Genomic DNA, 243793 nt, shown 5'->3' with positions numbered 1-243793 from the left:
AGCAATGACAAATTGGTATTAATTTGTCTGTTCATCCAAAAAATAACTTGAATAAAACATACTTTGTAAAATTGAGTTCTTTTTGGATAAACGCATATTGTTAGGCTTAAATTTCAAAGCTACGCCCAAACAGGTCAAGCTGCACAAAATTAATCATTATAAAACCAGTTTACCTATAAATCTCGATTAAAATCACGAAATGCTCGGGGTTTTCTTGTATATATGAACAACCGCCACGTAGAGTATCAGCCATATTCAGTAGAAAACTTTCAGGACAAACAGGACGGGGAAAAATGAAGGTATGTGTTATGACTTTTTATCGTTTTGATAAATTAAATGGATGTTGTACTTTAAACATATAGCTGATATCACAAGCGAACGATCTATTTATATATTATGGAATAGTTTTCATATATAGCTCCTGCTTATATACGTATGACTTTTCTTTAACAAAACTCCAACTCGGAAGAAACCCACTTGGTGTCATTTGAGTGAGGCTATGGAATATGATTATTAGCAATGGAAAGTTGTACACAATGCAATGATTAATATATCATATAGCTATAACACTTCGACAAACCGTTGCGAAGCTATCCCATGAGTGGTTTAAGTACAAGAAGATGGACTACATTGTGCAAATCCCAATAAATGAATTTCTCACCCATATTTTCAAAGTGATATCCCATTTTGTTAGTTGAAATGTTTTCAATCAACTACCTACCAAGATATTAGTTGAAAATTGTACAGACATTTTTTTTTAACTAATGAGTCAGCAAAATGAGTTATGTTATTACTGTTTGCGTGTAGCATAACTCGGGAGACTTTTGTGCACGTCAAAATATTTCTAGCGTTCTCATTTTCTAGGTTTGCCTTATTCTGTTGTTGCTCTGTGTGAGCGCGGAAGCCAACCACGTTCTTCGCCACATAAGCAACCCACCGGGAGCCCGCCACATCCCAGGTAATACCCTTTTAGTGACGTCATGGGTTTAAGTAGCTATTTTACTAGTGTAACGTCACCATTCTATATATAAAATGACATCATTATACTATGTTAATTGTCGTCACCATTTTATATCTGTATTACGTCAAAATTATATTATGCAGAACGCTCTCAAATTATTTACAAAGATTTAACAATCGTAACCAAAAATACGCATTAAACGGCATACACGTGAAATGGCATTTCTATAGGACTAAACACAAAATAAAGTGGTATGTCATGTAATTCCCCCAGCGATCTAATGCATACGTACATGTTAGTCTTATGTATGAATTTGATTTAAACATATTTTATTGCATTTTTTCTTTTAACATGATCGGTATTTACAACAGCGATAAAGAGTATACAAAAAGCAAATGGGTTGGACACAAGTTCTAACAACATAAGTAACGTCTTCCCCATGAATGCATGAATAATAAAACACTCCTGAAGGTGTACATACTTGCAGATGTACTAAGCACTCTTCTCGCTGCGCGCCACATTCCCATTGACCCTCCAACGGCGCGCCATATGCCACCTGCGGCGAGTCGCGGTCCACCAAAGGTCGCGGCAGCGTCAGATCCCATGGCAGTTCAGACCGAGGAAAGAAGAGGTAATTATGTTTATTTGTTGCTGGTATTGTTGCTGGTGTTGTTGTCTTTGTCGCCATGTAAACAATTTATTGACGGCCATATTTAAACACCAAACCCGTGACGATAAGAACGTCTACATATGTATAAAATATTTTAAGCAGTTATGTCCCTTTATCAATTGAAATAAGAAAGACAACGGTTAACCTCAAAATATGCGTTATTAACACGTTATTTTTGTTATTAAAATAGGTACTGATTAGGACTTAAACGGTCAGATATTTAGAGACATCGACGTGTTGTCTGCAACGCCTTTCAGCGGTTCCTGACCTTTTTGTAAACAATATAATAAGAAACATGATGATATTTGTATGAATAATACAGCCTACAAATTTAGCCAATGAAATGGCACATAGGCAATCATTAAGAACTATGCTTAAGAATTTATACTTTCGCAGGTGTTTAAAGGTTTGCCTACTGCCAGTCATCGGATACACACAACCTGTGTCAGATTTTGCGATTGTAATGTGTCAGCTACTGAGGTTGTTTTCTAAGTAATATTTAGCATTTGGAACTCCTCGGTCATTTTTATCGAAAACAACATCGGATGTATATGAACTGTTTATATACTCAGGAGCCGGTAAGTCCGCTGCAAGTAGATCGCGTAGTTATTTAACTTAGCAGTTAAACTTAATGACTTAAATCTTGGGAATCTTAATTGTGTTTGCAATAATACACTTCACTGGCAATCAATTTAAACTTAGATCAATAAATACAAGCTAAAACACTATATTTAATTAATGATATAATTCAAAAATTTAAGAACTACTTCAGCTGATGTACCGGAATACATCCGAGGTTGTTTTCGAGAAAAACGACCGAGGAGCTCCGAATGTTATATTAAGATAACGTGTAGTAATATCCTACTGATAACGAATGGGAATTGCGATTAGGTTGTGTTAGGTAAAATATCTATATTATTTATTTCTGCAAAATGCTATGAGCGCCACTGTGACAGTTTGTCGATCTTGTTTTGCAGCACCCGATGGTAAACAGTCGAACACTCAAAAGGCTGTCCGAGGTGAAGGAGGAATGTACATGTGGCCTATTGCAATAATGGAGGGTAAGTGTAAAACAATTGATTTGTTCTGATTAACTTACAGAGGCGGGCATGTGTTCGCATGTTAGAGGAACACGCTCATGTTTTTGTAAAATCTTTTTTGTATGACAATATGAAGTGTGGCAAATCATTAAAGTGACACTCTTGTTCAAAATCAATACATACACATGTATAACAAACATCTCTTTTTTTAGTGATAAACCTTAAACTACTTACTAAAAAATGAATTTACGGAAAATATTTATTACTGATATCAAGATTGTAACCGTGTATTTAATAGCAGAAAACGCAAAAATATTAAATGATTGGTGAATGCTAAAAGATTTACTGTGGTCTACTTTAGTCGCATGAGGTAGAAATACCGTGTTTTATGCTCATTTCTTTCAAATTTAACTCGGTATCCTTCATAAGAACCATGGTTTTCGACATTTATTCATCATTTTTGGAATATTAAAACAATATTATTGTGGTAAATCTTATTTGGGATTAAGAGTGCATCTTTCAGGGTGTTAAACCTTAGATACCAAAACCTGGAACCTTTTGCTCAAATATCTTCTTTGAAGACCACATTTTTCATTAGCGTTTATGGTCACTTAATTACGGCTTTGTTACGTGATTGGTTGATTGGCATTGTCACGTGCTGTTATCCAGGTTTTATTTAACGGTCAAAATGTCCATCACTTTTGAATAAGTCCTGGTGATCTTGTGGTTAAGGCGTCGATTTTCTATTTTTTCTTCAATTTATCGGTGTTGATTCGCAACTCACTAAAACCAAAAAAAAAATCGGCATATTTATTTATTGATGAATATTGGCCCGGTTGATGGAACATTCGCTAAATCATAACGAATCGTTAAAATAACAATCGCTAAATTACCTACTTACCGTTACCTGACGAATAAATTTCCAACAACCGAAATTTAGCGAAATAAATTAAACGAAGGTATTTAACGAAAATTTAGCGATTTTAGTCATTTTAACGATAAATTTCATCGTTATGTATTTAACGAATGTTCCAACAACAGGGCCATTATTAATGTTTCGTTAATCCATGAAATCTAGTCTTAACTTTTAATTTACTGTACAGTTGGTATTGTCTTATATCTATCATACTTCCAGTGTCCTCTCTCTGGGGCCGGTGTGAACAGATGAGTATGACGATGACTGCCATGGATAATCGTAAGATAATCACATCATTTAGTATTCACCTTCGCATTGATCTCCCCTGACAAGCAGATTTCTAAAAAATAGTTTTTCTTCTCTTTTTGTTGATATTTTTTTAATCAAATTTTAATTATTCGATGATGCATTTTGATCAAAATATAAGAACAATATTTGAATTTAAAGATTTAAATATCTATGGTCACGTGGTTTTCATGGTGGCAGTAATAACTAAGGGCAGTAACTATGCGTGGAGTTTGATAAGTAAGGAAAGTAATACAGCGTGGAGTTTGATAAGTAAGGGAAGTAATACTGCGTGGAGTTTGATAAGGGAAGTAATAATGCGTGGAGTTTGATAAGGGAAGTAATATTGCGTGGAGTTTGATAAGGGAAGTAATAATGCGTGGAGTTTGATAAGGGAAGTAATATTGCGTGGAGTTTGATAAGGGAAGTAATACTGCGTGGAGTTTGATAAGGGAAGTAATAATGCGTGGAGTTTGATAAGGGAAGTAAAACTGCGTGGAGTTTGATAAGGGAAGTAAAACTGCGTCGAGTTTGATAAGGGAAGTAAAACTGCGTCGAGTTTGACAAGGGAAGTAAAACTGCGTCGAGTTTGATAAGTAAGGGAACTAATACTGCGTGGAGTTTGATAAGGGAAGTAATACTGCGTGGAGTTTGATAAGGGAAGTAATACTGCGTGGAGTTTGACAAGGGAAGTAAAACTGCGTCGAGTTTGATAAGGGAAGTAAAACTGCGTGGAGTTTGATAAGGGAAGTAAAACTGCGTGGAGTTTGATAAGGGAAGTAATACTGCGTGGAGTTTGATAAGGGAAGTAATACTGCGTGGAGTTTGATAAGGGAAGTTATACTGCGTGGAGTTTGATAAGGGAAGTTATATTGCGTGGAGTTTGATAAGGGAAGTAATATTGCGCGGAGTTTGTTAAGGGAAGTAATATTGCGCGGAGTTTGATAAGGGAAGTAATACTGCGTGGAGTTTGATAAGGGAAGTAATATTGCGTGGAGTTTGATAAGGGAAGTAATACTGCGTGGAGTTTGATAAGGGAAGTAATACTGCGTGGAGTTTGATAAGGGAAGTAATACTGCGTGGAGTTTGATAAGGGAAGTAATATTGCGTGGAGTTTGATAAGGGAAGTAATACTGCGTGGAGTTTGATAAGGGAAGTAATACTGCGTGGAGTTTGATAAGGGAAGTAATACTGCGTGGAGTTTGATAAGGGAAGTAATATTGCGTGGAGTTTGATAAGGGAAGTAATATTGCGTGGAGTTTGTTAAGGGAAGTAATATTGCGTGGAGTTTGATAAGGGAAGTAATACTGCGTGGAGTTTGATAAGGGAAGTAATATTGCGTGGAGTTTGATAAGGGAAGTAATACTGCGTGGAGTTTGATAAGGGAAGTAATACTGCGTGGAGTTTGATAAGGGAAGTAATATTGCGTGGAGTTTGATAAGGGAAGTAATATTGCGTGGAGTTTGATAAGGGAAGTAATACTGCGTGGAGTTTGATAAGGGAAGTAATACTGCGTGGAGTTTGATAAGGGAAGTAATACTGCGTGGAAATTGATAAAGGAAGTAATACTGCGTGGAGTTTGATAAGGGAAGTAATACTGCGTGGAGTTTGATAAGGGAAGTAATACTGCGTGGAGATTGTACTGTAAGGGAAGTGACACTGCGTGGAGTTTGTCCTGTAGCTTGCATGTTTCCAAAACAATGAATCTGGTATTGGCATTAACAAATTGTAATGTTGCCGTCTGTTGTTGGATGTCTCTGGCCTCGTGCACATATGAATGAGAATTATTTGTTTCAAACTTTAACATGAAAGGAGCTAAGACTTTTGGATAAAAAATTGCAATGTAATTTTGAGGATGTAATACAATAAATAGCACGTTTTGATTTGTTTACAGTGTTTAAAGGCACCATTGTGGGGAGGGTGTGTCCTGTCGTACATAAAGTGCTCGATGCTTATTTGGTTTGTATATATACATTAATTTATCATGCAATGACAGAATCCTGTTTAACCCAAGCCTGAATTTGCATTGTGCTGTGATGTGCAATTAAGGGCTCACTATAAATAAAGGTTGATGCATTTTAATGCATTTTTATGTCTCATTTGAAATTTGTGATAAAAACGCATATGATTTGTGTGAACATTCTGTACCAAACCGACCAAAACTAGGGTATATTTCTTTTATGGAAAAAAAATGAAACGGTCAAAATCTAGCGTGTTCACTCAAAAAATGCAACTTTTTCAGGACATTACAAAAAGATACTTTACTGTCGAATATAAGGTCATAGCTTTGTTAACAGTTTATTTCCAATAGCTTTACTGTCCAATATTAGGTCATAGATGGGTTAACAGCTTACTTGCAATAGCTTTACTGTCGATTATTAGATTTGTTAACAGTAATTTTGCAATAGCTTTACTTTTCGCGTATTTGGTAATGCTTCTATGATCGGTTTATGTTCAATGACTTTACTTTATTCCACCACTACTTGTTTTCAGGATTCGGACGACGAGACGCAGATGGAGTTTGAAAGGCAATGTACCAGTCACATCCGACTGCTACAGTGTAAGTTTTCTTTCATTGATTGCGGGTGGTCTCTTTGCAGCGATGGTTTGCTTGACGTTCAAAGGGACAATCGTATTGAAAAACAATATAGATACATTTATAGCAAACATAAATTGAGTGATAAAACTTAAACTACTTACTAAATAATGCATTTATGGAAAATATAATTACTAATAATAAGATTGTAACCGTTTATTTAATAGCTGAAAACGCACAAATATTAAATGAATGGTGAATGCTAAAAGATTTACAGTGATAAGCTACCGTCTCATGAGGTAAAAATATCATGTTTTCTGCATCTTTCTTTCAAATTCAACATGAAATCCTTCCTTAGAATACTTCTCCGATATTTATCTATCCTTTTCGATAAACTTAAGAAATTGTATTAATTGTGGTATAATTTATTTGGGAATAAGAGTGCATCTTTAATAGTTTATGCCCATTTCGAAATTCTGTAGGATTGTTGAGATTAGCATGCTATATTCTTACCAACATTCACCATGGAAATACGATTTTGATCATTACCGATTCAAAGAATGTATACCTGCACCACTTTCCTAGTATAAATAAGGAATAAGGTATCCCATCCAAAATAGATAAAAACAGTCGAACCCCGTTGGCACGAATTCATCAATGGCTCGAATAGGATGCAAAGGGCCAATTATTTTTTTATACTGAAGCTAAGCATTCCCGCATGGCTCGAATTTGCGAGGCTCGAGGTACTTTCGCCGGTCCCTTGGAGTTCGAGCCAACGGGGTTCGACTGTATTCAACAACTCAATTGTTCCGTTTACCATACAATTTATGATGCTTGATGAAGCAATATTCTTGACATTGTGGTTACCCTGTAATATGTAAATTAACTGACCCAAACTTCATAGAAATGGTACAGAAAAGTCATTGGTTTGTATTTTTATCTATAATACAACTGAAATTTGAGAGATATGACCAATTCTATGTTTCAAGGGCAGAAAGAGCTTTTGTAATATTTTCGGTATAATTTGTATATTTTGGTATATGTCAACATACTGTAACCTTTAAGCCTTTTCAGTACCACGATCAACAAATTATAAGTGTTGCCATGGATACAAAATTTGACATTGTTGGTAGATTACATTAAGCCTATTGTCTTTCTATTTTCAGGCATCGACATAATGTTTACGGAGCATTGCCTCGAATTCCTTCATATGACTACAGAAAGTAAGTTTGCTTTAGGTGTTAATAGAAAAAAAAAATTCTTAAGTTTATACTTATACGCTGGCTCGAATTCCGTCATATGACTGCAGAAAGTAAGTTTGCTTTAGGTGTTAATAGAAGAAAAAATTCTTAAGTTTATACTTATACGCTGGCTCGAATTCCGTCATATGCCTACAGAAAGTAAGTTTGCTTTAGGTGTTAATAGAAGAAAAAATTCTTAAGTTTATACTTATACGCTGGCTCGAATTCCGTCATATGCCTACAGAAAGTAAGTTTGCTTTAGGTGTTAATAGAAGAAAAAAATTCTTAAGTTTATACTTATACGCTGGCTCGAATTCCGTCATATGCCTACAGAAAGTAAGTTTGCTTTAGGTGTTAATAGAAGAAAAAATTCTTAAGTTTATACTTATACGCTGGCTCGAATTCCGTCATATGCCTACAGAAAGTAAGTTTGCTTTAGGTGTTAATAGAAGAAAAAAATTCTTAAGTTTATACTTATACGCTGGCTCGAATTCCGTCATATGCCTACAGAAAGTAAGTTTGCTTTAGGTGTTAATAGAAGAAAAAAATTCTTAAGTTTATACTTATACGCTGACTCGAATTAGGTCATAGGACTGCATAAAGTAAGTTAGTTTAAGGTGTTAATAGTGTTTTTTTAGTTTATATTTATTTATTGAAGCTTGATTGCGAAGCCAGCGGATCGCTCATGAGTCCGTTTCAGGGATAAATCCCGTACACGTGTTCGTTTTGAGAGACCTTGATACATTCGGAACCCCTCAGCCATTTTCTCGAAAACAACCTCGGATGTAATTGGACGGTTTACATACTCAAATTGGTTTGTTTAAGCCCGCTGCAAGTAGATCGCGTAGTTATTTAATTTAGTATTTAAACTTACATTCGGAACTCCTCGGCCATTTTTTTCAAAAACAACCTCGGATGTATGCCGGTACATCAGTTGAAGTAGTTCGTATTTGTTTGAATTATATCGTTAATTAAATTCAGTGTTTTAGAGTTGTATTTATTGATCTAAGTTTAAATTGATTACCAGTGAAGTGTGTTATTGCAAACATAAATAAGATTCCCGAGAGTTAAGACAAAGTTTAACTGCTAAATAAAATTACTACGCGATCTACTTGCAGCGGACTTAAACGTACCTCTTTTTGAGTATGTAAACCGTCCAAATACATCCGAGGTTGTTTTTGAAAAAAATGGCCGAGGAGTTCCGAATGTTAAACTTAATGAGACTTCACTCATTGGAATCTTAATTATGTTTGCATTAATACACTTCATTTGCAATCAATTTAAACTTAGATCAATAAATACAAGCTAAAAGACTACATTTAATTAATGATATAATTCAAACAATTACGAACTACTTCAGCTGATGTACCGGCATACATCCGAGGTTGTTTTCGATTAAAAATGGCCGAGGAGCTCCGAATGGTCTTGTACCTACGACCCTTTGGGGACTTACACCTTTATAACCATACCACTATTTTTGAACTGGGTAGGATTTGTTAATTTAGGGTAAAATGTCGGTCTGAGCGGGTTGAATTTACCTCATTCCATAATGTCCATAATGTCGACATAACAACAAAGGGAAATAACTTTTCTACGTTATATTAGTTAGTGTTGAATAGATCGCAAATTGTTTTATCCGCGAATGGAATTACTATAAGATTAAATTTTTGCGCACACAAGGTTAAAGACAAGTATATGTTAAATATAATGTCATTCGACAAATCTAGATTAAGCGAAGTTTAGGGAAACAAAAGGCACAATCAACCAAAGTTTAAATTTCGAAAAACTAAAAAGGTAGCTTCGATCAATAAGGCGTATATCATGAGGTTTATGGTCGGGGCAAAAATAGGGTGGTTAGGAAAACCTTAAACATTTATTTACCCCTAAATGTGAATTTTGACCATCAAATATAGCTTTTAGGCCGCAGATGTAGCCGTAACAACGTCTTATAATTTTCCAGACAGTCTGTTCCTGAGAGAAGCCGAGCCACTGTTCGAAATGTGCGAGGAAGAGTTCGGCTCGTTTCATACGGAACTTGACGATTTTGAAGCGAACATGGCCGACCTATTTCCGGATGCCCGAGCACTTGCGGTGAAAAAGATGCTTAGGGAGCTAGTTGCGTTGGTTTCGAAGAAAAGTAAGATGATTATTATTTTATATCAGTAAAGTTTTAAAAACAAGTGTATGATTTCTACTGACCTATTTAAGGATTTGTACTTAATTTAAAGATCATGCTTATGAAAACATTAAAATTGGCTTGTTATTGGTAAGAGAAAAATATAACAAACGTTAAGCCATTCATAAGTCGGCGATATATCAAATATGAAATATCTCTTTTTTTCAGAAACCGAGAAGTAACTTACGGCAACTGAGCGGAGACGTCAACCATCCGAGAGGAAAGTTCATTTCATTAAAAAAGCTATATATCATTAAGTGAAAACAGTTAATATCAAGTGTGCTTTGTTTATTGCCGTGTGTTACTGAATAAAAATGTGGCTGGAACATCTTGTTTGAGTGATTCATAAGCTTATCTTTTCTTTAGCAGAAAGTGTTGATTTTGAGGTAGAGTCGTGGGCCTTGCATGCGACATCGCCTTTATGTTCAGAAACAAGCCATTGCTCTTAAATCCCTCCGTGCATGACAAAGTTTGAGTTCGGACAGGACCAACTATACTTTGTGTGCATATATAGAGCATTCCATAATGATAAACTGAGTGTGACCTTGACTATGGTGATAGGGTGTTGTCCACGGCAAATCTTATTTGTGTACCAAACAAATGTGCCAAGTAGTTTTAAATCCTCTCAGAAAAGAAAGGTTAGGGCCTGGACACGACCAACTATACTCTTATGATTATATACAGTATTTTACAATACTTAAAGTATGACCTTGACCTTTGAGGAAGGGACGTGGGTCTTGTACGTGACGCATTGCCTTTATGCGTTTGCCAAATTATTTCTAAATTCATCTGGGCATGACACAGTTACTGCTTGGAAACTTGTAACTTTAATGTACAGTGGGTGTATACCATATGATTAATTACGTCATGTATGCTACGTCAGAAGGCAACATTTTCCTTAAAATGAAGACTTAAATCAAAGATACCTTTTCTTTTACTTCACCATTTTAAATGAAACAAAGGGCAGTCTATGCCACTTAAAGATCCACGCCTTCGTTTTATTACCGGAATTTGATAAGGTTATTAGTTTCATCAAACACTTCGACAAAACTACACTCTCAAACTCTGGTAAAAGACCGAAGGCGGGGCTTCGTAAGCGTCGTAGACTGCGCTAAGTTTCATTTAAATGGTGAAAAAATAGGAAAGTATATTTGATTAAAATCTTAATTCGAAGCAAAACATTGCCTTCCGACGTAGTATTTATGACGTAATTTATCACGTGGTATACACACACTGATGTATATGCATATAATAATTTACGTGTACACGTGACCTTGACATTTGAGGAAGGGGCGTGGGCCATGCACTCCACGTGTCGTCATCGTGTACTGGACACATGTGCCAAGTAATCTACCTGCGTGACAAAGTTATAACACGGACGAGGAAAACCGGACGGACGATGCGATGATAATAATTTCCCACCATCGACGGCATAAAATAGTGTGTGTGTTTTTAAATATCTCCAATTTTATGGTCACTTTAACACCTGTAATTGTACAGTCAAGAAATATGACTCGATGTTTGTTCTAAAACGATGTTTGAAAGTCATTTTTTGAGACCAAATACAAACTGAAAAAAAGTTTCGGACCAAAATCTGTCAGGTCTTCGGAAAGGCCATTTACTTGGGAAAGGCCATTAACTATGTTAGACTTCTTTTACACCACGGTAGCAAACTGAACTTGAATTTGATATGCTCAATACACCTTGACAATTATCTGTACTGCAAAATAGCTGTGGATCACATCCTAACACAACAAATTGTGCATATTTAAAATAATGGCGCTATGATACAAGGCTCATTAGACAAATTTAAATTAAATTGTTTAATATTGCCAGCAGCCAATCGTTTAAAAATGGTTAAATGTTTGGCTTGGTCAAACTTATCCAAAGTGTATTTTGATTAGTCAATATTATCCACAAATAATAAATAGCCAATCACTTCATTTTACCAATTGGTAAAACTTAAATACGACTGACCGAGTGAAACTTCAGTGTAAACAGTTACGTTTATGTCTGAAAAGATTGTAAAAAAATAGCTTCTTTTTGATATACCGTACTAGAAAATGTTGATATTTATCTGGACGTCATTTTCGATGTGGGTGAACATTTTCTATATATCTTACATTGGGCCGATTGTTCAGAACTTTAAATTTAACAGAAATAATGAGACCGTCATTTACTTAAAAATATGAATGATTTCGTGATGTCCTCGTATATTGAATATAACCGGTACAGCTAAAATAGTTGCCTCAAATATCCCCGATACACACTTCGCTATGCTTCGCGGTGTACTGTGTGCAATATGGCTAGGAAAATCTTGTAATCATGAATAATTAATGAGGCAGTTTCACTGGTTCCGCAAATTACCAGATGCTTTACGGTTGAAAAATATTCTGGCGACCGCCTTCTCAGTACAATAATACTTGGCAGTAGTCAAAACCACACGGCCACGGAGTCTACTGACACTGCAAAGTTACTGGACAATAAATAAATTATTTAGTTTAAACATATTTATTTTACAACGATTGTGAAACAAGTTATTACAACATTATATTAATCACTCTCGTTGCCACGATTTTACGCGAGAGTGTGGTCTTGTGTTGTGGGGGAAACCGGAAAACCCGGAGGAAACCCACTTGTCCAGCTTGGTGACCACAAACCAAAATAAATTATTTGAGTGTAACATGCGAATTAATTGGAAGAAGAGTTGTCTCCTGTGCCTCATGCATATTCATCAAAACGAGATTTTGTCGGTCAAGTGTGTATAAAGTGCAATGGAAGAAAGTACCGTGGTTGCCGACGGTAGAAATACTACAGATTACAAGTGTATCCATTAAACTTACAAAGTAGTAAATATTTAAAAGTTAACAACAATGACGTTAACAACAATACAATGACGTTAACAACAATACATAGAGGATATTTGTTTATTTCAGTGTAAGATCGTATTTTATTTCACGAGTGTCATAGAAAAACATATTTTCACGAGTGGCGAAGCCACGAGTGAAAATGTAGTTTTTTATGATCACGAGTGAAATTAAATACGATCTTACACTGAAATAAACAAATTTTCTGTTTCTTTTATGCTTATTTTCGGAGTTTTATTTGTTTTTTATTTATTTCTGAATTACCCCCTTTTTGAAAAGGGTGGGCTTTACGCCGCAACCCGTGGGGCGCCCCTCATGCATAATTATAGCTGTCAACTTTTCTACTTTCGGTTTGCTGAGAAATAGTTCTCTGCTATTCATTCTTATAGCTTAATATTCGCTCGTTTTTATTGCAAAGCTTTATGAACAGTAAAAAATGAAGTATTATTAGTGCACAAATGTTCCAAAAAATAATGAAAATACTTTTTATTTTAACCAAATTACTACGCCGCTATTTATAGAATGAAAATTTGGAAGGTCAAATGTGTTAGCAAAACAAATGGATACTCATTGGATTTTAACCATTCTTCTTAGTTTAAGACTGCATATACGCGTGTTTTTATAGTAAGTTAATATTCAGTCATCTTACTGTCAGAGACCAGTCTGTTTCGCTTTAAAATGTTTGTTTTCCAGAAGAGTAAATGCCACGCTAGTTTGTTGACACATTTTGAGATGTGGGTGGGGTAAAAAATATCGGATCTATCTGTAAATTGTTGTGTGAATTCTCCAGGAAGCTCATTTTACGTACTACAACGGTTAACAGTTCAAAATACATTTGAACGATGCTATAAAAAATTATTTATGTTCGAACAGTTGTTTTTGTCTGTAATTTGTTTGGAATGAAAGCAAATGTTCGAACATTCAGCTTCAAAGATCAGTAAAATGTTTGATAAACGGGATAACCGGTAATAAACGGTAAGTTGTTAATTTCCAATTATATATTTATTTAAATTTATAAAATATTTCTTTATTATTTTTAAAACATTTTTTGACATAATTTACTGAAGTCCAGTGTTCTGTTTTGACCAAGGCAAGTACATGTAACAACAAAGGATTTTAAAAGTAGTTCTGAAAATTGATATTTTCACTCCTTATTTTGCAGTGAAAATATCAAATTGATATTTTCACTGTTGTTATTTCACTGTTAATACCCCATATTTCATCGTAAAGCATGAAAGAAAATGAAGTTAACAACAATACAATGACGTTAACAGCGTTGTTTACTTTAACAAAGCTCTGAACAATCGACCCAATGATTGTCTTATTACTTTTGATACAGTTTCGAATAGCCGATTTTGCTTTTTTTTAACAGAAATAGATTTTGAAACCCAAATTCTTCGCCGCGACAATCTGTGAAGCATAAACATCTGATATGGCTGTCATAAATTCAAAACGAAATTCAATCCGGACACCATTAACATATTCTCCTAGTCTGGAATATTTAATCACGCCAATATTTTACGATGCTGTCTCTGTCAAAACACTTACAAATGGCATTTTGCAAAAATGTTTATTATAGATAATTATGAACATAATTTAACAAATTGATATTTAAAGTGACAACGTAATCAGTTAATCAATCTTTATTGAACAAAATATTCAAGGCGCGTGTATTGAGCAGTTCCAAGTTTTGTAGGAATTATTTCAAAAAGAATAAATAAATTTTGTACACAAAATACGACTGAAATCAAACCTATTTTAGGATTCCTACAATTTATCCATTCCGTCATCCAAAATACATTCCATGAAATGCCAGTAACGGAATAGATCAATCGCGTGTATCCAACGATGATGAAACTTAACTTCTATAACTGATTTTTTTTCTGAACAACAACGACTGATTAAAAGATTAAAAGAGTTTATTTATTTGGAATTGATCGCCAGCTTTTCTCTGAATTTATAATATATACTAAATCCAAGTTCACATGCATGTGTTTGTTTTCTGCTTTTAAAGCTGCACTCCCGCAGATTCACCGCTTTGACAACTTTTTTAGTTTATGTCTTGAAATGAGCTCATTTTTGCGTAAATTTCTGCAAACCTGTGATGAAAGACTGCTGACAAAAGATCAGATCGCAGATTTTCATATTTCCGTCCGAAAATTAATGTTTTATGGCTAAAAGCGTTAGTAACGGTTTAGAAAAACGCATTAAACACTATTTTTTTATTATAAGTATTAAAGTCTGCTATCTATTTTTTGTCAGCAGTCTTATATCACTAGTTTCCATGCATGTTCGCATGAATTGGCTCGTTCCAAGACAAAAAATAAAAAAGTTGTCAAAACGTTCAATCTGTGAGAGTGCAGCTTTAACCTCATGTTTGAACAGTCTGATCGTGACGTTATTACAATGCTATGAATTTGAGACGTTTTTTTCGGCGCTATAATTAAAATCATTTGCTATGATATAACCGAACAGATGCGAATTGATTTCAATACAGATTGTAAACCTTCCGGATGACGAATAATCGTCCGAAAATACCGGCTGGAATATAATTGTGTCGTCGTTTCTTCGTCAAAAACTTTCTTAAAACGTTAATCCAGCGTTCTCAAAGCACTCTTTAGTCGTTAATATAAAACAGATCTTACAGTTATAATCCGCATGCTTTCGACAACAGTGGCACCTCAGTTTACACAATTTCGCGAAAAGCCCCTCAAAAATCTTCAAACGTTTGATTAACACTTTGCACCTGGTTTCAGCAGACAACGTTTTAAAGATCGGCGATGCCTCGAGTTCATGTGATTTTCTCTTTACCGCAAGCTGAAGCACTTCTTCTTTTAATTTTGTCAACTTGTGTTTGTCGGCTGCACTGAGCATGCTCACCAGACCGTGAATTAGGGGCTTCTCGTTTTTCTTGCAGCGCGCTATCATGTGATTCTCGCATTGGCTCACGAGATCTGATTCGTTGTAGTCCGCCGCTACTCGTAGAACTTCATGTACGTTTCCGTCTGCAACGAATAATCATCGAAGTTAGAAAAATACATATCGAACTGATGTTGGCAAAATTGACAAGTTTATCTTCGTAAGAAACACCATATGACATTGCGACAGTAATCGATAAGCATGTGTCATCTGTTTTCACTAGCAAGGACTATGAAAACAAAGTGAAAACAATGTTACAATAAGCTTGGTTTACTCCATGGGATTACACGAACCAGGCAAAATGTGAACTACATATGGTAAAAGGGAACACTTAAATGACTAGTTTACATATTCAAAGTGCATGTTGGCAAATGTTAATTTAAATATTTATTTGTTTTATAAATTAACTACCAAGAACGGGTGGAATCGTAAAATTTGAATGCTAACAAAATGTACTGATCGTATGTAAAGTGTTGGTGTAATTTCGTAAGAAAAGACTCAAAAGTAGTTTAACAAAATCATTTTCACTTTAAATTTTACTTGAGCGAAACTCAAATCTTGAGCAAATAGAGCGTAAAAAGTGTTTGTTTTCACTAACCCGACCGATCCTATTTTTCCTCCCGACCTTACGCTTTTTTACCATATTGTGGATTTTTGTAGTAATTTCCTAAAAACGTTCATTTTTGAGTGAACATATTAAAATTTGTCCATTTTCTACAATAGCTATATAACCATGATATAGGTTGGTTTGATAAGAATCCCTGTTCCCAAAGATAAATAGAAAAAAAGGTTATGCCTACCTACCGACCCTATTTTCGTGGATATGTTAGTGGAAACAAACAACTATTTCTTTGGCCTAGTACCATACCAATAAATTATTTGCCAAGAGACGTTAGCAAAACACAAACAAACACTAACTGCTTTATACAATACACATGGTACGTGGTGTAAGTCTGAAAACAGTAGGGAATGAGCTCATGCTTTAGTGACATTTGACCTATAAACAATTTAGTATCATTTAACCTTTTTTCTTCAGATTTATCAAATGGGCAACTCCTTTCAACGATCTAACATGAAAAAAAACTATGAACTACTGCAGCTTAACAATGATATGAGTGACCCCTTTGATAAATGTGAAGAAAATGTTTTTTTTTGTTTAGATCAAATGACACTACATTTTGTACAGGTCATATGACACCAAAGCAGGATGTCATTCCCATCAAACTACTGTGGGTCTGAAACGGTTGACGTGTCTTGTAATACCTGTCAGTTTGATGTCCAATGCTTGCTGCCTGAGTCGGTTGAAGTTCAATTTCGTATCTTCAGACAATTTTGAGAATTCTTGAATAGCTTTTGCCTGCTCCGGGTTAATTTTTGACACGCGGTCAAACGACACATTGAACAAATCTTTCAAATTGTAACTCTCCGCGCACAACAGGATGTTAACCAAAGCACTCAACGCCGTGTTTGTATCCTTGCATTTTGACATCAAATAGTCCTCACACTTCCGCTGTAGAATTTCCACTTGGTATTCATCCGCTAGATGAAAAACCGAAAATACCGTGTCATCTGAAATGAAAAATAAAGGTTGATTTGGCAAGGCCAATTAATTTGCAATAAAACATTCTATATAGCCATAGTGCTCAAACGGCATCGTGTATTTCTGTCGAATACCAGCAATACTTTCAATAAATTACAATACGGTTAACGGATGCAACTTATTGTGCATTTTCAATCGGAACACCTCGGCCATTTTCCATCTTAAACAACCGCGGATGCATATGAACGGTTTACAATGTCTAAATTCTTTACATGTAACTACGCTGCAAGTGGACCGCGTAGAAATTTCAGATTAGCAGTTCAACCTTAGGATTTTATTCATTTACTTGTTGATCATGGGAACCACACAGAATGCATCATTTTCTGAAACCAAATGCCAAGAAAACTAGTACACTGTATGAAGCATGTTCTTAAAGCTACACGCTCAAAAATTGAACGTTTTGAAAACTGTTTTTTATTTTGTCTTGAAACGAGCCAATTTATACAAAACGCATGGAAACCAGTGATTTAAGCCAGCTGACCAAAAAATTGACCGCAGATTTTCATATTTGATTAAAATATTGATGATTTATGCATTTTTCTTAAACCGTCAGTAACCCTTTAAGACATAAAAAATATTAATTTTCGAAGAAAAATATGAAAATCTGCGATCTGATCATTTGTAAGCAGTCTTATATCACTGGTATTCATATATTTACGCAAAAATTGGCTCATTCCAAGACGAACAATAAAAAAAATGTCAAAACGGTAAATCTGTGAGAGTGCAGCTTTAACACCTGGGTTCTGTATTCGGGGTTATATTAAAAAGGAAAAAAAATCGGAAACATCATTATTGACATGTCAAATACAATCGATCGCGAAACTCAAAATGTATCCGTCCGCGGACGTTAAACACAGAAACAATTTGGTATGTCCTAATTTTTATTCATGTTTTTGATGAGATACGAAAAAACCATACGTTACGTCCAGCATGTTACCTATATAAACATATTGGAACCGTACCAAGTTCAAGTGTATTTCATTTGTATAATTCGACTGCCGAGCCAAAACAAACAATTCAAATATGTTATCTTCTGCTTGATATATGTATCAAAAATATCTCTCATTCATTCATATATTTCAATGCCAAGCCATTTAAATGAGCTCAATTGTACGCGTGGTACACATATTTGATTATTGCAAATATATTTTGTCGAAGGTCAATCCCCTGTATTAGTCAGTGCTGTTTGGCTGTAAATATGAAATTCAACACCAAATATGATTTTCAGAAAACTGTGATGTTGAAATAAAAAAGGAATGTTACAATGAGGCATAATGTTTTGTTTTTCTTGTTCCAAACAACCCGACGGACCCAATTTTGTCCTCTTAATCAATATGTCGCGCGTGTGCGTGCGCGCGTGCGTGTGTGTGTTTGACCTTATTTTTTTAATACTTACCTTTAATTATTGATTTAGAAATGAATTCCACTTCTTTATTACAAAACATGTACACCAAGATCTATTATAATGATTGGAACTCAAAGCTCCAACAAAGGAAGTCCGATATTCTCGAACCGATAACCAAGGGTGTCCTGACATTTCCGGAACCCACTACAACTGAATTCCCTACGTTTACCGAGGTCCAGACATTTTCGTACCTTTTACTATGAACATCCCTACATTTTCCGAGCCCCTACCACGGAAGTCCCGACATTTCCCGCGCCCCTACCCAAGAGGTCCCTACATTTCCCGAACCCCTACCACGGAAGTCCCGACATTTCCCGAACCCCAACCATGTAAGTCCCGACATTTCCCGAACCCCTACCACGGAAGTCCCGACATTTCCCGAACCCCTACCACGGAAGTCCCGACATTTCCCGAACCCCAACCCAAGAGGTCCCTACATTTCCCGAACCCCTACCACGGAAGTCCCGACATTTCCCGAACCCCAACCCAAGAGGTCCCTACATTTCCCGAACTCCTACCACGGAAGTCCCGACATTTCCCGCGCCCCTACCCAAGAGGTCCCTACATTTCCCGAGCCCCTACCACGGAAGTCCCGACATTTCCCGCGCCCCTACCCAAGAGGTCCCTACATTTCCCGAACCCCTACCACGGAAGTCCCGACATTTCCCGAACCCCAACCATGTAAGTCCCGACATTTCCCGAACCCCTACCACGGAAGTCCCGACATTTCCCGAACCCCAACCATGTAAGTCCCGACATTTCCCGAACCCCTACCACGGAAGTCCCGACATTTCCCGAACCCCAACCATGTAAGTCCCGACATTTCCCGAACCCCTACCACGGAAGTCCCGACATTTCCCGCGCCCCTACCCAAGAGGTCCCTACATTTCCCGAACTCCTCCCACGGAAGTCCCGACATTTCCCGAACCCCAACCATGTAAGTCCCGACATTTCCCGCGCCCCTACCCAAGAGGTCCCTACATTTCCCGAACCCCTACCACGGAAGTCCCGACATTTCCCGAACCCCTACCACGGAAGTCCCGACATTTCCCGAACCCCTACCATGTAAGTCCCGACATTTCCCGAACCCCTACCACGGAAGTCCCGACATTTCCCGAACCCCAACCATGTAAGTCCCGACATTTCCCGAACCCCTACCACGGAAGTCCCGACATTTCCCGAACCCCAACCATGTAAGTCCCTACATTTCCCGAACTCCTACCACGGAAGTCCCGACATTTCCCGCGCCCCTACCCAAGAGGTCCCTACATTTCCCGAACCCCTACCACGGAAGTCCCGACATTTCCCGAACCCCAACCATGTAAGTCCCGACATTTCCCGAACCCCTACCACGGAAGTCCCGACATTTCCCGAACCCCTACCATGTAAGTCCCGACATTTCCCGAACCCCAACCATGTAAGTCCCGACATTTCCCGAACCCCTACCACGGAAGTCCCGACATTTCCCGCGCCCCTACCCAAGAGGTCCCTACATTTCCCGAACTCCTACCACGGAAGTCCCGACATTTCCCGAACCCCAACCATGTAAGTCCCGACATTTCCCGAACCCCTACCACGGAAGTCCCGACATTTCCCGAACCCCAACCATGTAAGTCCCGACATTTCCCTAACCCCTACCACGGAAGTCCCGACATTTCCCGAACCCCTACCATGTAAGTCGCGACATTTCCCGAACCCCAACCATGTAAGTCCCGACATTTCCCGAACCCCTACCACGGAAGTCCCGACATTTCCCGCGCCCCTACCCAAGAGGTCCCTACATTTCCCGAACCCCTACCACGGAAGTCCCGACATTTCCCGAACCCCAACCATGTAAGTCCCGACATTTCCCGAACCCCTACCACGGAAGTCCCGACATTTCCCGAACCCCTACCATGTAAGTCCCGACATTTCCCGAACCCCAACCATGTAAGTCCCGACATTTCCCGAACCCCTACCACGGAAGTCCCAACATTTCCAAAACCCCAACCACGGAAGTTCCGACATATCTCGAACCCCTACCACAGATGTTCCGACATTTCCCGAACCCCAAAACACAGATGTTCTGACTTTTTCCGAACCCCTACCACGGAAGTCCCGACATTTTCCCAGCCGACTACCACGAAGGTCCTGGCATACTTAAAATCCTTACCTGTGAGTGATTTCTGTGTGTCAGGGTATAGACACAAAAGGAAGTCAGTAAACTCCTTGTACGTCTTTCCCGGAAGTGTGATCCATTCTGCCGTCCGCTCCCGGAAGTCCGATTCAAACATGCGTCTGAACACAGGGGAACATAGCGCCAACACTTCCTGAAACAATGGAGAAGATGATATTCATAACAAATCAATGTTATATATATTTGTTTTATTGAGTGGGATTTTGACATTGCGATCTGCAGATGTACTTTTTTTCTTTCCGTATATGTACATAGATGGCATTTGAAACCGATTGTTTTTTTTCGAAAAGTTATGACATGGCGCAATATTATCACGAGTTGATCAGACATGAGTGAAATTATTATTTCCCATGATCCCAAATACACCTAAATCTACAGTAGTTTGATTGGAATAAACTCCTGCTTATGGTGTGTTTTTTTCTTTAGATTTACCAAAGGGGTCACTTCTACCAACGATCCAGCATAACAGATATATCTGAGTTACTGCAGATTTTCTGACATTGTTAAACTGCAGTAATTCGTAGCTTTTTGTGCAAAATCGTTAGAAGAAGTGACCCATTTGATACGGTAAATCTGAAGAAAACATATATTTTAGGTTAAATGTCACTAATTCTTTTACACGTCATATGTCACCACAGCAGGGGTTAATTCCTATCAAACTACTGTATGTACGGTTCTTGCATCGAAATTCCACGTTGTTCCTTTCGTGTTAAAATTTAGGAAAATGGGAATTGAATTGCCGTTAATGAGACCGCCGTAGCGTCAAATTGGTGACGTCATTTCATTTTTCTATCACGGCGTAGTAATTGCTGCGTTCCTTTGAAAAACAAACATGAAAACTAGAATCTAAGAGCAGTGAAACTATAAAAAATGATCTCCATGAGGACAGGAGGATGCTACCAAAAGGACAGTGCACAGTACCCTTCCATAGCCATTTAGCTTATGCACCAGTCAATTGTAACCACAGCCCCTCCAGGTCCGGGGAATAGCGGGGACTCTGACTTTCGGTCCAGCCAAGCCCGGGTTAAAACCCCGTCCTGCGGGGACGAACTGATGGTAAAATCCCCGCCAAATGCCCCCGCACCCCAGGGACCCTAAGTAAGGCACATTCCCCGCTGTATTTGGCGCGAATACAAAACCACCGCATTCACCCGGCACTGCGAGGCAACCGAGAAGTTAAAAGCACGGCCCATTGCCCCGGCTATTCCCGGTATACCCCCGGACCTTGGGGCCGTGGTTACAATTGATTGGTGCATTACGAAGAACATGCTATGCATACCTTAGACGCGTATAATTTCCGGTTTTCTACGTCAAATACGACGCTGGACGTCACGGGATCTGGATAACAAAACCTCGCGTCCTGTTTCATTTTGGGTCTCAAAACCTCTTATGGGCCTTCAAAAGTCAAAGACGAGCGTCCGCGTCTGTTGGTAAGCTACATTGCAGCGTTTAGCGTTCGTGTGTGCTGTTTGGTCAAGTTTCGTTGACGTTTTTGAATTATTAATGTTTCTTGTTTATCTTCCTGCTAAACTGTTCTGTTTTTATTATTGTTATTATTTATTAATTTTTTTATTCTTTCGTTGCAATCCCTCAGCGAATATTCAAATTTAAACGTTCCTTCGACGTAACGTAAACGTTATCTTGTTGTCGAATTTTTAGCACACTTTGCCACTGTAAACCACTTATATCCGGATTTAGCCACTGAATATGTTAACAAACCACAAATATAAAAACTTCAGAATAATTATGTTTACATAATTATTTGAAAGAGCCCAATTCAGATAACAGTTTCTGTGGGTTTTTTTACCTTTTTTTCCCACCGTTCATATGTTCAAAAAAAAATGTGAAAAAAACTCCAGTTTAAATAACAAACCGAAATGAATCACAAAGGAATAAAATTACGTCCTAAATATAGGATGATTGATTAAGCAGTTCGAATATCAGTCAATTTTAGAGCACTTTATTCAATACCATACAGATCTTTAAGCTTCCAATAAACAAGCCGATTCTTTTTATCTACTATTTTGTATTGTGCATATTGAATGCTTATTTGAACAGACAGATTTCGCATAGATTGCGTTTATCATTAACCAAATATTATATTTCACAAGGTAAATACTTAAGCAACTTGAAAATTAAATGTCTCCCTTAAAAGACATATTTTGGTCTATATCTGTTTTAGTTAACAAGATTTTAATATGCATGTCTTCACTTTTACGAATTAAAAGGATTTTGCAACGCCCACTGCGGCTCATTCAAATTGGAGCAAAACAAATAAGAGCGAAAGATTACTTATCGATTAAAATACCACTCGATAAAGGAATATTCTTTCATGTTTGCTCGTCTTTTGGTATTTTTTTTATAGAAAGTCGATGTAATGTCATTTGTTGCATTTTTAAGATTTTTCCTCTTGCACGTTAACCACATGGGTAATTGAATTTTATGCGGATATAGACAGACGGACAGACGGACGGACGGACGGACAGACAAACGGATGGACGGACAGAGAGACAGACATTTCCAAATTCCATGACTCATGTTACTTAAAGACAAACTAAAACAGTGCCATGGAAGTCAGGGCCGTGAAATACATGTGAACCTCTGCTCCTGTCGGGTCACGGACACTACGGACCATGGAAATTACGGACCAGACACTACGGACCAGATATAGGGACAATACGGACCAGATTTAGGGACATTACGGACCAGATTTAGAAACTTACGGACCATCATTTATAATGTTTTAAACATTTTTTTTTTTAATTATTCACTCATTGGTCTTAAATTTGTTAATAAATAACTTGGAAATGAGTGCTCAGTATGACAATTATATTTAATGTAACTGAAAAATCCCATGAAATTCCAATGTTAAACATCAATGTATTTTTAATAAATTATAATAATAATTCGAATAATAATGAACGTAATATGTGTTTAACTTATAATTGTAAATGTGAATATTATATTTTCATATGTGATCGATTGCTTTCTGAAATAAACTTTGAATAGTCATATTTGTTTGTTTTCCGTTTCATCTGATTTAATTGAAAGTGCGGCGTTACAATGGGTTTTCACACTTCTATGATTGCCAATTAAAGGTTGTCAGTGTAATGTTTGTTTCTTTTGTAATATACCGCCGATAATTACGCCATGAACTCCCTTCGCCACCCTGCTGTATGTATTGATGTTTGTAGAAAACAAATAAAATGTAATATTTAAAATGACCAAAATCTATCTTATTTTTTAACTTTAAATTGTGAACTAACTGATGTAAGAAAGGTAACTCAAGCCGAGTCTGCGGATCGAACATTCGAGTTATCTTTTCTTAATGAGCTGTCAAATATCACTTCCGGTTGACAAATCGTATGAAAATCAGTTGCTGAGCCTTTTGTTTTGATTTTTTAGGTAATGTATATTAATTTTTTATGCATGCATGGAAATAATATCTTCTATGATTTAAACCAATGCGTTGATGATGATTTAATTGAATGATTGCAATCGCTTTACGTAACTGATGTATCGGAATGTTTACAGTTGAAACTCATAACGCTGTGTTAAATTAAGTGGGTGGGGAAATGGTTGATGCATAACTTTCCTTGCTGTGATTCTTATATTAGGTTTAGGTGTCGCTACCGTTTTGGGCATTTTGTGTTTATAAAAACGTATCTAACTTATGTTTTTTTTTTGTGTGAACTTTTTATTGGCTTGTTTATTTGGCCGAAAAGTTCCTAAGCTGGGCTTTAAGTTCAGGCTAAAATCTATGAATTTGTGGATATGTTCAACACACTCCTGTATCTGTGTGGGTGGGTCATAGATTATAATGGCCTTAACATGATTAGGGAGTGTGTGGTTAATTCAGCCTCTAAAGTTAAGAGTTAACACGATCTGAGTTCGACTGATGAGTCACTGTGATTGTCGCACACAGCTCTGAGTCTGACAAAGAATAAATGTTTTGAAAAAAATAATTGGCACAAATGTGCTTATAACATGCTTAGTTGTAACAAACCTGTAGGGATTATTCAACTTACTTGTCACTGATAATTATGGTTATATAAGCTGCAGTCTCACAAATTGAGAGGTTTCACATTTATTTAAGTTTTTTGTCTCGAAATCAGCTGATTTGGCCATCAATGCCTTCATTTCAGTCAAATAAGGTAACTCACAACAGAACAGATCTCAATTGCTTGGAAAACTGCCAAATAATTCAAATTTCATAAAGTGTTAGAAACTCTTTCAGCCATAAAACATCAATTTTCAAATGTGGATATGAAAAACTGTGATCTGATCTTTTGTCAGCAGTCTTCATTCACTGGTTTCTAGACATTTACGCAAATATTGTCTTGTTCCTAGACAAAAAATAAAAAAAACCCAGTCAAAATGATCAATCTGTGAGGGTGCAGCTTAAAAAGATTTAGTTGGAATTCATTGAACGTCTTTGGCCCTGGGGTGTGAGATAGTTTCATATTTATAATGCTGGTATAATGTTCCCTTCCACCACTCCATTGGATGTTTAATATTAACTACCCTGAAAGTTAAGTTGTAGAACTTCAGGTTGTCTGGTAAGCACAGTGGTATTAAAGCACACTCGCTCCTCACCAAGTTGTAGAACTTCAGGTTGTCTGGTAAGCACAGTGGTATTAAAGCACACTCGCTCCTCACCAAGTTGTAGAACTTCAAGTTGTCTGGTAAGCACAGTGGTATTAAAGCACTCTCGCTCCTCACCAAGGTGACCCTGGTTGGATTCCCAGCCTGGGCGCATGTGAGTTTGGTTAGTGGTAACCAAGCCGGACAAATTGGTTTTCTCTGGATACTCCAGATTCCCCCACAACACAAGACCACACTGACTCGCGTGCAACATCGTGCCAACGAGAGTGACTTAGTATAAGTTATCGTAACTTTCTTAACAATCGTTGTAAAACATATAATGTTTAAACTGAGTTAAACGTCAGCTAGGGGAGCAGGAGGTATCTTGCTCTACTCCTGGAAGCGTCAAAGATGTTAAAATTGGTACTTGATCACCTAGGCTAAATAATATTTTGACCATGTTATTCCCTTGCCTACTCAACATTTAAAAGAGGACTGGGAAATTTGGAAGTACTCGGTATCAAAAACCAAATCAAGACTATTATTGCACTCCAATTTAAGAGGTCAGGACTTCGAAATTTGGAGTACATGTACTTGATGTTAGCAAGTATGGTATTATAGTTTAGTGTTTATCTATAATTTAAAGGGAATGGTGGCAAAAAAGGGGAAATTACTTACATGATTTATATCATGTTTTACTTGTTTTTAAACCTTTTATTCAAAAACCTATTGACATATTCATGAATGACACTAAATTGCTATATATTTTGCTCAATGTCTAGAGGACAATGCTCCTATTTAGAAATGTAATTAATTTTTTGAAAGGGATGTTTTTTTACCTCCGTAGGAGAAAAATAGAAACTTTTTCAAGAGGGGAATGGGGCTGAAAATTGGCCATGTCAAAATGATCTGGGATGTTTTGACCACCCTGTTGAAATGATATGAGGGGTAGGGCTGTGTGTTGTCACTCAACTCACGATACGATACGTATCACGATACGGAGTACGCGATTCACGATATATCACGATACGCTTATATATATTTATTTTTTATGTAGGACTTTAATGTTTGCCTATTTTGTAAATTGTTGAGCATATCCTTACCAAAACTATATTCTTAATGTTTTTATTATTTTGTAAATTGTTTGCTATATAATTAAATGAATAATATTTGTTAATGTTTGCCATTTTCATTAATTGTTGATCATATTTTTATTAAATGAAAATTGTTCATTAAGTTTTGCCTCTTTGTTAAATGTTAATTGAAATTGTTTAGCCTCGTATTATAATTGAATGAGTATTATTTATTTGTCTTTTGTTTACCTTTTGTATTGGGGTTTTCCTTTGGTATCAAAGTACAAAATGTTTGTTTTGATAAAACACAAGTAACACACAGAGGTATGATCTAATTGATCTGGTATTCTTGAAATGAACAAAAAACCAACAACAATGGTCATGTTTGTAGTGTTTCCATTATATTTTAATTCGGCCAGACACAATTTTCAAATAACTAGTTTATTGTCTGACTTTGCAAAACCAAAGTTCTCCCAAGCTTTGGACTTATATTTTGCCGACGCATTTCTATAGGGTTTCTCTTTACTACTGGTAGTATTTTCTTCCGCCATTCTTGACTTTGCAGACGACTGAAAACTGTCAAAACAGCTAAAGCCACTTCAGCCACATTTTCGCATACAGCTAGCTCGCAGATTACAGTTTTTTTTATATCTTTTGTAAATCAAATTTAAAAAAAAAAATTAAATTGCATTTTTTTTTAATAATTTTATTTTCATTTTTCATTTTAGTTTGAAAAATAAACATGGTGTAGATAAGTAAGATAACTGGTTGTAACGTATTTTGCTAGCTCTACCTGCTGTTTGCGAAAATGCGGCTGAAGTGGCTTTCACTGTTTCGACAGTTAAAAATGAAAGTTAACAAATTGACCGGATCGTGCAAAGATGTTTGGAAAGTGTTTTAAGCATACAAATCTTAAGTCGAGGTAACGAATCTAACGATACGCGATACACAGGATTTTTTACAATGCGATACAATACAGTATATTGTCGGGTACCGAATCACGATTTCAGGATGCACCGATGAATCGTTACAGCCCTAATGGGGGGGATTCTTTTGTCCATTTAGTCAAAAATAACATGAGGGATTTTGTCTGTGGGATGTTTTGTCATACACTTGAGCACTACCCAATGTACAAAAATACCATTCTTTAGATTAATATCAATATAATTATTTTTTTCATTTTTAATGATTATTTTGATTACTGAGATTAAAGATGTCATAACAAAAAACAACTTTGCAAAATAAAAATTAAACTAATCCTGTACAGTTCCTTTTAAAAAAAATTGGCATGTTTGTAGATCAAGCACAGATCATGTCATAATTTTATGTATTTTTAATTAAATGCACAAGGTGTCTTTCCAACACCCAACCCCTCCAAAAGTTGCACCTGAATTTTTTTCTTTGGATTAAGCCCTGCATTAATGTAAATCTTTATAATCACTTTTCATTTACAACCAAGTACAATGCATACAAAACCTCTCGGTCTTGAGCATTTTATTGGTAAAACAATCATCAAAACACCGAAAAAGTCGATACATATGTTGTCCATTTTTCTTGCAGACTTTCTTTATGGGATAACATTAGTCTATATTCCCATCAAATATTATGAGCAGATGTAGACATCTTGAGGCTGCACTCTCACAGATTTAACGTTTTGACAACTTTTTTTTTTTGTTGTCTTGGATTGAGCCAGTTTTTGCGTAAATATCTGTAACCCAGTGATATAAGACCGCTGACAAAAGATCAGATCACTGACTTTCATATTTCCGTTTGAAAATTAATGTTTATGGCTAAAAGCGTCGCTTCTAACGGTTTAAAAAAATGCATAATTCATCAATTTTTGAACTTACATATGAAAATCTGCGATCTGATTTTTTGTCAGCAGTCTAATATCACTGATTTTTATGCATTTTTGCATAAATTGGCTGATTAATCCAAGACAATTTGTTTTTGGTAAAAATGATTAATCTGTGAGAGTGTAGCTTTAATAGGAAATATAAAGAAAGAAAAGATAGTTTATGAATTAATGCCATTGTATTATGTTAATGGACACCTACTTATATATATATATATATATATATAATTAATGTTGGTTCCCAAGTAGTCTTTGTATAATACAATAATACCAGCATGACATACTTCATGGTTATTTGGCCCAAATTACGTATCAAAGTTTGTGTGAATTGTGACTTAATTTTTTATTGATACATTCTGTTTGGGGAATCAATAGTGGGTTGTTTGATGATAGGAAATGTCAAATTTGTATTGATCTGCATGTTATTAAGTAAACCAAGTTTCAAGTTTAGGCCACACAAAAATAATGTAGTGGTTCCATGCACTCTGATTTATTGTGAACTGACTGATCTAGATCATCCTTTCTTGATTTTAATTTTTTTCTTCTATTATTATATTGTTTAATAGTTATATGACATGAATTCAAATATTAATGATTAAGAATGGGCTGAGTGAACGTAGCCATCATAAAAGTCCAATGCATGGATTGTGTATCGGATGAGTGACATTGGGCAGAGCTTTAACACCTACGAAAGTTGAAATTCTTGATTATAATTAGCCTAGTATTTAATCTTCTGAATAGGAAATATGTGTCATTTTGACTTAAGGCTGGAAATTGCTTATTTACACCAATTCACCATTTCTTCCATATAAAATTTATTTGGGGTTCATTTTTCTTTATTTAAAAAAATCCAAACTAAAAAAATCAAATTGGAAGTTTTATTTTCACATTTGGGAAATTAGTATATGTTTTAGCATTTGTTAGGTTTCGGGTTGAATTTTTGCCCAAATTGGTCAGATATAACACACTGTATTTCAATATGTTCTATAATGTAATTAATTAGGTGATTACATAATTGGCCAAGTAAATTGTTTGAGGTCATCAGTACTGGATTGAGCCTGGAGGGCGAAGGCCAATTATACTGCTCACCTCAGAAAAGTAATTCGGCCAATATGAAATCATCTAATTATGAGTATTTTACTTAATTAACGAATGACCTTAATTAACTAAATTAAATATTATGTATGCTACAACATTTTGATTGAAAACATTCTAATACCTTACCTTATTGTTGAAGCTTATTTCCCTTTTTAGCTAGACTATTCGAAGAATAAGGAGAGCTATCCTATTCACCCGAGTGTCGGCGTAACCTCTTATGTTAAAGTTTTTGTAAGAGTTTTTGTACCACCTCAAATATTTTCAAAGTCCATTGACATATGGCTTTGAAACTTTGCACACTTGTTCACCATCATGCCCCCAACCTGTACACAGGAGGAGGTAACTCTATCAAGCCTTTTGACAAAAAAATGCCCCTTTTTCGACTTAGAATTTAAGTTAAAGTTTGCGTACCACCTCAGATATTTTCCAATTCAATTTATGTAAATTTCTCAGCACATCATGTATTGCATTGAAATCTAATCTAACAGTGATCGATGCATGTTACCCCAAAACTTTTCAATCCATACACCGAAAAGCGGCGGAACAGTCGAGCGCGCTGTCTCTGTGACAGCTCTTGTTATTCATGCTTTTCTAGACTGGACATTATGCACCGACTTATGGATAAGCTGTATGCCCTGTACGCTCTAAGGAATTATATCTTTTACCTCATGATTGTAACTATGTTAATTGTATGCCAAAGGTTCAAAATTATTTTCACCTTCATTGTCCATTTTGTCGGTTTCCAAAAATAAATGTCATAAAATTCATTAGCAATTAGAAGGTAATTAATTAATAAACAGTAATTAATTTTAACCTGTACATATAGTAACTGTATTGACAACATTAATATCAGAACATGTATTAAACAGTTAATAAACATACTTAGTACACAATAAAATAATTTTCCAAAATGAAATATTTTCACCTGTCCTACAATTAAAGCCTGTTTTATTTTATTTCATTTTTTAAATGTTACATGAACCACGATGATTGAAATTTAGCCTAACTGATAAGTTGACTTGCCCTATTAATTATATTTAATGTCAATATTATTGACAAGTGAAGACAATATGGTACAAGTGTTGCCCTTGTAAAGTTTATGATAGGGATACTTTAGTATCATGATGTTCTGATTGTTTATGAAAATACTGCGGTACTCGAACAAGTTTCAAGGATGTTGAAGGATTCGAAGTGGAAATTCTGTGAGATTTGGATGCATAAAGCTTAATGTGTAATTTATAGTAAAATCTTATCTTTTTTATGTCTATGTTTATTTCATAACACTGAGTTGATATTTCATTATACCTATAAAAATGTTATTTTGTTATACTAAGTTGATATTTCATTATACTTAGTTAATATTTTATGATACTTTATTGATAATTCATAACACTGAATGCATATTTCATTATACTTAATTGATATTTTATTATACTTAATTGATATTTCATTATACCTTATTGATATTTCATTACACTTTGTTGATATTTCACTATACTTCATTTATTTTATATTTCATTATACTTCATTGATATTTCATTACACATATTAATATCAATGATATTTCATTACACATAATTCATATTTCCTTAACCATAACATCATTCAGTGCTCCAGGTAGCCCGTTTTTCAATGGCGCAGCGCCCGTGCCCCTTTTCTTACCGCCCTGCCCCTTTCTTGAGTAGTGCCCTTTTCACAAATGCTCTATTAGCGCCAATTATCCCGTTAGGGCCCTTTTTACTATTGAAATCATTATTAAAGATCGGCAGCCGCTGTCATAATTGAGACAAATTACGTAATATTTATGATAATAGTGTTCCCGCTAGGTGTCACCATGCTGCCCCATTGCCGACTGCTTAAAATATGCCGTACTGCCCTTTCATCTTCCCATGTGCCTTGTCCAAGTCATATGACAGCTAATTGTGTATTTGTGTAGTGAGCAGACGACCTGTGTTTTCATAACCGGTCACCTTTTAATCCGATAATTAGGAAAAGCCAAATAGGGAACATCGGCAGGAGGCGGAGCTATTGAATACCAGCCAATCAGAATATACATTGAGAACTCGTTTATTCAATGATGAAAGTTCGTAAAATGCGATAGAAAATGTGAGGGGATGGTGAAAATGTTGTCAAGCACAATTAAATATTTTTAAATAATTGTTAATTGTATTGTACAGACGAGACTCGCCATTTTAAAGTGTTGATTTGAAGCAGACGGTCACTGCCGATTTATAAACGCAGGAAAAGTGGCGCTAACACAATCAAATACATCACTTATTCAGTAAATGTTTTGAAAGTTTATTTGTAAAATATTGATGATGAAAATTCCTTTGTAACCCACAAAAATATGTTGATGCTTTATGTAGTGTTTACCTATCATGTCCACGATCTTGTCAAAATTCGCCGAAACCGCCATTTTGTCAGACCGAATTTCGGAGTTTTTTTATCAATGTTCTATGTTTTATAAGTGACTTTTTAAGAAAGGGGAGTGATTTTTATTGCCATTTTATTCTAAAACATCAGCATATTAAACATTATTTTACCAAAGACAATTACATAACAGCCAGGCTGAATGTAACATTCGTACCCAATCCTGAACGTACCAAATTAAGATTCGTCCCTTACATATTTGTTTTTCACTGTCTTTGTTTTTTTCTTCATTTTACATGATTTTTAGGAGAAATATGTGACATTGCACTAAAGAAGACTCCAGTCAAGTACAATCACAATATACCACAGACAATAAGACTAATTTTAATTTTGATATTAAAACACACCCTTCTAAATTTTGAGAAAAAGCCCCATTTTGTTCAAGTCTGAAAATCATGGAAATTGATTTAAATTGAGTATGAAAACAAAACAAATTCTAGGGTGAGACCCCCCCCCCCCAAAAAAAAAAAAACACCCTTGTGACAGGGGTGGACCCCTCCCACAACCACCCCCAATCGCCCCTACACAACTCATGTAGCTTGCCCTTTTTAAAACTCCACCCTGCCCTTTTCAAATCCTGGCTGGAGCACTGATCATTGATATTTCATTTTACTGAGTTGATTATTTCATTATACTTAAAATAATATTTGTTTCTTTCACCAAATGAAGACTTGGTAAATAAAGCCAAAATTGATTTTGGATGTGAGAGTTTGTCTTCTTTGGAAAGTTTTTAATAAAACCTATGAATTTTTTGTGAAACTATGATACAGTTTTTGTTTTGGTTTATTAAATTCCTTAAAGATGTGTAATCCATTGATTAGATAATGAATGCTTGATGAATGCAAGTTTAAGTGTTCCTGGTTTAAATTTGTTTGTGACTTCATGTATTTATTTAGATGATTGTTGATAAATTGCACGTTAAAGGGACTCGCTCATGATGTGTAAAATGCACTTTTTATGGATTTTTTTAAAATTTGAAATAAAGTGTGTCAGATCATCAGGAGTGTTAAAACTAATTAAGATACTGACAGCTGGAACCCTTTGACAAATGTTGATCGATATATGCTCAAATATTGTCTTTGAGGTCCTTGATTTTCAAAACCGTTGCTACATATAGCGCAATTCAGCAAAAGGCTGTAGCGTGATTTGTTGATTGACAGCATCAAGTGATACTTACAAGGTATTTAATAAATGTTAAAATATCCAATTTGGTATGTACGAGTCCCTGCAGCTGAGTTGCTTTAAATGTACCAGTGTTGGCTCGCTCCCGACTAAAACCAGATTTTTTATTTACACTTTAATTGTATTTTTTTTTGCGATTTTGGTATCAAACAGTAAACTATTTATAATTTACTATAAAATCATAAAATTTCCTGGGACATTTATGTTCGTGGTTTTCAATGGATGGACAATTATTATCAATGAATTCAAAATCTCATGAAAACTTATATCCAATTGACTATGTTATGTTTTTTTGAGTGAACACAGACAATCAGTGAATTTAAATTCCCATGAAAATAATGATTTTTGGATAACCAAGAAATTTCATGTCAACAAATATGTATAATTTTACTTTTAAGTGTTTTCAGATGCTTAACTGGGAAGCTTTTTTTCCGTGCAAAAACATGAGCAAGTCCCTTTAAGCTATTGTAACTATTTCAGCCACCATATATTTAATGCACTCAGTATAATAATAGAAATTGAATCATCTTTTTTCAGGAAGAAGTTTCTTGGAGACAGATGATTGACCTAGTACAGAAGAAAAGCGATTTCTAAGAAGCTTCTTTTAGTGTTCGAGCATTGTGAATTCCAAAATCTGCAGTATTAATTTACATGATGGTATGTTGATTTTTTTCTTCAAATTTTCTTTGTAGTTTGTTAGTTCTTTAGAGTTTTGTTATATCATCAGTCACCGAAATTAGACTTTTGGATGAGCAAGCGAATATTCTTATACTAGTTACTGCTCAGCATCGAATGTTTGTACAAGCCCTGCTATATAAAATTCAGAATTTTAGCAAGCCCGGAAGACATTTTACCAGTGATGGTGTCACAGGATTGTGTTAATTCAATCGAACACTGCATCATGAATACAGTATTATTTATTTTTTAGTTTAAATTTGGTTGGTAAGGAAGTTCTCTGTTACAATAGCATAAATATACATGATATTTTATGTACAGGTTAGCATGGTTCATTAACATCTATCAATTTAAATTATGGCGGGCCCATCACATCTAGATGAATACATTCATCAAAAAAATCACCAGGTTGGTGTTCAAAATTATATTTTGTCTATTGACCCTAATTAATCTCTGTTTCATCAAATGATTCACCTGATTTCAATTAATACCAACTGACTGCTTATGTACTAAAATAAATATCAGCAAATTCGAGAAAAACTGCAATTGCATTAGACGAAATATGATTTTGACCACTAATATTTATTTAACAATTATTTGATCCTCAATTTATAAAACTGCTTTATCTAATGGGAAGTAACTGGGTATCAGCTTTGGCAAAGAAGGGTAAAAGGTCCCTGAATGATAGATTATAGAAGGCCGTTCTTGCGCAGCTTACAAACTAACATTACTTTCAATACCATCATGTGGCACTTTAATTGCAAGGGCTCATATGCTTAGTTTAATATAGGGCTGGTCATGATCTTTATTAAACATCTTAGGTCATTTCCTAATTAGTTTTTCAATTGTTTTATTAATTGTTTTTAATTGAAAAATGTGTGGAAGTACACTTGAATAGAGTCATTTATAATAAAGTACTTCAGAAATGTTTACAATAAGTAATTATATCATAATTTATGACAATTAAGATACTTAAATTAAGAAAATGACTGATGTTAGAAATTTAAAGGAAATACAAAAGTTAAAAGGGGCTGTACTCTGTATGATGAACTAGCGAAAAAAAAAGAAAATTGTTGAAAACTGACATAAACTTGGTATCCATGTGTACAATGCATTGAAACTTACTAACTGAAGTACCACATAATTAATTTATCAATCACATTTTTTTGGTATTTTTCCATTTAAAAAGGTTACTGGGTATGTCTACCTAGTAAAATTGATTCCTTATGCGTGATTTGCTAGTCGATGTTATCACGTGATATTACCAAGTTAGGTATATAGCTGAAATATTCCAACAGTTAAGGGAAAGTGGCATAGTGGATACATCACTGGATTGCAATTTTGGCGACCCCGGTTCGAACCCGGTCTCCGACTCAATTTTTTTTTACATTTTGGTACCTGTTTTTTACAGTAATGATATCAAAGAGTAAAACATTTTATTAAATAATTGTCCTGAGATTCATTACAGAAAAAACTTTTTTTGGTGCAAATCTGGTGTACAGTCCCTTTAAAGAATACTCTTTAATGGTTCTGAAACTCACAATATTGGTTCACTTCTGTTAACTTATTGACATTATTTTGAAAAGAAGTAGTTTAATAATAATATTGAATTGAAGTATTTTAATATTAGTTTAAAGAATAATGCAATTTGGTGCCACTCTAAATATATGGCAGTGTCTTATAAAGGATTTAATGTTTCAGTATTGCTGTTCATTTGTGCATGAAAACATTTGGTCAAAGATTGATAAGTAAAATCTGACGTAATATAAATGCACTGACCAATTATGTTTATGCGCAGATATATGAACTGCAATTCTAAAATATTTCAATGTTTATATTTACAATCATTATTTGCAAAATTTCTTTTGGATATTAAATCAACTCAACTTATTTTACTCATGCTATTAAACAGGGTTCGAATTTAACTTTTTTGGATACTAGCAAATTTTTGCGAGTGCTCAAATTTTCAACTCGCAAAACCAGACACTCACTCGCATTTTTTAAGGCAAACCTTTATGTTTGCTAGGAAAAAGTATATATTTAATTGAAAACAATGGCTTAAGGTATAGTTTAATTGTTTTAATGAATGATCATGTAATTGTACAATAAACGATATCATCATATATGTAACACTGACAGTACGAACTGCGGAAGTCTGATCAGGCCAGTATTAGTCTGTGCAAAACGTTCCTTTCGTCATCTGTGTTGAGGGTCAATTTAATGTTCGACTCCCTCTTCCACATAGTAACAGTTTTAACGGACGAATTATTTCATTCTGGCTTCTTTTATGGAACTGACTGATCATTGCCATCAGCCGTCGGCGATTTTAAAATCTACACGCGTAAAAAAAAACTTATCTCTTAGCTTCTCATCATTATACAGAAGGGGTCTCGATACGATTATCTCTTAGTAACGAGTACCTGCCACAATGTAACTAGAACCTGTCTGTGCGCATTACGTTTATCTACGTCATCAATTTCTGCATGATTATGGGAAAACGAAAGTAGGCATTTCTAAAATTAGTTTTATATCTATTGTGCAGGAATTGATCATCGATTACGATCATATCTATTTCGAGGATTGCATATTTTCTGCAAATTTTAAACTCGCAAATTTTTGCGAGTGTCTTTAAATTCAACTCGCATATTTCAATTTTGCGAGTGTGCGAGTGCTAAATTCGAACCCTGTTAAAGTAAACAAAGAATTCACTTTGAGGCCCAAAATACACAGCACCTTAACGTAAACCATAATATTTGTAGTTGCAATATATATTATACAATCATTTACTTTTTAGCCAGGAAATATGCAGCCATATCAAACAAAAAATGATTATTGACCGAGGCAAAAGATTAGGTCAATAATGATTTTGTGGTCAATAGGAAATGATTATTTCACAGCTGATAAGTAAAAAACTGTTCTATTACAAGATACCACTGATATGAAGTCATTATCTTTCTGTTTAAGGTCTATAAATAGATCGGTAAATATGATTTTTTTTCCAGTGTTGTTATATGACATCAAATGATAAACTGTATACAGTCTATAAATTTATAGGTCAATATGGTGTTTTATTCTGTCTTCGTAAATTGCTTTGTCCAATCATGGAATACAATTGAATGGATATTATGCACCAATCAATTGTAACCACGGCCCCACGGCCGGTCAGAGGCTATACCGGGGATAGCCGGGGAAATGGGCCGTGTTTTTACCGTTCCGGTGGACCCGCAGTGCCGGTTGAATGCGGTGGTTTTGTATTCGCACAAAATATAGCGGGAAAAGGGCCTTACCTAGGGTCCCTTGGGTGCAGGGGCATTTGGGGGGGGGGGATTTTACCATCAATTTGCCCCCGCAGGGTGGGGATTTTACCTAGGGTTGGCTGGACCGAAAGTCAAAGTCCCCGCTTTTCCCGGGAGCCGAGGGGCCGTGGTTACAATTGACTGGTGCATTATAATGTTCTTGAAGGATCGAAGCACAGTAAATATTTTATTTTTGTAAGCATATTATTAAGCATATTAACACAATGGTTTGAGGATAGGTGAGGGATATAGGGCATTAACGGTACTATTATTCTTTGTTATGTTATTAAAAAAAGAAAGTTTTTCCATGAGAGATTCAGGCACGAATTCGCTCATCTATCCTCGAACATCTGTGAATATGAATGGAAATTTTCCAGACAAACTTAATTATAACCATGTCCTATTGTTACAAAGTGAAGATATGAAGTTGTAGAATAAAACTGCAACATGTAGCATTTGATTTTCCCTGAGAAATTTCTACTTCTACTAAAGTTTAAAAGAAATCAGAATTGATGATCGAAATAAAACTGGCAAGAAAATTGAATCAGAAATTGAGAAGTTTAAGGGCATTTATTGCAGTTTTCTGCAAGAATTTCAGTTTGATGAGATTAATTCTTAGGATTATTGCGTCTGTGCCATGTTTAGGCCGGACTGAAATAATTGTAAAATTCTCATCCAAATTTCCCAAACTTTTATTTAAGGATATTTAAAGAGATATTTACTTTCAGGAGAGAAATAATTGTTAGTTTCTCATTCAATTTTCTAAAATCATTGGACAGAATTCAGGTCAGAATTAATTATACCCCCCAAAACAAAGTTTGGGGGGGTATACTGGAATCGGGTTGTCCGTCCGTCTGTCCGTCCGTTTTTTTTTTGTCCGGGATTCATCTTTGTCGTTATTGAACAATTTTTTTTCAAACCTTCAGATATTAATGGCCATGATGTAAACTTGCGCCTCTGTGAAATTGGTACGGGTCACATGACCCTGACCAGAGTTATCTCCCCTTGATGTGTTAAAGTAGGCAAAATAAGCCCTGTCCGGGATTCATCTTTGTTATTATTCAACAAATCTTTTTCAAACTTTCAGAAATTAATGGCCATGATGTAAACTTGCGCCTCTGTGAAATTGGTACAGGTCACATGACCCTGACTGGAGTTATCTCCCCTTGATGTGTTAAAGTAGGCAAAATAAGCCCTGTCCGGGATTCATCTTTGTTATTATTCAACAAATCTTTATCAAACTTTCAGAAATTAATGGCCATGTTGTAAACTTTCGCCTCTGTGAATTTGGTACAGGTCACATGACCCTGACTGGAGTTATCTCCCCTTGTAGGCAAAATTAGCTTTGTCCGGCCTAACTCCAGGGCAAACAACCTAGACATGGAGGGGTGGGGGGTATTCGTTAGCCTATGGCTTACAGTTCTAGTTTTTTTAATAATATGACATTTAAAGTAATTTATTTCCAGGATTATTGCAACTGTGCCTTGTTAATAATATTTAGATTCTCATCCAAATTTTTAAAAATGATTAGACCAATTTTTTTAAAGACATTTAAAGTGGGAACAATAAAATTTTGGCACTTTGTCCTGTCATCAAAATTAGACTTGAGGATGAACAAGCCCGAATTTTTATATTATTGCTTGGAATAAAGATTTTTAACAAGCCCTGCTATTAAAAATTCAGAATTTGAGCAAGCCCAGAGGACATTTTACCAGTGCAGGGCTTGCGGGCTTGTGTTAATTTTAGGGATGCAAACGAATGGCAAAAGTGATATTCGAATATTCGGTAATTCTTTCGATCGAATATTCGAATATTCGAACACCAAAATGAACCTTTAAGAATTGTAGTAAACTATTATTATTCACTAAAGTAATAGTGGGGGCCCTGTTACCCTTCCTGGTCGTATTCGGTACACGCGACGGACCCATATTGTTCCACAAATTAGCCTCTGAATTTCCCATTTACAAAATATATCCCAAGAAAAAGCAATATATCTTTAACAAAAAAAATGCAAAATAAGATCAGGGAATTGTGTTTGTCCCGGTTAAATGACGATATGCGCCAACGTGGGACTTGCAGCCTCGTTCTGGGATTGATGTTTACGAAATATATTTATAGAAAACGACACCATGTCTAAACGTCGCTTTTGTCTTAGGTATAGTACAACAATACAGGACATATATCCTTAAACGTTAAACCATACACTTTCAGTTAATTTTTGTACGCAAGAGCGTTATATTGAAAACATGGAAACAGTAACTAGCACATGTCCTTCGTATCATCAAGGCGATTTGAGCAATATCGCCAAGCTTGATTAGCAGTGAAGACAAAACATTGGTATAAAGGCCGATCTCTTAAACCCTTAATTGGCATGGTCATTTAAATGTACCCAAAATAATTGAAATGTGTTTTATGTCACTTGTCTAACAGCCAGTAAATGCAAAATTACGGGGACTGTTTATAGTTCCCGGCGATATATCCGATATGACGCGTGTATAGTGTCATCAAGTTCACACCTATGGCATTAGGGGTCGTTGTAAAAACAAGACAGACGAAGATGACAGTTGTAGGCAAAAAGTGTATTAATTTATTATTTCAACAAAAACATCGAATATTCGAATACCTATTTTGACATTCGAATACCAAACGTTCGATCGAATATTCGAATATTCGAATATTCGTTTGCATCCCTAGTTAATTTCGACCACTGAGTTTGTCGCCAAATTTTTACCATTTCTATGGGGTGACATGGAGGAGTTAGGGCATAAGGTTCGGTATGATAATTTGAAGATACATAAATTAAATTCCTTGGCCCTACAGGTGTAGTGAAAGATTCATAGAGAAAATAAATTATAACTTCCTTAGTGTTGCCTCAAATGTCTCCATAATAACATAAGCAATTATTGCATGTGTGAGCCGCTGAATTACCACATTATAAAACCAATAAACAACTTTGAAATGGAACTTGCGAGGAAATTTTTGACTGAAGCTTTCTATTTGATTAAACAGAAAACGTGGGCAACCCATTGGCAAACACATGTGCATAAACACTAAAAGTACACTCAACTTGACTCCACATTCCCAGCCATCAGATGTTGACTCTCATTAAAAGTTATTACATTGCTGCATTATATTGATGTTAGTCAGTATAAGAAGAAAAAGTTGCTTTTGAATTATTTTTTTGACGATATGTTTATTAGATAATAATTTTACTTCTTAATTGCATGTTTGCATTCTCTCATACTGTGGATTTTCATTTCATTCTATCTCCATCATAAAAAGAGCAGTCATTTAGCAAGCATATATCCTGATCCATAAGTCAGATCAATTAGCTCTTAGCAAGCAAGTATCCAGTTACCCTTGTTGGTTGTTATATAAGTATAATCTTTCAGAGATAAAAAAAAACAAATCTGACTTCTGGGGAAAAAAAGGCGAAAACTGTTTGCCAGTCAATATAGTGCAGACAATAATTAAAGCGAGAAAGGTTTTTATATTTGTTATCAACCCCCTTATTGGAATTGTATAAGGTAGGATGTTCCTATAACTTAGAGTGTGCAGATAATTACAATGCCTTATTCACTTGTGCATGCTAGTTATCACGTGTTCTCCTATTGCTGAATCCAGAGATGGCATATTGCTTTAAGCGCAGATGTCTGCTAAGCCCCTTGAAAGATTGTCATAAAACTTTATTCAAATGTTCACCACATTGAGGCAATGTGCTGAACCCACATTCAAAGCTCATCTGAGGTCTAGGTCATGGTCACAGTTCAAGGTCAAAGGTTTGAGTTATAGATTTCATATCTGCTATGAATTTTCTAACCCCTTGAAGGATTTTCATGAAACTCAAGTCAACTGTTCACCCCATTGGGACAACATGCAGAACCCACATTCCACTTGCAGTGGCTCAAGGTCAATGTCACACTTTAGGTCAACATTCAAGTCATAGATTTCGTTTCCACTCCATATCTCCAAAACCGCTTTAAAAATTTTCATAACTGGTCAAATGTTCTCTTGTAACATCCAGCTGACCTGCAAAACCCACAGAACTGGCTCAAGGTCACAGCTTAAGGTCAAAGTTCAAGCCATAGATGTACACTTCTTATCTCTTAAACCTCTTGATGGAGTTTCATGAAATTTGCTAAAATATTTGCCTTCTTTAGGAGACAACGAATAGAAGATACATTCGAGTCGAGCCACCTAAAAGTTTGTGAACGCCACAGTTCAATGTCATGTAACAGAATAAGAAAAGCATGTGAGGAGAAATCAGATTTTGTTTCCAAAAATAACCATCTAGTTAAGTGTTGTCCTGGACATCATGATACATTACCGTTACTTCAACAACCACTCGGGTGATTGAAGTCACTTAAAAGGCATAATCTTGCACTTTGATTTGTTTAACCAATTAGTCTGCTTGCAATAATGACAGGTTAAAGTTTTTCATTTTAAGTCTAACGCTTACTTAAAGAATAATAAGAAAGTTAAAATTTCAAATTCAATTAGCTACTGTATACAGCCCATGAGGACAAACTCTTAGATGTACTAAGTGTCCCAAAGCAGTACCACAATTAATACAATTGTTTTAATTTACAGAAAATGATGAATAAATATCGAAAACAATGGTTCTTATGAAAGATACTGTGACTGTTTATTTTAAGGAAAGGTGCATAAAACATATTTCTACTATATGAGGCAACAGTGGATCACTGTAGATCTTTAAGGACACACCAGTTATGTAATATTTTATGCATTTTTATCTATTAAATACACGGCTAAAATCTTGTTATCAGTAATTAATATTTTCCGTAAATGCATTATTAAGTAAGTACTTTAAGGTTTATCACTCAAGATTTATGTTTGTTATACATGTGTGTGAATTGATTTTAAATACAAATATCACTTTAATGCACAACCATGTATTAAAAATCATCATACTTTTTTAAGTGCCAACTTTTTCTCTCTTTTTGCTGAATAGACAATTTTCAAAGCTTATAAATGTATAATTGCTTTCCTATATATACAACGTATTTTTTCATCTTCTTTAAATGTACAATGTACATATAACATCTTGAACGGCAAAGATACATAATCACAGCATGGAATCGTTCAAGTGTAATGGTAGGAGTGGTTGGCAGTTGTTATGTAAGCCATTCACAATCCCAGTCAATTTATTGAAGTTGGTATTGATTCTGCGCAACCTTTAAGCCCAAATTTGGATAAACAGAGATATCTGGCTAATGTTCTATCTAAGGGAATTAACTCTGTGATTGTCGGTATATTTTATGATTTGAAGTTATCTCCCTTCCATTGTTTTGTATAGGCTGCACAAAAATAATATTTTGGTTCTGGTTACCTGAATAGCTATATATTGGCATGACCCTTAATTAATGTTGTATTTATTTTTACTTTTTAAACATTTTATTTACATGAGAGTCTTTTATTTGAACACATTGAAACAGCTAGCTTACTTGTATTGTGTAACCTTGTTGCCAACATTAATGTCACTTATATCAGACAGTATTTATACAATTATACAACAATACAGTACATACTTTGTACTTTTAGACAATAAATTAGTTCTACAAAATCATTTTTTCCCCTACTTTTAACCTAGCTTATTTTTTTCAGCATTTTATTTGGCCTTAAACTATTTTTTTTATGGTGATTCCTAGGGTTTTGGCCCATGTTTTGAAAGGAGTTTAGTTGCTGATTGAGAATTTATACATGTACAAATTAAATAACCAGCATTTGCTACCTTTATGAGATTCTGAACTCCTTGGCAATTTCCATCATAAACAACCTCTGATGTAAAACAAACAGTCATCATCAGTAACCACCGTACTTTCTTCCGTTACACTTCATACATACCGTTTGACAATTGACTGACAAAATCTCGTTTGAATGAATATGCATGAGGCAGGAGAGACAACTCTTCTTCCAATGAATTCGCAATTGTTACACTCAAATATTATGCAAAAACAAACCAGTGTCAGTTAAAACCTCCATGGTTGAGTGTTTTTGACTACTGCCAAATATTATTGTAATGAGAAGGTGGACCCGGTTCAACTCCGCCAATCTCCACAATATTTTTTAACCGTAAAGTATCTGGTTCTGTGCGAAACCAATGAAACGGCCTCATTAATTATTCATGATTACGAGATTTTCCAAGCCAAATTGCCCACCGTACCTAACCAAGCATAGCGTAGTTTGTAGCGGGGGTATTCAACAATGACGAAACAGTTTACAATGTCAGGAATCATTACTTTTAACTGTGCTGCACATAGATTGCATATTAAATTGTAATTTCAATATAGCAGTTAAACCTCATGACTTCACTCTTGGGAATAATTTATGCAATAATACACTTCACTGGCAAACAATTTTAATTTAGTAATACAAAATACATGTTAAAACACTACAATTAATAAATGCTATTATTAAAATTTACTATCTCTACTGATTTATTAGCATACAGTACACTCAACGAGTTAACCCCACTTTCCTCGCTCACTCCAAGGGATAAAGTCGATGATCGCGGGTTTCCTCCGAGGGTAAAACTGTTGCCCTCGCTAAAACCCCCCCGAGTTCCTCCGAGTGACTGGCTTACCGCCGAGTTTAATATGAACGATAGCGTTGAGAATTGTCCGATTTTATGAGTCTAATCAGATAAGCAAGAAATCATTCTTGTTTAGAAGTTATTTATTTTTATGCTTATGCACATTGTTAAGCGTAAAAGATTCTTTAACATGTACATGTACCAACGTTTAATTTGTATTTATGTCCGTAAACGCCATTGAATATTGTCTTGAATTATAAACATTGAATCATTAAAGTATATCCACTAAGTTATTGCATCATAAAGCAGCCGACTATTTACACAATTCTGAACCATGACCTCTGACGTCAAGCGCGTGATCAATACAATGTAGAATATACTATTTATTATTGGTGGTTAAAAATAGCAATGACGTTTCATGGAATTTTCCACAGAAAACGAGGCAAGAAGGCCTTCAAAACCATGAACTTTGAATGCGTGTTTGACCTCCTTATTTTCCGAAAATGTTCAACCTAGAATTTCTTGGAAGAAATGTGTTTATCAGTCATTAGCAAAAACATGTTTATAAGATGCATGTGCAACAAGTGAAATACGACTGCATTCTTGTGGTAAGCTAACTTCATGCAAAATGGGCAGAGGAAAAAGAATAATAGCAATTTACTGGAGCCGTCATAATCGGTTGAAAATTTTAATAAAATAAATATAACTTTAGCGTAGATTCTTATCTATTGTCCTCAGAGTTTCGCGGAGTTAACCCCTCCGAGGAACGTCGAGTTCGTTATTCTTTGGTTGACTGATCACCCTCCGAGGGCCTTAAATTCAAACTCCGAGGAACGCGGAGAGTCGATAAAATCATTGTGTTGGCCGCGATAGCAAAAATCCGCGGAGGGAAACGGAAAGTGAGTCTAACGCGTTGAGTGTACTGTACATTCAATCTTGTTTTCAATGAATATTGATGAAGTTCCGAATGCCTCTTTAAAGGTTGTGAAAATCTAGTTTGTTAACTTTCTAATATTATTCTTAAGTTCCAAACTACAGAGCTTCAGATAAGGTTTAGTGTATTAGGGTATTTCACCCCAGACTTTTTCTCTAAGTAATGGTTAGTTGATCTGAAGTAAAAGTTTAATGATTAAGAATGGGGTGAGTGAGCATAGCTAAAAAGCCATTCTTAATCATAAAAATATTACTTCAGGTCATCTGCCTTAGAATACTACCTCATTGTCTCCAACAGTGTCAGAGCTTAATCTGACACAGGGTTTGTGTAATTAATGAGTGGCAATAGGCAGACCTTTTTAAACACACACACATATTTTTTATGATTAAGCAAAGTACTCAGATTGCTGATCAGCAATTTCATTGGCTGATCATGTAGGTTGTATTCTGTGGTGTTATTGTTTAATTATGCCCTGAGTTTTCTCCAGAGAGTATTTATTCAAATTCAAAGAGTATTTACCAATTAAAATGTCATTTCTATGGTACAATAGGTGATAATATCTATTGGCAAAAAAATATGACAATCACCTACCTAGTGACCTCCCCTTAAAGTTGAAAGGATTGAGTATTGTAAAGGGAAGTAAACACTGCCTTGAATAGGCTACACTCATCTCTTATCTTTCTTAATTGATCTTACTCACTACTTTCCATGTCAATCAATCTGAAGAATGTTTACACTAGATCCAATGTTTTTTGAATCACAAAGGTTCAAGTTCATCATATTTTTCATTAATGTTCATGCATATTCATGCTACATGTATTACCAATCTTATCTAAAGCTTAGATAACATACCAAACATACTCTTTCACCATTTGAGAAATGCTTTCAATTGATGCTAATTTTACAAGGCGTGACCTGGTATCCTAACAATGGATTAAAATTTGAATATTAAAATAACATCAACTCCTTTTGCAGGGTTAGAAGCTGCTCCAGTCAAGATGTAGCTGATCACCATGGAAACAAGCCTAGAATACTCCTTAGCAACCCATGGATGTCCAGCAACCAGGCTGACAGAGTGTCTCTAGGTCAGCCTGAAGTTATGATGTAAGTCAATCAATATTTGAAATATTTCTAGATGATAACTTGGAACTTGGAAGGAAAGAATCAAAGTGAATGAAATGTTGGAGAAATGTTATCAGTGCCCTTTTTACATTCCAAAATGACTGTCAACAATCTAAGCAGAATAACTGGCACCAACAATACATGACCACGACCAACATCATCACAAGCAGCAGCAACACCACCAACTTCTTCATAATCATTGTGCATCACTGAAATCACCAACAGCAGATAAGCACCACCATCACCAACAACATCATCACCATTATCATCATCACCATTATCATCATCCTGCACCAGCACCAGCACCACCATTTCCAACATCTTTATCATCCTGATCCTAATCCTCATCATCCTCATCATCATCATCATCATCATCCTCATCATCATCATCATCATCATCATCATCATCAATGTGCCCTTTTTTGACCACAGTGAAGTCTTCATCATGATCATAAGTATTTTATCTCAATGAATATAAAACTATGATTGCAAACTGATTCATGTATGAAAATTTACTACATTTTTATTAAGTCATAAGTATACTTTGAGAGAATTGCTTTCCTGGAAAATGACACACTTAAGTATTACCTGAGGCTACAATTAAATCAAATTACCGTTTGACATTCAGAGAATTATCTTGAAACAAAAGGAATTAAGTTAATGAATGTACCGTATTTGTTCCTGTCGACGTGCATTCAATAACAGACAAATTGGGCAACTTTTCCAGTGCATTTTTTTACAAATTCAAGGCTCTTAATAAGATTATTCTGATGAAAGCATTTAAATTTGGGCTGATTTTGCTATAATACAAAATTTTGGTCGGCCATTTTTTTGTTAAACTTGTACCCTAATGTAGTACTCTTAGGTTACACACCACCATTTTTTCACTGAAAATTTTGAATAACATTTTATGAGCTAAAGGATCTTTAATATATGATATGAGCAGTGGGCAAATACATGATTAATGATAAATATGGTAAACAAGTTTGTCCTACTAAATCCTTCTGGATAAACTTGGTATTAATAAGGCTTTGTAAAAGGTGTTGATTAATTTTAGGACAAAGACTAACATATGGTACAAAATTAATTATTTTGATAAGTATTTTGCAGTGGTTTATTTCTGACTGATTCTTGAATCAATATCCTCTCATAACATGGATACAGGAATATCTTGTTGTCAGGAACAGTTTGTATTGTTTTTTCCTGGACCATGAAATAAAAGAATGCATGCTGATGAAAGAAAATGAAATAATTTATTGTTGGCATGCATGTTATATAAAATCTGGTTTTGAATTATATAAATATTTGTTTAATCTGGTCTGATTTTTAAAGTACATTGCTGATTTATTGATATAAAATATGCTGTCCTATATTAAACACTGACACAGTTAAAAAGATTTATTTACCTTGACAACAGGTGCATGACTGTTTACATGAAGCACTACCTGTGACATAGATTAAAGAAATTGCTGAATTATTCCCCTTCTTAAACTACCTGTGACATAGATTAAAGAAATTGCTGAATTATTCCCCTTCTTAAACTACCTGTGACATAGATTAAAGAAATTGCTGAATTATTCCCCTTCTTAAACTACCTGTGACATAGATTAAAGAAATTGCTGAATTATTCTCCTTCTTAAACTACCTGTGACATAGATTAAAGAAATTGCTGAATTATTCCCCTTCTTAAACTACCTGTGACATAGATTAAAGAAATTGCTGAATTATTCCCCTTCTTAAACTACCTGTGACATAGATTAAAGAAATTGCTGAATTATTCCCCTTCTTAAAGGGAAAGTATCTGATACATGTAACTCTATCCCTCCCCATTTTCTATTTAGGCTGTTAATATTCTTTTGACTTAGGAGCGTAAAGTTGCATTCTCCCCTTGTGAACCACACCATGCAATAACTGCTGTGGACCCCTGTCCCCCAGCCCCCCAGCCCCCCAGCCCCCTGGACCAACCCTCACCACTGAATAGTATATATGGGCCCAGATGGTCAAAATAGAAACTGCACCTACACTCATAAAATTTTATAGAAATGTTGGTCAGCATAGGAAATTGTACACCTGCTAAATGTGTGGCACTTGACTTGGTCTAAATAGAGTTTTATGGCCCTAGTGACCTAGAAAATAATGGTCTGAAAATAACCATTCCTGTGTCTAGGCAGCATCTTGGGGGGGGGGAGGTGGAGGAGGTCATCACTTCTGTGATAGCTCTAGTTTGATTGATTAACATGAAACAAAGCTGACATATCTAAATGATTTTCATTCAGTTGTGCAAGCCATAAATCTTGAAATATTCCAAAAAATTATATTGCCTTGCAAGCTTGCTTTTAACATTGATTTGTCATGCAAATGGTATGGGAAACTTGTTGAAGAACATAAGCAAATTGTTATCCAGGAGTTCAAAACAATTTGCAGATTTTATTATCTTGTCCCTAGGGTTGGAGCAGCGAAATCCCTGAGGTTGGAAAAATTGTTGTTCTACTTGGGTCAAATTTTGTTTGTGAAAAATTCTGGACTTTTTCCCAGGTCACTTTCTCACTAATGGCCTGTCAGAATCCCTTCTGTGGTGAATTTAGCACTCTCTAAAATCCCCTTTATGCCAGCCACTCTGCCTAGAGCCTGGCCAACTCTATTTCTCAGGTGGCGGTTTCTGACTGGGTCTGTCAGAATCCCTTATGTGGTGAATCACCCACTCTCTAAAGTCCCCTTTTTGCCAGCCACTTTGACCTGAGACGGGCCAGATTTATTTCCCAGGTGGCTGTCTGACACCAGGTCTTTCAAAGTCCCTTCTGTGTGGAATCAACAGGTCTCTAAAGTCCCCTTTATGCCAGTCACTCTGACCACAGTCTGGCCAAATCTATTTCCCAGGTGGCTGTCTTACTCGCAGCAGGGCCTGTCAAAATCATTTCTGTGGTGAATCAACCACTCTCTAAAGTCCCCTTTATGCCAGCCACTCTGACCTGAGACTGGCCAAATTATTTCCCAGGTGGCTGTCTTACTGGACCTGTCAAACTCCCTTCTGTGGTGAATCACCCACTCTCTAAAGTCCTCTTTATGCCAGCCACTTTGACCACAGTCTGGCTAAATATATTTCCCAGGTGGTGATCTCTGACTGGGTCTGTTAAAATCCCTTCTGTGGCAAACCGAAGGCTCTCTAGTGTCCCCTTTATGCCAGTCACTCTGACCACAGTCTGGCCAAATCTATTTCCCAGGTGGCTGTCTCACTGGGTCTGTTAAAATCCCTTCTGTGGGGAATCAACCACTCATTAGAATTCAAATCACATTTTCAGCCAATGTTTTTGCAGAAAGGCAATCATTAAGTACTTAAAGCTTAATCATAAGGAATTTCAACTTTTGCGGGTGCAGGGATGTGATTTGTCCGCGGATTCGCGGAATTCTGCGGATCTTATGGCCCCAGAGACCCCCCCCTCCAAAAAAAATAATAATATATATATATATTTTTTTTTTACCTGAAAAAATTTATTTGGTTGCTTTCAGTTGTTTAAGTTAATACTCCAGTTTGCTTCAAATTTAAAGTCAGGAGAGCCCTCAAAAGAGCTTCTAAAAAGCCATTTTTTCTTCTACAGCAGTGCGCTTTTGACCCAAAGAGCGCCCCATAAACCCATGGCCGAAAATGTTTCAGCCCTCCGGCTGCCAGGTTAATTACATCCCTGGGGAGTTTAAAGGTACGCCTACTGCCAGTTATCCGAAACACAGTCCCTGCGTCAGATTTTGTTTTGACAATGTGTAAGCCAATGAGGTAGTTTTCTAAGCCTGTTAGATGACCTGAAGTAGTATTTTAATGATAAAGAGGGGCTCATTTGCTATGCTCACTCTGCCATTCTTAATCATTTAAATGTTACTTCATGTCTATTAACTATTACCTTAAGTCTACTTGGCACTCCCCTCCCCCCCTCCTGGGGTAAACTATTGATGACTGTATAAAGGCCATCCAATGTTTTAGAAGACTGCTTCAAATTTATTATGAGTTCTTTCCTGTGAACCTTTTACTAGATGACAGTGCTTGTATTAATTATTAATCAGTTAACAGTTTATAACATTAGCAGTTATTACTTACGTCAGAAGCAGACAACAGAAATTCAGTTAGTGGGAATAATTGTCTTTGTGGGTTTGCGGTCTCTTTCTGTGTGTACTGGAAGTGGAATGTGTGATAAAAGTAATATATAATGTCATTTTGTTTGGAAATATTTAGTGTCAAGAGTGGATCGTCCATCTTTTGGCGACATTTTATAATGACATTTTGTTTGAAATGTTTAGTTTCAAAAGTGGTTTCATTCCATCTTTTGGCAACATCTATATTTGACGACATTTTATAATGACATTTTGTTTAAAATATTTAGTTCCAAGATTGCATCCTCCATCTTTTGGTGACATTTTGTGTGAATTAAGGGAAGTATTTTTCATTTCTGTTAAGAATTTGGCATCAATTTTTCTCTAAAATATTACTTTGTGTTGACACTGATGCTTCCCTAAATGGGATCACCAGACGGATTGTAAATCATCTGAATTTTTTAATAGTCTTTGAGCTTTGCATGATAATGAGTGAACAATTTTTCTTTGGAAGGGGTTTCTTTATATAAAAGAAACCTTTTATGGGAAGAAAAAACAAAAGTTTGGTGTCTTTGGATTATAATAACAATAGGAAAAAGAACTTGGATATCGATATAATATTGTTTGGTACAGAAATTAGGTGATTAGGCTAATTTAATTTAAAATGTTTAAGTGACATAAAACAGTATTAGTAAAAGAATAAATTATTTAAGCTGCACTCTCACAGATTTACCGTTTTTACAAAAAATTTATTATTTGTCTTGAATGAGCAATATTTGTGAAATATCTGCAAACCAGTGATAAAAGACTTGCTGACGAAGGATCAGATTACCATATTTCCCTTCAAAAAGTAATGTTGTATGGCTTAAAGCAATACTTATAACAGTTTAAGAAAAATGCATAAAACATATTTTTTTTAACTTATAAAATATAAAAATCTGCGATCTATTTTTTGTCAGCAGTCTAATATATGGCTGATTTACATGCATTTTCACATAAATTTGCTCGTTCCAAGACAAAAAATAAAAACAGTTGTCAAAACGTTCAATCTGCGAGAGTGCAGCTTTAAAAGGTGCAAGGATTATTTATTTAGGAGGATGGCAAAAATTGTAAATTATGAAAGCCTTTTATGTCAGCTATAAAACAATTATGTTGCTGATTTCCATCATTGAGTCATCATTTGTTGATACATTTATTTTCCTAGAATTGTCTACAGCTATTGTATAGTTTAATAATAGATTAAAAAAAGACAATATTACACAAACATTTGCTGTAATGTTGATTTTTTTCCCCTTTGAAATATGTTTCCACAGTCCCCAGGGGCAGGTTGTTATTGAAATCCTTTTATCAACTACAGACAGTTTCATTAATTTCCACAGCATCACCAGTAGGGCATGTTGTCCTAGACTGGTCCAAAAGCCAAGTGTTTATAGAGCGCTCGTTTCTGGTGACAAAAAATTAGACTGCCCTAATAGCCCAGTGTTAATAGAGCATTAAATTTGCTTCAGCTGTGGAAAGTCAGGGGTTCAAACCCTTAGCCGCGTCAAACTGAAGACAATTCAATATGGCACCAGTAGCACTTTGAATTTAAAGGGTACATATGAAATTGGGAATATGGTATACTCTTGCCGTACTGGTTAAACCAAGGAAAGTTGTATCCCTTGTAACGATCAGTGCTTTAAAGAGCTAGGGTTTCGCGCCCAAATCTCTAGTACCTCACTTTGTTTCTTCAAGTCTTCCAATGTCTGGTTTTGAGAGCAAATTGCAGTTACTTATATCTCATGTCTTCCGAGCATTTTAAAACACAATTCAAGTTATGATGGTGTGTTGGCTTTATGGTGGGGTCAAGCAAAAATGCAGGTAAATCTTAGCTCTCAATCTTTTGTGATGTGTGTAATACGAGTCCAAGGCCAAAGCTTAGGGCTGAGGTGAAATGAGAACCGTAAATAAATTTTCTTTTGCCTAACAAATTTTCTGGATTAAAGTCTGTCAGAGCCACTGATTTATATAAATGATGTTTTCCCAATGACAAGGTGAGTTGTTCTGGATAGCTGTTGGAAGTCAGTGGTCATTGTTTTCCTGGAACTTGTGAAATAGATTCCACAGTCAGTTGTGATAATGGATGATAATAGACAGGAGTTGTTTCAGTGTTTGTTGTTAAACAACAGGCAGGAAGGATATGAAACAGTAGCTAATGAATACCTGGAAGATATATTTCATTCGTTTGTGGTTATATGTGCAGTGATATGAAATAATGGTGATTGCATTTTTGTGTTGGACTATGACAATCAAGGATTTTTCAAATTTTCTGTTTATTAAATTAACATAGATCAATTCTGACGAATGGACCAGAAAATTGTTTCATAAAGATTATTTTAGTCTGTCTAATTTTTCATCAAGACTTGCATGTTAAACATTTACTGTCAGTATCGAAAAGATAGCATATTATATTCTTGGTGTTTACATTTTAGTGTATGCCAGTGATAATCAAGTTTTTTTAAATGTTCTGTTGGTAATGTTTAGAAAATCATCCAACAAATACACCAACTTTGAACACGGAATAAGTTTGAGTCAAATTTGACATTCCACTGTGGCTGAGGTACGCTGGCTCTTTCTGTTTATCGCAATACTTGAAACTCGATTTTTAACATATTGATGTATAATTGCAATATACTGTTTGTCAATGTTTTGCCGAAGTATTGTATTAGCCTTCAGGTGTTGTTGTCAAAGTCAGCATCAACAGATTCAAATGAAACTTGGTAGAAATATTGTCATAGACAATAACCTGCTCATGTGTAGCAAGGCACATATCTCTAGACTTTAATAATTATCAAGATTATCCCCCTTGTTCTACCAAAAAAATCATACAATCTTTTGCACTGTGGTGCTAATGTTTATAATATTCATTTAAAAAAAGTAATGTAACACTGCATTTATATGATACAGTTGCTACAAGGACAATTTAGTGATGAATTGACTGAATATTTTGATAGTGATTCAAGTGTTTTTTTAAGTATTTGGAATTGATAATTTTCAATGAGATCAATTTGAACAATTTTATTATTATAAGATTTATGATTTTTTTTTACATGTTTCATGACATATGTTTTATCAATTGAATAAGATGTTAAGTTATAATGACTCAATGATGCAAATTAATTAAAATGGGAATGAATGAATTTAATCTTCTTTTATTGACTGACGCTTTGAAAATGAATCAGATAGCTGAAATCCAACAAAAAAAAATATTCTCAAGTAGATTATATAAATTAAGGTAAGCCATCCGTCATTAGGATGCAAAGATGTGCATTTAAAATATATATTATCATCAGGATAATGTCTATGTTAAATTCATTTTGACTTATAACCATTATATTATTTTTGCATGGATTACTTTTTTAACAGCACTGTTATAATGCTAAATATGATAGGATATATTAAAGGGAGGTAATAAAAATAAATATATGATTGAACTAGTTTTTATTTTGATAATAAATTAAGTTTAAAACAGATATTATAGCAAGTATATATATAGTATAATAATTTTTTATTAAGATCATATTATAGCAATTTTGTTATTTTGTTTCTTAAATAACATATTGCCTATATAAAAAAAGCTCATTGTGAAATCTTTAAACTTAACATTTTTTTTCTTTATAATGAATCTTTACCAGTATCATTTTTTTGTATTAAGTAATAGTTAGATGACATGAAGTAGCATTTTAATGACTAAGAATGGGTGGAGTGAGTGAGCTCTTCTTAATCATTAAGATATTACTTCTAACTGTCTAAGAATACTACCTCATTGGCTGTCATATTATCAACACAAAATCTGATGCAGGGAGTAGATATTGGATTAGTGGCAGTAGGGGGACATTTAAACACCCGCGAAAGTTGAAATTCTTAATGATTAAGCCTTGCAAATTAGTAATTAATGATCGCCCGTCTGTAATTTCATTGGCTTAACATATAGGCTGTATTCTAATGATGGATGGACTACCTTTAGGTTAAGGTTATTTAGATAAGCGGTAAATCTTCGTCAACATTTTGATGTCAATAAAAGTAGTTAATTAATTCATAGTCAAGAGTTCGGGTAAATAATTTAATGTACAAAAGATTAACATTATGTTAGATCATGGTTACAATGAAATGTTGCCGAGTACTGATGTAGTTATATATTTTCGTTTAATTTACGATAACCTGTGATAATGAAAAGTGGTTAACTATGCGTGTGATAGTAACTGGATGATTTCTCATATGCAGTATTTATTTTATGATAAAGGCAGACTAAAAACGGAAGGATGTATGATCGTTGATAATTGGCGTTTAAATTCTTCCTAAGAAGTGAGCTATATTTAAGGATTGAGTGTAATAATATTTGAAGGTTTAATTTGGTTTGAAAAAAAAAAGATTGTTGGTTAAAATTGTGGATATAAGGTTTTGGGATGTAAATTTTGTGAAATTGACGAAGGAAACCTAAATAAAGTATTTGTTTAATTTACAATTTTAAATATAAAGGTCTGAGCTTGTATAGATTGTTATTTATACAGTGTTTTAAAAATATTAGTTACCTTTAAGCGTTTCAATCTCAAGTTTGTAAGTGTTTATTGATTTATATCAAAGTATATCTATATGTATGTTATACTTTTTAAAGTATATGTAATTATTTGAACTATTTTAAGTGTATGTATTTATATGTAAATATTGAATATACATGTATGTAACTTTATGTAACCATTGCAAATATATTTATATGTATTTAGCTTTTGAAATTATATGTATACATATATGTAACTATTGAATGCATATGTACATGTATGTAACTAAATATTGAATGTATATATTATTTATTTGAACTATTGAAAGTATATGTTGTTATATGTGATTTATAATTCAATGTATATATATGTATAACCATTGAAGGTATATGAACATGTATGTAACTACATATGAAATTTAAAGTATATATTATATATAAACTATTGAAAGCATAATTTATCCTGTTATATGAAACTTTTGAAAGTATATGCATTTATATGTACATATTGAATGTATATATATTGAACCTTATGTAATCATTGAAAGTATATTTATATGTATTTGGCATTTGAAATTATATGTATATATATATGTGACTATTAAATGTATATTTGTTTATATGTAACTATTGAATATATCTGTATGTAACTTTTGAAAGTATATGTGTATATGACCATTTAAGGTATATGTATTTATACTAGCTATTAAAATGTTATTTACATATATGTAACTACGGAATGTATAAGTAATCATAGGTAAATATTGACAATAATTATTGAAACTATATGTATTTATATGTCACTATCAAAAGCATATAAAAGTATCTATGTGCAACAACCAACATAGTTGTTCAGATAAAACATTTCTGTAGATGCAATTATTGTTATGTATTTGCTGAAATAGAGAGCATTTATTTGATATTTGTCTGGAAAGAGAATATTTGATGTATGAGGTTTTTGTCTGTAAATATTGGGCCTGTCTTGGAGTGTATGAGTGCTCATTTATCTAGCTCTATAAATGTCCAGGTCATTTTGTTGCTGCATTTGTCTTAATCTTTCCTGGCATGAGGAAGAACATCCTTTGAAATATGATGGTGCGATTTTTCTGTTTTGTTTGTTGTTGGATAATATTATGTATAGAGGATTATAATTACATGAGTGGTCATACAATATGAAATTTATTAAACATGTTTTCGAAATTTTTATTAAAACGTGTCTAGGCTTCTGATTTAATGATTTATTAAAAGCGTTAAATACATAAAATGTTATACTATTAAGGGTGCGTACCATTAACATTGCTTTTAATGTATGACGTGACATTTAAATTCATTACACAAGAATTATATGAAAAATATATGTAATTTTGTTCTTTTGTCCCTCAAGGGGGACATATAGTGATCTGGGTCCAAGCGTCAGTGTCTGTCAATTCAATCTTGTTTCCACTTAATAGCTTACGAACACTTACATCTAGGGACCTCAAACTTGGTAGCCAGGCTTGTCATGACCCATAAGATGAACTGTTTTGATTTTGTGGTCAGTGGGTCAAAGGTCATTGTCATTGTGACCTTGAGCTGAAAACCTGCTTCCCATCAATAACCGAACAACACTCAATCTCGGGGAACTCATACTTTGCTCGTTAAAAATGTAAGCTATCAATATTGCATAACTGCATGGACAGGTTTTCATGAATATAAGTTACATGCTAAAAGCTATCAGTTCATAAAAATATTTTAGGCCCATTCACACTAATTAATGGCAATCAGTCAAAGGAGACATTTCGGGGGCATTAGTCACATTTGTGTGACAATCCTTGTTTTAAGATGGAAACGCCATTTATGATATAAAATAGTCATTATAAAACTACATTTTATAAAGGGCAGATAATCATATTGCTGGATTTCTATTCAATCAAGGCTGAGGATTATTTTACATCGCAATGAGGAAAAAGTAATCGGAGTTATGAAGAGGTTTCTTAAGCGACAGACATAAGATATAATCAGTTTTCAAATCTAGCTAAAATAAAGCATGCAACCAATGATCATTTCTAGTTGATACCAAATATCAATAATATTTAGTTGTTATGAAATGTTAATAATTTCTATGAGATATCAGTCATTTCCAGATGATTTGAGATTATGGCCATTTCTAGATGATTTGAGATAATGGTCATTTCTAGATGATTTGAGATAACGGTCATTTCTATATGATTTGAGATAATGGTCATTTCTAGATGATTTGAGATAACAGTCATTTCTAGATGATTTGAGATAATGGTCATTTTTAGATGATTTGAGATAACACCGTCATTTCTATATGATTTAAGATAACGTTAATTTCTAGATGATTTGAGATAATGGTCATTTTTAGATGATTTGTGATAACACCGTCATTTCTATATAATTTAAGATAACGTTAATTTCTAGATGATTTGAGATAATGATTATTTCTACTTGATATGAGTTAATGATCATTTCTTGGTGATATGAGATAAGGATCATTTCCAGGTGATATATGAGATAACAATCATTTTAAGATGATATGAGATAAAGATCGTTTCAATGTGATATGAGATAATGATCTTTTCAATGTGATATGAGATAATGACCATTTCTAAGTGATATAAGATAAAGATCATTTCATTGGGACAAGAGATAAATATCATTTCAGGTTGATATGAGATAAATATCATTTCAATGAAATAAAGATCAATGTGATATTAGATAAAGATCATTTCAATCTGATATTAGATAAAGATCATTTCAATGTGATATAAGATTAAGATCATTTCAACGTGATAATTGAGACAAAGATCATTTCAAGGTAATAAAGATATAGATCATTTCTAGGCGATATGAGATAAAGATCATTTCAACTTGATATGAGATAATATCATTTGTAGGTAGTATGAGATAAAATCATTTTAAGCTGATATGAGATAAAGATCTTTTCTAGGTGAAATGCGATAAATATTATTTTGAGGTGATATGAGATAAAGATCATTTCTAGTTGATATGAGATAAAGATCATATCTAGGTGATATGAGATAAAGATCATTTCTAGGTGATAATGAGATAAAGATCATTTTTAAGTGATATGAGATAAAGATCATTTTTAAGTGATATGAGATAAAGATCATCTCTAGGTGATATGAGATAAAGATCATTTTTAAGTGATATGAGATAAAGATCATTTTTAAGTGATATGAGATAAAGATCATCTCTAGGTGATATATGAGATAGAGAAAATTTTAGGTGATATGAGATTTACATTATTTTTAAGTGATATCAGATAAAGATAATCTCTAGGTGATATTAGAGAAAGCCTAATGGGGATACAGTTCCTGTAATTGTCCACAAAGCACAGAACAGGGATGTCAATTAACAATGTTTTATATACTCAGCCATTTCATGGATATATATAATCTTCTTTTATTTGGGTCTTTATAAAATATATATGGTTTGTATTCAGCATGAATCATAACAAATGGTTCACAAACTAAGTTGTTTGACAGATGAAGGGTTAATAAAGTTTAACAATAATTGAATCGTAAATTACATTTATTTTTGGGGAAATTTGATGCATTTGCGTATGATATCTTTACTTTAAATCTGAAAGCTTAAAGATATTTAAAGGATAGAATGTATTGCACAGCGTGTAATTTAAATTCTGAAAGTCATAACTTTGAAAATTTCGATAATCAAGTTACAAACAAAATCATCTCAAATGACACCTGCACGCCTGAGTCAACGCTCCTTTATAAAAAGATGTTTTATTATCAACTTTTATAAGGAACATGGCATTTTATTTTGCACATAATGCACATTATTGTTTTTGTACATAAAGGCCATTATGCTCCGCAGGCCTTAGAAAACATCCTATCATGACAAAAAAGACTTTAAGTGATAAATGAATAGTTGATAGCATCAATTTCTAGACAATAGCTTCTTGAGTCCTGAGTCACTCCATGATGTATAATATTAGGCCAAATAAATTAAATTTAGATTCTGAACCCTGTGCCAACCCTTCCCCCTTCCCTTTTCCCCTCTTGCATGAAATTTCAGCTGTGGCACCCTCGTTTGGGTACGAGCCAGGTTTTCAATATGACAGGGTGCTTAGCAGAAAGAGGACAGGGTGGGTGTTTAAGGAGAAGAGGGCACTTCAAATTGTGTCTGGCATTAAAGAATTTGAACATTATGAATTTCATAAAAAATAGTTGAAATTGTGTTTAATTTAAGTAATAGAAGTTTTCAACTGCCAAATTTGTCAAGCTAAAAATGTATAAATTTATAGTAATATTTGAAACTTTAATCAGAGCAAAATATTTTTTTTATCATCTTAAGCATTTAATCCTATGAATGCAGGAGGGTACACATGCTGGTTTCCATGAGGGCAGAAGCATGCTTAGTAACAACCCGCTACCCCAGTGCTGGCCCAGTCCCTAACCTTGAGAACGCATCCCCAATGAGTTTCTATTTTTAATTTGCTGGGTATACTCATTGTTTCCTGATTTTCCTGTAAAGCCATTACCTTGAGAACATTTCGGTCGAACAGCAGCTGCATTGTTTCATAAAAATTACATGTGCACGAAAATTATGATTGATGGACTCTCAGATTTTTGGTACTAAATGACACAAGTCCTGATTATGAACAATATGAATCCCAAGGGATAATTAACCACTCAAGCAGATTGGAAACTGAATCATTGCACTGCAAAAGCTGTAGATGTTTGTAACAACCTTGTTTGTCCTTAAAGCTGCATAATCTCACAGATATACCACTTTTTACAACTTTTTTTTGTCTTAGAAAGAGCAGATTTTTCTGTAAATATCTGCAAACCAATGATAATTAGGATTGATTACAAAAAATCAGATCATAGATTTTCATATTACCGTTCAAAAATTAATGTTTTATGGTGGCTTAAACTGTTAAACAGTTTAAGAAAAATGCACACTTTTTGAACATAAATATAAAAATCTATTTTTTTGTCAGCACTCTTCTTTACTCAGGTTTCGCCAAAAATGGCTCGTTCCAATACAAGAAATAAAAAGTTGTCAAAATGTTCAATCTGTGAAAGTGCAGCTTTAATATCTTCATGAAAATTTTGTTTTGGCGTAAAAAAATTCCCTGAGGCCAAATTCTGAATAGTACATTTTGGGCATTAAAGGGACATTATCAGCATTTGGGAGTTCATGTGTTTATATTAAGGAATACAAAAATGAATAATTGCTTGAAGCAGCTGATTCTGAGACAAACAAATAAAATAAGTGCCAAAGCTGTCAATCTGTGAGAGTGCAGCTTTAAAGATGAGGTATATTGGCATCTTATTCCCCAACTATCTTAACGGCAAAATGTGCTCACAAAAATTTGTGTTTTTAGTTTTTTTTCAACATTTTTTACCTGCAATATTTTTTAAACACTTTTTAAACAATAAACATTTAAATGTTGACAAATCTAGTTTGAATGTTGACAATTTTTGAAATTGTGTTTATTTCCAAAATAAAACCATCTGACTATCGCCTTGATATGTTTTTCGAAATATTTTTAGACAAAAGTTTGACATTTAGAAAAAAAAGAAGCTTATTGGTCTTTAATGTGTTTTACATAATGTTGTTTTTTCCCCCGAAATGTGTCAGTTGTGTATAAATTGCCTATCATGAATAAAATGTTCTGAAATGTATTGGATGGGTGTATATTGCCATCAGTGCAAAATGGTAACGTCAGCATGGGAAATTCAGAGACAATGTCTATTTATTATTTATTCACTGAGACTTTGAAAGTGGATAAATTCCAGAAATGATACTGTCAGCTTTTACCCCAATATCAAGGGGAGAAGTTTAAATATAAGCTCTAAGCTAATTGGCTTCGATCGTTTTTTTTTGTATACTTGTAACATGCTGATTTATTATCATCATATGAATGAATACTGTTTATACATTTGTTGATTATATATAGTGGCTTTAAGTAAGGATAAACTGATACTTTTTTTCAGTATACTTGTAATATGCTGATCAATTATCATTTAATTTATTTGAATAAATACTGTTTATAAACCATTAGGTATCAATTTGTTGTTTAGTATGTTGCTTTAAGTAATGGTTTAACTTGAGTGCTGATTCTTATGACTTTTATTGTATGGATGTATGCAAGTAAATAAAGCGCAATCATAATTAATGATGTACAATTTTTAATTAAAAATAAAAATAAATAATTGTCAAAAACCCCATATTTAAAGGAACTTTTTGACGTAAATAGTGATCTTGAATTACTACGCTAAAGTTTGCATTCTCATACATGCTTTGTGGTGAAATGTACAAAAATGCACTTTCTATGTCAATTTTTCCATTAATTGATTAATTTAGGTATGCCAAAAAAAAAATATCTCAAGTTTTTCCAATCTGGATCGAAAAAGCCAACCTTCAGGCATGCTGTGTAGCTGGTAACACTGCAAGACTTGTTACCAGCTAACAAGCATGCCTTTGGGTCAGAACTGTCTATCAGGACCGGAAACATATGAAAGATATTATTATTCTTAATAAAATTAAATTAAGAAGCAAACAGACCGTTTTTTGTTTTCATGCCTTTTTGTTTTTATCTAGTGATGACAACATTCATTAACAATTATTGCAATAATTTACGGTAAAGTCATGACTTTGGTGGAGTATATAGAGTAAATTATTCAGTGAAAGTGAACTTGGATATAATATTCACCACTTGTGAAATGGACATTGTGTGATATAGATTGGATGGACCTCTCCAATGAATTTCGCGGAGAAATTCAAACGGCGACGGAGTAGCTTTCCTGCAAGGTAAGAATAAATTGTTACTGTGGCGAACGCTGTTTTATGCTGCCTGCAGAGCTTGGCAGACATGTAGTCCACTTATATGGACATCATAGAGTCTTTTGACGTTTTTAACCAGGTTTTCAACGAAAACCGGGTTATTAGAATGAGGTTGTCATTGGGTGGACGGACGGGCGGGCGGGTGGTCTTGCGTCAAACATTGGTTTCTGTTCAATAACTTTAGTTAGCATTGATAGATATTGATGAAACTTGGTGTGTAGGTAGCTTATGGGAAGAGCTAGCTTGGGATTGCTTTTGAGGGGGATGGAGCTAATGTCAAGGTCACTGTTACTAAAAATAGAAAAATGGTTTCTGCCCAATAACTTTAGTTAGGATTGATAGATATTGACGAAATTTTGTGTGTAGGTACTAGTAGCTTTTGTGAAGAGCAAGCTTGGAATTTCTTTTGAGGGGGTGGGGTCAAGGTCACTGCTACTAAAAATAGAAAAATGGTTTCTGCCCAATAACTTTAGTTAGCATTGATAGATATTGATGAAACTTAGAGCGAAGGTAGCTTATGTGAAGAGCTAGCTAGGGAGGTGGGGTCAAGGTCACTGTTCCTAAAAATAGAAAAATGTTTTTCTGCCCAACAACTTAGTTAGAATTGATGGATAGTGATGAATGTTAGTGTGAATATAGCTTATATGAAGCTGCAGATTGAACTTGCTCATACATCAAATCAATTGGCTATAATTTCTGATTGCCCATAACAAAAACCTGGTTTCGTCGCAATGCGGCACTTCTAGTTTATACTTGGCAGACTCAAGTATTACAGGGATTATGACCTACCAAATGTTGAAATGATACCATAGGCTGCCTGAAAGCTCATTTGTGGCTAGACAGACACATACTTGGGAGTACTTCGTCTGATGTCGACTGCATTTTTGCGGCATCAAACTTTTGGTTCCAATCAAATTAATTGTATTAATGGCTTGGTGAAAGGGCATGGAAGGGTACACTTGGGTCAGGTACGTTTAGGCCGATGCCGGTGTATGATTTTACTACCTCACCATTTACCTGACCAATACAGCAATACCATCTGACGTTCAGTGTTACATGTGTGTGTTTTTTTTGTCAATCTCATTGCCTGCTGCTTGTTGAAGTGAATTAATAAGGCGCTTACCTCCCTTTACATTATAAAACACAAAGCTGCAGGCATGAAGGGAGATCACTGCTTCGTTGATTTTTGGTCATATGGGTAAAGTTCCCCAACCAGTGGTCAATTGACGGTTTTAGCAACAGTACACCCTTATAGCAATTTGTATTCGTACGGATACAACCAATTGTTTATATTGTGATATGGGCACATCCTTATAAGGGGTTTTACGTCAATTACTCCCCTTATCTTACATTTTGGGTAGATTAGGGGGTGGGGAAGGGAATAGATTTTTTTTACTTGTACTAAAAAATGTTAATTTTTGAATGAACATGTTAGAATTTGACCATTTTATATTTTAAACTTTCTACAATAGCGATATACCCTGATATAGGTTGGTTTAGTACCAGGTTTGGATTTCAAACAAGAAAGAGAGAAAAAAAAGAGTTATGCCTACCTACCGATCCTCATTTTTTGGAGATGTTGATGGAAACAAAAAATATTTCTGGCCTGATGTTAAATATCTTTTCGCGTATTTTTCTATATAAATTTTAATTCCTTGTTTTTTCATTGTGTTTTCATATTGTCAGCTCTGACAAGGAGTTATGGCGATATTGTAAAAAAATGGACCACAATTCTTCCATTGAATTGCATCTTTGCAATGTTAACCATCTGTGTTTCATAATGATCTTATGTCCTTATACCAAGACAGATTGCTATATAATAAATTGAATCACATTTAATTAATGAAATACTTTTGAAATACACTCAGTCTGGGTACAACTTGCTCAAGGCCAATTGGCCTTTGATACAAATTAGGCCAGAGTTTTTTATTTTTGGTTTTATGGGAAAATTTTCAAAAATAAGCGCCAGGAGGAGGGAATAAAATTAAGAAAAAGATGTCGAAAAATGAGCGTCGAGAAAAAAAATAAAATAATAAGATGGATTTTTCGTATATTTTTCTTTTTTTTGCAAACTTTTATAGAATGTATGTTTTGAAGTTGTGCACACTTGTTTTGTACTCCATACTGCCTGTTGTATAATAGAACTGTATAATAAAGTCAAAACAAGATGTCATTTTCACAAGAAGCCACAATAATGCACCAGTCAATTGTAACCACGCCCGACCCAGGGATGGTTAATCCTTGGTAAAACCCTGCCCTGCGGAGACAAACTTTTAACTGGTCAAATCCCCACCTTATTCCCCCACACCCCAAGGTAAGGCCCATTCCCCCCTATTTTTGGCACAAAAACAAAACCACCACATTCACTCAGCACTGCGGGGCGACCTGGAAGGTAAAAACACGGCCCATTTCTCTCGTTAACCCCTATATACCCACGGACCTGAAGGGTCGTGGTTATAATTGACTGGTGCATAATCTGGTGCATAATGCACGTTTAAGAAACTTTTTTTAACATTTGGATATTCATTTAACTCCCTAAACGCCACAAGTCAACTGATTCACACCAATGTAAATATATTCTTCAACTGTGACTCCACAGTATTTAACACTGCACTGTTAAATAAAAATACACATAAATAAGTATATATATTTTTTTATTATATGCATGATTTTAATATGAGCATCTATACTTTTGTAGTGCTTTTAATAGTCACTGAAACTGGCAAAACATAAGGCATCTGGCACATTGTTTGTGTCTAAAAATTTGATTAATATCATTTTGGTTACATATATTGAGATAAACAACACATCTGAAGAAATTTAATATCTATGATATACAAGAAAAGAAACAAGGTATGTAACTCAAACTTACCAGATTTCACTGTAGATTTAATTTTGTTTAGTTTCTTAATCAACATACAAACAATCCATTTTAAAATGGGTGACATGAAAAGAGGAGCCATTTATGCCCATTAAAATGGTATGCAATATGTTGGTAAGTTTATTGTCTTTAGACAAACAAGCCAAATCCAATGTCACATTCTCGTCTTTTTCTGTAGTCAGAAACTGTATAGCAAATTCCAATTCTCAGTGTATCCCCGTGTAAACAGGTCTACACACAGAAATATTTAAGTGATTTTATGCTTTGGTAAAAAGAAAGTACAATTCCGTTCCGAAATATCAAAATGCCTGATTTTATGAACAACAGTATCAGTCTTCAAACTAAATCCACTTTAAAATTTCGTAAAAGGCAGCCATTTTCCTTACATGCGCTTAGATGATGATAATAAGCAAGTTTCAAGTTTTATTTTCATCATGGCATATAATATGCATGTGATATCACAAAACAATGAAACTTATTTCAGTTGACATCATAAGCAAAGGCGCCGGCTTCCGCCATCTTGGAAATTGTGCGCAATATTTTTTTGTTGTTGTGAAATTAGCATAATTTAAATAACACTAATTTTTATTTTCTATCGGAGATCGAAGAAACGGGCGGCGAAAAAAAATAAAAATAAAGTAAGGAATTTGCATCTTTTTCTTATTTGGGTTTTGCAATATTTAGGTACGGCGCTCCCGTAAAACGAAAAATAAAAAAACTCTGGCCTTACCTACTCACATTCAAAAAATATTCCCACATCGCCTATAGATATGTAACCACTGGTCGGTATTATGTCAATTTGTTTAATTCAGAAACTCAGAAAACCTACCTGATTGCGAAACGGGAATTATTTATGCGAACAAGTCAAATGTAACTATTTGTTTTATATGTAACAAATGCTTCAGTTTGATCTTAGCACAAAACAATTTTCAAGCGCTCTAGCAATGTAATGTATACAGTACCGCTGGGCACTAGAATGGCCTGGGGAAAGTCCTGGTATGCGTATAATGCTACCAAAATTTGTGTATGACTGCACTTCATGTATATGTTACGTAATGTTCTGTAAGATGGCTGGGATGGCTAGGGCTGCGAGTTTGAGTGAAGTAGGTATTTGAACCTCTAAAGTGCCAAGTTGGCAAGGTCGGAGAATGTTTTTCATTTCGACTTACTTATAGCCATTTGGCATTATACAAATTGGCGTGGGCAGTTAGCATGACATATAGGCATTTGTAACTTCCCTCTAGTGCCAAATACATTGTCCAGTTGGAAAGGCCAATGAAAAGCAATATTTGTAAGATTATCCTGTCCAAAGAGCGCCAACATTTGAATTGCCAAATTGCCTCATTGAATAGGGCTAAAAAAGGGACATTTGCACCAGAATTTAAGCGTTTACTTTAAATATGAAAATACCCCACTCCCCCTACCCCCCGCTCTCTCTATTTTGAAATGGAGGTGGAAATATTACTTAATATATTTGGCCTGAGATATGAGTGGATAGTGCCAGGAGCTGACATAGCCTTCATTGTCAATTATCTAGTATTGAACATCATTTCCGGTTCCTTCTGTATCAGTAATATGCTTCATTATGAAATATGATGAAAAAAGTGTCCTAGGAATATTGTTGGCCAGAAAGAAGAACATAATACAAGCTACAAGATTATATAAGGGACAAAAATGACATAAAATGTTCAAAACTCTCGTTAAATTACTTATGCTTATGCTAACGTGTTAGCGTTAAATCATCAATGTATATACTAAATCAATCATCATTGTCGACAGTAGCAGCGGGCATTCTCATCACCTCATCCTCCTCCTTCTCATCCCCATCATCTTCGTCATTGCCGTTGTCGTCGCCGCCGCAGCCGCCATCACCATCATTATCATCATCATCATCACCACCACCACCACCACCAACAACAACAACAATAACATTTTCATCATCATCAGCAGCAGCAGCAGCATTAATGGTTTCTCAGGATGGTCTTGTATTTCCAGAAAAGTTTTTTTTTCCTTCTTTAAAGAGCCTCATTCTTACATTTTTTCTGATTTGATTACATTAGTTTAGTTCCAAAGTGAACAAATTGCTTATTCCAATGATTTTAATATGGTGAACCAGTCTAAGAAACATTTTTATTTGAGCTTTTACCCTTTATGCACTTTAAATGTAAAGCTTTCTGGATTCAAGGGATATCCAGTGACAGCCTTTTTACTTTTGTATATGAATTATTACATGAATGTGAAAGCTATTTCAGAGGATATTTATAACAATATTTTAGAATTAATCAACAAAATGAAGACGTATACAATGCCCGGAGGTATTAATTTTCTGGCTAGAAAACAGCCCTAACCATCATATATGGATTATGTGCAGGGGAAACATTATCGCTGATTTTGATATATTGGGTTATGTTACCCTGCAATTGATGGAACATGAATTGTAAGGCCTAAAAATAATTGGTTCAGGTTACCAAACCCTACCTACGAAATAAGCGCCGACCCAATCGTTTTAGAAGTCAGTTGGTAAAATAAAAAATAAAATCTTTTTAAATGTGTGTTTTAATATGTAGATTTAAACCTTTAAAGCTTTTTACAGAAGATTACTTTAACACCATTCTCCAATAAAGCCTTAAAAAGAAAAAAAATTGTACCTGCCCTACTTGTTTTTAAAAAGGATGTAACCCTAACTAAACCATTTCTTTTTGACAAATTGAAAATATTGGCAGTGCCAGAATATGTCAGAGGAAAGGATAGGAGACAGACAATTACTTTCTAACATGACAAAGTTTTAAGTTCTAAAAGATAGCTGAAGTTATACTGTCAGAAAAAATTGGCCATTTATGTTTTGTTCACTTCATAAACCATACGGGGTTATTTTAAAAGATAGCTCAAATTGTTCTGTCGGAAAAAAATTGGCCATTTACGTTTTATTTTCTTCATAAACCTTTCAGGATTATTAGGTATTCTCCGAATATCTCCAAATGGTTCCATATAAAGCAGTAAGTTTCTAAATTAGAAAGAAAAGCAATCTCGGGTCATTTAATAGCATTTCGGATATTTGGAGACTTAGGCCCTCCGACATAGTCCATGATATAAATGGTTACTTGGTCTATTATATAAAAAACATATGAGTTAAACATGATAATGCATTAAAACTAAATAAAAAATGTTTCATGCATCAACCTATATCGTGCGTCTTTAATCTCATATTGACCGTAGCATCTCTAAAGGTGGGTTAGATTAAATAATTGCCTTGTTTGGGATTCCTATTTTGGGAGTCTTTTACGGTAAACGCTCATTGTTTTCCAATAATATAATTTTTGGATCATAAAATGACAGCTGGGGCCTGTTTCCAGAACGTGTGAAGCACGTGTAAGGGGATGAATCATATATAAGAATAAATCTCCATTTGAGATAAAATTGCGAGAATCCATTTTACAAATTACCCAAGATAACCTCATAACATATGCAACTGTCTGACAAATTATACTGAGATTGCATGGAAAGAGTGTATTACAAATCAGAGACAATATCTGTTATTGCCAGACTGTTGAGGCCAAAAAAAGATCATTTGGGGCTCATCTATTTACAGAAGAAAAGAAGTTGAATCATTGATTTAACATTTGTGTCGTTTTCTAACATATTATATATTTTAGAAATAACTGCCGGTGGGCTATATTTGATTTTTAACATTAAAAATCATTTGGTGCCTTAAATATTTAGCGCTGTTCCAACGGTCCCTACAATTCTCAACCACACTTCTTGCAGACACAGAAAATTCATTATATAATAAATAAACGTTGTTGCACGCCTGGTTTCAAATTGGGATTATAAAAAATACTGTTGTTTTCATCCCTGATATATACGTCATTCGTAATTTTCTGCCATGCTTATTTTGGATCAATTATTTACAATTATAATTACGTTTTATGGGTAAAAAAATTGCTTTGAAATTCCGAGATCATTTGAGGAAGGTTAAACACATGAATAACAATGAGAAAATTATTTCCAAAGAAAATGTCAAGGCTTATTGTCAGATTACCAAATATGGAACCACATTTTATCTCGGAATAAATAAGCCGCTAAAAGCTGTTGCTCATTCTAGATAGGCTGATGTTGGATATTTAAGGTCTTTATTTGCTTCGACAGCCTGTCAGACTTTGGATATTACTCGGATAATGTTGAACATTGTCTTAATGCACTGTCCGAAAGTCTTCATTGTTGACTGTGAATCTTTATATTTGATATCTACTGAATGGTTTGATTTTTGTTTATCAAGATTTTCATCATCATCGTGATCATCATGATCATGATCATCATCATCATCATCAACAACGGCTTTGTCGTGGTTGTCATCATTGTTGTCATCACCACCACCACCATCATCATCATCATCATCATCATCATCATCATCATCATCATCATCATCATCATCATCATCATCATCATCAACTTCATCATCATCATCATCATCATCATCATCATCATCATCATTGTCATCATCATCACAACCACCACCACAACCAACACCACCACAACCAACACCACCACCACCACCATCATGAGTGCTTTTGATATGAATACATAATATATAATTTAATGTGATACCATAATTGTAAATATTGTAGTGAATGTTTAACTAATGTTACTATTTTAAAATTAAGTCACTTTTGTGTACATGCTTAAAAAAATTTGTAATTCAATAATTCATACATTTACAGGAAGAAATCCGAGACGAAGCTCCCAGTATTCAAGCCAGTACTAAAGAAAGTTGTCAGTAAGAGCCCAAGTCTTCCAAAGCGGCATTTATCGCCCGAGCCTGGGGTAGGGCGTGGCCGCGGGGTGGGAGGAGGTAGCACTCTACAGCTTCCGGGTGACACCTCGCTACATGCCAGTAGGTCACGGAGTCTTGAAGATCTACACAAGGATGCAAGCACTGAGGTAATATTTTGTGGGATACGTTGAATGAGTGGTCAGCTCTAGAGCCATTATCTATGAAACGTAAGTTACAAGGAAATCTTTCATAGTTCTAAATGTGGCGAGAATTTAGCTGCCTGCAGAAAGAGTATCTGTAACAGTATATGAAAATATCAATGGATTGAAAACCTCATCTAAGATGACCTGTTAAAACCAATTTGATTCTTGGAGGCCTTGGTTATCCTTCACTGTTCTTTTATACCCCTGTTTATAGAAAAGGATGTGTAATCGTTTAATCTGCGGCAGATGGGCAGCGTTCAGTACTATGATTTCCCCATCAATAACTTAAGAAGCATTTGTCCAATCATTACCAAATTTGGGCATAATTTTGATAACCAGTCAATTATTGGTTTAGTCTTGCAAGAGTTTTGGCCCTTTTATTTTAGAAATTTTCTGAAATAGATCTTGTCTGATCAATTATTTCAGAAGCCTTTGTCCAATAATCATCAAACTTGGTCAGAATGAGTATGGGCATACTATCTTTGACAAGTTTGATAGCTTGTTTCTGTTGAGTTACTCTATTTTTAACAAATGTCTTTTGGAAGTATGTTCTTACTTAGTAAAGTAGAAAAGGGCTTGGCTAGGGTTTTACCGAAGGTACTAGGGTGAAAAGTAAAGTAGAAAAGGGCTTGGCTAGGGTTTTACCGACGGTACTAGGGTGAAAAGTAAAGTAGAAAAGGGCTTGGCTAGGGTTTTACCGAAGGTACTAGGGTGAAAAGTGAAGTAGAAAAGGGCTTGGCTAGGGTTATACCGAAGGTACTAGGGTGAAAAGTGAAGTAGAAAAGGGCTTGGCTAGGGTTTTACCGAAGGTACTAGGGTGAAAAGTGAAGTAGAAAAGGGCTTGGCTTGGGATTTACCGAAGGTACGAGGGTGAAAAGTAAAGTAGAAAAGGGCTTGGCTAGGGTTTTACCGACGGTACGAGGGTGAAAAGTAAAGTAGAAAAGGGCTTGGCTAGGGTTTTACCGAAGGTACGAGGGTGAAAAGGGCACATTGTTTGGGGCTTTGAAGAACTTGAAAAGTATTTATTTGACAGAAAGTATTGGAAATTTTGTTCACTTACAGTAATATGGTAGTAGGTTTCAACTGCCAAATATGTGTGTATGAATTTATAAGTTAAATCCTTGCAACACCCTGCTTTAAATTCCCAGGTAAAACCCTAGCTCTACCCCGTTTAAAGCTGTAAACAACTGTTTTTCAAAGGAATAAGGTTGAGAAATCGTCAAAAAGCCAGTGTGGTGGTGGCTGCTGTGTGAAGGTGGTTCAATCACTTAATCCTAGGCTTAAACTAAAAAACTGTTAAAGATATTCAACTGAAACTTAATACACTTGTAACCAGAGACATTATTAAGCATTAATAAACAATAAAGCATATAACTCTTGTTTGAATAATTTTTGAGTTATGCCCCTTTTTTATCCCCCCTGTCCCCCCCCCGCCCCTTTTTTTATCCCCCCTGCCCCCCCCCCAAAAGATTGGCTTTGGCATTTAGTCTGCCTCACTATAGTAAAACAACATTCTGGTTTTCTCATAAATCTGAAATATGTCTACATTCTTGGCTTCTTACCAAAATGTTATAATTTAACTCCTTTACTGTTAATGCTATATACAGCCAATAAAAACAGTATAAATTTTTCATCGCAAATTTGAAAATATACATTGAAGTTATTCAAAATCAGTATTTAGTCTTGTTGTTTTTTCAGTCAAATTTACAAGATGACACGACTACAAAAGAGAACGGCAGTGGTGGAGGAAGTGACATCACAGATGACGCGATTGACGGGCCATCTGTTGCCGGGGGAACGGAAGAGGTACGGAAACGGCGAACAATGGACCATATACAAGAGAAGATCGATAAAACGATGGAACAAATTAAAGATGAACAGGCAACTAAAGAAGGTAGTTAAAGTTAACAACATGATTAACAACAAAGTTGTTAACTTTTAGACATTTAATATTTGGTTATGTGCTCACATGTTTTAATATAAACAAGTTCATCTGAAATGGTTGTCTCAAATCTTGTTAGGAAGACAGCAGATCACAATGTAGCCATGAAACTTCCAGAGCAGTAATGAAAGACAGCAGATCACAATGTAGCCATGAAACTTCCAGAGCAGTAATGAAAGACAGCAGATCACAATGTAGCCATGAAACTTCCAGAGCAGTAATGAAAGACAGCAGATCACAATGTAGCCATGAAACTTCCAGAGCAGTAATGAAAGACAGCAGATCACAATGTAGCCATGAAACTTCCAGAGCAGTAATGAAAGACAGCAGATCACAATGTAGCCATGAAACTTCCAGAGCAGTAATGAAAGACAGCAGATCACAATGTAGCCAAGAAACTTCCAGAGCAGTAATGAAAGACAGCAGATCACAATGTAGCCATGAAACTTCCAGAGCAGTAATGAAAGACAGCAGATGACAATGTAGCCATGAAACTTCCAGAGCAGTAATGAAAGACAGCAGATGACAATGTAGCCATGAAACTTCCAGAGCAGTAATGAAAGACAGCAGATCACAATGTAGCCATGAAACTTCCAGAGCAGTAATGAAAGACAGCAGATCACAATGTAGCCATGAAACTTCCAGAGCAGTAATGAAAGACAGCAGATCACAATGTAGCCATGAAACTTCCAGAGCAGTAATGAAAGACAGCAGATCACAATGTAGCCATGAAACTTCCAGAGCAGTAATGAAAGACAGCAGATCACAATGTAGCCAAGAAACTTCCAGAGCAGTAATGAAAGACAGCAGATGACAATGTAGCCATGAAACTTCCAGAGCAGTAATGATTTGAAAGTTGACAATGATGTCATTAACACCATTGAAAATGGTTGAAACATTTAGCATCAAAATCAGAAAGTCATAATTTGGTTGAAATTAAGCTGTATTAAGGATTTAAGGTGCTTTTAAACGTTAATAAGACTTAGTGTACTTTACTACAAATGATATGAATGCAAATTTTTCTGATGTATTTTGGTTATTTGGAGGTCATTATTGATACAGTATATGGCAATAATCAATTCCCAAATTATGTTATGTCAGTTGTGAACAATCAATTTTAAACGATACACAATCATCGTTTAATTGCTAATCAAAATACACTCACTCAGTCTCTAATATGACAATGTATTATCTGTATATTCGCAGCAAATGACCAATACTCAGTCATCTTTAATCGCTTATAATCCAAATTCATGTACGAAATACACTCACTCTGTTATAACTCTGCATAATTTGTATTTTTGCAGCAAATGTCAACGAGTACCTGCGCTTGGCGGGAGAAGCTGACAAACAGCAGCTGTTACGCATCAAGCAGGTTTTCGAGAAGAAAAACCAGAAATCCACTGCATCACTCAGCTCTTTACAACGGAAACTCGAGAAATACAACAGGTTTACAGTCATAATTATTTTTTAATATTTTCTTTTTAAAATGGGGAAAGAAGACTTATTTTGGGTTGTCCAGTTAGCGCAGTGGTTAGAGCACTTTCTTCTCACCTAGGTGACTGGGATTCGAACCTCTGTCTGGGCACATGCGAGTTTGGTTTGTGGTCACCAAGCCAGACAAGTGGGTTTCTTCTAGGTACTTTCCCCCACAACACAAGACCACACTCGCGCGTAACATCGGGCCAATGAGAGTTATAAATATAATGCTGTAATAACTTGCTTCACAACGGTTGTAAAATATATATAAGTTTGAATTAAGACTTATTATTAGATTTTCATCCCATCACATCTCATGTCCAAAATCCCTGATTTAACAAAAATTCCTTTTGACGGTTTTGCTAATTCATTTAACACAAAGAATACAGCATCACAGAAGCACTTTCCACTAATTGCAGAGGGATTCGGGACGTAGAGGCAGGCAGCTATGGCGTCCACAAACAGACCAAGGATAAGTTAAAGGACATGGGTCAAGGACTCAAGTAAGTCATTGGGGTGTAGGGTAGGGGTGGAGGAGGGGGTTGGGCATGAGAGAAAGGTATGGGCAGGGGAAGGGGGCATTGCAGAACAGGATGGGTGAAACTGAAAAATTGATGTGATAACTCGGGGATTCGGTGATGGGTCATTTGTCACAGTAAGGGAGTTGGCGTTATTTTATAAAAATGAAAAAGTTGGTTGTCGCTGGTGTGTTTATATGCACTTATCTGTACATGCAATTAATTTACCTCTTGGCATTTTCCTGTTTGCAAGTTGATTAAAACATTAGAAAGCTACATATCTTGGTTGATATCAAAATATAATATTGTGTTGTTGACAGTGCTTTTTGTCAGAATGACCTCTAAAAAAGAGCTTGTATATTATTAAACCATGTTCTGAATAAAAAAATATAAATCCCTTGCCTAATATTTAAAATAATATGAGAAAACATTTGCTATTCATGAATTTCTAAATATAATATAATATAATAAAAATAATGTAAAAAAAATGATTTAATAGCGTCGCCTCATTCTTTTTAAAGAACGTTTTATCATTGACGTTTTTAATTTTTTGAGAAAATTAGTCCTAAAGTTTCTATTTTCAATGTAAAGAGTTGTTGATAGAACATTATGTTACAGGGAATTGTGAAACATGTTTTAAGACATTCTGATAACGTCAAGAGATAATAGTGTTTAAAGTCATAAAATTCTCATTTTTCACAATGGTGTAGGTAATAAGACATATTATGAGATATTTTATGTTGCCTGTGCATAGTTTTTGCTGCATCATCATTGAAAGGAAAATGAATAAAACACCAGTGCCAACCATCTGTGCCAGATATACATGTTGAATGCATGCTTTAACACCTATGTATGATTATGTTGACTGTAAATTTTTGTGTTTAGAATGTTTGTTTGATAAATTTTTGCATCCTTGTTTAAGATCTTTTTACTAAAATAATTAGATATTAAAGGGAGTCGCTCAGTTTTTAAACCAAAAATTAGGTTTCCTCGTAATACATCTGAAGACATGCATGTACTTCATCATTATTTTACTCTATGAAATCAAAATTGCACAAAAAAATACAATTATAGTATAAAAAAGTTATTTGGTATTTCAGTTGGGTGCAAACCCACGCTAGTAAAGTCAAGAAAAAAATAGGGAACAGTTGCCTTAACCACTATGCCACCAGGACTTATACTAAAATGATGGATATTTTTACTTTTTAACATTAAATTGATAACATTATGTGATAATGTCCATCAACCAATCAGGCAACAACAAATCTCTCACAGCCATTATAAATTGTGGTCATCACAGATGATATTTGAGCAAATATCAACATTTGCTGAAGGTTTTCAGCTTTTGGTATCAAAGTTTTAACACTCCGAATGATTTGCCACACTTTATTTCGTCATACATAAAAAAGTGCATTTTTCAAAAACATGAGCGAATCCCTTTAAAATCGTGCATCTCTCAAGTCCAGGTATGAATGTCCAGGTATCAATGTACTGGACAATAAAACTTAATCTGAAATATATTTTGCCTGTTCCTTAAAGGCAGCCAAGCGCATAATTATGCTTCTATAAACATAATAAAGTACAAATAGGTGATACACTGCTTGTATTGTACATTTGATTACATAAACAGTGTTGAAGTTGAAAGATAATTGCGAAATAAAAATAAATGACACACATTTTAAAAAGTTTAACTTGAGAAATTAAGAACACCCAGTTCTATTTTTAGATTAGAAACACTTCATGAACTTTTTGCACTTTTAAGCTCCAAAAACATCTCAAAATGTGTTATTTAGGTCTTAGATAGAACTTGAATTTTTTTTTTTGAATTTTTTTATTCTTCATACATTTTCGTTGCATAGGTGTCCTTTAAATATATATATATATATATATATATATATATATATATATATATATATATATTTTTTTTTTTTTTTAAATCAAGCCGGCTGCCTTTAAGTTAAAACCATTTTGCTTATTTGATATTTAAGTTGCATGATGTTAATAATCACTATGAATCTTTGGGGGATGATATTAGGTCACATTCTTCAGTTCTCAATGTATGCACATTTTTTGCCCAATTTGTTTTGGAAACATTCCTGATGCACAGAATTGTTTATCTTGTCTAGAGATATTCTGAATTTAGATGTGGCGTCATTACCGGTCTTAGTGAACATGCAAAATTGGCAAGAACGTGAAAACAATTCAAATTATTTACATGCAACTTGGTACACATTGTGCCAGAGACAATATACCAACACATAGCATTTCTGTGAAAGGTTTATTGCTAGAGGTGTCCGCCTCTCACCCAGGATGTGTTTGGATTCATTTTCGACAGGGGAGCATTTTTTTGGCCTCTCAAAAAGTGCACAGTACTGGTTTCTGTCAATGAAACAGACTTCGAGAGTGATCCCATCAGCTGGTATTCCAGACCATCAATACAAATTTACTTGTTCCAAATGTCCAGCTAACCTTTCCTTTAAAGCTGCACTCTCACAGATTGATTGTTTTGACAACTTTTTTTTTTGTCTTGGAATAAGCCAATATTTGCGCAAGTGTTTGGAAACCAGTGATATAAGACTGCTGACAAAAGAGCAGATCACATTTTTCATATTTACGTTGGAAAATTGATGTGTTATGGCTAGAAGCGCTATTAACGCTTTTAGAAAAATGAAATTTTCTGCAGTTTATGAAGCAATTGAGGTCTGATCTATAGTTTGCCAGTATCTTATATGACTAAATTGAAGGCACTGATGCCAACATGAGCTGATTCTGATATTAAAAAGTTGTGAGAGTGCTGCTTTAACCATAATAACTGGCTCGTGGTGATCAGGTAAGGCAAGAGAAATCAAAAATCAAAACGTATTGCTTAACAAATTTCTCTCTATTTTTATTATAGAGATGTGGGTGCTAATATTGTTGATGGAATATCAGGTTTTTCTGGGTAAGGAAAGTCTGTTGTCACGGCAACCTAGATATGGACGTTTTTAGCTCTTCTGTTCTATAGAGAAAACAGTTCAGGTATTGTTTTAGACTTGGTGTCAAATATTGTATTGTCATAATGACTGTGGGTGTAAAGGTTTAAACTAACTGTTTATTGAAATCGAAGGCTTTTTAATGTATTCGCATGAAACTTGACTCTCTTGTTTAAGTCTTCAACTACAAACAGGTTTCAAATTTAGTATCGTCATTGACTGTCGGTCTATTGCAAAAAGTTTTAACTTAACTGTTTATTGAACTCAAAGGCTTTTTAATGTATTTGCATGAAACTTGGCCCTCATGTTTAAGACTTGGTGTCAAATTTAGTATTGTCTTTTGCTGTCACGGGTTAATTGCAAAAGCTTTAAACTTACCTGTATGATTGAGCTCAAAGGCCTTTGAATATATTCACCTGAAACTTTGTACACAATTATTCCTAGCAGTGATATGATTTGAAGGGGGATTCACGCATTACCATGGCAGTGTTGGCAATAAGAATTGACTGCCGAGCAAAATGGATGGTTCAAATGTCTAAGTAGTAGCTGTCAGGTACTTTACAAATTAAGATGGTTCAGTCGAAAAAATTTGAGAACCCTCTTATGGCTTATACCCCCTCCCCCCCCCCCCCCCCCCCCGCCCCCCCGCCCTTCAGCTTCCAGGTCAAACACATCCCTGAGTTCTAGTCATTATATACATCTGACTGTGGCAAGGCCGATAACTCTGGCCTTAATAACTTTAATAACTGTAGAGTTCTGCCCCCTTGATTGACAGAGATGAAAATATGATTGAGCATTGACATCAACGTGCTGTTGTTTAAATTCCCTTTAAAATCAGAAAAATCCCTAAAAGTTCTTCCTCCTTATATTTTTTAACTATTTGAAAAAATTTGCTTCAACTTTTGTTGCATTTAGATCTATTTTGTTTCCATCACAATGCCATGCTTTTTTCAGGCTTCTTTGCTATGCTAACAATTTCTAGAATCATTTGCCTGTTGTTTTATTGACACAATCTTATCAATAGACATATCTTATGATTGCTTTTTTGAAACAATATTTTGCTGAAGTATTAATATTTATTTTGATAACATTAATGTTTGATATGATTTAGAGCAGTTAAATATTATATTTAAGTTGTGACCTTGACTAAATGATTAACAAAAATTTTAATATCATGTCTTTCCTATGTTGACTCATTGAGCGCCCATTAAATATATAAAACTGAGTTCTTTGAAACACGCTTAAACGCACACATGATTCTATTGTATAGAAGTCCCTAAAAAAGCTTAAAGGCAGCCAAGTGCAAATGCTTCTATAAACCTAATAAAACCTAATAAAATACAAATTATTGAAACACTTTTTGTGGTGTTTACATTTTGATAACATAATGCTAAAGTTAAAAGAAAATTGCGAAGTACACGTAAGCAACAAAAATGGATCGCATTTTGAAAAGTTTGACTTGATAAACTATTTTTAAAATAAAAATATTACATATATAAAATGTACGCACTTAAGTATCAATTACACCTAAAAATAGATTCTCGATTGAAGTTTGAAAAAATGAAAAACCATTTCCTGAAGTTATTGTATGGGTGGAATTTGGCTAAATTTTAATTTGATTTTTTTTATTCATCTAACATTTTAATCGCATTTTAGTAGGTTTATTTTCTTTTTCTTTTGAAAATAAAGCCGGCTGCCTTTTAAGTTAAGGAGAGATCTGAAATTAAAATAAAAAATGTATGCTTTACACCCACTTACTGTATGCAAAGATTGGACAGAAACTTGCGGGCCCAAAAAGTGTCCTCATCGGATTAACTGTACTGTGCTTCATTATGTCTCCCCCATTCATGGGGAGACAAATTGTTTTTGCCCTGTCCGTCAGTCTGTACGTCACACTTCGTTTCTGCTCAATAACTATAGAATGCTTAGAACCAGGAACTTCATACTTGGTATGCTGGTTGATCATGACTAGTAGATGACCCCTATTGATTTTATGATCAGTAGATCAAAGGTTAAGGTTGCGCTAAACTTGAGGTGAAGAAACGGTTTCCGCTCAATAACTAAAGATCCTTTGGGTCCAGGAACTTCATACTTGGTATGCTAGTTGTTTATGACTAGTAGTTGACCCCTATTGATTTTGAGATCAAAAGGTCAACGGTCAAGGTTGCGGTTACCCTCAGGTAAAAAACGATTTGTTGGCAGTGACCTAAAGTTTAAAAATGGTTTCTGCTCAATAACTAAAGAGGCTTGTACCCAGGAACTTCATACTTGGTATGCTAGTTGGTCATGACTAGTAGATTAACCCTATTGATTTTGAGAGCAGTAGGTCAAAGGTCAAGGTTGCCGTGACCTTGAGGTGAAGAAAAGGTTACCGCTCAGTAACTAAAGAACGCTTGCACCCAGGAACTTCATACTTGGTATGCAAGTTGGTCATGACTAGTAGCGACCCCTATTGAATTTGTAATGCAGTCCGTCAGTCAGTCTGTCAGTCTGTTCGTCACACTTCGTTTCCGCTCAATAAATAAAGAACGCTTGGAGCCTGGAACTTTATACTTGGTATGCAAGTTGGTCATGGTAAGAAGATGACCCCTATTGATTTTGAGATCACTGATCTTGTGCAGTAGAGGTTCACTACTGAATATTGGTGAATAGGCCAAACTTCAAGGTCACTGTTGGTTCCTCTACAGTCCAAAAGTACAAATTTCATGTCCATCTTTGATTAATTCTCAGCAATGACCACACAATTGGGGAGACAAGCTCTTTTTCAAAAAAGCAACATCTAGTTTTGTACTGTGGGCAATTGGTTAGGAAAATCTCGTTATCATGAACAATTGATGTGGCAATTTCTTTGGTTCCGCAAGGAAACCTTTGGTAAAACTGACTCACATATACACAGACACTCGTACTAACGTTTTCCCTTAGAGAAAAGTATTTTGGTGAAAGCTTGAATTGAACTCTGTCCGTCTGATTGCTACAAATTTTTAAACCAGTCACATAGACCACTTAACTGCGGAGACAACTGACAGTACAGGGTTATTTAAAGGTATTGAATTATAACATGTGATTTCATTGGAAGAAGAGTTGTCTCCCCTGCCTCATGCATATTCATATAAACGAGATTTTTTCAGTCAATTTTCCCACGGTATGTATGACATGTTATAGAAGAAAATACCATGGTTGCAAATAATGAAAAAGTGTTTAACCATGTCAAATTGTTGCGGTGTTTCATACCGATTTGGTGTTTTTCAAATGCATAATTCGGGTTTGGGCATTTTGACTAAAAATCTTTAATTACCTTTTATCAATTCATAGAAATAGTCACAATCCTACAATATTGATTTTTTAACATATGATTAACATTTAACACCACATAAATGGTTTCTTTTTAAGCGTGTCTGTTTTCAAAGAAAAAAATGATATAGATTATTAATTGTTTTTGCCTTGCATGTTTCAACGTTTGTTTTTAACTTCTCTGTTCTTCAAAGATGACAATTTCAAGTATTGCATAGCCTTTCTCTCGGACTATTGTTGGTATTGTAGTGCAGAAACTTGGCCATGACTGTAAAACCAATTCAAGATATTTGAACAAACTTGGTAGATATGTTACCAGAGGCAATGTAGCAAGGCCCATAACTCTAACTTAATAATTGTTGGGCTTTGCCTCTAATTGGCTCACCGAAAAAAAACAGCAACAGCAAAAACAGACGAGCTTATAGGCATTTTCAACGAAACTTGGTACACATGTTGCTTAAGAGACAATACTCACATGTATACAAATGCCGATCACTCTGGCTTAAATACCTGTTGATAAAGTGTTATGCCAACTGTTTTATTGACAGTTACAGCAAGGTCCAATACTCTGGCTTTACTTATTACTGAGTTATGCCAACAACAGCAAAAAAAACAAAAAAACAGACGAGATTTAGCGTTTGCTTTGAGGTGCTCTTGTTTTACTTCTTGTTTTTTTCTCTTTTCAGAGGTGTGGTTGGAAATATCAAGGGAGCAAAAGAGTAAGTAGAAAATTAAACATCAAAGGTTTTACCTGAGAGCATGTTTATGCTGTGGCCGCTTTTTAATGCTTCTTTGTTATAATATAGAACCATATGGAACATTGTTTTCAGATCAAATGTTCAACGTACATGCAATAAAAGAGGTCAAAATGACCCCTTGATAATTGAAGGATACATTTTCGTAGAGAACTTGATGATATTTCAGATATCATTACTTTTCAATCAAGTATAACCTACTCTTAGCATTTAATTGATGAACTGAAGGTCAGAAAGGGCTAATGTTCAATTCATATTGGGTATGTGTTGTAGCTACTTTCAATACTAAAAGATTGCTATAAATACCTTAGCTGTTACCTTTACTTAACTGTCAAATTAATGTATATTTATTTTTTACACATATTTTTGAAAATTGACTCTGTGAAACAAAAGGGTACAGCAGAGTGAAGTAAAAAGGATGCAGGGTGCCAGAAAATGGCAGTGATCCCAACAGGTTTTGATCACTACAGGGTTACGTACTCGTTGCCTTTCAAAACAGACACCAGTACTGCCATGGTTTCTACTCAGAAAATGGACTCGATTGTGAATCTATAAGCTGTCAGCTTTCTTCACAATTGACCTAAAAGAAATGAGTATAAAGTAAATTAAGTTCAAATGTTTTCATGAGTGTTGGAATGTGCCTAGTGTAACCTTTCTTTTATGTTGGAATACTTGTTATTTTTCAGACATGTATCACAATGGTATATATTAAAGGCCAGAGGAAAATAGCTTTTAGATTCTCGTCCAGATTTTTAGACAGGGGTATTCTGATTTTTCACGGGGATGGGTGTGCTGTTTTTTCACGGGGTTAGGTGTGCTGTTTTTTCACGAGGTTGGGTGTGCTGTTTTTTCTCAGGGTCGGGTGTGCTGTTTTTTCACGGGGGTGGGTGTGCTGTTTTTTCACGGGGTTGGGTGTGCTGTTTTTTCGTGGGGGTGGATGTGCTGATTTTTCACAGGGGTGGGTGTGCAGATTTTGTAAGGGATGGGTGTGCAGATTTTTAAAGGGGGGTGGGGTGCTGTTTTGTAAAGGGTGGTGTGCAGATTTTTAAAGGGATCGTGTGCAGATTTTTTAAGGTGGTCAGGGATGCTGTCATAAGGGGATGGATGTTAAGATTAAGTATTTAGGGGATGACTTCTGTTTTAAAGAAAAATAACTGAGTAGGGGATTTTTTAAAAACAAACCAAAACACATTGGGCCAGATAGATTCTTCGGAAAAGGGTGGATTTGGATTAGAATCTAAAATTATTTTTTTCTGTGATCTTAAAATGCATAAGTCACTGTACCTACATACATTTTCCTGCAATTTTCAATAATATTACCAACTTTACCCCATTCATAAATTGTTCTCTGAGCCTTTTGAATGCAAGAATTATCAAATAAATGAATAATACATTTTATGAATGTAGGATAATTATAACATCCCATGGACAAAGTCACCCATGTCATTTTTGACTAGGTCAGGACAAAATATCACATAACATTTTGACATTGCGGACAAAACATTCTAGATCATTTTGACATGGTAGACAAAATTTAACACTACAGATTGATTTTCTTGTTTAGTCCACCATGTCAAAAAAGATCTGGGAGGTTTGTTCACCTTGTCAAAATCCTGTGAGTGGTTTTATCCACCTAATCAGAAATGGCACAGGAGGTTTTGTCCGGTTCCTATATTTTACAATGAAAAATGGTTCTATTGGATTTTTTTTTGTCTCCTATGTAGCATGGCTGACACAACCTGTTGGTTACCAGGTAACCTGTTGCCCGACACCGTCATATGCTTCATCATTGTTATACCCACTGTGACTCTCTAACTTGAACATGACTTATCCAATCTTTACCAAACTTGTTCACACTGTTCATCAGTTTGTGTATATACCACGTGATAAATTACTCCAAAAAAGCTTTTGACAGAAGGCAATATTTTGCTTCAAATGAAGACTTTAAACAAAGGATATTTTACTTTACCATTTCTTCATCATTTAAAATGAAACAAAGTGCAGCCTACGCCGCTTACAGAGCCCTCAGCCTTCGGTCTTAAAAGTTCTCAGAACTTGATTGAGAGGTAATTTTCTTAAAATATAATTCACCAAACCTTTTCACAATACCGCCACCTGATGGGGCACTGTCAAAACAGTATTTTGGAAACAGGTTTGTCGATGTATTTGAGGAAACTAATCACCTATAATCCAACGGGGTTCATGAAACAAAGGCAGTGCTCTTTAACCCTTAGGCTGCTGATGGCGATTTTAAAGGCTTTGCAAACAGCTTGGAACCTGACCAGGCGCCGAGTTACTCGGCGTCTGGTCAGGTTCCAAGCTGTTTGCCACTCAGTCAATATATCCCCAAAGTTTTAAGTAAATTGAAAGAAATTTAGAATAAACCAGATGACATTTTTGAGCAGACGACAATTTACCCAGCATGCAAAGGGTTAAGTAGCATAGCTGTCCATTTATTGCCTTCTGCCATAGTATTTATGGGGTAATTTATTTGAATACACACTCTGTCTGGTAATATCAGCATAAATAATCTTGAGTGTGATCAACAGTCGGAATGCTTAATTAACTCTATAAAGTTATGGCCCTTGAATTGTCATAGATTTACCTACTTCACAATGTAAGCTCTCTGACTGCAGCAAATGAGAGTTCTATCCACAGCCAGATCAAATTATACATTCTAGAGTTATAATTCTTGAATTAGTTATAACTCTTTAATTTTAAAAGTTGACCTAATTTATGCACAAATTGTGCGTCAATTTTAACCAAGACCCCTCAGGTCCCGGGAATAGCGGGGACTTTGACTTTCGGTCCAGCCAATCCATGGTAAAATCCCCGCCCTGAGGGGTCAAACTGGTAAAATTCCTGCCGATTGCCCCAGCACCCAGGGGACATCCTAGGTAAGGCCCATTCCATCTATTTTTGGAGCGAAAACAAAACCACCGCATTCACTCGGCATTGTGGGGCCATCAGGAAAGTAAAAATATGGCCCATTTTTCCCGCTCTCCCCTCTATACCAAGGACCTGGGGTCTGTGGTTACAATTAACTGGGCATTACTTTGACAGCTCATATCCTTGAGCCTTTTTTATCCAATCTTCACTATACTGGGGTACATATGTTTAAGGCATATTTAACCTCGAAAAGACTTAACGAACAGAAATATAACAGTATTAATTTTAGTTCAATGGTGAATCATATTGCTGTAGCTACATGATGATAGACCGTCCTACTCATAAATATTTATAATAATAATTATGCCCCCCTTCGAAGAAGAGGGGTATATTGTTTTGCACAGGCATGTCGGTCGGTCGGGCGGTCGGTCGGTCAGTCGGTAGACCAAAGCTTGTCCGGGTGATAACTCAACAATTCCTGGACGTATTGTCATCAAACTTCACATGAAGGTTGGGCCTGACCAGTAGATGACCCCTATTGATTTTGGGGGTCATCGGGTCAAAGGTCAAGGTCACAGTGACCTTTAATGGTAAAATAATTTTAAAGCTTGTCCGAGTGATAACTCAACAATGCCTGCACCCATGGCCCTCAAACTTGACATGGAGGATGGGCCTGACCAGTAGATGACCCCTATTGTTTTTGGGGGTCATCAGGCCAAAGGTCAAGGTCACAGTGACCTTGAATGGTAAAAGGTGTCCGAGTGATAACGTGACAATGCCTGCACCCATGGCCCTCAAACTTGACTTGGAGGTTGGGCCTGAACAGTAGCTGACCCCTAATGTTTTTTGGGCTCAATGGGTCAAAGGTCAAGGTCACAGTGACCTTGAATGGTAAAAGGTTGTTCGAGTGATAACTCAACAATGTCTGCACCCATGGCCCTCAAACTTGACTTGGAGGTTGGGCCTGACCAGTAGATGACCCCTATTGTTTTTGGGGGTCATTGGGCCAAAGGTCAAGGTCACAGTGACCTTGAATGGTAAAAGGTTGTCCGATTGATAACTCAACAATGCCTGCACCCATGGCCCTCAAACTTCACTTGGAGAATCGGCCTGACCAGGAGATGACCCCTATGGTTTTTGGGGGTCATCTGGCCAAAGGTCAAGGTCACAGTGACCTGAAATGGTAAAAGGTTGTCCGAGTGATAACTCGACAATGCCTGCACCCATGGCCCTCAAACTTGACTTGGAGGTTGGGCCTGGCCAGAAGATGGTCCCTATTGATTTAAGGGGTCATTGGGCCAAAGGTCAAGGTCACAGTGACCTGGAATGGTAAAAGGTTATCCGAGTGATAACTTGACAATGGCTGCACCCATGGCCCTCAAACTTGATTTGGAGGTTGAGCCTGGCCAGAAGATTGTCCCTATTAATTTTAGGGGTCATTGGGCCAAATGTCAAGGTCACAGTGACCTTGAATGATAAAAGGTTGTCCAAGTGATAACTCAACAATGCCTGCACCCATGGCCCTCAAACTTGACATGGAGGTTGGGCCTGACCAGTAGATGACCCCTATTGATTTTAGGGGTCAAAGGTCAAGGTCACAGTGACCTTGAAAGCAAACTCGACAATTCTTGGACCTATGGTCATTAAACTTGATATGAAGGTTGGGCCTGCCAAGTAGATGACCCCTATCGACTTTGGGGGTCATCAGGCCAAGGTCAATGTCACAGTAACCTTTAATGCAAAAAAGTTAACAAATCTTCCCCCAATGATATCTCGACAATGCCTGAACCTATGATCATTAAACTTGACATGGATGTTAAGCCTGACCAGTAGATCACCCTTATTGATTTTAGGATTCATAGAGCCAAAGGTCAAGGTCACAGTGATCTTGAATGGTAAAAGGTTGTCCGAGTGATAACTCAACAATGCCTGAACCCATGGCCTTCAAACTTGACTTGGAGTTGCATCTGACTTGTAGATGACCCCTTATGATTTAAGGGGTCATCGGGTCAAAGGTCAAGGTCACAGTGACCTTGAACGAAAAAAACTTGTCTTTTGATAACTTGACAATGCCTGCACCCATGGCCCTCAAACTTGACATTTAGGTTTCTGGTGACCAGCTAATGACTCTGGATTTTGAGTTCATAGAGTCAAAGGTCATGACGGTCATAACACACTTTATCCTCACACTTTAATGGTCATAATCTTAAAACAGCAACAAATCAGCTGTCATTTCGGTCCATGCATATTTCATTCAATTGTCCATATAATCCTGACAACATGGCGCTCGGGGGGGGGGGGGGGGGGGGGGGGGGGGGGGGGGGGGGGGGGGGGGGGGGGGGGGGGGGGGGGGGGGGGGGGGGGGGGGGGGGGGGGGGGGGGGGGGGGCATAATGTTTGACAAACATCTCTTGTTTTTTAATTATTTACAATTCCAAAAAGTGGGCACCCTTGAAACATGGAGGCTCATATTCAGTTCGTGGAACTCTTGTTTAGTTTATGATGCTTAAAAGCATATAATGTTTTTATAATTATGTAAATGTGATTACTGCAAATTAAAGGGACTAGACACCCGATAATGTCCTATAATTGGCAAATACAGTATAACTTCAAAACAAGCCTAGAATTATGAATTCAAGCTAGTATAAGGCTGGTAATAAATTATTTTACATGATTGATTAAAATAATATTGCTGTCTCAGTTTACGAACTTAAAAATAGAGCAAACTGGATTCCCAGTTTATAGTGTGTATATTTAGCATGCGATGGTCCTGATAAGTTTAGAAACGTATACCAATGCTGTATTTAAATTTACTGGGATTAACATGGTAGAAATTTCACATTTGAAAAATATGCATAAACTGTGAATACATGTGTCGTATTTAGTGATCTGATACATCAGTAAGACATATGTGTTGTATTTAGTGATGTGATACATCAGTAAGACATGTGTCGTATTTAGCGATGTGATACATCAGTAAGACATGTGTCGTATTTAGCGATGTGATACATCAGTAATACATGTGTCGTATTTAACGATGTGATACATCAGTAAGACATGTGTCGTATTTAGCGATGTGATACATCAGTAAGACATGTGTCGTATTTAGCGATGTGATACATCAGTAAGACATGTGTCGTATTTAGCGATGTGATACATCAGTAAGACATGTGTCGTATTTAGCGATGTGATACATCAGTAAGACATGTGTCGTATATAGCGATGTGATACATCAGTAAGACATGTGTCGTATATAGCGATGTGATACATCAGTAAGACATGTGTCGTATATAGCGATGTGATACATCAGTAAGACATGTGTCGTATATAGCGATGTGATACATCAGTAAGACATGTGTCGTATTTAGCGATGTGATACATCAGTAAGTAAGATTCATTGCATTGTATACAACAATGTCAAATTTTCGTAAGTTTTTGACAATTTTCTTTTTTCTTACATTGGTATCATCTGGTGTCTAATCCCTTTACTAAATTGACAAGATCTTTATTTCTTTCTCAGCAGTGTAACTCATCCCAACTAATTATTGCATTGATTCAGAATTTAAACATCTATTTTTCTACTATCTGATATTATCATGTATTGGCAGAATTTTAATATCTTAATATACTCATAATGGAGTTCAGAGATAAGCCTTAATTGATTTTTCAGCCAAAAGGCCTTTTTAAAATTACTTACAAAGAAGTTTTGTTGCATTTTTAGACGCCTTATCATTTCTTTTTTAGAATTTCAAAAAGGCCTTAATTAACTTGAAGCATCAAAAGAGTAATTACTAATGGATTTATACAGATATATTTACTGAGGATATTGAGTTGTTATATTTTTCTGTTTTAAAATTTAGTGTAAGATAATGGAGCGATTTTTTTTTCAATTATTCATAAAAAAAATGTGTTGATATATAATAAGACAGTTAAAACTGGTAATACAAGGGAAATGTGTCAAAGATATGATTTATACTTGATAATTATACAAGCCTATATGCCTAGGATATTAATTATTTAAATTTTACCAATAATAAATAATGGGTTGTTTGATGATTTTTTACACCAAAATCTTAGAGTCACATTTATTTGGGAATAATGTGTGATGTTTGTTTTCAGTTTTCTTAGTGTATAGTACGGTTTAATGTAACCATATTTTTAAGGTATGATGTAACCTCATACATGGTATAAAGTAACCTTATATTTAGGTATGATTTAACCTAACACTTGCTTATTTCAGGTCCATAGTATCCAAGCCCAGGGAGTTTGCTCACCTTATAAAGAATAAGTTTGGAAGTGCAGACAACATAAGTGCCATGAGTAAGTCTTTTCGTAATTCTTGAATAATTACAAAACATGAAATCATTACAAGGGCTTAATTTGTTTTTCGAAAAAAATAGTCTAGTTTTTTTCATTGCCTTGGTGTGGTGGTTTAAAGGGACATAATCTCAGAAGAAATGTTTGCATTTTTTTAAATTGTTGAAATTAAGTTATTAGGTCACACCAAATTGATAACTTGTTCATCGGATTTTTTCCAAAAAATAATGGGGCGAGCGAGCGAAATAATAATAAAAATATTTGTTTTGCATTTAGCAAAAAAGAGGAGTGAGCGAAGAGCGAACAAACATATATAGTCATTTTACTCACTTTTTCTCACATTTTATTCACTTATTAACTAAACAATGATATTGTAAACAGTACAAGGATAACATCCAGTGAAATAATGATAACACTACAAGATAATTCTATACAAATATTAGTTTTGAGATCAAACACATGTATTTCTTTAAACTATTTAATAAATGAGAGAACTCAAAACCACAGTTTTTCAGTTTTTTAAACATTTTTGAAAAGTTTTTTTTTTCAAAATACCCTATGCATGGTTAAGTTAAAGCCTGGACACAAGTGCCAATGGTCACAGCCACCTGCCTGCCCAATGACATACCCAAATCTTATAACATAGGTTTTCCACTTTCCTTTGACTTTGACTTGAAAAATAACTCACAAAATGAATATAGCCATTTGCAATCAAATTTTATACTACAGCTATCAATCTTGCAATGACTACACGATTGGCCTTGGTAGCCATCTAAGTTCCGGTAGAGAATTTACAAAAAAACTACAGCATATTGTAAACCATTTCGGCACCAAATATATGCCACAGCGAGTGCCTGAGATTTATTTTAGGCTTTCTCAGAATTTAATGCCTACCTTTTTTAAACTTGCATTTTCTTTAATTTTTTAGATATTTTGTTCAAATTTAGACAAGTAATAGAAAACAAACATATATACAAAAGACATTTTTATTTCTTTTGTAATGCAAATACTGATTGGGCCAACTTTCATATATAGCAAAAAAATATTTCAAGAAAAACAAAAACCAATCAGCATAAATATTTAACATTTAAATGATTTCCATATATATTTTAAATATACACGTGAACATCCAAAAAAAATTATTCACAACACAAAGTGTGATTATTACTTTTTTCCAATCACAAAGTCTGACACAATTTCTTTCTTTTTGACAAATATTTACACAATTTGGCTTGTTTGATGATTTTGTGTTAATGGTAAAACTCATGGGATGGCATGAAGCACATAGGAATGTCAGTCAGGTTAATTTTTAGCGTCATCCTACTGTCCACGAACATTGGCTCATCGGCGACCAATGCCTCCACCATGAGCACGCCCTCGTTGCCTCATGGGGACAGGAATTTCATGATCCACTGCGTCGGAGAATTCTGAAATTTTAATAAGCAATATTATAAATAAATCTTCATTCTAGTATAATGTCGTATGCATGACTGAAACAGTTTGATGATAACACAAGAAAAAAATTGAAGATGCAGGAATACCAGTGGTGCTCATTTCTGAGCCAAACCTTATTTTTCTATTATTGTACATGCATTGCATATAAATTAAATAAACACTACAATTTGATCTGTAGCATAATAAAAACAAACATGCATAAATCATTAAATGTTTATTTTTGAAGGAAAAAATAATACAAAAAATACATCATATTTGCTATATTAACAGCAAAACAACAAAGAAGTTTAAAATACACACCTGAAGTTTCTACCTGGACAGGTGTAGTAGGTATAGATGACCGATTGGACACTGTCTTTTCACTGTAACGGTCATCCGAATTCCCATCAGACATGTCCGAATCAAATTCAAACTTTGGATAATCACTGTCATTCACGATATAATTCAGCACTTCTTGCCCAGTATATATACGTTTACTTTTAGCGGGAGCCAAATTAAAACAAACTTATTCGTCCAAAATTTAATCAAACTTTAAATGGTGGTAGAATTGTCATTTGTTCACGTATTTTTCAAGAATCAGGAAGTGAAATTGTTTTCATGTAGCCGGTGTTTAGTCTCGATCATCTAGACGCTTGCATCTGGGTCTATATCGTTCATTGCGATCAGTGTTGACGTCATTGATTCTGATTAGAGCGGCTGAATGATTGAGACTAGCCGGTGTTTTGGTAATTGTTACGATCGAAAAAATGCGGTTATGTATAAGGGGAAAGGCTACATTCCACTAAACAAATTATGCCTCATTTTTTTTAGATGGTGCGGGCGCAAGTGTTAAAAAAATAAAAAAAAATTTTTTGCTTTTCTGAAGAAATAGGTGCGGGAAATCTGATGAACACGTTATTAATTTGGTGAGGCTTTAGGCTAACTTTCATGAACAAAGACCAAACAGCAACTGCCTTCGTTGTGAACTTGTAAATGTGAAAAAATATGTGTTAAAACATTATAAAATACACCAAATACATCTGAAACAGTTGTCCCAAATCTTGTTAGAAACTCTGCTAATCACATGTAAATACATTAATCCACCAGACACAGTAATGATTTAAAAGTTAATAACGATGACGTTAACAAACTTGTTAACTTTAACAAAGTTCTGAGCATTAAATTAGCCCAATGTTTCTTTGTTTCAAGTAACGAAGTATCAGTATGTTTATGAAATTTGAAACTATTAACAGTTCATAGTGTACAGAGAGCAGTAACATTTTCATCAGGTATTTCAAAAGTTATGAAACAAAAGATCTGTTGAGTTTTTAGTAATTAATTACAGTTCATGTTTTTATTTATTTCTCTCATTGAACTTCGATTTGTTTTTGAAGATTTTGTGTTGTGATAAAACATAAAAAATACATCAAACCTTTGAGGCAATTTTTTGCTTTGAATGAAGACTTTAAACAAAGATAAATTTACTATTTTTTCACCATTTCATCTGAAAAAAACACACAGTATATGCAGCTTTCAGTGCCCTGCATTTTTTTTTTTTTATCAGAGTTTGATTGAGAGTTTAGTTTCTTAAACACCTCAACAAACCCTTTCACAAAACTGCCATCTTATGAAGCACTTGCAAAACATTATTTTGAAAACAGGTTTGTCGAAGTGTTTGAGGGAACTTAACACCTACTTTAACTCCCTTAATAAAACGAAGGCTTGGTTTTTAAGCAGCGATGACTGCCCTTTAAAATGGTGAAGAAAAAGAAAAGTTGTCTTTGCATTAAGTCTCTAATTTGAAACAAAATGTTGCCTTCTGATTTAGCATTTATGATGTAATTTATCATGTGGTATACGCACACTGTTGGTGGTCAATGATAAAGGGAACATCATGATTGTCTGAGAATTCATCTGTGAGGTTGTATATAATTTTCAGTTTCTTGTGTAAAATACCCAAGCAACGAAAAGTGCTACAATCTAATTGGTCAACTGACTAACATGCGAGTAATTTTATTGATGCCTTTTAATGCATTTAAATTTGACTGACAAACATCTTTTATTTCCCGTAGTAATGCTGGAGTAGATTTTCAATAAACGGCTGCGAGTGAGTAACAAAAATGCTTTATGTAATTTTATGCTATAAACACCATTGAGCTTAATTATGTGGACAAAGCTATTACAGAAGTGTTGTTTATACTTATAATGTAGTCCTAAGGTATAAATAAAATGTGATCTAATTGCTCACTAGATATTAAATTGTGCATCCTTTTTTTCAGAAGTAAACGATGATGGCCAGCCAGACGATGGGGAAAAATCTCACACCGGTGGCACACTTCCTGCAAGGTGGGTACTGTAGGGCATGGGTTTCTGACAGCAACTGTATGGTGTGGGTTTATGATGGCAACTGTAGGGCGTGCGTTTATGATGGCAACTGTAAGATGTGTATTGTTTGCAGGAACTGTAGGGCATTGCTTCATAATGCCAACTGTAGGGTGTGGTTTTATGATGGCAACTGTAGGGCATGAGTTTATGATAGCAATGGTAAGGTGTGGGTTTTTGATGGCAACTGTAAGGTGTGGGCTTCTGCTGGCAAGTGTTTGGCATGGGTTAATAATGGCAAGTGTAGAGTGTGTTAAGAAACAGCTGTCGGATGAGGGATTGTGAAAGGTAAAGAAGGGTGTGTGACTTAAAGAAGTTGTATGTTGTTGATTTATGACAGGGGCTATCGAATGAGGGTTATTGACAAAAAACTATTGGGCATGGTTTTCTGATTCAAATAGACATGGCTGCAGTTGATCATTTACTATTGTAACAATTAAATGACAGAAAAACACAGTCTGACTATTGTCTTGTTCATCTGGTGAGCAACGCCTCGGAGGCACTTTTAGTTATATGAAGGTGATCGAATATCAACTGTGGTCCACCTGTTGTCATTTGCTTCTGGTACTTTTGTCACAGTTATGAGCCAGTTTCATTTGCTTCTCGTATTTTTGTCTAAAATTATATGCCATAATGGCGTTCGTATGTGGTACATTTGTCCCAAGTTGTGAGCTATTGGATTTAGCTTGTGGTAATTTTCAGCCAGTGGCATTAGCTCGTGGTATTTTTATCAAAGGTTTTAAAAAAAGTGACTAACAATCCATCATTAATAACGTTATAAAAACATGATTGATCTGTGTGTATCTCTACTCTACTATGCTTCTTCTTCAGACTGAGGCCTTTATACCTAAGGTATTTACGCAGACCAAATAACATAACACAACTGCTATAAGGCCACAATGAAAAAAATAGTTTATTTGGCATTTCCAATCCCACATTTTGTTTGGTGGGTAGGTGGGTAGTTTTGTTTTGTTTATATTTACTTTCTACCCCTTTAATTCTGTAATAAAAAATTGGGAAAAATATTTGACCAGTATAAAGAGGCTGTTATACTTTCAGGTCCTGGGTTTTGTCAGTCTGTTGGGTGATGCCAAACGAACGATTTTTTAATCATGGCCTAACCACCATTTTAACCCTCATACATGCATAGATTATGTATTGGTGCTGATCTACCTTTGGGCTTTGATTTGTGGATGTCATATGTTATTAGTTTAATATTTTCTGGATGGGTGGATTATACTATTTTAAGTCTCCTGTTGTTAGCATGTTTTATGCCTTCTTTTTGGGCCATATGTTAATTTTTTGTTTGGGCATATTTTGGTTCTTGTATGAGCATGATTTATGTGTGGGGCATATTTTATGTGTAGGGCATATTTTATGTGTAGGGCATATTTTGTGTCTTCTGTATGGACATAATTTATGTGTATGGCATGTTTTGTGTCTTCTGGCTGGGCATAATTTATGTGTGGGGCATATTTTATGTCTTCTGTATGGGCATAATTTATGTGTGGGGCATATTTTGTGTCTTCTGTATGGGCATAATTTATGTGTGGGGCATATTTTATGTCTTCTGTCTGGGCATAATTTATGTGTGGGGCATATTTTATGTCATTATGGGACATATGTAAGGTGTCTGTGAATGTCATTGTGACCTTGACTTCAAAAGTCACAGGCACTTTGTTTCCCTTAAATATATTTTGAGCGACTTAATGTAAAGCCATCAAACTTGGTATTCCCATTGAGCATAGTCAATTGATGACCTCTATTGATTTAAGGGTCAAGGTGACCTTTACTAGATCAATTATGGGCCCTCCCACCAAGTGACATGTCTGTTTTGCGGCTTATAACCTATTATCTATTAATAGCGTTAATTAATGCCCCCCCCCCCCCCCCCCCCCCCCAATAATTTATAATGAAATTGTGCTTCAGCCACTGTTGCTTTAAACATATGAATATGAAAATAAAGTTCACTTAACCAAGCTCCAGGGTAGATCAATATGTACATTTTTATAATGTAACAAAGTGTACCTTTGAAAATTTGATATGATGTATGTACATCTAAAAAGTATGTAAACGTTTTTGTCATGTCAGGAAGTGATTAATTTGTGATATTTCCATGATTTGTTTTTAATTTGTCTGTTTTTCACAGATAAAAAAGTCCATGTATTCTCATTGCCTTGGCCTCATTGTTATTGGCATCGCTGTTGTGCAAAATCTTAACCTTGGCCTTAACTCAATAAAACTTAAAAGAAATTCATATGAAACTTTGTACACATGTTGCCAGAGATAATACATACATGTATAGCAAGACACCTATCTCTGCTTTTATTACTTATTGAGTTATGGCCCTTGTTCAACTGAAAAAAATAACAGATGACCATAGTAGTTTGCTCCACAGCACTTTTAGGCCAAAAAACTTCCAAAAAAACGTGTTTCCGGTAATATGGTGAAAAAAAATAAGGGTCAGTCGGTCGGGATTTTTTTTTTTTTTTTTTTTTTTTTTACAGTTTCGATTTCACACAATATTCTGTTGCATCGGATCAAATATGTTATATCTAAGCGTTTCATAATTCACAAAAAGTCAGAAAAAACAGCTTTGTTTAATGTCTGAAATCATTTTCTTACCTTCGACGACCGATTTTCCCGCCTTTTTTGCCCATGAAATCTGGTGTTTTTTTAATACAATACTCGTTTATAAGACGCGATCGGTTTTTAGAACAAATCCAGCACTTCAATTTCTACCAATCTGTGATAATGTTCTAGCAAAACAGTCAATTATCAACTAAATTTGTTAATTTGCTTGAAGAAAATCACCGATTTTCACGTCAACTGTTAGCTCTCTAATGTGGAGGTAGGTTAATAATAGAACAAGTAAACACGGAAATGGATTTATTTAACGTATCTTATTTTCGTACAATCAAAGTTTAATTCATATTTGTAGTGAATTCAAACATTTAGGTCATTGTTTTAAGATTCTCAGACGACGATTATTTATTATTATTTTTTTCGATCGTATGGTATTTTCTAACCAGCCTAGACGAAATCCAGGTAACAAAATGGGATCATACGGTATCCGATTGACCGATTTAATACAAACCATAGCCGAGCGCCTATGATCTATACACCGCTCGTGCTCTGTCGTCACAAATTGTACCTTTTGATCTGCAGCCGACACATTCCAATAAATGTGTTGTTAACTTTCGCAGGTGTTTGTTTGGATTGCAGTTGATGGGACTTAAAATAGGCGAAATAAAGAACCATTGATAATTGCGGATAAATTAATGTAACGATTAATGAAATGTGTATTGGAATCTCCCAGTTAGCCTGCATGAATTCGCAAAGCCTAATCGTAAGAAGCCTGCATGATATATGCTAAGCCTTATCCTTAAAAAAAGTAAGTTTTATTTTGGACATGGATAAATAACACCGCGAACTATATCCTAAATAGTTTCATTATAAAGAAAGCAAAATGTGTCTCCTATGCTCAACCACGTGTTTTGACCATAAACATGAGTTTGCCAATTCGAAGATATCGGACAGGGTTCGCCGAACTCCGCCATTTTGTTTTCTTGTTGACAAAGCGTCTCGGTTATCCATAATCGGGAATGAAAGTTTATTCTCCGGGGACATAGACAGACAATCAACAAAAATAATGACGATATATATTTATTTATTTTTTTACTTTTTATGTCTAAAAAAAGATTAGGGTCGGCGTGGAAAAAATAGGGTCGATCAGGTTACCGGAAACACAGGTTTTTTTTGGGGGGGGGGGGCCTTATTAAATCTGTGATTTAGAATTATTCAACAGTCTTTAATGTTTAAAATAAATTATATTTTATCAATTATTTTATTATATATATGAGGCCACAACTAAAAATAAATTTGTTTGACCTCACCTGACTAACAGTTTGAGGGTGGGAAGGGGGTTTAATTGGTGGTTGTTGTTTTTTAAACCTACTACCTATATATAACATAAAGAAAAATGAAAAGAAAAAATGGGAGAGGCTAAAAAACTTTGGGTTACGGGTATGTTTGTGAGACATCCAGGTACGAAAAAAACAAATTATTAATTAATTGTGGTCTTGTGATAGTTTATTACATATTCAGGGATGTGATTTGTCCGCAGATTCGCGGAATTCCACGGATCTAATGGCCCCAGGGACCCCGCCCCCCCCCAAAAAAAAAAATTAAAAAAATAATATATATTTTTTTAGCTGATTTAAAAAGTTTATAGAGTGCTTTTGGTTGTGAGTGTTGATGTTCCAGTTTGCTTCAAATTTGAAGTCGGAAGAACCTTCAAAAGAGCTTCTAAAAAGCCAGTTTTTCTTATACGGCAGTGTGCTTTTAACACCAAAAGTACCCCCAAGAACCCATGGCAGAAATGGTTTCAGCCCTCCAGCTGCCTGGTCAATCACATCCCTGATATTAGTTATCAATTTTATCTGGGAGAAGATATAAGATGATGTTTTTTGGCTAATTGTTTAATTATGGAAATACAATGCTTTTTGTTAGGTTTGACAATGTAAGATTCTATGATTATATTTTTCTACTAGCATTTTTTTTTATTGATTTACAATTTCTATTGTTTTTTTGCTAATTAATTGTTTTGGAAGTCTAATAATTACTTACTCATTTCATACCCTGCATGAATTATGTAACAGGGTATTTCAGTCATTGTTATAAGCTTTAATGACCAAAACATCATATTTTAACAACAGTTTGGCTTTTGCCTATTATTTAATTCAGCATGTATTTTTTTCTTTCCTTTGTTTGCCACTTAGTTTGTCTGTATTTCAGTACAAAAAGTCGAGTTTTTGTGATAGCTTTGATGTTGTCAGCCTCTGGGTTTCTTAAGTTCAGCATTAATCTGAAACCAGGATTATATAATACAGTGGTTACATGTTGTTGTTTTTGTGTGAACGTTTGCATAAAAACAGTAGGGAATGATTTGAAATGAATGTAAGTGCCCTGCGTTGGGCATGACTTTCTCCTATGCAAATAGATTCCTGCCTATTTTTGCATGATTTACAAAATATCAGTTTTTAGACCTCCTGCAGAGTGCAAAAGATTTAATCTTTGTCTTAACTAAAAATGCTGTGTTTCCAGATGCAAAAGGCCCATAACTCTGGCTTTAATTATTGTTGAGTTATGTCCCATTTTTGACTGAAAACATCAACAGGCCCAACTTTCACTACTCAGTGCTCTTGTTATAGCATGACATTACATGACATCATTTAAAGAAATGTTTTCATTGATTGAATTCATCTCAAAAAGTGTTATTCAGTTCTGCTTGTACTAAGAATAATTTGTTTACCTTTTCATTGAAAGAAAATAATATTTATTTTAAATATTTTTTCTTGTATATAGATTTACCATTTGACATGTTTTCCATTATGTTATATGTAGTGGTTATATTGGCTTTATTTAACAAATAAGTCAGATTTCTTGTCTAGTAAAGCAAAAAAAAAACATATTGCAGCCAGCTTATCATTGAACGTATGGCAAATTTGTTGGGATCAAGACATTTGGCCAAACAGTACTACGTTGATATGTCAAAAATGAAGTTTTTAATTTGAAAATTCAAATAAACCTAGTTTAATATTTCCAACATATTTGTTTCAAAAGAAATCAACTAAGAACAAAATATTTGAAAGAAAAAATCAATTGTAACAATAGATCCATGGATAAGCCCATTTAGCTTTCTTAGAGAGGGTGTGAATGTTGCCATATTAGCCATTGCCAAACCAGTTAAAAATCCACTCCAGTAGATCAGTTAATGCAAAACATAAATTTAGCATTTAATTTGTCAGGAATCAGCTGAATGTTTTTTTTTTCTTTTGCATCATCACCCTTTTTTCTCTCTTCTCTTTTTCACAATTGGAGCAAAAGTGTTGTAAGGGAGGTAAAAAATGTATTAATGTGTAGACCATCATCAGTGTGATTATAAAGTGATTTTCCAAATTTTCACAATGTCCATGGATGGAAATTTTAGAAATTATCATATAGAATAAGTGAAGAAAGGGGAATTAAAAATGGTCCAAGGGAAGTAATAGGAAATACAAAACTGTATAAGGGAGATAAAAGGAAAAAAACTGTCTAAGGGAGGCAATAGGAAAATAAAATTGTTTAAGGGAGGTAATAGGAAAAATAAAAATGTCTAATGGAGGTAATAGGAAAAATAAAATTGTCTAAGGGAGGTAATAGGAAAAACAAAATTGTTTAAGAGAGGTAATGATGAATTATACCATTGTCTAAGGGAGGTTATATGAATTGTACCATTGTCTAAGGGAGGTAAAACAGATTGCAAAAATGACTGTGGGAGGTAATTGGAATTACAATATTGTCTAAAGGAGGCAACAGAAGTAATAACTGTCTGTAGGGAGTATAAAGAGTTGTTTCATTGTCCAAGGGAGATAATAGGAACGTGTGACCAGGGAAGGTAATTTGAGTAATTGCATTGTCCAAGGTTTATCAGGTTGTCCTTAGTAATTAAAATTTTAGCATTGTAACAATAAGGGAATGTTACCTGTTCACAGAGAAACAACTCTCGCTCCTGCTGTGAAGTCAGAGGAGCAGGCAGCAAGGTAGGTTACTCAGTTATAGTGGCAATACTAGTGTGCTTTACAGTTTGCATGACCTCCCTTTAAAGTGGAGCAAAAGTGTTGCTGTTATAGGTGTTTAGCTTATGATGCTTTTAGGGTCAAACCGAAGAATTATATTTCCATATCTTATCAAAGATGCTATGGCAAACATGATTAGGTTTTGTAATTAAAATGCAAATCAAAATCAGAATGAATGTTTATAATTGATGGTAGCCATGCTCTTAGCTTAGCAGTTTTAAAATAAAATTAAGAAATTGTAAAATAAATTTAAGAAATTGTAATTGTTTGTTGTCTTGAAACAAAGCAAATTATTAATAAGTATTTTAGCATATATTTTTTTAATTTGTCTTTAAATCATAGATCCTTGATAAGATAGCTCGATTATATTTCTATGTGTTTTTATTTGGCACACACGGTAGACGTCACTCTGTAACAGTGTAGATTTGCATATGCTATATTGGGGTGAATGTACTAATTTGCTTTCTTTTGGTGTTGTAGATTTTTGCTTTAATTTTGAAGTACTTTTATTGTGAATTGACCAAATTCTTGTGGCCTTGGTCAACAGTCATGGAAATTAGACTTTTTCATGAACATGCCTGAAACCTGTTGTCAAGCTAGTGAAGTGGTTAGTCCACTCGCTTCTCACCTAGGCAACCAGGGTCCTATTCCCGGCCTGGGTGCATGCGAGTTTGGTTTGTGGTCACCAAGCCGTATTATAAAAGTTGGGATCCCTCTGGTTACTCCAGTTTCCCCCACAACACAAGACTTCACACTTGCTAAACATCCTGCCAACAGGAGTGATTAATATAATTTTGTAAAAAGTTTTTTCATAGTCCTAGTTTAGGAAATAAGTCTAAACTATATCTTATACTAGTGCTTGTCATTAATTTTTCATCAACAAACCTTCCTATATAAAATTGTTACTTTGAGCAAGCCCAGAAATCTTTTATCCCCTGAAACGCTGGCAGGCCTGTGCTATTTTCGACCATAAGTTTTAGTATTTAAGACGTCACTAAAAAATCCTTTGAAAACATGTTTATTATTTAATTGCATGTGTTAAATTTGTAATTAGATATTACTCACAAATATTAAGGCCTCACAAATTGACCTGACATACAGTATATTATTTAAGATGAATTTATTTTTAGATTGACTGTTCCATATATTAGGTGATTGTTTGTTTTCTGTTTATCTATACATTATATCAGTTTCTTCCTTATCTAATATATATATATATCATGTCTGCTTAAAAATGAATGAAAAATTGCAATTTTTTCCGACATGTTTGTTATATGTATTCATTCTTATTGCTGCGTCTTTTTTATATAAAAAAATGAGCAGAGACTGGGGGTACAAGTATACAAGAAGTTTCTGTTGTTTTTCATATTTGACAGTTGACTTAATATTAAAGCAAAATGATTTGTTAAATTTTGTAGCATCACTTCCTTATAATACTAAAAATATTTGCCATGAAATTCGATAGAATTACTGTCAACAACATTGAAAGGGCATAGTCTGTTTTGTGGAGTTTATTTATTAATAAAATAAAAAAGACAAAAAAAAAGACAAAAACAATAAACAAATCTATACAAATGAGGACTGCTTATCAGGAAGTTGGCTATTGACTTGGAGGTCTTATCTGGCCACTTCCCTATGTGCTGAAGGGTTAATTAGGCCCCTTGAATGCTTCTTTAAAGGGCCGATACAAATAAGGACTGCTTATCAGGAAGCTGGCTATTGACTGGGAGGTCTTATCTGACCACTTGCCTAGTGCTTAAGGGTTAATTAAGGCCTCTTAAACTTCTCATTTTCCATCTACCTACTTTTATAAAGTGCCGAAAATGATAACTTTGTTTAAAGCAGCTTCCAACAACCTACAATAGTTTTCGAAACAATGCACATTGAAACATTGAAAACTTTAGTTTCAATGTTGACATTTTTTAAATTGTATTTTTATGTTCCATAAAACCGGCAAATTATTTATTTTTATTTCTCAGTTTCTAATATTCTTTAAAATCCCAACTTTTCACCTTGATATCTTTTATGTTTGACGACATGTAAAAATGCTGACTTTGAATGCCACTTGAATCAAGCTTACAATCCTATCTCAGTATTTTATGAAATGCTGCTTTAATATTATTAATGGTTGCTGTTCTTATTGCTGTTGTTGTTGCTGGTTTTTTTCTACCTTACATCTACTTGTATATACATGAATGTTGTTCTTGTTTTTGTTTTTATTTATCATACAGCATGGCTTTTTTTCTGTCAAGTTGATTTCCAGAGAATGATTAATTTTATTGATTCAAATTGTTTTGCAATTATTGTTGTAACACAGGAAATAATTAAGACATGCATTTCTTATTAGTTTTTGTACTGTATTGTAACATTTATACATGCAACAAATCAAAACCAATTATTGAACTGTTTAACATGTTCTGTTTACTCGTTACCAACCAGTACATAAGCTCCATTTTTCTCACTTCAGTTTCAAGTACACATCAGACGAAGACAACTCCAGTATAACATCAGGCTCAGGGCTTGGAGCCCATAGCAGCCCACAGTCAAACTCCGCCAATGTCTCACAACATATTGTCCTGTCTCAGGTAATGGGCACAGCTTTTCCAGAGTAGTTTTTAAGGGGCATAAAACCTCCTGGGACATAACTCTTCATGTGAAGGTTCTAAGGGGCACAATTGTGTATGTGTAGTATTAAAGGGAGACAACTTTTCCTGTGTTTTTTGTATATGGGCACAACTGAAGTATTATACCAGGGTCAAGGCTTGGAGCCCATAATAGTTTACAGTCCAACATTAGTAAGTAAGGGAACAAATCTTCATGTTGAGTTTTTATGGGTCACAACACTTCATACATACAGTTTCTAAGGTACACAACTGTTCATGTACAGTTACCAAGGGACACAACTGTCCATGTACAACTTCCAAGGGGCACAACCCTTCATGTATGGCTTCCATGGGTCACAACTTTTCATGTACAGCTTTCAAGGGGCAAAACACTATGTTTAGCTTCCAAAGGACACAACAGTTCATGTACAACCTCTAAGGGACACAACTGTTCATGTACAGCTTCCAAGGGACAATACTGTTCATGTACAGCTTCTAAGGGACACAACTGTTCATGTACAGCATCCAAGGGACAAAACTGTTTATACACAGCTTCCAAGGGACAAATCACTTTATATATAGCTTTCAGGGGACACAACTCTTTTCATGTATAGCTTCCTAGCATTAAATTAAGTTGTATAACCTCCCTTTAATATATCATTCCATTATAGTAGCGTCATTATGGTGTTATTAGCTCGACTATTCGAAGAATAAGTGGGCTATACTACTCGCCCCAGCGTCGGCGTCGGCGTCCGGTTAAAGTTTAAGGGCAAGTTGGGATTTTCACTTATAAGTCCAATACCCTACATTTAATTGACTTAATACTTCACACAGTTGTTCAGGGCCATCACATGATGAGGTTAGATAACTCATATTATTCTTTACACAGATTATGGCCCCTGATTGACTATGGAACTTAGGTTAAAGTTTTAGGGCAAGTTGGAATATTTATTAATAACTTCTATATCCTTTGTTTAATTGACTTAATACTTCACACAGTTGTTCAGGACCATTACACAATGAGGTTACATAACTCCATATTATTCTTAATACAAGTTATGGCCCCTGATTGACTTAGGTTAAAGTTTAAGGGCAGGTTAAAGTTTTAGGGCAAGTTGGGATTTTCACTTAAAACTCCAATACCATTCATTCAATTGACTTAATACTTCACACAGATGTTCAGAGCCATCACATAATGAGGTTAGATAACTCCATATTATCTTTTATACAAATTATGGCCCCTGATTGACTATGGAACTTAGGTCAAAGTTTGAGGGCAGGTTGGGATATTGTTTAATAACTTCTATACCCTTCATTCAATTGACTTAATACTTCACACAATTGTTCAGGACCATCACCCAATGAGGTTACATAACTCCATATCCTTAATTCAAGTTACGGCCCCTGATTGACTTAGGTTAAAGTTTTAGGCAAGTAAAAGTTAAGGGCAAGTTGGGATTTTAATAAAAAAACTTCTATACCGTTCATTAAATGCACTTAATAAAATTCAAAATTATTTACGACCATCTTACAACAAGAAACATAACTCCGTTTAAGCCTAAATACAAATTATGGCCCTTGAATTTTTTTATTTTTTTTTTAATTTCCTTTGAAAGGCATATTTTTATATTCTTAACCACATTTTCATAACGGGAAATCAAGTTATTTGAATGACTTGCGTCATTTTTTGGGCGGGCTGGTTGGTGGGCAGCATCAAAGTCACCTTATGTATCGAATGATTTTAGTTAGGTTTGACATAAAGAGACCAAACTTGGTATTATTACATTGTTATTGTATTCTAAGTCAAAGCGGCGTAGTCGAGCGCGCTGTCTTCAGGGTTCGAATTTAGACTCGCATACTCGCAAAATGCGAGCAACATTTACAAATTGCGAGTGACTTTTATTCAAGCTCGCAAAATTCTGTGAGTGGCTTTTTCTAGACCACAAAATGTTAAAAGGAAAGTAGAATAAACATGAACTTAACTCCGCTACGTAGTCGAGTGTAAACAGCCGATAAGTGGCATGTTTACACTACCAGTATAAAGAAGACAGTACGGAGTCACGCACTAGTAAGTTTCCAAAAATAGAACAAATACGGAAAAGGCTGAGTTTTATCTCGAATCTTTCCGGGATGCTCCAAGGCGTGCATTATACAAAGTGAATACGAATGACGTAATCACCTAGCTCAATCATTGGCTAATTTTAGCGCTTTCGCGCATTCTCCTTTGAATATATTTTGGCCCAATTGTCAAAATGAATAGAATTCGTCGATCTATATATTTTATGGTCCAAAGTATCCACGCTACATTTACAGTTGCTTTTTTTATTTCAAATTTATATTGTTATTGATTTTAATACTTACAGACTTAATGAAATCTATAGCGTGCTTGTCGAATGGGTATTAAATTACAAAGTGAACAATGTCAAATTATTGGACAGCTTTGTTATCAAAAAGCTGCCGGCATCAGATGAGTCTTTCAGTACCCCCCAAATAGAATAAGCCATCAACAAGTTCTAGTAGTTGAGTCACTCAAGATTGATACTTTTTAATATTCATAATATGTCTTAGGTGTAAATTTCTACTTTAATTAGACAATATTATAAGGGAATAAAGCAAATAATAAAATTGCAAGTTGATTTTTCATTTTGCGAGTTGCCTCAAAATGCACTGTTAAAAAGTACTAAGCAGCAATTCCCATGTGATTTCAGGTTGCATTGGACAGCCTTCTGTCAGAACTCCAGCAGTCAAAGGAGAGTAGCAGACAACTCCAAGACAAACTACAGCTAGTCATTGATGAATTTGAGTCTTACAAGGTATTAGAGTACAGTTATTATAAATTTATACCAGATATTGCTTTAGTTGAAACATAATATATATCACAACATTGTTAAGGAAGTTATGATAACTTATACTGAGTCACTCTCATTGGCTCTGTGTTGTGCGAGAGTGTGGTTTTGTGTTATGGGGGAATCTGGAGTACCAAGAGAAACTCACTTGTACAGCTGGGTGACCACTTACCAAAATATGACTTTGCCTTCTTTATTTTCATGATTCAATTGTCACGATATTTCGTCACCTTGGTGCAAGAACTCAATATTTGCTTCTACCATACTATATATGTATGATATTGCTTCACATTATAGGTCGATGTAAAGCAAGAGTTCAGCCTCCTCAGAAGCTGTCATGAGGAGGAGAGATTCAAGATGGAGAGGTTGGAGGAACAGATGAACGACCTTGGAGAGCTCAGCCAGAATGAGGTCACCAACCTCAAACAGGTATACATTTAAGCTCACCTGTTTTCAAATATGGTAATGTCAATGCTTTGGTGGTAGAGATGGCAATTAGAATGTAGTACAAAAATCTGAAGAAACTGATGAAGTAATTTTCATGAAATTCAGAAATTCTTAAGTTCAGAATTAATACTGATATCGTGATTGAGAGCTTTTTACTTCAAACTATTGCACAGTTGTTAAGAATATCTTTTGCTAGGACATATACATAATTACAGTAGGAGGTACCCTAAAATTAGTATAAACAACTTGGGAAGAAATTTCAAAATGAGTCTAAGACCCTTTACCCTGCTTTGGGCATGAATCCCCCATACTCTTACTGATCCCCTGTTATTTTGAAGGATTGACAAATCTCAGCTGTTAGAAACCCTTATACTTAACACTTATGTTACAAGTGACAAAACTCTAATAATTGCTGATAAATTCCACTTGACCAAATAAAACAAGATGTGGACAAACTTCTCATTAGTTTTTTATGCTTGTATGTTTTTTTCTTTAACCCTTTTGGCACCAAATATACAATATAAGTACATATATTATTTTTTAAGTCACAATCATTTAACATTGGCAGTCTCTAAGACTCACTTTTTTGTGACTACTTCATAGAAAGGGTAAAATTATAAAAATGTTGTTTATTTTACTTTATTTTTTTAATATCTTTTATTAATGATACAGACCTTTTATAAAAACCTTTGATCAATGATACAGACCTTTTATAAAAACCTTTGATCAATGATACAGACCTTTTATAAAAACCTTTGATCAATGATACAGATCTTTTATTAAAACCTTTTATTAGAGTGACACTCTTATTCAAAATCAATACATACACATGTAAAACAAACATAAATTTTGAGTGATATACCTTTAACTACTTACTAAATAAAGCATTTATGGAAAATATTAATTACTATTAACAATATTATAACTGTGTATTTAATATCTGAAAACGCAAAAATATTAAATCATGAATGCTGAAAGATTTACTGCGATTTACTTTGGTCTCATAAGGCAGAAGTACCGTGTTTTCTGCACATTCCTTTTATATTGACTCTGTATCCTTCATAAGAACCATTGTTTTCAACATTCATTCATCCTTTCGGGTATATTAAAACAATTGCATTTTATGTGTTAAATCTTGTTTAGGAGTAAGAGTGCATCTTTAATGATGGGTGAGGCTGCAGCCCTTCATGTCACATTATTTTATGCAACTTCAAAGCCGAAAGGCTTTAAGTTGTTCTGTTCAGTAATTCAATAATTACTAAAAAACTGATTTTCAGCAAAATAAATTATACAGGAAAGACTTTGACATGGTATACATTATGCAATATTGCTCCTATATGTATTCCAGGACATCAGTTCTATGGAGGAAAAGATAGAATACAGACTAGAGGAGAGAACCTCAGACATCCATGACCTCCTGGAAAACTGCCAGACAAGGGTACAGTGGTCACATGATTGCAACATTGAATTACTATTATTATTATATGCTACCCAGTGGTTTATAGAGATTTAGAAATAAAATTGATATTTCACTGATTCAAACAAATAACTGATTGTTTTCACTGTTTTGAAAGTTGAGGCTGCTCTCAGTTCTAAATCAAACGTCAGCCAGCACAGGGCTGGTACACAATTTCAATGACTTTATTTCCAGATTGGTCCGTTTTTCTAAAAAAAGTGTATTTGAATGACTTTTAACTTAAATTTTAGGCATATAAAAAACAGAAAAATTGTGTGTTTCAGTGTAAAATAGTAATATATTTCACCTTTCACCTTGTGAACACTAAAGTGAAATATATCTTTTGGTGCTCACTTGGTGAAATATATTACCATCATACACTGAAGCAAACACTTATCCTCTATGTATCTAATTATATAATATATTCAGTAAAGAAGCCATTTAGATGATCTTATTGCAAATTGTATTCAAAGTTTGGGTTAAAGAAGATTGTAAAGTTAAGTATAATTTTTTTTTATGGTGCATATTTATCAGGAATGGTAAAATAATTTTGCTTTTATGGTGCATATTTAGCTTGATTTCTAAAGTTAAGAACATTTTTTTTATATGGTGCATATTCAGCAGGATTTGTGAAGTTAAAAATAATTTTGCTTTTATGATATATATTCAGTGAGATGTTTTTCTGGAGAATGAAATCTTATAGTTCCATCATTACAAAGCAAATGTAGCCAGTCCTATTGTGTTGATCATAATATTTCCTAGATTATTTGAGAAAACAAGTCTTTGGGCATATATATGTATGCACACTTACAGTGCTGTTTCCATTTCCATATTATTCAGATTGTTTTGAAAATATATTTTGATGCATGTGTGGTCAGTCTGTGTTTTTTTCTGTCATGTGTGCCTATCATTTAAGTTTCTGTTGTCCTTCATAGCATTTTGGCTACTAGATGTGTTCTTCTTGGTCAGTTTGTATTATTAAAATAGTTTCTGCCTTTTTTTGCTGGCAAAATTTGCCATCATTTTCATGCAGTTTTTTCATGCAGTTCACCTTCAGTACATACTTTCTCTCTTCTCTAGGTAACAAAGATGGAACTGCAGCAGCAACAACAGCAAATAATCTCCATGGAGATGGTTGAAAATGTCACATTTCGTACACTTCTCACTAAGCTGATCAACGTTGTCCTCGCGCTGCTGGCAGTCATTCTCGTGTTCGTCTCAACATTCGCCAACCTTCTAGCCCCCTTCCTCGCTACAAGGTAAAATTCAGTCATTTCTGTAACACCTGGTTTTGATCATTTTTGATACATCTGCACCATGTTAACAAATGTTCTCAAATATGAATTTAACTTAGGCTTAAGAAAAGCTTGTATCAAATTTTTTTGTTAAAAATTCATTTTAGGGACAGTAATGTTATATTTAGATTTTCACAAAATCTAAGTAAAGATATGAAGAGACAATTTGTATGTGGTAAAATATACAAAACTTTTCATCATCAATGCTTTGCTAATAGGAAATATGCAATTTAAGGAGTATAGTTTTGAGTCTATAGCCTATAATCATTAGCCCCTATAACATTGTTACCAACTGCTATACTTACAAAACCTTTTTTGTTTGCTTTCAGGGCGAGAATTGTCACCACAGTAGTCATGATAGCCTCTTTCATTCTTTCATGGAACAACTGGGCCCATATATGTGGTTTCTTCAGCAGTATACTTGAAAATATACGAAACCTGCTACCCAATAGGTAGCATTGTTAGTGTATAAATTGTGTGTATGTGAGTAGAAGGTAGTCTCCCTTGAAATTGAGCAACGCGCTGGACAATAAAGAAAACCTGCTATCCAAACAGGTTCCATTGTTAGTGGATTAAGTATGTGTTTGTGTTTGAGAAGTGGGTAGTCTCCCTTACAATTAAGTGGAGCGCTGGACAGTATAAAAAACTACTAGACAACGGATGGCATTGTATTTGGATTATATGTGCATGAATTTTATGTGTATGTGAATAGAAGATAGTCTCCCTTTGAACTGAACATAGTGTGAATTTTATGTGATTGACAAAAGGTGTTTCTTCCATTTTAAGCAAATGCTGTGCTATTGAGGTTTAAAGTATTTTCTTCAGAGAAATAGATACTATTTCGACATGATTATATAGGAAGAGTTATTAACGTTATTCCTCATATTCAAGAAATTATTCTTGAAATTAAGTGTGTGTTAAAATGTCAAAATGGATTTGATTTGTGACTTGTTTGTAAATGAATACCTCCTGACATATGGTATAAATAGATTTACGCTGTTAAAGGCAACTGTGTTGCTGTATGTTAATAAAATATTGTGATATAGTTGTTTGTATGTATGGTAGAAGTAGGCTTAGTAATATTATTGTTATCAAATTGACAAAGTAAAATGCCAATGTCTGTATTTGTTTGGGAGTGTGTTATCACATACACAGTGTGTTTAAATGGTAGTAAGGCCACTATTAATAAAAAAGTTTGTTTTTTTGTTTCCCTACCTAGAATTAAGGCTTGTGTTAGTTGGTAGGTAGGTTTGTTTATTTTAAAGCTGGACTCTCACAAATTAATTGCTTTGACATTATAGCAAAAGAAATTGTCTTGGAATATGACAAAATGTTTTGGTAAATGTCTGAAAACCAGCAGTATAAAACTGCTGACAAAAGGGCAGATCACAGTTCTCATATTTAAGGTAGAAAATTGATGTTTAAAAGCCAAAAGCGTTACTAATTTTTACTAATTTTCGGCAGTTTATCAAACAATTGAGATCTGTTCTATTGTGAGTTATCTTATATGACTTAATTGAAGTCATTGATGCCAAAATTACTTGATTCTGAGACAGAAAAAGAAGAAAAAGTCAGAACTGTCACTCTGTAAAAGTGCAGCTTTAAGTGTGTGTGTGTTTTTTAATTTCCTTACTTTAATTGGGAAATGAAAAACTGAAAAATTAAGACAACCTGAAAGGTTAAACAAAATTTTAAATGGCTCTTCATCGACGGGAAAAACAAAAACTTATTTTAATTGTAGCCTTAAATACACATAGTTTGTTGCTTTGCTTATGTACATGTAATTATAATGAGATTAAGTCTTTGATTTATTTGAAATAAATTCTGATTGTTTTTTACTTTTGAAGTAACCAAATACATATCTTTGCCAATGCTTAGCAGTAGTATTTGTTTCTTTTAGTTTTTAGATCATCTGTTTTTCAAAAAACAAAATGTAACAAAGGTAATGTCATAGCCTTGGTATCGTCTCCATTGGCTAGCAAAAACTTATTGGCCACAACTTAAAGATATTCAAATAAAACTTGGTAAACCTGTTGCCAATGACCATACACACATGTACAGCAAGTCCCATAACTCTAGCTTCAATAATTGTGTAGAACCAGTTCTGGATACTCAGGTTTAAACAGTTCAATGGTGTGGTTCATTTTGGCTCCACATTCCATAACGAAACCAGTGAAGGTGGTTTCATGAGCTTTTAAGTGCATACAAAAGTCTCATTTTTGGGCCTATTTTCATTACTGGCATCAACATAGAACCGGTTCTAGAAACTGGTTTGAACTGGTTCAAGGATTTTGTTCATTAGAGACTGACTTTCAAACTCCACAATGAATCTGGTTTGAAGCTGTTTGGGTGGTTTGATTGGCCCTTAAGTGCCAAGAAAGTCACATTTTTGGGCCTATTTTCATAACCAGGCATCAACATAGTTCTGAAAAAAAACTGGTTTGAACTGGTTCAAATGTTTGTATTATTTAAGACTCGTCCACAATCCACAAGGAAGTCAGTTTGACACTGAATGGAACTGGTTCAAACATTGTGGTTCATTTTAGACTGACGTCACATGCTGCAATGAAACTGGCTTGAGCCAGTACAGGTTTGTTTCAAGGGCCCTTAACGTGATATACTTAGTTATGCCTTTTGTTTGACTGCATGAAAACAAAAGATAAGCGCTCTGTGGCACTTTTGTTTTTTTTCCTTATGAATTATATTGTGTTTCTACCTTTCCTACAAAACATTCCTGCCCTGAACGGGAATCAAATTGTACCTTACCATTTTCAAACACTGAAATACAAACGCTATCAAAAACCTTCATTTATCTAAGGATTCTATACCATTTGCATTGTATTTTAAGATAAGCATAGTTTTGGTGTGATCCATACTGTTGTTAAGGTTTGACCATTCAAGGAGCATAAGTAACAAATTTTGCTAATAATAATAAATATGCTTGGATAGATAATGCTCAGAAAAAATCCTGAAATTTCTGAATGCCATTCAAAAATCATTTTAAAACTTTGTTTGGCACGCTTATATGTCCTAGGGTATGGTGGTGAGCAAGATTCTGACCTCAAAGAAATTGAATCAAAAGTGTTGCGTTGTTGTTTTATCACTAATAATTCAGATTATTGTAATTATCATCGTAATCTTAATCACAAGTACATCTTTAAATACAAAGCCGTCTAGTGCAAAGTCCTAGGGTTTAGCTCAATTTGAATAGTACCTGTTGACCAAGTCTGAATGTTTAGTTCAAATTAGCTCAAATTGAGGAGCACCTGTTGACCAAGTCTGAATGTTTAGCTCAAATTAGCTCAAATTGAGGAGCACCTGTTGCCCAAATCCTAAGATTTAGCTCAAATTGAAGGGAAGCACCTGTTGCCCAAATTGTTAAAGCAAGATGAGAAATTATTTTCAATTATTTTAACTCGCTTAAGGGCGTGAGCCTTGAAATGTCCTTTTCCATAAAACAATTAGGATTAGTTACTGTACCCACAACCTGAGTTCCTGGAATTTTACACGAGCGCTTCAGCATGTGTCACAGGGGTAGTAGGTAATGTCACTTTCATGCCAAGTTGAAAAAGGACAATGTTCAATAAATAGCTGAGTATAAGTGAATAGCATTGTTATTTATCAGCACGTCTGCGTGTTATTGAATGGTTATGCAACGCCTACTAGTTGCTGTTCCAATATTGGAGTTGATATACTAGACTTAAACGAGAGAACAAAAATCAAATATGGTACAAGAAGGTTAATATGATTATACAAATATGGATAAATAACAAGTATCACCAGACACATACAATATAATTTGCACCCTCATGCATTTTGTTGTTTTTCTTTTATACCTTTTTCTTTAAGTTTGTTATTTACACTTTTCTTGTAATGCCAGTCATTGCCGTTACGTGTCATTTGAAGTTATTTAATTGTTTTGTGTTTTTCATTGTTTTTTTTTAAAGAGATCTCTCGATTAATAGCAAACATATGTAGTGTCAAAAACGTTTTACTTTGAATAAGGTACATCTCAAATTGAAAAATTATTTCAAAATTTAAATCTGATATTATTATAATATTGTTGAAAATATTATTTTTTTTCATGTTATATTCAAGTCTAACTACTAACTAACTTTTAAATAATTATATCCTTATGTTCAAAGAATATTTTTCTGTTATGTTAAATTTTTTGTTTGTTTTAAGTCGCTTTTGTTCTTTAAATTTTGTGTTGCATTTTTATATAGTGCTGCGATTGTTTGATAATTGAAATATATGTATAATTACATGTACAATAATATATAAAATGACATATTTTGTACAAAGCAACATTATAATTATTATGTATATATAGTTATTTTTAGCATAGCATGACCAGTACTATATTTTAACACTATACATGGATATATTGTATATACATGTTTTCCATTAACATCATAATTATTAACTTAATTATTCATTAACATGTACATTTTCTTCATATTTTTTAATGTATGAAACAATGTATTTGAATTTAGTGTCCTTCAAATATTGGGAGAACTGGACAGAAACATTTTATGTAAAACACACAAATATTATTTATGGAATACAACATTTGTAAAAAATGACCGTAATGCTGTTCCAGGGAAATAATTACCATTCAAATAAATAATTTAAATATAAAAAAATAAATAATTTAAGTTTATGAATTTATTCTTTAAAGTACAAAAAAAAACATAAAGAAAAAAAAATTGTCACAAAAAAAGAACAAAGCCTAAATGCATTTCATAAAAAAGTTTTTAAAGTAAAAGTAAGCAAAAATGTTTTGATGAGCACTGAATTTGTAAAATATGTGTTTGGGATGTTGCTCAGTATTTATAACTCAGTCATCGAAATTAGACTCTTGAAGGGACATATTAAGCTTGAATTATTACATTTTTTGAGTGCTTGACATAAAAAAATTCAACAAGCCTGACTCAGCTTTATGTGTCATCAAAAACTTTTGGATGGAGATAAGCTCAAAATAAACTTTTCGAGAATTTGACAGGTAAACAATATAACAAGCCAGGCTCCTATATGAACTTCAAAATAAGACTTTTGGATGGAGATAAGCTTGAATTAATATACTTTTTGAGTGCTTGACATCAAAGCAATTTAACAAGCCAGGCTGCTATATGTCATCAAAATAAGACTTTTGGATGGAGATAAGCTTGAATTAATATACTTTTTGAGTGCTTGACATCAAAGCAATTTAACAAGCCAGGCTGCTATATGTCATCAAAATAAGACTTTTGGATGGAGATAAGCTTGAATTAATATACTTTTTGAGTGCTTGACATCAAAGCAATTTAACAAGCCAGGCTGCTATATGTCATCAAAATTAGACTTTTGGATGGAGATAAGCTTGAATTAATACACTTTTTAAGAACTTGACATCGAAACAATTTAAGAAGCCTGGCTGCTATATGTCATCAAAATTAGACATTTGGATGGAGATAAGCTTGAATTAATACACTTTTAAGTGCTTGACATCAAAACAATTCAACAATCCTGAACTTCAAAATAAGAGCAAGCCTGGAAGCAACTTACCAGTGCAGGGCCTGCTGGTTTGTGCTACCTTTGACCACTGAATATCCATTGACATAATTTAGGTAATTATGGCTTAATCTGTCATAAACATGTGAAACATAAACAATGCAATACATATTGTTAGCCAAACATATTCTGCTTTGTTAACGCATTTCATTTTAATTTTACTGGAGCTTTGTTATTGATAAGTCCAGTTTGCTATTTTTTTTATTTTTAAGTACAATTTTGAGGAACTATTTTTTTCACCTTCTCATTATTTTTTCTAATGAAGAACTCCAAGATTAGTGCCATCTTTGAAAAGTTAATTAATGAAAAAGAAAAAAAATATTATTACTGATATCATTATTATTGGTATTATTATTGTTATTATTATTAACAGCAAAAATAATCTATGTAGAATTTTCACTTTTCTGTCATTTTCAGAATCTTTTATTCAATAAATGTGAAATAAAAATGAATAATTATTTTACGTACATAACACTAGTTATGATTATTGTTCTTAGAAACTATGAAATTTATGTCAAAAGTGTAATACATGTTGAAACCTGGAAGGTGATCTGTTAATTTCTTTTCGTTTTCATTGTTTAAATCATATTTGTACACACTAGATTTTTCCATGTTTGTTGGTCATCTATTGAATTTAATTCTCATTATATTTTTTTTCATCTCATATTAACCAATTTATTATATAATTCTCTATTAATTGTTATTAAAATTAATCTCAGATTCTTTTTGCAATCATTTCTGAACACTTTGAACATCTGCTTACTCATAAATGTAAAATACTTAGTTTCAATTTTAAAGGTTGAAAGTGTGTTTGTTAAGAGATACATTTGATAGATACTGAATTTCCATCCCCATAACACAAAGCACTTAATCCAAGGACAATAGCCTGGCCCCAATTTCTCGAAACTTTTTAATCTTAACAGGCTTAAGTCGCTTATTTCAATTAGCCAAAATACATACTAGTAAGGGACTTAAGAAGTTTTGAGAAATTGGGGCCTGCAGAGTGATCTCTCTTGATGAGCAAGGAAGAACTCTTGTCACCAATAACAGCAATAAACATTTTTTTAAAGAAACTATTCATTATAAATTATCTCATTGCTGTATTGATATGATTATAGAGCAAAGGCAAGTAACTGCTGGGTGGAGTTTCATCCGAGGAGTGCCGAGTTTTCATTCTTAAAACTATTCTCTCAAGGAGATTGCAATCTTTGTTCCTAGATTAATTCTATTTAGTTTTGATAGATGTCACTGGCTTTTTTTCAAAATCACTCCAGATCTGCTTTCATTTGTGTTAACGGTACACCACAGTTTCACAATATCATTGAATTTTGTATTTAAACAATCACAATGGATGTTTATCTTTTGGTTTTCATGATGTTTTGCAATTTCATTGTAAAAACCTCACTATTAGATTCACCAATTGTACAGAACCTGTGCTATCCTTTATAAGTAGAAAACGGAGGGTGGTAGACCCTTAATCCCCTGTCTTGTGTTAAGTTGTACAGAGACTGTCACAAAATGATGATCTGAATAAAACAGTGGAAATTCATACTTTTCTTTATACTTTGACATGATTATAACCCCATATTTAAAATGTTAATTAGTAACAGCATATGAAAAACGGACGATGATAAATAAACTACTGTGAAATCATTAATGTTCGTGGGGCATTAATGTTCGTGGTTTTCGTGGGTTGGGTGATCCACGAATTCAAGATCCCACGAAATATAAACCATTTATTCACTTTTTCAATTGCCTCGAGAAGAACTTAAAAGCGTTATACTATAAAAACGCATAAAAAATAACAGAATATAGCACTAAGCAGTAGTAAGTTAACAGAAATAGTGCAAAAGAGGTAGTTTCCAGGCTGCGTCAGTTCCTTAGCGTCAAACCAAACCCACAAGTTTGGTGCCTAATAGAACATCACCCAACTGGTACAGTTCTAACCATCATCGGTTCCTAAATCAGTCCTGGTAGATAGCTGCCTTAAAGTTAAATGCAAGCAAGCTACTGTTTAAGGTGTATCTATGGCTGCTTTGAGTAAGTTCCAGGTGCGGATGGTGAGAGGAAAACATGTGTGTTTAGTTGTCAATCCTCGATGTTTCTTTTCTAATTTTGGAAAAGTGTTGCGACCTTATGCGCGTATATATACTCAGATTGCAAACATACTGCTGACTTGATGTCTATCAGATAAATCAGTATTCGGTAAACAATGGTGAGCTGCAACTTCAACGACCCCCATTCAAGTTCGTTGAGCATGTGTGTAACGCTGCTGGTGTGCCCCCCAAAAAGAAAGCCGATCATGCTATGTTGCCCTTCATGACGATTCGAGCAAAACAGAACAATTTTCTTCTTAGACCTTGAGACCCGCATAGTGTAACACTTAACGGGATAAAAGTCCAGGCCCCATTTCTTTTCCCAAGGTTTCATTGTTGAGGTCTTCTTGGGAGTCTTGCCGGTTTGGATAGGGATGTACATGATGAAATCATTTGCGAACAGCCTCGTTTTAAGAGACGCATTCTTGAGTGTCATTCATAAATAGAAGGAAGAGGAGTGGCCCTAGTACAGTATCATGGGGCACGCCACTAAATGACCGGTTCAAGATCTGATGTTCTGCGATTCACAATGACTTACTGACTACTGTTGGAAAGGAACAATTGAATCGAGACAAAAGAATTTCATCTTATGCCATAGTGGTGAGGCTTGGTTAGAAGATACTTGTGTGACACGCGTTCGAACGCCTAAGAGATATCCAGTTTGAAATGTTCATGGCAGGAATTTTGTCTAGGGATCCAGTAATTTTATCATATAAAGTAAGGAGCTGTGTCTCGCAACTGCGTCTGACTCAAAAGCCATCTTTGTTTGTTAGGATGTTGTGTGAACACGTGAAACATGATGTTGCTTGTCCATATATGTTCCTGAAACTTGCAGTAGACGCTGGTGAGAGACACTGTGTGGTAGTTACTTGTTTTGAATACATACACACAAAGAAACATGGTTTGTACAACTTATTTCTTCTTGTAAGAATTGAAAATGTTACATAGTTTTAAAGCAGTAGAGTTATTCAGACTTTTTGTTTGTACTCCGTATTTAGCGAATCTTGTCTACTCATGGAAGAAACACAGTTGAGAATAGTGTTCGTTTTGACTGGGACCAATAACAACCTTTCTCCCAGGTTTTTGAGGAAAAGATAAACTCTTTAACTTAAGATGATTTGAAACTTATTACGTTAACTAGCTAGCTAGTATGTTACTTATTAAGTGGAATTCGCAAACCATAACTAGATAACATGTTAATGTTGTACAGCTTAAACATGTAATAGGTGGCAGTTCTAGGCATTTTCAAACCTCCTTTTAGTCTTATGATATTTATCTTGCTAAAAATGTAACGCGAAAATTAACTAGATAGCTAGAAAATTAAGTGGTTAACACGAAACAATTCGCGAAGGTTAAAAGGTTATCTTACAGCAGTTATATGCCCCCATAAGTAAGATCTCGTGATTCCGGTCGCATTCAACGCAAAATGTCCTTCACGAGGAACGGAAGTAAAGGCAACCGCCAGTGGTCAATGGTAAATTTCGTAAACATGGCCGGGAAACGGAACAAGCACGAGACTCCTAACAAAGGAAAAGTGGGCCACGCTCAAAGTCGTTCTCTTCCCACACCGACGTTATCACTACAGATCAGATACAATAAAAAAACAATAAAGACATGAAAAAAGTGGTGATAGTTGAATGCTTGTTTCGAACTGAATGAAATTCTGCATTTACACACGGACTATGAATTTGATTAATGATTATGATTATGGCGCATGTTTGATTACAGGCTCTTCTCATAGTAAGCACGCATGTTTTTGAAATGTACTCAAAATGCATGGCGTTAATTTAAACATTTACTCATGTACGATATATTTATATACTATGAAAATAGTATCTTCAATATTATTCACCATTTTTGACGCAAGTAACGTGCTAGGAAACCCTTTATATATGCATGAACCTACTTCGTGTGCTCTTCTTTTTCTTAATGTTAGTATTATATAAGATGGAGGGAAAGAATATCGCCATTTTTGTTTCACTGTAGGCATATATATGATAGTATTACTAGTCAACTTTAAATCAGTTTTAATTCCATTTACACATATATGTGCTATATATCCATGTTTACTTGACATATCGCTGTTATCGATTTGTAATTATACGTTTAAACTTTTAAAGTTTTGCTTGGAGGAAGCCCCAAACCCCCCACCAACACCAGCGGTTCCGCTCGTGCGACAGCAACGCGGCTCATACTTGGTGTACTCAACAAAAGTGTCCAGGTGACCGGTCATGTGCGCACTATTGTCGGGGTGTGAATGTGAGAATTCGACACGCGCCTCTAAACTCACCAAATGGCGCTTTATCACACCACAACTTGTCTACTAGTTGTGATCTTAATTGGCACGCACTTTAGGACTATTTGTGTGTTGTTGGTATGTTTTATTTTCATCATCGCCGTGGCGGATCCGTGGATAAGTGGTAATACACTTGACTATCAATCCAGGGGTCGCGGGTTTGATTTCCCATCGCATCACTAAAACACGTACTAATTGTCTTCCGGAAGGGACGTTAAATCGGGGTCCCGAGTGACAGTGCTATACACTGTTGCACCTTGATGAACCAGGGTAGCTCTAACCAGGGTTACATTCTGTCTGTGCACTATGCTCCAAAAACACTAAAATAAATCTTAACGGAGCACTCGCCGAACGGGTAAGGCCCGAGTGCGAGTATAAATAAGTTGGAGTATTGGCCGATAATAAACTATTGTTCACGCCCCTGATACACACGGAGAAGGAAAAACACTAACGAAAAAGGTAGAATTTATTACTGATTAATAGATAAAACAGTTGTTCCCTTTATTGTAGGCACTGATATTCGACCAGCATGTGTTAAATAAACGGATCACATTGCAATTTCTATAAACATCCATAAACAAATAGAAATAGGTCCAGGTTACTGGACAATGCATATTTAGATAATGATATTTTTTTCTTTAAAGTCCAATTCCTTGAAAATAGTTGTATAATTTAATGGTTACATGCATATACAAACAAAAATGGGATATTAAGAAAATTGAAATCAAAGAAAAGTCCATTGAATTTGTAAAAAAGTAAGTCAAAAGTTGTCGGAAATGGAATTAAAATATTAGAAAAATAGCCTAACCTATCTAGAAGTTCATGGTTTAAATGATGACGAAAAGAATAGAATAACAAATTGATTTTAAGGAAATATATACTAACAAAGCGAGGGATGTGCAAACAAGATCACGTATACAGTTTCTAGAAGAAGATTAGAAAAAAAAACACAAACTATTTTGTCCCTAGAAAAAATAAGACATACGATGAAAATTGAACGTGGCTGGCCATTTGATTTCAGAAAAATACAATTGTATATCAGAAATTAAATTTTAAAACTTGCTATTCCCAATTATTGATTATGGATTTTTACTTGCGAAAAATAAAACAAATCAAGAGTGTCAATAAATAAGAATTTAATTATCAATAATGAACCAATTCTACTTTGACAAACAACAATATATATTTGTATTTGATTGAGAACAAGTTTTTTAAAGCTAAAATTCATCACAGTGGGAAACAATACCTGTAGCTTGGATTTTTATAAAGAATTATTTATGTGATAGGAGACAAAAGAATCAATCAAATCAAAAATAAAGTTTTAAACACAAAATTTCCTTGTAAAGTTATAAAGCATAAGTGAAGCATGGTCAACTCCCCAAAATGCAATATTTGCAACACATGTGAGACATACGAATATGTTTTCACAGATTGTTCATCAGTCAAATGTGTTTGACAAACCGTACTTATTACCTTTTCAAAACACGGTGTACACAATAATACAAAAAGATAGAAAATATTATACTTGGATATTTTAAACATACGTAATCATGAATATATTTAGCTAAACATAATATTTGCCACTCTAGGTTTTAGCATTCTTCTTCCTAGATTGTTCAACAGTCAACTCTGTTTGGCAGATGGTTTCAAATGCCTTTTCAAATTACGGGGTAAAAACAAAATAAAACGGATAGAAAAGATTGTACTTGGATAAAATATAAGTAAATCTGAATATTTGTATTCAAACATAATATTTGTCACTCTAGGTTATAACATATGCGAAGCATCTTTCATCTGCCATAGTAGAATAGAACATGTCGATAATTTGCATGCACTAAACATAGTTTTTTTCATTATTTAAGAAACATAGTATCAAACAGATGTTTGAATAGATTTGCCAAATATTTTGGCATAATGATAATAATGGTTTAGTGCATGTCATGTTGCAACATTGTTGATTTATTCTACGGGTGTTGAATGGAATATGAAAAGGAGGAGCAAGATGTAAATACATTATAATATTTATGTCATCGTGCATTAATTGGGATATTGGGTGTTCAAATCCTAGCGCTGGTTGGTGTCGCATGGTTTCAATGTTGAAACATCAGAGATTTTTCAACTTTGGACCATTAATGAAATGTTAAGGTTTGTTTCAACAACATCCGCACTATAATATTATGAAATAATGAAAATTATACTATAGCATATGAAAGCGGTGATAAGTGGGTTATGTAGCGGGGTTTATGCGAATACATGTATACACCGATAACGGGCCGTTGTAAAAAGGTGGTGCAAATTGAGGTGGCCCGATGATGGGCCGCCTTAAATAACTATGTAGTGCTGATAAGCTTGTGATATCGGCTTGATGTCGGCCCGATGTGTGTGTGCCAGTTTAGTGAAATGGATTTAAATGGCACTGAGCACTATATACTATTTTTTCCCTTTACTTCATTTTGTCGACGAGTTTGTTCTCCCTAATGTACAAATACTGATCGGGAATTTCCAAAAGGGCGGCTAGCGCCACAGCTGCCTCGGGGTTCCGTGTCGCCGACTTCACCTGTTGTATAGAAAATACAATTTGATATTTGTTTTATAAGTCATTTGTTTGCTTCCGTTTGGGTAGTTAAATGACAAGTTTATAATTGAAGTCCACACATTCAATGTAATCCCTTACCTTGTGGAAATCATCAAACTGAAAGTTATCAAACTGGCGCGCCGGTAGCTTGTCATCAAAGTCATACATGGTATCCCAGGGGCCGTCCCCCACCCCTATGACGACGATAGACAGGGGAAACTCTGAGGCCTTTGTGATGGCCGGATGGTGTCCTCCTCATTTGTGACCTGACCGTCCGCTATTATCACTAAGACGTGGTACTGAAATATGTTATTTCTTATGTCATTTATACGGAATATATTCAAGGTATTGTGAATAAATATATACAAGAATGAGTAAATATAGAACTCAAGACAATTGTTGATACTATATTTGAATTCTAGGCAATAAGCTTACATACTCTTACATCCATCTGACCCGGGTTCTATACTTTGGATCGGTATCAAAGGGTCATTTAAATAATATAATACAAAAAACTATTTTGTATGCGGCATACTGGAATTATCAAATGGACATTAATGACCATGCATGATATAGCACTGAAAACATATGTACCTACTTTGAAAACGTTCTAGTACATAGCCAGAGTTAAATCGTTTATACAAGCATACACCAACACAAGATAATCACAATTTTTATATAATCAGTCGGGTTATTAAAACCTGTTTCTTTTCCTTGACGATCCGTATGGCTTCATCAATGACTGGTGCAAAGTTGGTTGGTCCTTCTAGTTTCACTGTAGGCGTTATCTCTTTATAAACGCTCAGAACGTCTTCAAAACCATCACACTCGCCCTGTGTGAAATATATGACCATCATTTTTCATTGCTTTTTTAAGTTTATATGCAATATTTTCGGTATACAAATTACAAGGTACTGATTTTCTAAAAGAAAACATTGTGAGGATGTTTACTACAAAAAACAAACAAACAATTAACAGAAAATAAACGGTCCAACTTGAAGGTTCAGTGCATGCGTTCGAACTTAGTTTGGAGCGATGATAGGAACACATGGTTTGAATTTTGTTCTAAACGATTGTAGGGGCTGTATATGCATTTGGAATAAACACAGCTGATAAAACCATATTCGTACCTTATCCTTCAATGGAAACACGCCCTTGTCTTTAACCTTACTGTCACCCAATCCGTACACCGGGATCATGCCATCATCATCAAATGATGCTAGGGTCTCCCCAAGTATACAGATTACCTGGAAATAGTATGTACATCCACTAGAGCAATCATTTCCAGTTTCAGAAACAATTGTATATTTATTTTGGAACAATCATTAAAAGTTTCTAGAACAATCATATTCAGTTCCTCAAACGGCAATGAATAATTACTCTTTTTATCATCCCGAATTACTCACCAGACCAACCATTGAAGTTCGCTGGAGCAACCTTTAACAATTGCATGATCAATGATCACAAATACGGGAGCAGTTAAATACAATCACTTGAATTATCATCAACATATACACTCATGATTGGAAATCATTAACAGAAACCGGACCAATTTATATTCATATAGAAGTCATGGAAAAGCAATCATTTTCAGAAACAATCGTATTATTATAGTTTCTGGAACAATCAGATAAGGTGTGTTTAACATGCGTGTACTCTGATACAATCCACAACATTCGCAGTGTACAGTTTTACAAACATAGTAATTGAAGGCATAGACGCATGGGTGTCAAGAATTCCGTAGCTGAGCCTATGCTGCCAAGCTGCCGAGCCCTATGGTATTTGTGTTTATATTGAGTCGGCCGCGAAAGGTGTGTTCAAAACAATTCGTTTGCGTTTGAAGTAAATATGTAAAACTAATGGTTTCACGATCCTGCACTGCTGATCCACCCTCCTCTTCCAACTCAAATCGATGTCAATGTACTGAATGTCTCATAACCTTATGGAAGTGCCAAATTTCACTCGCCTTCCATTGACTTAATAGTGCAAACCCCTGAGACAATTGGCACTGCTCAATATCAATGTTTACCCATTTGCGAGCCTCAACTCCCCATCTACATTATTTTGCATAAAGACAGACAAACGCGAAACTCTACTAGTCTGAAAACCCGTTTTACCACGTCTCATTTTAGTGTCTGGTGTTTAATCATTGGCTATATATTCCTCACGTTCACACAGGAAACATGTCCGTTGCTTTGTTAGTTGTTAATTGTAATGAAAAGGCTTGGAGCTACTTGAATGAAGAGGACTTACGTTTTAGTACAACTTTCGGGGCTTTGTTAAATGGCTGTATGTTGTCATGAAACTTGATTCTGTATGGCATGTGGCCACCATGTGCCCAAAGAATTACTAATTTACTCACTTCATTTATGCTTCATCGATAGTTTGCGGCACACGTAAAGAAAAGAACCAGCTGAATATATCATGTTTGGATGAACTGTTTTCAGCACATGAGGCCTATCAACGCCTCATATGTCTCAGCTTCCTTCGCTAGACCATCCAGTGGTTTGAATAGCGCCTCAATCCTGCAACACACTGAAAACAAGTTTTACCATTCCTGGGCCTGTTATCTCGAAATCTCACCCTGAAGCCCCCTTCAGTCAGCTGCAAGTACGCGCCCATGTCGTTTTTGTCTTCCACAAATTTCTTAAGTTGTACGGGTGCCGATAATCATACTTCATTTTCCTATGTAATCATCATACATTTGGAGTACATACCTAATTTATTACTGGATTGTAAATGCGGATAAAAAAGTACGGACTCAGTACCAGAAGGACCTGTACCTAATAAATAAATAGAACCAGTCTGCAAACATGTCATAGTATTTTAGGTAATAAATCTTGATAAAAATCTGTTTTAGGAAGACTTCGAAAAAACATCAAGTATTTTATTACTATTTGAAAATGTTTTTGTAGGTTGTTCAAGTTTTAAGTAGATGTATTACCCTGAAAGTAAATACAATCGGACAAAATTATTCAGCAACAATAAATTATTCATTTGGTTTAATTTAAGTGTAGATGCAATAAAAGCACATTTTTAACATTAATTTTGTATCAAGTAAATGTGCTATATGGTTTGTATGCAATATTTCATGATCAAAGTAGCTGGTTTTGACCGGGCCTTTCTGGTGCTGTGCCTTTTGAGTAGACACCCTAACAACCACTAAGTTAATAAATTCAAAAAAGTTATTAAACACGTAGCTAAAGATGAGATATATAAAGATAAAGTACCTCCTGATATGGGTTTAATTTCTCTCTGGTGGTGTCGTGCAGGCTGAGCCCATGGAACGTCGTCGCACCCTGTTTCTTGTTACTCAATGTGTAGTCGATACCTATACAAAGAACATATCTTTAGATCAGAGAAGATTTTATTTACATTTTGACTTGCCTCCCCCTATCAAACATCCACCTTTTTATCCTCCTTTTAATTTAGCGTCAAATCTTGGCCGTTGTTCATCTGACATTGAAAACTAAATCACTGTTTTAATAAATAAAAAGTAATTTTATATAAAAGTAAAAACAGTATTTCAGAACTTCTTCTTAAATGATCACGTCATGGATATGAACTAGTATTGACCACGATCTGGTCGTACGAATCTGGAATATTGTATCGTAGTGGTGCTCCGAAATGGTGCATTTTGGCGTGTTTTGATGACTGTTTTTGCAAAATTAAAATAAACTTTGCCAATTTGATTTCGGGGGATAGGAGCGTCCTCTCTGTACCCGCCAGAGCTATCTCGTGTAAATCAACCGTCAGTTTTTCATATTATATGTAATTTCGACTACCCAAATTATGATGCAAAATAAAATCCTAAATACACCGGTAACCCTCAACCCGGCCCACCGAAATAAATCTGGATCCGTTCATCGTTGCAAGAGTGATCAATGTTTATCAAACTCATAACCTAAAGTCAGATCGACCAAGGCTTACCATGAGTCCACATTTGTCCATGCCGTTTCCCTTGAGAGCCGCTGTGACATCGTTCAGCGTTTGGAATCGGTCCGCTATCATTTCGAGGTGGGACCCACCCTTGGCCCCTGAGAAATTAAACAGTACTTCTTTGATAACAAGTCTTTATAGTTCTTCTTAATTATTCACTTGCTTCACTTATTTTGACAGTGTCTTAATTTTCTGAGAAAAAAAACAAAACATTTTCTGTTACCTAAGTGTATACTATATAGTTATTGTAAAGCATTGGATGCAAGGTTAATCAAAACTTCTTTATATTATATGAGGTATAATAATGTCCGTAGGTTATACTATTGCCGGACGTATTTTTTGCCGGACGCATTTTTTGCGTCGGGTTTGGTGTGTTAACGCGAGCGCGTGCGGTTTAGACAGATTCATGTTTATACACAGAACAAGGCGTAATACTGGTCATAAGAAAAGCGTCGTATTATAATATTCCATTTATTATATGTCTCCTTTGATTATGTTCATGTTTAAAGCCACTGCTCTTAGTTTAAACCAATGAAACTGACATGAGGTTGACATGGCATTTCGGAAATAATGTCATGTGCTTCAATTATTCGGAATCATGATTTCGTTCATTTTCTTGAATATATAAAAACAAATTGAAGACATTCGAAATCATTTCTTTGGGAATTTAAATACGTTCCTGCAACCATATTTTACTGAAAAGTACGTCTATTTAAAAAAAATGTATAAACTTCGGGATGCAAAAGGTAGGACTCAAAACTTGTAACTATGCTGATAGTCGGGTTTTGAAAACGGCAGTAGCTTGATGAGAAAAATTTCAATATGCTAAGGTGTATTTTGGCTTTTGGATATGGTGAAGGAAATTCATATGCATGTTATTAATGTTTGTATCACTAAATAAACGTTTTAACCTAAACCTTAATTGGAAACAATTGGAAGAAAAGTTGAAATCACAATGTTCAACATTTATAACCCTAAATTTCGTCTCATGGCCTTAATATGCATCTCTGAAATATATCAAGAATTCATATGAAGCACAAATTAAAATAATTCTATTTCTGAAAAAGTGTATTGCCTGCGAAGAAAAGAAAACCATCATATCGTTACATACAAAATAACACAATGTATACTCACCGGGACTTCCAAAGTTCTGGACTAGTAGGGGGTCTTTTGACTTGCTGCAAATATGTAACGGATAATTTCTGGACCATATAGTTGCTAATATACAAAGTATGTCAACACTAGATATGATGGAGGAGTTTTCTCGATCCATGCCTCGTGCATTCTTGAAAACATATATTTGGTCCTTACAAATAGGAATATCGTTTCTTTGAGTATACATGTGTAATATGAAATCAACTGATCACTGTTTCCAAAATTATCAGCATCTTTACAATCATCACTAATTATCATCATCAACATCATCATCACCATCGTCGTCGTCACCATCATCATCATCAACATCATCATCATCAGCAGAAGCAGCTGCAGCAGCAGCAGCAGCAGCAGCAGCATCGTCATCACTATCTTCATCCTCATCATCATCATCACACGGTCATATATATTAATAATTAAAACAATCTGTAGTAATACTTCATATTTTATCACCGTAAAATAAAGGTTGAAATTTATCCTTGAATTTATACAAAAATAAAATGAATACAAAAATCTCAAAAATAATCATCACCTGGGTAAAACACTATCAGTTTGTACGGTGTCCGCCATTTTTTAAACTTTGAAACTTGATTTCAAAGGCTCAAACTTATTAAAAAAAATACTCTCATATAATCACAATCGCTGTTTGTCTGCGGTGCGGATACCAATCAATACTCGCACTTATTTTATACCTAATTCATACGTCCAATCGTAGACTCTCATTTTCAACATGTGACCGAAAATATATTTCTGTATCGGGACGCACGCGCGTTTAAAACAATCCTGTATTTTTCCGTATTGTATGATTCACTGGTCCAATGTTAAACCTATGAAAATGACCGTAACGCGTGAAAAGGCTCCGAATAAAAATCGGGATTAACGGTCGCTCTTAAGTTAGAGTGACATAAATCCTCTTTTTATAACAATGATATATTCTCGTTTGTTTGCAAACAAACCGCCAACATGATGTAAAAATCTGAAATCAACGCCCTTTTAAAATATAACATAATTAATTTGGAATAATGAAGGTATAGAATAAATAAGTTATTTAACGTTTTATTCCACGCGGGACAAATTTGGACTCGTACAAAACTATGAAAATCATAATGGACGAGCCGTTGGTTTCTTTGTTTATCGTAAACGATATACAGTATAAGGTATATACCCATATGTTTTCGGTTATTAGTATGACATTATCATGATATTTGAGATGCCAATAGATCACATCTGAATAATAAATGAACATAGACATTATAACAACATCCTGTAAGTGCAGTAATTAAAGAATGAATTGCTTGATTGGTGTCATTACCGGGGTAAGAGTGCTAATGGGTTGATTAAAATGTGTGGTGTTCGAAGATCTTCACGCGTACTTTAACCAGCCCAACTGCGTTCATATCCTCGATAATGACACCAATGACGCAATTCATTACTTTTTTCACCAATAGTTCATTATTTCTTCCCATAATTGTTAATTAAATACTTAGTTTCATTTACGAATGTCCTTACTATAATTCTTTCTCAATAATGCTGTAAATAGAACGTAATTCATATCATAATCGGGATGTGAACAAAATTTGGCAGTATAATTTACCTTACCTATAAGTGGAATTAAAAACGATCGGATACTCTTTTATTATTTATTCTTTTAATTAATCCGTTGCTACGTTTCTTCAATAAATGTAGCGCGGGAAAAAGCATTGCTTTTTCAGTTTTTTGTATTCGGCTCAGCATCAGTATGGGGAAAAAAGGGTTTTTAACTATTGAAAAGCATGTTATAGAATGAATCTGACACTTGTCATCACATAATTCACAAATTAATACAACTCGTCAAGAAAAATTTGTAATATGATCGCGAAAAGCCCGCTTACTAACAACATACTTGAGCTCGTGGAAGATGCTCTATATTAAAACTCATATCAAAATCGTCCAAACGAATAGTTGTCAGACTGGAAAATAAGCACTGTATCTTGCAAAGGCGTCTATAAAAATGTTTTTGCATTGATGCGTTTCAAAGTACAAACTCACAAAAATTCTAATTGAATTTCATAAATAGTATTATTAGAGAGAAAACAGGCGAAATTTTGTTGATAAACATTAAATTTGTAAAAGATATGTCTGCCGTGGTGCCGTGTTCTAATAGCCAGTCATCGATATTAGAATTTTGGATGAACCAGTAGAGAAACACTCTCAGTTTGTGAAAAAAATAAATGGTTATTTTGATTCAGCTTTGAATTGACTTCGGCGTGACTTCATATTTCTCAATAACTTTTTTTTGAAGAAATAATTAAATGGTTATTTTGATTCAGCTTTGATTTTGACTCTGGCGTGGCTACATATTTCTCAAGAACTTTCTTTTTGAAGAAGTCTTCTTTTTTCTACTTCTTCAATGGGGGTTAAGTTTCACTTATTTGTTCAATTTGATAACTTGTTATTCATGTTGCTTATTGATAATTAATTACTTAACATGCAGACACTGGTTATAATTACTTTGCTCAATAATATTTCAACCTAAGGCCACACCAAATCGATAAGTTGTTCATCGGATTTTTTTGAAAAAATAATGGGGCGAGCGAGCGAAATAAAAATAAAAATATTTGTTTTGCATTTAGCAAAAAAGAGAAGCGAGCGAAGAGCGAACAAATATATATAGTCAATTAACTCACTTTTGCTCACATTTTATTCACTTATTAACTAAATAATGATATTGTAAACAGTACAAGGATAACATCCAGTGAAAGAATGAAAGCACTAAAAGATAATTCTATACAAATATTAGTTTTGAGATCAAACAAATGCTATTTGAAATCAAGCAAATGTATTTTATTTTTAAATATTTAATAAATGAGAGAACTCAAAACCACAGTTTTCCAGTTTTTTTAAAACCTTTTTGATTTTTTTCCCCAAAATACCCTATACATGACTAAGTTAAAGCCTGGACACAAGCGCCAATGGTCACAGCCACCTGCCCGCCTAAGGGCATATCCATATCTATTAACTACGTTTTCCGCTTTTCCTTAGGAAAACTTGGTTAAAATAATTCTTAATAAAATACATTGTTATATCTCATGCCATGGAAATAACTAGACAAGGTGACTTGAAAATAACTCGCAAAATCAATATAGGCATTTGCAATCAAATATAAACTACAGCTATCACTCTTGCAATGACTACATGATTGGCCTTGGTAGCCATCTTAGTTCTGGAAGAGAATTTACAAAAATCCTACACCGTATTGTAAACCATTTCAGCACCAAATATGTCACAGAAAATTCCAGCCAGCGCCAGATTGATTTTAGGCTTTCTCAGAATTTATCTTTTTTAAACTTGCAGATTTTCCTTATTTTTTTAGATATCTTGTTCAAATTTAGACAAGAAATAGAAATACAAAAGATACTTTTACTTCTTTTGTACTGCAGATACTGATTGTGTCCATTTTTTCATATAGCATAAAAATATTTCAAGAAAGTACAAGAATATGCAATATTTTTTCATAGACAAAAACCAATCAGCATAAATATTTAACACTTGAATGATATCCATATATAGTTTAAATATACACATGAACATCTAAAAAATCTACAAACATTTATTCGCAACATAAAGTGTGATTAATACCTTTTTCCAATCACAGTCTGACACCATTTTTTTTTTATCCTTTTTGACTAATATTTACAAAATATACACAATCCGGCTTGTTTGATGTTTTTTGTGAATGGTAAAACTCATGGGATTGCATGAAGCACATAGGAATGTCAGTCAGGTTAATTTTTAGCGTCATCCTACTGTCCACGAACATTGACACATCATATTTGCTTACAATAAAGAAGTTAAAATACACACCTAAAGTTTTTACCTGGACAGGTGTAGTAGGTATAGATCCGAATTTTCGTCAAACATGTCCGAACCAAATTCAAGCTTCATTCAATCACTGTCATTCACGATGAAATTCAGCACTTCTTGCCCAGTATATATACGTTTACCTTAAGTTGAAGCCAAATTAAAACAAACACATTTGTCCAAAATTTAATCAAACTTTAAATGGTGGTAGAATTGTCATTTAATCACGTAATTTTCAAGAATCAGGAAGTTTCAAGTTTTTTATTCATCAAGGCACATAACATGCATGTGAAGTGAAATCAAGGTTTTCAAGGTTGCCAATTTAGTATCAATCATCCAGACTCTTGTATCCGGGTCTATATTGTTCATTGACTCTAATTAGAGCGACTGCATGATTGAGGCTAGCCGGTGCATTGATAATTGTTACGATCGAAAAAAGCGGTACTAAGGGAAAAGGCTACATTCTACTAAACAAATTAGCGCTCGTAAAAAAAAAAAAAAATTTTTTTTAGATGGTGGGGCGCAAGTGATAACAAAATAAAAACATTTTTTTTTGCTTTTCTGAAGAAATAGGTGCGGGAAATCCGATGAACAAGTTATTAATTTGGTGTGGCCTAAGTCAGAAGTACAATATGTACGTAACAGTGAAATGTTGATCATTTTGCTTCGTTTAATGTTCATTGTTTAAAGTATTTTTGCGCACATATATTTGGTCATGTTTGTCAACTTTGATTTAATTCTCATTTTATATTGTTATTGTCTCATATTAACCTATTTGCCATTATCATCATCCGGGAGTTTGCATTCGACTTGGGTGGATGTTTCCAAAGTCTGCAATAATCCACAAGTAGAATTCGACACTCCGGATCAAACCGCAGTAATAAAGGCCCTTTTCTTATTTACATTTCTGTTTTTAATGATTTAAAGCAGACAAGATCGCAGCTTATGTCATTTGTATGATAACCTTTTTTCACGTTATAAATTATAACAAGCTGATACCTGTTAAGACATGACGATGTTAGCAGAGTGGAAATACGGCTGTATTTTACTAGAGTTGAATGCGGGCTATCGTATCTTGTGATTTGTAACACGAAGTGTGTTTTGAAAAGGGTATCCTGATAAAAAGTCTTATATTTCAAGGACAATCTCATGCGCGGTGAATTTCCATTTTGAGCGGGGAAGATTTCTGTCATTAATCAAAACACGCTGCAAGTAGATCGCGTAATAACTTTAATAAAGAAGTTAAGCCTAGGCACTTTAATCTCAGGAATCTTAATAATTGATGCACTCATAAACTTGATTGGGAATTTAAATTTGAACGCTACGTTACAACACCACAATAAATGAATATAACTCATTCGGAACTCCTCGGCCATTTTTATCGAAAAGAACCTCGGATGTATGCCGGTACATCAGTAGAAGTAGTTCGTAAATGTTTGAATTATATCATTAATTAAATGTAGTGTTTTGGGTTGTATTTATTGATCTAAGTTTAACTGCTCAATTAAATTACTACGCAATCCACTCGCAGCGGACTTAAACATACCTATTTCTGAATAGAATGTAATTAAGTTTACGATCTGCTTGTACTTATGCACTTTGATCTGATTTTTCTAATGGTAAATAGCCGACGTGTACCGATAACTCTATCACCAGATTCAACAGTATACTTTTTAAAAAACGTATTGAATTACAGTCAAAACCCGTTGGCTCGAACTCGCTTGACTCGATTTTTTAGTCGGCTCGAACTGTATATAAAGGACCGATTTCTTGATATTGAAGGTAATCATTACCGCTTGGCTCGAATTTGCCGAGGCCCGAGGTTTTTCGCCGGTCCCTGGGGCTTCGAGCCAACGGGGTTCGACTGTATATATATCTCTTTAACATTTTGAATGTTACATTTTGAACTCCAAACCAATGTTGAAATTAAACAATACGTCAAGATTTAAAACGCAATCACTTCATTGATTTTTATCATTGGCCTGTGATATACATATTCGCGGTGGAGAACCCACGTGACTTATTGATAAAGTGCATAGCAACAAAACAATTTTAAAAGGGCTTCTCGATTCATATACGTTTTTTTTAAAGATGACTTTTCAATATATGGAGAATTTTTGTCATATAAAGACCATAAACCCCGCAATAAATAGCGCTTTTCACAGCTATATAAAACTTTCGCTAAATCCCTAACTTTTTGGTTTGTTCCCACTTTGCCAACCGTTAATTGCCTCCAATTAAAGTAACTACCAATTTTTTTCTGTAAATCTTGATCAACTGATTTCTCATTGTTAAAAGATTCAGCAAAGTACACTGCTCCTGACAAATATGCTACTAAAATTAGCTTTGGCCGTGATTACGTTATTATTGCTTATTACTAATAAGTTATTCATACGGAAATCATATGTTAGTAAATTTTATGCATTTTTGTAGGTTTCAGAGGCTATGGTTTTATTTCTTATAATATCAAATTAGTGGTTTAAAAATTTAGCCGAGCACTTTGACTCATTTATAAATAAGTCGCGTGGATTCTCCACCATGAAAATGTGTTATGCATAATGACAGTGGTTATTTGTACAGAAAAGGGAAATAACCGCTGTGTGGAGGTTGACATAAGGATATGCATAATGGTAGTGGTTATTTGCACAGAAAGGGGAAATAACCGCTGCGTGGAGGTTGACATAAGGATATGCATACTGGCAGTGGTTATTTGTACATGAAAGGAAAAATACTGCTGCGTGGAGGTTGACATAAGGATATGCATAATGGCAGTGGTTATTTGTACAGGAAAGGGAAATAACCGCTGCGTGGAGGTCGACAAAGGCTATGCATAATGTCAGTGGTTATTTGTACAGGAAAGGGAAATAACCGCTGCATGGAGGTTGACATTAAGATATGCATAATGGCAGTGGTTATTTTTACAGGAAAGGGAAAAAATCGCTACGTGAAGGTTGACATAAGGATATGCATAATGCCAGTGGTTATTTTTACAGGAAAGGGAAATAACCGCTGCGGGGAGGTTGACATAAGGATTTTGATAATGGCTGTGGTTATTTGTACAGAAAAGGGAAATAACCGCTGCGGGGAATGTTGACATAAGGATATGCATAATGGCAGTAGTTATTTGTACAGAAAAGGGAACAAACCGCTGCGTGAAGGCTGACATAAGGATATGCATAATGGCTGTGGTTATTTGTACAGGAAAGGAAAATAACCCCTGCGTGGATGTTGACATAAGGATATGCATAATGGCAGTGGTTATTTGTACAGGAAAGGGAAATAACCGCTGCGTGGAGGTTGACATCAGGATATGCATAATGGCAGTGGTTATTTGTACAGGAAAGGGAAATAACCGCTGCGTGGAGGTTGACATCAGGATATGCATAATGGCAGTGGTTATTTGTACAGGAAAGGGAAATAACCCCTGCGTGGATGTTGACATAAGGATATGCATAATGTCAGTGGTTATTTGTACAGAAAAAGGAAATAACCGCTGCGTGGAGGTTGACTTAAGTATATGCATTCACGCAGTGGTTATTTGTACAGAAAAGGCTATTAACCGATGCTTGGAGGTTGACATAAGGATATCCATAATGACATGGTTATTTGTACAGAAAAGGGAAATAGCCGCTGCGTGGAGGTTGACATAAGGATTGCTGAGTTTTCTATATAAAAACTTTTCTAACAAAGTGATTGTAATATTAAATCCATTATTTTGTAATAAATGTTACGATCTTTCGTTTTTTCTTTTGTGCTTCAAGACTGTCTGACCTTTATGACGTAGTGAGTTGATTTATGCTAGCATCAAAACACACGTCGTGGTTGCAGTAAATTTTAAAATTAAATGCTTTCCTTGATATTTAGACAAAAACTAGATGAATCGTTTACTATTTTAAAAGTTTAAAAGTTGTGGAGAATATCATTTCAGAGATAAGGAGAAATAAAATTGATTTGATTCAACTTAAGTTCCCCTGGTTTATTCAGACTTAAACACTGGACAAAATGAAAAAAAAGTAAATAAAAAAGATTTGTTCATTGATAAATTAAATTGTTTTCTTGACATTTTCTGTTTTTATTGATATTGGGACATTCGGATTTAGATTGAATATTTGACTTATAATTTAAGATTGATTAATTTCCTTTAATTAATTAATTTAATTTAATAAATATAGTTAAACGACGTCTAAGTCAGGGCAAAATTTAGGGCAAAAAATGTCACAATTAATAACCTTTCAAATAAGAGTTGCCACAGAGTGAGTGCACCTCTTTTTAAGATTGCAAGCTTTGGTGAAACATTCATGGATCACTGTGAAATCAGGTAAAGTGTAAAACCTTAACCAGAATTTATATACTGTATATCCGCCCGAAAGTTTGCCGAAAGATAGCCATAAATAACTAACTAACTGAGTTTAACAAAACTGGTGACTTTAAACTTGAACCTGTCTATTCCATAATAACAGCCGCTTCAGAGTTATTGATGATTTTTGTTTTGGCGACTCTACGCGTCCATATTCAACTTGTTGTTTTCCTGACCAAGAATGACAGACCCCAGCGCTAAGTATATTGAGCGGAAAGTTAACAGGCACCTGCTAGATAATTACACAATTGGCGATGCTTTGTTGACAGATCGCCTTTGAATTTGAGTTTCATGAAACACTCAAGTGTATTTATGAGAAAGCTATTGGCTAAAAAAATTATGTGTAACTTTTGTGGTTCCTTTTAACAATGTAGTGTTAAATATTGTGGATTTACAGTTGAAGAATATATTTTACATTGGGATGAATAAGTCGACTTGTGGCGTTTTGGGAACAAAATGAATATCCAAATGTTAAAAAAGTTCACAATACGCGCAATATTGTGGCTAGAACCTGTCGAGAATGTGTTTTGCTAAATCGCCGTCCTTTTTCGATCCAATCTGAAGGCTTTCCATATATTAAATGAATACCTAAATAAACTCTGGAAGATGACATCTCTTTTACATTGTCCTGTCTTCGCCGCTTTCTGGTCGATTCAGTTAATCTACGTCAACCTCTCTTTCTCTTTTCCCTTGTGTCCATCTTTGTTTTGAGATGCTGACCTCATTGATTGTTCATAGCTATCACGTGATCGTCTCCGTTCAATTTCGTAGGCCTTCGGAACTGCTCGGAATAACTCCGAGTAGGCCATAGCGGAATTTTTGGTAACCACCAAAATTTAAATATTGTCTGAAAATCGCGTTAATATCAGACCATCGGAGTGTAATCTACAGACAAAATTTTGCAAAACGCTATAATAAGGATGCCTTTTCATAACAGTTATGTTATTTTTGTGTTTTATAACCCAATTTCCCGCTGAACGTACAACTTTAAGTGAGCAGAAAGTGCATGTTGTCTCATTGTGTGATATTTATAAATGATGTTTCACTTTTATCACATTTTATCTCTCAACTGTCAAGGGTTAAGAGATCACAACAAAGGTCTACGCATTAATGAATACTTATCAAATCAAGAAGTACACACTGCGTTTTTGCAAGAGACACACATTTCTGAGAATGTAGTAAATCAAATCTCGAATGACTAAGACGGCTTGGTAAAATTCAAATTGAAACAACTTAAGTCGGGTTGTTTATATTCTAGTTAAAACGTATTTCGATAATGTAAACGGCTTAAATGGTCGATATGTAGTTTTAAATATCAATGGTTTCGAACTCCACACACATTGACCAGTCCAATTGCGCTCATACCCCGATAATGACATCAACACCTTAACTCATTCCTTAAATGGTTTCGAACATACATATACCCTTATTGATAACTTTGAGAACAACAATTTCAAAAAAACACGAAGAAAATGATTCTTTTTTTAAAGCTTTATAACATCTAAAAAGAAAAAAAAATGTTTAGGTATAAAAGAAACTGGAGGAGATTTTAACAAATCAATGGGTAATATAGATATAGAGTTTCTAAATACAAATTCGGGATAAAACGTAATTAAAGTGATAAAAAGAAGCAAACTAAATGATGCATGACATGAAAGCAACCTAGATACATAACATTACACACGGAGAAGGAAAGACAGTTACGAAAAAAGCAGACTTTATTACTGGTTAATAAATAAAACATTTGCTCCTTTTATTGTAAGCACTGATGTTCGACCAGCATGTGTTAAATAAACGGATTGCATGGCAATTTTGATATACATCCATTAACAAACAGAAATAGTTCCAGGTTACTGGAAACTGAACAATGCATATTTAGATAATGATCATTTTATTTCTTTAATGTCCATTTCCTGAAAAAAAGTTGTACCATTTAACGGTAACATAAATATACAAACAATGTTTGAACTTAGGAAATTTAAAAATTAAAGGAAAGATAATTGAATTTGCCAAATAATTAATCAAAAGTTGTGGGAAATAAAATAACAATATTAAAAAGAAATACTAACCTATAAAAAAGTTCATGGTGTAAATGATGACGAAAAGAATACAATCAATTGGATTTAGAGGGTATCATTCTATTTCTAGAATGAAATATACAAACAAAGCGAATAGGATCACGCATACATTCTAAAGAATGTCAGAAAAACACAAACTATTGTGTCCCTAGAAAACTCAAGACAAACGATGAAACTTAAACGTGGCTGGCATTTTATTTTATATATATATTAGAAATTCTTAATGAAGAAAATAAAGATTAATAAAAAATTATTTATAATAATCGGATAAATTAGAGGAAAATGATTATGATTATAATACTCCTTTAGAAAATAAGTTAAAACGCAAAGAGGATTTTAACAAACGAGGAATGTGAAAATGTTTAAACGTCATTGAAATTTAACAAAAGTACCGGATCCGATGGCCTATGGTTGAATTATATCTAGAGTCTTGGAAATCAATAGGAGCTTTTGTATTTGATGTTTTAAATGAGGGATTCGTTTGATAGGAGCTAAGCTACACACAAAGGTCAGGAATGTTGTCTTTATTATATAAAAGGAGGACCTTACAACTATAGAAAATGAGAGACCAATTACATTTTTAAATGTAGATTTCAAAATTGCAGCACAGGTTTTTATCACTTAGGCTTCATAGAGTTATATCCAAACTTGTATGCTCAGACCAACAATGTTATATCAAAATTTGCTTGTTATGGTGCAACCTACGTTACGCTATAGTCAAAATTGGATATCAGAAATTAGAACTCAGAAGATGCTTTTCCCAAATATTGCTATGAATATCTACTTGCGAAATATAGAAACAAATCAATAAGAATATAACAATCAATTATAAACCAATTCTACTTTTGCCAAACAACAATATATATTTGTTTTTGATTGAGAACAGTTTTTAGAGCTAAAATTTATCGCATTGGGAAACAATACCTACAGCTTGGATTTTTTTTAAGGAAACAGTTATGTGATATCAGACAAAAAAATAGTAAAAATTAAAGTTTTAAACAAAAAGAATCTTGAAAAGATATAAAGCATAAGTGGGGTACGGTCGACTCCCCGAACTACAATTTTTTAGTTGCAATACATGAGAGACATATAAATATGTTTTCACAGATTGTTCATCAGACAACTCTAATTGGGAAATCGTACTAAATGCCGTTTCAAAATACGGGGTACACAAGAATATAAAAAGACAGAAAATATTGCACTTGGATATTAAAAACACGATATGGCATTCCTCTTCATAGATTGTTCAACTGTCAACTCTGGTTGGCAGATAGTTTCAGATACCTTTTCAAAATACGGGGTAAACAAAAGTATAAAACGGATTTTTTTATTGTACTTGGATATAATATAAGTAAATAATGTTTTTTTTCAAACATAATATTTGCCACTCTGTGTTACCTCATATACAAAGCATATTTCATCTGCGATAGTAGAACATGTCGATAATTTGCATGCATTAAAACTAGTTTTTTATTGCAACGTTGTTGTTTTATTCTACATGCGTTGAATGGAATATGAAAAGGGGGTGAAAGATTTAAATATAACATACTATTTATGTCATCGTGCATTAATTGGGATATTAAATGTTCAGATCCTAGCGCTGGTTGGTGTCACATGGTTTCAATGTTGAACCATCAGATATATTTCAACTTAGAAACATAAATGTAATTTAAATGTTTGTTTCAACTTTGAAAACACAACAACCACTCAAGTATACTATGAACTAATGAAAGTAATACTTTCGCATATGAAAGCGGTGATCAGTAGTTTATGTAGCAATTTTAAACCAATAAGGGGCCGACGTAAAAATGAGTTTCAAAATTGAATAACTATGCCTTAAATAACTATGTAGTGCTTGTGATATCGGCCCGATGTCGGCCCGATGTGTGAGTGCCATTTGGATGAAATTGATTTAAATGACACTGAACACTTTATAATATTCTGTTTAGTTCAATTTTTCGACGAGTCTGTTCTTCCTGATGTACGCATACTGATCGGGAATTTCCAAAAGGGCGGCTAGTGCCACAGCTGCCTCTGGGTTCCGTGTCGCCGACTTCACCTGTAGTATAGAGGATACATTTTGATACTTTTAGATATAAATCATTTGTTTGCTACCGTTTGGTTAGTTAAATGACAAGTGTATTATTGTGGTCCACAAATTCAATGTAACCCATTACCTTATGAAAATCAACAAACTGAAAGTTATCGAACTGGCGCGCCGGTAGCTTGTCATCAAAGTCCTGCATGGTATCCCAGGGGCCGTCCCCTACCCCTATGACGACGATGGACAGGGGAAACTCTGAGGCCTTTGTGATGGTCCGGATGGTGTCCTTCTCATTTGTGACCTGACCATCCGCAATTATCACTAAGACGTGGTACTGAAATAAGTATGCCTTAAGTCATTTATACGGAACATAATCAAGGTATTGTGGAACATTATGTACAGAAATGAGTAGATATCGTACTCAAGACATTTTTTGATACTATTTTAAATAAGAAATTAGCTCACATATTCTAACTTCCATCTGATCCGGTTTCTATACTTTGGACCGGTACCAAAGGGTCATCTATATAATATAATTAAAAACGGCATACTGGAATTATCAAATGGATATTAATGACCATGCATGAAATAACACTGAAAACATATGTATCTACTTTGAAAATGTTCTAGTACATGGCCCGGGTTAAATCGTTTGTACGCAAAAACTAGCCTACAGCAACATAATATAATCACAATACCCTGACATTTTTGTTATAAAATCAGTCGAGCTATTTATACCTGTTTCTTTTCCTTGACGATACGTATGGCTTCATCAATGACTGGTGCAAAGTTGGTTGGTCCTTCTAGTTTTACTGTAGGCGTTATCTTTTTATACACGCTCAGAACGTCCGCAAAACCATCACACTCGCCCTGTGTGAAGTATATGAGCATTACGATGATGTGAAGGATTTATTCTAAGATTTAAACAGGAACGTTGAGCAGTAATAGGAACACAGGCTTCAAATTTTGTAATAAACGATTGTAGGAGTTGATTTTATGCATTTGGAATAAAGCCAGCTGATAAAACCAATTCCGTACCTCAGGCTTCAATGGAAATACTCCCTTATCTTTAACCTCTCTGTCACCAAATCCGTACACCGGGATCATTCCATCATCGTCAAATGATGCCAGGGTCTCTCCAAGTATACAGATAACCTGGAAATATCATGTACATTAAATAGAGCAATCATTCCCAGTTTCAAAAACAATTGTATGCATTTTTTTGGAACAGTCAGTAATAGTTTCTAGAACCATCATATTCAGCTTCTCAAACAGCAATGAACAATTACTCTTATTAGCATCCCTTAAAAAACTCCTAAGAACAACCATTGACGCTGCTGGAGCAATTATTACCAATATCTTGAACAATGATCACAAACACTGGAGCAATCATATACAATCACTTAAACTATCATAAACATTCACAAATGCACTCATGATTGGAAATCATTTACAGAAACAGGACTAATCTATAAAAAAATAATTATAGATTGTCTAGAAAAGCAATCATTTTCAGCAACAATATTATTATAGTTTCATGAACAATCAGTTTAGGCTTCGTGAACATTCATGAACTACTCTGATAACAATCGCAACATTCATATTGTATAGTTTTACACACATAGTTATTGAAGGCATATCGCATGGGTGTCAAAATTTCCGTACCTGAGCCTTTGCTGCGAAGCTGCCGAGTCCTATGATCTTGGTGTTTATATTGGGTCGGCCGTAAGGTGTGCGTAGCTTACATTTAAGCAGTCAACACAATTAATTTCGTTTGAAGCCAATCTGTAAAACTAATGGTTTCACGAGCCCGAATTGCCTTTTCACGAAAAGCAATGCTAAGTATACCATACTCTGCTACTCTGTCACTAGGTTTTCGCTCCACACATATCTCAATACTCCCTGTGTTTGTTATTCGTGTAATTTCGCTTGTAACTTTAACGACTCCGATAAAGCACGGTGACAAGCTCTTTTGTAACTGGATGCTTGGTCCCTTATAAAGTACGGCTCGGGAGATACCATGTTTTCCTACTTACTAAATTATAGCATATTTACATTAATTGTGAATGCTTAATCAATTAATTGATATCAACGAAATATGCTGCATGCATTTAATACTACACACGATGTGGGTGTAATATATACTCTTGCGAGTGACAACTATTTCTGTACATGTATATGGAGAGATTTTCCTGACAATTTGCCCCCATTTTAAGAAAACACTTTGTTTTCTATAACAAACGTTTACCGATTCTTGATAGATTCAATTATGAAGCTGTAATTATGAAAAAGCAATGCCCATGCCATTATTCTACCATTCCCGACCGTGCTGTTTTAGACGAAACCTAACGGAGCATGATCCATCTGAATCACAAACTGCCTACCGTACACATACTTTTGATACATCTTGATTCCAAATACTATTGCCAAGCCTTTTTCTCTATTGGAATAGTTTTGTTCTCGTATCAGATTTTTTGCTGTTAAATTCAATAGGAAACAACACGTCGTCATGTCGCTGTTACAAGGCAGCGCCAATCCCACAATCCGAAGCATTTGCTTATAGCTCAAACCGGATCTCGAAATCCAGAAACCTCAAAATCGGTGCCCTGGTTAGCTGATCCTTATAAATTTTGTGTGCCTTGCTTCCCAAACTACCTTGTGAGGACAACCCTTTTTGTGAGGTCTGTCAAAGGTTATGCTACTTCTGCAGGGACAGGGATGAACTTCCTGTTTTACACAGCAAATTCAAGGAACTTCATTACTGGCTGTGGAGCATCTCGAATACGACACAACTTTACTGTTTCATTCTTAGTTCACAATTTCCAACATGTTGTCCCGTGAACCCAGCGTTCCGATAACCTATCAAACACTATAAAAGGCCTGCCAGTCTATTTCGATCGAACAAGTCCCTGTGCACGGATATGTGCTCGTCCCATGTTTGTATGTTCCCAAGTATATTGCCCACATACATTTATGGTTGAACGCAGCCCTTTAGTAGTTTTTGAATCATTCGATTGAATGTAGCTCCTGAGCTTATCATACCAAACGGCATTTGGCGGAACTGATAGGCCCGAGACTGAGTTGTAAAAGCCGTACAATGTCTAGACTTCTCTTCCACATCTTTCTGCCAATAACCTTTAGTGAGATCAATTTTCGTGTAGAACCGCTCAGGCTTTACCTTAGCCCAAAAATATTGTATGTTAGCCATTGGTTTCATGTCGAAACGTGTAACAGCACTGAGCTTCCTAAAATCAAAACCTGTGTCTTTCGTTTTCACAACAGGCAATTTGCATTTAAACTGTGCTTTTTCTATATCTCCATGCTTCATCATAAGCTCAACCTCTTTTTTATGACATCTCACTTTTCATACGGGATGGGGTATTGTTTCACACGAATAAGTTCGTTAGTGGAAAGCGCAATCTTATGCTCTACCAGGTTCATGTATCCCGGCTTTTCTATGATAATAACCTTGTATTCGCTCACCAAATTCTTAGATTGGAGTTTGTGGAGTTTTGTGCTGTTGTTCAATGTTTCTTGTATTTGTTTTATGGCTTTTGCGTTTATCCCGAGCCATTAAACGGCGTTTATGTTTAAACTTTTGTCTACTGAACTTGTTTCTTTAGTTCTTCACATATTACATATACACATATCACTATAAGTATTGGCATCACTGTGACTCTGTCTCAAGTCAGACAAAATGTTCACATCCTTGTACGTTTCATGTCCTCCGCTCATATCGTTTTTTCAACATTTTTTATCACTGTTCTGTTTAGTTTAAAAAAAGCCATGCCTACTATAACAAGATGTTCATATCTCTCTTCAAACGTTTAAGCAGGTTTATTGGAAACAGCTTAGTTCTGTCCCCTGCTTAAATTATGTAGCCCTATTTATTAACTTAATCTTGAACTATATAATGTAATTGCAGTTTGTTTCGGTCAGTGGGCAGCAAAGTCAGCACCTTGTCACCATCCTGTGACCGTCTTGGTTTGGCTTTTTTGCGATAGTGGTGCTTCCCCTGACAATAGGCTTTCACGGGCAAGCTTGCACGTTTCTTCAAGCCTATTTCTGAGTTCCAGCACATTACGTTGTTCTGTCCATGGTGTTTCATGCTTCAGACCACAGTTGCTGCATGGGACCTCGTACTGTTTTCCCATACAAAATCTCAAAAGGCGAAAACTCAGTGCTCGCCCGGGGAAATTATCGGTATGCAAAAAACACGCTTGGAAGTATCTATCGCAATTTTTGTGTGTTTTTTTTCTATCACATGCGCTTCGGCATGCCCTTGAGAACACCGTTCATTCTCTCATAGTCAATGAGATCTATGATTGTTTGGTGTTGTTAATATCTGATTTACAGACACCAATTGAGCTACCTCCTGCATAAGTTCATAAGTAAACTGAGTTCTCCTATCACTCAGTATCTTTGATGAAAGTCCTACTCGACAAAGTATATAGCGAAGCCTCAGCTACGCGCTCAGCTTCATCAGGGCTTATTTTTTCGGCGTTCGCGCGTCAGCGACAATCAAAGGCTTCAGCCCCCTTTCAGTTCTCTGCTCCTGTGCTAGTGTCATTATCGAAGGTTTGAACGTTTGTAGTTGTGGGATCCATTTCGGGTCAGGGCTGTCCCTGATGCTCGATATATTTCCGATATGCGAGGCTCAAAATCTACAGTGTTTTTCTCGAAGACAGACATTATTAAACCCGAAATTTTACTAGTTTGTGCACCTGTTTTTCCGCGGTTCATTATATTGAGATTATGTGCTATATTGTTTGTATACAATATACATGATCAGAGTAGGTAAGTCTTTTAGACTGAACACTTCTGGTACTGGGCCTTTTGACTTGACACCCTAACATGGTTGCATAAAAGTTAATGATTTCAAAAAAATAATTATAAAACGTAGCTAAAGAGAAAAAGATATAAAGATAAAGTACCTCCTGATATGGGTTGTAAGTCTCTTTGGTGATGTCGTGTAGGCTGAGCCCATGGAACGTCTTCGCACCCTGTCTCATGTTACTCAATGTGTAGTCGATACCTACACAAATAAAATATCTTAAGACCAGAGGAGATTTTGTTTTACACTTTGACTTGCCTACCCCAATCCAAAACATCCCCCTTTTTATCCTATTTTCAATTAATTGTTATATTTTAGCCTTTGTTCACCAGACATTGAAAACAAAATCACTGTCTTTAATAGAAATATAATAGGAAACAAAATCTTTCAGAGCTTCCTCTTTGACGTCATTGATATGAACAAGTATTATTTCTAGTCGTACGAATCATGTGTCGAAGTGGGAATGGGTGACTTAGTGGTAGTAGTAGTAGTAGTAGTAGTAGTAGTAGTAGTGGTAGTGGTAGTGGTGGTGGTGGTGGTGGTGGTGGTGGTGGTAGTAGTAGTAGTAGAAGTAGTAGTAGTAGTAGTAGTAGTAGTAGTAGTAGTAGTAGTAGTGATAGAAGTAGCAGTAGCAGTAGCAGTAGCAGCAGCAGAAGAATGAGCAGAAGCAGCAGCAGCAGAAGTAGCAGCAGCAGCTGCAACAATAGCATGTGCGGCAGACAACACCAAAAGAAGAAATAGCAGAAGAAATGTTTTTACAAATACTACCGAGGGTAGATGATTAATTGCTATCAATACTTTTCTACAGTCAATGATTTATGCCTTCGGTCAAACCTCTTGTTCACAACAATTGTTTATGTGTTATTCTAAGACCATGGCATGGGGGGAATCCAAATGAATGGTGCATTTTGGACGTATTTTTCGGGGGGGGGGGGCGTCGCCTTTGTACCAGATAGAGCTATCTCTTGTAAAACAACCGTCAGTTTTTCATGATATTTTATTTCGATTACCCAAATTACGATTCAAAATTAAATCTTAAATACGTCGGTAACCCTAAAAATTATCACGGCCCACCGGAATAAAGCTGGATCCGTTTAACGTTGCAAGAGTGATCAATGTTAATCTAAATAAAAACCCAAAGTGAAATCGACCAAGGCTCACCGAATATGAGTCCACATTTGTCCATGCCGCTCGCCTTGAGAGCCGCTGTGACATCGTTCAGCGTTTGGAATCTGTCCACTATCATTTCTAGGTGGAAACCTCCCCTGGCCCCTGAGAAATTTAGCTGTACTTAGATTCGAACATATCTATCTTCATATTTTTTCTTAAAAATTCACCTAATTCAGTAATTTTGAATGGTAGCATTCAATACAGGTTACTATGCTGATTTGGGTTTGGAAATCGACAGTAGCGTGATGCAGAGTTTTCAATACGGCGTGCTGTATTTTGATTGTTGGATATGGAAAAGGAAATTGATACGTAATAAACGTAATATGTAATAAATGTTAGTATTTTTAGAATTTAAACACAATAACTTAATCTATTGGTAATTTAATTTTAAACAATCAATGTAAAATTGTTAACAAAATAATCAACAAGCATAACCCTTAAATTCGTCCCGTGGCCTGAAGAAACATGTTTTCCAATTATATTTTCTGAAACTTTAAGAAAAGCAAGTTACAAATAGTGTGTGTTCTGCAAAAGTGCATTGCCTGCAAAAATAAGAACTCTTGATATCGTAACATCCAGAATACCACAATGTTTATTCACCAGAAGTTCCACAGTCCACACTGTTCGCTATGCCGTCACTCATTATGTGAGAAGAGTTCTCTACGTCCATATTCATTGCGAAATTTGGAAGCAGGGGCTCCGTCCACTTCCTGCAAACATGTTCAGAAAAAAACGTTGCTAATACATCGGTTCACGAATCATGTGAAGTATGACGTCACTAGATGTGAGGGAGGAGTTTCCTCGATCCATGCTTATTGCATTCCCGAAAAACATTTATACACTGGCATCGTCATCGTCGTCGTCGTCGTCGTCGTCGTCGTCGTCGTCGTCATCATCATCATCATCATCATCATCATCATCATCATCATCATCATCATCAACATCAACAACACCACAACTCCACCACCACCACCACCACCACCATCATCATCATCATCATCATCATCATCGTCATCGTCATCATCATCAGTAATTTAAATATTCTTCATTAATCTTAACTGTAAAATAAAGATAAAATTAATGAAATTATGCCAGAATTTTTCAAAAATTTAAAATCAATAAAAAAATAATAACCTGCGCCCCACACGACCAGCTTTAATACTATCCGACATATTTTAAACGATAAATAATGATCAATCCTCTCTCAAAAGCAAATATTTTTCATAAACAAAATACTTTAAATCTCTATTTTTCTGCAATGTAAATAACAATCAATATTCAAACTTGCATTGCACAGACTTCAAATTCTTTTGAAATCGGAAGATCTTAGTCCGCAGATTTATTTTTCTTTTGTAAAAGATATTTGACATTTCCAATTATTTTATTGAATTTATTATATCAAGTTGACAATGACAATTATTTTTTTCTTCTTTTCACCCTAGCAATTTAATGTTCTTTAATATGCGTATACGGTATTCAGTATTTACCTTAAGTTTTGGGTTTTAAGAATGGCATTATGATATTTGAGATGCTAATTGAACAAATCTGATCAATAAATGAATGTAGTCATTTTTATGAGATCTATCGTACCCTGTAATTTGAATTTAAATTCATGAATGCTGATCACTTGATTTATTTATTCATAAGATATGCGAAAAAACTTGAACCAGCCTGAATTTACATTATAACAAGATTCTTTAAATATTCAATCTTTCTCCCAAATAGTTTTACCACAATTGATGTAATTGTTTTATATATACCAAAAGGAATGAATAAGTGTCGAAAAAAATGGTTCTTATGAAGGATACCGAGTTTAATTAAAAAAAAATTGCAGAAAACATGGTATTTCTTTCTTATGAGACGATAGTAGATCACAGTAAATCTTTTAGCACTCACCAATCATTTAATAGTTTTGCGTTTTCAGTTATTAAATACACAGTTAACATCTTATTATCTGTAACCAATATTTTCCATAGATGCATTATTTAGTAGGAAGTTATTGGTGTTTTACTCAAAATTTATGTTTGCTACACATGTGTATATATTGATTTTGAATAAGAGTGTCTCTCTGAATGGAGTAATTTCTGTTAAACATGTTAAAATATATAATCAGACAGAGTATTTGGAAATCAAAATGTCGAGTAATAGCTAGAATATATACATTTACGTTACATTGATGAGTTGAGAAACGGATAACAATATTTATTCATACTATATACATTAAAATTTAAAAAAAACCTAAATTTTATAACTAATTTGTTTTACCATTTGAATAATACTTATGTGAATCAAAGCGCTGAAAGCGCTGAGAAACGGTGGCCCCGAGAGAGTAAGCAATTTATTCAAATGATGACAGGAATTTCAGAAACGAATTGATAGGAACACACAGGGAATTTGAAAGGTGGGGTTCATATGTTTTACAACAACGTATGAGTTGACAGGCTTCAATTTTATTAGGCGTGATATATACATACAGCACATATATATACAGTGTAAGATAAAAAATAGTGTCAGTAGAATATATTTGAACATTTTAGGGTTAGGACGTTTATTATTTCGAAGTAGTTGAAAGGGAAATACAGATATACAAGTTAATATGAAAAGTATGTCATTGTTTATTTTCATGCAGTAAGTATGCATAATATGGTCATTTTTTAAAACTCATCCAGGCATGTATGCTAAAAGATGTTAATATTGTTCCCAAGGGATAAGTTTTACAATGGAAATGAACATCACGTTAATTTTGAACAAGAGCTGTCACAGAGACAGCGGGCCCGACTATTCCGCCGCTGTTCAGTGTAAGGATTGAAAAGTTTTGGCGAAACATGCATGGATCACTGTTAGATTAGATTTCAATGCAAGTCATGTGGTGAGATATTAGCATAAATGTGGTAACATTGAACATTTCAACCATAATGTTTAAGTCTAATAATAAAGGGCATTTTTTTTTGCAAAATATAGTTATATTTCTTGGTTATTTAATGACATTGAGTGGTTGAATACCATTCTATAAAGTCTCAATGCAATACATCGAGTTGTTGCTGAGACATTTACCTATGTGTGCTTACACGCAAAACCTTAACCAGAATTTCTATGTCGAATAATAAAGGGCAACCATTTGCATTAAATGAAACTAGAGCTATCTTACATGGGGAAGTTTGATGGTCGAGTACAATTTTATCAGTCTCAATGCAATACATCAATTAGTTGCTTTGATATTTATATAATGTGTGCTTGCACACAAAACCTTAATCGGAATATCTTAGTCGAATAATAAGGGCCTATCATTTGCATTAAATGCAAAGTCAAGTTATCTTACTTGGTTAATTAATTAGGTTGGATGGTTGAGCACCTTGTATCATGTCTCAATGCAATACCTGCAAGTAGCTAATGAGATATTAACCTATGTGTGCTTGCACGCAAAACCTTAACCAGATTTTCTATGTCGAATAATGAAGTCCTATTTTTTGGATTAAATGTATACTACTGTTATCAAACTTTGTTTATTCAGTAGGTTGGATTGTTGAGTACCATTGTATCACGTCTCAATGGAATACCTCAAGTACTTAATGAGATATTACCTATGTGTGCTTGCACGCAAAACCTTAACCAGAATTTCTAAGTCAAGTAATAAAAGCCTATAATTTGCATTAAATGCAAAGTAGAGTTATCTTACTTATTTAATTAAGTAGGTTGGATGGTTGAGTACCATTGTATCAAGTCGCAATGCAATACATCAAGAAGTAACTGAGATATTAAACTATGTGTGCTTGCACTCAAATCCTTAACCTAGGTGTGACGCCGACACTTGGGTGAGTAGTATAGCTCTCCATATTCAACGAATAATCGAGCTAAAAATTGATATGAAAATACCATCTGTATGCAGACAGAACATGGAAACAAACAACATGAAAAGTGTTTTGTACAAACGAGTAGTACAATGTTTTATTTATATATCGAAATCAACGTAAAGTAGTAATACATTCAGTAAATGTCTGTGTTGGCAGGGTTCTCAATAAGTTTTGGTTGAACCGTCTCATATAGTAAACGACCAGCTTCTACTTATTCTACTAAAAATTCATTTAGTTTTCCAAATTTGAACCGGCTCTATTGCCATTTTAACCGTTCATTTTGGCCGGCAGACGGTTCTTATTGAGAACACTGTGTTGGAAATATGTGTGTGAGCAAATTATGCATGTTTTGATGAGGTTGGCAATGAACACATGTGTAAATGTACATGAAATATGTATTAACATTATCAACATATACACTGAAAGAACATGTATTTATTATAAAGCAACAACTGGTACAAAAAATGTGGTCATTGCAGCATTGCTATATTATGATAGATGGCACGGTGTAATTGCAAGCATCTTTCGTTGTGGAAAACGAATGAGTAAGAGATGCTTATGAGTAAGACTGTTTGTTATTATTTAGTAAAATTTCAGTACATCGAAATTGGCTGATGAAATAAACAGAGCATCCAAAAAGTTTATGGTCAGTTCGTGGTACATCTCGTATTCAAAACAAGTGACAGTTTTAGTGCTCCTCCTCATAATGAATTCCATGGCAACAGGGCAATGGTCCATTTAGAAGGTCTGAATGTTCTTCGGATAGTGGCTTGAAGGCATGTTACATCACAGCTGAGTACCTCAGAGCTGAGTAAATCAATACCATGGTGGCGTTGACTTCCTGAAGGCTTCAGTTATCTGACAGTACATGTACCACATACATAGTCACTAATATTCATTGCATGATAGAGGGGGAACAGACTTCAAAACTTATAAAGTTCATCTGCAGGCTATATGCAACACATACTAAAAAATCGGAAATGATATATTAAACAATAAATGATTGAGACAAATATTAGCACCTGTGATATTTTCATAAAAAGCAGAAACAGCCATTTCCATTAAATGGTAGGCTGCAAACCTTTGAAGAGCCATTATTTCCTTATGCATTTGGAATAATTAGACCAAGTTTTCCTTGTAGCTTTCAATGGTGTCTATAGATCAACACCACACAAATGACCTGCCTAATCTAATAAGTTTTTTCTAAGAAAAATAAGGCTTTTGCACTTCTTTTGCGCTTAGAGTTTTACATAAACAAGAGGCACAAAAGGTTGTATGCTCTACTGGCTGGGTGGATCTGGCTGGTTTTCAAAAGGAACCGAGCTCTTATGGATATGTAGATACTGTACAAGTTTCATCGAGATACAATCAAAACTGAAGGCTGTATAGTATTAACGAGCAATTGTTTACAGGATTATTATACTATCAAGGCCCATAATCTAGGCAAGAATGGTCGGATCTGGCTGGTTTTCAAACTAAACTGAGCTCTAATATGGAAATGTAGATACTGTACAGGTTTCATCAAGATACAAATGGACAAATGACGCAGGAAAAGAAAAACTGCCAATACTGTTAAAGTCATGTAAACACTCATTTGAGGCATACACTACCTTTAATGTGGTCAAAAATGTGATAAATATGCAGAAAAGCTCATGAGTTGAAAGTTTTCAGGACAAATTTTATGAAATGTTTTTTGGACATTTTGCTATCAGTTTTTAACAATTCAAATTGGGTACCCAGATGCATTTTGAAAGCATTAAAACCAGACATGCTTAAAATTTCTTCTTACTTGGAGACAGAATTCCTTTCTCTGAAATCCTTGCTGAGAGCCGGCATGGAAAAACCACATGAGACACATTTTACCAGCACTGTTTCTTGTCCTTGAAAATTCACCTGTGGATACAGCAACCAGGCTGGCTATTGAAATAAACAATACATTAGGGTTTTAAGACATTTATAATGTATCAAGGTTGTTTTTTAATGCATGAAGGGAAAAGGCTATAATCTATGAAAGTGGCTCACTTTTTAATTATTTTGCCTTGGGAAATGTAAATTCCCCTGTGGCTACAGCAACCAGGCTGGCTATTGAAATAAACAAGACATTAAGGTTATAAGACATTTATAATGTATTAAGGTTGTTTTTTAATGCATGAAAAGAAAAGGCTCTAATCTTTATGAAAGTGGCTCACTTTTGCCTTAAGAAATGTCAAGTTTTTCAATGTACAAACTGCATAAATAAATGAATATATATGAATAATTGATATAATGAATTAATGAATTAACGAAAGGTGGCACTATTTCTTTAAAATTGGGATCTCATTGTGTTGCTTTGATTGTTGAAGTAGATGTTTTCTTGTCCATAAGCTGAAAATCATATGCACACTAAATAAAACATCATTCTGCATCAAATGTGCAGTAAGTTTTGTTTAATTGCTTATAGAATTTTACATTAATGTAATGTTTGCTTATAAGAGCAAACAAAATGGGCGAATATATGCACAATACTGAACAAAGACTAACACAAGTCAGCAGTATCATTAGAAAATATTATTATTATTATCAAAGCCGCACCAGAAATGATCGACAAACAGCATGAAAGGAATTCATTAAGGCCAGAGTTTTTTTTATTTTTCGTTTTGCGGGAGCGCCGTACCTAAATAATGCAAAACCCAAATAAGAAAAAGATTCAAATTCCTAACTTTATTTTTATTTTTTCCGCCGCCCGTTTTTCGATCGCCGATAGAAAATAAAATTTAGTGTTTTTTAACCTATTACTAATTTCACAACAATAAAAATTATCGCGCACAATTTCCAAGATGGCGGAAGCCGGCGCTTCTTGCTTATTATGTTAACTGAAATATGTTACATTGTTTTGTGATATCATATTTTATGCCATGATGAAAATAAAACTTGAAACTTGCTTATTATCATCATCTAAGCACTTGTAAGGAAAATGGCCGCCATTTACGAAAAGTTAAAGTGGATTTAGTTTGAAAACTGTTGTTCATAAAATCAGTGCGTTTGTCATTTTGTGATATTTCGAAACGGAATTTATTTTCTTTATACCAAAACAGAAAATCTCTTAAATATTTCTGTGTGAAGACCTGTTTACACGGGAATACACTGAGGATTGGAATTTGCTGTACAGGTTCCGACTACAGAAAAAGACGAGAATGTGACATTGGATTTGGCTTGTTTGTCTAAAGACAATGAAGTTATACCAACATATCGCATACCATTTTAATGGGCATTGGCTCCTCTTTTCATGTCATCCATTTTGAAATGAATTGTTTGTATGTTGATTAAGAAACTAAAAAAATGGACTCTACTGTGAAATCTGGTAAGTTTGAGTAACATACCTTCAAGACTTGTTTCTTTTCTTGTATATCAAAGACATTAAATTTCTTCAGATGTGTTGTTTATGTCAAAATTATATTAATCAACATTTTAGACCCAAACAATGTGCCTGATGCCTTATGTTTTGCCAGTGCAGTTTCAGTGACTATAAAAAGCACAACAAAAGTATGCTTATATTAAAATCATGCATATATAATAATTTATGTGTAATTTTACTAATTTTTATTTAAAAGTGCAGTGTTAAATACTGTGGAGTTACAGTTGAAGAATATATTTACATTGGTGTGAATCAGTTAACTTGTGGCATTTAGGGAGTAAAATGAATATCCAACATTAATGTTGAAATAAGTTCCTTAAACGTGCAATATGCACCAGATTATACACCAGTCAATTGCAACCACGGCTCCTCAGGTCCGGGGGTATAAAGGGGATAACGAGATAAATGAGCCGTATATTTACCTTCCAGGTGGCCCCGCAGTGCTGAGTGAATGCGGTGGTTTTGTTTTTGCGCCGAAAATAATGCGTCTTACCACGGGGTGCAGGGGAATTAGGCGTGGATTTGACTAGTAGACTGTAGTTGGTCTCTAAGCAGGGCGGGGTTTTACCAAGGATTGGCTGGACTGAAAGTCAAAGTCTCCAAATTCTTGAAATTCGGCGTTGCTTGCATGCCACTTGCATTATTACAGATGTTGTGACAGGGCAGACGACTGCAACAAAGACCTGTGCGGAATTCGATGTATGTTTACAATATTTTAGATTACTACATTATGTCAAACTAAAAGTCAGTAGATTAAGTTATTAAGTCATTGCTTAAGGTGGTGGATAGAAGTGTACCCGTAAAAAGCGTGTTGAACCTTTGAAATTTAGGGAAATATTGGTACTTTTATGATGGATTATAAAATATTTGCTTTGTTTATTTGTTCATAAATGACGTCACTTAAAACTAAATATATTATACCAAAAATCTTTTCAAATTTTGAATGATGAATACTACTGATCGGATAAAACTCCCGTATAACACCACTTTTTTAAATATATATTACAAAGAAAGATACTTTATTTTTATTTTTGATCGTATATTGCCGTACATGTACGGTAAAATCCGACATTCCAAATCATTATTAAAATCTAATTGTTGTTGACCTGCATAACCTTGTAAGAAACAATTAAATGTTATATGTTTATATCACGTTGATTCTCTGAAAAAGTAAACGTTTATTAGCAATTAATCCCGATATTCATAACCTACGTTTAGGCGAAATGCATTCAATCCCATGACTTAACGCGAATCAATGTTAACTTATCTGCCAGCTGCAAAAAACTTTCTCACCGACATCTGTAGATTATAAACAAAGGCAATATTGTCAACAATGTCATAAATGGACTTTCTAGAATCGACCGAGATTATTACATGATAAATAATTTTCCACAACAAGAACTGTCCTATCATCGAAGCCTTAAGGGTTTAAATGAAAGAGAAATTAATATAGTCGATCACATATCCTTAAGAATACCGCTACCGTACATGGACGCGCTACCGTACATGTGTACGCGCTACCGTACATGGACGCGCTACCGTAACCGACTAATGCATACCAATTTTTCAAGGGTGCTGGTTACCGCTACTGTTTTACTAAGGAATACTGTAGACGACTTAAACGTATCGAAATAGTAGGTACGTCCAGTTCCACAGCCGCAAAATGCACATTTTCCACAATTTTGTGGTTCGTTTTTCATTAAAATAAGAAGGATTGTGAATTTTAAAAACAGCATTAGTACGCTATGGTACTTTGTCTTAGAAACAAAATAAGAAGGATTGTGAATCTTAAAAACAGCATTAGTACGCTATGGTACTTTGTCTTAGAAACAGTTACTACACTACGGAATTTCTTTCAAATATAATAACCATGCAAAATAAGCAACGGTTTTTCTGTAAAAATGGTCATTCAACATTATTCGGCTCTGGCTTTTGTAAATTTGCTTTAATAAAACAGCATGCTTATGTTTTTTTTCTTGTATCAAGAGGACACTGTGGTATCACTGTTAAATTTAAGAAATGTGCAAAACTGCGCAGTGGTACTACTTTAAGATTTGTTTTACGGACTGTGTGTTAACTTCGATAAGGTAGACATTTCATGATTGAATTAAACTAAAATCAGTCACTTAAGTGCGCTGTGGTAGCGTTCATGAATCTAGAAGTATGCAAAACTACGCAGCGGTATTTCCTGTGTGAACATAATACGTAATCAACATAACACAAACCCATTTCAAAGGCGACGTTGCCTTTGTAGGTCATTTAACGCTAGTTACGCTCTCTTTAACTGTTGAAATATCAGCTATAACTTTCTTATAAACCCAACCAGACATTTATTACCTGATCGCTATAAAGTTATCATGGAAACCATAGTGCAAATATATCACGGAGCATCCATTACCTGTCACAGTTGCCATGAAAACCATTGCAATAGACAATAAACCAACCAGATCGTGTGTCATGGGGTATCTCAGGAATTACCACGTGTACTTAAGTCGAAAGATAGAAGTTACTTATGGTTGACTCAAACAAGTGTAGAGAACTAAGGAGAAAACACCACAGGACATAATCATGTTGTATTTGCCGACAAGTTTAAAACATCAGTTCCCCTGGCGTTTGGAAAAAAAAACTACACATTCGTGTCAAGCATTTTACATCGGAAGGAAATATTGGTCAATCGCAAAATCAGTCCCGTAAAGAGATGGCAAAGTTAGGATGCTCAGCAGTGGGGAACACATGGCATGAAATACCTCGGAAGGGATGCTTATATTCACTGCATGGGAATAATCAAAGCATGTGTGCAACCCGATGACATGTTTCAATCCTATAATAAATAGCCGACAGAACAAGGTTTTGAGGGGAAAAGTAAATACAAAAGGAAAGTGGGGAAAAGCATGCATCAAATTCCGCAAGTATTTTTTTAATTAAAAAAAAAATGGGTGTTGTAGACAGTCATTACCATCTCAACATTTACAATATACAAACACAAGGCGCTCGTTTGTGGACGTAATATTTGTGGCTTGCTGTAGACATCTCGCTTGTGATTTATCATGTATAAAGCGTCAACCCTCAGGCTACCCATAAACTGTTTGCGAGAATAGTAATACCTTTTTTACAATATATTACAAACATGCTGTAGAATGTTAAACCGTAACCATAATCACGTTTTATAACATATTGATCGTTGCATTTACCATCAAAATGAAACATGAACAACATATTTTAAAATCAATCAGCTGTTTAATGTTTTATGTTTCTGTTTATAGGTAGCAGAACAACTTATCGGCGGGAATAGCACACGTATAAGCAAATCCAAACAAACACGCGCCATTACTGAACTTGACCCCTTTGCAATATGCAGTGCAGAGTCAGCTTGCACAAGTATAATTCTAATGTTTATAAAATAAAACTCAAATGAAATGTTATTCTATTGAAGAGAATGTATTATTTCGCATCATGTCATTACCTCTAGGAAAGGCCTAATGGAGGTCAAGTCCAACAAGACTATGGCTCCAGAAACACCGAGGAACGGAAAACAACAACTCAAGTATGTAAAACATTTTCAATAATGTATGTTTGTTATGTTATTGCATTTTGAAACGACCCTTAAATCGAAACAATGAACGGCCTTTGAAGTTCATGAAAATGCATACATTAAATTATAGTATAATATTGTATGTATTGATGAAATAATCATAACAAAATGTTGTTCAGGTGTGAAACTTTTGTTCCTGAAGTGACGAATAATGTTTGTTTTAATGTTTTTATAGAATCAAACATTTCATGCTTAAAATGAGGACATAATTTTCGTAAGTACATATATACAATGCAAGTGTCGCTAACAGCGTGTCTTTATAAGAAATAATCACCAATAAGTGATTTCTTTTTACATACCGATGATATCGTATGCACCAGAAACTCCACTAGACTCTGTTGCCGTCTCGTTAATTATACTGGTGTTGTTTCCCGTGACATATCTTGCGATATTTTTAGCAATATAATAGTTACAGTCAAATACTGCATCCCTATGTATTCTCCAAGTTCCTATGATGTAAATAAATTAATGAAATTCAATCCATGATATATTCATTTTGTAACCTTGATGTATAAATGAATTGTGAATCCGTAGTTGGATTTTAGTCCTATAAATATACATGTATATGGGAAATGAATGAGCATGTGTTTAAAATATCATAATGGAGAATTGTTATCCTAATTCCTTTCTGAATTATATAATAAAAAACCCATATTGTTTTGTAATCGCTGTATGCATGTGAAAAAAACTAAAAGAAATAACGTATGTATAATATAATGAAAACTACAGGGACAAGCCCATACGTTAAACAGTAAAAAATAGGCCCTGTTTAGGGGTACACGTCAAGGACCCAAGCAAAAACAACGAACTAGAGACACAAACATATTAACAACATGTCTTAGATCATCTTTTTGTTTTATTACTGATTTTTACATGGAATGACATGTGCCTGCAAAACTGTGATAAGGTGATGTCTGCATTAAAATGAAGTACGGCTAAAACAGCGTATTTATACATACATGGTTTAGTCACTCATGGCATTCCAGAGAATACCCAAATTCAAGCACACACATGCATAAATTGATTGAAATAAAAAACAAACATTTCGAAACGTTCCCTTACAAACATCTTTTGAAGCATTGTACTTTTGATATAGTTTTGAAAACCTTTTTCTACTACTGTAGTACAAAATTGCTGTTTTAGAAATATCAAATACAAGCCGTAGCGTATTTATTAGGAAAACAACAGACACTAATATCGAGTTACTACAAAAGTTAAAACTGCCATAGTGTATCTATGCACGCACACGTGGTATAATTTCAAGATTGATAATAACATTAAACGACTGCGGCAATTTTGAAACACATATACATAAAATGTTTGTACTAGAACTACCAGAGTGTATTAGAAAACCCTTTTTCTACGTGATCGATATTTTGTTTACTGACACGGATGCGGATACGGGTATGGATGTGCGTTTCACACGCACATCCGCATCTCAATTCGCTTCCGGGTAAGGTAAGATTTTTTCAGTATGTATAATAAAAAAAAACAATCGATTCACTATTTGTAATTGTCATCATTCTAAGATATATACGATTTCTTTTTCATTTTAATACTGTTTCAGTTTAAATTTCAATTCATAATACCAGATCATATTTGAAAGGGTGAGCTGAAAGCAATATGATGGCACCCTTTTCTATGAACTCACAAGACCCTATAATATTTGAACTAAATCCCGTGTATGTCCCCATCTTGCCCGGTTGAGAATATAATGATTTGAACATTAAGAAGCGTACTAAGAGTGTTAAGTAACCTTAAAGCCAAAAACTGTATTCATCAAAATAGTATCATTGTAATGAAAAGTGACATTGATCTCTAACATTTAGAAAAAACAAAGGTTAAATAAAGACCCTGTGGGGTTCGATCCTGTCATTTGTTTGGGGTTTTGTATATCCTGCCGAATTATGCAGCGTACCGTATGATATTTTACTTGAGACAATTCCACATTAAGATACTAACTACGTAAGTTTAAAGTATTTTAGCCCAGAAATATAAATTTTAAATGAAGCGTGAATTATCGATTAAACCTGATTTATCCCGCTGGAGAAAACCCCCGCAATGATATGCCTTTTTTATTTATTTTTTACGCAATTTCACTTCCGGTGGCAAATCATTCTGCTCTTCTTGATATTTACGGATGTTTTGGGTTAATATTACCTGTATCTTTGATTTTTGAAACCCCGCTGAATATTCCCCCAGTTTTTTTAAAGCGGAAAAAATACGTTTGAAAAACGTGATGGCCAGATTTCGCAGGCCAATATGTCCTGATGAAATTCCAAATACTTTTGGCTTACAAACTAAACAAAATCATGTATTAGTAAAACCTTAAATCGGACATTATATTTAATAGTATTCGCCTGCATTGTATTTAAAGAGTACTTGAGTTTGCGAAAGCCGAGTTTGCAGATCGTTCTTTCAAAAACACCTTTTGTTGAAAGTTGAATGCGTTTATCAATGAACGGTTATTGTAATTGGGTATTTAATATGTTTACAGCGAGGTCTATACTGTCTCAATATAGAGCTAGTTTTTATATAGCGACGGGTAGAGTTTCTACCAACGGAGCGAGATGTGCAAATACCAACCATTAGTCTATTATATTACAACCCTTTATTGAAGTGCATTTGGTTAAAGCAAATTCAGCAAAGGGCAAGGTCTTGTCACTCAATAAGAATAACAACCCGAATGCAATGCATTTAAAAAATAGTTTAACTAGTTTAAAAATAGTCTTCCAAAAGACCACATCACTGTAGATTTGTCTGGCATACTGTCCAGTACAGATCCAGACTTCGTATCGGATGTGGACGTGGACAGCACTGAAGATTTCCAGGTGATAGCAGTCCAGTCTGTTTACTGCTACCAGTGCTGCGATAGACCAGGTACTTCATAGATAAATAAAAGTTGTTCTTTATAACACTCTCAGATATTCGCATGTACTCTAACATATCATAATTATTCAAGTTTACATATGCATTTATTACACAAAGGTTCCCTTTTTGTCATCGTTACATCTTTTCTTTTTTTATTAATAGTGTTGATAGCAATTAATTCACGACAAGTCATCAATATAAGAAATTGTTGATAAACAACAACGTGTAATTTCAGAATGCCCGTATAAAATAAAAAATCTACACTTCGTTTATCTCTGAAGTTTTAGTTTTCATCAATTTCAGCTTGCAGAAACGAGAAAATCGCAGATATCCATCCTACAACAAGACGCCAGAAACTCAACAACATGAAATAATACCGCTTTTCTCAGGTGCGCTTCTTCATGGACAACCTGAAGAAACTGTTCATGGTGGATGACATTACAGATTCCAATAAGCTTTTACAATAATTGAAAACGCAAGTACCTGTCACTGCCAGTGGTCGCTTTACCAACACAGGTGTGGAAATCCTCTCAGTAAAACGTCGAACAGTTGAAATTCACTCCTTATGGCTATTAACATTGCAACTTTTGCAGACCTTAGTATTTAAACTTTCGATTTTTGCTTACAAATACTTCCCACAGGTGCAAATCACCTCTTTTGGCTATTGACATTGCAACTTTTGCCAACCTTAGTATGTGAACTTTCGATTTTTGTTTACAAATACTTCCCACAGATGCAAATCACTCCTTGCAGCTATTGACATTGTACCTTTTTCACACCTTAGTATTTGAACTTTCGATTTTTGCTGACAAATACTTCCCACAGGTGCAAAACACTCATAATGGCTAATGACATTTCAACTTTTGGAAACCTTAGTATTTGAACTTTTGCTTTTTGTTTACAAATGCTCCCCACAGGTGCAAATCACTTCTTAAGGCTATTGACATTGCAACTTTTGCAAACCTTAGTATTTGAACTTTCGCTTTTTGTTTACAAATACTTCCCACAGGTGAAATCACTCCTTGCAGCTATTGACATTGCAACTTTTGCACACCTTAGTATTTGAACTTTCGATTTTTGCTAACAAATACTTCCCACAGGTGCAAATCACTCATAATGACTAATGACATTGCACTTTTTGCACACCTTAGTATTTGAACTTTTGCTTTTTGTTTACAAATGCTTCCCACAGGTGCAAATAACTTCTTACGGCTATTGACATTGCAACTTTCTCACTCCTAAGTATTTGAACTTTTGCTATTTGTTTAAAAATGCTTCACACAGGTGCAAATCACTCCTTGCAGCTATTGACATTGCAACTTTGCACACCTTAGTATTTGAACTTTTGCTTTTTGTTTACAAATGCTTCCCACAGGTGCAAATAACTTCTTACGGCTATTGACATTGCAATTTTCTCACTCCTAAGTATTTGAACTTTAGCTATTTGTTTAAAAATGCTTCACACAGGTGCAAATCACTCCTTGCAGCTATTGACATTGCAACTTTTGCACACCTTAGTATTTGAACTTTTGATTTTTGCTAACAAATACTTCCCACAGGTGCAAAACACTCATACTGGCTATTGACATTGTAACTTTTGCTAACCTTAGTATTTGAACTTGCGAGTTTTGTTAACAAATACTTCCCACAGGTGCAAAACACTCATACTGGGTATTGACATTGTAACTTTTGCACACCTTAGTATTTGAACTTTTGATTTTTGCTAACAAATACTTCCCACAGGTGCAAAACACTCATACTGGCTACTGACATTGTAACTTTTGCTAACCTTAGTATTTGAGCTTGCAAGTTTTGTTAAAAAATACTTCCCACAGGTGCAAACCACTCTTGACAGCTATTGACATTGCAAATAATTTAATTTTGCCAACCTTAGTATTTTAACTTTTGATGTTTGCTTACAAATACTTCCCAAAGGTGCAAATCACTCTTGACAGCTATTGACATTGCAAATTTTGCACATCAATGTATTTTAACTTTCGATTATTGCTAACAAATACTTCCCACAGGTGCAAAACACTCATACTAGCTATTGACATTGCAACATTTGCACACCTTAGTATTTGAACTTTCCATTTTCGATTACAAATACTTTCCACAGGTGCAAATCACTCTTTATAGCTATTGACATTGCAAATTTTGAACACCTTATTATTTGAACTTCTGATTTTTGCTAACAAATACTTTGCACAAGTGCAAATCCCTCATAATGGCTATTGACTCAACCACTTTTGCACAACTTTTTATTTGAACTTTCGATTTTCGCTTATAAATACTTTGCACCGGTGCTAATCACTCTTTAACTATTCACACACCAACTTTTGCTCATTTTAGTATTTTTACTTTCGAACATGTTGAACAAACTTTGAACAGGTGCATTGTAATCTATTTAATCAACCACTGACACAACATCTTTTGCACACCTCATATTTGAACTTTCTGCATTTTGACAACAATATTAACACGATGTGCACATTAATAAATTTCTTTTAGATATGTTTTTTTATTGACCTTATTTTAACTTTGTATGTGTGAATTTAAACACAATCAGTAAATATGTAGCTAACCATATACAATTATGTTTCATTTCTTTTTGTAAAAATGCAGATTCATTTCAAAGATCATTAGAAATGTTAATTTGTTTTTTATGCTATTGTTGCTGATTTCTTAATATTGATTACCAGTAACATTTTGCCAAATTATTGTCCAGTCCCTGACAGTTAAAGGCAGCAGTTTGATTTACATGTTATTGTTAACTAATTTTCAGTATTTATCTCCAACAGCTATTTGGCCAAACTGTTGTATAATCTCTGACCGTTGAAGGCCGCAGTTTGACTTACATGCTATTGTTAACTACTCTTCAGTATTGATCTCCCACAGTAATTTGGCCAGACTGTTGTATATTGTCTGACGGTTGAAGGCTGCAGTTTGATTTGCATGCTGTTGTTAACTGCTCTTTAGTATTGATCTCCCACAGTAATTTGGCCAGGCTGTTGTATAATGTCTGACGGTTGAAGGCCGCAGTTTGATTTACATGCTGTTGTTTACTACTTCTCAGATTGATCTCCAACAGCAATTTGGCCAAACTTTTGTATAATCACTAACGGTTGAAGGCAGCAGTTTGATTTACATGCTATTGTTAACTACTCTTCAGTATTGATCTCTTACAGTTATTTTGCCAACCTGTTGTATAATCACTCACGATCGAAGGCCGCAGTTTATTTACATGCTGTCGTTAACTACTTTTCACTATTGATCTCTTACAGTAATTTGGCCAACCTGTTGTATAATATCTGACGGTTGAAAGCCGCAGTTTTATTGACATGCTATTAATTCCTGTTTCTTAATTGATCTCGAACAGTAATTGTGCTCAATTTTTGTTTAATAAGTGACAGTTTAAGGCTCACTTTACCTGCATTTGTTTGTTTATGTTTGTTTGTTATGGCACTTACCTGATGTACATTATGAATCTGCTCGATTTGCCTTTGTGTTGTATTGTTTACAACTTTACCATATTTACAAGTTACTTTTGTTGTTTTTTTATGCTATTTAGATCTCATATTGTAAAGGTTTATCAATTTTATAATGTTTTTGCATTAAATGTACAGTATTACTTACTTACACTGTTAGTTACTTAATAACAAATGCACCTGTTGACATTGAACAAAACATTTATACTGCCTATATACCCTGCATAATGATGTAATTACACTTTTATAGACTCAGATTATGTGACATTGTCCTTATAGCTATTCCATTCAAACATTTTCAATAAATGAAGAGAACATTGATTACATCAAAATTGCAAGTAATGGGCCACAAAACGTTTACAAAATGTAAACACCTTGGGTTAACAAAGCCGTTTGCACGCAATGTCAACAAATGTCATGAGAAAGTACCGCGTGGACTGCATTTAAACTGTTAAAAGACCTCCTTCAATTCCCCCCTCAAAAGAGTAATGAAAGGAAAGCTAATATAAGCACTTTTATCTGTCGGCATTATCTAAAAAAAGTATTGAATCATATAATCATCATAAGAATCTAAACGAGACCATAGGCCATGGTCAATACTTATTGTATGTACTTCATAAATGACATGACGCCGCACCATTCTAATGTAATTACTAACCAACTGTGATATTTAGAGAGACACAATGTGACCCTGGGATAACAAACACATAATTGAATATAATCAAGTATTTTTCTAATACATTGAGGAGATTTCTGAGGGACAAGGTACAGAATATTTAACGTATTTCTGATGAAAATCCTAAAGATATAGACCATTTCAAATTCAACAAAGTAAGGAGGCGAGGAGACCCCAAAAAGGCAGCAAATTCCTATACAAATCGACCTATTAATCCACGAGCATTTCCGAACGAATTCGAGGACAGGCGCATGCGGTTGTATCCTGTGGTTCGCATGCGTGTGAAACGAGGTGAGAAGGTCAATCTTGTAAAAGACAGACTATGTGTAAACAATGTCATCTATTATACCGATACCAATATAGGGATCGAAGGTCTCTGCGTCGACCCAACCCGCCATGGCGAACAACGAGACAAATATACGTATAGTAATACTACCCAACACGGCGTCCCGTGCCCTTTTACCAAAACGTCTTTTACTTTACTTTTGTCTAATTGTTTTAGAATATTATCATGACAATTAAATGACATTACAATATGCTCTTTAACTTCTTATAAGTAGTAGCTCTTTAATATTTATGTTAAAGATTACGAAGGTTAAACGTTATCACCTATATTTATTTATGTTACAACTGATTTGAGCCTCCACTTTACATTGCCTTTAACATGCACCTCAATGTTTGCATGTTGTACATGAACTTGGAAGAATAAAAGCATTGACTTTACTTTACTTTTAAAATGTGTAATATAAAAGGCAGTGCCGAATTACTCATTAAGGGTTATTGTCTAGGATTGAATTGAAATGTGCGAATGTACGTTTTGATCAACGCAAAAAACTTGTATGTGAAATATGTTTATCTGTCAATCATTATATGTTTTCTTTATTTTACATATTTTGTGCACTATATAATATAGAAAGGTATCCCCCCCCACACACACACTTACGATTACACACACGCGCACGCATACACGCACATACGCACATACGTATGTACGTACGCACGTATGCACGCATACTCTCTCACACACACACACGCACGCACGCACGCACACGTACTTGCAAGCACCGCCAACTGAGGACACGCAACATTTCACATCCAAATGAGGACACCATTTTCCAGGGTGTAATTTTGAAAAATAATTACGTCAATGTGTTAAACGGACTTAAAGCTATCTGGTTAGAGGTTTAAATACGTAAACATTTTTTAACAAAACACCGCCAACCAGGGACATTGACACACCCTAAAAATGCGAACGAAACGCCTCCAACCAAGGACATTCTGCCTCCGACCTCCAAATGAGGACAATTTATTACCAGGTAAATTTGAAGAAAAAAACAAACCGGTTGTTCGGGAAACGTTATACGTCAACCTGTTCGTTGTGTGAATTGACTGTAAACCCTCATTTAAGAAAAAAAAATATACTCGGGACAACGAAGAACCCAACGGGGGTCACACTGACCTCATCGGTTCATTTGTTTAACATTCTGCATGGCGTTTTTTAACAGATTCCGCCTGTCATTCTTACATGTTTGTTTCCTTGATCCACATATATCCCTCGATATTCTTTGTGTACGACAAATAACAACTTCTAAATCCCAGAATCTGTTCAGGATGCACATTATCAAGTATGTTCATTCCAGATGGACCTTCGATTTCGATTTCATTATTCTGTCAAAGTCGACATTGTTTCTCCGTTGTTTTTTTTTCACTGGTCCATGGGACTCGTTTCGTGGCCGTTGGAGCGCTAGATTGCAGAGTTGGTGTCATGGACGTTGAAACACAGGCTCGCGGGCTTGGAATCATGGTAGTTCCGGCGCTGGGTCGCGTGACGAGATACGTAGTCGTTTGAGCGCTAGGTTGCGGGGTTAGAGTCAGAGTCGTTACAGCGCTGGGTTGTTTGATGAGAAACGTGGTCATTAGAGCGCTAGGTCGCGGGATAGGAGTCAATGTCGTTGAAACCATCGGCTTGTGATGAGACACGTGTTCGTTAGAGCGCTAGGTCGCGGGAATGAAGTCATGGTTGTTGAAACGCTGAGTCGTGTGATGATAGACGTGGTCGTTAGAGCGCTAGGTCGCGGGAATGGAGTCATGGTCGTTGAAATGCTGGGTCGTGCATTGAGAGACGTGGTCGTTAGAGCGCTAGGTCGCGGGAATGGAGTCATGGTTGTTGAAACGCTGAGTCGTGTGATGAGAGACGTGGTCGTTAGAGCGCTAGGACACTGGAATGGAGTCATGGTCGTTGAAACGCTGGGTCGTGCATTCAGAGACGTGGTCGTTGGAGCGCTAGGACACTGGAATGGAGTCATGGTTGTTGAAACGCCGGGTCGTGTGATGGGAGACGTGGTCGTTAGAGCGCTAGGTTGCGAAATTGGAGTCATGGTCGTTGGAACACTGGATCGTGTAATGAGAGACTTGGTCTTTGGAGCGCTAGGACGTGGGAATAGAGTCATGGTCGTTGAAATGCTGGGTCGTGTGAAGAGAGACATTGTCTTTAAAACATAAGATCGCGGGATTGGAGTCATGGTCGTTGAAACGCCGGGTCGTGTGATGAGAGACGTGGTCGTTGGAGCGCTAGGATCCGGAAATGTAGTCATGGTCGTGGAAACGTTTGGTCGTGTGATGAGTGACGTTGTTGTTGGAGCGCAAGGTCGCGGGATTGGAGTCATGGTCGTTGAAACATAGGCTCGCGGGGTTCGAGTCATTTTCGTTCCAGCGCCTGGTCGTGTGAAGACAGACTCGGTCTTTGAAGAGCTGTATCACTGGTTGGGGTCGTGGTCTTTGAAGCGCTTGGTCAGACTATGCTGTCAATATACAAGATAACACTGTGCGGACACTTATTCTTAGTAAATCAAGTAGGTAATTGACCAGATAAGGCGTTGTACGTATGTAAAACAGTTCAATGGAATTTCGCTAGATTTCGCTTATGTTTATTTTTATTTAATCAAGTTCTGCCCGTAATCATTAGCTGCATGATGACTTTGAACTGCCATGATGCTATCACTACATGTGTTGTGGTTAATGAACTTAGTAAGATGAGATAGCAGTGACTCCACTTCTCAGTCAATTTATATAAACATTTGAAGAAACAGAGTGATCCGTGACAAGAGATCCGTGTGCGAAGCATGCAACCGCTTGGTTCTTTAAAGAACCGGCAATTTCCTTTGTATCACCAGAACAAGGCAAGAAATGTTTATTTGTAATACACGACGTGTATTAACAGGGTGTTAATGAGCTATTTTCCGACACGTTTAACATCATAATAAGCATATCATAAAAAAGTGCACAGCGGGAAAGAAATACAAGATATTAAATTTAATGCCGAAAATAGAACGACACAAAGGCAATCATAAAATTGATTCCTAAATAGTGGGTGATTAGGAATTGATTCACACAAATAGAAACATTATCATTTTGGGCCAAGGCATGAGAATAGTTAGCATAAATATAGCCGTGATCCATGACAACTTTATAAATATTCTTATATATGGTTGACTTCGCCAGCATTCTACGATTTTGAATAATATATTTCCTTAACCTTTTTCTTAATTTCGAAAATAAATTTAGATAAAACAAATAGGACCATGGGATATTCATTTGAAAAACTTTGTCGCCAAAGACTGTGAAATCTACGGTCATTTTTCAAACTTGCATATTTTAAAGCATTTTAATACTGTACTTTGATAGCTGTATTGGTAGGGAATTTCTTATGCATTTTGTTTTCTTTGGATGTGTAGACAAGTTTAAATACTTGGGCCGCATTTTACACTAGTTTACAATCGGAACACCCTGACCATCTCCGCCATAAAACGACGGCCGAGGTGTTCCGATTGATTACTGTAAAAGGTTGCGTTGCACGAAATTTGTGATGGTTGGCTTATACCATATTTATCGAGTACCGCGATTGATTTGTGTTTATATACGAAGTCGATACATGTGTATTTATTGCAAATATTTACAGCATAAGTTTTAGGTAGGCAAACAAGCTCTGTCTCCGTTCACCTACCTTAAAGTGACACTCTTATTCAAAATCAACTCATACCCATGTATAAGAAATATACATTTTAAGCGATAAACCTTTAACTACTTACTAAATAATACATATATGGAAAGTATAACTTACTGATAGCACGATTGTTGTGGTGTATTTAATGGCTAAAAACGCAAAAATATTAAATGATTGGTGAATGCTAAAAGATTTCCTGTGATTAACAATAGTCGTATCAGGATGGAATACCGTGTTTTCTGCAACTTTCTTTCAAATTTAACTCGGTATCCTTCATAAGAACCATTGTTTTGACATTTATTCATCCTTTTTGGTATTTTTAAACAATCGTATTAGTTATGGTAAATCTTACATGGGTATAAGAGTGCATCTTTAAAAAGGGTAGGTTTGACGGCAAATCTTTTTTCAAGTTATTATTTTTATTACCAAAATTTACCCTTTGTGACCCAAAACCATAGATTCTGTGCCTCAAAACATCAGAAATTCCAGCATTAGAATCTTTGACATTATCTTAAGCCTAAAATACTTCAGTGTCCTAGTTATGGTGAACCCAAGCATAAATGTATAATGAAACTATGTACAATCCTCCAATGTATATCAGTGTCATGGCGAAGGGTTACTTTATTTAATGGAGCGATATCCTGGTAAATCATCGTCAGGGTGCTTGTAATGTAAATTCATGCATATAATTATGTATGATTATTAAAATAATGCAAATTAATAACCAGTTCTCTTCATTATAATAGCAGTGTTGCAGACCCTTTAATGCTAAGAAATATCAGCCTCGACAATAGGCAGATAAATTACCCATTTTTTACTTTCAAAAATCCATTGTTCGAGTGCTCTACACTTATTCGAAAAATCATGTAATGTTTGTTCGAGATTTTCTCAGTTTGTTCAGGCGCGTAGGAGCTGGTACCACAGGGGCCGTGGCCGCGGTCCCAATATTCTAGCTATTAACGGCAATTGGGCCGCAAAATTTGATACCAATTTTTTTTTTTAAATTGTATTTCAAATGAAGCTACGCGCATATAGATTAATACATGTCTGACACGATATTGAATATACAGGTCACCATGGCATGATTACTCTAATTGATTAAAATGAATTTAATGTGTGTGATTTATTAATTTGTGACTATTTGTGACTGTTTGTATTTGGTACAGAAATAGAAAATAATAGTATTAAATGTGTGCTTACAAACGTGTCCATAACATGTGTATTACTGTTTTATCATATTAGCAATTTTTTCTCAGTGAATAAATGTTACCAAACGATATTAGTTTTAGATATAACAACTATTTGAAACGTAAAAAAGGTTTAGAGAAAATAACATGAAAACAAAACCTGAACTCACTGGAAATCGAGTCTTTCAATGCTTACAATTAAAAAAAATCTCGACCGGAGAGGACACCCAGGCGTGACACGAGCCCAACCCTTCCGCGGACCAAATGTCATTTGGAGTCCTTTGCGCCTGATGTGTTCGTTTCGAAAGATACCCCGCTTGGTATCTTCCTAACTGTAAACTTCATTTCTATTTTTGTTCCTAGATATGATCGTAAGAAGAACACATGGATTGATTTGTTCGGCCCCTACTCAACCCCCCCCACCCCCCACGATCTTCCTTCGGACTCGTCAGTTAATTTCCACCATGCGGAGCCATTCATGTATCTTAGTTCTGGTCCATAAACGAAATTCAATCCACCAGTGTTAAGCAATGTTGAGGCTCTTTGCTACTTGAAATATATTTGTCTTCGGCGAGTAGGCTCTGGCTGCCTTCACATGGATGGAACTTGGAAAGGGTGTTTAAATGTATTTGTAAAATGCTTTTATTATGTTGTTGTTGCTATTCATTGAATATATGATCAGACCATACTTTTTGCATTTTTGATGCATGAAAAATGCCTAATTTAGCGACGCCGACGGGTATCAATCCAGCGAATTCGTACGGTACTACAGAACAGAAATGTTGTCGGTGCGTTTATAGGTCAAGCTGGTAAAATCTTTCTCACTGTTTCTTTTCTAAAAAAATAACACCTCTGCATATTGTAACTCTTATATGGAAGTAAAACAGATAGTCATTCTAACTGCCCTTAATTTCAATGGCTATTTCAGCGTGTGATAACGACTGCGTTGAAAAAACTGAATCACCCAGTGTGTTACATGGGAATAATACTGTAATGTAATGCGAACAACGCATCATCTTGTGGAACTAAAATGACTCCTTTGCACTTTAAGGATGTGACACAGATATCTGTTTGCATATACATCAAGGATAATGTCAGCAAGTCAGTAAAGTTTTCAGAAGTATTTTATTGGTCTGATTGTAATACTGTAATAGTTAAGTGTCAATTAACAGAAACTTCAGAAGGATGGATATATTTATATAGCTGATCATTACAGGACAGGTATTAAATACGAATATATCAATACTAAGTAATCAGTATTATGTAGACAAATGGATACAAATACATGTCAAAAGAACCTCGGATACATACCATGCTCGGATATGTGAAATAAGTACATAATTATCAACAGCCGGAAAGTAGATAATTTTTAGCTCCAAAGAGCAGAATTCATACTTCTATTTATATGATAAAATATGTTGAAAGTCCACTTTACACAACAATCACTATTAAAGCTATTAAAGTCTAAACTAAGGCATATCTTATTTCAACATTGAACCTTGATCTTGCCAAGGTCAACAAGAGCGCCATGAAGAGAACACCAGCGCTCGTCTGTTTTTTTCTCCTTCGAAAATGAGGCATAACTCAATACAAACTAAAGCCAGAGTTATGCCCCTTGATGTACACATGCATATTGTCCCTGGCAACATATTAACCAAGTTTTATTTAAATATGAAGTGATTTAGTTACTGTCCTAGGTAAAAGACTGCATGATGCCCACAGCCCTGACAGGTGCCAAGGCATATCACAATACCAAGATACTTTTTTCTGAATTTTTTTTTTTACAAAAATTAATGCATATCAAATTTCAGTAATTAACAAATCTTCATTCATTGGCTCTAGATACAATTCAACCAAACAAATACTTAACGTTTTGATAGCAAACAGAAGAAAATTAATACATTTTTGTTTGACATGTTCATACATGATGATATTTCATTTGCATTTCATCAATTTATCCAACAACACGAAAAACATCACATCACTGAGAAGTGACAGAAGCATTCAATACAAAACAATACCACACACAATTATTTACCATGGAACAAAAAAACAATTGAATACACTGCAGTGTAAATGACCACAAACATCATGGACAATTCGAGCAAAATCACCTCCAATTGAGGACAAGTTATTACCATATTTAATTTCAAATTTTTAATTGTTAAAAAATAAATAAAAATAAAACAACATCCAAAGAAAATGTCAATCACTGATGGTATTCAGATATAAAGCTTAAATCAAAATGCAATCTAGTCTATTCTATAATTTAAAGTATCTATTTGTTTAATTGTTTGCTTTTTGATGAGCCTATTGCAAGGCCAGTTGCCTTGTTCTAATATACCCTTTCACCATTGTCCTTGATCGCCTGGCAAGAATTGGATACTTCTTTATAAGTTCAAGACAATCTAACTTATTTTTGGTGGAGTATTAAGCTTAAAACACTTTTTAAGGCCATTTTCTACCACGTCTTCTTCAGCCTAGCTCCAAGGTGTTCTGACTGTGGCTGTTCGTTTTTCCTAAAACACAGAAATACAGGCTATTTTATAGACAAAAAAAATCACTATATTTTGAGCACTAAAATATGAAAGTGTGTTCTTGATAGTCCTCTATAGGACAAATAACCATAAAACATATAATCCTATATTAAAACATGTTTTATTAATTGAAGTTGTCTAGAAATTGGCAACAGTGCCTCTGCAAGTCAATATATAAATATGACCTGTATTCAAGATGATGTGTTTTCACTGATAACCTTTATATTATTTGATTTCTGAATTTGTACACTAAAATGGGCACGGTAAGCAAACTCATTTTTCTGTAGCACTGACCTGAGCAACATGTCTTACAGTGCTATATAATATACATTGTTGTCCATGTTAAACATGTTTAACTTCAGGATTTTATTTGATATGTAGAAATTCAATTCAAGGCCTTTCTGTTAAATACAATTAGATATTTTCACTGTAACTTTTTACACTGATCAGTAACATGACACACATTCTGGCTAATTTAAACACTGAATAGGTTTTTTTTAAGATTACAAGTATGGTTGTTACACAAAATAATTTGTGCACTAAGGAAGACAACAGAAAAGCCTGATCACAAAAGTGCACTACTCCTTTACAGAAACAACACTTTTTAAATCAAATTTGCTTTCAGAATAGAAATTTCTAACTGTTACAAATTTCAATATGATTCTTACATGGTTTTTGCCAATCCCAGCATTTAGGACTGCTTCGAGTTGACCTATGGAGACAAAAACATATTATATACGCAAATAGGTCTGCTATGTTTCTTAACGCTAACAATTAATGCTATTTATAATAATGAAACAGGCGTCTTTCGACAAGTATTATTTGAATGAAATTGATGTACATTAACAAAACCTCTTTCTGAGGACTTTTCTAAAAATATCACCTCCAATGGAGGCCAATTACTTTTATTAGACACCATGCCTGTATTGAGATCTCAGGTATTTCAAATTTCCTTGATGCCTATTATTTAAAATGCAGTACTGGTTATGAAATATTGAATGTGTAGTGTTTTTAATACAGGAGATAATTTATCTCAAACACACACACACCAACCTCGATTTAGGGAGACAATTTATCTCTACACAACTAGGCTACCTCTGGTATTTTGATTTTGTTCTGTGGTAAGCATAATACTGAAAAAAAGTATTCAGCTTTCCTGATTGTAAGCACATACAGGTACATATATTAAACATTTCGGTTAATGATAATGTTATTTACATACAATGATGTACAACCAAGATTGTGAAATGACCTTCAACCTACGACTAGAATGATGTCAAACTGATTTTAATATCTCTGGTGGTTTGAATTTCTTATTTGTTAAGCAAATTTCTACATGCAGTCATCACCACAAAAGGCAATGAATTTGGTCGAACACCCATTGATGTCCAAATGAAGACACTTCATTCCAATCACTTGGAACCCATTATGAAAACTATATTCCAAGACTAATTCTTTTACAACAAGGGCAAATCTATACATGAAAACATCAAATATCAGGCACCCGTTCATCTTATATTATAAAAACGATAAGTGTACCTATTTCAGTCCCTGGTTGATCAACGGAGGCATCAGCATTATCAACATCCACATCATCAGTATCAACAGTATTCACATCATGGCACTGTCCAGCTGCAATACAAAAACATCACATCACTGAAAAATGACAATAGCATCAAAAACAGAACAAGATTATACATTATGGTATTTACCATAGAAGAAAAACTACTAAATACAGTGCAGTGTGAATGACCTCCAACTGAGGACAATTCTAGCACAAACACCTCCAATTGAGGACAAGTTAATACCTCTGGACAACACATAAAACTATTTCATAAATATCTCTTGTTTCAAATATCATCCTACTCTAGGCACTTCAAACAATTTAGTCTTTAAGACAGGAGGCACGTTTAAAGAAAGTATTTTAAAGAAAATCCACTGACAACCACTATAAAAAAACTTCTGCAACTTCTATTTAAGAAACAAGAGCTGTTATAAGACAGCGCGCTTGACTACGCCGCTTTGACTTAGAAGTGAAAACAATAACAATGTTATATGTGCCTGTCAAACACAATAAAACAATCAAATTAAAAAAGTGAACAAGAAGCGGGATGTGACAAAACCAGGTTTTTAATGATTGGCAGAAGAGATTCAGTTTCAACTGCTTTCTTCTATCTTTAGTAGCAGTGACCTTGATGCCATGGGCCCCAAACACAATCCCATGGAAGTCCTCCATAAACTCTTCCTACATATTAAGTTTGGTCACAGTATGTCAAACATAACTGAAACAGTAATCTATTTTTAGTAACAGTGACTTTGACCCAAGGGGGCCGAAAGGCAATCCATCAAAGCTCTGCATATTGTCCTATATTCCAAGTTTGGTCACACTATGTCAACCCTTACTTGAGATATTCAGTACTAAGCATATTTTAATTTTAGTAGCAGTGACCTTGATTCGATTGGCCCCAAACACAATCCAATGGAAGTCCTCTATAAACTTTTCCTACATATTAAGTTTGGTCAAAGTATGTCAACCATAACTGTTACTACATTTTCCTGTGCTACAGAAGTTCATTACTTTTATTTGGATCGGTTTTTCTTACTGCTTAAAGACCGACTGAATTAGTTTCAGTAAGTTATCTGTCCTCTGACGATACCTTCACCATTTTTACTTTCCTGGGCTCTGTTAAGGTAGTGCATGGATTCCCTGTGGGCCACTCACATTTTTTCATATAGGTTTTCCAATTTAAAAAATTGATTATTGTACCTGAGATGTTAAATTTCTCTGATTTTTGATAGTTAGAAATAAATTACTTGGAGTTTATTTTTTTTATACTGTGTTTGTCATTTTTTGACACTCGACAGAATTGTTTCAAACTTACAGCCTAAAGTTGCATTATGGCTTGCCTGAGCAGCTAGGTATATCTAAGGCATTTATTAGTTTCATAGTTATTTTGGTTTTTACAGTGTTATTTTCATTTGAATTTAATTAATGAACTTGAATTCTTGAATAGATTGTATAAAAAAAAATGCAAACATCTCAGTTGTTCTTCACACCCAACCTCCCTGCCTTTGCCCTGTGTCGAACCTGAGGGTTCTTGTAACCGCCCGTGCGGCTTACTACCACTTGTTGAGGTTCGGTTACACAGTAATCTATTTTTAGTAACAGTGACATTGACCCTAGGGGGGCGAAGTCAATCCATGAAAGCTCTGCATAAACTTGTCCTATATACCAAGTTTGGTCACACTATGTCAACCTTTACTTGAGTTATTCAGTATAAGCATATTTCTATTTTTAGCAACAGTGACATTGACCTAGACCATAACTCTAGGGGCCCAAAACACAATCTCAGAAAAGGTCTCTATAAACTCTTCCTATATATCAAGTTTGGTTTATTTATTTCAAACCTAGCTAAAATTATTCCATTCATAAGGTGACTTTGACGCTGCCTCCCACCAGCCGCCCGAACAATGACGCAAGTCGACATTCAAATAACTGGTTTTCCCTTTATGAAAATGTGGTTAAGAATATATATAAAAATGTGCCTTTCAAAGGATATAAAAAGAAAAACTGAAAAAAAAAATCATTCCCATAATTTGTATTAAGGGTTAAAATGGAGTTATGTTCCTTGTTCTAAGATGGTCGTCAATAATTATGCAAAGTATTAAGGGCATTGAATGAAGGGTATAGACGTTTTTTTTTTATTAAAATCCCAACTTGCCCTACAACTTTAACCTGCCCTAAAACTTTAACCTAAGTCAATCAGGGGCCATAACTTGTATTAAGGATACTATGGAGTTATGTAACCTCATGATGGTCCTAAACAATTGTGTGAAGTATTAAGTCAATTGAATGAAGGGTGTTGGACTAATACGTGAAAATCCCAACTTGCCCTAAAACTTTAATCTGCCCTTAAAGTTTAACCCAAGTCAATCAGGGGCCATAACTTGTATTAAGGATAATATGGAGTTATGTAACCTCAAAGGAGTGATGGTCCTGAACAACTATGTGAAGTATTAAGTCAATTGAACAAAGGGTATAGAAGTTATTAATAAATATCCCAACCTGTCCTAAATCTTTAACCGAAGTTCAATAGTCAATCAGGGGTCATAATTTGTAAAAAGGATAATATGGAGTTATCTAACCTCATTGTGTGATGGTCATGAACAACTATGTTAAGTATTAAGTTAATTGAATGAATGTATTGGACTTCTAAGTGAAAATCCCAACTTGCCCTAAATTGCAATTTCTAACCGGACGCTGATGCTGGGGTGAGTAGTATAGCCCTCCTAATTCTTCGAATAATTGAGCTAAAAACTATATTCCAAGGCTTATCATAAAACTTTTTTTTTTGCAATTTTGCTCAAATATCAGGCACAAATTCATCTCATATTATAAAAAGATAAGTGTACCTATTTCAGTCACTGGTTGATCAACGGAGGCATCCACATCATCAGCATCCACATCATCAGCATCCTCATCATCAGTATCATCAGTATTCACATCATGGCACTGTCCAGCTGCAATACAAAAACATCACATCACTGAAAAGTGACAGAAGCATCAAAAACAAAACAAGATTATACATTATGGTATTAACCATGGAAGAAAAACTATTAAATACAGTGCAGTGTGAATGACCTCCAACTGAGGACAATTCTAGCACAAACACCTCCAATTGAACACATGTTATTACCCTTGGACAACACATAAAACTATTTCATAAATATCTCTAGCATTTAATTCCTTTTATGTTAGGAACTTCAAAGTCAGTTCCGTTTCATAAGACTGGAGACACCTCTACTTAAAGTGTTTTATAGCAAACCCACTGACGACCAATATTTAACACTTTGCAACTGTTAGACCTTTAAGAAAAAAAACTAAATTTCAAGGCTTATAATGGAACAAAATTAAATTGCAATTTTACTTAAATATCAGGCAACCATTCATCTCATATAAGTAGAAAGGTAAGTGAAAAAGCGTACCTCTATTAGTCCCTGGTTTATCATCCGGGGCATCTACATCATCAATATCCACATTATCAGCATTATATCATCAGTATGAACAATATCCACATCATCAGTATGAACAGTATCCACATCATGGCACTGTCCAGCTGCAATACAAAAAATCACATCACTGAAAAGTGACAGAAGCATCAACAAGAGGGCCATGATGGCCCTAAATCGCTCACCTGAGTAAAAGAGTTTAACCTTTGTTATTAATATAGCTTGTTTCTCAAAGAATATTGAACAAGAGCTGTCAAAGTATGTGACAAATGCCCCCCAATGTGACATTGATCTATGAACAAGTACATAAAAAGTTGATCTTGCCTTTATGTGTCAAATACATATTGCAAGTTATATTAAATTGCCTCTGAGCATAGAAAAAAAACCAATCATACTAAATGACAGCCAACACTCTTTATGTCCTCATATTCAGCATTCAATTGTGAATAAACACTTAGTGTATCTTTCACCTTAGAGGTAGGGACATGGGTCTTGCACACGACACGTTGTCTTGGTATGTCGAAAACATATGGCAAGTCATTTTAAAACTGTCCATATAAGAGTAAGTCACAGCGCTGACATGACAGCCTATATTTTCCTTCAGGTTGCCATGGCAACCAGAGTTCTGCATGGAATTAATTCTTTTGAACAATTTTGAAAAAGCACCAACCAAGGATCATTCCTATGAAGTTTCATCAAAATTGTCCAAGCGGTTTAGGAGAAGAAGATGATTGTAACCAATTGTTGACACTTTTCCTTTAGGTTGCCATGTCAACCAGAGTTCTACATGGAATTAATTTCTTTGAACAATTTTGAAAAAACACCAACTAAGGATCATTCCTATGATGTTTCATCAAAATTGTCAAAGCGGTTTAGGAGAAGAAGATGATTATAACCAATTGTTGACATTTTCCTTTAGGTTGCCATGGCAACCGGGCCAAACAAAATTATGTGAACAAATTTAAGAGAGGTCCATGCAAGGACACTTCAAACCAAATTTGCTGAAGATCTATCAAGGGGTTCATGCGAAGAAAATGTAAAGTTTTTTTTACTAATTTTAGCTCTGGTGGCCCTTAAAAGGGGCCAAACAAAATTATTTGAAAAGACCTGACAGAGGCCCATGCTAGGATGCTTCAGACTTGAAGATCCATCAAGCAGTTAATAAGATCAAGTTGTTTAAAGGTTTTTCTATTTTTTGCTCTGGTGACCCCTAAAAGGGGCCAAACAAAACCATTTGAACAAAGTTGAGAGAGGACCATGTAAGGATGCTACATATCAAGTATGGAGTCATTCTGACCTTTACTTTCAGAGGAAAAGATGTTTAAGTGACAAGACAATGTAAAAACAAATGACCCCTGAGCAAGGCCAATTTGACCCCGGGACAATAATTTGAATACCTTTGGTGTAGGTCCACTAGGTAACACTATATACCAAATATGAAAGCTCTAGGTCTTATATTTTGAAAAAGAGGATTTTTAAAGTTTTATTATATAAGACTATATAAAAATATTGAAAACCTAAGCCTATGAACACGGGGCGTGGCCAATTTTGACCCCAGGGCTAAAGTTTGAACAGTCTTAATAGTGGTCCGATAAACAATGCTTTATACCAAATATCTAAGGCCTTCGCCTTTTGGTTTCGGAGAAGAAGATTTTATAACTTTTCATCATATACATATATAAGGAAACCCATGACCGCCCGGGTGGGGCCATTTTTTGACCCCAGGGCCAAAGATTGAACAATATTGGTACAAGTCAACTAGATGATATATCATGCCAAATATCTAAGCTCTTGTCATTACTTGATTTTACGTGTGTATCTATATATGTATATTTGTTATTAATTGTTGTATGTGGCCCATATTGAAAATTGGTATGTGTACTAAATATGTTATCCAGTTTAAATTAAGACGTTACTTGTCTTTGTGAGTTCGGAGAAGATTTTTTAAGTTTTCACTATAACACATATAGAGAAAACCCATCAGCCACGGGGTGTGGCCAATTTTGACCCCAGGGCCATAATTTGAACAAACTTTGTAGAGGTCCACTAGACGATGAATCATGCCAAATATCTAAGCTCTAAGCCACTAAGTTCAGAGGAGATGATTTTTGAAGTTTTCACTATAAACATATAGAGAAAACCCATGACCCCCGAAGGGGGTTGGGCCAATTTTGACCCCAAGGCCATAATTTGAACAATCTTTGTAGAGGTCCACTAGACGATGAACCATGCCAAATATCTAAGCTCTAGTCCAAGTAAGTTCAGAGGAGAAGATTTTTGAAGTTTTAACTATAAACATATAGAGAATACCCTAACCCCCCTGAGCGGGGCCAATTTTGACCCCAAGGCCATAATTTGAACAATCTTTGTAGAGGTCCACTAGACGATGAATCACGCCAAATATCTAAGCTCTAAGCAACGTAAGTTCAGAGGAGATTTTTGATTTTTTTTAAATATAAACATATAGAGAAAACCCATGAACACCCAGGGGCGGGGCCAATTTTGACCCCAGGGCCATAATTTGAACAATCTTTGTAGAGGTCCATCAGACGATGAATCATGCCAAATATCTAAGCTCTAGTCCAAGTAAGTTAAGAGGAGAAGATTTTTGAAGTTTTAACTATAAACATATCAAGTATACCCATGACCCCCCGGGGCGGGGCCAATTTTGACCCCAAGGCCATAATTTGAACAATCTTTGTAGAGGTCCACTTGACGATGAATCATGCCAAATATCTGAGCTCTAGTCCAAGTAAGTTCAAAGGAGAAGATTTTTGAAGTTTTCACTATAAACATATAGAGAATACCCTAACCCCCAGGGGCGGGGCCAATTTTGACCACAGGGCCATAATTTGAACAATCTTTGTAGAGGTCCATCAGACGATAAATCATGCTAAATATCTAAGCTCTAGTCCAAGTAAGTTAAGAGGAGAAGATTTTTGAAGTTGTAACTATAAACATATCAAGTATACCCATGACCCCCCGGGGTGGGGCCAATTTTGACCCCAAGGCCATAACTTGAACAATCTATGTAGAGGTCCACTAGACGATGAATCATGCCAAATATCTAAGCTCTAGTCCAAGTAAGTTCAAAGGAGAAGATTTTTGAAGTTTTCACTACAAACATATAGAGAAAACCCATGACCCCCCGGGGCGGGGCCAATTTTGACCCCAAGGCCATAATTTGAACAATCTTTGTAGAGGTCCACTAGACGATGAATCATGCCAAATATCTAAGCTCTAGTCCAAGTAAGTTCAGAGGGAAGATTTTTGAAGTTTTCACTATAAACATATGGAGCATACCCATGACCCCCCGGGGCGGGGCCAATTTTGACCCCAGGGCCATAATTTGAACAAACTTTGTAGAGGTCCATTAGGCACTTCAAACAGTTCTGTCTCATAAGATAGGAGGGGCCTCTACTGAAAGTATTTGATAGAAACCCCATTGAAGACCAATATCAAAACACTGCAACTTCTAGTTAAGAAAAAAACTATATTCCTCTAGACTTATACTAGAACAAAAAATAATTGCTGTTTTACTCCAATAACAGGCACCCGTTCAACTTATATTATATTATAAGAAAGATTAAAGTACCTATTTCAGTCCGGAGGCATCCACATTATCATCATCCACATCATCAGCATCCACATCATCAGTATCAACAGTATTCACATCATGGCAATGTTCAGCTGCAATACAAAAACATCACATCACTGAAAAGTGACAGAAGCATCAAAAACAGAACATGACTACACATTATGGTATTTAACATGGAAGAAAAACTACTGAATACAGTGCAGTGTGAATGACCTCCAACTGAGGACAATTCTAGCACAAACACCTCCAATTGAGGACAAGTTATTACCCTTGAACAACACATATAAAACTATTTCTTAAATATCTCTGGTATAAAATTTCATTTAAGCTAGGCACTTCAACCAGTTTTGTCTCATAAAACTTGAAGCACGCTTACTGGAAGTTCTTTATAGCACACCCACTGACAACCAATATTATAACACTGTGCAACTCCTAGTTAAGAAAAACACACCATATTTCAAGCATATCATAGACAACAAAAATCTTCAAACACTTATGCTTTCTCAAACCAGGGGACAATTCAATACAATTTAACAGAGCAACCTTGGAGTTTACCAATTGCACTGAGAGCAAATAAAAACTTTCTAATAATTTTAATTGTAAACAAAACATGTACGTTATACCAAAGAATTACACTTTATTAAAAATAAAGGTTGGGGCATGATGGTGAACAAGCATGCAAAGTTTCAAAGCCAGATGTCAATGGACTTTGAAAATATTTGAGGTGGTACGTAAACTTTAACGTAAATTCTAAGAAGAAAAAGGGGCATAATTTTCTCAAAATGCTTGATAAAGTTACCTCTTCCTGTGTACAGGTTGGGGGAATGATGGTGAACAAGTATCCAAGGTTTCGAAGCCATATGTCAATGGACTTTGAAAATATTTGAGGTGGTACACAAACTTTAATATAAGTGGTTACGCCGACGCTGCTGCCGACGCTCGGGTGACTAGGATAAATCTCCTTATTCTTTGAATAGTCAAGCTAAAAAATCATTGGTTAACACCTTATGCTGGGGCCTGAAGTATAACTTTCTGCCAACAAAGTTACATCCTGGTATAAATGTAAAATAGGTATTTTCCCCAATTCTGCGACAATATTTTCCTTTAGATTGTCCTATTTATGAAAAACATTTGATAGAAATCAGGTAAGAATTGGCCAAGAAAAAAACTTTGTCTGCAATAAAATAATTAATTATGCCTCCACTGGAATATGTGAATGCAAATGTTTATATGGCACATCATCACTTACATTCATTTCTACTTTGATAATGATTATATTTTGCATTTTTTTTAATTATGCTTCCTTGTTTTAAACAGTATTCTATTTTACAATCAATTATTGGTTACAATCAATTGATTAGATATTGGCTGTAATTGGAAAGCTGTTGCTATTTATATACTGTTTAACTGTTATATAAAACAGTAAGTCACTCTAAGTTGAATTTTATGCATTTTATCGGATATACATGGTAAAGACTGATTTAGACTCTTAGATTGTTTTTTGAAAGAAATAAAAAATATACATTATATCATATCTTGCTTTCAACCGGCTAGTGGTAACATTCAATCATATTTGGAGTTTTTTTATAAAGATGAAATTATACAAAATGTACGCCGTTAAATATGATATTGTTTTGGACTTCTGCTACATTAACAATAAATCTGACTGCAAAACAACCATGTATCTTAAAGATAAGTGTTTAACATCACATCAGTTCACATACAAATTTTGGACATATAGATCTATATTATTTTTGATTTTGATTGTTTTAATTCCTAATGACCACACTTGACTTAAACATTAACAATAGAAAGTTAAGGTTAGTCACTGTACCCTAAACAGAATAATTTTGCATTCACAGTCAACTTAACATAAAAAACATAATCGGGTCAGGATTCTTTGTCGGTAGGGTTTGGTTGTCTTGAAAACCTATTCAAATCATATTGTAGTTTATTTTTCAGAAGGCTACATGTTTACTAACAGAAGTCGTACCAACACAAACTCGCACCAATACGAGTCGTGCAATATACGGACAGGTCGCCCCACATATATATGTATTATATAGGCGGTATGGGTAGATTCATATAAGTAGCTCAATGTCATATAGACTTTATATTAATTTACCATCATAAATTCTTAATCAATAAAATACCTTTAAAACAGATATCCAATAAATATTGTAAAATTTGACAGAAATAATATGTACTACCATATATAATCCATATGCAGGGCGACTTCTCTATATATATGGTGAGACTTCATAGTAGTACTAGTTTGTGTTGGTACGACGGCTCTTGTAATCACGTGTTTGATGAAGTTCATGCATGGTTGTTAGCTACAAGCATGATTTTATGCTAGTCTAAAAAAATAGACGTGTTATATAGGATTCTTCCAATACCTAACGTCTAAACGGGTTTGTGCAAAAACAGGGTTTTTTTGAAACGTATTGAAACTTTATTTCGAGAAGAATTTTATGTTTGAAATAGGTAAAAAAGGTTTATGTTCATATTTTACCATGTAAGTGCAAATATATTTTGCACAAAGCATTAAATTGCAATAAAACAAAACTTGACTAACACAGACTTCAATTATGCAAAGCTTAACAACAATGCATTGTTAAATTAAACCACAAAGGTTACACTTGAATTATTTTTAGACAATACCTTTCTCGTATTACACTTAATGCACCAGTCAATTGTAACCTCGGTCCCCCCAGGTCCCGTGGTATACCCGGGATAGCCGGGGAAAAGGGCTGTGTTTTTATTTTCCAGGTGCCCCCGCAGGGCCGGGTGATCGCGATGGTTTAGTCATAACGGCAAATTAAGCAGAGGTTGGGCCTTATATAGAGTCTCTGGGGTGCGGGGGCATTTGACCGGCGTTTAACAATCAGTTCGTCCCCGCAAGGCGGGGATTTTACCCGGGGTTCGCTGGAATGAAAGTCAAAGTCCCGGCTATTCCCTTGGACCGGGGGGGGGGGGACCGTGGTTACAATTGGCTGGTGCATAAGTGTTTCATGAAACCAGTCATCGATATTAGACTTTTGGATGAACAAGCCTGAATTCTTAAACTTTTGCTTGGCATGAATTTTTTTAACAAGCCCTGCTATATAAAATTCAGAATTTTAACAAGTCCGGAAGACATTTTTCCAATGCAGGGGTTGCTAATTCATATTGATCTGTCAACAAAGCATCACCAATTTAAACTACCTAGCAGGTGCCTTTTATCTTTCCGCTCAATAAACTTAGCGCTGGGCTCTGTCATTCTTGGCTAGGAAAACAACAGGTGGGACATGGATGCTTAGAGTCGCCAAATAAAAACCGTCTCTGAAGACTGAAGCTAACATTCATCAACGTACAATTATTTGGACTTAGATGAATGCTAAGCATAATGCTTTAATGCACTGCTTTTGTAGATACATAAGCTTTAATAAATTAAACCATTCAAAAATAACAACTGGCGAATAGCTGGTGTTAAAACATAACAGCTGACCAACTTATATCTTGTTTTGTTCATTTTTACAAGGATACACTGAATGTCTCCGAAAACTCGTCGTGTTGACATATAATAATTCTTTAAATTAGCATAAAAAATGAAATAAATTTCTATTTAAAGAAAAGTATATAGTTTCTTATATAAACAGCTAATGGGCACATCATAATTGTAGAAACCATCACTGTATCTTCATTTTAATGAAATTTTCCGTTTCCGGGTCAGACATCGCGAAAACATATGACACTCTCAAAAATCAATCGAAGTAAACAACGTCTGGCCATGACCGTATCATACTGATAAGATAACACCTTTAAACATATATTTTACGATAAAATATTGTTATAAAGTAAATTAACAATTGAAAAAAGATGTTTCACTCACTTGATGATGCGTGTAACACAGCCAATCGAGACCACTGTCCAGAGTGTGACCAAAACAGAGGCAAAAAATGGAAATTTACGGACGGTCACGCACTTCCCATACACTTGACCCTTCTGACCTCCAACTGAGGGCAGTCCATTTTTATGATTTTATTTTTCGTTTCAAGTCATAAAACGAACTTTGAGACTACCTTAAAAAATGCCAAATGAGACCGTCCTCAGTTGGCGGTAATGGTCTCAATCGTTGCTGTTATTTCTAAGGATTGTCCCCAGTTGGCGGTGTGTGCAAACCCACGCACGCACGCACGCACACACACACACACACACACACACACACACACACATAGCCTCTGTTCATCAATAAAATCAAATGAAACCCAACTTCCTGGATGCGCAAAGTGTTCAGAAAATTCCAGTGTTTGTTTTACTTAAAATGAACGATTAGACAATGGTATGTTGACATTGGAAAGTATTACTCTGACATAAGTGGTGTAAACAATAATTATATATGGGTCAGACATACAGCATATATCTAACATTAAACTACATTGTCTTTTCCTTTGGGCAAAATCAAAAGTTTGCTATTGCCAAGGAACTGTGGAGAAACACGATACTTATGATGTCTGCTGCTCTTTTTGCATATTAATGTCCACAGAAAATAAGAAATGAACAACACAACTGCCTTTGATAATTTGGAAACCATTGAAAACATGGCTGGATATTACAAAGAAACGCAACAGAAATATTGACCGCATGCTCAAAGTTAAAACAAAAGAAAACATCAGGTATTCTTGTTCGAAAACGAGATGAACTTAGGGGTAATAATTGCTGCAAATAGCAAAGTACGACAAAGCAATCATTGCACATGATGCATGTCATTCATTAACGTGAATGAAATATGGGTTTCACCCCTCGAAACACAAGCCAAAAGTCAACCAAAGTGGAAAATACCAGTACGCATGTGTTTGCAAATTCTAGCACTACTATTGCTACAATTCCGGAACGAGGTCGCAGTTCAAAATGGACATTAAAAAGACTGACTAAAGTCGGGATTTGGAAAAAGGTTATTGTTTTTTTATACGCACCAATATTGAAGTTTTCATATTACTTACTGTCAATTTCTTGCCCCTTTGTGTACCACTTTACATTTGATGTTTCTGAATTTGGAACGACGGTATTTCGACTGGTTTTGTCATGTTATTCGTTACTGAACAAATAAGACAAGTTTATCAATTGGGACGACATTACATCCGACACGTCTCGCATTGGATTGACATTTCATCAATTGTACTATTTATATCGGGTTAAATGTTGACAAGTGTACTCTGCTGTTCAGAAGGCGGTCGTGTTTACTTGCCGTTTCCTTCATTGGATTTTCGATTCGGCTTCTTCAAGTATTCACCATTTTATCACAGATAGGTCCACTTATGATAATGATCGGAAGGATGCTGATTGAAACGGTTTACTTTTTAGGAGTTTTGATAGTTGTGTTTATATCGTATGCAATTTTGCACGCGAACTCGACATTTACGTGGCAATCTTTATTTACAACATTTAGGAATCCATACTGGCACATATTTTGGGAACTTTTCCTTGATGAAATAGAAGGTAAACTTGGTGGCTTTAAAATAATCTCGTCTACATAAAGCTTGAACACCGAGACTTTAGTTCTAGTTAGATCAATAAAGAATGTCGTTTTTCAGGAATAAACATAAAGGTCGAAAATCGAGATTTCAGTTCTGATAAGTAAAACATAAAATGTTGTTTTCAGGATCAGACAGTTCTAATTAATATGCATCAACATTTAGAAATGTTTTTAAGGTGAAGCTGCATGTGAAGCTGCTGGAACAGTGACAAACCGCACCGCATTATGTCCGTCCACCATGGCCCAATATGTAATGCCCGTGCTGCTGGGAGTGTACATGATAATCGTACAACTGCTACTGATCAATCTTCTAATTGCAAAGTTTAGCTTTACGGTTGCCTCAGTCCATGAAAAAATGACATTTATTGGTGTCATCTGCGGTATCATTTGGTCAACAAATATCATGATCGGACACTGATTTTTCGACCATTTAGTTTTTTTACCCTGTATATTTGTTTATATGTTTTTGTGCGAAAAAAATATGTGACTTAAATGTTAAAGATAAGTTTACATTCTGTGAACAGCTTGATTCATTCTGTTTCACATTCCCAGGTCGAGAAAATACTAACCTACAAAATTGGGAACATAATCGCGAGAAGAACTTATATGAAAGTCCTAAAAATCGCAAAGGTCTGAGATCAGTGTTTAGAGACCACCAGAAAAATACAGCTGAAACAACATCAAACAGCAGAACACATTATTGTTCTTATCGCAAAGGTCTGAGATCAGTGTTTAGAGGTAAACAGAAAAATACAGCTGAAACATCATCAAACAGCAGAAAACATTTTTGTTCTTCTCGCAAAGGTCTGAGATCAGTGTTTAGAGGTAACCAGAAAAATATAGCTGAAACAACATCAAACAGCAGAACACATTATTGTTCTTATCGCAAAGGTCTGAGATCAGTGTTTAGAGGTAACCAGAAAAATACAGCTGAAACAACATCAAACAGCAGAACACATTATTGTTCTTATCGCAAAGGTCTGAGATCAGTGTTTAGAGGTAAACAGAAAAATACAGCTGAAACATCATCAAACAGCAGAACACATTAGTGTTCTTATCGCAAAGGTCTGAGATCAGTGTTTAGAGACCACCAGAAAAATACAGCTGAAACAACATCAAACAGCAGAACACATTATTGTTCTTATCGCAAAGGTCTGAGATCAGTGTTTAGAGGTAAACAGAAAAATACAGCTGAAACATCATCGAACAGCAGAAAACATTTTTGTTCTTCTCGCAAAGGTCTGAGATCAGTGTTTAGAGGTAACCAGAAAAATATAGCTGAAACAACATCAAACAGCAGAACACATTATTGTTCTTATCGCAAAGGTCTGAGATCAGTGTTTAGAGGTAACCAGAAAAATACAGCTGAAACAACATCAAACAGCAGAACACATTATTGTTCTTATCGCAAAGGTCTGAGATCAGTGTTTAGAGGTAAACAGAAAAATACAGCTGAAACATCATCAAACAGCAGAACACATTAGTGTTCTTATCGCAAAGGTCTGAGCTCAGTGTTTAGAGGTAAACAGAAAAATACAGCTGAAACAACTTCAAAAAGCAGAAAACATTACAGGTGCGATCAATCTAAAAATAAAATTAAGGTCAATAGAGTCGATAGACTAGCAACAAGATCTAATTCCAAACCAAATATTGATAGCGGAGACGGTGGATGGACACCAAGAGGCAAAAATGTCAGTCTCAGTAAGGACACATATGATAGAAGGGATATAAGGTAAGGGATAGAAAAGAAGAAAAGATCTTGTTTGTACTTGAATCAGGTTTTTCATTAGAACAATAATCAATCATTCATACGTAGACTTGGTCACAAATAGATTTCATGTTACTTCAAGATATTAAAATTGGTACTACTTGGAAGAGTAAACTATTGATTCACTTTATTAGAATAGCATGACATAACACAGTTCGAAACCTCATGATATAATTCATTCATAGTAACGCGCTACAGACCAAGGTGACGTTTTGTCGTGCGCATGCAGAATTAAACACTTAATAAAATGAATATCAGCTGCAGAAATTCTAAAAATATCCGCGATTCTGTTGGAGGACGTTTGCGCGATGTCATCTTAAAATATAACGCCAATCGGCCGTTGAATTTGAAAAAAAAACGTCTGCTCTATGACAGTCACGCATGCTATGAATTATATATGTCGTCACAAGAACGTTTGGAAATTTGCGCAAACACTAAATTTTGCACAAAAATAGGGAAAACACCATCCGAAACGTATAAACTACTAAAGCTGACAAGAGAAGAAAACTGTGTTTGCCGTGCGCAAGTGGAATGGACGCTTTTTTGGTGGCAGACAGTCCCTTGACGATGATACACGTCGTGTACGAAAATCAACAATTGGACCGTCAGCCGTGCCGACAGTTGAAGAGAAACTGAAAGTGGACTGCATAATGACAGTACGGAAGCTGTCAAAGCTGTCAATGTCAGCTTTGGAACCGCACCCAGCATTCTGACCACCGAATAAAACATACGGAAGGCATAGCTGTATTCACTTCTCTTGTACAATGATTTTTAATTTATAGTAGTTTAATAATACTTTAATATAGGATTCGATGGGAAATATTCAAATTGTTGCAAATTATTGTGATGAACACTAAAACGTTATATAGTGTTCCTAGTGAGGAAACGGCAAATAGTTGTTTTGATCATTTTTAAAATCAAAAAATCATATTTCATTATTCTGATAGCCGATGTACATACATTTGAAAGTGCACGCGCGCTGGTTTTCACGCTTCTTGGCTGACATCGAGAGAGACAGGCGCATGATAACCATATTACGACTTTTTTTCAAAATGTTCGGCTGCCAAATTGTAAAATCGCATTCAATCGTTACACAAGCATTAAGCCGGCATCTGTCAGTCCTTTTCTGGTCGGTATAAAATTAAAGTTCCTCTTCCAGTGCGGCAAACAGGTGGTGTCTGGAGCCAATAGCTGTGCCGGCATCGGTCAGTCCTTCTGTAGTCAGTATACCATTCCAGTGCGACAATACAGGTGGTGTCCTACTGTTTGGAGCCAATAGCTGAGCCGGCATCTGTCAGTCCTTTTGTAGTCAGTATACCATTCCAGTGCGACAATACTGGTGGTGTCCTACTGTTTGGAGCCAATAGCTGAGCCGGCATCTGTCAGTTCTTTTGTAGTTAGTTTACCATTCCAGTTCGACAATACAGGTGGTGTCCTACTGTTTGGAGCCAATAGCTGAGCCGGCATCTGTCAGTTCTTTTCTAGTCAGTATAAAATAAAAGTTTCCACTTCCAGTGCGGCAAAACAGGTGGTGTCTAAGTGTTTGGAGCCAATAGCTGAGCCGGCATCCGCCAGTCCTTCTGTAGTCAATACACCATCCACGCTCCCGTTTTCAGTGTGACAATACCGGTGGTGTCCTAGTGTTTGGGGTCAATTGCTGAGCTGGCATCGGTCAGTCCTTCTGTATTCAGTATAAATTTAAAGCTCTCTTTTCCAGTGCGACACTGCTGGTGCTGTCAGTCAGTCTAAGTATTTCTTTTTTTCTTCTCCTTTTTTCATCCCCTTTTTTTTTGACAAAACAAACACATTACATACACTATATACATATATACTACTTATTTACCAATGTAAAATTATCATTCAGTTAGTACGGCAGGTGGTCTATGTAACTGATCACAATTTAAGAGTGTACACGAAGATCGTCACTGCTTTTAGTTAAGACTCCTAAACCCTGACAATATGTGAACCAAGAAAATGGCTCTTGTTTAACGAATCTTTTGAAATGGGTGTATTTACGAAGTATTGAGTTAATACACAATTGTATGGAACATTCATTAATAACTGACTTATAAGTCTATAACCTATATCGGTTCGTGATAGCATACATATATATGTACCCATTTCATGAGGCAGATTATGGAAAGAAAAATAATTTAGCGTGAGTGATGAAAATGAAGTTATAAAAAGTAGCCACATTTGCATAGGTTTAAAGATACACATCGAAAGAAAACACTTTTTTAATTAATTGGGAGTGAACAAATAAAGTTTGTCACGAAGTCAACCTAATTTAATGTACCTAGTGACAATAAGATGATGCTCTCTAACCTATTCGATTAACAGAAACACATGAAGTGAGCACACTAGAAAGTGGAGGTTATTAACTTATTATTATCAAAAGTATGTAATATTTTCGTGCATCTAAGATTATAAAGCTTCAGAACAGGCTAAACAGGTCGCAAATCTGACGCAGTTGTATATAATATCACATTTTAAGATCGCACACATTATTACAAGTGAAAACGCCGATGGAATACGCGACATCAGGTAACAATTTGAATTGTTATTTTCTCGAGTAATATACAATATGAAATTAATCAGGAATAATATGAAGACATTTATACATTCCAACTTTATTTCCCCCAGCAGCTGTTATACTGTGGAAATCTGCTGTTTTCTCTGACTTTTGTGTTCCCCGACTTCTGTAATCTCCAATTGACGGATTTTATCAATATAAATTGACTGTGGAATTTTGGAGAGCCGTTTTTACAAAATCATTTTTTTTTTTAAATTTTATCATCATTATGTTTATTACTCTAGCACTAAAACATAAATATAAATGAAATATTCTGTTCCAAATTGTAACATTTGATTGTTTTCTAATTGCTGACTTTTCCCCAGTTTCGGCTCATATGGAAAATTCTCCATTTGGAGTTTGCCAAAACCCCGCGGGGGACCTAAAATCAAATTGGTGGCCAACAGGAGAAGTTTTGGAATTTAAATTTTCATACTTCTTTTTTTGTAAATTATACTTAAAATAGTTCTTATTTAATGTGCAAACTTTCTATGTGTCGCTTTTGAAGTTGATATCTTTGATAATAATAAATTTGCAAATAAACCGGATTTGCTAACTTATACTGGATGTTGTCATAATTTCTGTCCATGATTTGGTTGAGGTATTGTATTAATAGTGGCTTCATAAAAATCGTTTACCATCGCAAGCAATTTAAAGAAAGTTTGCAGCCTAACATATTTACTTCAAAGCACAGTTAATACGACGAAAGCGAGAAGTTTAAGTTAGGGAACTTCCATACACTGGTACAAACACTGAAATGTGAATGAATATTCGTATTATTTTAAATTGTTTGATACACCGTTCATGATGCTATCATCTAAATAATTAGAGTAAATAAAATATTTTGAAATTAAGATTTTGCATGAACAGATACATGGTAACGAGACCCGATTTAATTTTGCTCTAATGTTCTACAAATGTCTCAAAATATGAAACATGATGTGTGCTTTAAGGTTGTTACCAGCGGTTATAATCCTTGATGGCCATTTCATTCAATTGATAAACGAAGTGGTTGTAGGATCCTTACTTGAATTTACTTACACTGAATATATCACCTATCGAGTGTGCCAAAATTGCCAAACCACAAATACTTCTAATTTTAATGTTAATGTAGGAAAGTTGTTTTGCAAATTAAGAATGTTGACTGTTTGCTATCGCCGAACATGAGGTAAGGCAACTCCATTTCTTAGTAAAAAGAAATAACGCTAATATCGCTACTAGCGAAATATGGTGGGGAGCGACATATTAAAATTGTCTATGAACTTGTTTTTCTGCTAGTAGAATTGATAACGCAAAGACAACAACAGTTTGCACTATTTCAGACTTATATTAGCGCACCTTATGTTTCTCGAGGACTGCAATTCCACATACTAAATTAAGAAGCTATATACATATGTATTTGAAAATGATATAACACTGGTCTTTCTAGAAGCTTCTGATAATTGAAATGAACATGCAAATCATACCAAAAACACTGTCACTTAGATTCAAGAAGATTGGATAGTCAATTGATAAATTATTGTCTGCCCAAGATAAAAGTCCATTGTTGTTTTAATGTTGAAGGGTGAAATGAAGGGAGTCGTTTGTGGTAGTCTTTACGGATGTCGTCACTTGATAAACATACCTAGATTTTTATAAAGTATTTATGCACTGTGCTGTTTGTCGAGTTTTGTGCTCTCCTTCCATGTTTCTTGTTTGTGATCTTTGTTTTTTTTTGTTATATGTCGTTATCGTTTAACCTGTGCCATTAAACGGGGTTTATGATTAAACATTTTACTACTGACAGAGCGTGTTTCTGTAGCTTTTCACGTAAGCATTGATGAAATAATAAATAATATTATACATCACATTAATGTGTCTCTTCTTTGTATATATAAACTCGATAGGTCCGTATATCACTGTATTTTTATGAAAATCTAGTTTAATGATCAGCGGTCCATATTATAGTTTTTGCCGGTCCGGACCTCGCCAAAAATGTTATATGGACCGCTGACGTCATACAACGGGTAAGTGGGGCTTGCTATTTTCACAACGGCGAAAATTTATATCAAGTAACATCGTTAGCTTTATTCAATAAAACACATTGAAATCGCTTTAAAAATATTGAATGGAAATGAAAAATGTTCGGTATAATATAAGAAATATAACACACCACATCGGTTCATATGGCATTATAAGGACCTGACCGGTCCTTATAATGCCATATGAACCGATGTGGTGTGCTATTTACTATGTATGTATTGCAGTGTGCAGGATGTTTTTTTAGAAGGCACTTTGAATAAACAATAAATAAGAAACGTGTAATGAAACGTCATAGCGAATAGACATTTTTTTTTTTTTTTTTAAATTGTTGTATTCATACGAGCCTTTAAGTATGTTCTAAATGTTTTGGCGTTGATAAATGTTTCAAAGACAAGATGTATCGTACGTCTGCACGTAACAGAACATTTTATTGAATGTTTAAGCCTTTGCATTACTTCAAATAATCCGTATAAAACTATACAGTTAATTAATAAATATTTGCATTCTTATTGATCAAAAGGCAGAATATGGAATGGTCAACTTGTCCAATGAAACAAAAATATCACGCCTCACTTAGACTTATATATCATTCATTTTCAAGTGCATTGGTGAATCTGAAAATAGCATTTTTATCTGTTTACTTTATTTACGTGTGTTATATTGCATTATATGATAGCATTGTATGTATTGAATTGTTTTAATAATGTTCCATATTATACTTATTCAACCCCCGAAGGTGAATGGACCTCGGCTAGCGCCTCGGTCCATATACGTTGGCTGACTGGCAGGTCTTTATAATGTCATATGACCCTCAGTGCCGAGTAATACTTCTTAAATATTGCCTGTTATCCTGACGCTGCTGCATTCGGTCGTCACTGATTACTAACGTATTATCATTAACAGACGACACTAAAATTAAATGCTTAATGCCTAAATGTTTTAAAATACTACTGAGAAACCCCTACATTTGAATAGCTAAATAGCAAAACCCGACATCCAAATCGGGGTAGAAATAAGTAGAAGTTACGGAACCCACAAACAGAGTCATTGAGATTTTTCACGACTGTTTTAGCACAGGTGTGTGTTTTCAATCATGAGGTCCGCGGTTTTGTACCGTGTAATGAATAACATGTGGTATAATTGAATTCCGCGCAGTAACGCCCAGTTTACTTGTATTGTCCGATATGACAGTAAATGTTTTACAATAGACAATAACAAGGAACACTACTGATAGTAATTCAATCATATAACCAAATATTATGTAAATATCATTGTATTAATGGCATAATTGATTTAGAATAAGACACTGTCTTATTTCAAAAGCATAATTCACTTATTCTGATCTCGTTTGTTATATTTGTCTTAATTTGCCTACAGCTTATTTTTGAAATTCAGATTAGTTTTGTGTTTTAACGACAGAGACAAATGAACTAGATCCAACCGGTCACAGAGAAGAAAATAATTTATTCGGTATTTATATATACAACATATATTTTGAATAAGTATAATATGGAACATTATTAAAACAATTCAATACATACAATGCTATCATATAATGCAATATAACACACGTAAATAAAGTAAACAGATAAAAATGCTATTTTCAGATTCACCAATGCACTTGAAAATGAATGATATATAAGTCTAAGTGAGGCGTGATATTTTTGTTTCATTGGACAAGTTGACCATTCCATATTCTGCCTTTTGATCAATAAGAATGCAAATATTTATTAATTAACTGTATAGTTTTATACGGATTATTTGAAGTAATGCAAAGGCTTAAACATTCAATAAAATGTTCTGTTACGTGCAGACGTACGATACATCTTGTCTTTGAAACATTTATCAACGCCAAAACATTTAGAACATACTTAAAGGCTCGTATGAATACAACAATTTAAAATAAAATAAAATAAAATGTCTATTCGCTATGACGTTTCATTACACGTTTCTTATTTATTGTTTATTCAAAGTGCCTTCTAAAAAAACATCCTGCACACTGCAATACATACATAGTAAATAGCATGATAATTATAATGTATAATGCGATTATAAAACATAAGAGCAATACTTAATGCATCCGCCACATCAAATTCACGAGTAAAATTAGGCAAAACGCCCCAAAAGCCATCACAAAGTTCTAGTTATGAATAGATTCAATCATGGGAGTTCGGTGTAGTATGTTTTTCATATTATATCTGCAAGCTGACCGTTCAGGTAGTGGCGGAAATATATTGAAATATCGCTGTGTGTTATCAAATGCTACCTATCGCACGGTAAGCTTGCATATTAAGCCTTCCCCATGGGGTATCGTTCTGATGAAATCTAACACTTTGCAGTATGGTACAAATAGTCACAGTAGTAAGTTTTCAAATACTTACAATGATATTTACAACATAATATTTACATTGACAGATGAAATAATAAAGTTTATGTACGTGATTACTGTTATGCAGAAATGCAATCATGTTACGTTTGCAAGTGTCACCATGTATGCGAATTGTGGATAAGTAGTTGTCATATCTTTATATATATTGTATATATCTATGTGTTCCAAATTGGTCTGCGGTGTTCATTTCCTCTTCATATCCCCACTTATGTTGTAATACACAGCTTTATCTGTTCACGGAATAGAGAACACACTCGTGGCAGAAGTAAAACTGTTCCTGAAAAATAAAACGTTTATCAAATACAATAATAATATTGATCATGCATGGGCGATTATTAAAATATCAAAAAAGGCAAGCCCAATTCCAAAAAGCGATTCGATACCATAAACAACGTCATAAATAGCACGGACGATACAACAACAGCTTTAATTATTTTCTTATGCAATCTGGTGGTCCACTTGGCATTAACACAAACACAAATGTCGAAGTTCAAAACATAAGTACAAATACTAAGTAGTTTTACAAATAGACATACGATGGACTCAAACAGCAAAATGATACAATCTCTTAAAGTATTTTCTCGTCGTTAAATGTAAATATCATTCATGAATATTCGTATTTAACATGCAGTTTTTCAATGTGTTTCTCGTTCAGTCTATGTTAGGCATTGAACCATGCACCTCTCTACATAAACATTGTTAACATATTACTACTGGTTTGCCATTGTGTTATCCAGTGTACCATTGGGATATAAATATAATAGCACACAAATGCGATATAACATGATTTGTTTGAAAAAGAAGTTTTGTATTTACCACACTTGGAATTGAAAGCGGTCGTCTAGCTCTGACTTTCCTCACCGCATTGACCACACTGACTTCATCATCTTCACTTAGTGCTTCAAGTAATGTTGAGACAACACATAAAAGGCCACTCTTTCCAGCACCGTTCCTATCACAATGGAAATAGATCGTGTAAATGAATGTCTACTATCTTATTTTTTTTTCTTTATATCTTCCTACATTAAATCTTCATCATATCGGAGATACTCGGTCTATTGTGATTTCAAACGCTCTTTTTTAAAACTAAGACAACATCTGAAGGCGACTTCGAGCTAAAACAAAGAGAGTACGTACATACAATGCACCAGTATCGGTCCGTGCATGTGAGATGATTTGGATGCGTCTTCAACCTCTTTGATGAAGGCAACAAAGTTTTCTGCCGACTTCGGACAAGTGTGATTTCTATCCCAGTCCAAATATTGATAGTGTGGTATTCTCAACTCCGACTTGTTCTGAAATCCAACGAAAAAATATTGTTTAGAGATAATGCTTGCGATATAATATCGCTTACGCATAACCGGTTGTTATTGTTTAAGGTGGTGCTATGTGTAGAATTATTATTGCTGTTGGTCGTGATAGTGGTGTTATTGTTGTTGTTACTGATGCTATTTTCATTTATTTAAGACTGAAAAATTCATGTTTGTTTGCATTTAAGCCATAAGAAACTATTAAAATAACATATCATTTTTCGAACAAAATACAGATGGCAGTTTGCGATTTTGGGGAAAATCATGCAGCCTTATATCGTACCTTTCCGTCGTGTTTAAAATGTAGCTTTCTTTTTACAAAGTGTTGTGTACTTTGTTCTCTGGTGGAAAATATGGAAATCACACTTTTCTTCATTGATAGATTGTCACCAGGAACGTATAAGCCAATCCCCTGGATATAACAATATAAGTAACACAAAACCATATTTTTATTCAAATCTGATTAAGATATCGAGTAATATATATATATAACTGGATACTCGATAAGAAATTTGTTATTTTATAAAATAAATAAAAACTAATATTACAATAAAAATAAGTGCTTAATACATAAACACAGGTAAATTATGACAATTACAGCATAATATACAATTTGCAGCGCTTTTTATTAGGGAAGAAACGGTAGAACTTAAAACACTAGCTATATATCCTATATACGTGGTCAAAGTAAAAACATACATTCATTCAACAATATACCTGTGCCTCCATACTAACAATACAGGAACAGTTCTCCTGAACAGCAAGTGCAATGAAATCGGAAACGGTGTCAGGCAGAGGTGTTTGTGCAACCAAGAAGCGGTTTTTTGTTTTGAAACTCTGAAAAGACATTGAAAGTGACGCAAATGCATGTGATTTAATATTCGCCGTTTCGTCAAACTCGTTTGGCATATAGATGGCCTTTATACAGAGTTCTATTTCACATTTATTTTCACTTTTGACAATGTCCCTGCAGTTTTCATAATAGTATCATTTTGAAATTGATCAGTTTATTAATAATGAATGTAAATAAAAATATGTTTCAGCAAGCTAACAAATCTCATCAAGTCTCACATCCAATCATGTGTGTTTAAAGCATAATTTAATAAAGCTTGTCTGGTAATAATTTCATTGGTAATAACTGTCTAAAATGTCAACTGTAATTTATCACAACAGGGGAATGTAGAGCTATCTTTTCAACTAAGATACTTTAAAAACAACGTTTGTCAGTGTTACCATGTCAGTTGAATACTATACTTCCATAAGAAACAAACTATTTTACGATTGACAACATACTATTTATAAGCAACATAGATATTATCACAACCCAGATATATCCAAAAAGCGATCGTACGATATCTTTATTAAATGTATGGGGCCTATCTAAACAGCACATGAAGCGTACGATCAGTTTATCGAAGCGATATTTCTAAGTAGTTATAACATATATTTTAAATTTTACGTCTTTATTTGTTGTTTTGTTTGATTTCATGAAAGTTTGTTTGCAATTGCGAAGTTAGGTTAGCTTTTGCAAAGTTTATCTGATTTTATTAGTAACATTTACAATTCAATGTATCACATTCATTGGTATCTTTGCAGCACGCCCGTTGCTAAGATTGAGGCATAGTGAGCGATTGACGAATCTCATTTAGCAATTTGAAAGGAATCTATCAAGTTATTTTAGAACATAATTTTACTTACGTCGATGTATATCGCATTAATGTAATCAGATTCGCCTGGTTTCAAAAACAGATAAAGACGCGGTCTGTTGGAATCACCTAACAATAAACAACACAAACAATATGAATCATGCAAATACAGAGATAACGTATCATCAACAAAAGCAATTTGCTTCAGGGATTGGAATTTCGCGCGGACGGAAGAGGGCGCATGATCAATGGGTAACAACAAAAACCTCAACAACGGCAGAAGGTGGCACATTAAAATCAAATGAAATATGTCACCAACGATCATTAGGACGGGTACACCGGCCCTTTTAACAAGATAACACACGTAATATTACATGAGCACATTTAAATGTATGTGGCTGGACTAACGATAACCGTATTTTAAAAAAGGTTTTTATCATGTTCATTCGTCTACATAGTAGCTTTTTATATATAAGAAACAGAGGTATCTAAGCCAGTTAAACAAATACTGTTCTTTTGCAATTAAAATAATCGTGATACCTGGTATAGCTGCGTGGTTTCTGTTATTATTTGTCAGAAGCCAATTCTTTTCCGTAACCTCCCCATCAGTCTTTTGCTTCTGATTCAACTGCATTTTCTAACGTATAATCAGAATGCGACATTATATATGAATATTATTTACGTAAATCACACACACTTGATATTAAAAAATTACATAGTACATTTAAACACCGTTAATCCGAACACCGTTTATCCGAATGTAGTGTTGTTTCGCACAGTTAGCTCCTGTTCAGTAATGACATTGAGCACGCGTATATAACAAACATAGATGTCAGATAATGATCGATTCATTTGTGATTAGTGTAGAGTGTATAAAATGGGTGGTTTACACAGTCTGAATATGATTTGAAATGTTTATCTAATCATATTCGATCGCCAAATTAATCAATCGACCCGCTGCCGATGAATGCGGAGAAGAGCCAAACGAAACTGAGTTAACTAAGTGTATTTTAATTGATATTCAAACATGTTATGAAAGCATTCAAGTGCTGTAATTTTGTTTGACATGCATTTCTTAGAGGTTAATAAACGGCGCCGGTGTGTTGTCTGTCCATAATGGCACACCTGGTCCGAAATGCGGACATTGGAAAATTGTCGCACTGATTGAATTATGACGCAGCTATTGTATTTGGGACGTCATCAGTCATTGTTTCTAGGTCATAGTTTACAATGTTGTGTGGTGTGGAATGATAAATACTGGATAAATTTAAGATATTTCTTAAAGCTGCACTCTCACCATTTTTTGTCTTGGAATGAGTCAATTTTAGTGTAAATATCTGCACACCAGTGATATAAAACATCATTTTTGAACTTAACTATGAAAAACTTCGTTCTTTATATTTTGTCAGCAGTCTTATTTCACTGGTTTCCATGCATTTTCGCATAACTTGGCTCGTACAAAGAGAAACAATAAAATGTTGTCAAAACGCTAAATCTGTGAGAGTGCAGCTTTAAGGTAAGGTCATTTAAAGCGTGTACTAGTAGCATGTTTGAGCAAATTCAAAATTACACCATGTGTTTGTGTTTCAACGAATAATATTTTAAATTGTATTGTTTAGCGGTCTTAAAAAAGGAAGAATGGATTACTAAATTATGTCGATGACATATTCTTGATAACCATCAATGTAAAACTTGGAGTAATATAGGTGTGGTTTCGATCATGTGATGCAAAACCTACTGCTTGGTTTATGTATCAATTGATTGTGGATTACAGCAGACATCGTTTACTTATACTGAAAATGGAAGTGAAAATAATGCTCATCAATCCTGTGGACCAGACCTTTTCCATCCCTGACTTCTTAAGGAGGGTGTGGAAGAACTTTCAAAACCCCTGTCAGACCTTTTTAATCTCTTACTAAGTCTTTCTGTATCCTCATCAGCTTGGAAACTTGCAAACAGCGCTATTTTTAAGAAAGACGACCCCTCTAAGCCTTCTAACTGTAGGCCGATCTCTCTCCTAAGCTGTCTTGGTAAGCTCATGGAATGCTGCGTGTATAAATACGTGTACAGCTACCTTTTCTGGTTAACTGGCTCTTCTCAAGCAACCTCATTACATCTTATCAGTCTAGCTTTTTCAAAGGTGACTCAATCGTTAATCAAATAACCTATTTCTACAAGAACATATTCAAAGCCCTGGACGAAAGACTTGGGGTTCGTGCAGTGTTCTGCGACATCTTTAAGGCATTTGACGGCGTCTGGAATTGTGGTCTCTTGTCGAAACAATCCGCCAATGGTAGTCCTGGTATCTTGTTCGACTGGTTCACTTTCTATCTGGCGGGCCGCATGTAACTTGACGTTTGTGCAAATTCTTCCTCTGATTGGTCCTCTATAAATGCAAGCGTCCCTAAAGGATACTTTCTCGGACCTCTTCTGTTCTTCATCAATATAAATGACGTAATTCAACAAGTCAACTGTCACGTCAGTTTGTTTGCGGATGATACAAGCCTATACATCATTGTTGAAAATCCTGCAACTGTCGCTTCCATTCTCAATAATAACCTAGAAAATATCCATCAGTGGTCTCAGTTTTGGCTAGTATCCTGCAACCCATCAAAAACCATGTCCATGCTTTTCTCACTTAAACATAACAAACCTCAACATCCACCTCTCCACATAAACCATGTTCCTATTGCTCAAGTATCTACTCATAAACATCTAGATGCCACCCTATCAGACGACGGAAAATGGAACCAAAATATCACTCTCATGTTGCAGAAAGTATGGAAGAGAATTTGTCTTTGCTTAGTCGATCCAGTCTCGAGAAAATGTATTTTTCCTTCATACGTCCGACGTCATGCCGACGTTGTCTGGGATAACTGCTCTGCTCAGTTGAAAAACAAACTGACTCCGTTCAAAATGAGTAGCATCATTCAAACATTAACTGAAAAGCAACAAATCTAAATCGTCGCCCATATACAATGTAGGTTCTAGACAAGATCAAATTTACCATGCTTGCCTGCGCCTTGACTGCAGCGCACTCAACTATGACATTTTCAGGAAATCGATTGTCAACTCTTCACTATGGTCATGCGGTGTAAATGAAACAATACATATTTTTCTTTTATCCTGTCCTCGGTACAGCGACATTTGACACCGAATACTCAACAATCTCCCATTGTCAGGTCACTCTCAATAATATTCTTTATGGCGACGAGCACCTCAGAAAACCGCACAATGAACTTGTTTTTCTGAATGTGCAGGAGTATATATCGCTTCCAAACGATTTCGCAACTGGAACATACTTGTGGGCATTGATACTCGGCATACCAGACGATATTAGTTTAAGGATTTATTTTTTATCACTATTTAATTTACGTTTTTCTGCTTTTAATTTATTGTTTTTGCTTAATGTAACTACGCATGATGCGTTACCTGTCTTAAAATAAATTACCTTAATGTCTGAATACTTCAACTCTGTTTGGTTTAAACAATATTTATTTCGATATGATATTAATAATTAGTTTAGTTTAACAAATTTGAGCATAATCAACGTTAACAAAGACCAAATATGTAATGAATATAAACAACGAATACGTTAATAATGCACAAAACAATAGTGTAAACAGCATTGAGAAGAAAGCCTAAAGGCTTATACTATGTCTCGCTTCTGAAGGTCATTTACGCTGCTTAGGCTAATGCGCAAGTTGCGGTGACTCGAATAAATATAGTCTTATAGTCGTATTGTGTAAACTATGGTATGTAAACAAGTTTTTTTAGTCTGAAATCGTTTAGTTAGAAGGAGGAAAAGATAACGATAGAATAAAAGGAAGCTGAACGAGAGAGGTGGTACAGGCACTCAATCAATTCAACTCTGTTTGAATGACCGTGTGTCATTTATCTATGTTTGTCTTCATATCATTTCCTAAATACAAATAACATTTCCTAGGACATTCCTTTTTTTTTCCTTTTAAAGATTATAATTTTCCTTTGATTAAAATCATATGTGTGAACTTTTATGCATGTAAGTCAACCTCAATGTCATGTTTCCAACCTGTTACATGTTGTGAATAATATTGTAAATTTCATTTTCATGGAATGGAATACTAGTTATTTAACTTGTTTTCCAATCCATTAATCATCATATTCACGTGTTGTACCTATTGTCTGTAAAATTTTGTATTTAAATGTTGTTTAAACTAAAATGATGGTACGAAGGATGATGTGCCCGGTATAAGCATACTGTAAGGTAAAAAATCGTTTACTGTGATATTATTTATTATTTTAATTACTCGCGAAATATTGGCTTACATTGCAAGCATCCTTTCTCCAGTCATGTTTGCGTTGTAAATTTGCTAATTACGTCAAGTGCGGCGCGTGATTAAACTCTGCGGTTACCTGTTCATGTGCCCGTTTTACAGGATGTAATCTCATTATGGCTTTTTTTTGCATACCTTGAGGTGTGTCGATTATGGATAATTAGCACTTCAGCCGTTACGGTAGTGGAATGCAGTCCGTAAAGACATGATTTCGGTCGAAAAATGTACTATATTTAGTAACATATGCAATAAATTGTATCAATAAGGTAAAAGGTATTATACAGGATTAGTCGGCATGTGTTCGATCATAATTAGAAAGTTTGAGAACGATCATTCAAACCAAAAACAACATGTTGATAACGTGAAGTCGACATGGCAATATGCACGACTTAATATTTTACGCCATGAATAATTCACGAACGCAATTATTTTCGAAAATTGTTAATCCAAATTATCGTTATACCGATATCCTTAATATTGGTCCCGATGACTTCGGATTAACGGTGTTTAAATTAACTTAATTTAATTTACATTTAATCATTTAAACCTTTTATACTTTGAGTAACAATCCTACCTCAAACTGCCTCTGTATCGCCCGTTTGCTCGACATCATAGTCATATATGCATGGAAGTGTTCTTTTTTTATCAACGAGCAATCAACAGTCAATGAATGGACCAATGCCTGGTGTAGGTACTTGTATTGACTCTGAAAGTAAAAATCATAGTTATAAGATAAAGAATAAATAGTGATTTAAGTGTATGTTAACTTACTGCTGGGAAACGTTGTGGTATGCATTACTGCAACATATTAATAAACTTCTTTTGGCATAATAATGTTAGATAGACGTAAGTATAAATTGAAAAAAAATGGTAATGAGTAAAATAATACAAAGTTAACTTAAAGATAAAGGCAATAATCAAAACTCCATTTTGTCCAGTTAATGCAATATTTTGAGTTGATATGATTTGACAAAATCAAAAAGTACTTTTAAATTTAATTCGTGAAACCAATTTTAACGGTAGCCGCCACATTGCGGTTATCGATAAACGAACCACGCGTCATTGCTACTATTGACTAATCTACACCAGATATATCAGTAAACATCCCACCAAAGTCTGAATCATGCTGGGCCTGTTCTGTCTCATGTTGAGAACACATCCCGGGATATCTATAGCTCCTTCTGCCTCACCCTCGTTAGTCAGAATGTCCAGAGCTATGTAGGTTCCGGTTCTGCCTACACCAGCACTGAATTACACAAACCCCAATATATGTCTATTGAATCTGCCCAGATGAAAAAGAAGAGCATGCATTCTTTTCTTCTCAGTTTTGTGAACATTAGTTCGATATACAAGTACCGCTATTTCAAACGTGTTTACTTACATATTTAATCATATTCTACGATAATGTCCCAGTAAACCGTAGAATTTCTTTTTCGTAAACATAAACTCAATACTCTCAGAATTATATGCTGTTATATGAAATGATTAGCGTAAGGAAAAGCAACTTTAATCCCCAGAAACGATAATTGCTTTTAACTTTAAACAATAGAACTTGTGTAAACATACAAGTGTTTCTGCGTGAATTTGCTGAAATTGTATATTTCCTGCTTAACATTTCAAATTAGTATATTTCCTGCTGTTTGGCTATATTGAGACAAAAGGAAGTCACAAATTATTTTCGCCGGACAAATTTATTGTCCCTGCATGATGAAGTAGTGTCACGACTGACCATAAGGAAATTGTGCTCATTTGGCTGAGCTGTGGTATAAAAAGTTTGGACACCTTCGGGTCGTGGCGTAAGATTTAAAGAACCGCTCAATTGAGCGTCACGGGGGTTCGAGATACCAGAATAAGGAAATTGTATTCGTATTAATGATATTATAAATTTTCTATGTACTAATCTTTACTTTAATAACTGAAGAGAACATTTGTCAACAAGGAATAAATAAGTGTTAAACGTACACGGACTTGTGGGGTTATTATATTTATAAAGAATAACTGGAAGGACTGTTCCTATAAAACTGCGATCACGATTGTAAAAGAATGGGTTATATATTTATATGGTCATAGAAACGAGAGTGCCACACTTGATACCCATGTATGAAGACCAGTTTTATAAATACATGGAATGCACACTTACTTGTTACTGCGATAAACAACTGATTTAAGGATATATTTTAGCTACACACGTTTAAGACGGTATCGAATTCAGTTGCACATGCTATTTGTTATGGTAGTAGTGGATGTTCGGGTCCCCGGAAAGTGTTAATGTCAGACCAAGGTTACTTGGATACTTCTCTTAATCAGGATTGGCTAACGGAATGAATTCCGATAATTGCCAATGGCGACGAGTCATACCGTTAGGAAGACTCGTACCGATACGATAAGAAAACATGGTCATGTAGTAGATCTGTTTAATATAAATATAATGCATCGTTAACTTTTTAAAACACATCGTATAGTTATATAGATTTGTTGCGTATGGAACCATTTAAGGAGATTACGTTCTCAATTAGTAGCCTTTTCTAGATAAACAACGCATCCCGGAGCCTTTCGCCCACGGTATGCGTTAGAAAATAAATACATTGACATATTTGATCACATTGCTTATGAGTGAAAGATATCGGATCGAAACGATCCAGTTAACAGAAAGGCCCTGTCCAAAAAGGCCCGATCCAGAATTGTTAAAAAGCCTAATCATTGCGGCGTATTTGATACCAAGCACCGAAACTTTTGTCTTGTTCATCCTCGTATAAATCAGATTCAAAAACACATTTCCAAGCGAGTGTTATCTAAATGTTATTTATTTGTCTTGTTAAATACATGCATATATACAAAATTAATACATTGCGAAATCAATCAAAACTTCCATGTGGATTGCCTCACTATTTTCTAACATGCATTACTTTTATCCATCGTTGAAACGATGTTCACATTTTCTTCAAGCTAGGGAATGAACGGTTAAATAATCTAAACCACAGCTTGACACCCTACCTGCAATGAACTATCACTGGTTCGTCAAAGGTAGTCGACAAGGCGTTCACTTTTTGTCTAAACTCTATAATTGATGTGACGTCATCAGGAGTGTCCTTGTTTGACCAAGCTGTGAACTGAAAGTGATGCAGATTTCTTTCTTCGGAATTCTGTTCATCCTGTTTGGAAATGAAAAATATAGTAAAGAAGTGGTTCATATTGATAACCTTGTATTTTTCTACGATGGATACCATTTGGAAGATGGTTGATTAAAAATATATTTTGAGAACTAACAGAGAGTATAAGTGTGGTAGACGACAGCGTAATCCTAATGAATATTAACACTAAACACTGAAATTCGTTTTACATGTCTCTTTTCTATAAAAGGAAACAAGTTTGTCTTTCTTGTAAAGAAAAGGGTTAAACATCACTATGATTTATAATTCATCGTTTAGAATCAATCAAACTTTTTATTTTGCTGACCGATGGAAGAACCGTGTTTCTTTGAACACCAGAATATCATCACTAGGATTTAACTTATTCATCGGCGTATATATAAAGACAAACAGAAACATTGTAGAGAAAAAGATTACAACGATTTATCAATATATTTTAAAAGTTCTTCTCCAATATTTATATCAAAAACTACAGAAACAAGCTCAGTAGCCAAAGTTTTAAACATAGACCTCATTTAATGTTTAGGGTTATCCCAACAATCCTGAATAAAGTAAAAACTTTAATGGAAAATCTTATCAAAGTATGCCTTAACTTGAGGAAACTTAATAACAAAACAAATAATAAAGAACTAATATCTGAACCCCAAGTACTTCAATGATTCAGCTGATGAAAAATTCAGTTTTTTTGCTTCATATTATAAGGGAGAAAATTAGTGATGCCATCTTTAATTCTGAAACTATTTATTATATCTATTTTATTTGATTGTTTCTCAAATATTAATTTGTATAGTGGCCGCTTGCACGCGGGAGGCTACGTGTTTATACCTAGACCACATCCTTTCAAATACGCTTAAATGGTATAATTGTATACCTTACCTGCTGCTTTGCCTTTGAGGGGAGTACTTGAAAACTTGGAGTTCTCAGTACTGATAACTGATTGATAGGTGAAGGATGGGGTGTCATGAAATGGGTCAGTCGTGCCAATCAAACAATGCGTTACCGTATTCCAAGTCGCAGATTGTGTTGTCACTTAGAATCTCTTATAGGCTAATGTTAATATAAATCGGATGTAGATGTATACATACTTACACACACTCCATCAACCTAATTGTTTTCGTTTACATCCAAACCACTGAAAATGTTCAAGTAAATTAAAATTTACCTGGGAAAACGTAAACTGTCTCCAAATAAAATCTGCGTACACTTTTTCAACCCTGCACACCACTTCTATATCGCCGTATACTTTCTTTTCTCCACTATCAGGCCAATATTGCTCACAATTGGTTTTCTGCAAAGAAACAAATATTAACTAATTATTCACTATATTGACATAACGTTGCACTTTATTATACTTATACGGAATTATGGCAACTGCATTCTAGAGAGGCATAGGTGAAATAATATAATAGTTCACAATCATAACCTCTTTTTTCATTATTCTTAAATACCGATCTAACATTATATTCGTTCTGCATATCTTGTATTGTATTCATAATGGAATACCAAAGTACAAATTATACTGTTGTCATGTTGTTTTTTCTAAATCACTGTAGTTATAAGTATATATTTATTATTTTCACTTGTTGTCCATTCGTCACAAAACCACAACACTCTTTATCATAGAAGTTTACACACTTGTCATTTGAAAACACCTTACCTCACCCTCTACCAAGTTGGTCATCATGACAATTTTCTCCACTTTCTGCTGCCAGACCATTCTCCAGAATTGACCAAAATCACCCAGCTGCTCAGCCATTGGACCTTAAAGTTGCATAATATTTTCCATATAGGTTTACTTTTATTATGTAAGAACTATTAACTTAAAGATGTTTTTTCTTTAAACAGAAATAAAAGCTTATTTGTTTTAAATTGTGTTTCATAGAAGGTAATATTATTGTAAAACAAACGTTCAATAAATACATCATCTTACCCAAAGCAGCTATGTATGCATTTCGTTTCCTGAAACCCTGGAAGAAAGAAGTTATGTTAAGTAAGCCTACGTTCATTTAGCTTCATAATAATTTAAAGTAATATTCACGAATCCCAAGATTTGAATTATTACTTTTGTAATCAGATGGCTTTAAACATTGAGTTTATACGAATGGACTTGTGAATTACTAATTGTTCATAACAATTAGAATCGCATTTCCTCCCTTAACATTTTTAATAAAATTATGTATTGTCTGTACTTTTGAAGTAAAAAAATAACAGAACAGATCAGAATAGAACTTATTGAACTCGAGCATGTATAGGTCATCGCTATAAGCAAAAACATATACATATTTTAAAATATTCTGTTCTTTAAAAAAATATCAACAATAGTTATATAAAGTCTGCATTCCATGCGGCAAACACGCTTTTTGCAGTGATAAAAACAATGTCATAATATGTTCACAGTTTTGACCAAAACATCTGGTTTTGAATAAGAAAACACAAATTTCGCTTCATAATTATATGATATGGCGATCATATCATAGAGCAGACACATTGTTCAATAATCTATTAGTAACAATAATAACTATAGTAATAATAATAATAAAAATAATGATAACATTAATAACACTTATAATACTTATACTGTTACGTATAGTAATAAAAATAACTACCAATTTTGCCAGTAAGCACTTACGTCTATATAGCTAGCATTGATATAGTCTGTGTCTCCTTCGCGTACTACAACACGCGTATCATCATCTAAAATTGACACGCATGATACAATTGAAACCACGAGGGCTGACATACAAGGTCATTGTGAACCTTCTTAATGACGCTAATAGGAAGTCAAAGCATAACCGAAAATAAACAAGAAAATGCAAGACAACAATAACAGTCTTAAAGGCCTGAAACATACAATAAAGACACTCAAAAAATAACAACATTTTTACTAGGGATGGCAACGAGTACCCAAGTACTCGATTGAACGTCCGAGTACTCGAGTACCAAATCACTACTCAAGTACTCGGAAAAAATCTATTAAAATCACCAAATACACGATTTACAGACAAAATATCAGATCTGGTTAGTTGCCAAGAGGACAATTTACGGTCCCTCTAATCCCCGCTGTGTACACAATTGACCTCAATCAATTATTTGACAGTTGTTGTGATAGTTGCAAACTGTCAACAAAGGACCCCTATTTCAAATTAGCACTGATGTCAATTAGCGAAGTTTTGATAGCGGTACTTTAACCAACACAATTCTATTGTATACCAATTAGAGACCTTCCACCAAACAATGGACGCTAACGAGTGAAAGAGTATCGACCGTTACGAGAATTATATTCTTAATGGGCGTATTTTAACTATTTTTGCAATGATTATCACAAATTATTGGTTGATATTTTAAATCAAGAATTATGAATATTATGAATATAAACAACAATTACACAGTACGAAAAACTATCATTTCAAAAAAAAAAAAATTGCAGAGTAAACAACTCAACACTGAACTTCGTATTGAATTTCGTTTTATGTATGCTATTAATTTTCGTTCATTGTAATTGTGATTGTTGTTCATTTCTGCAGTGCATACTTGTATAAAATGAAACGAATAAGACAAATTAAAAGCCTGAAACAATATTGTTTTCTTTTTATATCATTTTGTGTTAAAATAGTAAAAATACGTAATGAAAGTTTACTTTAAAGTGAAAATGACCAAAAATACCACCAACGCACAATATACGTCATTTACGATACATGTATACACAATCTTGTCATTGCAAACACATATTCATTTTTTCCGAGTAATCGAGTACCCGAGTATTCGATCGAACGATCGTCCGAGTACTCGAGTATTAATTTTACTACTCGTTGCCATCCCTAATTTTTACGCATCAAAGAAACACACAATAACCTTTATTTAGAAACTAAGAAAGAGTTCTCACATGGATAGATTCCTTTGTATCTATTTTTGTGCATGTTAAGCCTCGTTTGTGAAACTTCATAGGGTTTAACGAGACCATATGGTACCCTCTGCAAATTGAAAAATAAGCCATATTTATTTAAACAATCTGCATTTTTGCTCGTTGACTTCTGTGTACATGTACTTACAAAATGTACGTATTGGCAAACTCGATATATTACGTGTAACACATAACACTCTGATAAAAGACATTCTTTATACAACATGATGTACATTAATGCATGGCATGGTACCTGAAATTCTTCTTCAAGATCCTTTAAACATATGTATTGTACATATTCAGGTAAATCGGCCACTGTCAGTTTGAATTTGCCTACTTCCTTTGCGTTATTGCAATAAATATCTTCATTCTCAACTGTGATCTCCCGTGGAGATATATCATCTCTATCTGAAACATCGTAAATTTTCGGCAAATTGTCGTGTGATTAAACAGACTACGGTTTTACAATTAAGATAACCAGCTTACCAATATACAAAACAAGTGTTATATATCAATACGACTTTCCTTTAAAAATCGTGACCATCCAGTGACCCGTTCAACATACCCTTTTACTAAGCGTGCAACGAAGTACATGTTTTATCTCGAGGTTTTAATTTACTTATTTTTGCACTCTATTTAAACACTGCAAATTTGGGAACTTCATAATTCAGTAGCATAATTGTTACATATCGGTTTGACTATTGATGTGCATACACGAACTATAATATTAGTTACAAGCTAAACAGAACGCATGCGTACCTTCATCTTCGATCACCGTTGCGTACAACGCGAAAAAGTTCTCAGGTTCTCTTTCTGTTAGCTTGCTCTTGTTTTCGTAGAAATTGTCTCTTCTGAAAAACATGCGGATTCCATTTCATTTTCTATTATAAAGCACCATTGATTATAATGCATGTAGTATCTTTAACCTAAGGTATCAAATATATAACAGTGAATAATTTGGATGGCTGGTATCATTTTAACGTTTTGCGTGTAGAGAAATATGTTTATAAATGTAACAGTATTACAAACACTCATATTTAGACTTAAAAGAGTGCGAAATATGTATCCAACGTCTGAATTCAAAATGGAGTTGATTTAAAGAACACAAATACAAATTGCTTACACTTAAAATATGTAATGCATTTTGGTCTATTAGTTTTATAAGAGTGATCAGTAAGCGGTATCCTTTCAAATGATACCGAAAGGAGATTGGATCCTTGCGCATCAAAATTGTATATTAACGCCAACAACTTAATACATTAACTGTCATCTTTACATTGGATGCATTAAAACATAGTTATTCTCTTAGTTAATTACCTTCTTCGAAGCAAAAAATGTCCAATAACCACAATGCCAACAAGAATTACAACGCCTCCGCAAACTCCTCCTAATAGAGCCGCAATTGACTGAGTGTGCTGTTCCACGTTTGTTTCAGTTTCTAAAGAGGCAACATAAGTTAAATGAAATACAAAACAATATCTTTAATAGTATAATAAGCTAAACAGTAAAATAAGCTAAACATTTTTACACGTGAGGTTCTAAATTTAGTTCACACCTATATTTACAATAGTCACCAAAGTAGTCATACATACTTGTTTCGCAACTTTGACCGCTCCATTCAGACTTACAAGGACAAGAGCCTGTGTCCCTCGTGCAATTACCAAATTCACAGCCAAGTGAGCAATTGTGCTCACATTTCTCACCAAATCGTCCATTCGAACACTGGTCACAGGTTTCACCTTTAAAGTTCGGACTGCATCGGCAAAAACCACTTTCCTCATCACAATGTCCGTTTTTACAAGCTCTAGAACACAAATATTGACAGGTCTTTCCAAACCGCCCATTTGAACACTGGTCACAGGTTTCACCTTTATAGTTCGGACTGCATCGGCATACAGCACTTTCCTTATCACAATATCCGTTTTTACAATCCCTAGAACATTCATATTGACAGGTCTGTCCAAACCATCCATTTGCACACTGGTCACATGTCTCACCTTTATAGTTCGGACTGCATCGGCATGAAGAACTTTCTTCATCACAATGTCCGTTTTTGCATTCGCTAGAACATTTGTTTTGGCATGTACTTCCCCAGTAGCCGTCATAACACGATAGACATTTTTGTAGAGAATCGCATGATTTGCATTTTGAATTACAAGCATAACAATAAGTATAGTACAAATAGTATCCGGATTTACATTTTGAACAGTAATGGCCCGTGTTTTGGTAACAGCTTATGCAACTTTGATACGTACAATTGTGTAAACAATTGTTTCCATAATAACCGTCTAAACATCCAAAATAACATTTGCCTGTATTCGAACATTTTCTGTCATGGCCGTCCTCACGATCCTTGCACGTTGAACACTCCTGTGCACAGACAACTGTAAATACCAATATGCAGTGTAAGTCCATTTCAATTACTCCTTATATTGCATTTTTTTGATGCAGTACAATTCTCTTTTCAAAATAACAGGAACTTTGATTATTACTTTTGACCCAATGAGAATCTTGTTGCATTATTGTTCGATGCAGTACAACTCTCTTTCGAAAATAACATGAATATTGACTGTTAAATAAATGTTTGTTTTTAACAAAATAGAAACTCGTTGCATTGAGGTTGTACCAACACAATAATACAAAAGAAGGAAATAATACATGAATTACTGAGAGTAAAGCGGTAATGTTGGAATAAAAATAATAAATCATTAAATGTATCTCAAAATAAATACACAAACAATTTAGTCAAAGTGAATTACTTTTTAAAAAGTCATTCATTTGTCATTTAGGCCCGACATGTGTTATTATCGATAAAAGCTAAGCATGTATTCAACATATACAGGAAGAAAAAATGGAGTGACGTGTTCATTTCTTTACACTATATACGTCGTATATAAACCCATCAATAGCCACAGTCATATTATCTACATAGAGAAGATCAAACAAGTCATAATGTCCATGGCTGAATTTGTTTCATGCTTTTTTCTAAATTTCAAGAGATTAGATGAGCATATCGATTGATACATAATGCATGTTTATACTTACAAAACTATTTACCTAACTACGCCGGATACTTTGAAATTATTTGACGTTTAAACAATCCTAATTGAAACTGATCTCCGAAAAAACACATATTGGCGTATTTTTTAAACCTTAGCCGAGTTTCTCATACCGTATATGAGTGAATGAAAATATATATTCTAATGGTGATCTCAAAGCGCTCTGATTTCTTTGATTAATATATCCATATACTTAAGTTGAACACGTTAAAAATATTAGTATACATTGCTCTAAAATAATTATATATTTATAATGTGTGTTTTGTTTTATTTTGTCAAGGCAACATCATTTCAATAGTAAGGACACGATCAACAATCAATGTCAGATATTGGGTTCTTGCACATATATGTTTTCAAATCGTTGATTTATTTCCTTTCAAATTTGAATGGAAATTATACATGGATTTTACTGAATGTTGATATTAATAAAGGCTTCTTTATAATGTTTTGTCAACAGGAAAACACTTACCTCGTACAAGTATTAAAAGAACAGCACACGCATACATTTCGCTTTTGAATGTCCTTGACATTATTTCATAAAGTGTCCAGTTTTCCCCACTTAAAGTAATCTGTAGGTTTAATATTCACAAATGTTCTAGTTTTATATCAGATTCATCCCGACAGAAATATAATACATTTCCATAGTATCATAATACAATGTTTGACCACAAAGCTTGCGATCCAAGTATAGAATGTAGAACTATGAAACATGCTCTGGGACTTGTTATTTAATATATAAACCAGGAAAAGAAGTAAACTCATGACTACATATTTACTGAAGCAAAACATTATTGTATTAAAAGATAATGATCATAAATTAAAATTGAATAAATTCCTTGAAATAGTTATGAATTTATTAAAAGTAACACCCCCCCCCCAAAAAAAAAAAAACATAAAAAAAATAAATAAAAAAACCAAACAACATTGAATTAATCAAAAACAATTTCAATTGTTTTAATAAATACACGACGTTGGAGTCTCTTTCATTCTAGGATAATATAACATTGATTTTTGAAACCAATGTGAACGTTTCGTACAATATATATTTATTGTTGTAATATTTAAAAGAAGATTACTTTACTTTCCAGACTTTAATTTAAAGACAAATTTAAATGAAATTGAAATTCAATTTGGTCAACGTTAATTACATGATGCCCAAGTTAATTAGTCCTGAAAATGTCTACGCGGCAGGATGTTCAGATGTATGGTTTATGTCCAGACATTTTCGCAAAAAATATATATGGTCTTCTTAACAAGCATAAACAATAACATTAGCCAAAAACATGGCTTTCCAATTTCATGTACGTCAATGGTCCAATGAATGTCTGTTCTTATTTTGCGTGATAAGATAAAAGATACCTGGATAACATTCCTTTGGATTTGCTTTCTAGAAATGTTTGATCAATAAAAGAGCACGTTATAATTAAATAATGCGTTCTAACAAACCTTATACTAAATAAGCTGTTATTTCCTTTATGTCGTCTTAAAGGCACTCGTGCAAAATATTAAGAGAAACAAAATTAACATTAGGACATTTTAAGAAATAAAAGCGATGTCTTCGTTCAGAATCGTCGAAACAATTGATAAAGGATAAAGATAAAGGAAGTGACGTATACATTTTTATGTGAAAAACTAATCTAAACAAAACATATTGAGCCGACCGTTTGGAACTTTGTAGAAATTATGTATTGTAAGTATGTCTAGTGTGTTTATAAGTATATCTGTACACATTTATTTTTCTCTCCATACGAGGCATTTCTGGAGAAATCAAACAATTTGTATTGGATCGCTATTTTTGTTATATGTAATTAAGGCTTATGATTTTAATATAGCGCAATGTAAAAAACAAACTTTAATCATAGCAAACTTTTTTCCTCATAAATAAATGTTTAAACCTTTAAAAATAATCTTTAGAATAAAATGACAATTGGAATTTTAGGATTTGTCTAACGTATCTCTAAAATATGAAATCACATCAATTGAACTGAAATATTTTTTCTGAAAAGCTAATCTTGACTACTCATCCTCTTATTCATAAGTTTAGCTTGTTATATATCATTTAATTTGTTTCGATAATGTTTTTTTTTATCATTTATAGTTACATTTTTTTATATACAGTACAGGCATTTCCCATAAAATTGCTTGCTGGAAATTTCAATGCTATCCCCTCGGAAATTGTTCTTATAAATCATGTGGTAAAAAGATTCAAAAGCATTAATATATGCAAATATTAACAATACAAAATGCTCATTAATCCATTTATTTTTCTAGCGTTACGTAGCTTATGTGATGACGGTTATGCAGGACCTAATCTTTACAAATTTAGCAAGTATAACCATGTCTGCAAATGTAATACAGTACAGCTTAACATGTCATCATATATCTGTCAAATGTTTATTCATTTGTTCGTGTCAAGGAGAACACACCGGCTGTATTTGTTCTAACCTAGAGAGCTGGCTTCATTCACTCTTATGTTGTTTAACGTGTATTACACAGCGTTTTCAGTTGCATTCACGGAATGGAGAACACACTTGTTGCAGAAGTCAAACTGCTCCTAAAAAATCACATTCATATAGGAATGTGTTCAAAAATGATCAATGTGCATAACTTCGTTTTAATAAATAAAAGGAAGGCATACTTGTAATTTCAAAACATGATTAACTATAGTCAGTCTTCGTCCGACGAGAGCAAACGAGTACACTTAAGTAAGCGAAGTAATAAAAAATCAAAACAACACGATGTTAAATCAACGTAGTTACTATTTCTTGTTCAATATTATTGTCAGCTTGACATAAATATTAACAGATGCAGAATTAAAAAAAATAACACAATATTAGTAATTGTATTATGTGGTAAATTGCGTCTCTAGTTCAGTGTATATTTGGCCTTGACCCTTGTAACGCTTGACAGGCTCATTGTTAATTATCTTCCTACTTCGATTGTCCCAGTGTGTCATTGGTTTCCATTGTATCATTGTGATGAAACCAAGTACCAAGTAGATTATTATACCACATAAAACAAAAATTGTCTAATTGTATGAATAAATAATTTTAAATTCACCTATTTGGAATAGCGAGCGGCCTTCTAACTTTGACAGTCTTCACCGCATTGACCACACTGACTTAATTGTCATCAGGGTTTCGAGTAATATCGAGACAACACATGAAAGGCCGCACCCTCCAGCACCGTTCCTGTCACAAATTGCGTGTAAATAATGAGTAATATCGAGACAACACATAAAAGGCCGCATCCTCCAGCACCGTTCCTGTCACAAATGACGTGTAAATAATAGAGTTTTCTTATCATAGAATAAAGAACATGTTTTTTGTATAATATCTTCTTACATTTGTATTACATTTTTGGATTTACAGTTCTCGTCGATACCATTAACAATTCGATGAAAGCACTATTCTCTTTTATTCAATTGTTAAACTGATGAGAGCGGAGCTTTAATATTGCAGATGTACTCGACTAAATATATGTTATCAAATGTACATATTTTTTAATATATTTACACCAAGACAACGTTTAAATACAATATGAGCTAAACCAAAGTTGGTACATACAGACAATTCAAGAGTATCGGTCCCTTGAGGATTTCGATGCGTCTTCAACCTTTTTGTTGCAAGCAATAAAGCTTTCTGTCAACATCGGAATATTGAGTTTTAAATCCCAGTCCAAATATTTATAGTGTAGATTTATCATATCGTTTTTGTCTATAAAACAACGAAACGATGATATTTACTGGTAATGTCTTTGATTAAGTATCTTCAATAAATAAGAGGTTGTTGTTGTTCTTGTTGGTGTTGGTGGTGTGTTGTTGTTTTTCTGATAATGGTGATGGTAGTGTTGGTGGTATCATTCTTGTATTACATTCACTGTTGCTTTAATTTATTTGTTATATATGTTTTCAGATAAACGAAACTGTAACAATTACATATGATTTTACAAACCAATGACAGTTTGCCAACTCTTTAACTTTACCTTTCGTTCATGCTCAATATGCAGCATTAATTTTACAAAGTGGCTAGATCTTTGATCTTTTAATCATGCTACTACGGAGACCATACCCTTCGTCATTGTTTGATTGTCACCAGGAAAGTATAAACCAATCCCCTGTATAATTTTTTTTTTTGCAGGAAACCAATGTTTCACGTCTGAATGAAAAATACAGGATATTGCAAGTGGTAATTAAATACAGATTTTATTTGTTTTTAAGAATTTATTAAAACGAATGTTTCATAATATTAAGGACTAAATATAAGAATGTTGCTATATTATAGTTTATAATGTACAAGGCTATTCATGAGGAGGTCTGACTAAATATAAGAATGTTGCTATATTATAGTTTATAATGTACAAGGCTATTCATGAGGAGGTCTCCTTAGAACTTATTGTACTAGCAATGTATGAAACAAATACATAAACTATATTGATTATATATTCCAAATTGGGTACGTCATTTATAGAATGAAATTCAATGAAACAAGATTAAAACACAATCTTAACTCCACTTTTAAGTAAGCATGATAATACAGGCATACAGTATTTTTTAAAATGTCTTGCTATTTACCTCATGCTTTTTCAAGCTTGCCGCCATACTAACGATACAGGAACAGTTTTCTTAAACAGCAAGTGTAAGAAAATCTGAAACCGTGTCAAGTAGAGATGTCTGTGCAACCAAGAACGGTTTTTCGGTTTGAAACTCTGACAAAGACATATAGAGTGCGAATTTTCTTTATTAAATGATGTTTTTGTCTCACATTTAGCGAATGCTCGGCCTTTGTTGTATGTCTCTATACAGGGAATTAGTATTTACCTTTTGGTTTGTCCCTGTAGTTTCCATTGTATTGTCCTTTTAAAAAATGATCGGCTTATTTAAATTTTATAATTTGGAAATGAAATGAAATTGACTTTCCAGCAAGCCGAAGCTTTTCACGGACGCAACAAAGAGTTGTGCAGACTAATGTAGGTATGTTTATGTATTACCGGCCAAATACTCGTAAAGGCCATTCTTTCAAAGTAAAGAGGACAAATTATAAAAAAAAAAATCAAGAATTTCAGTAGACTATTTTCTCAGTGTTACATATTCAAATGATTACTTTTATGTTTGAATAATCAAAAAAACATGTCTGAACAGACCAAAAACCTATCTCTGTCAAAACATTTTTTACATATGTTAGAAATCTCATTTCTCACATATTATTCGTCGATAGGAGTTTTATTGGAGATCTCACCAATGAATGTATCGTATGATTATTTTCGAATCGTTTTTTCTGAGTAGTTATATTATATAATTTTGTTTAATAAAACCATTACGTTATGTCAATGTAATATCCGTCCCTGATTAACTGTCCACATGGTGTGCGTCTTTGTAATGTTCATGTCAGAAATACTATTTTTATAGAGTATGTCAATGTAATGTCCGTCCCTGAATAACCGTCCCCATGGCGTGTGTCTTTTCAATGTTCATTTCAAAAATACTAATACGAAACTAAAGTCATTGTCATTGCAATGTCCGGCGCTGATTAATTACTAGTTCTGTGCGTTACGTAGTATAGCGCAGATCGTTTGTCTTAACATTTTGGCGCGCAAATATTAGTGCGCGGTTTAATCGGGTGACCAAAGGCTATTGGTCGGCGGTTTAGGCGGGATAATGGTCGTGGCGATTAGTTCTATGCTCGACAGCGATCTGAACGGTCAACTTTTGCTTGAAACATGGCGACGTCCGAAATGTCAGATGTTATGGACAAAAGGATTGAACAAAAAATCATGGAAGTGATGAGGACAAACAACCAGGAGTTACTCGGAAGCATCAGCGGGATGATATCTAAGATAAGTGATAAACCCTCGTCTTTACTTGACATTCCTAAATTTAAAAGGAAAAGTAACGAGGAGCAGTACAAGATTAATTCTAGGGTATTAGAGAAAATTGAAACGGCAGGGTCGCACGTCCAGGCGCAAAATTTAACCGCCGCACACGAGGCTATTGTTCAAGGTAAACATAACATCGATATTTTCTTTTTCGATAACAATTTATCTGTGTACATAACACGGATTATACTGACCACATGCATGGTCATTTATAGGATTGGAAGCATTGCGCATCTTAGTCAATATACACATGTATAAATAATAAGTACTTCATATAAAGCGCATTATTACGCCAATAACGTTGTGTTTTTCTAGCTACTGAATTGCTGAAACACCGCCAGAAACTGGTGCTTTTGGCCGACACGTCCGAGTTGGGTTGGCGTGTTGTTTCGGAGTACGAGGCCAATCCCATTGCAGACGACAGCGATGACGAGAAGCGCATATGCAAGGCCGAAGCTCGAGCCAGAAGGAAGGCCAAGTCGGACAAGAAGCGGCCGCGTAAGAACTGGCCGTATCGCCGACCGGAACAGCAGCCGGGATTACAACAGGCGTTGCACATCGCACAGACAAGCAGGCAGCGTCCCGGATTGTGTTTCATGTGTGGGAAATCTGGCCATTGGGAAATGGAGTGCCCGCAGAACACAAGCCAGCAGAATAACAAGATAAGTAGTTTTATGAATTGCTTGGTTACTGACGTAAAAGATTCAGGTACGAATCATCCGGAACCTACTCAAGCGGAAGTGGAGAGGCAAGTAAGTCCTTCTATAGACTCTATAAAGTTTCAGCTCGCATGCGATAAGCTGGATCTGGTCAGAGTTCGTTTTTAGCAGGTATCGTTGGCCAAATTGTTTCATTACAAAGTGTGCTCGGTAAGATCCTTTGTAGAATGACCAGATATTTGCATCGTTGTATTGATAGTAGAGCTAGTTGGAATGCTCCAGTCAAGGTAAACGAAAACGCCATAAATGAATTGACGTTTTGGCGGGAAAATGTAAGACGATTAAACATAGAAGGCAAGTCTTTGGTATATGACAAAACCACTGAGTTTAGTCTTTGGTCAGACGCAAGCAGTTTGGGTTACTGCGGATTCGTGATTAGTGAAGTAGTTTCTGGTAAGGGTTCACGGGTAGATTTCTATCATGATGGTAATCGTACCTCAGGTTTACTAGTTGATGTGGTAGTGACGTCATCAGATGACGAAACGGATTGCAGCTCACGCACAGACTGGGTTTGCGATGGTTTGCTCTCGGAAAAGAGGTATTTTCAGAATAATTGCTTAGTTTATTCGAACATAGCCCCAGGAAATGGGCAGGTGCGCTCAGAAAGCGCGAGACCGGTTGAGTCTCAGAGATATGCTCCCGGAAGTGGGCAGGTGCGCTCAGATAGCGCGAGGCCGGTCGAGTCTCAGAGGTATGCTCCCGGAAGTGAGTATGTTCGCTATGTTAGCGAGAGACGGTTTCCGTCTCAAAGACATGTTCTCATATATGAGGCTCCCGAATGTGAGTCTAAATGTTTAGATTTATCGCAAATGAATACACACATTAAAGTTCCTGACGTAGCAGAACATTCAAAAGTACATGGAACTTGGTCTGATGCAGAGAAGGTAAAAAGTTCTACCTGTCGGGAATTGGAAGCTGTACGCCGAATTATGCTTAGTAATCTGCACAATTTTGTGGGTAAAAATGTTCTGGTTTACACAGATAACAAAAATGTAAAGTACATTCTGATTTCAGGAAGCAATAAAGACGATTTACACGAAATATGTCTTGATATTCATCGTATATGCGATGTTAACCACATCATTTTGTTTGTAGAATGGATTCCGAGGAAGGATAACGCAGAAGCAGATCATTTAAGCAGATGCTTAGATTCAGATGATTGGTCAATAAGTGATAATAATTTTAAAATTTTAGACACAAAATGGGGACCATTTACAGTTGATAGATTTGCGTCACATTATAACAATAAATGTGATCGTTTCAATTCAAGGTGGTGGGTACCAGGTACGGAAGCCATAGATTGCTTTACGCAAAGCTGGGTAGGAGAGATGAATTGGATTGTTCCACCGCCGAATCGTATCGTTGAATGTTTAAACAAGATGGTTGCTGAAAAATGCAGAGGAACAGTGGTTGTTCCTAGGTGGATATCGGCTCCATTTTGGCCGTTACTCACTATTCGGAAATATGGTTTTAAAAGTTTTGTGAAAGATGTTTATGAATTTCCCCTTACAGGCGCAGTCTTACAGGGAAAAGGGAAAAACGGGATATTTATGCACGATCCCTTGAGTTTCAGATTATTGGCGCTAAATTGTGATATGCTTGACGTTTAGAAGAAACGTCACGATTACGGTTTTACAGGTACAGACTGACGTACGCGTATCTAAATCATAAGCGAATACGGAACACGTACATGTTGTATCATGATATATACGTATTGCAGGTATTGGCTTGAGACAAACGCTAAAACGAAAGTTCGAGGAAGCCGGGGCGATTATTGACAATTCTGAACATGTGGTCGACAGAATGGCAAGCCACCTTTTAGCTGCTAGGGCGGACAACACCGTTTTGAAATATCACCACCAAGCAAAGGGATTTATAGACTTTTGTATAGAGAAAGGATTCGAATATAGACCAGCGCATTCCATTCATATTGCAATGTATTTATCATCATTGATAGACAATAACAAATCTGCCAGTGTTATTTCGGCAGTGTTTTATGCCATCAAGTGGTACCACTCTGTAAATGATTTTACAGATCCAAACCGAGAATAGTGTAGTAAAATCAATGCTTGAATGTGCAAAGCGTTTAAACTCAAAACCCATTAAGAAAAAAGACGTTGTAAATTCTGAGCATTTGATAAAGCTTTGTGACATGTTTATTGAATCAACGGATGTGATAGTTCTACGGGATCTCGCAATGATTCTTCTCTCTTATGCTGGATTTTTACGTTTTGATGAGCTTAGTGCACTAACTTGTAATGACGTTAAATTTCAAGAAGAGCAAAACAGATATTTATTGTGGGGGAAAAGAGGTTTTAATTGCAAAGGGTTCGACATCGGCTTGTCCAGTTTTTATGTTGGAGCGTTACATGAAATGCGCCGGGCTAATAATCGGTTCAGATATGTTTTTATTCAGGCCAGCATGCAGATCAGGCAAAAAATGTTTGTTAAAAAAGAACAACAATATCACTTATACCCGCGCTAGAGAATGCATAGTTTCAAAGTTACAATTAGTCGCTCCAACATTAAACTTGGGGACTCATTCTTTAAGAGCAAGTGGAGCTACTGTAGCAGCAAATGCTGACGGAGTTTCAGACCGGTGTTTAAAGAGACACGGTCGATGGAAGACAGATACGGCCAAAGACGGCTATGTTGATGATTGTCTAGAGAAAAAAATGTTCATCACAAAACAACTTAAATTATGAATGTTTCACGATTTGAATTTGATTGCCGACTTCACTAACATTTGTAAATTCTATCGCATGTCCTGTCCCGGCAAAGGTGTTTGTTATTTGTAAAAGAAGTGTTCAGACTTACTAGTTCTGTGCGTTACGTAGTATAGCGCAGAACTTTTGTCTTAACATTTTGGCGCGCAAATATTAGTGCGCGGTTTAATCGGGTGTAAAAGTCAGGTGACCAATGGCTATTGGTCGGCGGTTTAGGCGGGATAATGGTCGTGGCGATTAGTTCTATGCTCGACAGCGATCTGAACGGTCAACTTTTCAGGCAATCAGGTTCAAGTTTATGTTGTTTTACAATATTAGATATGATTTTGTAAGAGAAATGTACAGATATATGGCAATGTTGTCTTAAAGCATGACACAATAATACTCGCATATTGTATGTGGTATGTTAAGTATATTATTTCGCAAGGTTTAAGATATAGTGGAAACAGTTTTCCAGAGCACTTTACACTCTATTGTTGGGGCGAAGTTTATCTCTGTTTTTTAATATGACCCACGATATCTTTTCATATAGTTTGTTGTTTAACAGAACGCTTTAATTGTAAGCAAATATTTTATATGATTTTTAGCAATATACCAGGCGTAATCGGAGGTGCCTGATGCGGAGAATGAAACAAAAGCTTAGCTAGACCTCTAAAAGTCATCTGTAAAGAAATATTAGAAATATCGGGAAATACAAATCCCCTGAAAATGTGATATAAACGTACACCATTAATATAATTTTTGATAGATTGTACAGACTTCATACTTCTACTTAAAAATTGAGCGTACAAGCACAATGTTTCTACAGATACAGGACAGTCTTTTTGGTTATAATATTCACAAAACAATAAAAAGGAACGAATTTGCGTTTTAAGATTTTTGTAAGTTTTAACTGACGACGGAGACAACCAAGGCCACTTTTATCTTCGTCAGCAACATCTGATAATGACAAAAAAAATCCTATTAAAGAAACGTTTTGGGATTCACACGGAACAAAAAACAAACAAATTAAATAACTAAATGCATAAAACTAGAAACGAGAAATGAATTAAGTCTATCAAATGTAATGTAGCTATATTTGACAAATACAAGATTTCAAATAGAAATAAGCAATACTGATAATGTAAACAAACTAAAATCAACAGTTGCCTCATACACCTGTACAAGTGTATAAAGTCTGCAATACAGGCATCACCATCTATTCTCAAATATGAACAATGATTCATTCACGTTAATATCCGTTGTATTCAATGTGGAAACTGAGCCTTATAGTGTGCATCAATGTGCCAACGGCTTAGTAGATCCGCGAGTCTGTTGTCCGCAGAAGTCAGGTGAATGGCACGAATCTCGATCTCGCGAGTACAAGCGAGGAAAGCCACCTCTCGCAAACATTGAAGTAACACTGGATCTTTGGTTTTACCAGAATTCAACACACAACACACTGCTTCATTATCACAAAAGATAGAAATCTTTCTACCCATTAATTTACTCGACCACAATTTTAACGCAACAACTATGCAGTACATTTCGAACTGGGCTATGTTAGAGCACATCTTTAACACGAATTCAGGGAACATGCTATGAAAATACTCTCCGCTCTCATGAAAGGCACCACATCCTGACAAACACGCATCACTTGCAAACACAACATCACAATCAGACCAGTCTTCGGTTTTTATCATAGAAACACCATTGTATATTTCCATGAAATTTATCCACCACACTATATCCTTTCTGAATTCCGAATTTAATCTCACTTTATGAGTTTTCAAGTTGAGACCACGTAAAAGCATAAGTATGCGTGAAATAAACACACGACTAGGCTTAACACATTTACCGACGAATTGCAATTTCCCTAACAAAGATTGCAGTTGGCACTTGGAGGCGTATTTCAGATGCATCCAAACCGGAAGTAGGTTGCGGATCTCTTATAACCTTTCCTTGGTGATGCGAAGCTCCATGAGCTCAGAATCCAGCAGGATTCCAAGAAATACCATGATTGTGGAAGGGAAACATGCCTTCTTGATGTTCTCCTGGGCGCCGACGCGTTCCAATGTCTCGGACAAAACAGCAAATGACCGAGCGGCACGTTTAGGAGTATCAGCGCCACCGAAATCGTCCAGATAGTTGACCGTAGTGACTTGCTGTAACGTCAAGATGTAACGTATCATGTTGGATACACGTTGGCAAAAATACGCTGCCGAACGCAATCCAAAAGGTAATGCACAGTCAATATATATCTTAGCACGCCAATGTACTGCTAGAAAATGAATATCTCCAGGGTCAACAAATATTTGCCTATATGCACGAGATAAGTCTGACTTGAACATAAGAGCAAATATTTCGCTAATACGAAACTAAAGTCATTGTCATTGCAATGTCCGGCGCTGATTAACTCCCATAGCGTGTGTCTTTTTAATGTTCATGTCAGAAATACTATTATTATAGTGGATGTCAATGAAATGTCTGTCCCTGAATAACTTCCCCATAGCAATTATATTTCTATGTAAGGTACATGTCAGTATAACTAATCACTATATTGTAGGTAAAAATATGTCCATCCCTAAAAAAGTCTCCCCATGGGATAAATCTTTGTAATGTTCATGTCAAAATAATTACTTTAGTCTATGTCAATGTAATGTCAGTCCCTGAATAACTGTTCCCATGGCGTGTGTCTTTGTAATGTACATTTTAGAATAACTATAATTATATTGTATGTCAATGTAATGTCCGTCAATGAATAATGACACTATGGTGTTATTCTTTGTAAAGTACATGTACGAATATCTATTACTCGAGTGTGTGTCAATGTAATGTCCGTCCCTGAATAACTGTCACCATCGTGTGTGTCTTTACAATTTACATATCAGAATAACTTTTACTTTAGTATATGTCCACGTATTATGTTTTTCCTGAATAACTGTCCCCATGTTGCCTTTCTACGTAAAGTAAATGTCAGGATAACTATACGTATATTGCATGTCAGTGTTATTTCCGTCCCTTAATAAGTCTCCCCATGGTGTGTGTCTTTGCAATGATTAAGTACATGTCAGAATAACTAGTACTATTTTGTATGTCAATGTAATGTCCTTCTATGAATTACTTACCCCATGGCGTTTGTCTTGACTATGTTTATGTCAGAATGACTAGTACTTTTACTATGTCAATGAAATGTCAATCCCTAAATAACTAATCCCATGGCGTTTGTCTTTACAATGTTCATGCCAGAATAACTATAACTATAAAATATAATAGTGTATGTCAATGTAACGTCCGTCCCTAATTAATTGTCCTCATGGTGTGTGTCTTTGTAATGTTTATGTCAGAAATTATATTACTATAGAGTATGTCAATGTAATGCCCTGCCCTGGTAAACTGACCCCATGGCGTGTGTCTTTACAATGTACATTTCAGAATAACTATAATTATAGTGTATGTTTATGTAATGTCCGTCCCTGCATAACTAGCCGCTTGGCGTGTGTCTTTGCAATGTTCATTTCAGAATAATTATCAATAAAGAATTTGTCAATGTAATGTCCGTCCCTGGATAACTGTCCCCATGAAGTGATTATATGTAAAGTACATGCCAGTATAGCTTATCACTATATTGCATGTCAGAGTTATGTCCATCCCTAAATATTTATTTCCATAAGTGTGTCTTTGCAATGTTCATGACAGAATTACTATAACTATAGTGTATGTCAATGTAATTCCCATCCCTGAATAACTGTCCCCATGGCACATCTTTGCAATGTTCATGTCAAAAGAACTATTACTATAAAAATAATAATGTATGTCAATGTAATGTCCGTCCCTGATTAACTGCCAACATGGTGTGTGTCTTTCTAATGTTCATGTCAGAAATACTATTACTATAGAGTATGTCAATGTAATGTCCGTCCCTGAAAAACTGTCCCAATAGTGTGTGTCTTTTCAATGTTCATGTCAGGAATATTAATACAAAACTAAAGTGTATGTCATTGTAATGTCCGGCCCTGATTAACTGTCCTCATGGCGTGTGTCTTTTCAATGTTCATATCAGAAATATTATTACTACAGTGTATGTCAATGTAATCTCTGTCCCTGAATAACTGTCCCCATGTAGCGATATTTCTATGTAAAGAACTTATCGCTATATTGTAGGGATGCAAACGAATATTCGAATTTTCGAATATTCGATCAAACGTTTGGTATTCGAATGTCAAAATCGGTATTCGAATATTTGATGTATTTTGGTGTCGAATTAATATAATAATAAACCTTTTGCCTACAACTCTGTTATTGTGTTTAAAGTTCATTTGTCTTGTTTTTACAACAACTGGCCAATACTGCCAGAGGTGTGAATGTGATACACTAAACACGCGTCATATGCCATTTAGGGACATATCGTCGGGTACCATAAAAAGACCCCGTAATTTTACAATAACTGGCTTAATAAAACAAGTGACACACAAAATTCAATTAATTTCGGTAAATTTGAATGCATTTGCCAATCAAGGAATAAACTATATCCCGAGTTGATTTGGTTTTTCCATAGCTTCATTTAATATAGGTCCATCCCAGAACGAGGCTGCTCGTCCTACGGAAAGACCCTCCATTGCCGCATAACGCCATTTGACCAGAATCCATCTAAGTTTACGTTGTCTACAGATATGAAGGCAGAGGAGTAAAAATTGAAATAATTTGTTGTTTCTTTGTTCATAATGTATTACTTTTTGTCTTTCTGAAATGAGGAATTTCCGAGGCTCATTTGGTGAAATTCATGGTCCGCCGCGCGTAGTAGTTACGACAAAGAAGGGCTAAAATGTAACACTATTACTTTAGCGAATATAATAAAAGTTTACTACAACTTTTAAAAGATGTATTTTGGCTATCGAATATTCGTTCGAACGAATTACCGAATATTCGAATATCAATTTTGCCATTCGTTTGCATCCCTACTATATTGTATATAAAATTTATGTCCATCCCTAAATAAGTCTCCCCATGGGATGTGTCTTTGCAATGTTCATGTCAGAATAAACATTTCTATAGTGAATAACAATGTAATGTCCGTCCCTGAATAACTGTTCCCATGGTGTGTGTCTTCGTAATGACCATGTTAAAAATACTATTACTATAGTGTATGTCAATGTAATGTCCATCCATGATTTACTATCCCCATGGTGTGTGTCTTTGTAATGTTCATGTCAGAAATACTATTACTAAAGTGTATGTAAATGTAATTAACGTCCCTTATTAACTGTCCCCATGGTATGTGTCTTTGTAATGTTCATGTCAGAAATACTATTACTAAAGTGTATGTAAATGTAATTAACGTCCCTTATTAACTGTCCCCATGGTGTGTGTCTTTGTAATGTTCATGTCAGAAATACTATTACTAAAGTGTATGTAAATGTAATTAACGTCCCTTATTAACTGGCCCCATGGTGTGTGTCTTTGTAATGTTCATGTCAGAAATATAATTACTATAGTGTATGTCAATGTGATATCCGTCCCTGAAAAACTGTCCACATGGTGTATGTCTTCGTAATGTTCATGTCAGAAGTAATATTACTATAGTGTATGTCAATGTTATGTCTGTCCCTGAAAAACTGTCCTCATGGCGGGTGTTTTTGTTATGTTTATGTCAGAAATACTATTATATAGTGTATGTCAAGGTAATGTCATTCCCTGAATAACTGTGTCCATGGTGTGGGTCATTGTAATGTACATGTCCCCATGATAAAATAGTATTTAATTTAAATAGTAACAGTAGAATATAATAATTATACCATTAGTGGATTGTACTGTGGAATTACAGATACTCATAATATTGTTTTTAGTTGGAAGGCTCAATTTTGATTGAAGTATGGAGTATACAGACTTTATGATGTTGTAATGGGGTCCATTTTCCTGTGCCTTTGCGAGGCAAAATCATCTGCAGAGTTCTGTCAATTCCTTGAAGCTGCCAAGAGATGCAATCAAATTAAATGGCGTCTTGTCTTGCAGGTCAGTTCATTTGAAACATTCATTGTCTGTAAATTCAAATAAGTGTACCTTTTGCATTTCATAAATATATATATATATATATATATATATATATATATATATATAGATATATAGATATAAATTTATTATATGTCTTTATTTGATTAATACACGGGTTCGCATCATTTAAAAAAGAAAAACGGTGTTTTAAGTAGAAAAGAACAGACTATTGGTAAACATGCTATGCATGTTGTTTATCTTAAATGTCCACGTAAATGCATTCCTTACTGAAATAAATATATCTATATATCTATCTATATCCTTTTTAATAATTAAATATATTTGAATTATGTTATAGTTAATAAGATACGAAATAATGCCTGTAAGGGATATTTCAAATGTCTGCGACTCCGTCAAGCGGGCCTTCAGCAATGACTGTATGCTATAGTATTCTTATCGTCCGTATTGAACATACATGTAAGCATAGTAGGACAAATTTCCTTATCAGAGAAATATGGCATAGTTATTTCAGTGTTTCAGTGTGCTTGTTGTACGCATTTGGACGACCTCGTGAAAAGGATGCAGTTTTATATGCGTGAGAATATATTTAACTATGTTGCGTTTTCTGTATTTGTTTTATGAAACAAACATGCTTAAATGTTGTTCATTTTTATTAATTTTTCATATTCATGTTTGACTATTTATTTTCATAGATCTGGGTGATGTTTGACAATTAAGACCATACTTGTTATAACACTTATAACTTGTGCGAGATGTATTAACATTGTATACATGCTGATTCGCTTTCAAACACTTTACAATTGTGGAAGTTTAAAACACTTGAACAAATACCGTGTTTTAAATATATCATTTTTCAGGTGTTTTACTTGGACTTTCGGCTATTTTGATATTCAAACATCTTGAAGGTAACATTTTTATTTGATTTTATTTGGATTTATTTCTTCAAAGGAATTGACAACGATAGATTGATTTAACCGGTTTAAACCAGTTAATTATTGCTTTATATTTACTGATTGTATCAATAATGACCAATGACAAGAAGAAGTATTTTATTATGCTTTTCGGTGGTTTAAAGAGATTCATCAGTGAAATAAAATTGATATTTTAGTTTTCGAAACCTCGAAAATATCAAATTGATAGTTTTCACTGTTCTGAAATTTTAGTCCACTCTCCAAGTTCCATAAAAAAATGTCAGCATGTGCAGGGACACGATTTCAATGACATCAGTTTCGAAATGTCGTTAAGTGTGCATACACATTGGCGCGTTGTTCAAAATAACGTGTAACTTAATAACATTTATCTCCAATTTCAGATATAGAATAAAAAGAAAGAATGTTTGTTTCAGTAGGATATAGCAATACAGAAGAACCCCGTTGGCTCGAACTCATAGGAACTTATCGAGTCTAGGAAAATACGAGCCAAGCGGTAATGCTATCATTAAGTGGAAACAATCGGTCATTTACAACCAGTTCGAGCCAACGAAAAAATCGAGCCAAAGCGAGTTCGAGCCAACGGGGTTCGGCTCTTTTGTTTACCTCAAGAACATCAAAAGTAAAATATTCCACTCGTGGCAACGCCTTTCTTGAAATATTTCTTTTTGTGCTCACTCGGTGTAATATATCACGAATTAATACTGAAACAAACACTTACACTCTATTTAATAATATTTCTCGTGCGTTGCAATGTCATGACTTATCCTTACCTAATTGTGCGTCATTCATTATACTAATGTCAACAGCACACGTTGCACTGTTTGGTAGTTTAAATTGTATTTGAGCAAATTATTTTAATATTGTGTAAATGACATTAGCCAGGGCTGGTATTCAATAATCAACTTAGATTGAGCTTAAATTTAAGATTAGAAACTAAGTATGTTGATTGGCCTGTATATAGCTGAATTATAGGCTAAATGGAATCACTGAGGCATGTCTAAGGATCAGGATAAGATCAATATTGAATACTGACCCAGGGTAATGTTGTTTCTCTTAAACAAGTGGCATTGTACTGGTGTCTGTAGCTCGACTGCCCTCTCTTGTTAATTGTAAGTGCAGTTATATGATTAATTAATTTGTATCCTGATGTGATTTTATACTGAATAAACTTTTTAACAGTATAGTGCCATTTGTTTCAATCGTATCATGAAATTGCTGAAGTATTCCAATTTGTACGAATGTTAATGCTGAACGATTACAGTCGTTGGCCAAGGTCTGGTTGGCTGGAGTTCGTGTGTCTATTGCAATGGGGTGGAGGACGAACGAGCATGCAACATAATCCAGTGCGACCAATACGAGGTATGCTTTCAATGTCTTACAACATTTCTGGTGTGAAAACTAGTTCTGTTACGGTTCAGGGATTACTAACCCTACCTATAGTTCTATTTTAACCAGTGTGCGATATATTTGGCCCTAGAAACCCGTGTGAGGAATCACGTAATATCAAAGGGGATCCAACGTGGGTCACCACTTATAACGACCGTGTGAACTATTTTAGATTTGCTTGAATTTTGATGATGCCATACTTGGCAAAAATTTCATCTTCAAATAATTTTGTAAAACGATGAAATGCTGATATGTTGACCAAGGATTGCATCATTAAAATCCCAGCTATGCTTAAATATTTCACAAGTGTAGAACCAGTATTAGCATTGTCTTTTATAAGAGATATTTTCATATATTTTTTGTTAAAAAGATATTTGGAAACTAACATCACTTGCTTGTTTGTTAACATTGGTTTTGAGTCATGGTGACCCATGAGAGAACCCAGTTGGAGTCACGTGAGTCACCCTGAAAACAAAGAATGTAAGCTGGCGACACACTGCTGTCGTTATTCTTCTGCCCCCGATAACTGTGGCCCCATCGTTGTTTACAATAACCTTACTAAAAACCTTGATATCATGCAACCGAACAGAAGAATTTGTCTAGAGCATTAGCTGATCTATCCACGCAGTATTTTGATTGCATGATAACGTTGACAAGCAGTAATAAATTTCAATGTTAATGTTTAGAATCAGTTTTCCACCATGTCTGTACGAAAAACATCAAATATCTAATAATTAAAAAATACCGATGACCATTCTATTGCAAATGACAAGAAAGGATGACGTCACGTATTCTGCTTACGTCACATGTTCTGCTTGTTCCGTTTCTGGATCTGGCCATATCACAAACCATATCCCTTTTAACATTACGCCAATTGTCTAAAATATTTTAATTTCATATTTGTCTTCCTTATTTTGACGCAAAAGACATTTAAGTTATTAACGTCGCGTGCAAACGAACCGTCACTTTGGGATAGGTCTCAATGTTGTATCATGGAGGATCACGTAATCAAAATAGACCAGCAAGAGAAATATTGTAAAATAAGACTATAAACTGTGTTTGATAAAAAAAACAATTGTATAAATTGATCAAAGAAATAGGAAACATCAAGATACAAAACACGTTTGTTTCATACCGTTTTTACAAACTTCTTGGCACAATAATGGGTACTTAATAATTTGCCCTAAAATCCGATTGATCAAAACGCAATTCTTATTTTTAATAAATTGGCAAACTTGAAAAGTCAAGGACAATTTAATACACATAAAAGTATCAATGATTAAATGTAGAAATTGTACGAAACCCAACAATTACATATATGTAGGCTCACAAGATAACCCGTCAATCAAATCGCAGGAATTTCAGTTAAGATACTTCCGCGCTAGTGCTTTAACCCGGTTCATTGTATCGATATTGGGAAAAGCCGGTATCACAGTTTATGAAACCGGATTACATTGGTAGCGGTTTTTTTCATCACAGAAGGTACCGGGTAATATAATACTCTCTTGTGAAATCCCGGTATCGAGAGGCCCGGTATCAATGTCCACAATAATTTACAAGACTTTGAAAATGTTAAAAAAAAATTATTAGCATGTATCAATAGGTAGACAGTCCGGTTAAAATTACACATTTTTGACATACTGTAAATGTAGAGTATAACAGCTTTTAATTTAATTATTATTGTTTTTTGTTTTGTTTTAATGTGATACTTGAGGAATAGATTTGAAAAAAAGTTATTATACCGCTAAATGTTTTAATTAATAGAATGAAAATGTGTTTGATCATTAAAAATCCGATAAATTAATGTCATAAACATTCGCAGAATGTTTTATATCTTTTTGTGGCAATTGTGAGGTAAACTAAAAATTTAAGGCAAAAAAGTGTAACAAATAGGTATACTAAGATTTATTGATATATATTTTTTCACTATTGAAATAGAATAAGCGTATTGTTAAATGGATGGGAACTAAGTCATTCCGCACTTTAGCCATTTCGTACCATCAAAATATTGAAATTGTGATTTTATGGCCAATGGCTATTAAGAGGTGACACTATGATAAACCTATTGAAATACAAAAATTGCAAATACAGATCTTTATCCGATAATCATACCTTTATTAGGCAACAAAAAGCGGGTCACTTGATACCGAGATTTGTCATCTCATAATATCCCGATATGTGTGGTTAGTGATGGTATATGCTACTAAATTGCATCTGCTTCCTTTTAGTCATGTTTCAGAATTCGCGACGTCTTTGATGCTTTGCATCAAAATGAGTCTTGTTGAGCTGTTGAAATATTTTTTTTGTAAACTCCTTTACAACTGGTTTCTTAGTTATAGATATTAGCCTTTACAATTACGTACATGCTAAAAGTTTGCAACAAATTCCAGATTTCAAGTTTTATTTTCAATATGGCTTTGTTTTACAGATGTGTTTCACAGACAAGCTGATAACAGCCAAACTTAATGTAGTCTTCAACGCTGGATGTCGTGCTCAATCAGTATGGTCGTTTTATGATATCAAATAACTTTTCAAACAGTATTTGTCCTGCAGGGAGTAGTTAGAATGTAAGACAAGCGCGCTTCATGAAACTTGCTCGCGTGCTCTACTGCGTTCATACAGCATGCACGCAAAAAAAAAGTGCGACCAATCCTTAAAAATGTTAAATTATTAAGAACAAAATAATAAAACGGATCGCCATTGCTTGTTCTCATTAGAGCTGAAGTTATTTAATATGGCTTACCATATGAATTATATTAGAAACGTCGCAATCCGGGCCCTCGACTTTTGAAAATGTCCAAGAAAACCTCGCGAAAATGTTGCATTTTTTCAACTGTTACAGTACGTTATATATAAAATCCTATAGGAAGTCAGTGGAAAGAGATCGCTTTTTTAACCATAGTTTTCCTATACAAATTTGAAAGAAATAAAAATATGAAATAGAAATGTCGCGTTCTTCTCTTTGGAAATTAATAAGGCGAGCTGTGGAATAGCGATGACCCTAATAAGATTCCGTATTTCCCGTTGAAATATGAAAACATTTTATTTTCCTGCCATATACTTTATCAATAATAAAGAATTTCATGTAAATTAGTATTTACATCATGTACATTCTCGTATATGTTTTTTATTTTCACATCATATTTTCACATCAGGTATGTGATCGAATGCGCAGGGATTTGAAAGTGGATAAAAGAAGCGAAACAGTTGCCTGTGCACAGTAAGATCACATAACTAGAGTTCGAAATTTAGCCCTAGCCTTTATATTTTGGATAAACGTAACAACAGTGAAATAGCTACAGATCATTCGGAACACTACGGCCATTTCACATCGAGCCAAAACAACCACCGTGATAAAATTACAATGTCAGAAATCTAATCATTTAACTACCCTGCAAGTTTAATATTTAGTAATTTCAATTTAGCCGTTAAATATAATGATTTTACTGTTAATTATTTACGCAATAATACACGTCTCTGGCAATGAATTTATACCTGTGAGGTAAATATCGCTCCCTCTTTAAAGTAGACTTAAAACTGGAGGCAAAACGCGCGAAAAGTTACCTTGTATGACGTATGATGCATTGTTGACATAGCACTCAAACCTCAGCTAGTCCACGTAATTTTTCGCCATTCGGAATTCCTCGGCCATTTGATCAAAAACATCCTCGGATGTATGCCGGTATATCAGTAGAAGTAGTTCTTAAAATTTTGAATTATATCATTAATTAAATGTAGTAGTCAAGCTTATATTTGTTGATATAAGATTAAATTGATTGCAAAAGAAGTGTAATACTGCAACATAATTAAGATTACCAAGAGTTAAGTCATTTACTTTAAATGCAAAATCAAATTACTACACGATCTACTTGCAGCGGACTTAAACATATTAATTTTCTGAGTATGTAAACCGTCCAAATACATCCGAGGTTGTTTTCGATAAAAATGGCAGAGGAGTTCCGAATGACATTTTCGCATGATATTGTTTCTCTTGCAGATGTTGTAACGACACGGAGCTCTGCAATGAACAACTCTGTGGACTGCAGGAGGCTAATGGTAAATATAAACATGTGGAGCATTATCCTTTATCTTGTTGAGTTTGGATGACCTTGACTGTGACCCTTTGACTTACTTTCTTATTTTGACACTACAGCCATTAAATTGTAGGCCATGTGTACAGTATATAAAACAAATATCATTGTTGTGCTTTGATGACCTTCATTGTGACCTTTTCATCTCCTTTCTTCTTTGTGGGCTACAGCCATTTGTTGAGCATGAATGATTGATTGACGTTATCACTTGATGGTATCAACGTATTCTTCTAATGTCCAATTATCCATCGACTGTTGTATATGTCCTTGTCGCCTAGTACTATAGGCAATTTCGGTATCATTGAGTATAAAAAGGATAAAATAATTGTTTTAAGATGTATTTATTGTCAATTCCAAACATAATTCAATATCTTAAAATTGTCATAGTCAAGTGATGTTTAAGTTTTTTTTTTAACATTGAAGTAAATTTTTTTCAATAAGGCCAATGAAATCATGTATACCTGAAAATACTGTTTTTTACTGTATTTTATCATATTTTCAATGATATATTTCTATTAAGGAAATGACTTTAGTTAGGGAATGGCTAAATATGATCAGCCCAATTTGATAGGCTTGCATCTGTAATTTCAATTGATTTGTTTATATCATCCTTACTTTTTGCACTAACAAATATACACTCGTTGTCTATAATTTCAAGCGCTTAATTTGACTAAGAGCGATACTCTACGTTGCCTCAAATGCGAACGTGCCCTCTCCACTGATCAGTGCTCGGGATACATTGCCTGCGATAACAGAACAGAGGTAGCATTTCCATGCAATTTTTCACAGATTCGCCAAAACTCCCATGAAACAATCATTTAATTCGTTATACTGGCCCCAATTTCTCGTAACTTCTTAAGCTTAACAGGCTTAAGTAGCTTATTTTAATAAAGTAGAATACTTTCTTGAATTGGATTTTGATTAATGAAAAATGGTTTATTGTGATTATCAAAATGATAATTTCTATCTGAAGCATAAAAACTCTTAAAGAAGTAAATATTATGTAAATTTTTGAAAGACAAGAAAGTGAACTTAGCTTAATCCTGTTATAAGGGACTTAAGAATTTTCGAGAAATTGGGACCTGAAGTTTGCCTTCAATTCGCAATGATGTTTTCCGAATGAATTAGGTTGCAAAATTACAGCCTCCTAGAAAAGAATGAACCAGTTGCGTTTACTTCGAGCTTCTCGTTATTTTTTATTGACTAACTAATGATATGTATTTGCCTGTGATCAGAAAATATATATTTAACCTTTTCTTCGTTTAAGGAATGTTTTGCAGATGAAATAATTACCGACAATTTTGAGGTTGTTTTCAATGCAGGATGCCGAACACGCGAGGTAGGCAAAAGTGGCGTGGACAATGATTATATAAAACAAACAGGAATTAATGAATTATTCATGTTGATTTATAGAGCAGTCATCAGTTGTTAATGTGATATATAAGATGTTTAAATAACATTTATGTAAGCAAAATTCATAACTTCAAAAAACCTTTACTGTTGTTAACAATTATATCAGGTTTATACAATATATTGTTCAATTTGTAGGTATGCAGAAGCTTCGGAAAGCGCTCTAAAAAAGACGATCTAGTTGCATGTAGCAAGTATAAATCATACTAATAACTATTGGAAATATTTAAAGTAAAAGGATTACGTTTAGGAAATCAATTTTACGTTGCTTTCACTATATATACACTTAATATGTGTCAAAATTATAAATAAAATCGATTTATTGTTTTTCTACGGTAATCTGTAAGGGCCACTGTGTCCTTACGTAAAGGAGCGAGAACGCGAAGAGACTACGGCAAAGAGACAAAGTAGGAAAACGATGACGCAAGGGCACAAATCTGAGACGCGGAAGTACGAAGTACGAAGGCGAAGGAGAGAAGATAGATAGATAGCCCTTCGCCTGGTACAATCGTTAGTTCGCAAGTTCGTGTTTTCGCCGTCGCCCCTTTGCGCTTTCTACCTTTCGTATCAGGGCAAATAAACCATGACCTCAACGGAAAACCATCCTTCAGTTTTATAGACTTACTTATCGCTTAAGCTATCTTGTCGACAACGTCTTTCAACGCTAACAGTCATACTTTCTCTCTACAACTCATTGGCATTTTATATATATATTTATTCAGTCTTTCTGCACAAACTTTTCAAGTCTTGAACAGTTAAATTAAAAGGTTCGATATTGTGTGGTTCACAATGTTTTAAAATAACCAAGTTCCTGTTTAAATATATAGTTAAATCATAAGACTACAAACTACAAAATGCAGCTGTAAACATGTAGATTGAAGTTAAAGATGTGAACAGAGTTGTTCCACCTCAACTCTAAGCAAAAAACATTAATTTGCATAGTAAACACTCTAACATATGTGTTTACAGTTAATAATAACATCATAAAATGGTTCGGTTGGGCAGGCAGTCGTATAAGGAATTTAGATAGTCAAAATAAATCAGAAACTCTTTCATCGTCTCTTTTTAAATCATTCAAGTCAAAACATGCACTTGAGTTTAATGTTAATGTTGACGGGTGGTATTCAATAAACAAATCAAGTTAATTTTATGGTCTTACATCATTGACTTCATTAACACTATTGTTATTAATAACAAGTAATCTGCTTATCTACAACGTTCTTAAATCCAATTAAGACCAATATTGAATACGAGTCTATGTGGGATATATATATATATATATATATATATATATATATATATATATATATATATATACAAATTCAACCTTTGGGATATTTTGCCAATTTGAACAACCTTTGGAAGACATTATCATTAAATGCTATATATCCTATAAAAATATATCCTTTGCATTTTCCTTCATAAAATATGCATAAATAAATGTAGTAAAGCATTATTAATGATGCTTTTTTTCAAAAATACTAGCCATCGAGAATATACAATTTTTGACTGTCGCCTAAAGGTTAAGCGCCGGATGTTCATGAAAAAGTACAACCTTTGGGTTAAGTACCCCAAAGGTTGTACTGTATATGTCGGCAAAAGGTTCAATAATATATAATGTAACTTAACTACTTAACTCAGTCGGTAGAGAGGTCTGAATGTCTCGCGGCAGACCCTGTTCGGATTAAAGCGGTAAATATCGGTTAACCTAATACTTTAGTCCTACTGACAACGTTAAAATACTTTAGTCCTACTGACAACGTTAAGATGCCAGTTCGGTAACCATGATTTATGTAGCCATCTCATCAATCCTTTCAATATATTGTCAAATTATTATTCCTTGCATTTTGTTTGCTGTGTTCATGATAATATTTGAAGTTAATTTTAATTCAAAGTCGGGCTAGGTTGTGATCTTACCCTCACACTAGGACGAAGGTTTATGAACGTTAATAAACAATAACAACATAATCTATGTCATTATTATTAAACCACATACATGTTGCTTGTCCAATGGCATACTCTATTGCCGTTTTCATCATTGTACTCTTGTAAAAAGCAGCATTGTTTGCAATTATGACGGGGTTGCTGAATTGCTTCAACAACCCGTTGGTGTGTAAGCTTCTTTACACTCACACTCGGGCCTTGCCCATTCGACGAGTGCTCTGGTAAGAGTGTTAGTTATTTAAAATATTTCGAGAATGGTGCACAGACACAATACAGCCCTGGTTTGAGCCAATCCAATTCTTTGACGTGCCGCAAAGTATAGCACTGTCACACGGGACCCCGATTAACGTCAATCCCGGAAGATGATTAGTATATTAGTGTTGCGGTTGGGAATCGAAACTGCTGTCCCTCGATTGACTAGTGTGACACAAGACCACGGAACCACCCGGAAAACGTTGACAAGCTAGTAACCTTGTATTTCGGTATTTTATCCCTATATATGCCGATACCGGTGAGCAATGATATGGTTGTCGGAATACATCATCCGGCGGGATTATGTATGTCAAAAACGTGTCCCCTGTATCCAAAAGCGTAGTTAGCAGCTAGCCTTTTTCATTTTCGTGTGCTGGAAGAACATCAATAATGATGAAATGGGTATAAAAAATACAAGTTATTATGACTATATGCACATTGCAGCATGAATGACTGATTTAAGTAATAGTTTAATACGAAAAGTTGAAATTGTTGTATATGATGCTTTAATCCTGTTATGCCAATGCAAAAACGAATTGTCTGATCGAGGCGCGGACATCGACGACCCTATACTTAGAGGAAGAATTGGCGATTGGATTATATATATATATATATATGTCTCTGGTGTAATGTCGTCTGCGATTTCATACGTTTTCTTCTTAACTTAAACAGACGTGTTGTTACAAACCAACTGTTCCTGTACTTTCAATAACAAATAGAAACTACTCTTTGCTAATATCTACCGTTATGGCATTCCTTAAAGTACAAGGGACACACGTAGTGCACGTGCGTTTTTCAAAATCATTTCAGAACTGAAATAAGAGTGAAATAAAATACAATGTTAACTTATTATGTTTTTAGTTTAAAAAGCTGAAATGCTATGAAAATATGTACATATTCATTATAATTAGATTTCACTCGTATCTGTTTGATTGTTAAACCATTCGAATTAATTATATGAGGCTTTTTCTAAGAAAATAATGCCTGCAAAACAAATCAGTAACGTATCATTTCACTTGAGAAACAACCACCAGGAACCATACATTAAAATTACACTTAGAAAAATGATTTGTTTGAATGAATGTAGTGCAGTTAATCTCTCCAAAAAAAATTAAAGGTGCACTTGACAATTATAATTGAATATTTGATACTGTAAAAAAGCGGTAACAGCAGGTGAGAAAATGCACAATAAACGATAAGAAGGTACAACAACCCGGCGCGAGCCCAGGACTGTCTACACATCATCTTTCCGCGTATCTATAGCCCATATAAACAAAGCGACACACGAACCTTCCCTAGATTGAATAGCAAATTGATATTGCCGTTGTTTTCTTGATTCCATCGTGTATGCGGTTGAACAACTTCTTCCATGTGTCGATCTCTTTGTGGTTGATAAAGGAGTTAGGTTGCCCCTCTTTCCCATTTCTAACCTACGCCCCTTAAAAAGGGTTTACATACTTGATTATTATACGGCTCCAGATATTAATTAAGTAGAGTCCGAAAAATTAAACCGTGGCGTATTAAACAGCAAACCGTTTTAAAACAGTGTTGTTGTATTTTTTTACTTTGGCATAACACATGTAAATGTGGGGTAGACGATGTATAACAAATATAAGATATTTTGAACATTACGTTTGAGATTCAAAGATTCGTTTAAATATGTATCAAAATGAATCTAGGAACATTTTAATTCATTTAAAAGTAGTTTTCCCATCAATTTATAAAAAGTATTTCAATTACAAATCGAACTTCAGTATTTCAGACATACTCATTCGTTTTACGATGTCTCTCCCAGAGGATGTGTTCATTGGTAGCACGACACCTAGTTTAGTTTCAACTCTTTTTACTATCTGTGGAATTATATTGTTATAAAGTGGGGGTTGATGTTTTCACTTAAACACAGGTGATGGTTACACGATAGAAGTCAAGACAACCGTTGAAGTATAAAAACCCCGAAAGGAATGAGGTCACAGAAGCGGAATTTTAAACGGGATAATGAGGCTTAAATTGAAATTGATTCGATTATGTTTTGTATTGAAATCCCGATAACGGAAAAAGATTTATCACAAGTTTAGAAAACCTATTGACTATTTGACATAATATTTTGTTTAATTTTGACTGACGAAGAGGTGTATCACTGTTATATTATTAAAAGGCATTTACTGCATGTTTTAAAGACAAATTAACACAATCATAACAAACACTTTGCAAACACATCCTAGCAGTAAATGCACAGTTGTGTTTATGTAAGGTTTATTCGTGTTTCTTAACATGACTTTTACCTCAATTATACACCAATGATATATCTGAATCAATACGTTGAATAAATAACTGAGTCGGAAATAAAAACGTATGTTTTATAATTATCAAGGTTTAAACAAAATCCTTATTAAATTTACATGGGAAAGAGAATTCATATGAAATACGTTTAAGCGACATACAATATACATTGATTTTTATTCTTCAGGAAGGATTGCTTAAGATCATATCGTTATTTACATGAAGCTTACAAAGGCAATTTTTTCCTGCAAAAACAATAGAGGGAAGAACAGAACAATAACACTAACATAATTTTACGGAATATTCACATTTGTTTGAATTTTATTCATAATTTACACTGAGCAGAGATTATCGATTGAAAATTTAAAAAAAATGCACATTTGGGACATATAAATTTTCATAGGTCTTTAAGTACGAATGTCCTGAAAATCTTGTGACAAGCATATCATCAACTTTTATGTATTTACATCAATCTTTGATTTCGCATAACTTGACGTAAGAACGTGAAGGATTCTGTAATTAAGACACAACCGTTTCATTCATTGGCAGGTATATTGTCCTTAAGTCTATAATAAATTCATATAGTGTACTAGATGCCATTTTTTTCTAAATCGAACAACTTATAGAATATTCAGTGTTTCACATATATTTTACTGTTTGAAATTATGGAATAAAAAGAAAAGGACTTTATGGACTTATGCATGGCATAAAGAACGATATATTAATCAACTTTTAACCCTACCGAGCCCGGTAAACAAACACTTACAATTACAATTATTTTGATGATGTATTATCCACGTTGTGGTGACAAAACTTTTCTTTTTCTGTTCTGATTTCGTTTTTACATGAAAGGATGAGCATGATTTTACATATCAGTCTCACAATCAACTATTAAATACATGTCACCACAAAAACATAACGTCAAACGAACGAACGCATCAAGAAAGAAAATATCGGAAAAAATGTATATGTTATAAACAATTTTTAAATTCTTCTCATTTAAAGCTTGTACACAACCATTGTACTAATAGAAGTCCAGAATGATACATGGTGTATGCTATGCAGGTTGATGGTGTTATTTTGATAAAGCTTCGGTTCCAAGTACATTGTAGGTTTTTGACCCACACCTAATTCATTCATTAACAGATATTCAAATATAGAAAATAAATTGTATCCAGTGAAAAAGAGCATACACTGGACAAGGGGCGACATGTTTATGTCTAGATAGTCCAGTATGGGTAATAATTATCTCGTTCTTGAATACTTAATTGGAAAACAATCGAACGCGGGCCGTTTGAAAAACAAAACCAAACAAAAAACCAAACACAAACAACATAAATATGTAGATAAACATTTGAAAAAACAATCAGAAAAATAAATCAATAAGAAATGTCAACATATTCTTTAGTATTGAAGAAGTTTTAGAATTCAGATAGTAGTGAGGCAACTGGGAATTCAACAACAAAGAGGTCAGTTCACATTATTATATATGTATGCACACTAGACGAAACGTCCTAATCTCAGAACACTCTCTTGCCAATAAACTGTCCACGAGTCTTACTCATCCTTTAAAAATATCAAAGTTACAGTACTCTAGCTTTTAGATTTTTAACACACGCATGCTGTCCAATTTCTAAATTACAACAAGTCAAGACCAATGAAAAAAAAAACATATCCAAAATTCAGAGATGTGGGACCACATATTTCATTCATAGTAGAGCCCGCAGTTACTCATTTAGCAATTTTCCCACAAACAAATGGGATTAACCCACCCCCTTGGCCTCAGAAATATGTTTCAGTCACACTTGGGGCTGTGAAGGAATCAAGCCATAACGCAGCCTCTATAGAGTGCGGGCAGACCTTTATAAACTCAACAACGGCAATAATAGACGCCAAGTGGCGACATGTCAAGCCCGCTAAATAAGCTTCAGACAGAGTCAGACTATTTCCCATGTTATTGCAACACAGACTTACATGGAGTTCAACAGTAAGACGAAAACTATTTATATTTAGTATGATATATAATTTGGTAAAGATCAACTTTAAAATTTAACAAACTCGAACATCTCAATTTATTGTGTACTCAATTAATTAATGTTTCAATAGTACTATTTCAAATGTTGACCTCTCAGTGTTACCTTCAGGCCTGGCTGATGTGTTTGCTACGGCGTCTTATAATTGTGAAACCGTTTTGAAAATCCTACTATGAATGATCAATACAGCCAGGAAAATGTTTTCTCAGGATCAGTTGAAGTACTTTGTGTACTTACGTTTTGTTGAAAATCCTAGTATACATGGTAAAGTTTCAACCCGGACTAAGTTCAGTCAAAATAAGTTCCATTAACAGTATCCATTTTGATATTTAACTTGAATTGTGTCCTTGACATTTGACGTACAAATAATTGCTGTGCGATAACGCTTGAAGACTCGTACTAAGGCGGGATTCCGATCGTCCAAACTTCATAAACAGACAGAAAAAGGTTCATACATTATCACTACGAAATTGTGGCTTAATAAAATCAATCGTTATTAACAGAACAGAATTTACCATTCCGAAACAACAGTTTTTCTTAAGATCCGCTTTTCTACGATCATCATAATTATCGAATCACTATTGAACCCTCGGACAAATCCCGCCAAATATGAGATTCTGCGATGACCGTGATAGTATGCAACTGACTGGTATGTTTTGCCTATTAAGCGAAAACAGTAAAATCTACAGCGTGCTTAAAAGATGAAAGAGTCATTTAGAAACGTTTAAAATTATAATCATATACATATATATGTTATAGCACCATTACTGATGATAACATTTTACTGAAAATAATGTATATATGCCACATTCTAACACATACTACTCTTACTGACAATATATTTTCTGATCCCTAAACTTTACTGTTAAGTAGAGATAAAATATAAATGTCATGCGTAGGCAATTAAAAAGGCAATTTACTTCTATGTCCTTTTATGATAAAATGTGTTTACACCTGAGAGGAATAATGAACAAAAACAAAAACAACCAAAAGTAAATAAAAAGCAAAAAAACAAACAAACAAATGCGATAACATTAAATGTAAAAACCCATATGCAAAACTATATTCTTTTTTTAACACAGTGACTTTTCGGTAAAATTTTCTGATCCTGAACAAAACTTTACTTTTAGGCAGAGGTAAAATATTTATGTAATGCGTAGGCAATTAAAAAGGCAATTTACTTCTATGTCCTTTAATAATAACAAATGCGATAACAGTAAATATAAAAAACCCGTATGCAGAACTGTATTCTTTTCAAACACAGTAAATTTCGGGCAAAAGAAAATTTTGTCATCTGGTAAAATAATTTCATGTCTCCCAAAGGTTGTTGCGATGTTACCCAAAGGTCGGATTGTGTTAAACGTTTCGGACACTATATTAAATCATTTTCTTGGTCGACATATGTTACGGGTAACAAATGTCGCATGTGTCAGGTTCAAACATGCAATTTGCATTGTGTAATGTTATATGAAGTTACAAGAATGTGACCTCACCATACAGTTTGTGGTCCTAGTAGGCTTATAACAGGTCAAATCAAGTCCTGAATTGTGCACAAAGTGACCCCGGTTTCTGGTTGATGCCCTAATAAATACATATTAGGGACATAATATGCACGAAGTGAACCGATAAGGATGATGCATAATTTGTCGCCCTAGTAAACGTATCAGCTAGAATTGCTAGTCCTTAGCTGAATTTATAGCTATCTGCGCCTACTGGTTATTGTCCTAATAGGCACATGAGAGGGAAATTCCAGTCCTAGACGAAAACCTTTATGTTTATAATAATATATCATTTGGTTACGATCAACTTTGAAAAGCCAAAATATCGAACCTCTTAATTTATTATGTACTTAGTTAATGAATGTATCAACAGTACTATTTAACTGTTGACCTCTGAGTGTTACCTTAAGGCCTGGCTGATGTGTGCACCACGTCGCCTCATAATGATGAACCTTCATGGCAAAGCCGTTTTGAAAATCTTATTATGAATTATCAAAATACAGCCAGGACAATGGTCGGTCAGGATGGATGAATGTACTCACGTTTTGTTGAAACTCATAGAATGCATTGTTCATCCGGGACTAGCCTCAGTCTAAATCAGTATTATCAACAGTGTTCATTTTGATATTCAACCTGTAAGTGTGTCCTAGACATTTGACGAACACATCTGTGTTTATGCTCTAAGGGCTTTATGGCTTTATACTTGGTTAAGATACAGTTCGGGTGAAAGCACTTACAAACTTTTACCCACTCAGCGATCTTTTCAATATCATTATTTAACATAACACAAACGCTGAGGTACCAGTCATTCAATATGTATGCATTTCAAGCCTTTGGATATACGATTACAATCCTGTTAACAGTCATTAATATTTTTCGTAAATGCATTAATTAGTGAGTTGTTAAATATTATTCTCTCAATATTCATCTTTGTTATACATGTGTATTGATTGAATTTGAATGAGAGTGTCACTTTAAGGAAAAAGAACTATTACTGTGCGTTCATACGGTATGTAGGCTCGTATGTAGGCGCGCGCCCCGATCGTTCAAACTGCATAAACCGACAGAAAAAAGGTACATACATTATCACTAAGAAATTGTTGCGTAATAAAAACTATCTGTATTAATTAGACCATTCAAAAGCAACAGTATTTTTTTCAAATCCGCTGTTCTACGATCATCGGTATTATCAAATCACTATTGAACTCTCAGACGAACCCGCCAAATATGAGATCCGGCGATGACCGTGATATTAGGCAACTGACTGGTATGTTTTGCCTGTAAGGCGGAAACATTAATCTTAAGTCTACAGCGCGCTTAAAAGACGAGAGAGACATTTAGAAACGTTTAAAATTATAAACATAAGTATGCGTTGTGGCACCATTATTGATAATAACATTTTACTGAAAATAATTCATTTATGCCATATTCTAGCGTGGCACATACTACTCTTATTGACCATAACTTTTCTAAACCCTAAAGAATACTTGTCTTTAAGGCCCAGGTAAAAAGGTTTATGTCATTTATATGCAGCTAAAAAGTAAATATACATCTATGTCCTTTTATATCAAAACTGCGTTTACACTCATCAGAACATTGGATCTACAAAAATAATAAATTGAATAACATGAAATTCAAAAACAAACATTTTGAAAAACAAATAATTATTAAATATAATACCGTTTGGATTACAACCGATTAAACCGTCTGGACATACTTTTTTGTCTTCAAAATGTTGCAGCGATGTAACCCAAAAGTCTGATTGCCAAACCATTTCGGACACTTTTTTAAAGCATTTTCTAGAAATATTATTGTTGTTCTTCACATATTACTGACCAAAAATGTCGCGTATGTCATGCTCAAAGTGCTTGTTGGGGTGGGGGAGAAGAAAAGGGTGACTTTGTACATGTAATGTATTCCTTTCTAGTTAGAATGTTCATTATTCATTTATAGAATTCACATTGTATACTAATACATAATAGCCTAACTCGGTAACTCGATTTTATCTAAAGTGGCAACAGAGTGACCTTATCCAACTGTTTGTGGTACAAGTACCCATAATAGGGACACACTAGTCCTGAACATCAAGTGACATCCGCATTATGGTATTAAGAACCATGATATAGACATGCTTGTTCTGAATTAAACATATAGTGTCTATTGGCATGCCATGGCGGGCTAGTAGGCATAAGGGGGCTACACTGGTACTCAATTGTACCTTAGTAAGCACACAATATGAAAATACCAGACATGAACTGAAACTATATTGACTTCATCCTACATTTGTTCGCTCAGTTATACATACTTAAGCGATAAATAAGTCATGTAAGGAGCATCAGGTGACATTTGCCGACTGGTTGTCGTCAAAATAAGCACATATAAGGGTCAAATCGGACCTAAGCCTCACATAGTGGCCTCCTCCTTCTTGTTGTCACTCCAGAAGATACATTTTTAACCAGGCATGAGATGCCTTCAATCACTTTATATTTAAGATTGTTTCTTGAAACAAAAGATATTAACGTTATTTCGGTTTTAATGTTGTGTAAAGAATGATTTAAATTGTTGTTCATTTATGCTGTATGTATGTTTGTACTTGCGCCTCCGATCGTTCAAACTGCATTAATGAACAGAAATCGCATATCACTAAGATGTCGTGACGTCAAAAAATCTATGTTTATAAACTGATTATACCATAAAGAAACACATTGTTTCATGAAATCCGCTTTTCACCGATCATCAATATCAAATAACTTTTTAATCCTTGGACAAAAAGTAGCAATATTGTCAGGGTTATTGTGTTACATTGTGTAATCTCACGGTATTAATATACATTAAATGCAGAAGCCCGGTAACTTCAAACTCTAAATGTTGTTATAAGGTTATACTATGTTCGTATTGTCCTGATTTTTCTATTTTCTATCCTGTGATAGATCCCCTCGGAGATGGGATTCTGCGATGAACGTGATATTATGCAACCGACTAATATGTTTTGCTTATTTCAGCGATAAATTTTAGTATTCTTAAATCAATACTGCGCTTCAATGACGAGTGAGATATTTGTATTCGCTTCTAGTTATAAACTTAATTATGTAAATATAATAGCATTATAACGGATGGTAAAGGTTTAATGAACATAACTTCATTGGTATTTATAGCATGGTACATTCTACTGTTACTGACAATACATTTTCTGATCCTAAACAATACTTTACTTTTAGGCAGAGGTAAAATATTCATGTCATGGGTAGGCAATTTACTTCTATGTCCTTTAATAATAACAAATGCGATAACAGTAAATATAAAAACCCGTATGCAGAACTGTATACTTTTCAAACACAGAAAGTTTCGGGCAAAAGAAAATTTTGTCATCTGGTAAAATAATTTCATGTCTCCCAAAGGTTGTTGCGATGTTACCCAAAGGTCGGATTGTGTTAAACATTTCGGACACTATATAAAGTCATTTTCTTGAAAGGTCACTGTTGCTCTTCATATGTTATGAGGAATAAATGTCGCAAGTGTCAGGTTCAACGCGGGGAAAGGGCAACTACTTCAATTTCAAACATGCAATTTATTCAATTTTTTTTTGTTAGAATGTTTACTAAATAGTGATAAAAATATCCGTGCATAACAATACACGACAGCCTAAAGCGTACAGTCGATATTATTTATAATGTTATGTGACAAGAATGTGACCTCATTCTACAGTTTGTGGTCCAAGTTGGCACCTAACAGGTCAAATCAAGTCCTAAGTTGTGCATTAAGTCACTCCGGTTTCTGGTTGATGCCATAATATACACCTAATAGAAAAAAATAATGTCCCGAACAGATCATTTAATGTACTTTGCCATGACAACGTGGCAAAGTAGTCAAAATATGGGACAAACTGTTACTCAGCTGTACACAAAGTGTCATCGCCCAATAAGCACATACTAGGAACATACGAGATATGACCTTAGGCTATTTATGTGATGTTCAAAGTTGGGGAGCGGTAAATATTTAATTTTTATGTATGCAAAATATTCCTCTTTCGTTAGAATGTTCATTAAACAATAATAAACAATCTCTGTGTATACAATTCATGATTTTCTAAAGTGGACACTCGAGCCTCTTATAATGTTACATCGTGTGACAACAAAGTACTGTTTGTGGTCAAAGAGAGCACATAATAGGAACAAACTGGCACATCACCTGACTCTATATTGATCTCCGCCTACTGGTTGTCGCCCTGATATAAATATTAAAACGATAAATAGGTCTTGAAAGTAGCATCATGTAACCTCTGCTTTCTTGTGTTAGCCCTAGTAAACACATATTAGGGACATAATATGCACGAAGTGAACAGATAATGTACATTATCTGAACATATAGTGACCTCCTTCTACTGATTGTCATGTCATGCGAGTGTTGACAGCCAATGTAAATGGCCCATTTCTTAAAATCTTATATAAGGCGAGTTTTGTAGCCAATTCAAACGGGGGAAACTCATATTATCCGAGATATGTTGATATTGGCAGAGTTTGTACGATATGGAACGAGTTCTGGAATATATTTTCTTCAATTATCTGGTATTGTTACCGCAATTGTCTAATAGTAATAGTTGATTAATAATCAAATATATGCATGCCTTGTTACATTGTTATAGAACAGTATATAGAAAATCCCAATTTTTGATATAATATTATCAATTAGGTGCTATCATAGTGGCCTAGTT

At 34.7% G+C, this 243793-nt stretch overlaps 6 protein-coding genes, 1 long non-coding RNA gene and 1 pseudogene across 20 annotated transcripts; 3 read left to right on the top strand and 5 right to left on the bottom strand.

Annotated features, from left to right (window-relative positions):
- The first annotated feature begins 255 nt into the window (after nt 1-255).
- Nucleotides 256-10151, top strand: LOC128204134 (uncharacterized). The gene is made up of 10 exons (XM_052905500.1): nt 256-299; nt 865-958; nt 1449-1592; nt 2609-2692; nt 3807-3866; nt 5767-5831; nt 6366-6432; nt 7575-7631; nt 9610-9786; nt 9994-10151. Exons 1-10 carry the CDS (start codon nt 294-296, stop codon nt 10005-10007), a joined length of 768 nt encoding a protein of 255 aa, XP_052761460.1. The 5' UTR covers nt 256-293; the 3' UTR covers nt 10008-10151.
- Nucleotides 10152-12903: 2752 nt separating this feature from the next.
- On the bottom strand, nt 12904-22877 carry LOC128205388 (kelch repeat and BTB domain-containing protein 3-like). Its single transcript, XM_052906973.1, has 4 exons — nt 22072-22877; nt 20769-20925; nt 16875-17180; nt 12904-15697 (listed from the first exon to the last, which is right to left on the bottom strand). The coding sequence occupies exons 1-4, from the start codon at nt 22159-22161 to the stop codon at nt 15276-15278; spliced, it is 975 nt and encodes a 324-aa protein (XP_052762933.1). The 5' UTR covers nt 22162-22877; the 3' UTR covers nt 12904-15275.
- Nucleotides 22878-24127: 1250 nt separating this feature from the next.
- On the top strand, nt 24128-113253 carry LOC128206733 (transmembrane and coiled-coil domains protein 2-like). Of its 13 annotated transcripts, XM_052909382.1 has the most exons (21): nt 24128-24197; nt 33552-33671; nt 45448-45576; nt 68651-68870; nt 70605-70800; nt 72156-72297; nt 72747-72830; nt 75742-75786; nt 79795-79827; nt 80550-80564; nt 86992-87071; nt 90782-90848; nt 91716-91736; nt 97421-97468; nt 98635-98655; nt 99972-100089; nt 102816-102920; nt 103251-103382; nt 104749-104838; nt 105937-106115; nt 106481-113253. In XM_052909382.1, the coding sequence occupies exons 3-21, from the start codon at nt 45524-45526 to the stop codon at nt 106605-106607; spliced, it is 1776 nt and encodes a 591-aa protein (XP_052765342.1). In that variant the 5' UTR covers nt 24128-24197; nt 33552-33671; nt 45448-45523; the 3' UTR covers nt 106608-113253. The 13 variants fall into 13 exon arrangements, with proteins under 13 accessions (XP_052765342.1, XP_052765350.1, XP_052765346.1 ...); XM_052909390.1 differs by lacking the exon at nt 75742-75786; XM_052909386.1 differs by lacking the exon at nt 80550-80564.
- A 4786-nt stretch (nt 113254-118039) lies between these two features.
- LOC128204776 (uncharacterized) lies at nt 118040-122682 on the bottom strand (annotated as a pseudogene).
- Nucleotides 122683-133667: 10985 nt separating this feature from the next.
- Nucleotides 133668-143412, bottom strand: LOC128206732 (uncharacterized). Of its 2 annotated transcripts, XM_052909380.1 has the most exons (8): nt 143223-143412; nt 142689-142798; nt 142080-142190; nt 141019-141119; nt 137123-137239; nt 136823-136954; nt 136218-136418; nt 133668-136099 (listed from the first exon to the last, which is right to left on the bottom strand). In XM_052909380.1, the coding sequence occupies exons 1-8, from the start codon at nt 143258-143260 to the stop codon at nt 135986-135988; spliced, it is 924 nt and encodes a 307-aa protein (XP_052765340.1). In that variant the 5' UTR covers nt 143261-143412; the 3' UTR covers nt 133668-135985. The 2 variants fall into 2 exon arrangements, with proteins under 2 accessions (XP_052765340.1, XP_052765341.1); XM_052909381.1 differs by lacking the exon at nt 142080-142190.
- A 25807-nt stretch (nt 143413-169219) lies between these two features.
- LOC128204217 (uncharacterized) lies at nt 169220-180237 on the bottom strand. Its single transcript, XR_008256125.1, has 4 exons — nt 180170-180237; nt 176293-176387; nt 172101-172208; nt 169220-169319 (listed from the first exon to the last, which is right to left on the bottom strand). It is a non-coding gene; the product is annotated as an uncharacterized LOC128204217 (long non-coding RNA).
- A 10294-nt stretch (nt 180238-190531) lies between these two features.
- Nucleotides 190532-206991, bottom strand: LOC128204775 (receptor-type tyrosine-protein phosphatase kappa-like). Its single transcript, XM_052906181.1, has 15 exons — nt 206442-206991; nt 206204-206324; nt 205646-205737; nt 202643-202746; nt 202148-202273; nt 200831-200988; nt 198947-199082; nt 198411-198542; nt 194061-194157; nt 193573-193649; nt 192592-192711; nt 192158-192286; nt 191702-191859; nt 191381-191516; nt 190532-190841 (listed from the first exon to the last, which is right to left on the bottom strand). The coding sequence occupies exons 1-15, from the start codon at nt 206989-206991 to the stop codon at nt 190791-190793; spliced, it is 2187 nt and encodes a 728-aa protein (XP_052762141.1). The 3' UTR covers nt 190532-190790.
- A 6624-nt stretch (nt 206992-213615) lies between these two features.
- On the top strand, nt 213616-214646 carry LOC128204774 (uncharacterized). The gene is made up of 2 exons (XM_052906179.1): nt 213616-213943; nt 214135-214646. The coding sequence occupies exons 1-2, from the start codon at nt 213664-213666 to the stop codon at nt 214644-214646; spliced, it is 792 nt and encodes a 263-aa protein (XP_052762139.1). The 5' UTR covers nt 213616-213663.
- The last annotated feature ends 29147 nt before the right edge of the window (nt 214647-243793 follow it).

The sequence above is a fragment of the Mya arenaria genome, chromosome 10 (genome assembly GCF_026914265.1).
Source record: "Mya arenaria isolate MELC-2E11 chromosome 10, ASM2691426v1".
NCBI lineage: Eukaryota > Metazoa > Mollusca > Bivalvia > Myida > Myidae > Mya > Mya arenaria.
The sequence above is the reverse complement of the archived record's forward strand: the minus strand, read 5'-3'. Positions and strand labels throughout refer to the sequence as shown.

Coding starts and splice junctions, on each gene's coding strand:
- LOC128204134 (XM_052905500.1), top strand. Junction 959..1,448: donor GGGAGCCCGCCACATCCCAG/GTAATACCCTTT, acceptor ACATACTTGCAG/ATGTACTAAGCACTCTTCTC. Junction 7,632..9,609: donor CCTTCATATGACTACAGAAA/GTAAGTTTGCTT, acceptor ATAATTTTCCAG/ACAGTCTGTTCCTGAGAGAA.
- LOC128205388 (XM_052906973.1), bottom strand. CDS start 22,161: ATGAAACAGGACGCGAGGTTTTGTTATCCAGATCCCGTGACGTCCAGC. Junction 20,926..22,071: donor GGAAATTATACGCGTCTAAG/GTATGCATAGCA, acceptor CCATTGTTTCAG/GAAGTGTTGGCGCTATGTTC. Junction 17,181..20,768: donor CACACAGAAATCACTCACAG/GTAAGGATTTTA, acceptor TTTTCATTTCAG/ATGACACGGTATTTTCGGTT.
- LOC128206733 (XM_052909382.1), top strand. CDS start 45,524: ATGTCCAGCAACCAGGCTGACAGAGTGTCTCTAGGTCAGCCTGAAGTT. Junction 45,577..68,650: donor GGTCAGCCTGAAGTTATGAT/GTAAGTCAATCA, acceptor ATACATTTACAG/GAAGAAATCCGAGACGAAGC. Junction 75,787..79,794: donor GGAATATCAGGTTTTTCTGG/GTAAGGAAAGTC, acceptor TTCTCTTTTCAG/AGGTGTGGTTGGAAATATCA.
- LOC128206732 (XM_052909380.1), bottom strand. CDS start 143,260: ATGTCGGATAGTATTAAAGCTGGTCGTGTGGGGCGCAG. Junction 141,120..142,079: donor CAAATGTGGACTCATATTCG/GTGAGCCTTGGT, acceptor TTATTTGTGTAG/GTATCGACTACACATTGAGT. Junction 136,955..137,122: donor TATTTCCATTGAAGCCTGAG/GTACGGAATTGG, acceptor TACTTCACACAG/GGCGAGTGTGATGGTTTTGC.
- LOC128204775 (XM_052906181.1), bottom strand. CDS start 206,991: ATGACGGCTACTGGGGAAGTACATGCCAAAACAAATGTTCTAGCGAAT. Junction 205,738..206,203: donor CATTTTTTGCTTCGAAGAAG/GTAATTAACTAA, acceptor CATGTTTTTCAG/AAGAGACAATTTCTACGAAA. Junction 190,842..191,380: donor CGCTTTCAATTCCAAGTGTG/GTAAATACAAAA, acceptor TTTATTTTTCAG/GAACAGTTTTACTTCTGCCA.
- LOC128204774 (XM_052906179.1), top strand. CDS start 213,664: ATGGCGACGTCCGAAATGTCAGATGTTATGGACAAAAGGATTGAACAA. Junction 213,944..214,134: donor ACACGAGGCTATTGTTCAAG/GTAAACATAACA, acceptor GTGTTTTTCTAG/CTACTGAATTGCTGAAACAC.